Source organism: Bombina bombina, chromosome 3 (genome assembly GCF_027579735.1).
Source record: "Bombina bombina isolate aBomBom1 chromosome 3, aBomBom1.pri, whole genome shotgun sequence".
In the NCBI taxonomy this organism is placed as follows: Eukaryota; Metazoa; Chordata; class Amphibia; order Anura; family Bombinatoridae; genus Bombina; species Bombina bombina.
In genome coordinates, this window is record NC_069501.1 from 663,154,041 (window position 1) to 663,370,852 (window position 216,812).

At 39.8% G+C, this 216,812-nt stretch overlaps 1 protein-coding gene across 1 annotated transcript; it reads left to right on the plus strand.

The window, feature by feature from the left end:
- The first annotated feature begins 3,257 nt into the window (after positions 1-3,257).
- On the plus strand, positions 3,258-165,815 carry LOC128653860 (uroplakin-3b-like). The gene is made up of 6 exons (XM_053707398.1): positions 3,258-3,484; positions 88,288-88,431; positions 106,991-107,213; positions 126,419-126,495; positions 159,300-159,429; positions 162,123-165,815. Exons 1-6 carry the CDS (start codon positions 3,427-3,429, stop codon positions 162,241-162,243), a joined length of 753 nt encoding a protein of 250 aa, XP_053563373.1. The 5' UTR covers positions 3,258-3,426; the 3' UTR covers positions 162,244-165,815.
- The last annotated feature ends 50,997 nt before the right edge of the window (positions 165,816-216,812 follow it).

Genomic DNA, 216,812 nt, shown 5'->3' on the forward strand with positions numbered 1-216,812 from the left:
CTGAGTGAAGACGACTCAAGGTAGGGAGATCTTCAGGGGGTTAGTGTTAGGTTTTTTTAAGGGGGGTTTGAGTGGGTTTTAGAGTAGTGGTATGTGGGTGGTGGGGGGGTATTGTAATGTTGGGGGGGTATTGTATTTTTATTTACAGGTAAAAGAGCTGATTACTTTGGGGCAATGCCCCGCAAAAAGCCCTCTTAAGGGCTGGTAAAAGAGCCGATTACTTTGTAATTTAGGATAGGGTAGGGCATTTTATTATTTTGGGGGGCTTTTTTATTTTATTAGGGGGCTTAGATTAGGTGTAATTAGTTTAAACTTCTTGTAATTCTTTATATTTTCTGTAATTTAGTGTTTGTTTGTTTTTGTATTATAGTTTAGTTTATTTAATTGTGTTTTTAGATAATTGTAGGTAATTTATTTAATTAATTTATTGATAGTGTAGTGTTAGATGTATTTGTAACTTAGGTTAGGATTTATTTTACAGGTAATTTTGTAATTATTTTAACTAGGTAGCTATTAAATAGTTATTAACTATTTAATAGCTATTGTACTTAGTTAAAATAAATACAAAGTTTCCTGGAGAATAAATTTAAATCCTAAAATAGCTACAATGTAACTATTAGTTATATTGTAGCTATATTAGGTTTTATTTTATAGGTAAGTATTTAGTTTTAAATAGGAATAATTTATTTAATGATAGTAAATTTATTTCATTTAATTTAAATTATATTTAACTTAGGGGGGTGTTAGGGTTAGGGTTAGACTTAGGTTTAGGGGTTAATAACTTTATTATAGTAGCGGCGATGTTGGGGGCGGGAGATTATGGGTTAATAATTGTAGGTAGGTGGCAGCGATGTTAGGGACGGCAGATTAGGGGTTAATACAATTTATTATAGTGTTTGCGAGGCGGGATTGACCTCGCATTCTATTGGCTGTTCCGATCAGCCAATAAAATGTGAGGTCAATCCGATTGGCTGATTGAATCAGCCAATCGGATTGAACTTCAATCTGATTGGCTGATTGAATCAGCCAATCAGATTTTACCTACCTTAATTCCGATTGGCTGATAGAATCCTATCAGCCAATCGGAATTCAAGGGACGCCATCTTGGATGACGTCATTTAAAGGAACCATCATTCGTCTGGAAGACGTCGGCCAGGATGGATGTTCCGCGTCGGAGGTCTTCAGGATGCTGCCGCTCTGCTCCGGATGGATGAAGATAGAAGATTCTGCTTGGATGAAGACTTCAATCGGATGGAAGACCTCTTCTGCCCCGCTTATATGAAGACTTCAACCGGATGGAGGACCTCTTCTGCCCCCCTTGGATGAAGAATTCAGCTCGGCTGAGTGAAGACGACTCAAGGTAGGGAGATCTTCAGGGGGTTAGTGTTAGGTTTTTTTAAGGGGGGTTTGGGTGGGTTTTAGAGTAGGGGTATGTGGGTGGTGGGTTGTAATGTTGGGGGGGTATTGTATTTTTTTTTACAGGTAAAAGAGCTGATTACTTTGGGGCAATGCCCCACAAAAAGCCCTTTTAAGGGCTGGTAAAAGAGCTGATTACTTTGGAATTTAGGATAGGGTAGGGCATTTTATTATTTTTTTTGTTTGTTTTTTTATTAGGGGACTTAGATTAGGTGTAATTAGTTTAAACTTCTTGTAAAAAAAATTTATTTTCTGTAATTTAGTGTGTTTTTTTTTGTATTATAGTTTAGTTTATTTAATTGTATTTTAGTTTAGATAATTGTAGGTAATTTATTTAATTAATTTTTTGATAGTGTAGTGTTAGGTGTATTTGTAACTTAGGTTAGGATTTATTTTACAGGTAATTTTGTAATTATTTTAACTAGGTAGCTATTAAATAGTTATTAACTATTTAATAGCTATTGTACCTAGTTATAATAAATTCAAAGTTGCCTGAAAAGTATATATAAATCCTAAAATAGCTACAATGTAACTATTAGTTATATTGTAGTTATATTAGGGTTTATTTTATAGGTAAGTATTTAGTTTTAAATAGGAATAATTTATTTAATGATAGTAAATTTATTTCATTTTATTTAAATTATATTTAACTTAGGGGGGTGTTAGGGTTAGACTTAGGTTTAGGGGTTAATAACTTTATTTTAGTAGCGGCGACGTTGGGGGCGGGAGATTAGGGGTTAATAATTGTAGGTAGGTGGCGGCGATGTTAGGGACGGCAGATTAGGGGTTAATACAATTTATTATAGTGTTTGCGAGGCGGGAGTGCGGCAGTTTAGGGTTTAATATATTTATTATAGTGGCAGCGATATCCGGTCAGCAGATTAGGGGTTAATAAGTGTAGATAGGTGGCGGCGACGTTGGGGGGGGCAGATTAGGGGTTAATAAATATAATGTAGGTGTCGGCGATGTTAGGGACAGCAGATTAGGGGTTCATAACTATAATGTAGGTGGCGGCGGTGTCCGGAGCGGCAGATTAGGGGTTAATGATATAATGTAGGTGTCAGCGATAGTGGGGGCGGCAGATTAGGGGTTAATAAGTGTAAGGTTAGGGGTGTTTAGACTCAGGGTTCATGTTAGGGTGTTAGGTGTAGACTTAGAGAGTGTTTCCCCATAGGAAACAATGGGGCTGCGTTAGGAGCTGAACGCTGCTTTTTTGCAGGTGTTAGGTTTTTTTTCAGCCAGCTCAGCCCCATTGTTTCCTATGGGGAAATCGTGCACGAGCATGTTTTTCCAGCTTACCGCTACCGCAAGCAACGCTGGTATTAAGGGTTGAAGTGGAGCTAAATTATGCTCAACGCTCACTTTTCTGAGGCTAACGCAGCCATTCAGACAACTCGTAATACCAGCGTTGTCTTAAGGGTGCCCTGGAAAAAAAAGGCTCGTTAGCACCGCAGGTCTTTACCGACAAAACTCTAAATCTAGGCGTTTGAGACTGTAATATAAAATTATGAACTATGCATAGTAAAAACCTTTGTAACTTTCATTATTTATTTTGCCACCTGAATAAATTCTGAATTTTATTTATGCACTAGAATTTGCCTTTAAGATTTTTAAGACTCACACCCAATGCTCTCACACCCAATGGGTAATGTACTGAGGCCTTTCTGCCAGTATGTCCTAAAATGTGGTTCACTCAGATGTCTTTTGATTCCTATAATATTTTGGGGGTTTGGCCTACATTTAAAGCTGATTAGTCAGTTATTTATTTTTTTCAGACAGAAAACTAGTCTGACGTGTTCTTTACAAAATGTGAAGAATGCTGATTGCATGAAAGCAGTTCATTGATGCAAGAGGTGAGGCTCATGCTAATTAAACAGAGAGGCTTATTTTTTTTTTCTACATTTAATATTTGAAGGTTAAGTATATGGTGTTGTGAAGAGCATTGATGTAAAACGTGCAGTGTTATATCTATGAGAACCCAAATGTAACTCGGAGAACTCACCCTCAGTGATGGACCTTCTCATAAAGCTGTGTCTGCTCATAGCTACTTCTGCCCTTACTCTTGCAGGTACGTTTATTATAAAGCTACATAATTCATTAGAATTCTAGAAACAAATAGTTGTAAGTTATTTGAAAACCTATATGAAGGAATTCAAAGTGACTTAATAAGATGTTTCGCAGACAAAATTGATCATTAGTTTTTAAGATTGGAATCTACCCTAATTTGTTTATATATATATATATATATATATATATATATATATATATATATATAGCTATGTTTATCTTATTGTGCTGTGATCTCCCAATAAGTTAGTTTTAAACATTTTGATAAATAACCAATGTCTTTATTCAAAGTGCGTCTCTCACAAATGTCACTGAATGTTTTGCTTATATGTAAATTTAAATAGCAACCAGTTTATTGTGAACTAGTTTTATTTATTTATGTTTACTGAAGAAGAGCTTGACAAATTTTAATGAAACTTGTAGAAACACACATATTCTGGAGCCAGACACACATTTTTTGAATCAGTCCAATCTGTTTGTATGTAAATATATGTAGAATATCATATTGCCAAGAAGATAGGGTTCTTTTTCAAGTTCTTCGAGCAATGAACTTGCATCTCCATGTAACTATATTTCCTTCATTATTTTCTACATTTGGAATTCAATATTTTATTCAGATAAGAACTACATTAAAATTTGATGTACAGAATTAAAGCAAGTTAATAGATGAATTTTTCAAATGCAAAATAGTCAAAAAAAGATCAAAGAAATTCAAACACTGTATTACATAGTACAAAAATGTGAAGTACTAATCATTTTGATTAAAAAAATGATGTCAAAGTGTTTTAATTTCAGTAATATGAAATGATGCCGTTGTGTTGAAATTTGAATGTAAGATGCATTGCAGGTGGCAGCACAAACACTAGATTCAATATAATATTGTTCTGGGACATGATTCTACAAAGACTATTTCTTTATGTCTGATGCCATTGTGCCATAATTTGCACTAGATCCACATTATTAAATGCATAACTGATGTCACAAAACAGTAATTGTATATCCTTCCTGACATACATGACTGCTCAATTCTGTCTCTTCAGCTTCATTGACCTTAACAGCCTCTCCAGATTCACAATTTCCTATGTTATTCTATGCCGTTGGTTCACTACTGAATAGAGACATAACAGAACTTTAGCGATCAGCTGCCTACAAGAATATAAAAACCACTGGACAGGCTAAGCAAACCTTTTAAGGAATATAGTAGACTGTGAGAGGCAATCATTATCTATGAAACATAGACCTGTAAAGGAAATAAGGATAACAGTTATACTATCAGCTGGTTGTATAAGTCTTAAACATAATGCACCTCAATACTGCTCCCTGATGTCAATGTTGAGTTGACTAATGATGAATACTAAACCAAGAGAGGCAACCGGTATACAGATAATGGGGTCATCTATTTACAAAGTGCACAAAAATAGTCATCTCAAAAATGTAAAATCAGGAGAAAAATAGGAAATTCCTATAGAACAGATCAACTAATTAAAGTGAGATGTAACCCAAAAATTTTATTTTATGATTAAGGTAGAGCATACAATTTTAAACAACTTTCCACTTTACTTCTATTATTAAATTAGCTTCATTCTCTTGGTATCGTTTCTTGAAGGAGCAGCAGTGCACTACTGGTTTCTAACTGAACACATGGGCGAGCCAATGACAATTGGTATATATTTGCAGCCACCAATCAGCAGAAAGAACCTTTCTTTGCTAATCCTGAGTTTACCTAGTTAAACCTTTCAGCAAATGATAACAAGAGAAGGCAGCAAATTAAATAATTGAAGTAAATTGGAAAGTTGTTTAAAATGTTATGCTCTCTCTAAATCATGAATCTCTAATTATGACTTTACTGTCCCTTTAAGTTGAAGAACGTGTAAAAAGTTGCCAAGGGAGAAATTCCTTATACACATGATGTGGAAGCCAAAATGTGTACAGGTAGAAAATCCTCTATCCAAACTGCTTGCAACCTGAAAAGGTTTGGATTTCGGAATAGTTTGGATTTTGTAATATTTGCATCTGTAAAATGGGATAGTTTGGAGAGGGGAAGGAAACCAAGTATAAATAACATCTTATGTCATTTAGGCAATATGTATATGTGATAATACAGCTTGTACATGTAACATAAAGGTAGTTTTATATACTTTCTAGCACTTTTGTATACATAGTACCATCAGAAATATAATGCAGTACAGTAATCAGAAAGGTATTATTTATTGTTTTAGAACAGAACAAAACAAAGCAAAGACACAGGCAGAGAATATTGTGAATGACAGGCAGGAAAAAAAGAGTATTTTTTTATCATTTTATTTTAAATATATATATTAAATAAAAGTTTAGATTTCAGAATAAGTTTGGATTTTGGCATTCTGGATTTGGATTTGTAGCTGTATTCAATTATACATTTAGATCCCTACATTTCCATGTAACAAAGCAAATATTTTGGTGTTTGGAAAGGATGTTTTTTAACCAACTAAATGCCAGAGAATCTGGATTGTAATTATACAGGAAAAAAACAAATATATCATCTTAAATAAAACAAAAAGCATGAGAAAGAAACAAAACCAAATTACTATTATATCATTTAGGGAATTCTATTAGTGAGATTTAAAAAAAAAAGATATTTAAAGAATTCTATTCACACTAAAAAAATCATTTTCAGCCAGTGGCTGCACATATATGCCTCTTGTCATTTGCTTATGGATGTGTTCAGCTAGCTCCCAGTAGTGTATTGCTGTTCCTTTAACAATGTATCACAAGAGAATGTAGCAAAATTAATAACAGACGTAAATTGGAAAGTTGTTTAAAAGTCTATGCTCTATGTGAATCATAAAACAACATTTTTGGGTTTCATGACCCTGTTCTAAACACAGTTGTCAAATTAAAATGTGCCCTTCTAAGCGATAAGAACACTTACCTGAAGGTTTAGACTTTTTGGTTTTCTTATCTATAGAGAGTTACACCAGCTCTAATATAATAGCTTACAAATGTACCCAACATGAACAATGGTTGTGCATTATAATCGTTTAACAACAAACCACATGCTTTATCTATTAAATGACCTTAAACTGTAATCACTATTTTTTGTAGAAAAAGAACCTCTTTCTATATTATTACTGAAGTCTCTATTATTGCTATCTATCTGGTCTACCTGTACAGCTACTTTACATTCACTTCAATCTCACCCACATATTTTAAATATCTTTCCATGCTTCACATTTGCTCCTGGCACTGTGATGCTTACTAAGCTGTGCGGCATGGGCATCCGCAGAGATAACCTCCCCCGGAGTGTAACAATGTTTAGAGCATTATTTCTGGGAAAGAAAGTAAAAGAGCTCAAATTTCAGCTCAGTTGTAATTTAAAAGGGCATGGGACTCAGAGACATCAAATAGTTTCTTACCTCCAAATTAAAGATAATTCTTCAATATAATATTTTACAATTACACATACTTACCAATTTCCAGCGCTTGAGCGGTTCTCTCATCCTGAAGTTATAATGGTTTACACTACCTCTATATGGCTCATTATAAAAAAAACAATCATGGAGGCCATATCTATATAGGCAGTGGAAGCGAGCACAGAGTGCTGATTGATGTATGTAGTAACTATCACCTAGATTACGTGTTTTGCGTTAGAGGCTATGTGGTGCTAACGAGCAGTTTATGCTCACCGCTCACTTACAGACAGCGCTGGTATTATGGGTTTTTACAACCCAGACAAGAAGTGAGCATTGAGCAAAATTCTGCTCCTTACCGCACTCCAATACCAGCGCTGCTTACGTTAGCGATGAGCTGGTGTAACGTGCTCGTGCACGATTTTCCCATAGGAATCAATGAGGGAGAGCCGGCTGAAAAAAAGTCTAACACCTGCCAAAAAGCAGCGTAAAGCTCCTTAACGCAGCCCCATTGATTCCTATGGGGAAATACATTTTATGTCTACACCTAACACCCTAACATGAACCCCGAGTCTAAACACCCCTAATCATACACTTATTAACCCCTAATCTGCTGCCCCCGACAACCTACATTATATTATTAACCCTTAATCTGCCTCTCCGGACCCCGCCGCCACCTACATTATACTTATGAACCCCTAATCTGCTGCCCCCAATATCACCAACACCTACATAATATTTATTAACCCCTAATCTGCTGCCCCAACGTCGCCGCCACTATATTAAAGTTATTAACCCGTAAACCTTTGACTAACCCTAAACCTAACACCCCCTAACTTAAATATAATTTAAAAAAATAAAAATAAAAATACTATCATTAACTAAATTATTCCTTTTTAAAACGCAATACTTACCTGTAAAATAAACCCTAAGCTAGCTACAATATAACTAATAGTTATATTGTATCTAGCTTATTGTTTATTTTTATTTTACAGGCAAGTTTGTATTTATTTTAACTAGGTAGAATAGTTACTAAATAGTTAATAACTATTTACTAACTACCTAGCTAAAATAAATACAAATTTACCTGTAAAATATAACCTAACCTAAGTTACAATTACACCTAACACTACACTATAATTAAATTAATTCCCTAAATTAAATACAATTAAATAAAATTAGCTAAAGTACAAAAAACCCCACTAAATTACAGAAAATGATAAACAAATTACAAGATTTTTAAACTAATTACACCTAATCTAATCCCCCTAACAAAATAAAAAAGCCCCCCCAAAATAAAAAAGCCCTACCCTACACTAAATTACAAATAGCCCTTAAAAGGGCCTTTTGCGGGGCATTGCCCCAAAGTAATCAGCTCTCTTACCTGTAAAAAAATTAAATCCCCCCCCCAACATTAAAACCCACCACTCACACAACCAACCCTACTCTAAAACTCACCCAATACCCCCTTAAAAAAACCTAACACTAACCCCTTGAAGATCACCTTACCGGAAGAAGTCTTCACCCAACCGGGCTGAAGTCCTCAACGAAGCCGGGAAAAGTCTTCATCCAAGCCGGGCGAAGTGGTCCTCCAGACAGGCAGAAGTCTTTATCCAGACGGCATCTTCTATCTTCATCCATCCGTCACGGAGCGGGTCCATCTTCAAGACATCTGACGCGGAGCATCCTCTTCAATCGACGGCTAACACAGAATGAAAGTACCTTTAAGTGATGTCATCCAAGATGGCATCCCTTCAATTCCGATTGGCTGATAGAATTCTATCAGCCAATCGGAATTAAGGTAGAAAAAATCCTATTGGCTGATGCAATCATCCAATAGGATTGAAGTTCAATCCTATTGGCTGATCCAATCAGCCAATAGGATTGAGCTTGCATTCTATTGGCTGATTGGATCAGCCAATAGGATTGAACTAGACAGAATGCACTTCAGCCTCTGATAGGCAGGTGAAAAACATGTCAATTACAGTAAAAGCCGACCAAATAAATAATGACAGTGCATTGCAACATTTTTATTTTTAACTGTATAATTTAAAATTATAGGGTTCTGCATTCCTCGCCTCTGTGTGTTTTATGTCTCCCTAATGGAAAAAGGGGCAACCAGACTGCTTAATGTGCTGAAAGGAATATGGCTGCACCTCACTGACGAGGCCCACTGGAGGCCGAAACGATCATCTGGGGTTGTCGTATCCTTGTTCAAAGAGTAATTGCCTGGTATTTTGGGCACTGGACTGACCTTAATAGACGGGTTCAGACTGATATACTACAGGAAAAGCATTGAAAAGCATTACTGGGCTAAAAAGAAGCTGCATCCAGGTGGTAAAGCGCCATAAAACTAAGCTAACAAGTTATTGAGCTGGTTGTCTCATTCCTTTGAGTGCGCTTCTCTGTGTATGTTTTTATATATACAGGGAGTGCAGAATTATTAGGCAAGTTGTATTTTTGAGGATTAATTTTATTATTGAACAACAACCATGTTCTCAATGAACCCAAAAAACTCATTAATATCAAAGCTGAATAGTTTTGGAAGTAGTTTTTAGTTTGTTTTTAGTTATAGCAATTGTAGGGGGATATCTGTGTGTGCAGGTGACTATTACTGTGCATAATTATTAGGCAACTTAACAAAAAACAAATATATACCCATTTCAATTATTTATTTTTACCAGTGAAACCAATATAACATCTCAACATTCACAAATATACATTTCTGACATTCAAAAACAAAACAAAAACAAATCAGTGACCAATATAGCCACCTTTCTTTGCAAGGACACTCAAAAGCCTGCCATCCATGGATTCTGTCAGTGTTTTGATCTGTTCACCATCAACATTGCGTGCAGCAGCAACCACAGCCTCCCAGACACTGTTCAGAGAGGTGTACTGTTTTCCCTCCTTGTAAATCTCACATTTGATGATGGACCACAGGTTCTCAATGGGGTTCAGATCAGGTGAACAAGGAGGCCATGTCATTAGATTTTCTTCTTTTATACCCTTTCTTGCCAGCCACGCTGTGGAGTACTTGGACGCGTGTGATGGAGCATTGTCCTGCATGAAAATCATGTTTTTCTTGAAGGATGCAGACTTCTTCCTGTACCACTGCTTGAAGAAGGTGTCTTCCAGAAACTGGCAGTAGGACTGGGAGTTGAGCTTGACTCCATCCTCAACCCGAAAAGGCCCCACAAGCTCATCTTTGATGATACCAGCCCAAACCAGTACTCCACCTCCACCTTGATGGCGTCTGAGTCGGACTGGAGCTCTCTGCCCTTTACCAATCCAGCCACGGGCCCATCCATCTGGCCCATCAAGACTCACTCTCATTTCATCAGTCCATAAAATTTCTTGGCCCAGTCTTGACGTTTCAGCTTGTGTGTCTTGTTCAGTGGTGGTCGTCTTTCAGCCTTTCTTACCTTGGCCATGTCTCTGAGTATTGCACACCTTGTGCTTTTGGGCACTCCAGTGATGTTGCAGCTCTGAAATATGGCCAAACTGGTGGCAAGTGGCATCTTGGCAGCTGCACGCTTGACTTTTCTCAGTTCATGGGCAGTTATTTTGCGCCTTGGTTTTTCCACACGCTTCTTGCGACCCTGTTGACTATTTTGAATGAAACGCTTGATTGTTCGATGATCACGCTTCAGAAGCTTTGCAATTTTAAGAGTGCTGCATCCCTCTGCAAGATATCTCACTATTTTTGACTTTTATGAGCCTGCCAAGTCCTTCTTTTGACCCATTTTGCCAAAGGAAAGGAAGTTGCCTAATAATTATGCACACCTGATATAGGGTGTTGATGTCATTAGACCACACCCCTTCTCATTACAGAGATGCACATCACCTAATATGCTTAATTGGTAGTAGACTTTCGAGCCTATACAGCTTGGAGTAAGACAACATGCATAAAGAGGATGATGTGGTCAAAATACTAATTTGCCTAATAATTCTGCACTCCCTGTATATATATATAATTTATTTTTATTTATTAAACAACGTTCCATTGCTGAAAGAAAAGTGTCTCAAAGAAATGACTAAAACCTCTTGAGAATTATGTCTAAAATCCTCTTTTCTATCTATTTGATGATAAAGGCCAACGTAGCAAAGCCACGTAAATGATTCTAAAAAGTATTTAGAGATAACCTACAAACAAAAACATGATTGCAGTTAGCCCACAGGTATCAAGCTTTTTGCAACTTGCAACACAAATGCTATCACATAGCAGGATGCTTTAACACAGCTTCTAGGCCACATAGTTAAATTAGTTTCAAAGCAAACTGATTTATCTATATGAAGCATTGTTTTGAATATCCCTCCATAATGCTTATTTCACAACTTCGTTGCAGTATAAACCCGGTAAAGGTATTGAAACAGTTTGCAACATATTAAGTTGACTAGATTTCCAAGACCCCAATTCAGGACACCTCATAAACGTTGAGGAGAGGTTAAAAACTTTTTTTTTTTAAACTTATACAGGCATGTGAATGTAGTTTACCTTCAATAAAAGCCAATATTAAAACTATTGTTAAATAGAACTATTATCCTTACTAAAAAATAAAGAAGAAACGCTGCTGTATTTTTCAGACCTATTGATGGCTTTCTTCATCAGTAGCATCTTTAAAAATTCAACACAAGTTTACCTTAATCACTAACATTGTCTACAGAGTGACGGTACCAAGCTGAGTTTTGTCACTGGTCCATATGCTTTTCATGAGGGAACATACCCTTTCATTGGTTATCACTGGTTGTCATCTACCTCTGTATGCCCGCCCTGTAAGTTCTCCAGCCAATCATCTGCCTACATATTTAATTGAAGTTAAAGGATACTGAGATATTAACATATACTTAGTTTATCTGTCTTGCTCATGTTTATGGTTTTGCACACACACTGCCATACTTCCTGCTCTGCATGACTTGAAAACTATATACTACACGTAGGATGCAGTCAGAATGACAAGCAGCATACGATCAGAATATTGAGGAACTACATACACAACATTGTGAGCCAGATAACAACTTTACAATTACATACATAACAAACTATAATGTTAGCAGCTAGGAACTCAACATTATGAACTGTGGCTATAAATATAGAACTACCCCAGCTCTGCACACACTTTACTTGGCACAGATGATCTTTGTATAGCAGCAGAAGACAGGCATTAATCACGACTATGCCCTGCTATGGTATTTAAGTATATAACTACTCCACCTCTGCAAACATTAAACATGGCACAGATGGTCCCTGTATAGCAACAACAGACAGGCATTGATAACCACTATTAAGATCCCCAGAGCTATCCTGCCTCACTGTGCAGGCACAAGGAACTGCCCCAGCTCCATCAGTAAAAGCAAGCAGAGACTCCCAGTAAAACGTTGACCAAACTCATTCTACTATCCTTCACCATTACAGTAATACTCTACAAGGCAATCAGCAAGTGAACTACCCCTTCCTGCGGTCACTGGGGGAGTAAACTGTGATACTCAACAGTTATGTCTGCTGGATTGAAGAAGTAACTGCAGCTGATTTTGTGGAAAGTGAAGTTGGTTCTTGTAATTTACACACTGGGACAATGGTCAGGAAACACTTTTGGGTAAATTCAGAACAGTCCTGGACAGCATAGCTTAGCCCTTTTAAAAATTAGGGACAGACTGACCAAATTCAAGAGTGTTCCAAACAAAAAAAAATGAAAGACACAGTGCACAGATTTAAGACGGTGGATTTTCCCAGTGATACCTAGCAAGCATGTTTGCCTTGTGTCATGTTAGTTGTAGTCATGCAACAAGTCTGTTACCAGTGAAACATAAAAAACTAGATTTTGATGGCAGATAAGAACTATAAAATTCATATCTGCTCATATTTCTTTATAAAGTGTAAACTTTTGTAGTTCTTATGATATTTACCATTCAGCTTTTGTTCTTACCACCTCTAATATAGTACTTACGTGATGTATCTTGGTGTGAGATTCATTTAGATTTATAGTGGGAAAAATCCCTCCATTTCACACAATACAGAAATGAAATACAACACACATCTTTTTCTGAGAATGTTGTCAGGACATGCAAATTAGCTATATGATGTCTTCACAATTTCAATACAAAAGGATTTTGTGATGCTCCCTATCCATGTATAAATTGTCTTTGCGTGTGCCATCAATTTTCTTTTAAATGTTCTGGTAACTTTATCTTTTGAGCCTTTGGTTTAAAATGTGTACCTGTTCTAGACGTGCAGATGGACATTGTATCTCATTGCTACATACTCTTGACAGTAAAAGCAAATAATTTAAGAGAATAAAGTAAACTCTATTTTTAGCTCTGAGAGAAAATAAAAATAGAGGCTATCATGCTATCTGTGGCATCTCCTATAGGTCAGTACAAAGTTGGGTGTGTCAGGTAACATACGTACATGATATATTATCTTCTGGCACTCAAACAGTGAGATACTGAAATGGTATTTGCTTTTTGTTAGTGCAACAGGCTTTATAGACATTTATTTTCCATTACAAACATTATATTGCTGACGCCCAGCTAAAAATCATGTTTCCTGTGTTTGCTGTATTTGTTTTCATCATAATTATAAATTATAATTATGAATAGAATTACTCTGTAGTATTATTAAGAAATTATAAATGCTGTAAATAAAACACACGAAAGAGAATGGAATTGAAGCCTTTTTGACAAAGATACCTAGACAAGATTAAAATTAGATTTTACATTATCCCCATACTTTCCCCCTCTTCTTTTCTCTGTAGATGGACCACTGCAACCCTTTCTTTCCTCCTTCAAGTCTTAAATCCCACTGAGTACCCCACAGGTCACCATTTACTAACCTAACCTCTCTCTGCTTACTGCCTTTCATTTTTTATTACACACACTTTGTGCTAGATTACAAGTGGAGTGCTAATTTATCGTTTGCGGGCGCTCAATAAATAATTAGCCATTACAAGTGGATGGTTATTGCTACTGTGAGCGCTTGTAAAATTAACCATAGATCAGACCTCTGTTAAATTTTATAAATGTGCCCCAAATGCCCTTAAAATACAGTGGTGTGTGTTTTATTAACAAATAAAAATTTGTAGCATTTTTATTTAAAAAAAAAATAATTAACTGCACTAGGCAGTATTTTAGGGGGAAATTTGCACGAAGTGGGGTGTTAGAAAATAAACGGCACTGAAAAGTGCCTTTCTATAGCGGTCTATGGGAACTGCGCATTCCCAGTAAATATATATGTATATGCCTATATAAAGTACATATCTATGTATGTATTATATGTATATAAACATATTAACACATAAATATATATGTATATGATTATTATTATCGGTTATTTGTAGAGCGCCAACAGATTCCGCAGCGCTATAAACATAGGTGGAATACAAGGAAACTGTCATACTCTGCAAGGGAGCAGGTTCAGGAGTTGGGAGCTGTTGTGCAGAGGTGTCAGGTTCTGGGGTTAAAGTTGTGTTTTGTCTGCGTGTGTCTTTCCTTTTTGGCATAATTAAACAGGTACAAGGTTTTAGGAAATAAAAGGTGATGGTTTTATTTATAGGATAATTAGCAATGCAGAGATATGCAATTAGATAAGACAATGTCTATAGGCTGTAGTATTAGGCAGGAATACAGATCTTTGTAATAACAAGCAGGATACTTGCATATGCTGTAGATTGGAACTGTGTAATAACAGGCTGGAATGTAGAGTTTTATAATAACAGGCAGGATACTTGCATATGCTTTAGACTGGAGCTGTGTAATAACAGGCAGGAATGCAGCGCTTTGTATAACAGGCAGGATACTTGCATATGCTGTAGACTGGAACTGTTATAACAGGCAGGAATGCAGAGCTTTGTAATAACAGACAGGATACTTGCATATGCTGTAGACTGGAACTGTGTAATAACAGGCAGGAATGCAGGGCTTTGTATAACTAGCAGGATACTTGCATATGCTGTAGACTGGAACTGTGTAATAACAGGCAGGAATGCAGGGCTTTGAATATCAGGCAGGAAATTTGCATATGCTGTAGACTGGAATTTTGATATAACAGGCAGGAATGCAGAACTTTGTAATAACAGGCAGGAATGCAGAACTTTGTAATAACAGGCAGGAATGCAGAGCTTTGTAATAACAGGCAGGATACTTGCATATGCTGTAGACTGGAACTGTGTAATAATAGGCAGGAATGCAGCGCTTTGTATAACAGGCAGGATACTTGCATATGCTGTAGACTGGAACTGTGTAATAACAGGCAGGAATGCAGCGCTTTGTATATCAGGCAGGATATTTGCATATGCTGTAGACTGGAACTGTGTGAAAACAGGCAGGAATGCAGTGCTTTGTATATCAGGCAGGATATTTGCATATGCTGTAGACTGGAACTGTGTAAAAACAGGCAGGAATGCAGTGCTTTGTATATCAGGCAGGATATTTACATATGCTGTAGACTGGAACTGTGTAAAAACAAACAGGAAACTTGCATAGACTGCAAAATGGAACTCTATAGTATCAGGTAACAAGCAAGCAAATGTACCTGAGTCAGTCTTTAGGAAATAGAGAATTAGGCAAGATCAATTGCCAGGAAATCAGTCCAAAAATGAAGCACAGTGCCAAGGGAATATCCAGAAGAGTAATCAGGAAATGAGGCAGAAATCAGGAACCAGGAAATCCAACAAATCTGTATTTCACTCAGGAAACAGGACCAGAGGGTCTTTCAGAGTATAACACTCAATGTCAAGGCCTAGAACTGCCAGCAAACCTCCCAGATATAGCAGGCTGCTGATTATCTGATTTGTTTCAGCTGGTAAGCAGGTGTAGCCAGAGAGCCAAAGTTGCAGCAAACAGAAAAACCCAATATTCTTAGCCTGTGATCAAGCCATCTGGTGGCAGAGAGGCAAGACAACAGGCTGGGAAAAAACCGCAGCAGAAATCGAAACAGGTCCCAGGTTCAATTCCAGGCTGGGTCATGACAGTACCCCCTCCTCAAGGACGACCTCTGGGCGGACTTAGCATTCTCGTATAGCTCCAGATGTTTAATGCATACTAGCGTGCCATCAGAGGCATAAGTACAATCAGGGGGTATTATCTTTTTTAAAGGGATCTCCAGAAGAGGATTCTGCGGACTGGAATTAGTATAGAGGGCCCCAACAGGATTGATCTCTGGTTTCTGTGCAGTTCTAGGCTTGTAGGTTCTGAAGAGGTGGGTCTGAGGAAGAGGAGGTAAAGGACCTTTTGAACGAACAGCAGTTTGAAGCACTGTCCCTTCAGTGTCAGAATCAGTATCATCTCCAATGGTTGAATAGTTAGACATTTCTTCTGAAATGCACAAAGATGAGAATGTAGCTGCATTTGGTAGGCAAATCTTTGGATTCGTAGTACTAGGATTCTGTGGATGACATGTTAGTACTTCACAGGAATCAGAGTCTTTGGAAGGTGCAGTCCTAGGCTGATCAAAGTGGGGATGTAAAATAGAACCTATGCAGAGCTCATCGCCAGAGGAATCCAAAGTGGGATTAAAGTTTGACTTCCTCTCTGTAGCCTGTCCACTTGATGACTCAGGATTTAGAGGTGGAGACCCCGGAACAGACTTCTTAGGGGGTCTCACTGGACAAAAAGATATTACATGCCCAGTAGCTCCACAATAGAAACATAAGCCATTAGTTCTCCTTCTGACCATTTCATCAATGGTAAGAGGGGTTGATATCCTCCTTTGGATTGATAAGGATACAGCCTTTGGGGTAGTGGACACAGGAGTAGGAGTGCCAAACCCAGAAAAAAAATTTATTGCTAAAGTCTTTCAGGCTATCCTGTAATGTCTGGAATCCTGCAGTGAAATCTTGGATAAGTGACTTCAATGCATCCGGAAGGGATTTTAGAATTTGGTTAAGTTGTAGTAGATGAGAGTCCACAGACAAAATTCTCTCTGACACTTCAGTCAAAGAATGGATCACCTCTGCAAGCTCCGATGTATGGCCTTGACATTCTGTCATACTCTGCAAGGGAGCAGGTTCAGGAGTTGGGAGCTGTTGTGCAGAGGTGTCAGGTTCTGGGGTTAAAGTTGTGTTTTGTCTGCGTGTGTCTTTCCTTTTTGGTATAATTAAACAGGTACAAGGTTTTAGGAAATAAAAGGTGATGGTTTTATTTATAGGATAATTAGCAATGCAGAGATATGCAATTAGATAAGATAATGTCTATATGCTGTAGTATTAGGCAGGAATACAGATCTTTGTAATAACAGGCAGGATACTTGCATATGCTTTAGACTGGAACTGTGTAATAACAGGCAGGAATGCAGCGCTTTGTATATCAGTCAGGATATTTGCATATGCTGTAGACTGGAACTGTGTTATAACAGGCAGGAATGCAGTGCTTTGTATATCAGGCAGGATATTTGCATATGCTGTAGACTAGAACTGTGTAAAAACAGGCAGGAATGCAGTGCTTTGTGTATCAGGCAGGATATTTGCATATGCTGTAGACTGTAACTGTGTAAAAACAAACAGGAAACTTGCATAGACTGCAAACTGGAACTCTATTGTATCAGGTAACAAGCAAGCAAAAGTACCTGAGTCAGTCTTTAGGAAATAGAGAATTAGGCAAGATCAATTGCCAGGAAATCAGTCCAAAAAACGAAACACAGTGCCAAGGGAATATCCAGAAGAGTAGTCAGGAAATGAAGCAGAAATCAGGAACCAGGAAATCCAACAAATCTGTATTTCACTCAGGAAACAGGACCAGAGGGTCTTTCAGAGTATAACACTTGATGTCAAGGCCTAGAACTGCCAGCAAACCTCCCAGCTATAGCAGGCTGCTGATTATCTGATTTGTTTCAGCTGGTAAGCAGGTGTAGCCAGAGAGCCAAAGTTGCAGCAAACAGAAAAACCCAATATTCTTAGCCTGTGATCAAGCCATCTGGTGGCAGAGAGGCAAGACAACAGGCTGGGAAAGAACAGCAGCAGAAATAGAAACATGTCCCAGGTTCAATTCCAGGCTGGGTCATGACAGAAACATTTATAGGGATCAGGCGGTTAGAGGGCCCTGCCAAGAGTCACACTGTTGTTTTCAGCTCTAAAGAAGGTGATCTACAAACAGCATGGCTCTTAGGCTTACATGCTAATGGGGTTCAAGGGAATAGCAATGGAGGAGAGGAGTTGGTATAAAGAAAGTTAGTGTAGGTCGTATGCATCCCTGAACAGTAGAGTCTTTAGGGAGTGCTTGAAGCTTTCAAAACTAGGGGAGAGTCTTGTGGAGTGAGGCAGAGAGTTCCACAAGATGGGAGCCAGTCTGGAGAAGCCCTGTAAGCGGGAGTGTGAGGAGATAACAAGGGAAGAGGAGAGTAGGAGGTCATGAGCAAAGCGAAGGGGATGGGAGGGAGAGTATCTGGAGACAAGGTCTGAGATATGGGGGGGAGTAGTGCAGTTGAGGGCTTTGTATGTCAGAGTGAGAATTTTGTGCTTCATCCTGGAGGCAAGAGGAAGCCAGTGAAGGGATTGGCAGAGAGGTGCAGCAGATGAAGAGCGACGTGTAAGGAAGATAAGCCTGGCAGAGGCATTCATTATGGATTGTAAAGGAGCTAGGCGGCAGCTGGGGACACCAGAGAGGACAGAGTTGCAGTAATCGAGGTGGGAAAGGATGAGAGAGTGGATTAAAATCTTAGTTGTGTCTTGTGTAAGGAAATGTCTAATTTTAGAGATGTTTTTAAGGCTGAAGTGGCAGGAATTAGCCAAGGACTGAATGTGAGGAGTGATCTGAGTCAAGTGTGACCCGAAGACATTGGGCATGTGGGGTAGGGGTAATGATTGAGACCCCTACTCCATCATGGAGTTGTCGACAGTTATAGAGAGATTGGGGGTGGAGATTTTGGAAGAAAGGGGGGAAATAAGGAGCTCAGTTTTGTAGAGATTTAGCTTGAGGTAGTGAGAGGACATCCAGGAAGAGATGTGAGAAAGACAGTTAGTGACACGGGTTAGGAAGGAGGAAGGAGATATAGTCATATACATATATATTTACACGTAGCTGTGAGGATTTATTATATGATTAATGTGAACCCAGTTGTATCTACTCCACTCAGTCTCACACCAAACCTAGGTACCTTGATAAACTAGGAACCTTATTATGCTCATTGACTGAGGGTGACCTGTTTAGGTCAAAAGTAAATTACAACTAACTTTAGTTGCTGGAGATATGCACAACAATGTGAATGTGCTAATACTCTCCTAATTAATATAATAGCTATTGCTAAACAATAATTAATCTCTTTGGAGATTGAGGGGGCTACTTATCAAGCCGTCTACTTTTCTGGCTTCGCCGGCCCAATACGTCCGCCTAAGCTCGCCTACCTTCGCCGCCGCGGACCTTGAATACGTTCGCCTAAGTTATCAAATAAAGCTGTCAAAAAGCCGCGGGGCGATGAGCAGCGGACTGTGACAGTTATCACTCATCCGATCTCGCTGCCCTTCGGCTTTTTCCCAGCTTTATTGCTAGCCTGTCACTAAGCACTCACACTAAACTACACTGTTCTACCCCCTATACCGGCGCCCCCGGAGGCCCCCGCAACTAAATAAAGTTACTAACCCCTAAACCGCCGCTCCTAGACCCCGCCGCAAGTCTTATAAATGTATTAACCCCTAAACCGCCGCTCCTAGACCCCGCCGCAAGTCTTATAAATGTATTAACCCCTAAACCGCCGCTCCATGAACCCGCCGCAACCTATAATAAATTTATTAACCCCTATCCTGCCCCCCACTACGCCGCCGCCACTGTAATAAAATGATTAACCCCTAAACCTAAGTCTAACCCTAACCATAACGCCCCCCTAACTTAAATATTAATTAAATAAATCTAAATAAATTAACTCTTATTAACTAAATGAATCCTATTTAAAACTAAATACTTACCTTTAAAATAAACCCTAATATAGCTACAATATAAATAATAATTATATTCTAGCTATCTTAGGATTTATTTTTATTTTACAGGTACCTTTCAATTTATTTTAACCATGTACAATAGCTATTAAATAGTTATTAACTATTTAATAGCTTACCTAGCTAAAATAAAGAGAAATGTACCTGTGAAATAAATCCTAACCTAAGTTACAATTACACCTAACACTACACTATACTTTAATAAATTATTCCTATTTAAAAATAAATACTTACCTGTAAAATAAACCCTAAGATAGCTACAATGTAATTAATAATTATATTATAGCTATCTTAGGATTTATATTTATTTTACAGGTAACTTTGTATTTATTTTAGCTAGTTAGAATAGTTATTAAATAGTTATTAACTATTTAATAACTACCTAGCTAAAAGAAATACAAAATTACCTGTAAAATAAATCCTAACTTAAGTTACAATTAAACCTAATACTACACTATCATTAAATTAACTAAATAAACTACCTACAAAGAACTACAATGAAATACAATTACATAAACTAACTAAAGTACAAAAAATAAAAAAAGCTAAGTTACAAAAAATAAAAAATTAAGTTACAAACATGTTAAAAATATTACAACAATTTTAAGCTACTTACACCTAATCTAAGCCCCCTAATAAAATAACAAACCCCCCCAAAATAAAAAAAATCCCTACCCTATTCTAAATTACATAAATTTCAAAGCTCTTTTACCTTACCAGCCCTTAAAAGGGCCATTTGTGGGGGCATGCCCCAAAAAGTTCAGCTCTTTTGCCTGTAAAATAAAAATACAACCCCCCCCCCAACATTAAAACCCACCACCCACATACCCCTAATCTAACCCAAACCCCCCTTACAAAAACCTAACACTAATCCCCTGAAGATCATCCTACCTTGAGTCGTCTTCACTCAGCCGAGCCACCGATGGAACTGAAGAGGACATCCGGAGCGGAAGAAGTTAATCCTCCAAGCGGCGCTGAAGAAATCTTCGATCCGGCCGATGTCATCTTCAAAGAGGCGCTGAAGAGGTCTTCTATCCGGGCGAAGTCATCTTCCAAGCCGGGTCTTCAATCTTCCTTCCGCCGACGCGGAACCACCTTCTTCACCGACGGACTACGACGAATGACGGCTCCTTTAAGGGACGTCATCCAAGATGGCGTCCCCTCAATTCCGATTGGCTGATAGGATTCTATCAGCCAATCGGAATTAAGGTAGGAAAATCTGATTGGCTGATGGAATCAGCCAATCAGATTGAGCTCGCATTCTATTGGCTGTTCCGATCAGCCAATAGAATGCGAGCTCAATCTGATTGGCTGATTGGATCAGCCAATCGGATTGAACTTGAATCTGATTGGCTGATTCCATCAGCCAATCAGATTTTCCTACCTTAATTCCGATTGGCTGATAGAATCCTATCAGCCAATCGGAATTGAGGGGACGCCATCTTGGATGACGTCCCTTAAAGGAGCCGTCATTCGTCGTAGTCCGTCGGTGAAGAAGGTGGTTCCGCGTCGGCGGAAGGAAGATTGAAGACCCGGCTTGGAAGATGACTTCGCCCGGATAGAAGACCTCTTCAGCGCCTCTTTGAAGATGACATCGGCCGGATCGAAGACTTCTTCAGCGCCGCCTGGATGATGACTTCATCGGATGGAAGATTTCTTCAGCGCCGCTTGGAGGATTAACTTCTTCCGCTCCGGATGTCCTCTTCAGTTCCATCGGTGGCTCGGCTGAGTGAAGACGACTCAAGGTAGGATGATCTTCAGGGGATTAGTGTTAGGTTTTTGTAAGGGGGGTTTGGGTTAGATTAGGGGTATGTGGGTGGTGGGTTTTAATGTTGGGGGGGGGGTTGTATTTTTATTTTACAGGCAAAAGAGCTGAACTTTTTGGGGCATGCCCCCACAAATGGCCCTTTTAAGGGCTGGTAAGGTAAAAGAGCTTTGAAATTTATGTAATTTAGAATAGGGTAGGGATTTTTTTTATTTTGGGGGGGTTTGTTATTTTATTAGGGGGCTTAGATTAGGTGTAAGTAGCTTAAAATTGTTGTAATATTTTTAACATGTTTGTAACTTAATTTTTTATTTTTTGTAACTTAGCTTTTTTTATTTTTTGTACTTTAGTTAGTTTATGTAATTGTATTTCATTGTAGTTCTTTGTAGGTAGTTTATTTAGTTAATTTAATGATAGTGTAGTATTAGGTTTAATTGTAACTTAAGTTAGGATTTATTTTACAGGTAATTTTGTATTTCTTTTAGCTAGGTAGTTATTAAATAGTTAATAACTATTTAATAACTATTCTAACTAGCTAAAATAAATACAAAGTTACCTGTAAAATAAATATAAATCCTAAGATAGCTATAATATAATTATTAATTACATTGTAGCTATCTTAGGGTTTATTTTACAGGTAAGTATTTATTTTTAAATAGGAATAATTTATTAAAGTATAGTGTAGTGTTAGGTGTAATTGTAACTTAGGTTAGGATTTATTTCACAGGTACATTTCTCTTTATTTTAGCTAGGTAAGCTATTAAATAGTTAATAACTATTTAATAGCTATTGTACATGGTTAAAATAAATTGAAAGGTACCTGTAAAATAAAAATAAATCCTAAGATAGCTAGAATATAATTATTATTTATATTGTAGCTATATTAGGGTTTATTTTAAAGGTAAGTATTTAGTTTTAAATAGGATTCATTTAGTTAATAAGAGTTAATTTATTTAGATTTATTTAATTAATATTTAAGTTAGGGGGCGTTAGGGTTAGGGTTAGGTTTAGGGGTTAATCATTTTATTACAGTGGCGGCGGCGTAGTGGGGGGCAGGATAGGGGTTAATAAATTTATTATAGGTGGCGACGGTGTAGGGGGGGCAGATTAGGGGTTAATAAATGTATTATAGGTGGCGACGGTGTAGGGGGGGCAGGATAGGGGTTAATACATTTAATATAGGTTGCGGCGGGTTCAGGGAGCGGCGGGTTAGGGGTTAATACATTTATTATAGTTGCGGTGGGCTCCGGGAGCGGCGGTTTAGGGGTTAATATGTATAGAGTAGCTTGCGGTGGGCTCCGGGAGCGGCGGTTTAGGGGGTAATAACTTTATTTAGTTGCTGCGGTGTAGGGGGGGTCAGATTAGTGGTGTTTAGACTCGGGGTACATGTTAGGGTGTTAGGTGTAGACAGCTCCCATAGAAATCAATGGGATGTCTGTCAGCAGCGAACTTGTACTTTCGCTATGGTCAGACTCCCATTGATTCCTATGGGATCCGCCGCCTCCAGGCTGGCGCTTTGAAAACCAGGTACGCTGGGCCGTAAAAGTGCCGAGCGTACCTGCTAGTTTTTTGATAGCTAGCAAAAGTAGTGAGAATGTGCCGCACTTGTGTGCGGAACATCTGGAGTGACGTAAGAATCGATCTGTGTCGGACTGAGTCCGGCGGATCGAAGCTGACGTCACAAAATTCTACTTTTGCCGGTCTCGAGCCTTTGATAACTAAGGCGTATCAGCCTCGCCACAAATACGCTGCGGAATACGCAGCGTATTTGAGGTTGACGGCTTGATAACTACCCCCCTGAATATATTATAACTTTATGTAATTGAAGCTCTGTTAGTATCTCTTTAAATAGAATGTAGATTATCACTCAGATACAATGCTTGAATGTTCAGGTTAGTATAGTTCATATGCAAACTTATTTATGAATACAGCAGGATTGTTATGGCATTATATTGTATGCAGAAATAACCAGGTTATATGCAGAAGATGTTAAGCATGCAAACTTTCCATTAGTAACGTATATGTATCAGATTGAATTGTTAGTCTATACAGTCTTTGGAACATATGATATTAGCGTAACTTCGGCAATAACTTTATGTTAAGTACGATACCCATCACTTCATGACCAGCGTGTACTTGTGGAGTCTTTGCTAGCTAGCAATAAGTTGTCCTGAGAAGCAGTGTAGAATCCGGCAACAGAGAGGAGCTGCGACACTGACTCCCGGAGTGCTGATGACGTCAGACGCCGAACTACTGCAGACACGCTGTATGTCAGTTAGCGTTTCAGAATAAGGTATGCTGTCCTGTGATTGAAAAGAACTTTACAGATATAAGGTTAGCAAACAACTTGATGAAAATAGAGAGAGCTTCTTGAAAGTTATGATCACTCCTCATGCGAATCAAATTACCAAGCATAGTTGAAATTGAGAGGAGGGCTTATAAAGGCATAACGGTCATGTGCTATTATGTTTAAAGGGACAGTCAAACGTGGAAAACATGAAGTATAGAGATTTAGAATTACTGTGATATGACAGGACACCCCCCTTAACGATCTGCTCCGCAGATCAGGGTTTGGGACGGTCTGGATGTCTGCGATGAAACAGAGATACCAATCTAGGGGCTGATAAGTTAGTGGATGGTTCCCAAGAATCCTCTTCTGATGTATAATTTTTCCACCGGACTAAATACTGTAGAGAATTCTTATAGAATCTAGAATCCAGAATGGAATCAACTTCATATGATACTTCATCCTCAATGAGTGTCGGAACTTGAGTTGTCAAGGCTTGATCTCTGACTGGAACATAAGGTTTCAAAAGGGATACATGAAATGTTGGATGTATCTTAAAAGAATTTGGTAGTTGTAAAGTGACAGCATTAGCATTAACAATCCTAATAATTTTGTAAGGACCAATAAACAGAGAACCAAGCTTTTTACTGGGAATGTGAAGCTTCAAATGTTTAGAAGACAACCAAACTAGATCTCCCACCTTATAATCAGGAGGTTTCGTTCTCCTTAAGTCATAATAACGTTTTTGCTTTTCTTGAGATTGTAGTAAAATCTGTTTTAGTTGAATGAATCCTTCAGCAATCATATTCACAGTGTCATTTACCAAAGGACAAGAACTTTCTGATCTTTGAAGAAGATGATAAGAGGGATGAAACCCATAGTTAATGAAAAATGGAGTTGTATTGGTAGATGAATTAATGGTGTTATTATAGGAGAATTCAGCAGTAGGTAGAAGAGAAGACCAGTTGTCTTGCTGAAATGTACAGTAGCATCTTAGATATTGCTCTAAACTCTGATTAGTCCTTTCGGTCTGACCGTTTGTTTGAGGATGGTAAGCTGAACTCAAACGGCGATCAATATGCAAACTAGAACAGAGTTGTGTCCAAAAACGAGAGGTAAATTGTGTACCCCTGTCAGTCGTAATAGACTTAGGTAACCCATGCAATCTGACAATATGTTTGATGAACAATTCTGCTGTTTCTGAAGCTGTTGGCAAAGTGTGAATAGGTATAAAATGTGCCATTTTTGAAAAGAGATCCACAACAACCAGGATGACTGTGTTGTTAGAAGAGGGAGGTAGATCGACAATGAAGTCTAGGGCAATATCTTGCCAAGGTCTGTCAGCGATTGGAAGAGATAAAAGTAAACCATAAGGGTGAATTCTTTGAGATTTACATTTGGTACATACAGCACACCCTTGTATGTATTTTTTTACAGACTGAATCATATGTGGCCACCAGAAATCCCTTTGAATTAAATGAAGAGTTTTCTTGAAACCAGGATGTCCTGAAAGTGGAATATCATGTGCCATAGCTAAAATGTAATTCCTAAGAGATTCTGGAACATACAGTGCATGACCATGGTAGAAAAATCCATCATTACCTTTATGAATCCTAGAATCATTAATCAATGGATCATTCTGTTGTTGTTCTTTGAGAATAGATGTTTTCCCCACTAAGAGGCCAATTAATTTTTCTGGTGGTATTATTGAGTTTAGTTCAGAACTCTCAGTTAATGGAGTTGAATATCTAGATAGAGCATCTGCCTTTGTATTTCTTACTCCTGGACGATAAGTGATTAGAAAATCAAATCTAGTAAAGAATAAACTCCATCTGACTTGTCTGGAAGAAAGACTTTTATTAGTTTTTAGATATTGTAGATTACGATGATCTGTAAATATGATGATTGGAAATCTTGCCCCTTCAAGTAGATGTCTCCAAAATTTGAATGCAGCCTTGATGGCTAGAAGTTCTTTTTCCCCAATTGGGTAATTAATTTCGGCCGAATTCATAACCCGAGAATAATATGCGACAGGATGAAGCATGTTGGTAGAAGAATCTCTTTGAGACAGAATGGCTCCTATTGCAAATTCGGATGCATCTACTTCTAATGTATATTGTTTCGATGGATCTGGGAATTGTAGGATTGGAGCGGTAATGAAACTATGTTTGAGAGCATTAAAAGAATCATCTGCCTGTTGGTTCCAGTGGTATTTGTGGTTCTTTCGGTTGAGTAGTGTGAGAGGTTTTGCGATAGTAGAGAAACCTTTAATACATTTTCTATAAAAATTTGAGAATCCTAAGAACCTCTGGAGCTCTTTCTTATTTTTTGGAATAGGCCAGTTAGTGATAGCTTGTACTTTGTTGTCCTCCATGGATATTCCTTTTGGTGAAATATGATACCCCAGGAAAGAAATAGTATCAGAATTGAATATACATTTTTCTGCCTTAACATATAAGTTGTTCTGTCTTAATCTTGAAAGAACTGTTCTGACATGTTGTATGTGATCCTCTTTGGAATTTGAATAAATGAGAATATCGTCCAAATAAATGACAATGTATGTGTCAAGTAAATCTTTGAAAACGTCATTAATGAAAAACTGAAAAGTTGCAGGTGCATTGCACAAACCAAAAGGCATGACACAATACTCGTAGAGACCATACCTAGTACGAAAGGCAGTTAACCATTCATCACCTTTGCGAATTCTAATTAAATTATATGCACCTCTTAAATCCAGTTTGGTGAAAATGGTAGCACAATAACCTCTCTATGAGTTCTGGAATAAGAGGTAAAGGATATCTATTTTTTATTGTACAGTTGTTCAGTTGTCTATAGTCAATTATAGGCCTGAGACTGTCATCTTTATTCTTCACGAAAAAGATCCCTGCACCAGCTGAAGATGTAGAAGGCCGAATAAAACCTTTCTTTAGATTTTCCTCAAGATATCCTTTGAGATGAAGCAGTTCTGGTTCAGAGAGTGGATATATACGACCATAAGGAATTTTACTGTTTGGTTTTAAATCGATAGGACAGTCGTAAGGTCTGTGGGGAGGTAGAGATTGAGCCTCAACCTTATCAAAAACATCATAAAAATCTGAGTACTCTGTTGGTATATTTGTCATATCTACCTGTAATATAGTTTGTGATTGTGTACAGTGTGTTTTACAATATGGTGAGTCAAAGGAAATAGTACCACTATTCCATGAGATGGTTGGTTGATGTTTCTTTAGCCATGAGAGTCCTAGAATTATGGGGTACAAAGGAGAATGAATAACCTCGAAGGTACACAATTCAGAGTGACCTGATGGAAATGTTAATGATAATGGAACTGTATGATGGGTAACAGGACCTGAATTGATAAAAGAACCATCAACGACTCGAATAGGTAATGCAATTAATTTTTTAATTATAGGAATCTTGTGATTTTCAACAAAAGATGAATGAATGAAATTATTAGTTGCTCCTGAGTCGATTACCACCTGGGCTTTAAGTTGATGTTGATCCCACTGTAGACAAACAGAAAGAGTAAAGTGAGATGAGTTTTTTATAACAGTCTCATTTAAATGAGCTATCTCTTGCTTACCCTTTTTTGATTTTAACAGAATTGGACACTCCTTTACTCCGTGGTCCTTAGCAGCACAATACAAACAAAGATTATGTTGTCTTCGTCTAGCCTTTTCTTCCGGTTTAAGAGGACCTTTGACAAAACCTATCTCCATAGGCTCATATGTTAATCGGACAGTGGAAACTGAATGAGAGCTATAGGCTTTCTTGGTAGATAATTCTGATGACCCTCTTTCAATCTTCCTTTCCCTCAAATGACGATGAATAGATATAGACAAGGTCATAAGATTTTCTAAGTCCTTAGGAATAACCACACGTGCCAATTCATCTTTTAGAGCATCCGTTAATCCAATACGGAATTGGTTTGTCAAAGCTGGGTTATTCCACTGTGTGTCAGGTGCCCATCTTTTGAAATCAGTTATATATTCTTCTACAGGGCGTCTACCTTGTCGCAAATGTCTGATAGAATTTTCTGCTGAAGCTTGTTTGTCATGATCTTCATATAGTAAGGACATGGCATTAAAAAGTGATTCTAATGAGTTTAAGATAGGATCTTCTTTCTCATAGTATGCATTAGCCCATGCCTTGGCTTCACCAGTGAGATAAGAAATTACCGTTAGAACCTTAACCCTTTCGGTAGGATAGGTTCTTGGTTTCAATGAAAATAATAAAGTACATGAATTTTTGAAGTCTCTAAATTGAGTTCTGTCTCCAGAAAATCTCTCAGGTGGACATATTTGTGGCTCAGGGGAAACAAGAGGTGATGGTAAAGTTTGAGCAGGTACATGATCCCTAATATATTTTCGTAATTCCTGATTTTCAACTTGGAGGTCCCTAAGACCCTGGATCATTATATCCATATTTTGAGAAAGGGTTCCAACACGGTTGGATAATTCAGTAACATCCATTATAGATACAAGTGGGTTAAGGGAGGCTTGGTAATATGTGAGGATTTATTATATGATTAATGTGAACCCAGTTGTATCTACTCCACTCAGTCTCACACCAAACCTAGGTACCTTGATAAACTAGGAACCTTATTATGCTCATTGACTGAGGGTGACCTGTTTAGGTCAAAAGTAAATTACAACTAACTTTAGTTGCTGGAGATATGCACAACAATGTGAATGTGCTAATACTCTCCTAATTAATATAATAGCTATTGCTAAACAATAATTAATCTCTTTGGAGATTGAATATATTATAACTTTATGTAATTGAAGCTCTGTTAGTATCTCTTTAAATAGAATGTAGATTATCACTCAGATACAATGCTTGAATGTTCAGGTTAGTATAGTTCATATGCAAACTTATTTATGAATACAGCAGGATTGTTATGGCATTATATTGTATGCAGAAATAACCAGGTTATATGCAGAAGATGTTAAGCATGCAAACTTTCCATTAGTAACGTATATGTATCAGATTGAATTGTTAGTCTATACAGTCTTTGGAACATATGATATTAGCGTAACTTCGGCAATAACTTTATGTTAAGTACGATACCCATCACTTCATGACCAGCGTGTACTTGTGGAGTCTTTGCTAGCTAGCAATAAGTTGTCCTGAGAAGCAGTGTAGAATCCGGCAACAGAGAGGAGCTGCGACACTGACTCCCGGAGTGCTGATGACGTCAGACGCCGAACTACTGCAGACACGCTGTATGTCAGTTAGCGTTTCAGAATAAGGTATGCTGTCCTGTGATTGAAAAGAACTTTACAGATATAAGGTTAGCAAACAACTTGATGAAAATAGAGAGAGCTTCTTGAAAGTTATGATCACTCCTCATGCGAATCAAATTACCAAGCATAGTTGAAATTGAGAGGAGGGCTTATAAAGGCATAACGGTCATGTGATATTATGTTTAAAGGGACAGTCAAATGTGGAAAACATGAAGTATAGAGATTGAGAATTACTGTGATATGACAGTAGCCCAGGATATCAGATATCTGGCATAACAAGAAATGTAATTAATTAATGTCATTTTATATGTTTTAAGATCATTGTAAACAGATTTTTAACACTTCAATTAAATTCTGTGTTTTTTAGAGATACATTTCTGTCTTTATTAATTCTGTATGAATGAATTTCCACACATAATAAGTAACCATATAAAAATTGCAAATTTGCCCTGATACAAAGTATATCTTATGCTGTCATTGTCCACATATATTTTCTGTGAGATCTACTCTGCTTTTTAGCACCCTTCCTATTTTTTATTTACTATAACTTGTAATACCAGCACAGATTATTATTGCACAGTGGAGCACAAATATCGCTTTCACAAAGCGATGTCTAGCGATCCACTTGTCATCTGTCCCTTTGTGTTTAAAATAAGATTTACACCTCTCTGGTAAATAATTATTTGTAGTGATGCCCCCCTCCATTTTAAGGTTTGGAGTTTTTTTTCTTTTCATAGTAGATAGATGTTACAGCCAATCAAATGCCATTTCACTCTCCCCATAGACACTAATAAGAATGTGCTCCTAGTGCTCTGCATTAGATTCTGTGGATCTGCTAAGACAGACTGTGCATGTGCAGCTTGTTACTCAACCCATCAATTACACTTAAAGTAATCAGTTTTTAAAGCAAAGAGACAGGTGTGAATCTAAGGGGTTAGGAGGTGGTGCATCTATCTATCTAAAAAAAATATATATCAGAAGACAAAGCAACCAACACTGCAAATAAATATGTCTCTAAAGAGGTGCATAAAGGTGTATTAAACCTTTAAAAATAAACAAAAACATTTGCAGTAAATCACTGATAAATTATTTAGGCAATTATTTGGATGCAAATGAGCAATCACAAATACAATAATATGATATACCAGATGCTTCTGCCATTGACATCCCTGAAAGTGTTATATCCTGAATCCACATGAAATCCATGGGGCCAGTTTATCATTATCTGGCGGACATGATACGCTGTTTACAAGTTTACATCTTAAAGGGACATGAAAAACAAATGTTTTCTTTCATGATTTAGAAAGAGCATGTCATTTTAAACAACTTTCCAATTTACTTCTTTTATCTAAATTTTGTAGAGACAGAAAGAGAGGTCCCACATAGGACAATATCGTCTGCATAAAGTACACAGAGTACACAAACAGACCAAGCAGATGGCTACTCACATAAGAGAAGGCACAAGCGGGGCCAAACACAACAGGCCGGGACCTCTAAGTCGCCCAACAAACTAAATTCCAGCTAGCATGGGCTGATCACATGACAGTGTCTCACCGCTCAAAGGCCTCAGAGGCATCCTCGATGCCTGTGCCAATCAACTGGAATGGCTGGAGGGTGTCTGAAAAAGGAAGCTCATTCTCCATATCTCAGCAAAAGGATTACACACTACGATACCGACGAACACCAAAAGTAGAATACTCCGCAGAGCAAGGATAATTAAAAGTAACAATTTTATTAAAAACACATATATACAGCAACGCATTTCTCGGCCATATAGTGCTGTTTCATCAGGCTGTAACTAACTGAAATTCCTTGCTCTACATATATGACCCTCAAGCCAATCAGTGAATGGTTGGTGCTCACACCCCTATTGGGAAATTGGCAGTTAAAAACAATTGCTTGATAGACCTTGTATAAGGAGGAACTCCTGATAAGGAACACAACTGCTGTACCTTAAATAAATTTGTATCACTGAATAAATCTGAAACCCTTTTATTGAATAGAAAAGGGTCCAATGCTTATTAAGTGAGTTAGTCAGGAACTCTGTATATTACTTCATATACAGAAGGTAATTTATTCTCTATGTCAGAGATAAATTATAAATATCAGTAAATGCTGAATTAGTATTTTATGAGTTTGAGATTTAGTAACAGTTAGAAAGTCAGCGATTTTCAATAATCCTCTATCAATCCCTTTTGCAAACGGACAATAAGTTTCAGTCACTATTATAACTTTGTTTTGAGTAATTAGCCGTCTTTAGTGAAAAGGAATGTAACAGTTCAATTCAACATAATAACTTGTTACCTTGATAGTAGCAGGATTCAACCTCATGCGATGGAACAGGCAATCAGCAGAGTTATGCCTTCGGGGGTATACCACACTGAACTCCCTTCAATTCACTAGAAGTGATAGACGCAGTTCTGAAGGAGAAAGTTTGTTAGTGAAAATCCCTTACCGCGGTCCGGTGGCGTGTGACGTCACAGATGGGAGGCGGCAGTGTATCCGTTAACCTGAATACCGGTCCTGGTATGACTTTTGTTATGGAGATCCTTTGGAAGTTAAAGTTAGGAGAGAGGTGAGTTTGTAAAGGTTTAAGCAAGTAACAAAATGTCCGTTTAGAATTTAATGAGAGATTTGTGCAGCGATTCTCAGAGGAGCTGCAGGAATGTTTTCACGCAGGATCCTTTGAAAATATTACAGGTGAGATTTGAGCAGGCTTGTTATTTTGCTTAAGTATAGTTTTTTAGAAGATTCGAGGCTTTAGAATTCCGTTCAGTTTTACACCACTGGTATTAGAGGTAAATGAAAAATTACAAAGCAATGAGTGTAGTAGTAGGTGGAACTTTAAAGGCAGAGGCACCAATCAGATTATAGATAGATTTAAAGCAACAGCGTGATTCTCCTGACATGACCCCCACCTCAATGGAGCTGTTCCACAGCTCTGGGTCTAGGACGATCAGGATATCTGCGATGGAATGAGGAAAGCAATATTGGTGCATGCAGGTTGGAAACAGGTTCCCAGGTATCATCCTCAGGGGAATAATTCTTCCAACGGACTAAATATTGTAGTTGACCCCTAAAGAATCTGGAATCGAGGATGGATTGTACTTCGTACTCTTCTGGATCCAAGGTCTGTGGTATCGGAGGTAGAACTGAGCCATCAAGTCTAGTGTTGGTATAAGGTTTGAGGAGGGAGACATGGAATGTCGGGTGGACTTTGATGCTGTTAGGTAATTGGAGTGTTACAGCATTATCGTTCACAATCCGTGTAATAGGAAAAGGTCCTAGGAAAATGGTTGCCAGTTTTTTGCTAGGAATCTGTAATTTTAAATTTTTGGTGGATAACCATACCTTGTCCCCGACCTTGTAAGATGGTGGAACTCTTCTGCGGAGGTCGTAGTATGATTTTTGGTCTGTTTGTGCTTTCTGAATGTTGTTATGGACAAAACTGAAATTGTCCAAAAGATTATTTTGGAGTTCATCCACGAGAGGAGAATTGGTTATTTCCTTTGAGCTTATATTGAGTAACGGATGGTAGCCATAGTTAGTGTAGAAAGGAGTAAGTTTTGTGGAGGAATTCAGAGAATTATTGTAAGCGAACTCAGCCATTGCTATGAATTTCATCCAATCATTTTGGTGATATGAGCAGAAACATCTTAGATATTGCTCCAACCATTGGTTTAGACGTTCAGCTTGTCCGTTGGTTTGGGGATGGAATGCTGTTGTATACCTATGGTCCATACCTGTCATTGTACATAGGTTAGTCCAGAACCGTGAGGTGAATTGGGATCCCCTGTCAGTCGTTAGAATAGGTGGTATTCCATGTAGCTTAACTATATTATTGAGAAAGAGGTGAGCGGTTTCGGAGGAGGTTGGAAGTTTGTGATACGGTATGAAGTGTGCCATTTTTGAGAATATATCTATTACAACGAATATGGTATTTTGATTGTCGGACGTGGGTAAGTCCACTATAAAGTCCATTGATAAGTGGTACCAAGGTCTAGTAGGAGTGGGTAGAGGCATAAGTAGTCCATAGGGTGGTTTTCTTTCAGATTTCGAGGTGGTACATACTGGACATGAGCGGACGTATTCCTTTATGGTATCCCTCATGTAAGGCCACCAGAAGTCTCTTTGAATAAGATCGGTAGTACGTAATATTCCAGGATGACCAGCTAAAGGAGTGTCATGGAAAGTCTATAGAATCTTTATCCTCATTGCCTTGGGAACATAAAGTTTCTCTCTGTAATAGTAATTCTCATCCTTTTTCCTCAAAGATTGATGAGGGGGTACACCTTCTTGATCAGTATAGTCTCTTAGGTCTTCCAGGAAGTGTTCAGTGATACCTATGAAATTTTCAGTTGGAATGATGGGAAAATCGTTACTGATATCAGTAGGTTTATCAGGTAGACGAGATAGGGCATCAGCTTTCCCATTTTTATTTGCTGGTCTATATACAATATTGAAATTAAAACGGGAGAAATATAAACTCCAACGGACTTGTCGTGAGGAAAGAGTCTTATTACACTGTAAGTATTGGAGATTTTTGTGGTCTGTGTAGACTGTGATAGGATATTTAGTGCCTTCTAGGTGATGTCTCCAGTGTTCAAATGAATGTTTTATGGCTAACAGTTCTTTTTCACCAATGGGGTAATTTCTTTCGGCCGGTGTCAACATCTTTGAAAGGAAGGAAATAGGATGGAGAGGACTGTTTAAAGATTTTTGTTGGGAGAGGACGGCTCCTAAAGCAAAATCCGAAGAATCTACTTCTAAGATGTAGGGTAGACTTGGATCTGGATATTTCAATATGGGTGCAGAAGTGAATCTGGTCTTTAATGTTACAAAAGCGTTAGTAGCATCGTTATCCCAGTGGAAAGGAATGGAAGAACTGGTTAAGCGTGTAAGAGGCCTTGCAATCCTAGAATAATCTTTTATAAACTTTCTCTAGTAGTTGGAGAATCCAAGGAACTTCTGTAAGTCTTTTTTGTTTTTAGGAATAGGCCAGTCTTCTACAGCTTCCACTTTCTCTCTCTGCATCTCTATCCCATGGGGTGATATGCTATAACCCAAGAATGAAACCTTCGTACTATGAAATAGGCATTTCTCCAATTTTGCATATAACTTGTTGTCTCTTAACCTTTGGAGAACCAACTTGACATGTTCAATGTGTTCTGCCATGGTTTTAGAATAGATGAGGATGTCGTCTAAGTAAACTACAAGGCACACATCTAGTAGATCATGAAATACATCGTTGATGAAGTGCTGGAAAGTGGCGGGTGCGTTGCACAATCCAAAGGGCATAACCAAATATTCATAGAGCCCATATCTGGTTCTGAAAGCGGTTAGCCATTCGTGACCCTCTTTTATACGCACAAGATTGTATGCTCCCCTTAAATCGAGCTTGGAGTAGATGGTGGCTTGAGAGAGACGTTCAATTAATTCCGGTATCAATGGGAGAGGATATCTGTTTTTAATAGTTCTTTTATTGAGCTCCCGATAATCTATGATTGGTCTGATTGTTGAATCTTTGTTTCGAACGAAAAACATGCCTGCACCTGCAGGGGAGGTAGAATGTCTTATAAACCCCTTCCTTAGGTTGTCATCGAGATATTCTTTCAGATAATCCAACTCCGGTTGACTCATGGGATATAGATGTCCATAAGGAATGCTGGCTCCAGGTTGTAGCTCTATGGGGCAATTATATGGTCGTCTGGGGGGAAGATTTTCTGCCTCAGTTTTGCTAAACACATCTTTAAAATCAATGTATTCCTTAGGTAGGGTAACTTCCTGGGATTCTGATAGAAGGATTACAGTATCGGTTTTAGTATTGGTCTTACAATGTGACCTACAGTATGGAGAGGGGAAGGTTAGTGTAAAAGGAGACCAGTTGATGAGAGGGTTGTGTAATTTAAGCCAAGCAACACCTAGTATAACTGGGAAATGGGGTGACGGTATCACATCAAATGATAACAATTCTGTGTGACCTGGAAAAGAGACAAGAATTGGTTCAGTATGGTGTGTGATTGGACCACTAGGTACTGATGACCCATCAATAACACGGACAGAGACGGGAATCTTTTTGCAAATCATAGGTATTTTATTGGCTACAGCTACAGTATGGTCAATGAAGTTTCCATATGCGCCAGAATCTATAATGCCTTCAACCGTCAGATGGTTTTGGTGCCACTGTAGAGAGATAGATAATATGTTAAATGAGGATTGGTTGGTATTTTGAATAGAGGTATTAAGGTGAGTTGACTTACTTCGTTTTGATTTTTGAAGTGATGGACAATCCTGGACAGTATGCTGTGGGTTTGCACAGTACATGCATAAACCTTTCACTCTCCGGCGCAGTCTCTCTTCTGGAGTTAGTGGTCCACGAAGTACACCAATCTCCATAGGTTCTGTAGTTGTTTTAGAGGTGGTTGAGGCTTGAGGGCTGAGATAAGGACGGAAATCAGATGAATAACGTTCTGCTCTGCGTTCACGAAGTCTACGATCTAATTGGACTGAAGATTTCATCAGAGCATCCAAAGTTTTGGGTAATTCAAAACGTGCTAATTCATCCTTGATGTTGTCGGCTAGTCCCAGGCGGAACTGATTCCTCAGGGAGACCTGATTCCATTGGGAGTCAGCGGCGTACATTTTGAACTCAGTGATATAGTCTTCGACAGGTCTCTTTCCTTGTTTCAGACTCCTCATAGCAGCTTCTGCCGTTATTTGAACATCAGAATCTTGATAAAGTTCATCCAATGAGGCAAAGAAATCCTCTAAAGATCCTAACAGGGGATCGTCATTCTCACATAAATTGTCTGCCCAGGTCCTGGGTTCTCCTCTAAGGAAAGAGATAGTACTTAAAACCTTTACTCTCTCTGTAGGGTATGTTCTGGGTCTGAGATTGAATAGTAATTGGCAGGAATTTTTAAATTGCCTATAAAGCTTCCTATTCCCTGAGAATGTCTCTGGCAAAGATACTTGTGGTTCTGGGGAAGTATCATGATGTGATTTTGTGGAAATGGAATCTCTAATAATGGTTCTCAATGATTGATTTTCAATCTGAATGTCATGAACAGCTGCAGCAAGCTGATCAACTTTTTGTGACAGATTATAGACTATCTGTGGAAGGTCAGCTGGTTCCATAATATGGCTTTGTAATTATATAAGGAGGAACTCCTGATAAGGAACACAACTGCTGTACCTTAAATAAATTTGTATCACTGAATAAATCTGAAACCCTTTTATTGAATAGAAAAGGGTCCAATGCTTATTAAGTGAGTTAGTCAGGAACTCTGTATATTACTTCATATACAGAAGGTAATTTATTCTCTATGTCAGAGATAAATTATAAATATCAGTAAATGCTGAATTAGTATTTTATGAGTTTGAGATTTAGTAACAGTTACAAAGTCAGCGATTTTCAATAATCCTCTATCAATCCCTTTAGCAAACGGACAATAAGTTTCAGTCACTATTATAACTTTGTTTTGAGTAATTAGCCGTCTTTAGTGAAAAGGAATGTAACAGTTCAATTCAACATAATAACTTGTTACCTTGATAGTAGCAGGATTCAACCTCATGCGATGGAACAGGCAATCAGCAGAGTTATGCCTTCGGGGGTATACCACACTGAACTCCCTTCAATTCACTAGAAGTGATAGACGCAGTTCTGAAGGAGAAAGTTTGTTAGTGAAAATCCCTTACCGCGGTCCGGTGGCGTGTGACGTCACAGATGGGAGGCGGCAGTGTATCCGTTAACCTGAATACCGTTCCTGGTATGACTTTTGTTATGGAGATCCTTTGGAAGTTAAAGTTAGGAGAGAGGTGAGTTTGTAAAGGTTTAAGCAAGTAACAAAATGTCCGTTTAGAATTTAATGAGAGATTTGTGCAGCGATTCTCAGAGGAGCTGCAGGAATGTTTTCACGCAGGATCCTTTGAAAATATTACAGGTGAGATTTGAGCAGGCTTGTTATTTTGCTTAAGTATAGTTTTTTAGAAGATTCGAGGCTTTAGAATTCCGTTCAGTTTTACACCACTGGTATTAGAGGTAAATGAAAAATTACAAAGCAATGGGTGTAGTAGTAGGTGGAACTTTAAAGGCAGAGGCACCAATCAGATTATAGATAGATTTAAAGCAACAGCGTGATTCTCCTGACACCTTGCTACATTAAAAGCTAAATATTACAATGTATTCTATAGTAAACCCCCTTGTAGGCTAATAAATAAATGACAGAGGAACACTGAAAATAATACATGAATAAATTATAACATGATTTACAAAATCCCCATAATTCACAATAATAATATAGACATTAGAATAAGATAGTATAAAAAGACCAATAATATATATATATATATATATATATATACACATATATCACCATAACTAATATAATAACCCTAAAGAGAAAAGAACATTCTAAACATATATCATATATAATACATGTGTAAACGTTAGTGCACTTTTTTTAAAAATGTTCGCTAAATATAAACATAAAAATATTGTTAATCATAATGAAAATCACCCCCTAAATCATTTTAAATTGTTTTAAATTACAAGAGTTTTAAATAACGAAAAATTAAATAAAATCTCGATCCCCATACCAACGGGTCCATAAAATAGAAGAAATAATAATTAAATTACACAAAGTCACATGATATCCCAGATACTATGATAAAAATATAGGTGATAAAAAGAGCTACCTATTATAGGAGGGGATGCCAACTAGAATATAAAGAATTAAATGTCCTCTGTAACTAGAAACCACAAGAATAAGTGGATGGAGGTGTAACTAATAAGTGACCCATTTAATAGAGTTGCTAAGGGGACATTGGTAGATGACAAACTCTAAATACCAGTAATATTAGATAAAGGACAAAAAATCAGATCCACAAAAAATTCAACAGAAATCAGTGGAAAGCCGCCAGATCCACATTTATATTGAGACCAGATGGATGCAAGCTTCTCAATCTGTGGATCCAGTAAGTCTCTCTCTGCCTAAGTCTGAAGAATCTATTATAGAGATGAGATTTAGGAATGAATTCTGTAGGGGAAATGCAAAAGCATTTAATATCACCATTATGTTTAGCATTACAATGTCTCGAAACACTATGTAATTTATAGTTGTTCTTCATATTGCGTTGATGCTCAGACAACCTGATACTGAGCCGCCTACAGGTGCGACCTACATATTGGATCCCACAGATGCAGGAGAGGAAATAGATCACATAGTTAGATGCACATGGGATGTTACCAACTATGGAATAGATCCGTTTGGTCACATTAGATTGAAATGTTTGTTTCTTGTGTCCAATATGGACACACACATCTTATATCTTTTCACCCCGCATCTGTGAGATCCCTGAGGTGTCACCCTTTTACCGGTTGTTAAAATTCTGGACACAGTGTTTTTCTTATGTTTCACTATTTTGCTTGGTGCTAGAATAGTCTTTAAATTAGGAGCCTTTTTTAAAACTATCGTAGGTTTTGATTCTATTAAGTTCACTAGAATCGAATCCTTAGTTAGGATATTCAAATGTTTATTTATTGCAATTATATTGTGTAATAAACATTGTACGATTTTTCCTTTCTGCACTACATTTTTTTATTTGAAAAATATTCGTCCCTATCATCCAATTTGGCTCTTCTATATCACTTATCTATGATATGGGACGGATATTTTTTCTCTATAAATCTTTCTTTGAGAATCATACTTTGCACCTCATAATCTGATAGTGTACTAGAATTACGATAAACTTGTTTAAACTGTCCATATGGGACATTCCTTTTCCACGGATAATAATGATTGCTAGTGAAATCCAAATAACTGTTACAGTCTACTGTCTTAACATAAATTGTACTAGTGGCCTTCCCATTAACAAACCGAAAATTAAGATCCAAAAAAACAATTGTTTCATTATTAATAGAGCTAGTAAATGAAAGGCCCCTATCGTTATTGTTAAGATGTTCCACAAATGAATTTGCTGATGATATATCACCTCTCCAAATAAAGATCAGGTCATCAGTATATCATCCATAGAATACCAGGCTCGCCCGTGTCTAGAGTCATAAACATATTGTTGTTCGAATGACTCCATAAATAAATTGGCATAACTCGGGATGAACCTGGTACCCATAGGGGTCCCCCTAGTCTGAAGATAGAATTCATCCTGAAACACAAAATAATTGTGTATTAGGATAATTGATATCAACTTCAAAATAAATTATTTTTGAGTCTCAGGTAAATAGAAGTTTTGTTCGAGATATCCAGACACCGCTGAAATCCCCAAATTGTGGGGAATATTCGAGTACAACGCCTGGACATCACAAGTGATCCATATCATGTCTTGAGTGATCACCAAAGATTCCAATTTCCTTATCAGATCTGATGAATCACGAATATAAGATTCAAGTCCCAATACATACTTCTGTAAAAAATAGTCACCATAGGAAGACACGTTGTCTGTTAAGCTCCCTATGCCTGCTATTATAGGACCTCCTGGTGGGCAGGTGGGGTTTGTTTGCATTTTAGGGAGGTGGTAATAAAAGGCATGATTAGGCTTATTGGGGAAGCAGAAATTCCCTCTCCTTTTTAGATAACATCCCTTCAGTATATGCAAAGTCTACAAGATCCTTAAGGATCGCCAAATATTGCGAGGTGGGATCATGAGTAAGTTGAGTGTAATATGATACATCATAGAGGATCTTTCTGGCCTCCAAGAGGTAATCATCAAGATTCTGCAAGACTATCCCCCCACCCTTGTCGGCCTGTCTAATGACCAAAGACACATCACATAGATTGCATTTGCCTATTTTATTTTTATGGATCTGATCTAGATCATCGCTCACTAATTGTTTAAAAATTTCTATATGTCATTATTAGTGAGTTTAGGGACAAAATTTGATTTATTTTTAAAATGAGTATGGATACAACCATCACACAATTGATCAGCTAGGGAATCTGGTTCAAATATAGGGACTTGTTGTTGATTGAGCCTTATATCCATTTTATCTGTCAATGATATAGGTAATTTAGTATCATCTTTAAATGGCCATTATACACTCATTTTTTCTTTGCATAAATGTTTTGTAGATGATCTATTTATATAGCCCATAAAGTTTTTTGTTTTTTTTAAATGTATAGTTTTGCTTATTTTTAAATAACATTGCTCTGATTTTCAGACTCCTAACCAAACCCCAATGTTTTTGGAGAATACCGTAAGCTACCTTCTCCAGCTTGCTCATGTTTGTGTAAAGGGTCTTTTCATATGCAAAAGAAGGGGGAGGGGGGGATTGTCTTATTTCCCACTTGCAGTGGGCTTTCCAGCTACCTTTTAAACAGAGCTAAACTGAGAGCTTCTAAGTAAGCTTTTAAACAGTTTTATACTGGATTTTTATATCAGTATTTGTGAATCTTATTCTTTATAGTAGTGTCTATTACATGCAGTTATATGAAAATGAGTGTATACTGTCCCTTTAAGCAGTTTTTCTGCAAAATATTTCTGCATGGGCAGCTTTTGAGTAAATCGATTCAAATTGACAAAAAGTGAAAACATATGTTTATTGGTGGGGCTAAAAGAAAGTCCTTTACCTAATACCCTAATCTCATCATCTGTTAACCCCTTAACGACGCGACGTACCCTGTACGACATTAGGGTTTAAAGTGGCTGGAAGCGATCCTGATCGCTTCCAGCCGCTTTCCGGTTATTGCAGTGATGCCTCAACATCGAGGCATCCTGCAAGAACTCTCCTTGGCCATCCGATGCAGAGAGAGCCACTCTGTGGCCCTCTCTGCACCGGACATTGATGGCCGGTATCGTTGGTGGGTGGGAGCCAGTCTGGGAGGCGGGTGGGCGGCCATTGATGGGCCGTGTGATGTGGAGGGGGGCGGGATCGCCGGGGCGCGCGCATGGGAGCCGTGAACGGGTAGGGAGCAGGTGGGAACCGCTACACTGCGGAAAAAATGTGAACAGAAAGTGAGAAAAAAAAAATAATAAAAATTATCTAAGGGATCTCGGAGGGAGGTGGGGGGCAAGCTACACTACAGAAAAATTATAAAAAAAAATAATAAAAAATATATATTTTATTGTAAACTGGGTACTGGCAGACAGCTGACAGTACCCAAGATGGCTACTAATACGTTAGAGGGGGAGGGTTAGAGAGCTGTTTGAGGGGGTATCAGGGGGGATCCTAAACATTAGTATATGTAAATATGCAAAAAAATATATATATTTTTTTAAATACCTTTTATTTTAGTACTGGCAGACTTTCTGCCAGTACTTAATATGGCGGGGACAATTGTGGGGTGGGGGAGGGACGAGAGCTATTTGGGAGGGATCAGGGGGTGTGATATGTCAGGTGGGAGGCTGATCTTTACATTAAAGCTAAAATTAACCCTGCAAGCTCCCTACAAGCTCCCTAATTAACCCCTTCACTGCTGGGCATAATACACGTGTGGTGCGCAGCTGCATTTAGTGGCCTTCTAATTACCAAGAAGCAATGCCAAAGCCATATATGTCTGCTATTTCTGAACAAAGGGGCTCACAGAGAAGCTTTTACAACCATTTGTGCCATAATTGCACAAGCTGTTTGTAAATAATTTCAGTGAGAAACCTAAAATTGTGAAAAATGTAACTTTTTTTTTTCATTTGATCTCATTTGGCGGTGAAATGGTGGCATGAAATATACCAAGATGGGCCTAGATCAATACTTGGGGTTGTCTACTACACTACACTAAAGCTAAAATTAACCCTAGAAGCTCCCTACATGCTCCCTAATTAACCCCTTCACTGCTGGGCATAATACATGTGTGGTGCGCAGCAGTATTTAGCGGCCTTCTAATTACCAAAAAGCAATGCCAAAGCCATATATGTCTGCTATTTCTGAACAAAGAGGATCCCAGAGAAGTGTTTACAACCATTTATGCCATAATTGCACAAGTTGTTTGTAAATAATTTCAGTGAGAAACCTAAAGTTTGTGAAAAAATTTGTGAAAAAGTGAACAATTTTTTTTATTTGATCTCATTTGGCGGTGAAAGGGTGGCATGAAATATACCAAAATGGGCCAAGATCAATACTTTGGGATGTCTGCTAAAAAAAAATATATACATGTCAAGGCATATTCAGGGATTCCTGAAAGATATCAGTGTCCCAATGTAACTAGCGCTAATTTTGAAAAAAAGTGGTTTGGAAATAGCAAAGTGCTACTTGTATTTATTGCCCTATAACTTGCAAAAAAAGCAAAGAACATGTGAACATTGGGTATTTCTAAACTCAGGACAAAATTTAGAAACTATTTAGCATGGGTGTTTTTTGGTGGTTGTAGATTTGTAACAGATTTTGGGCGTCAAAGTTAGAAAAGGTGTGTTTTTTCCCATTTTTTCCTCATATTTTATAATTTTTTAAAGTAAATTATAAGATATGATGAAAATAATGGTATCTCTAGAAAGTCCATTGAATGGCGAGAAAATGGTATATAATATGTATGGGTACAGTAAATGAGTAAGAGGAAAATCACAGCTAAACACAAACACTGCAGAAATGTAAAAATAGCCCTGGTCCTTAAGGGAAAGAAATTGAAAAATGGCCTTGTCCTTAAGGGGTTAAGGTATGGGATGAAAGGTTGTAAATGCCTTTACTTAGTGCCTGTAGTCTTGTCATTTTGAGGGCTGTACTATGTCCTCTGCACCCTTGTTTCCGTGGGGCCTTTTCCCTTTGTGGGACGGTGTTAGGGAGACTACTGGTTTCAAGTAACTGGCTATTGTTTTTTGTTTCCACGACTGTTGTCTTGGGCCTGACTCTAAAACATAATTAGTGTTAGTATTATTAAGACTTGTGTTAGGATTAAAGAGCACATTATTAGCATAGTACTGTTGTCCATTATCATTTGATGCTCCAAGTCTACTGTGTTTACTATAATTTCCAGAAGAAAGAGAATCATAGGGTCGTTCATATTGATCATAGGTATTATTACTAGAGTGGAAAGGGCCATCATGTGTTTTATAAGGAGTCCTAGACCAATGGTTATTCCCATTAGATTGCATATATTGTTTAGGAGTAGGAGTTCTCTGATGGTAATGTCCTACATCATTAAGTCTCTTTAATGGATGCCCATTAGAATTGTACTGTTGCCTAAATGGATGCCCATTGGTGGTGTGTTGTGACCCCCCACTGCCCCCCCCCCCCAATTCCTGAAATGGCTTTGATTATAACTTTTATCATTTTGGCAATTACTTCTATTTTTAGTCTTGTTTTTATTTTTGTGGTGGCTTACAAGAGTCCACTCATTCTTGGGATCATTACGAGGACCTTCTTTATGTGTCATTAAATTCCTGCTATTTTGGTCATCATTTGTCCTAAGGGGAGATTTGGATATATTTTTCTTCTATTGTAAGTATGTATTTCTCCCTTGATCTTCCTCGTCCCTAGCTTATTTCCGATTTTTATTTTCCATTAGTTCCTTTTGAAAAGCATCCTTTTTTTTGTAGAACCATACTATTAAGATCTTCATATAATTTTAAAGTTTTGAATTTGTCCAGACTACTTTGTATAATGTCTATTTCTTTAGAGGTTTTTTATTCTAGTGATTTTCTATGAGCAATTAGAATGTTCATGAGTTTATGAGAACAGTCATCTAGAGTTTCATCCCATTTAGAATTTAGGGCTTGCTCTTCCTTAAAGGAGCGACTCTTGAAAATTCTAAGGCCTTGTGGTACCGGTTTCTTGTCAACATATTTTTGCAACATTTCTGCATCTAACCAATGTCTACATTCAACATTAATTAACTCTTCAAGTCTAGCAAATAATGCATTAATAGAAAAATTCTCTATAGAATTATCTTAATTTTGTGTTGTTAGTGGATCCAATATGGGAGACCAATAAGAGTCTCTTATTAGTTCTTTCATTAATTGAAAGCATATTGATAGTGAGAAAAGTGTTTATTCAACAAAAGAAATTTAAATGTGTCAAAATATATAAATATAAAATTAATATAATATAGTCTATACTAAAGTGATAGTGATAGACATGGGGAGAGATACAATATATCTCTAAGACAGACCCAAACAGTCTCTACACTAATTATAATCTACCTTTCAATCTAATGTGACCAAACGGATCTATTCCATAGTTGGTCACATCTCATGTGCATCTAACTATGTGATCTATCTCCTCTCCTGCATCTGTGGGATCCAATATGTAGGTTGCACCTGTAGGCGGCTCAGTATCAGGTGGTCTGAGCATCAACGCAATATGAAGAACAACTATAAATTACATAGTGTTTCGAGACATTATAATGCTAAACATAACAGTGATATTAAATGCTTTTCCATTTCCCTTATAGAATTAATTCCTAAATCTCATCTCTATAATAGATTCTTCAGACTCAGGCAGAGAGAGACTTACTGGATCCACAGATTGAGAAGCTTGCTTGCAAGCTCTCTTTATCACCTATACTTTTATCATAGTATCTGGGATATCATGTGATTTTGTGTAATTGAATTATTTCTTCTATTTTATGGACCCGTTGTGTGGTCCTTATTAAAGGGACATAATACTCATATGCTAAATCACTTGAAACTGATGCAGTATAACTGTAAAAAGCTGACAGGAAAATATCACCTGAGCATCTCTATGTAAAAAAGGAAGATATTTTACCTCACAATCTCTTCAGCTCAGCAGAGTTAAGTTCTGTGTAAAAAGTTATACTCAGCTGCTCCCAGCTGCAGGTAAAAAAATTAAAAAAAATGAAGAAATGAACAGCAGCCAATCAGATCAGCATCAGCAGTGCTGAGGTCATGAACTCTTACTGTGATCTCATGAGATTTGACTTAACTCTCATGAGATTTCATAGTAAGCTTCCTTTACCTGATTGGTGAAATAATATGAGAGTGCACGATGCTAGTCCCTTCAGATGTCCCAGGACAAACACACTAAAATGCTGCTTAGAAATCCTTTACAATGGGAGGTGGCTACTGAGGAACTTTTGAGGTAAAATATCTTTCTTTTTTACATAGAGATGTTTAGTTGATATTTTCTAATCAGCTTTTTACAGCTATGCTGCATCACTTTCAAGTGTTTAAACATTTGGGTATTATGGCCCTTTAATTATATTTTATTTGATACTATCATCTATAATAAGTAACTTTTCTTATCGCCTACATTGCTATTATGGTGATCAAGATTTTATTTTATTTTTTTGTTATTTAAAACTCATGTTATTTAAAACAATTTAAAATGATTTAGGGGGTGATTTTCCTTATGAATAACAATATTTTTATGTTTATATTTAGCGATCATTTTTAAAAAAGTTCACTAACGTTTAAACATGTATTATATATGATATATGTTTAGAATGTTCTTTTCTCTTTAGGGTTATTATATTAGTTACGGTGATATATGTATGTATATATATATATATATATATATATATATATATATTTATTATTGGTCTTTTTATACTATCTTATTCTAATATCTATATTATTATTGTGAATTATGGGGATTTTGTAAATCATGTTATAATTTATTCATGTATTATTCTCAGTGTTCCTCTGTCATTTATGTATTAGCCTAAAAGGGGGTTTGCTATAGAATACATAGTATTTTTTAGCTTTTAATGTAGCAAGGTCTATCAAGCAATTGTTTTTAACTACCGATTTCCCAATAGGGGTGTGAGCACCAACCATTCACTGATTGGCTTGAGGGTCATATATGTAGAGAAAGGAATTTCAGTTAGTTACAGCCTGATGAAACAGCACTATATGGCCGAGAAACGCGTTGCTGTATATATGTGTTTTTAATAAAATTGTTACTTTTAAATTATCTTTGCTCTGCGGAGTATTCTACTTTTGGTGTTCATGGGTATTGTAGTGTGTAATCCTTTTGCTGAGACACGGAGGACGAGCCCCCTTTTTCACACACCCTCCAGCTGTTCTAGTTGATTGGCACAGGCATCGAGAACGCCTCTTAGGTCTTCGAGTGGTAAGACACCATCACGTGATTAGCCCCTGCTAGCTGGAAGTTAGTCTGTCGAGTGACTTAGAGGTCCTGGCCTGTTGTGTTTGGCACCGCTTGTGCCTTCTCTTATGTGAGTAGCCATCTGCTTGGTCTGTTTGTGTACTCTGTGTACTTTGTGCAGACAATATTGTCCTATGTGGCGCCTCTCTTTCTGTCTTTACAGGATTTTGTCATGACCATCTCATTTGGGAGTGCTGCCATTCACCTGATATTCCTCTTTTTTCAGCTTAACTTTGAACATTTCTGGACACTTCATTTACAAGCTCATCTCTGTAGGGCTCCTCAGCTCTACCATTTTTTTACTGTTTTTTGTTTAGTTTTTTATCTAAATGGGCTTCATTTCTTTGATATCCTTTTGTTGAAAAGCATATATCTAGATATACTTAGCAGCTGCTGATTGGTGGCTGCACATAGGTGCCTCGTGTGATTGGCTCATCCATATGCATTGCTATTTCTTCAACAAAGGATATCTAAAGAATGAAGCCAATTAGATAATAGAAGTAAAGTGGAATGTTGTTTACAATTGTATACTCTATCTGAATCATGAAAGAAAGCTCTGCAGGGAGTGTCCGTCAAGTACCAATCTCCATCTACTGTGGCCAAGCTCTGCAGAGGGTGTCTGTCAAGTTTCTGTATCCAGTTCTTGTACCCTAATTCTGCCAAGTGCCAGTCTCCAGTTCCTGCTTTCAAGTTCTGCAGAGGGTATCTGCCACATACCAGTATCCAGCTATTGTACTCAAACTCTGTAGTAGGCATTCTAGTCTTCGGCTTCAAGTGGGCATTCCAGTGTTTGGCCTCAAGTGGGCTTTCCAGTCTTCAGCCTCAAGTGGGCTTTCCAGTCTTTGGCCTCAAGTGGGCATTCCTGTCTTCAGCCTCAAGTGGGCATCTCCTGTCTCAGCCCTAGAGTGGGCATCTCCTGTCTTGGCCTTAGAGTGGGCATCTCCTGTCTTGGCCCACTCTAATGAGGCACATACCTTTGGCTCCTTTTAGTACTCTAGACAGTCCTAAGCCCGCACCACTTGCATAAGCTCCATACCCTTGAACCTGCTAAGCCAAGCGTGCCTATATATACATTGGAGCCCTTTCAAGTCAAACACCTTGTTATATACCATATCCCTTTTAAAATGTTTTTATTAATATTTTTTTTCATCAAAAAGTATATATATATTTATATATATGTATATATATATATATATATATATATATATATATATATACAGTATATATACTGTATATGTATATATATATATACTTTTTGATGAAAAAAAATATTAATAAAAACATTTTAAAAGGGATATGGTATATATATATATATATATATATATATATATATATATATATATATATACAGTCGTATGCAAAAGTTTAGGCACCCCTGACAATTTCCATGATTTTCATTTAAAAATAATTAGGTGTTTGGATCAGCAATTACATTTTGAGCTATCAAATAACTGAAGGACACAGTAATATTTCAGTAGTGAAATGAGGTTTATTGGATTTACAGAAAATGTGCAATATGCATCCAAACGAAATTGGACAAGTGCATAAATTTGGGCACCCCAACAGAAATATTGCATCAATATTTAGTAGAGCCTCCTTTAGCAGAAATAACAGCCTCTAGACACTTCCTTTAGCTTGTAATGAGTGTCTGGATGAAGGTATTTTGGACCATTCCTCCTTGTAAAACATCTCCAGTTCTGTTAGGTTTGATGGTTGCTGAGCATGGACAGCCCACTTCAAATCACCCCACAGATTTTCAATGATATTCAAGTCTGGGGACTGTTATGGCCATTCCAGAACATTGTACTTGTTCCTCTGCATAAATGCCAGAGTAGATTTTGAGCAGTGTTTTGGGTCGTTGTCTTGTAAAAAATATCCAGCCACGGCAAAACTTCAACTTTGTGACTGATTCCTCAACATTATTCTCCATGCAACCCTCAACTTTAACAAGATTCCCAGTACCAGCACTGGCCACACAGCCCCACACAGCATGATGGAACATCCACCAAATTTTACTGTGGGTAGCGTTTGTCTTGGAATGCTGTGTTCTTTTGCCGCCATGCATAACGCCCCTTGTTATGACCAAATAACTTTTTTTTTTCTTGTATTTAATATATTCATAATTTTTTTATTATTATTATTATTATATTTTCTTTTCTTTTTTTTTTTTATTTATTTTTATTGAGGAATAGATATTGCTATACAAACTTCATGTAGTTACAATTGAACAGTACTCAGAAACATAATAGTTGATAACAAACTTATGGTGCAGAGACAAACAATTGTCATGTTAATAAGTATAACAAGAAACAAATGCGTTACTCAAAAACCTCGGTTTTAGTATGGTAGAATAGATTATATCACTGTATATAGCAAATCTGAGGGATAAGTGATTTCCCCTGTTTGAAGGAAAGCAGCCACTCTTGGACCACTGCCAATCAGATAAGAATCAGAAGGGGAATATGAGGGTAAGAGGGGGGAAGGGCCACTTTTGGACACAATTTCTAAGATTAAAAAAGTGTAATGATAAGGGAACCATCCTCGCTAAAGATTTCTAAAGATAAACAACTGGTACAGGAATAACATGCAAATATCACTAGGGAAAGGAGATAATTCCATCTGAATATGGTAGATCTTCTTAACGACAATGAATAGACAGTCATTGACATAGCTAAACTAGAGTGTGTATAGCTTCCCTGCATCTATATGTACAAAGAACATTTTAATAAGATTAGGGAGTGCAGTCAGAACTGCACCCCAGATTATTGGACTTTAAAATGTGGTTGTGATAAGCTGTCCCGATCGCAGGCAGCAAACCTTTGAAGTATAATGGGTTGGAGCTATCCCTCACAGAGCACCCACAGTAGTACAAGGCCGGCAGGGGTCTAAAATAAAGTGAAACATTGTGCAACATGTATATACAATCGGGGGTGAAGCCTGACTGTTCTGAACTTCTTTACATTTAGAGTGGTCTATTGATGAGGTGTTAAAAGGTGCTGTAATTAAAGGGACAGTATACACGCATTTTCATATAACTGCATGTAATAGACACTACTATAAAGAATAAGATGCACAGATAATGATATAAAAATTCAGTATAAAACTGTTTAAAAACTTACTTAGAAGCTGTCAGTTTGGCTCTGTTGAAAACGTAGTTGGAAAGCCCACTGCAAGTGGCAAATAAGGCACTCCCCCCCTCCCCCTTCTTTTGCATATGAAAAGACCCTTTACACAAACAAAAGCAAGCTGGAGAAAGTAGCTGACAGTATTCACATAAAACTTTGGGGCTTGGTTAGGAGTCTGAAAATCAGAGCAATGTTATTTAAAAATAAGCAAAACTATACATTTATTTTTAAAAAAAACTTTATGGGCTATATAAATAGATCATCTACAAAACATTTATGCAAAGAAAAAATGAGTGTATAATGTCCCTTTAACTGAACGCATATATGTGAGGTCAAAATGATGGGATATTGTCTACTATTGTCCTAGGGCGTGGTCCAAATAAAATTAGAGTATTACACATACATCTATAGTATTCTAACATTTTAACATCTAACCACATATTATCCTACTCACATGTAAATGCCTTACACATCTTACACAGAGATGTAGTAGACAGCTGGCAATTGGTTTTTAAGTTATTATGTCTAGGCAAAACCTGTATAAGTAAATAGCTACCCTATCTTGATGGCCAAAACTACAGCAAGCTACAAGCGTATCTTGATAAATTATAACACAATTTAACTGCGAATCAGAGCAGGTTTGAATAGTCAACATGAATATTATAACTGTCTAAATAACATAATGTGAGGGTTCTATAGCTATTATTCATGTCTCAAGCAGATAGTCATTAGGTGTATAATAGCTTTTTAGCGTGCACCCATACTGACTCAGGTGAGGATGTCTCTAGATAATTATAAGAGTTTACTATAGCGTCCTTTGAGCTGCGTGATCCCGGTCCTGAGTTGAGGGTATTAGGCCTCGTTACCTGCTCAACCCACTCCGTGACGGTCTTCTTGAGAAACATTCTCTTGAGTGTGGAAGCCTGAACAATGGGGTCGCCAGGTAGCAGAGTTGAATTTGTGTGATTGACTCAACTTCACAGGGCCACTGCTGTCACGATCGGCAAGTAGCTCACTTTTCAATGCTCCTCCAGCACCGGTAACAGGTAGGTGTGTGCTAAAAAGAGAGGACCTCCGGAACAGATTAGAGCTCTCCGGTATTGTATGTCTGAGCAGGAATCCTCTCCACTCTCTGGTACTGGCCTCCCCCACCTTTCGCAGAACAGTTTGAAAAGCAATTTCCCCTGGTGGATCGAGACAAGCCTTTTCTGACCTCTTGGGTTTGGTTCCAATTGTCTCCTCAGGTGCAGCCGTCTGCGCGTCACAAGCTCTTATGACCTCCTGGTCTCCGATCTGGGAATCCCGGGTGGGTGAAGGTTTCCTCTTGTTGGGGTTTGCATCGCTCCCCTGGCTACAAGGTAAGGGAGTCTTATTGTTAAGCTGACCGGTCATGGTAGGATTGGCCCTGCGGTCTAGAGCTCGGGATGTATTCATCGGTACAAGCCCCACTTTAGACCGTGCTTTTAGCAGGAGTTTGAGTGGTTCTTCCTCCAGGCTTCGATAGTGGTCCTGTATAAGCTGGACCATGTTATGTTCCCATCTGTCTATAGCCTCCATTTTTAATATGTGGGGGTTTCTTGATAATCTTTGACACTGTATGTAGTTGTCGTACTTAATAAGTGGTTCCCTGTGGCATTGAAAGTTCTTGCAGTGTTTTGCGGTAGTTCACTGCTCCGTAACGACAGAAGCCTGGTTGTGCCCTGCCGGGGGGTGAAATAGTAGGCCGCAACCTATACAAAGCTCTGGAAGGCTGAAACTGACATCAAGTCCAAAGATAGCGATATCATTTAAAAGGGCTTTCTCTGCTGTGCAAAGTTAGACATCAAGGCTTACTCGATGGGCAATTTCAAGATGGATTTTAAGCAGGTTTATATTAGGACTTGAAGCAGAAGGCAGTCTTGCGACCGATCATGGCCGCTGCCCGGAAGTTCCCCCTATATTTTCTTTTTATTGAGGTATCATACACATACAACGTATGTCAAAAACAAAAGTGTAGTACATAAACTTTGGTGCATATCAGTTTGACATTTAGCGAAAAAAGAACAATATGTCACTTGTAACAGCCCTTTCTTGGGTAACAACCATATAGTGTATTAATACACATAACTATACCTTTTATATAACTCAAACAAACATCCTTTGTACTCATGGCTGACATCGCATACCTAGCAGTAGCAGCAAGAGTGTTATAAGGAATCTGCTGCCTCGCCCGCCGGCAGCTTCATAGTTAACAGTATAAAATCATCCTTGCTGTAATGTTGTTGTGTATACAGGTTAAGTCTTGGGTTTTTATCTAATAACATGAAGGAAAAATAGCATATGCAAATATTCTATACCCTAAATACAATATATAATATAATATGAAACCTTATATTATTTCCAGATCTACCATAATACATTTCTAGCATTGAGTATTACAAGAAAGTTATAGGACAAGGGTATAATGGAGGATTCTTGCTGAATCATCCTTGCTGTAATGTTGTTGCGTACATAGGTTAAGTCTTGGGTTTTTATCTAATAGCATGAAGGAAAAATAACGTATGTAAATATTCTATACCCTAAATACAATATATAATATAATACGAAACCTTAAGTTATTTCCAGGACTACAATAATACATTTCTAGCATTGAGTATTACAAGAAAGTTATAAGACTAGAGTATAATGGAGGATTCTTGTTGACAGCTCAAATAATGGATTCTTAATATGACGAATTTATAAACAAAGCCTACAAACACTATAGTTAATCAATCTATATGTTTAACTGTAAATATATATACTCAAAAAAAAAAGACAGCATTTACTTTCCTAGGGGGAAAAAAAACCCATTAGACTATAGTTAATGATACACTTTAAACTAGGCCATAAGCCATATAAATATAGCACACGGGTTGAGCTACACAATATAACCTCAGAACAGGAAGCCACAAAATAAAATGACAATGTCCGGCATATTCCGCAGTATCTTTGGACTCAAATCTTGCTAGAACTAACTTTATCCTGCTTCAAAGTAATTAAAGCTCAAGGGATTAGGCTATAGGCAAGGGCTGTGTAATCTTCACTCCCAAATATATTTTCTGCTCCTCTGAGATATGTCTGCTCGTGCCGTTACACTTAAAACGTTAAATAGTACTTCCAAATGCAAATCATATTGCTTATTCGTGTTGTTCAGTTCAGACAACTGTTTTAGAACTACAAACTCTGAAGGCCGTAATGTCCAAGTATGGGGCCTAAACTCTCCCCTTCAAGCCGTTCAATTCAGTCTCACTGATGTGATAACCTCCTGGGGTGAGTCCGCTCAAAAAGAGTAAGTAGCCACGGTTACTGTTCAGATTTGAGAGCTCCTGCAGGTATTCAGAGTCAAGGTTATCCGGAATAGGATTATTAAGGGCCAGAGACACGCAGATCTGTTGCCCCCAAATAACATTCGTCGTTAGTCGTCGGGAAGAAGAGGATGCTCTGCGTTGGATGTCTTGAAGATGGACCCGCTCCACGCCGGATGGATGAAGATAGAAGATGCCGCTTGGATGAAGACTTCTGCTGGATGGAGGACCTCTTCTGCCCCGATTGGATGAAGACTTCTGCCGCTCCGGATGTCCTCTTCTGGCCCATCGGTGCCCGGCTGGGTGAACACGGCTCAAGGTAGGGTGATCTTCAATGGGGTAGTGTTAGGTTTTTTTAAGGGGGGATCAGGTGGGTTTTAGAGTAGGGGTGTGTGGGTGGTGGGTTGTAATGTTGGGGGAGGGTCTTGTATTTTCTTTTACAGGTAAAAGAGCTGATTACTTTGGGGCAATGCCCCGCAAAAAGCACTTTTAAGGGCTGGTAAAAGAGCTGATTACTTTTGTAATTTAGTATAGGGTAGGGAATTTTATTATTTTGGGGGAGCTTTTTTATTTTATTAGGGGGCTTAGATTAGGTGTAATTAGATTAAAATTCTTGTAACATGTTTTAATATTTTGTAATTTAGTGTTTGTTTGTTTTTGTAATATAGTTTAGTTTATTTAATTGTATTTTAGTTTAGATCATTGTAGTTAATTTATTTAATTAATTTATTGATAGTGTAGTGTTAGGTGTATTTGTAACTTAGGTTAGGATTTATTTTACAGGTAATTTTGTAATTATTTAACTAGGTAGCTATTAAATAGTTATTAACTATTTAATAGCTATTGTACCTAGTTAAAATAAATACAAAGTTGCCTGGAGAATGAATATAAATCCTAAAATAGCTACAATGTAACTATTAGTTATATTGTAGCTATTTTAGGGTTTATTTTATAGGTAAGTATTTAGTTTTATATAGGATTAATTTATTTAATTATAGTAATTTAAGTTTGTTTTATTTAAATTATATTTAACTTAGGGGGGTGTTAGGGTTAGACTTAGGTTTAGGGGTTAATAACTTTATTATAGTAGCAGCGACGTTGGGGGTGGGGGATTAGGGGTTAACAATTGTAGGTAGGTGGTGGCGACGTTGGGGGGGGCAGATTAGGGGTTAATAAAATTTATTATAGTGTTTGCGAGGCAGGATTGCGGCGGTTTAGGGGTTAATACATTTATTATAGTGGCGGCGATGTCCGGTCGGCAGATTAGGGGTTAATAATTGTAGGTAGGTGGCGGCAACGTTGGGGGGGGCAGATTAGGGGTTAATAAATATAATGTAGGTGTCGGCGATGTTAGGGGCAGCAGATTAGGGGTTCATAGCTATAATGTAGGTGGCGGCGGTGTCCGGTCGGCAAATTAGGGGTTAAATAATTTTATTATAGGGTTTGCGATGTGGGGGGGCCTCGGTTTTCGGGGTTCATAGGTAGTTTATGGGTGTTAGTGTACTTTGTAGCACTGTAGTTAAGAGCTTTATGTTCCGGCGTTAGCCCATAAAACTCTTAACTACTGACTTTTTTATGCAGTAGGAGTCTTGGAGGTAGAAGCTGTACCGCTCACTTCTTCCAAGACTCGTAATACCAGCGTTAGGCAAATCCCATTAAAAAGATAGGATACACAATTGACGTAAGGGGATTTGCGGTAGCCAAAAGTCGTGGAAGAAAAGTTATCGTACACCTGTACCTGCCATACTCGTAATACCAGCGGGCGTTAAAAAGCAGAGTTAGGACCCCTTAACGCTGCTTTTTAAGGCTAATGCAGAACTCGTAATCTAGGCATTTGTTTTCAGGTAATTTGAGAGTTGTTTTGAGACCCCCATGTTGCCACTCTTCAGAGGAGAGTCAAAGAGAACAACTGCAATTTGCCACCTTAAATACCTTTTCTCATGATTGGATGCACCTGTCTATAAAGTTCAAGGCTTAATGGGCTCACCAAACCAATTGTGTGTTCCAATTAATCAGGTAGTTACAGGTATTCAAATCAACAAAATGACAAGGGTGCCCAAATTTATACAACTGTCTAATTTTGTTTGGATGCATATTGCACATTTTCTGTTAATCCAATAAACCTAATTTCACTACTGAAATATCACTGTGTCCTTTAGTTATTTGATAGATCAAAATGAAATTGCTGATCCAAACCCAATTATTTATAAATGAAAATCATGGAAATTATCAGGGGTTCCTAAACGTTTGCATACAACAATGAGGCCAATTTATTAAAGATCTTGCGGACCTGATCCGACAGTGCTGATCAGGTCCGCAAGACCTTGCTGAATGCAATATTCTCCGTATTCAGCATTGCACCAGCAGCTCTTGTGAGCTGCTGGTGCAACGCCGCCCCCTGCAGACGCAGGGGGTGTCAATCAACCCGATCGTATTCGATCGGGTTGAATTCCGGCGTTTCCTCATCAGAGCAGGCGGACAGGGCTTCATAACTGCTGTTTCTGGCCGCTTGATAGATAGGCCTATATATATATATATATATATATATATATATATATATATATATATACAGGGAGTGCAGAATTATTAGGCAAATTAGTATTTTGACCACATCATCCTCTTTATGCATGTTGTCTTACTCCAAGCTGTATAGGCTCGAAAGCCTACTACCAATTAAGCATATTAGGTGATGTGCATCTCTGTAATGAGAAGGGGTGTGGTCTAATGACATCAACACCCTATATCAGGTGTGCATAATTATTAGGCAACTTCCTTTCCTTTGGCAAAATGGGTCAAAAGAAGGACTTGACAGGCTCAGAAAAGTCAAAAATAGTGAGATATCTTGCAGAGGGATGCAGCACTCTTAAAATTGCAAAGCTTATGAAGCGTGATCATCGAACAATCAAGCGTTTCATTCAAAATAGTCAACAGGGTCGCAAGAAGCGTGTGGAAAAACCAAGGCGCAAAATAACTGCCCATGAACTGAGAAAAGTCAAGCGTGCAGCTGCCAAGATGCCACTTGCCACCAGTTTGGCCATATTTCAGAGCTGCAACATCACTGGAGTGCCCAAAAGCACAAGGTATGCAATACTCAGAGACATGGCCAAGGTAAGAAAGGCTGAAAGACGACCACCACTGAACAAGACACACAAGCTGAAACGTCAAGACTGGGCCAAGAAATATCTCAAGACTGATTTTTCTAAGGTTTTATGGACTGATGAAATGAGAGTGAGTCTTGATGGGCCAGATGGATGGGCCCGTGGCTGGAATGGTAAAGGGCAGAGAGCTCCAGTCCGACTCAGACGCCAGCAAGGTGGAGGTGGAGTACTGGTTTGGGCTGGTATCATCAAAGATGAGCTTGTGGGGCCTTTTCGGGTTGAGGATGGAGTCAAGCTCAACTCCCAGTCCTACTGCCAGTTTCTGGAAGACACCTTCTTCAAGCAGTGGTACAGGAAGAAGTCTGCATCCTTCAAGAAAAACATGAAGTACTCCACAGCGTGGCTGGCAAGAAAGGGTATAAAAGAAGAAAATCTAATGACATGGCCTCCTTGTTCACCTGATCTGAACCCCATTGACAACCTGTGGTCCATCATCAAATGTGAGATTTACAAGGAGGGAAAACAGTACACCTCTCTGAACAGTGTCTGGGAGGCTGTGGTTGCTGCTGCACGCAATGTTGATGGTGAACAGATCAAAACACTGACAGAATCCATGGATGGCAGGCTTTTGAGTGTCCTTGCAAAGAAAGGTGGCTATATTGGTCACTGATTTGTTTTTGTTTTGTTTTTGAATGTCAGAAATGTATATTTGTGAATGTTGAGATGTTATATTGGTTTCACTGGTAAAAATAAATAATTGAAATGGGTATATATTTGTTTTTTGTTAAGTTGCCTAATAATTATGCACAGTAATAGTCACCTGCACACACAGATATCCCCCTAAAATAGCTATAACTAAAAACAAACTAAAAACTACTTCCAAAACTATTCAGCTTTGATATTAATGAGTTTTTTGGGTTCATTGAGAAGATAGTTGTTGTTCAATAATAAAATGAATCCTCAAAAATACAACTTGCCTAATAATTCTGCACTCCCTGTATATATATATATATATATATATATATATATATATATATATATATATATATATATGAGTGAAATTGTTTATTTTGTGAACATTTTACACACTTGGTGCTCTGGTAGGCCAATCTGGCCTTGGAGCAGTTTCGGCTTTCGCTCAAGCGCAAACTATAACTCTCAACTTGTAATATGCGCGCTGTTTAGCACAGTCGTAATATCCATTGATAGTAAAGTTTGCACTAGAGCAATGCCAGCCATGCTAAACCATTTTTTAATAAATGTGATTTACCATGGACTTGTAATATCAAGTTGCATGCTAATGTTAGTACGGTCCAGCGGTATGGCTTATTGAATCCCGCGCTGTTATTAGCTCATCACTTGTAATCTGGCCCATAGTGTTTTTTTAATTAATATTTATCTTACTTTACCTATTTTGAAGCAATTCTGTTATGTGCTGAATTTATGATATATGATTGGCTGTGTGGAGTATCACACAGGTAGTGATGTCAGTTTATAATATCTAAGGCTACGCCCTAGTTTAGCCCCAAAAAGTGTGAGCTATATAAAAACACCAATGTGTGTTTTTTGTATTTTTAAAATGCATTATAAATTTGTATATTTTAAAAGTCCACACTTTTTTGTAACAATCATTTGGATGCACTGGGAATAATTGTTGTGTTTTTTGTTAAATGCATATAAATCTGGTGTATGAAAAAAACATAATTATACCATTTAAAAGTTAATTCCACTACATTCATATAACATGCAATGAAAAGTAGAGGCTTGGTGCCGGAAAAGCTACCACCCAGACTCTCTTAGACGCCTTCCCATTCATACAGTAAAGAATGTGGTTGTACGGGGCAGTATATTGCCTTTAGGGGTGTATTTGGAAATATAACATTTTACAAACTATAACATTTTGATCATGTCAGTAGCTTTAGTAACCCATAAGTGATATGCAAATCATCCTTATATACAAATGTCAAGGTAAACTCCTTTCCAATGTTCACAATATGTCTACAGCCCAGTTTATGTCAAATTCACTTCTTTTTAAGAGAGCTTAATTTTGCACTATTGCTTGCGTATAACTATGTGTTTATCCTCGGCAAAGGGGTTAAACACATAATTAAAGTGAATGTAAATTTTGATGCTAAAGTGCCTGGTTTTTAAAACTTTGATTAAAAACAGGGGCACTTTAATTCATCAAAATTTACATTTCACTCCTGTTGTGACAAAAAACTTACCTTTTAATCTTCACAGCAGCTCCAGCTTCCTCCGGTCTCACAAGCCATTTCTGATGTCAGAAATGATTGATAGGTCATCCTCCAATCACAGCTTCCCCCCAGTGAATTCAGTGTCTGATTCACTGCTGTGATTGGAGGAAGCCGGATGCCTCATTTTAGACCCAGGAAAAGGCTTTGAAACGGGTGGATGAAGCTGGAGCTGGTGTGAAGATTAAAAGGTAAGTTTTTTTTCACAACAGGAGTGAAATGAAAATTTTGATGAATTAAAGTGCCCCTGTTTTTAATCGAAGTTTTAAAAACTGGGCACTTTAGCATCAAAATTTACATTCACTTTAATTAAAATCAGCTCTAGAGCTGCAATGCACTACTGACAGCTAGTGATGTCGCGAACAGTTCGCCGGAGAACAGTTCCCGGCGATCATAGCTTGTTCGCGTTCGCCGCGGCGGGCGAACATATGCGATGTTCGATCTGCCCCCCATTTGTCATCATTGAGTAAACTTTGACCCTGTATCTCACAGTCTGCAGACACATTTCAGCCAATCAGCAGCAGACACTCCCTCCCAGACCTTCCCAGCTCCTGGGCAGCAGCCATTTTAGATTCAGTATGATCCTGCATTCTTAGTGAGAGGAGGGATAGTGCTGCTGCTGGTTATTTTATAGGGAAATTGATAGCTAGGCTAGTGTATTCAGTGTCCACTACAGTCCTGAAGGACTCATCTGATCTCTGCTGTAAGGACAGCACCCCAAAAAAGCCCTTTTTAGGGCTAGAACTTCAGCCCAAAAAGCCCTTTTTAGGGCTAGAACTTCAGTTGTTTTTTTTTTTGTTCTTTTTGTAATCTAATTGCATTTGCCTGCCTGTCAGCCTGTGTGTGAGGCTCACAGCATATACTGTGCCTATTTGCTCACTGCCACCACTCATATCTGGTGTAACATTAGTGTAAATTAAAAAAAAAAAAAACTTTTACATCAGTTTGCTAGTGTAATCTAATTTCATTTTCCATCAGGCCTGTGTGTGAGGCTCACAGCATATACTGTGATTAATTGCTCTGTGCCACCACTCATATCTGGTGTAACATTAGTGTAAATTTAAAAAAAAAAAAAACTTTTACATCAGTTTGCTAGTGCAATCTAATTTCATTTTCCATCAGGCCTGTGTGTCAGGCCCACAGCATATACTGTGATTAATTGCTCTGTGCCACCACTCATATCTGGTGTAACATTAGTGTAAATTTAAAAAAAAAACAACTTTTACATCAGTTTGCTAGTGTAATCTAATTTAATTTTCCAGCAGGCCTGTGTGTCAGGCCCACAGCATATACTGTGATTAATTGCTCTGTGCCACCACTCATATCTGGTGTAACATTAGTGTAAATTTAAAAAAAAAAACTTTTACATCAGTTTGCTAGTGTAATCTAATTTAATTTTCCATCAGGCCTGTGGGTCAGGCCCAAAGCATATACTGTGATTAATTGCTCTGTGCCACCACTCATATCTGGTGTAACATTAGTGTAAATTTAAAAAAAAAATTTTTACATCAGTTTGCTAGTGTAATCTAATTTCATTTTCCATCAGGCCTGTGTGTCAGGCCCACAGCATATACTGTGCCTAATTGCTCTGTTTTCCACCACTCATATCTGGTGTAACATTAGTGTAAATTTTTTTTAAAAAAACTTTTACATCAGTCTGCTAGTGTTATTTAATTTTAGTTGCCAGGCCAGCCTGCCACTAGTGCCAGCCTGTGTGTCAGGCTCCCAGCATATACTGTGCCTACTTCCATCCTCAGTGCCACCACTCATATCTGTTTTAACATTAGTGTAACGTTTTAAAAAAAAAACATTTACATCAGTCTGCTAGTGTTATTTAATTTTAGTTGCCAGGCCAGCCTGCCACTAGTGCCAGCCTGTGTGTCAGGCTCCCAGCATATACTGTGCCTACTTCCATCCTCAGTGCCACCACTCATATCTGTTGTAACATAAGTGTAAATTTTTTTAAAAAAAACTTTTACATCAGTCTGCTAGTGTTATTTAATTTTAGTTGCCAGGCCAGCCTGCCACTAGTGCCAGCCTGTGTGTCAGGCTCCCAGCATATACTGTGCCTACTTCCAGCCTCAGTGCCACCACTCATATCTGGTGTAACATTAGTGTAATTTTTTTTAAAAAAAAACTTTTATATCAGTCTGCTAGTGTTATTTAATTTTAGTTGCCAGGCCAGCCTGCCACTAGTGCCAGCCTGTGTGTCAGGCTCCCAGCATATACTGTGCCTACTTCTATCCTCAGTGCCACCACTCATATCTGTTTTAACATTAGTGTAACTTTTTTCAAAAAAACTTTTACATCAGTCTGCTAGTGTTATTTAATTTTAGTTGCCAGGCCAGCCTGCCACTAGTGCCAGCCTGTGTGTCAGGCTCCCAGCATATACTGTGCCTACTTCCATCCTCAGTGCCACCACTCATATCTGTTGTAAGTAACATTAGTGTAAGTTTTTTTTAAAAAAAAACTTTTAAATCAGTCTGCTAGTGTTATTTAATTTTAGTTGCCAGGCAAGCCTGCCACTAGTGCCAGCCTGTGTGTCAGGCTCCCAGCATATACTGTGCCTACTTCCATCCTCAGTGCCACCACTCATATCTGGTGTAACATTAGTGTAATTTTTTTTTAAAAAAAACTTTTACATCAGTCTGCTAGTGTTATTTAATTTTAGTTGCCAGGCCAGCCTGCCACTAGTGCCAGCCTGTGTGTCAGGCTCCCAGCATAAACTGTGCCTACTTCCATCCTCAGTGCCACCACTAATATCTGTTGTAACATTAGTGTAAAATTTTTTTAAAAAAACTTTTACATCAGTCTGCTAGTGTTATTTAATTTTAGTTGCCAGGCCAGCCTGCCACTAGTGCCAGCCGGTGTGTCAGACTCCCAGCATATACTGTGCCTACTTCCATCCTCAGTGCCACCACTCATATCTGTTGTAACATTAGTGTAACTTTTTTTAAAAAAAACTTTTACATCAGTCTGCTAGTGTTATTTAATTTTAGTTGCCAGGTCAGCCTGCCACTAGTGCCAGCCTGTGTGTCAGGCTCCCAGCATATATCGTGCCTACTTCCATCCTCAGTGCCACCACTCATATCTGTTGTAACATTAGTGTACATTTTTTAAAAAAAAACTTTTACATCAGTCTGCTAGTGTTATTTAATGGCAGTTGCCAGGTCAGCCTGCCACTAGTGCCAGCCTGTGTGTCAGGCTCCCAGCATATACTGTGCCTACTTCCATCCTCAGTGCCACCACTCATATCTGTTGTAACATTAGTGTACATTTTTTAAAAAAAAAAACTTTTACATCAGTCTGCTAGTGTTATTTAATGGCAGTTGCCTGCCTGCCTGCCAGCGTGTGTGCCAGGCCCACTTTCCAACTAGTGCCACCAATCATATTTGTTATAACAGTAGTGTAAATATTTAAAAAAAAAACTTTTTTGACTGTGAAACATCAGTCTGTTAGTGTAATCTAATTGAAGTTGCCTGCCTGCCAGCGTGTGTGCCAGGCCCACTTGCCAAGTTAGTGGCACCACTCATATTTGTTGTAACAGTAGTGTAAATATTTAAAAAAAAAAACTTTTTTGACTGTGAAACATCAGTCTGCTAGTGCAATCGAATTGCAGTTGCCTGCCTGCCAGCATGTGTGCCAGGCCCACTTGCCAACTAGTGCCACCAATCATATTTGTTATAACAGTAGTGTAAATATTTAAAAAAAAAACGTTTTTGACTGTGAAACATCAGTCTGCTAGTGTAATCTAATTGAAGTTGCCTGCCAGCGTGTGTGCCAGGCCCACTTGCCAAGTTTGTGGTACCACTCATATTTGTTGTAACAGTAGTGTAAATATTTAAAAAAAAAAAAAATTTGACTGTGAAACATCAGTCAGCTAGTGCAATCTAATTGCAGTTGCCTGCCTGCCAGCGTGTTTGCCAGGCCCACTTGCCAACTAGTACCACCACTCATATTTGTTATAACAGTAGTGTAAATATTTAAAAAAAAAAACTTTTTTGACTGTGAAACATCAGTCTGCTATTGTAATCTAATTGAAATTGCCTGCCTGCCAGCGTGTGTGCCAGGCCCACTTGCCAAGTTAGTGGCAACACTCATATTTGTTGTACAGTAGTGTAAATATTTAAAAAAAAACTTTTTTGACTGTGAAACATCAGTCTGCTAGTGTAATCTAATTGAAGTTGCCTGCCTGCCAGCGTGTGTGCCAGGCCCACTTGCCAAGTTAGTGGCACCACTCATATTTGTTGTAACAGTAGTGTAAATATTTAAAAAAAAACTTTTTTGACTGTGAAACATCAGTCTGCTAGTGCAATCGAATTGCAGTTGCCTGCCTGCCAGCGTGTGTGCCAGGCCCACTTGCCAACTAGTGCCATCAATCATATTTGTTATAACAGTATTGTAAATATTTAAAAAAAAACTTTTTTGACTGTGAAACATCATTCAGTTAGTGTAATCTAATTGCAGTTGCCTGCCTGCCAGCGTGTGTGCCAGGCCCACTTGCCAACTAGTGCCACCAATCATATTTGTTATAACAGTAGTGTAAATATTTTTTAAAAAACTTTTTTGACTGTGAAACATCAGTCTGCTAGTGTAATCTAATTGAAGTTGCCTGCCTGCCAGCGTGTGTGCCAGGCTCACTTGCCAAGTTAGTGGCACCACTCATATTTGTTGTAACAGTAGTGTAAATATTTTTAAAAAAACCTTTTTTGACTGTGAAACATCATTCAGCTAGTGCAATCTAATTGCAGTTGTCTGCCTGCCAGCATGTGTGCCAGGCCCACTTGCCAACTAGTGCCACCAATCATATTTGTTATAACAGTATTGTAAATATTTTTTAAAAAAACTTTTTTGACTGTGAAACATCAGTCAGCTAGTGTAATCTAATTGCAGTTGCCTGCCTGCCAGCGTGTGTGCCAGACCCACTTGCCAACTAGTGCCACCAATCATATTTGTTATAACAGTAGTGTAAATATTTTTAAAAAAAACTTTTTGACTGTGAAACATCAGTCTGCTGGTGTAATCTAATTGAAGTTGCCTGCCTGCCAGCGTGTGTGCCAGGCTCACTTGCCAAGTTAGTGGCACCACTCATATTTGTTGTAACAGTAGTGTAAATATTTAAAAAAAAAAAAAAAATTTGACTGTGAAACATCAGTCAGCTAGTGCAATCTAATTGCAGTTGCCTGCCTGCCAGCGTGTTTGCCAGGCCCACTTGCCAACTAGTACCACCACTCATATTTGTTATAACAGTAGTGTAAATATTTAAAAAAAAAACTTTTTTGACTGTGAAACATCAGTCTGCTATTGTAATCTAATTGAAATTGCCTGCCTGCCAGCGTGTGTGCCAGGCCCACTTGCCAAGTTAGTGGCAACACTCATATTTGTTGTACAGTAGTGTAAATATTTTAAAAAAAACTTTTTTGACTGTGAAACATCAGTCTGCTAGTGTAATCTAATTGAAGTTGCCTGCCTGCCAGCGTGTGTGCCAGGCCCACTTGCCAAGTTAGTGGCACCACTCATATTTGTTGTAACAGTAGTGTAAATATTTAAAAAAAAACTTTTTTGACTGTGAAACATCAGTCTGCTAGTGCAATCGAATTGCAGTTGCCTGCCTGCCAGCGTGTGTGCCAGGCCCACTTGCCAACTAGTGCCATCAATCATATTTGTTATAACAGTATTGTAAATATTTTTAAAAAAACTTTTTTGACTGTGAAACATCATTCAGTTAGTGTAATCTAATTGCAGTTGCCTGCCTGCCAGCGTGTGTGCCAGGCCCACTTGCCAACTAGTGCCACCAATCATATTTGTTATAACAGTAGTGTAAATATTTTTTAAAAAACTTTTTTGACTGTGAAACATCAGTCTGCTAGTGTAATCTAATTGAAGTTGCCTGCCTGCCAGCGTGTGTGCCAGGCTCACTTGCCAAGTTAGTGGCACCACTCATATTTGTTGTAACAGTAGTGTAAATATTTTTAAAAAAACCTTTTTTGACTGTGAAACATCATTCAGCTAGTGCAATCTAATTGCAGTTGTCTGCCTGCCAGCATGTGTGCCAGGCCCACTTGCCAACTAGTGCCACCAATCATATTTGTTGTAACAGTATTGTAAATATTTTTTAAAAAAACTTTTTTGACTGTGAAACATCAGTCAGCTAGTGTAATCTAATTGCAGTTGCCTGCCTGCCAGCGTGTGTGCCAGACCCACTTGCCAACTAGTGCCACCAATCATATTTGTTATAACAGTAGTGTAAATATTTAAAAAAAAAACGTTTTGACTGTGAAACATCAGTCTGCTGGTGTAATCTAATTGAAGTTGCCTGCCTGCCAGCGTGTGTGCCAGGCTCACTTGCCAAGTTAGTGGCACCACTCATATTTGTTGTAACAGTAGTGTAAATATTTAAAAAAAAAACTTTTTTGACTGTGAAACATCAGTCTGCTAGTGCAATCGAATTGCAGTTGCCTGCCTGCCAGCGTGTGTGCCAGGCCCACTTGCCAACTAGTGCCACCAATCATATTTGTTATAACAGTATTGTAAATATTTTTAAAAAACCTTTTTTGACTGTGAAACATCATTCAGCTAGTGTAATCTAATTGCAGTTGCCTGCCTGCCAGCGTGTGTGCCAGGCCCACTTGCCAACTAGTGCCACCAATCATATTTATTGTAACAGTAGTGTAAATATTTTTTTTAAAAACTTTTTGGACTGTGAAACATCAGTCTGATATTGTAATCTTATTGCATTTGCCTGCCTGCCAGCGTGTGTGCCAGGCCCACTTGCCAAGTTTGTGGCACCACTCATATTTGTTGTAACAGTAGTTTAAATATTTAAAAAATAAACATTTTTGACTGTGAAACATCAGTCTGCTTTTTGTGTCAGGCTCACAGCGTATACTGTGCCTACTTGCCCAGTGCCACCACTCATATCTTATTTAATAGTAGTGTAAGTGTACATTTAAAAAAAAATAAACTTTTTGGATTGTGAAACATCAGTCTGCTTTTTTGTGTCAGGCTCACAGCGTATACTGTGCCCACTTGCCCAGTTTCACCACTCATATTTTGATAAATAGTAGTGTAAGTCTACATATAAAAAAAAAAAATGACAGGCAGAGGCAGGCCACCCTGCAGGTGCCGTCGTGGTCGTGGTGCTGTGATTCCCTTTGACCCTACAATAATGCACAGTGTTCAAAGGCCACGTGCCATGAACGCAAAAAGTTCTGAGGAGGACCTAGTTGAATGGCTAACACAGGACACCCAATCTTCTACAGCCTCCGCTCCTAACCTTGACGCACCATCCACCTCCAGCTTAGCTTCGGGCACCTCTCAAATGACCAGTGCCACTCGCCCGCCTGCCGCCACCACCAACACTAGCACCACAGCGGCTTCACTTGATCTGTCAGAGGAGTTATTGACACATCAGTTGGAAGAAATAAGTGATGCGCAACCATCATTGACAGAGGATATAGATAACAGTGATATGTCTCAGTCAGGCAGCATTACAGACATGGACGTACGGTGTGATGATGATGGTGATGTTGTACCCGCTGCTGCTTCCTTTGTTGATTTGTCAGATACAAGTGAAGCGGTTGATGATGATGCGTCCATGGATGTCACGTGGGTGCCCGCTAGAAGAGAAGAAGAAGAGGGGGAAAGTTCAGATGGGGAGACAGAGAGGAGGAGACGAGTTGGAAGCAGGTGGAGGTTGTCGCAAGGAAATAGTGGCACAGTCAGACAGCATGCATCGGTCTGCCTCTGACAACAGCGATGCCATTTGCAACCTGTGCCAAAAGAAACTGAGTCGTGGGAAGTCCAACACCCACCTAGGTACAACTGCTTTGCGAAGGCACATGGTCTCACATCACAAACGCCGATGGGATGAAAACTTGAGTAGAAGCAGCATACAAACTCAAAGCTGCCATCCTCCTCCTGGTCCAGTCTTCAGCCACGTCAACCACTGCTGTACTCCTTGCCCCCTCTCAACCATCCGCCACTCAGTCTCTCTTACATAGCAGTTCCTGTTCATCTGTCCACAGTCAGGTGTCTGTCAAGGACATGTTTGAGTGTAAGAAGCCAATTTCCCAAAGTCACCCCTTGCCCGGCGTCTGACAGCTGGCTTGTCTGAACTCTTAGCCGCTAGCTTTTACAATACAAGCTGGTGGAGTCTGAGGCGTTCAAAAAATTTGTATCTATTGGGACACCGCAGTGGAAGGTACCCGGTCGAAATTTATTTTCACAAAAGGCAATCCCCAACCTGTACTCGATTGTGCGAAAGGAAGTAATGGCATGTCTGGCACACATCGTTGGGGCAAGGGTCCATCTGACCACTGATAGCTGGTCTGCAAAGCATGATCAGGGCAGGTATATCACCTACACTGCACATTGGGTAAACCTGCTGACGGCTGACAAGCATGGAATGCATGGCTCTGCAGAGGAGTTGGTGACACCGCCACGACTTGCAGGCAGGCCTGCTGCTACCTCCTCTACTCCTCCTACTCCATCCTCTTCCATAACCTCTTCCTTGGCTGAGTCCTCTTCTGCTGCTGCGTCTTGCTCCACATCAACGGCACCCCCCCCCCCAGCTCCCCAGGTACTATTCAACATCCCGGATACAGCAGTGTCACGCCGTCTTGGGGTTGATTTGCTTGAAAGCAGAGAGTCACACCGCACCATCACTCCTGTCCGCCCTGAACGCACAGGTGGATCAGTGGCTGACTCCGCACCAACTGGAGATTGGCAAAGTTGTTTCTGACAATGGAAGTAATTTGGTGGCGGCATTGAAATTGGGCAAGTTGACACATGTGCTGTGCATGGCACATGTGTGTAATCTGATTGTACAATGCTTGGTGCATAAGTACCCAGGCTTACAGGACGTCCTGAAGCAGGCCAGGAAGGTGTGTGGCCATTTCAGGCATTCCTACACGGCCATGGCGCACTTGTCAGATATCCAGCAGTGAAACAACCTGCCAGTGAGCTGCTTGATTTGCGACAGCCCGACACGTTGGAATTCAACACTCCTAATGTTCAACCGCCTGCTACAACAAGAAAAAGCTGTTAACGAGTATTTGTATGACCGGGGTGCTAGGACAGCCTCTGGGGAGCTGGGGATTTTTTTGCCACGTTACTGGACGCTCATGCGCAATGCCTGTAGGCTCATGCGTCCTTTTGAGGAGGTGACAAACCTAGTCAGTCGCACCGAAGGCACCATCAGCGACATCATCCATTTGTTTTCTTCCTGGAGCGTGCCCTGCGAAGAGTGCTGGATCAGGCCGTAGATGAGCGTGAAGAGGAAGAGGAAGAGTTGTGGTCTCCATCACCACCAGAAACAGCCTTATCAGCATCGCTTGCTGGACCAGCGCAGGAAGAGGATTGTGAGGAAGAGGAGTCAGAGGAGGAATGTGGCTTTGAGGAGGAGGAGGAAGACCAAGCACAACAGGCATCCCAGGGTGCTCATTGTTGTCACCTATCTGGTACCCGTGGTGTTGTACGTGGCTGGGGGGAAGAAGATACCTTCAGTGAGATCAGTGAGGACGAGGAACGGGACATGATTAGCTCGGCATCCAACTTTGTGCAAATGGGGTCTTTCATGCTGTCGTGTCTGTTGAGGGACACTCGTATAAAAAAGCTGGAGAACGACCTGTACTGGGTGTCCACGCTACTAGACCCCCGGTATAAGCATAAAGTGACTGAAATGTTACCGAATTCCCGCAAGTCGGAAAGGATGGAGCAGTTCAAAAATAAATTAAAAAGTATGCTTTACACAGCGTATAAGGGTGATGTCACAGCACAACGGGAATCTAACAGGGGAAGAGATGAAAGTAATCCTCCTCCTCCCACGACCACACCGGCAAGGACAGGACGCTTTCCAGATATGTTGTTGATGGAGGACATGCGGACCTTTTTAACTCCTATGCATCGCCACAGCCCTTCGGGATCCAGCCTCAGAGAAAGACTCAACCGACAGGTAGCAGACTACCTTGCATTAACTGCGGATCTTGACACTCTGAGGAGAGATGGACCCCTTGACTACTGGGTGTGCAGGCTTGACCTGTGGCCTGAGCTATCCCAATTTGCAATCGAACTTCTGGCCTGCCCCGCTTCAAGTGTCCTGTCAGAAAGGACCTTCAGTGCAGCAGGAGGTATTGTCACTGAGAAGAGAAGTTGCCTAGGTCAAAAAAGTCTTGATTATCTCACCTTTATTAAAATGAATAAGGGATGGATCCCAAGGGACTGACATTGTGCGATACATTAGAGTAAAAAAGGCCTGATGAGATGAGCTGCCTTGGGCTACAAATGGTACACACGCTGCTGTATTTTATCTTCGAATGCCTGATGACTTGCGTGACTTATCCGCCAACAACTAGGGTTCAAGCCGCAATGTTTTAGGGCACTTTCTAACTGTCAAACAAACATCAATTTTTCTGGCCGCTGCTACAGCAGCGTCTGCAACAATAGCTATTTTTTCAGGCATTTGTACATGCCTAATATTTCTGGCCTCTGGTGCTGCACTGGGGCTACAAAACCCAAACCAAAAAAAAGGCACATAACAGGGATTAAACTGTTAAGAATAGTACTACTTAACACACCACTCATATCTGGTGGCACAGTAGATTGCATGCGCAGTGCCCCAAATTTGAAGTAGGAGGACCGACCAAGTATCTTTTTCCATCTCCCGGTTCCTAAAAATTATCTCCGGGTTCCTAAAAACGATGCCATACCTGTACTCGATTGTGCAAAAGGAAGTCATGGCATGTGGGGTCTTTCATGCTGTCGTGCCTGTTGAGGGTCGGGGATCCTCGTATAAAAAGGCTGAAGGAGAACGACCTGTACTGGGTGTCCAAGCATCTTTTTCCATCTCCAGGTTCCTAAAAATTATCTCCGGGTTCCTAAAATCGATGCCATACCTGTACTTGATTGTGCAAAAGGAAGTCATGGCATATGGGGTCTTTCATGCTGTCGTGCCTGTTGAGGGTTGGGGACCCTCGTATAAAAAGGCTGAAGGAGAACGACCTGTACTGGGTGTCCAAGCATCTTTTCCCATCTCCCGGATGTAGCGGTCTCCCTTCCTCTGTCCAAACCCAGGGGTGGCCACCGGATAGTGGGACCAGAGATATAGTTGCTGAGACTGGGGTCAAGCCAGCGGCTGTATCTCCCCCAGCTGGGCTGGTCTCAGTGGACTCCCAGTCAGTTAGCGTCTTCTTGGCAGGTATCGTCCCCTCTGCCTGTCTGCTTCTAGGCAGGAATAAATCCCCCTGCCAGGCTGCTTCTTGGCAGGAATAGATCCCTCTGCCTCCAAATAGTAGGACCAGGGCTATCGTGGCTGAGACCAGGGTCAAGCCAACGGCTGTATCTCCCCCAGCTGGGCTGGTCTCAGTGGGCTCCCAGGCAGGTAGCGTCCCCTACGGCCTGTCTGTTTCTAGGCAGGAATAGATCCCTCTGCCTCACTGCACACTTCCAGCAGGTAGCGTGCCCTCTGGTTTCTTCTAGGCAGGAATAGATCCCTCTGCCTTGCTGCTCCTTTCAGGCAGGCCAGCTCTTTGCATACAAGCCCACAGACTCTGTAACAGATCTCTCTTGCAGGGAGAGGTGCAGCCAGAATGCAGGGTCAGAACCTCTGCAACTGGTATACCTGAAAGAATCAGACAGGACTACCTGTTCCAGAAGGAACTACTACTATTGCTTTATTTCACTCAGGACTAGCTTTTACAAACACACCAGTAAGCTTATGGTGACACACACTCTTTAAAATCATATCTATCAAATGTATATTGCATCTATTGATCTATGTAATTCGTATCTAAAAAAATGTATATTGCATCTATTGATCTATGTAATTCATATCTATCAAATGTATATTGCATCTATTGATCTATGTAATTCGTATCTATCAAATGTATATTGCATCTTTTGATCTATGTAATTCGTATCTATCAAATGTATATTGCATCTTTTGATCTATGTAATTCTTATCTATCAAATGTATATTGCATCTTTTGATCTCTGTAATTCGTACCGGCCACAATTTCTTTGCACAAAAGGCAATCCCGGACCCCAACCTGTACTCGATTGTGCAAAAGGAAGTAACCTTACCATGGGTCTCAGCCCGCACGTCTTTGTAATTCTCTGTCTGGGAAATTATATATCTATCAAATCTATCTAACTATCAATCGTATCTATCAAATGTATATTGCATCTATTGATCTATGCAATTCGTATCTATCAAATGTATATTGCATCTATTGATCTATGTAATTCGTATCTATCAAATGTATATTGCATCTTTTGATCCATGTAATTCGTATCTATCAAATGTATATTGCATCTTTTGATCTATGTAATTCGTATCTATCAAATGTATATTGCATCTTTTGATCTATGTAATTCGTATCTATCAAATATATATTGCATCTTTTGATCTATGTAATTTGTATCTATCAAATGTATATTGCATCTATTGATCTATGTAATCTATGTATCTATCTATCAAATCTATCTATCTCGTGGCCGGACTGTTTTGTGACAGCCACTTGTGTTTCGGCCAAATTTGAAGTAGGAGGACCGACCAAGCATCTTTTTCCATCTCCCGGTTCCTAAAATCCATGCCATATACACCTCCCCCGATAGGGGGAGTAACAGGTATTAAACTTCTAAGAATAGTACTACTTAACACACCACTCATATCTGGTGGCACAATAGATTGCACGCGCAGTGCCCCAAATTTGAAGCGGGAGGACCGACCAAGCATCTTTTTCCATCTTCCGGTTCTGAAAATCCATGCCATATACACGTCCCCTGGTGCCGCAATTGCCTCTGGCAACCTTACCATGGGTCCCAGCCCGCACATCTTTTAATTCTCTGTCAGGGAAACTATATATCTATCAAATCTATCTATTTATCTAACGAATCTATCTAACTATCAATCGTATCTATCAAATATATATTGCATCTATTGATCTATGTAATTTGTATCTATCAAATGTATATTGCATCTTTTGATCTATGTAATTCGTATCTATCAAATGTATATTGCATCTATTGATATATGTAATTCGTATCTATCAAATGTATATTGCATCTATTAATCTATGTAATCCGTATCTATCAAATGTATATTGCATCTATTGATCTATGTAATTCGTATCTATCAAATGCATATTGCATCTATTGATCTATGTAATCTGTGTATCTATCTATCAAATCTATCAATCTTGTGGCCGGACTGTTTTGTGACAGCCACTTGTGTTTCGGCCAAATTTGAAGTAGGAGGACCGACCAAGCATCTTTTTCCATCTCCCGGTTCCTAAAATCCATGCCGTATACACCTCCCCCGATAGGGGGAGTAACAGGTATTAAACTGCTAAGAATAGTACTACTTAACACACCACTCATATCTGGTGGCACAATAGTTTGCACGCGCAGTGCCCCAAGTTTGAAGCGGGAGGACCGACCAAGCATCTTTTTCCATCTCCCGGTTCCGAAAATCCATGCCATATGCACGTCCCCTGGTGCCGCAACTGCCTCTGGGAACCTTACCATGGGTCCCAGCCCGCACGTCTTGTAATTCTCTGTCAGGGAAACTATATATCTATCAAATATATCTATTTATCTAACGAATCTATCTAACTATCAATCGTATCTATCAAATATATATTGCATCTATTGATCTATGTAATTTGTATCTATCAAATGTATATTGCATCTTTTGATCTATGTAATTCGTATCTATCAAATGTATATTGCATCTATTGATCTATGTAATTCGTATCTATCAAATGTATATTGCATCTATTGATCTATGTAATCCGTATCTATCAAATGTATATTGCATCTATTGATCTATGTAATTCGTATCTATCAAATGTATATTGCATCTATTGATCTATGTAATCTGTATATCTATCTATCTATCAAATCTATCAATCTTGTGGCCGGACTGTTTTGTGACAGCCACTTGTGTTTCGGCCAAATTTGAAGTAGGAGGACCGACCAAGCAACTTTTTCCATCTCCCGGTTCCTAAAATCCATGCCATATACACCTCCCCCAATAGGGGGAGTAACAGGTATTAAACTGCTAAGAATAGTATTACTTAACACACCACTCATATCTGGGGTCACAATAGATTGCACGTGCAGTGCCCCAAATTTGAAGCAGGAGGACCGACCAAGCATCTTTTTCCATCTCCCGGGTTCCGAAAATCCATGCCATATACACGTCCCCTGGCGCCGCAACTGCCTCTGGGAACCTTACCATGGGTCCAATACCGCACGTCTTGTAATTCTCTGTCTGGGAAATTATCTATCTATCAAATATATCTATTTATCTATCAAATCTATCTAACTATCAATCGTATCTATCAAATATATATTGCATCTATTGATCTATGTAATTTGTATATATCAAATGTATATTGCATCTATTGATCTATGTAAATCGTATTTATCAAATGTATATTGCATCTATTGATCTATGTAATTCGTATCTATCAAATGTATATAGCATCTATTGATCTATGTAATTCGTATCTATCAAATGTATATTGCATCTATTGATCTATGTAATTCGTATCTATCACATGTATATTGCATCTTTTGGTCTATGTAATTCGTATCTATCAAATGTATATTGCATCTATTGATCTATGTAATTTGTATCTATCAAATGTATATTGCATCTATTGATCTATGTAATTCGTATCTATCAAATGTATATTGCATCTATTGATCTATGTAATCCTTATCTATCAAATGTATATTGCATCTATTGATCTATGTAATTCGTATCTATCAAATGCATATTGCATCTATTGATCTATGTAATCTGTGTATCTATCTATAAAATCTATCAATCTTGTGGCCGGACTGTTTTGTGACAGCCACTTGTGTTTTTCGGCCAAATTTGAAGTAGGAGGACCGACCAAGCATCTTTTTCCATCTCCCGGTTCCTAAAATCCATGCCGTATACACCTCCCCCGATAGGGGGAGTAACAGGTATTAAACTGCTAAGAATAGTACTACTTAACACACCACTCATATCTGGTGGCACAATAGATTGCACGCGCAGTACCCCAAATTTGAAGCGGGAGGACCGACCAAGCATCTTTTTCCATCTCCCGGTTCCGAAAATCCATGCCATATACACGTCCCCTGGTGCCGCAACTGCCTCTGGGAACCTTACCATGGGTCCCAGCCCGCACGTCTTGTAATTCTCTGTCAGGGAAACTATATATCTATCAAATCTATCTATTTATCTAACGAATCTATCTAACTATCAATCGTATCTATCAAATATATATTGCATCTATTGATCTATGTAATTTGTATCTATCAAATGTATATTGCATCTTTTGATCTATGTAATTCGTATCTATCAAATGTATATTGCATCTATTGATATATGTAATTCGTATCTATCAAATGTATATTGCATCTATTGATCTATGTAATCCGTATCTATCAAATGTATATTGCATCTATTGATCTATGTAATTCGTATCTATCAAATGTATATTGCATCTATTGATCTATGTAATCTGTGTATCTATCTATCTATCAAATCTATTAATCTTGTGGCCGGACTGTTTTGTGACAGCCACTTGTGTTTCGGCCAAATTTGAAGTAGGAGGACCGATCAAGCAACTTTTTCCATCTCCCGGTTCCTAAAATCCATGCCATATACACCTCCCCCAATAGGGGGAGTAACAGGTATTAAACTGCTAAGAATAGTATTACTTAACACACCACTCATATCTGGTGTCACAATAGATTGCACGTGCAGTGCCCCAAATTTGAAGCAGGAGGACCGACCAAGCATCTTTTTCCATCTCCCGGTTTCCGAAAATCCATGCCATATACACGTCCCCTGGCACCGCAACTGCCTCTGGGAACCTTACCATGGGTCCAATACCGCACGTCTTGTAATTCTCTGTCTGGGAAATTATCTATCTATCAAATATATCTATTTATCTATCAAATCTATCTAACTATCAATCGTATCTATCAAATATATATTGCATATATTGATCTATATAATTTGTATATATCAAATGTATATTGCATCTATTGATCTATGTAAATCGTATTTATCAAATGTATATTGCATCTATTGATCTATGTAATTCGTATCTATCAAATGTATATAGCATCTATTGATCTATGTAATTCGTATCTATCAAATGTATATTGCATTTATTGATCTATGTAATTCGTATCTATCAAATGTATATTGCATCTTTTGATCTATGTAATTCGTATCTATCAAATGTATATTGCATCTATTGATCTATGTAATTTGTATCTATCAAATGTATATTGCATCTATTGATCTATGTAATTCGTATCTATCAAATGTATATTGCATCTATTGATCTATGTAATCTATGTATCTATCTATCAAATCTATCGATCTCGTGGGCGGACTGTTTTGTGACAGCCACTTGTGTTTCGGCCAAATTTGAAGTAGGAGGACCGACTGTCAGGATATTGATATGCAGCATGCTCCTTTAAGGATTTTTGACCAATCAAACGCATACGCCCCTTACAAAACACCTGCACACCTCTCATTCAGTGCTTAGTATTTTGTTTGACTCCTTTGAAGTTACTCCTATCTAAGCTCCTAAATTCCGTGACGTTCTTTAACTCCTGTGATTGAGTACAACTTTCTACCAGCTTCTACACTGAATGTTTATGCACATCTCCGGATTTAAGTACCTGCCGCCTTCCTATCGCTTCTTACCTGTTCACCACAGTTTCCCCACTCTGTGTCTGTGTCCGATCCTGTTCAACAATCTCCTTCAGGAACTATCTAAACCCTATACTGGATATACCTCCCATATTTTTGTGAGTAGTGACTTTTACCGAATCCTAAAGTAAATACCTTTCATCATCTCTCCTCCGCATAGCTTGTTCGCTCCACGGCATTCCGCCGTCTCTCACTGTCTGACGTCAGACGCCACAGAAGCAAGGCGCAAGTCTGACTACAACGGATCTGCGGTTGCAGCTCGCTACACACACAGGAGGACTCGTTACTTACCGGACACTAGGTAAATCTTTTCCATTTTGAACTTCTTATGGTATACCTGATCCAAGAATTCATACACAGTTTGAATTACCATAATACTGAATTTGACTTTAACTTGTGAACCTTCCTTAAATATAACGCTCAAGATATTTTCTGTGCTGCCAGTCTCCGGAAGTATTATTGCTCTTTCACTACAGCATTTCTCTCCATAAGAGATTTGCTTATCTGCCTTGCTAGATACTTTAACTATAAATACACCTCTCTATATTAGTTATTACTTCCATGTAGTTTTAACAAAGGAAAGGTGTAACAAAACATATTACAGCATACTTCTGTTTTATCCTAAAGTATTTCAAGTGCAATATTTAATATATAAACTGAGTTGATATATTGCATTACACCGACCAAGCATCTTTTTCCATCTCCCGGTTCCTAAACTCCATGCCATATACACCTCCCCCAATAGGGGGAGTAACAGGTATTAAACTGCTAAGAATAGTACTACTTAACACACCACTCATATCTGGTGGCACAATAGATTGCACGCGCAGTGCCCCAAATTTGAAGCAGGAGGACCAACCAAGGATCTTTTTCCATCTCAGGGTTCCGAAAATCCATGCCATATATACGTCCCCTGGCACCGCAACTGCCTCTGGGAACCTTTCCATGGGTCCAAGACCGCACGTCTTGTAATTCTCTGTCTGGGAAATTATCTATCTATCAAAAATATCTATTTATCAATCAAATCTATCTAACTATCAATCGTATCTATCAAATATATATTGCATCTATTGATCTATGTAATTCATATATATCAAATGTATATTGCATCTATTGATCTAAGTAATTTGTATCTATCAAATGTATATTGCATCTATTGATCTATGTAATTCGTATCTATCAAATGTATATTGCATCTATTGATCTATGTAATTTGTATCTATCAAATGTATATTGCATCTTTTGATCTATGTAATTCGTATCTATCAAATGTATATTGCATCTTTTAATCTATGTAATTCGTATCTATCAAATGTATATTGCATCTATTGATCTATGTAATTCGTATCTATCAAGTCTATATTGCATCTATTGATCTATGTAATTCGTATCTATCAAATGTATATTGCATCTATTGATCGATGTAATTCGTATCTATCAAATGTATATTGCATCTATTGATCTATGTAATTCGTATCTATCAAATGTATATTGCATCTATTGATCTATGTAATTCGTATCTATCATATGTATATTGCATCTATTGATCTATGTAATCTATGTATCTATCTATCTATCAAATCTATCTATCTCGTGGTTGTGCAAATGGACTGTTTGCGGTTGTTTGCGGTGCGTTACATGGGGAGTTTGGTCTGTCACTGTCAAGCGGGCGTAACCCTTACACTACCTGATCGATACAACATCATACCTGATGTTTTAAAGCACGTTATTCCAAACAATTTAGGAATGTTAGGTGATTTAGGCCCTTTATGGCTTAAAACTAGACTCTGCATCAACTATGTAATTTTCCGTGGGAGTTTTGCCATGGATCCCCCTCCGGCATGCCACAGTCCAGGTGTTAGTCCCCTTGAAACAACTTTTCCATCACTATTGTGGCCAGAAAGAGTCCCTGTGGGTTTTAAAGTTCACCTGCCTATTGAAGTCAATGGCGGTTCGCCCTGTTCGCCGGTTCGCAAACAGTTGCGGAAGTTCGAGTCCGCCGTTCGCGAACCGAAATTTTTAGGTTTGCGACATCACTACTGACAGCTAGCTGACGACATCTGGTGAGCCAATAACAGGAGACATATGCGCATAGCCAGCAATAACTAGCTAGCTCCCAGTAGCGTATTGCTGTTCATGAGCCTACCTAGTTATACTTTTCAACAAAGGATACCAAGAGAACATCACTTAATAATAAAAATAAATTAAAAAAAATATTTTTAAAGGGCTTTCATGCCTTTTTTATGTATAATATTGTTCAGCAGCCCTGATAGTTTGATTATGTATTACTTTCCAAAACTAATTCAATGAATGCTGTAAACATCATTGTTCATCTCAGAAAATATGGGGCCCGCTGAAAAACTCACCCAAATGCACACTAAGCCGAAAGGTGCACTAACCTGAAGGTGAAGTTTTGAACTATGCTGTTTATATATATATACTAGTCCTAAAGCCCATGTACACGGGCCATTTTTTGCAGTACAGCGGTCCCACCCCTTGCTCTCTCTCTATCCCCCCTCTCTTTTTCTCTCTCTATCCCCTCTCTCTTTTTCTCTCTTTCTCCCTTCTTTTTTGCTCTCTCTTTCTCCCCTCTCTTTTGCTCTCTCTTTCTCCCCTCTCTTTTGCACTCTCTCTCTCCCCTCTCTGTCCCCTCTCTTTTGCTCTCTCTCTCCCCCCTCTCTTTTGCTCTCTCCCCCTCTCTTTTGCTCTCTCCTCCTCTCTTTTGCTCTCTCTCTCTCCCTCTTTTGCTCTCTCTCTTCCCCCTCTTGTTTGCTCTCTCTCTCTCCTCTTGTTTGCTCTCTCTCTCCTCTCGTTTGCTCTCTCTCTCCCTCTCTTTTGCGCACTCTCCCCCTCTCTTTTGTGCTCTCGCCCCCCTCTCTTTTGTGCTCTCTCCCCCCTCTCTTTTGTGCTCTCTCCCCCCTCTCTTTTGTGCTCTCTCCCCCTCTCTTTTGCTCTCTCTCCCTCTTTTGCTCTCTCTCTTCCCCCTCTTGTTTGCTCTCTCTCTCCTCTCGTTTGCTCTCTCTCTCCTCTCGTTTGCTCTCTCTCTCCTTTCGTTTGCTCTCTCTCTCCCTCTCTTTTGTGCACTCTCCCCCTCTCTTTTGTGCTCTCTCCCCCTCTCTTTTGTGCTCTCTCCCCCCTCTCTTTTGCTCTCTCTCCCTCTTTTTCTCTCTCTCTTCCCCCTCTTGTTTGCTCTCTCTCTCTCTCCTCTCGTTCGCTCTCTCTCTCCTCTCGTTTGCTCTCTCTCTCTCCTCTCGTTTGCTCTCTCTCTCCTCTCGTTTGCTCTCTCCCCCCTCTCTTTTGCGCTCTCTCCCCCTCTCTTTTGCGCTCTCTCCCCCTCTCTTTTGCGCTCTCTCCCCCCTCTCTTTTGTGCTCTCTCCCCCCTCTCTTTTGTGCTCTCTCCCCCCTCTCTTTTGTGCTCTCTCCCCCCTCTCTTTTGTGCTCTCTCCACCCTCTCTTTTGTGCTCTCTCCCCCTCTCTTTTGTGCTCTCTCCCCCTCTCTTTTGTGCTCTCTCCCCCTCTCTTTTGTGCTCTCTCCCTCTCTTTTGTGCTCTCTCCCCGCTCTCTTTTGTGCTCTCTCCCCCCTCTCTTTTGTGCTCTCTCCCCTCTCTTTTGTGCTCTCTCCCCCCTCTCTTTTGTGCTCTCCCCCTCTCTTTTGTGCTCTCCCCCCTCTCTTTTGTGCTCTCTCCCCCTCTCTTTTGTGCTCTCTCCCTCTCTTTTGCTCTCTCTTTCTCCCCTCTCTTTTGCACTCTCTCTCTCCCCTCTCTGTCCCCTCTCTTTTGCTCTCTCTCTCCCCCCTCTCTTTTGCTCTCTCCCCCTCTCTTTTGCTCTCTCCCCCTCTCTTTTGCTCTCTCTCTCTCCCTCTTTTGCTCTCTCTCTTCCCCCTCTTGTTTGCTCTCTCTCTCTCCTCTTGTTTGCTCTCTCTCTCCTCTCGTTTGCTCTCTCTCTCCCTCTCTTTTGCGCACTCTCCCCCTCTCTTTTGTGCTCTCGCCCCCCTCTCTTTTGTGCTCTCTCCCCCCTCTCTTTTGTGCTCTCTCCCCCCTCTCTTTTGTGCTCTCTCCCCCTCTCTTTTGCTCTCTCTCCCTCTTTTGCTCTCTCTCTTCCCCCTCTTGTTTGCTCTCTCTCTCCTCTCGTTTGCTCTCTCTCTCCTCTCGTTTGCTCTCTCTCTCCTTTCGTTTGCTCTCTCTCTCCCTCTCTTTTGTGCACTCTCCCCCTCTCTTTTGTGCTCTCTCCCCCTCTCTTTTGTGCTCTCTCCCCCCTCTCTTTTGCTCTCTCTCCCTCTTTTTCTCTCTCTCTTCCCCCTCTTGTTTGCTCTCTCTCTCTCTCCTCTCGTTCGCTCTCTCTCTCCTCTCGTTTGCTCTCTCTCTCTCCTCTCGTTTGCTCTCTCTCTCCTCTTGTTTGCTCTCTCCCCCCTCTCTTTTGCGCTCTCTCCCCCTCTCTTTTGCGCTCTCTCCCCCTCTCTTTTGTGCTCTCTCCCCCCTCTCTTTTGTGCTCTCTCCCCCTCTCTTTTGTGCTCTCTCCCCCCTCTCTTTTGTGCTCTCTCCCCCCTCTCTTTTGTGCTCTCTCCCCCCTCTCTTTTGTGCTCTCTCCCCCCTCTCTTTTGTGCTCTCTCCACCCTCTCTTTTGTGCTCTCTCCCCCCTCTCTTTTGTGCTCTCTCCCCCCTCTCTTTTGTGCTCTCTCCCCCTCTCTTTTGTGCTCTCTCCCCCTCTCTTTTTTGCTCTCTCCCTCTCTTTTGTGCTCTCTCCCCGCTCTCTTTTGTGCTCTCTCCCCCCCTCTCTTTTGTGCTCTCTCCCCTCTCTTTTGTGCTCTCTCCCCCCTCTCTTTTGTGCTCTCCCCCTCTCTTTTGTGCTCTCCCCCCTCTCTTTTGTGCTCTCTCCCCCTCTCTTTTGTGCTCTCTCCCCCTCTCTTTTGTGCTCTCTCCCCATCTCTTTTGTGCTCTCTCCCTCTCTTTTGTGCTCTCTCCCCCCTCTCTTTTGTGCCCTCTCCCCCTCTCTTTTGTGCCCTCTCCCCCTCTCTTTTGTGCTCTCTCTCCCCCCTCTCTTTTGTGCTCTCTCCCCCCTCTCTTTTGTGCTCTCTCCCCCCTCTCTTTTGTGCTCTACCCCTCTCTTTTGTGCTCTCCCCCTCTCTTTTGTGCCCTCTCCCCCCTCTCTTTTGTGCTCTCTCCCCCCTCTCTTTTGTGCTCTCTCCCCCCTCTCTTTTGTGCTCTCTCCTCCTCTCTTTTGTGCTCTCTCCCCTCTCTTTTGTGCTCTCTCCCCCTCTCTTTTGTGCTCTCTCCCTCTCTTTTGTGCTCTCTCCCCCTCTCTTTTGTGCCCTCTCCCCCTCTCTTTTGTGCTCTCTCCCCTCCTCTCTTTTGTGCTCTCTCCCCCTCTCTTTTGTGCTCTCTCCCCCCCTCTCTTTTGTGCTCTCCCCCTCTTTTTTGTGCCCTCTCCCCCCTCTCTTTTGTGCTCTCTCCCCTCTCTTTTGTGCTCTCTCCCCCTCTCTTTTGTGCTCTCTCCCCCCTCTCTTTTGTGCTCTCTCCCCCCTCTCTTTTGTGCTCTCTCCCGCTCTCTTTTGTGCTCTCTCCCCCCTCTCTTTTGTGCTCTCTCCCCCCTCTCTTTTGTGCTCTCTCCCCCCTCTCTTTTGTGCTCTCTCCCCCTCTCTTTTGTGCTCTCTCCCTCTCTTTTGTGCTCTCTCCCCCTCTCTTTTGTGCCCTCTCCCCCTCTCTTTTGTTCTCTCTCCCCTCTTCTCTTTTGTGCTCTCTCCCCTCTCTTTTGTGCTCTCTCCCCCTCTCTTTTGTGCTCTCTCCCTCTCTTTTGTGCTCTCTCCCCCTCTCTTTTGTGCCCTCTCCCCCTCTCTTTTGTGCTCTCTCCCCTCCTCTCTTTTGTGCTCTCTCCCCCTCTCTTTTGTGTTCTCTCCCCCCTCTCTTTTGTGCTCTCTCCCCCCTCTCTTTTGTGCTCTCCCCCTCTTTTTTGTGCCCTCTCCCCCCCTCTCTTTTGTGCTCTCTCCCCTCTCTTTTGTGCTCTCTCCCCCTCTCTTTTGTGCTCTCTCCCCCCTCTCTTTTGTGCTCTCTCCCCCCTCTCTTTTGTGCTCTCTCCCCCCTCTCTTTTGTGCTCTCTCCCGCTCTCTTTTGTGCTCTCTCCCCCCTCTCTTTTGTGCTCTCTCCCCCCTCTCTTTTGTGCTCTCTCCCCCCTCTATTTTGTGCTCTCTCCCCCTTCTTTTTTGTGCTCTCTAACCCCTCTCTTTTGTGCTCTCTCCCCCTCTCTTTTGTGCTCTCTCCCCCTCTCTTTTGTGCTCTCTCCCCCCTCTCTTTGTGCTCTCTCCCCCTCTCTTTTGTGCTCTCTCCCCCCTCTCTTTTGTGCTATCGCCCCCTCTCTTTTGTGCTCTCTCCCCCCTCTCTTTTGTGCTCTCTCCCCCCTCTCTTTTGTGCTCTCTCCCTCTCTCTTTTGTGCCCTCTCCCCCTCTATTTATCCCCCCTCTTCTGCTGCTCTCTCTATCCCCCCTTTTTAGAGCTCTCAGTCTCACTGACTGCAGTCGGCATCTGGCCCCGCCCCTGCCATGTCTGGCCCCACTTACGTCACGCCCGGCCCCACCCACACCACGCCCGCCCACACCCACGCCACACCTGGTCGGCCACGCCCACTCCCCCACACATGACGCCAGATGCCAGGAGGAGGTCAGTTGGAAAGCCAGGTGTGTTTGTCCTCGCGCGCAGTCTCTACTGCGCATGACAGCTTCGCACAAACACACTTGGCCTTTTATTATATAGGATATATGGTATGGCAGGGTGTACTGGGAAGGGCTATATATGTATTTGTGTACATTTATATGTGTATGTATGTATGTGTGCACACACATACATACATATATGTTCACAGATACAAATCCACACACATACATAAACACCGTTGAGCCCTTCCCACTTCAACACCTTGTTATATACCATATCCCTTTAAATCACATTTTAAACATGTATTGTAAAAATCTTTATATAAGTGTGTATGTGTATACAATAATATATTATACATGTACTTTTATTCTAGCCCTAACACATTACTTTAGGTCTCTAGAAGCACTACATTTTTCAGCACTATTATGTGTTGAGCTCAAACACATCACATAAGTCACGATTTGTAACATGAGCGATGATAGCACACTCTGCTCTATCAATTGAAACTATAGGGCGCAATACAAAAATGAGACGGACAAGCTTATATTCTCTAGTAAAACATCATGATAGAGTGGCCTCAGAGCAAAAACAAAAAAGTGTCACAAAACACGTCAAAAATACATTACAAAGAACAGTTACACTCATAATAACACCATCTAATAAACATTTAAATAAAATTGCACAAAAAAGTTATAAGGGCTCAAAGATATAAGGTCTCAGGGGGGCGATCCGATATACGGCGTAGTTTTTGGTGCAAGCGAGGGAACCCGCGCCACCCGTAATTTTACCTCGCACATCGGGGTATTAAATATACTGCGCCGTTAGATGCTAAACTGGCGTAAGTAGGAGAAACTGGCGTTCTTCCGAAAAGTGCGCAAATACACATTTTACTCGTCGCAAGTAACTTACGCCTGTATTTTATCCACGTAAAGTCTCAATGAAGAGTAGTTTTATGCAAATTAGGCTAACAGTCGTAAAAATCACCCGCAACTCCATCTAAAAATGCGACACGTAATTACGCTATTCAAAAGTCATATATAAACCCATGCGCAGCCGCCATTTTCTTCAGTGTGTTTGGATGGTTCGTTGAGCTACAGCACACTACAGTGGAGTGGAGGATTAGTCAGAGTAGAGAGAGAGGCGCAAACAGAGGAGTTAGGTTGCATTGTTGGTTGGTAAAGCTTGTACACTTACACATATTTTTACATATTGCACACATATTGCATACATATATATACAAAATACACAACACTTTTTTTTTCTAACACCTCACACATTTTATTTCAATTTTACAGTGTGATAGGCTGAGTGTTTGGTTGTGATTGTGTGTGATTGAACTGGGAGTGAGTATGAGTGTGTGTAGTGTGAGGATGGCAGGAAGAGGTAGGGCGGAGGGGAGGAGGGGAGAGGAGTGGCAGGGAGAGGAGCATTGTAGAGGACAGGAGGAGCAGTAGGGTCCCCGTCAGGGAGTAAGTGGAGTCGGGAGAGGGAGAGCTAGAAGGGATGATGGGAGATGCCCGAGAGCCCCAGAGACCAGGCACATCAAGGAGAGGGACAGAGGGTGCACATGGGGACAGAAGGGGGGAGGAGAGAGAGGATAGGGAGGAACCCACACCAGGGACATCACAGGGAGCAAGCCATGTGTCCACAGAGGATGAGATGTCCGAACTTCTCATTCGATGAGAATGTTGCCCTAGTCCAGGCCATCATAGACAATCACAGTGCCCTCTTTGGCCAGGAGAAGGGCAAAAGCGTTGCCAGAAGGCGTAAAACAGCATGGTTGGCAGTAGAGGATGCCGTCAACAGTGTGGCCCCGCAGAGGAGGACTGTTAAGGGCCTTAAATAAAGGTGGGTGAAAGAGAAGATGGGGCAGGAAACCATGCACCAGAGGGGAACAGGTGGTGGTCCACCCCTGGAAAAAGAATACAACACCTGGCAGGAGATGATACGCAGGTCCCTGAGTATCACAGCAGTCCATGGACTTCCAGGGGCTCGTGACTCATGGGCTGCAACCACAGCACATCATGCTGGTGAGTAACATCCCACACACCAGTATGATATGTATTTGAGATATAACATCCTTTAATGTCACACATTCATGTACACAATGAAGAGCATGGTATTTGGCCTACTAACAAAAACATCTACAATTATATTTGACATTAATGCTACTTAACACAATGCAATTCATGATATGAGGTGGGATAGTGCAATACTAACATGTCTCAGAGTAACACAGGCCACAAGCCACATATAGAGTTTTCAGTAAATGGACACTATAGCCATCACAATACTTTTAGCTCTGAAAGCAGGTTCTGTGCCTACATCAGGCTAAAGTAAATTGTGTGACCATAGTGTCACTTAAAGAACACATTTTTTCCATCATTGACATGTACCCATAACTATTGTATGAAATACATACCTGTATACTGTGCAGATTAAAATCCCTCATATCACAAATCACATTGTGCACATGCATGTTATAGAGTTTGACATGAGAATGAGTATAGGCCCTAGCAGGTATCAATGTATATTGTATGCCCACATGGACATATATATGACTGTACTAATCCCTCTCATCATTTGACTCCTCCACAGAACCTCCTGTCACCAGGATGCAAACAGGCATGCCGCCACCTCCACCACCACCACCAGTCACAGGCATGCAGCCACCTCCACCACCAGTCACAGGCATGCAGCCACCACCACCAGCCTTCAGGCAACCACATGAACATTATGCTCCCAGGCATGAGCAGGGTTGGATGGCTTCAGTTGAGGACCCGGAAGTCATGCCACCACCATTGACATATGACCCCTGGCAAAATTCCTGGCCAGATGAATATTCTTCTTTTGGCTTTGAGGGGGAGCCAAGTCAGCCACAAAGGGTCCATGTCTTTACCCCCCCCCCCCAACACAATATCAGGGCAGTCATGGCTTTTACACACAAGGTATGTTACAAGATGTGCAAACTGGACAGGCTGAGTGGTTACACACTAGTCATCAATGGGACTACCAATCCACCCTGAGAGCTCCACCATCCTCTTCCCTTGGGAGAGCTCCACCATCCTCTTCCCTTGGGAGAGCTCCACCATCTGCAGATGAGCATATATCTGAAAGTACTCAAGCACCAGCAGATGCAGCCGAAGATGTCCCACAAGCACCAGCAGATGCAGCTGAAGATGTCCCTCAAGCACCAGCAGATGTAGCTGAAGATGTCCCACAAGCACCAGCAGATGCAGCTGAACCTGCACCTCAAGCACCAGCAGATGCAGCTGAACCTGCACCTGAAGCACCTAGAAGCCCTGCTGCTCAAAAGCCGGTGGATGCACTGTATTCTTCCCTGGGTGAGGAATACATTTCACTCTAGAGGAGGCTCATAACAAGCTGCGAAAGCAGACAAAGAGGCCAACAGAGGTTTCACAGGAGCCAAGAGAGTTTACTCAAGTGTAGCATAGAGCTGCAGAGGGACATGGCAGCATCATTAAATGGAATTGTTCAAAACCAGTCGCAGATTATGAGAATTCTGTCTGATATGCAGATGCAGATGGACAATAGATGGCGGGAACAAAATCAACTCTTGGGTGTGTTGGTTGAGCACTTTACACACCAGCAAGACACTGCCTCCAGCCTATCATCTGTGGCCAGCACTCCAGCAGAATCATCTGAATCTTCACAAACCAGGAGAACAAGAAAATCCACTACAGTCACCTCAGCCCCCTCATCCAAGAAGCCTAAAAAGAAATAAATATTCTTATAGTTCACCATAAATCTTGTCCTCTGTTATTTACCATATAATTGTCATCCACATCCATGCGAGGGGCGTTTTAGTACACTAATATTGTTAAAACATATAATAAGGCCTGTGTGGAAATGGTCCAAAAAAGGTAATATCATGTTTATGACATATTCATGTTCTATAAACCCCATCACATAGTTGTGTATGAAGGGTACATATTGTAATATTCACTTATAAGATGTAAATCAAGGTTTCTCACATCCAATAGAAATTGACACGTGGGCAGGGATAGGCATGAGCCAAGGCTGTGGCGGACATTTTCTAAAGTAAAGACCTTTAGTGAAGGACACCTTGCCTATCCCTGCACATGGGTATATATATCTAAATAATAATGTATTTACAGAAGGTGTGAACATAAGGTATAAACATCCATTTTCATTCTTCTTAATGATAGTTAATAAATCATAGTGACCTAAACATGAATTAAACTAATGAGATATTTTCAGTAATTAGGGTGGTTAAGGGAAGGGGGGTGGGATGTAGTAGTTTCACTTACATGCAGTGGAAATCCGCAGTATGTAATTCGATGACCATCTTCAGCAGGGGCAGCAGCAGGGGCAGCACCATGACCAGGGACCCCAGCAGCAACTATGGAATCAGCATGTATAGCACCCCTTGTGCCCCATGATGCACCCCTTGTGCCCCATGATGCACCCCTTGTGCCCCATGATGCTGCCTCTCTATGGAAAGCAGGGGAAACATGATGGCTAATGAGGATGTGCATTGGCGGGTTTTTTAGGCTTCCTGTTTAGAGGTTGTGCTGTTTGTGATTGGTTTGATACACTTGACACACTTGCAGGGGCAGGAATAATAAATGCTTGGAAGAGGTTTAACTGTTTGAGATCAAGCTGCTGATGTGTATGTTGTTGAGCATGCATTTGTGAGGCCTTCAGAGAGTTACGTTGGTTTATAAGTTAGTGCAAGGGTTGCTGCACCTGCAATTTGTGGCGAGATGAGAATGGAGTAGATTATCTGAATTCTGTGCGCGTAAGTCCTTACGCTGTATATTGGATACCAAATTGCGCGTGTTTTCTATGTCAGTCAGGCTGAAATATACGCGCGTAACTTGTATGCTACGCCGTATATGTGATACCAAACCCGTGCAAAAACCGGCGTCACCGGCTTTTGCGGGCGACGCTGCATATCGGATGGGGCCCCAGGTGTTAGAAAAAAAGACTGCAAAGGGCTTAAACATAGAGATACATACATATACATGTCTAAATATGTATATATACTGTATATCTATATATACAGGGAGTGCAGAATTATTAGGCAAGTTGTATTTTTGAGGATTAATTTTATTATTGAACAACAACCATGTTCTCAATGAATCCAAAAAACTCATTAATATCAAAGCTGAATATTTTTGGAAGTAGTTTTTAGTTTGTTTTTAGTTATAGCTATTTTAGGGGGATATCTGTGTGTGCAGGTGACTATTACTGTGCATAATTATTAGGCAACTTAACAAAAAACAAATATATACCCATTTCAATTATTTATTTTTACCAGTGAAACCAATATAACATCTCAACATTCACAAATATACATTTCTGACATTCAAAAACAAAACAAAAACAAATCAGTGACCAATATAGCCACCTTTCTTTGCAAGGACACTCAAAAGCCTGCCATCCATGGATTCTGTCAGTGTTTTGATCTGTTCACCATCAACATTGCGTGCAGCAGCAACCACAGCCTCCCAGACACTGTTCAGAGAGGTGTACTGTTTTCCCTCCTTGTAAATCTCACATTTGATGATGGACCACAGGTTCTCAATGGGGTTCAGATCAGGTGAACAAGGAGGCCATGTCATTAGATTTTCTTCTTTTATACCCTTTCTTGCCAGCCACGCTGTGGAGTACTTGGACGTTTGTGATGGAGCATTGTCCTGCATGAAAATCATGTTTTTCTTGAAGGATGCAGACTTCTTCCTGTACCACTGCTTGAAGAAGGTGTCTTCCAGAAACTGGCAGTAGGACTGGGAGTTGAGCTTGACTCCATCCTCAACCCGAAAAGGCCCCACAAGCTCATCTTTGATGATACCAGCCCAAACCAGTACTCCACCTCCACCTTGCTGGCGTCTGAGTCGGACTGGAGCTCTCTGCCCTTTACCAATCCAGCCACGGGCCCATCCATCTGGCCCATCAAGACTCACTCTCATTTCATCAGTCCATAAAACCTTAGAAAAATCAGTCTTGAGATATTTCTTGGCCCAGTCTTGACGTTTCAGCTTGTGTGTCTTGTTCAGTGGTGGTCGTCTTTCAGCCTTTCTTACCTTGGCCATGTCTCTGAGTATTGCACACCTTGTGCTTTTGGGCACTCCAGTGATGTTGCAGCTCTGAAATATGGCCAAACTGGTGGCAAGTGGCATCTTGGCAGCTGCACGCTTGACTTTTCTCAGTTTATGGGCAGTTATTTTGCGCCTTGGTTTTTCCACACGCTTCTTGCGACCCTGTTGACTATTTTGAATGAAACGCTTGATTCTTCGATGATCACGCTTCAGAAGCTTTGCAATTTTAAGAGTGCTGCATCCCTCTGCAAAATATCTCACTATTTTTGACTTTTCTGAGCCTGTCAAGTCCTTCTTTTGACCCATTTTGCCAAAGGAAAGGAAGTTGCTTAATATTATGCACACCTGATATAGGGTGTTGATGTCAGTAGACCACACCCCTTCTCATTACAGAGATGCACATCACCTAATATGCTTAATTGGTAGTAGGTGTTACTGGATAGAGGGTGCATTACAATGTTCTGCACATAGCAGAATATGTTCTAAGCATTTATAAATAGATATTCCTATATACATATCTATACCTATATATAATCATCTGTATATATAGGTATAGATATATATTGTACCAAAATACCCTCAGATATATGTAGAAATGTTTATTTATGAATACATAGAAAATATTCTGCTGAAATATTCTGTTAAGAACATTTAAAAAGGTGAAATATTAATATTTTCGTGTCGATTTAGCACACTTGAGAATATGTAATTGGGTTTGCACACGATATCCTAACTAAGGCTTTTTACTTTCAACTTGTAATACCAGCACTACCCGACGCATGCAAAAAGCTTACTTCTAGATGAGTTAGCACGGGAGCGTTAAATACCGCTCCACTTGTAATCTGGCCCATTATTATCTACGTTTCAGATTTCTTGGTTTCAAATGATACTTTCTGTTTAATTTGCCTATTTGTTTTGTCTTTCAGATGTTCAGTTTTACGTTCCACAGTTAACACTTACAAAAATGCTGGGAAAAGTAACACTCACAAGTTTTGTGTTGGATCAACCACAGTGTATTTTTAACCAGTATCCAACAAATGACGTTTGGTTGGTCATTGCTCTGGACAAAGGTATGTTAGATAATCATTATTGTGCCAGATTTTAAAATAAATAAGATTATTTTATTTCTTTTAAAAAGTGTCCATTTTGACAATGCTTTATTTACGTGTAAAAAGCAGAATTGTAGATAAAAAATATTATAATCAGCATATTGCCATCAAAATAGTGACTCAAGTGGGTTCTTATGCTTGGATTTAAGGAGTAATATTAGAGAGAGAGAGAGAGAGAGAGAGAGAGAGAGAGAGAGAGAGAGAGAGAGAGATTGATTATTAATTAATATTAAGAGGAAGCATATAACAGCAAGAACATAGCATATAACATATACTGACTGCAAAGGCAAAAAGGGATTCTCATTAAAATCTGCTGATTTATATTTGTAGTAATTGCCAGACTAAACTAATTAAAGTGGGTTTCTTATAGAGAGCATTTTAAACTGTGTTACAGTTTTGTTAATTTAAAAAGGATATTTCTATACTTAAAAGAGATACATTGACTTGTATGGATATAGGGTGTGTTACTTCCTACAGATATAGCTGTGGGTGCTCTCCTTACAGCAATTGGTCCTTAGGAAGAGCTTTAATTTTAACCTTTTCCATGCCAAAATATTCCTTATGCATGATAGACATTTTAACTGTTTAATGTCCCTTTAAATATTTATTTTAACTTGGTGGTGTTAGTATCATTATTTATAGTTGCAAGAAATAGTTTATGAATCCTTTGGAATTATCTGAATTTTTGCAGTTATTACCACAAAAAGTGGTCTGATTTTCATCTAAGTCACAATTATAGACAAAACATAATCTAATTTAACTAATAACAATCCTTCACAGTGCAGGCTGGAAATAGTAGGTGAACCTCTGTGTGAACAACTTCTCAGAAGCTATTTGGAGTCAGGTGTTTCAGTGAAGGAGATGATAATGGAAGTGTAGGTTGCACAGGTGCCCTGCACATTACATAAAGGCACAAAGTCTGGTTACTGAAAAATATACAAATGGAAAAAATGCAGCACTGTTGCTACTCTCCCTAGGAGTGGGTATCCTGCAAATATCCCTCCAAGAGCACAACAGGCAATTCTAAAAGCGGTGAGAAAGAACCCAAGGGAACATCATGGTTTTGAGCTGCCTTTTTGCCTTAGGGTCTAGATGCCTTTAAATCATTATTTGGACAATGAATTCAGACGTGTTGTCATGAACCAAGCCTCCAGACTAAAAAGAAAAAGAAAAGGTCTGGCAAGCATTCTGCTAGGAAGAGCTGTGTGGGGATTTGAACCTGTGGCTCTGTGCTTGCCAGTTGTTTTGCTTGCGTGTTGAGCCACAGCCAGTTCTAGATTTAGCATGGAACTTAAAAGATCCGATAAATTTCTATTTGCCTTACTTGTAATTACACCTGTTCAACACACAGGTGTTCTCAATTCTGGAATTACTCATAACCTATCCTGTGCAAAACCTCCCTATTTAAGGATGGCTCTTAGGCCCCAATTTATCAAAGGTCTTGCGGACCTGATCCGACACTGCAGATCAGGTCCGCAAGACCTCGCTAAATGCGGAGAGCAATACATTTAACATTGCACCAGCAGCTCACAAGAGCTGCTGGTGCAACGCTGCCCCCTGCTGACTCGCCAGCAGGGAGGTGTCAATCAACCCGATCGTATTCTTTAGACCGCTGCTTCATAAGTTGTGTTTCTGGCGAGTCTGAAGACTCCCCAGAAACACGGCCCTTCAAGCTCTGTACGGAGCTTGATAAATGGGCCTGTTAGACTGCATGTTGTCTTCACATTGGATCTGTTTTGTCAAGTCAGAACCTGTTTCCTGTACTTCTGTACTTATTTGGAGAAAGACTTCACCTTTGCACCTGTTTACAAGGTATTACCAGGAGAAAGACTTTACCTTTAAACCTGTTACCTGTTTACAAGTTTGTTCCCGCCTTGTGCAAATCCTGCACTTCAGCTATTACCAGGAGAAAGACTTTACCTTTAAACCTGTTACCTGTTTACAAGTTTGTTTCCTGCCTTGTGCAATTCCTGCACTTCAGCTATTACCAGGAGAAAGACTTTACCTTTAAACCTATTACCTGTTTACAAGTTTGTTTCCTGCCTTGTGCAATTCCTGCACTTCAGCTATTACCAGGAGAAAGACTTTACCTTTAAACCTGTTACTTGTTTACAAGTTTGTTCCCTGCCTTGTGCAAATCCTGCACTTTAGTTATTACCAGCAGGAAGACTTTACCTTTTAAACCTGCTACCTGTTTACAAGTTGTTTCCTGCCTTGTGCAAATCCTTTATTTCAGTTATTACCAGGAGAAAGACTTTCCTTTTTGAATCTGCATCTCTGCTTACTTTGTTTGTTTATTTCCACTCCTGCCATATGTGGACTTAACATACCTGAGTAGCACATTTAGACATACCCTGCAAGTATTTGCTTAATCAAAGTATTTTGTTATATTAATAAATCTGATTAATGTTCAATCTATATGGCTTCTACTAATCTTCCTTTAAAGCAACTGTTCCAGACAATGAGGCTCGCACAAGATATCTTGAGACAGAACAGGACAGAATGTGAAGACCATAAAAGAAAGCCCTCTGGGATTATTGCTGTATTGGATTCAGTGTTAAAGTTTATTAAGGAGATACTGATTAACTTCATGGAGCTGGTGGAAATGTTATCTCTCCCAACTGAAAACTTGTCTGAAGTTACCTCCCGGTCAAGAAAAGGTTGTAAAGCACTCTTAACAGAAGAGGAAAAGACTCGGCGAAGACTACTTAACCTCTGTTTCTATTGTGGGGGAACTGGTCACCGCATCACAGGGTGTCCAGTAAGACTCCCTAGAGGATCAAGTCGAGATACAGCCAAGTCTAAAATGGACTCTGATGCTAAGGGAATAAATGATACTTCCATTAGCAAACTTAAAGATACCCCTGGAGAGGACCCAGCTACAGAGAATACATCTATTCTACAAGCAACCATTTCTAACACACTTCAAGAAATGGTACCTGATTTGAACCAGATGGTCGTTGGCAGTAAAACTTCAACTACATCCACTACCTATGCCACTGCCTCTGTTTCTGCATCTACCACATTGGGGAACTCTGCAAAAATACCTCCTGGAAATCCTGCACATTACCTTGTCTCTGCCCTGGCTGGAGATCCATCTAACAAAAGTCACTCATCAGACATAAAAGTGACAGACCTTCCAGCTAAATCAGACTCTGCCAATTCCAAAGATCCACACCTCCTTGCACCACCCTCACCCAGCTACTCATTGACTGAGGAAGAATTGGATGATATGGTTGATTTGAAAATATATGACACAGATAATTAATTCCTTGACTCTGAAGGAGAGGTCATATCCTACCCGGAGGTACTCTACCCTTCAGCCAGTCCTTTGCAAGCTGCTGAGCATACACAGGAACCTCCAAATCAAACTGATCTTTGTTTTTCAACTCTTGTTATGCCTACAGTGGAATCTTCTATGGGTCCCCAATCTCAGGCAGCTGTTCCAAGGGAAGAATCAATTCCATCTGATTGTATTAGGGCTTCAAAAGGAACACTTGTTGGTAAATCCCACCTTCAGATGTTTGAACAGGCTTTGAGCGCCCGGAGTGCGCTCTTTGGAGGGGGCATCTGTCATGAACCAAGCCTCCAGACTAAAAAGAAAAAGAAAAGGTCTGGGAGGCATTTTGCTAGGAAGGGCTGTGTGGGGATTTGAACCTGTGGCTCTGTGCTTGCCAGTTGGTTTGCTTGCATGTTGAGCCACAGCCAGTTCTAGAATTAGCATGGAACTTAAAAGATCCGATAAATTTCTATTTGCCTTACTTGTAATAACACTTGTGCACCACACAGGTGTTCTCAATTCTGGAATTACTCATAACCAATCCTGTGCAAAACCTCCCTATTTAAGGATGGCTCTTAGACTGCATGTTGTCTTCACATTGGATCTGTTTTGTCAAGTCAGAACCTGTTTCCTGTACTTCTGTACTTATTTGGAGGAAGACTTCACCTTTGCACCTGTTTACAAGGTATTACCAGGAGAAAGACTTTACCTTTAAACCTGCTACAAGTTTGTTCCTTGCCTTGTGCAAATCCTTCACTTCAGTTATTACCAGCAGGAAGACTTTACCTTTAAACCTGCTACCTGTTTACAAGTTGTTTCCTGCCTTGTGCAAATCCTTTATTTCATTTATTACCAGGAGAAAGACTTTCCTTTTTGAATCTGCATCTCTGCTTACTTTCGCCTAGATTTAGAGTTCTGCGTTAGCCGTCAAAACCAGCATTAGGGGCTCCTAACGCTGGTTTTGGCCGCCCGCTGGTATTTAGAATCAGTCAGGAAAGGGTCTAACTCTCACTTTGCAACCGCGACTTTTCCATACCCCAGATCCCCCTACGCCATTTGCGTATCCTATCTTTTCAATGGGATCTTTCTAACGCCGGTATTTAGAGTCTTGGCTGAAGTGAGCATTAGAAATCTAACGACAAAACTCCAGCCGCAGAGAAAAGCCAGGAGTTAAGAGCTTTCTGGGCTAACGCCGGTTCATAAAGCTCTTAACTACTGTGCTCTAAAGTACACTAACACCCATAAACTACCTATGTACCCCTAAACCGAGGTCCCCCCACATCGCCGCCACTCTTTTTTTTTTTTTTTTTTTTTTTAATAATTTTTTATTGAGGTTTAAAAATCAAAGAAACAAAAAACATCAGGCATGATGAAATACAACCAACATATACAAATGAATAGAAAACCTAGCAAACAAGTTGCTGAAATATAGCAAGTCTGTTACATCATGAATATGCCAGTAAAGAAAATACCATAAATAAGCCTCACATTTCCTATTTTAGTTACATAAAAAGAGTAAATTTTAAACCTTGTATTCCGAAAAAAATAAAAATAAGAGCTAATCATAACGCAAAAATTAATCACAGATATTAACTTATTACTGAAAGATCTTAGGTTAGGTGAGATCCTTCTCTCACCAACCGTACTTCGGCCCTATATAATAACATAACAGGGAAGGAGGGAAAGGGAAAAAAAAAAAAAAAAATTCCCTTCTTTTCTCTTCTCTAATCCTCACCCTTCTGCTTTCACAAATGGATAAACACACAAAAGTCAAATCTCTCTCTCTCGATCCCGCCCCCGCCCGCCACCCCACCCCGTCCCCCCCGAGAGCTATCAACTAGTGTGCCCTCGCAGTGCCCTCAATCCACGTATGTGGAAAAACATTAAGTAACGTTAATTCCGCAAAACTCACAGAGGAAAGAAAGGGGGAGAGTATCCTTTTTTGCAAGGGATATGGATAGGACAAAATAACTGGTGTCCATTTCAATAGAAACTTCTTGATCCTGCTCTCTGATACGTCATAAAGATGAAATTACTCAAAGACAATTTGATCTTGCAAAAATCTAAAAACCAAAGCTAATCCCTGCATCCGCCTGGCCTTCCAGTTTTTAAGAATGCAGTATCTAACAGTAAGAATAATAGTATTTAAACTATTTATGGTGCTCACATTAAAGGACTCTTGTGGAGGACATAAGAAGAAGACATCTTCCGCTGATAAAGCAATTGATACTTTATATAGTTTATTAAACCAAAATATAATCTTTAACCATAATTGTCTTACCCTAGGGCATGTCCAAAACATATGAAGCAGGTCAGCCCTCTCATGTGAACAGCGGGGACATACACTAATAGAAGTTGGGTAAAATCTGAAAATTTTCCACGGAGAAAGGTAAAAAATTATTGATCAATTTCATGTGAGATTCATTCCAAGCTACCGGAGCTTTACACTTACGTAAAGAGACAAAACTCTGAATAATCTTATCTTGATTTACTGATGGGATTAGCGGCAGCCAGAACGTGTAGATATTTTCCCTAATTACGAGACTCTGTTTGGTCAACATGATGTCATACATCAATGATATTGAAGAATCTCCAGCCACAGCTTTTCGTATAAACAGCTTGATAACCGACCAGTCCGAGAACGAGGGAGAGGGCCAACTTTGTGAAAGGACAAAGTGGCGAATTTGAAAATAAGCAAATAAATTGGATCTAGCCAGGTCAAATTTATTAAAGATCGTATCCGCCGTTAATAATTGGTCATTCTCATCTAGTAACTGTTTGACGTAATGTAGTCCTTTATCAGACCAATCTTTGAAAACTTTTTGATGGAGGCCAGGCAAGAAATTAGGATTATTTACAATAGACAACCATTCAGAAAATGAATAATCTATATTTAACATCACGCAGAACTTTTGCCAGGCAAAAACTATATTCCTAACAGTAATAAGACACCTAACATTCTGAGGCAACTTCTGGACATCAATGTGTAATATTGCTTTTAACACAAATGGGGCAATCAAATGATTTTCTAAATCTTCTGATGAAACTAAATTAGTACCAGCAATCCAATCTATTGCTGTTTTGACCATGGCGGCTAAGTTATACAATTTGATATTGGGAAGCGCCAATCCCGCCGAACCGGAGTTTTGCATTAATCTAGCCAGCGCGATTCAGAGTTTTTTATTGTTCCAGATAAATTTAGAAACTTGAGAATTAAAAAGCTTCAAGTCCTTATTCATTAGAAATAAGGGCAAATTCTGGAGTGGGTATAGCAAGCGCTGAAAAATGATTGATTTTATCAGATTGACTCTGGCTGTGATAGATAATGGAAAGGTAGCCCAGAGGTGTAAATCAGATCCAATTTTTTGGAAAAGAGGCTCAAAATTGGCTTTATACCAGAATTTAGGGTTTTTATGCAAAACCAAACCTAGATATTTAATAGCATCAACCAATTTAAATGGGATAACAAGGCCCTCCAACTGAGAAGTATTTATGCACATTAATTCGCTCTTTTCCAAGTTTATCTTATAGCCTGAAAAGGAGCTGAAGACTTCTAACACCTGTAGAATCATAGGAATAGATTGCTGGACATTGGTAAGAAAGATCAACACATCGTCTGCATAAAGCAACATTTTTAGATGATATGTACCAAATGGGACTCCAATCAAAATATCTCTGCATCGGCTCGCAAAAGGTTCCAAAGCTATATTAAAAAGTAAAGGAGAAAGAGGACACCCTTGCCGAGTGCCTCTTTGTAGTATTATTTTAGAAGATAAAGACCCATTAATAAGTAAAAAAGAAATTGGTTTGTGATATAATCTAATGATAAATTGTAGAAATTCCCCTTTTAAGCCAAACTTCTCCATCGCCCTAAAGAGATATTCCCAGACAATTGAATCAAAGGCTTTGATCGCATCTAGAGAAAGTATGGCAGTTCCTTGCCATAATGGCTCCTTCCTCTCCTTATCCACATTCCAGGCGTAATCTAAAAAATTAATCAATTTGCGAGTATTCTTAGATGGATTTCTAGCAACCATAAATCCAGTCTGATCTGGATGAATGATTTTATGTATATGGGAAGAAAGCCTTGAAGCAATAATAGCCATTAATATCTTATAGTCTATGTTCAGAACCGAAATCGGCCTATAAGAGGCCGGATCTTCGGGATTTTTGCCTTTCTTTAAGATAAGCGAGATATTGGCCACAGAGAAGTAGCTAGAAATCACATTATTAGACATATAATAGTAATTAAAGAGTTTTTCTAAAGTAGGGAAAAGGACCTCACCAAGACATTTATAAAGCTCCGCAGGAAACCCATCTGGTCCCGGCGCCTTATTCATCTTCAAATGATCTATGGCTTTTCTGATTTCATCAATAGATATTGGGGCGTTGATCGATATTAAGTCCTCACTATTTAATTGAGGCAACTTTAACATGGACCAAAAAGTATCTTGGTTACAAGTATCTGTCTCTACTCCCGAGTATAATTGTTGATAATAGGCATGAAATGCCTCCATAATACCCTTCGTCTCCGTATATCTTCCCTTTTCAGTTTGAATGGCAGGTATAATATTTCTCTTTTTTCTGACCTTAATGAGTTTCGCTAGATATTTAGCGGAAGAGCCATGCAATCCCCTAAATTGAAGATTTATTCTTCCTTCCTCCTCCAAAAGTTTTTGTTTTAAGAACAAATCTCTTTCCTTCCTATTGTCTTGATATTTCTTCCAGTTTCCTGAAGTGCGCCTCAAGCAATATTTTCTATATGAGTTCCTAATTTTATTCATGATTTGGATTTCCCATGCTTTACTCTTTTTCTTCGCTATACTAATATATGATTGTATTTCTCCCCGCATTACAGCTTTAAAAGCTTCCCAAAAAATTTCCTGTTTATTAGCATAGCTTATATTATAAGAATAATATCGTTGCCAGAGGGATCTCAAGAAATTAACAAATCTAGGATTAGTATGCAAATATCGAGGGAAATAAAAACTAGGCGTTTGTGTCCTGTTCTTTAGCCCAGAAAGAAGTGACAAAGAAATAATGGCGTGGTCTGAAATAATGATATCTCCAATTCCTGCCTCTAATTCCTGATTGGCCAAGCACTCCGTAATTAACAAAAAGTCAATTCTCGAAAAAGTACAGTGTGCTTTAGATTCGCAAGAAAATACCTGTTTATCTGGGTTTTTTAAACGCCATATATCCAATAATTTTAGCTTTGCACAAAATAGTGATAGATATTTTGCATTCTTTGCGTTAACTAATCTGTTTTTGTTAGAAAATCTATCAAGTGTTGGGGATAAAGTGGCATTAAAATCCCCCCCTAAAATTAAGTTTTCGGCACTAAAAGGAAATAATTTGATTTGTATTTTCTCCCAAAATTCTCTGGAGAACTTATTTGGGGCATATATATTGCAAATTATCAATTTAAAATTCTTTATAAACACATGAATTAAGATGTATCTTGCCGCCGGATCTATTTCTACCTTATCTATTTTATATTCTAACTCTTTGTGAAACAAAATAGCGACCCCGCATTTTCTAGCACGACCGGTTGTGGAGACTACTTCCCCAACCCATTTTATCTTCAATTTAGCCGCTTCTTGCTCATTAAGATGTGTCTCCTGAAGGAGAACAATGTCTGGTTTATAGCTAGCCAGAGTTTTAATAATCAATTTACGTTTAATGGGGGAAGATATCCCTCCTATATTCCAAGATAAAATCTTAATACCTTCCGCCATCTAAAATCCAACTAATTTAGCCATTATACAAGAAATAAACCGCTCGGGGTGGGTTGAAGGCCTGGGGCGAGGGAGGTAGGGGAGGGGCGGCGGCGGAGAGGGGCGAGAGAGAGAGAGAGAGAGAGGGAGAGAAAAAAAAAAAATGACAAAATGGGGGGGAGGGAGGGGGAAAGGGAAAAGACATAGTACCTATGCCTCACAACTTCTATTGACATATGTTCCTTATTATCTGGGAGAGAGAAACACATTTCCACATAAGACAGCCAACTTTACCCTGTCTCTATAAATTTTTTAACATCTGCTACCTCTTCAAAAGAAAGTTTAGTACCTTTGTCCTCAATAATTATACGTGCAGGATATACCAGTCGAGCTTTAATCCCTTTATTTATCAACTGCGAACAATATGGGGCCATCAACTTCCTTTTAGCAGAAGTCTCATATGAAAGTCTTGAAACAACAGAATCCGATTCTTTCCAAATATAGGAGGATCATTATTTTTAAAACGTTTCAAGATTTCAACTTTATCTTGAAATTTTAGTAATTTAAAAATACAGATTCTGTTCCTCAAGACTCCATCTGAAGAGGGTTTCTTTTGGCCCAACCTATGTGCCCGTTCTATCGCCAGGGGTAACAACTCAGGGGAAAACCCTAACGTTTGTGGTAATGTAATTGAGGTGAATTTTAATAAATCCTCAAATTCAGATGTTTCTGGGAGACCCACTATCCTAATATTGTTCCGCCTGGAACGATCCTCCAGATCCTCCAGGCGTGACTGCATACTTTTAATTTTAGCATCCTGTTTCTGGATTAAGTCCCCATGAATATGAGTTATATCTTCAACCTCAGAGATTCTTGTCTCCGCCCCAGTTAGTCTGTTTGAAAACTGTCTGATTTCAGAGGACAATGAAACTAATTCAGCAGAGATAGTCCCTAGTTCTTTCTTAATTACATCGAACTGAGGAGAAAATATCTCTGTTAACTGTGCAATCAGTGTATGTGAATTTTACTAATTTCTGAAGAGCTATCCAAACTGGAATCTGCTATTTTACTTTTTTTATCTTTTACTTTTACAGGCATTTTGGGTGAATTTGACTTCACCTGAGTGATAAATCTATCCATAAAGGATAGATCGAAAAAATAAAAATAAATCAAGTGCACTTAAAGTGAAGACCCATACAACAAAAAAAAGAAAAAAAATCACAAAACCCCCCTCCCACCCGTTCCCCCTATATAAATTCTCAAACTATTATATAGCAAATATACTAGTGTTACTACAAAGTGCTTAAAGGGACAGTTTACTCAAATATTTTCTCCCCTTTAATTTGTTCCCAATGATCCACTTTACCTGTTGGAGTGTATTAAATTGTTTACAAGTAGCTCCTTTACCCTTATATTGGCATTTGAAATTGTTAATTTAGCATGTGGTATCCCCACCTATTCTGAAAGTTTGTGGCCGCGCGTACCAGCTATAGATAAGCTTTGTAAACACAGCCAGCAGAAGAAATTACACTCCCAGTGTGATAAAGCAGAGATAAGGTAATAAAATGTTGATTTTTCCATTGTTCTCTCAAAGTACTGGTGATTGTTTTAAGGACAGATATAAGATAAAGAAGCAGGTATATGTGCACAATGTGATACAGTAATGAGATATGATTATACCTACAAGCTCAACCTATTTTATTAGGCTGTGGCTTCAAAACACAAAATCAGAGCTTTAATATACAGAAATAAACCTTAAAAAGCCAATTTTAATACATTTTTTACTCTGCAGTTGGTAAAAAAAGCAATTGTAAACACATTAAGGGAAAAACTATTTTACAGTATACTGTCCCTTTAATAGAGCAAAGTAGTGCGTATGGCCTGAAAGTCTCTACTACTTTATCCAGATGGTATTAGCTTTTTTTTCCTTTTATTCCCTTCTTTTATTTTCCCTCTTTTTTTTTTTTCCCCTTCCTTTTGTAGCTTTCCTTCCCCCTTTTTTCCTCTTTCTAACCTTTTCTTTTTTGTGTTTCTATGAGCTTGCCTCCTTCCAGGTAGAACTGCACAGGGTTTTTAACAGATCCCTTATAGCTCAATTTTATCTCAGATTTGTAGGGGCTTATATAACACTTCAGTCCAGGTTTACACACCCAGTTTAATTACCTGCAGCTAGAATAAACACAGGACATTTTTTTTTTATTATTTTTAAACTAAACTGAGGCGTTTCGGGGTAGTTAACCCCTTCCTTCAACAGAAATATATATATATATATATATATATATATATATATACACGCAGATAAAATGCAATATATAGACTGTTTCCCTAAACCCTCTCCTTAACCCCTTCCAATATGTGACCAAAATAATGTATATCAAAAATAGATCCCCAACAGGTGGGAGGTCTCTAACGAGTCACCACACAATGAATGGGCTGAGTAAAAAACAATTGGGGTGGAGGACTAAGTATAGTCAAATTAAGGCAATCAGAAAAAGGGGCTTATTACATAGTTGTTACACCACTGTTTGTTCACATAAAGCTTTCCTAAGCCTAGGTCTAATTTGTTAACTCCTCTAAGAGCCAACGAGTATACAGAAAATGTATAGGGGATTAGAAAAGTACACAGCACCTATAGCAAACCTTATTACACATTACTATGTAGATATAGGCAGACAACCCCAATTAAACACATTCAGGATCTCCCTGTGAATGATAAGGTTTGAACAAACTTGTCATAACAGGTTAATACATACATAAACATATTAGTTATCCCCTCAATTCTCAAATTACAATATGCAACCCTGGAAATACATTTCTAACATTTCTTTGTTGACACGTAGAATTAGCCACTTTCATATAATACCAATATTGTCCTCCACATCTAAGTGGCAATCTGAAACTAGCAGTTCGAGAGTCTCACATATAGGGAAAGCGTTATTTAGGGCAAAGACTCAGTATCAACCCTGGTGAGGCAAACCCAGTTCACTGTACAGATATCCCCTTTTCTTTTCTTGTGGTCTAACAATAGGAAAAGGAGCAAACACTATGTCTTTTAGCTAGAGAGTCAGCCTCTCTCCTACAGCCAATATCTAATGGCTCCCATTAGCAAGCGGGCTTCACAGTTCTGTGGTAGCAAGGCAGGCGACAGGAGATTTTAACTTACGTGCCCCACTCTGGACTTCTCCTCTGTATCCAATTATGGCCGTAAGTACCTAGGAGCCCGTTCCTCTGCCTGTGTAACCCGGGCACTGCTCCGATACTCAAAGCAGAAACTAACTGGATACAAGGCGTGACTTGATTGAGAGGTTTTCACACACCTTCACTTCTCATTGGAAGAATTAAAGGGCTCAACCGCAGGGTGGCTTCCAGATTGGTCGGCTCTCTTCTTCTGCTGCGTCGCTGTTTTCACAGCTGTCCGATATGACATACCCCTAGAGCAGGGGGAATCCTTCACCTTGAGCGAATCCTAGGAGGTGTAATCACCCCACAACGGGTACCGCTCTCCTTCCCTGGTCTCAGTTCGGTCCTCTGCAGACGCTCTGCTCCAGTGCCACTGTGCCGCTGTATCCGTGCCGGACCAAGTGTACCCCAGCCCCGCCAGCTGAATCTTTACGTTTTTGCGGGATAGATATGTCCACAGGCTTCAGTTAACCAGTATAAACGGTATTATTTAATTGTTTCTCTCAAGTCCCATTTTATTTTACAGGGTGAGGTTGCGGCTCGGACTAGAAGCCGTAGAAAACAGTCCTTGGAGGTTTTTCCCGCCTGGGCCAGGATTTATTCGGCCGTCTCCCTAGGATGCAGCAGAGCACCAGCAACGGGAGAAATGGCCACAGGAGTTCGTTGTACACAGCTGCTCAATCTCCATGCACCACGCCAGACTCAGCGTGTGCTGCTGAACAGCTCCTCCCACCGGAAATGCCTCCCACATCGCCGCCACTCTAATAAAAAATTTTAATCCCTAATCTGCCGACCGCACACCGCCGCAACCTACATTATCCCTATGTACCCCTAATCTGCTGCCCCTAACACCGCCGACCCCAATATTATATTAATTAACCCCTAATCTGCGGCCCCCAAGGTCGCCGCCACCTACCTACAATTATTAACCCCTAATCTGCCGACCGGACCTCACCGCTACTATAATAAAGTTATTAACCCCTAATCCGCCTCACTCCCTCCTCAATAACCCTATAATAAATAGTATTAACCCCTAATCTGCCCTCCCTAACATCACCGACACCTAACTTCAAGTATTAACCCCTAATCTGCCGACCGGACCTCACCGCTACTCTAATAAATTTATTAACCCCTAAAGCTAAGTCTAACCCTAACACTAACACCCCCCTAAGTTAAATATAATTTTTATATAACAAAATAAATTATTTCTTATTAAATAAATTATTCCTATTTAAAGCTAAATACTTACCTGTAAAATAAACCCTAATATAGCTACAATATAAATTATAATTATATTGTAGATATTTTAGGATTAATATTTATTTTACAGGTAACTTTGTATTTATTTTAACCAGGTACAATAGCTATTAAATAGTTAATAACTATTTAATAGCTACCTAGTTAAAATAATTACCTTACCAGCCCTTTAAAGGGCCTTTTGCGGGGCATGCCCCAAAGAATTCTGCTCTTTTGCCTGTGAAAAAAACATACAATACCCCCCCCCAACATTACAACCCACCACCCACATACACCTAATCTAACCCAAAACCCCTTAAATAAACCTAACACTAAGCCCCTGAAGATCTCCCTACCTTATCTTCACCACGCCGGGTATCACCGATCCGTCCAGAAGAGGCTCCGAAATCTTCATTCAAGCCCAAGCGGGGCTGAAGAGGTCCATCATCGGGCTGAAGAGGTCCATCATCCGGCTGAAGTCTTGATCCAAGCGGGGGCTGAAGAGATCCATCATCCGGCTGAAGTCTTGATCCAAGCTGCCGGCTGAAGAGATCCATCATCCGGCTGAAGTCTTCTATCAAGCGGCATCTTCAATCTTCTTTCTTCCGGATCCATCTTCATCCCGCCGATGCGGAATATCCATCCTGGCCGACGACTTCCCGACGAATGACGGTTCCTTTAAGAGACGTCATCCAAGATGGCGTCCCTCGAATTCCGATTGGCTGATAGGATTCTATCAGCCAATCGGAATTAAGGTAGGAAAATTCTGATTGGCTGATGGAATCAGCCAATCAGATTCAAGTTCAATCTGATTGGCTGATTGGATCAGCCAATCGGATTGAACTTTAATCTGATTGGCTGATTCCATCAGCCAATCAGAATTTTCCTACCTTAATTCCGATTGGCTGATAGAATCCTATCAGCCAATCGGAATTCGAGGGACGCCATCTTGGATGACGTCCCTTAAAGTACCCGTCATTTGTCGGGAAGTCATCGGCAAGGATGGATGTTCCGCGTCGGCGGGATGTAGATGGATCCGGAAGAAAGAAGATTGAAGATGCCGCTTAATAGAAGACTTCAGCCGGATGATGGATCTCTTCAGCCGGCCGCTTGGATCAAGACTTCAGCCGGATGATGGATCTCTTCAGCCCCCGCTTGGATCAAGACTTCAGCCAGATGATGGACCTCTTCAGCCCGATGATGTACCTCTTCAGCCCCCGCTTGGGCTTGGATGAAGATTTCAGAGCCTCTTCTGGACGGATCGGTGATACCCGGCGTGGTGAAGATAATGTAGGGAGATCTTCAGGGGCTTAGTGTTAGGTTTATTTAAGGGGGGTTTGGGTTAGATTAGGGGTATGTGGGTGGTGGGTTGTAATGTTGGGGGGGTATTGTATGTGTTTTTTTACAGGCAAAAGAGCAGAATTCTTTGGGGCATGCCTCGCAAAAGGCCCTTTTAAGGGCTGGTAAGGTAAAAGAGCTTTTCTATTTTTATTTTAGAATAGGGTAGGGCATTTTTTTATTTTGGGGGGCTTTGTTATTTTATTTGGGGGCTTAGAGTAGGTGTAATTAGCTTAAAATTGTTGTAATATTTTTATAATGTTTGTAAATTATTTTTTTATTTTTTGTAACTTAGTTCTTTTTTTATTTTTTGTACTTTAGTTAGTTTATTCAATTGTATTTATTTGTAGGTATTTGTATGTAATTAATTTATTGATAGTGTAGTGTTAAGTTTAATTGTAACTTAGGTTAGGATTTATTTTACAGGTAATTTTGTAATTATGTTAACTAGGTAGCTATTAAATAGTTATTAACTATTTAATAGCTATTGTACCTGGTTAAAATAAATACAAAGTTACCTGTAAAATAAATATTAATCCTAAAATAGCTACAATATAATTATAATTTATATTGTAGCTATATTAGGGTTTATTTTACAGGTAAGTATTTAGCTTTAAATAGGAATAATTTATTTAATAAGAAATAATTTATTTTGTTAGATAAAAATTATATTTAACTTAGGGGGGTGTTAGTGTTAGGGTTAGACTTAGCTTTAGGGGTTAATAAATTTATTAGAGTAGCGGTGAGGTCCGGTCGGCAGATTAGGGGTTAATACTTGAAGTTAGGTGTCGGTGATGTTAGGGAGGGCAGATTAGGGGTTAATACTATTTATTATAGGGTTATTGAGGCGGGAGTGAGGCGGATTAGGGGTTAATAACTTTATTATAGTAGCGGTAAGGTCCGGTCGGCAGATTAGGGGTTAATAATTGTAGGTAGGTGGCGGCGACGTTGGGGGCGGCAGATTACGGGTTAATAAATATAATATAGGGGTCGGCGGTGTTAGGGGCAGCAGATTAGGCGTACATAGGGATAACGTAGGTTGCGGCGGTGTACGGAGCGGCAGATTAGGGGTTAATAGTATAATGCAGGGGTCAGCGATAGCGGGGGTGGCAGATTAGGGGTTAATAAGTGTAAGGCTAGGGGTGTTTAGACTCGGGGTACATGTTAGGGTGTTAGGTGCAGACTTAGGAAGTGTTTCCCCATAGGAAACAATGGGGCTGCATTAGGAGCTGAACGTTGCTTTTTTGCAGGTGTTAGATTTTTTTCAAGCTCAAACGGCCCCATTGTTTCCTATGGGGGAATCGTGCACGAGCACGTTTTTGAAGCTGGCCGCGTCCGTAAACACCGCTGGTATTTAGAGTTGCAGTTGCTGTAAATTATGCTCTATGCTCCCTTTTTGGAGCCTAACGCAGCCCTTCTGTGAACTCTAAATACCAGCGGTATTTAAAAGGTGCGGGGGGGAAAATACACGCGTAGCTAACGCACCCCTTTGGCCGCAGAACTCTAAATCTAGCGGTTTGTTTGTTTATTTCCACTCCGGCCATATGTGGACTTAACATACCTGAGTAGCACATTTAAATATACCCTGCAAGTATTTGCTTAATCAAAGTATTTTGTTATATTAATAAATCTGATAAATTTTCAATCTATATGGCTTCTTCTAATCTTCCTTTAAAGCAACTGTTCCAGAAAATGAGGCTCTCACAAGATATCCTGAGACAGAACATGACACGTGTATTGAGACATTTTGCATGAGAATGTCAGGGCAGATTTCCATGACCTCAAACTAAAGAGAAGTTGGATGATGCAACAAGACAAAAAGCACACATTAAATCAATCTTTTACTGTCGTTCTATTCCGTCCTAACCTCGCCGGGCATTAGCACCGTTAGGACGGAATAGAACGTCCTAGCCATTTGGCTGTCCTGAAGCCAAAAGGCACTTCCAGGATGCGATCGCGGTCAAGAGGGTGTGCCTAGCATCATAGGGATGCCCCCCTGACCCAGTCATTGAAATCTTGTGATTGAGTGCACGATTGCAGGATTTCAATTTGTTTACATTGGAACGTTGTTCTGATGTAGACAAATTAACTCTGTCATCAAAGGGTTATTGAATGACTACAAAAAAAGATTTGTGTTTAGGAATGGGCAAGAGAATTGAGATGCTGTGTCATGACCTAAAGACGGCTGTGCAATAAAGACGACCCAGAAATATAGATGAACTGAAAAATATTTGTAGGGAGGAATGGCCCAAAATTGATCCTCAGTGTTCTGAAGCTACAGGAAATATTTGGTGTAGGATCACCAAGTTATTCAATTCAAGCATTCACTTTTTTCAGAATTCACAAAGAATAATTTCTCTATGTCATCAATAAAAATGTGAAAAATACCACCTGCTTGTGTGTTATCAGTTTAGTCAGATTGTGTGTGTCTATACTTTTGACTTAGATGACAATCAGACCACATTTTGGGCTAAGTTACAAGTGGAGTGTTAATTACCACTCAAGCATTAACATCCCTGAAGTTACCTTTTTGCTTTCTTTGGGTAGCGCTGGTATTACAAGTTGAAAGTAAAAATGTTGCGCTTGTGTGTAAAATGTTAATCAGAGGATATTGCGTTCATGATATCATATATCACCTCATTGAATTCAATGGAGCAGAGATGTTAAAACAAACCTAACATCTATACTTGCACGTTATCCCCATCGCAATAAGCCCCCTACTCTAATAATCCCATAATTGCCACATCCCCCTACTCTTTTAATCCCACTACACTTTTAAACCCATAAACCTCCACATCCCCAATGCAAACTACCCCGCTACACTACCAAGTTAAAAATGCCCTGATAAAAGCAGAAGGGATTTAGATATTTTGCATTTAAAAAAACTCCTCTACTGAAACTAACCCCCCGGAAAGAAACCAAAAAAACACTGCTATTGATAAACTCCAAAAGTTTGTACTCACCAATTTGAATCCGGCTCCTTAGGGGGCAGCAGCGGGTCAATGGCAGTGCTCCTCTCTATCTTCATCCAAGGTGTCGGTCCTCTGGGGCTGTCCTCTTCTTTTCTTCCATCCGATCCTCTTCATGCTGTCAGCGCAGCACACTGAAGAATGACTGCAAGGTTCCCTCTTATAAAGGGGTGCCCTTGCATTTCTATTGACAATTTTTTTAATTCTAATTCAAATCAGCCAATAGAATCAAAGCTTTTTCCATTGACTGGTTTAGGGGTTAATAGAGTAAGGGGTCATTGCGGTGGGGGTATTGGTGGCTTAAGAATTAAGTAGATTAGGAAGTTTATTGTGATGGAGGTAGTGGCAGTTTAGGGGTTAAGTAAAGTAGGGAGTTTATTGTGATGGGTGGTGCAGGGTTTTAGGGGTAAAAGGGACAGTCTAGTTAAAATTAAACTTTTATGATTCAGATAAGGCATGCAATCTTAAAAACTTTCCAATTTACTTTTATCATCAAATTTGCTTTGTTCTCTTGGTATTCTTTGTTGAAAGCTAAAAATAGGTAGGCTCATATGCTAATTTCTAAGTTTAAAAAAAATGTATAATTTCTTGATTATGGAAATAATTATCCTTAACTTTAAAATTTATTTTGTGAACAGAACTCAGGGAGATAAGTATATTTTGTAGATGGAAATTAATAAATAATGTGACTTTTAGCTTGAACTCCTAATTGATATATAAATATACATTCACACTGTTTTAATAGGTATTTTCTATCTAATTAGCTAAAATTGTATGTTTTTTGTTTCTTTTTTTTACAGTTGTACCGGACATAACTGACACAATGCTCAGTACTCCCTCCCGCTATGCTTTATTTGCACAAAATCGAACTGAATACTATCATATTCTTCGTGTGCGTGGAGCGGATTACCCTTGCACTGATACACAGACTAATATATATACTTTTTTAAAAGTTGGAGCTCAAGTTAACTGCACTGAACCTACATTCTGTAATGGACCTTTAACTCTTTTTGGACCATACAGGTAAGGCAATTGGCGCTCAAACCGGAATTTAACTTTAAACAAGGAATACATATACAAACATTAAAAAACAGAACAAACGTTTATATAATACTGTAAAGAACAAATTTTCACTAAAAAAAAACAGAGCTATATAACTTTATAAAGCGGGCTCTGTTGGAAATGAATCTGTGTATCTTTAAATATACAGCTTTATATCTAATGGCAGGTGGTTGTCTTGCTAAAGCTACTAAAAAGGAGCCAGTGCTAATATAAATCTGTGCATAATAATGAAGTCAGACACAGAAGTAATATCAATTAAAGTATTTACTCAAAATTAGAGCCAAAAGTAAAACAATTTTTTTGTATCAATCCATATACTGTCTATTATAATAATTTATCCTTTAAAAAACAACTCATAAATAAATTAAAAGAGAGAAGCGCTCAACCTGGGAATGAACAATAGCATAATAGCTTGTTCTATGGCTAGTTACCACCCTAGAAGCAGCCTCTTTTTGCTCAACATGTGCCTTTCACAGAGAAGAACTTTCCTGTAGCATATCAGTCTGATCCTGACTTAACAGTGCAGTCCAGCCCCGAAATACCAGGCAATCCCTCTCTGAACAAGGGAAACAGCAAAACCCCAGATGTACATTTCGGCCTAGTGTGGACCTCGTCAGTGAGGTGCAGACATAACCCTCTAAGCACACTGAACAATGGGTCCACGTCTGGATTCCCGCATCACACTTAGGGAGACTTCCCCAAGTGTCATAATTTGCATAAATTAAAAGAGAGAAGCGCTCAACCTGGGAACGAACAATAGCATAATAGCTTGTTCTATGGCTAGTTACCACCCTAGAAGCAGCCTCTTTTTGCTCAACATGTGCCTTTCACAGAGAAAAACTTTTCTGTAGCAGGGATATGGCTGCACCTCACTGACGAGGCCCACAAAAGGCCGAAACGTACGTCTGGGGTTTTGCGGTTTCTCTCGTTCAGAAAAGGATTGCCTGGTATTTCGGGGCTGGACAGTACTGTGAAGTCAGGATCAGACTGATATGCTTCAGGAAAGTTCTTTTCTGTGAAAGTCACATGTTGAGCAAAAAGAGGCTGCTTCTTGGGTGGTAACTAGCCATAGAACAAGCTATTATGCTATTGTTCGTTTCCAGGTTGAGCGCTTCTCTCTTTTTATTTATGCAAATTATGACATTTTGGGAAGTCTCCCTAAGTGTGATGCGGGAATCCAGACGTGGACCCATTGTTCAGTGTGCCTAGAGTGATATGGCTGCACCTCACTGACGAGGCCCACAATAGGCCGAAACGTACGTCTGGGGTTTTGCTGTTTCTCTCGTTCAGAGAAGGATTGCTTGGTATTTGGGGGCTGGACTGTACTGTGAAGTCAGGATCAGACTGATATGCTTCAGGAAAGTTATTTTCTGTGAAAGGCACATGTTGAGCAAAAAGAGACTGCTTCTTGGGTGGTAACTAGCCATAGAACAAGCTATTATGCTATTGTTCGTTTCCAGGTTGAGCGCTTCTCTCTTTTTATTTATGCAAATGATAACTCATAAATAGTCTAATACAAAAATATCATATAGTTAAAGCAAATACTTGCACTTAACATTGGAAGCAGGATGTAGAGCTATAAACAAAGCAAACCAAACTACATCTGCACATAGGTTGCCATCTGAATGTTTCACTTCCACTGAGGAATCTTCAGCCGGCCGGTTGTGTACATGGTTGTTTGTGCATCATTATTGTACAACTATACTTTTATATCTGATAGAACAGCTTAACATTTTCATAATTAAATATCTTATGTGTATCTATAGATACATAGGGGCCTATCTATCAAGCTCCGAAAGGAGCTTGACGGCCCGAGTCTTCAGACTCGCCAGAAACAGCAGTTATGAAGCAGCGGTCACAAAGACCGCTGCTCCATAACCTGTCCGCCTGCTCTGAGCAGGCGGACAGACATCGCCGGAAATCAATCCGATCAAGTACGATCGGGTTGATTGACACCCCCCTGCTGGCGGCTGATTGGCCGCGAGTCTGCAGGGGGCGGCGTTGCACCAGCAGCTCTTGTGAGCTGCTGGTGCAATGCTGAATACGGAGAGCGTATTGCTCTCCATATTCAGCGAGGTCTGGCGGACCTGATCCTGATCCTGATCGGATCAGGTCCGCCAGACCTTGATAAATAGAGGCCATATTACTGCCAAACTTAATATAAGAATTAGTTTAAAAAAATGAATGAAAAAGGTGTTAGAAATAAAAGTGCTGCAAAGGGCTTTAACATATATATATATACTGTATATACATACATACACATGTCTAAATATGTGTATGTATATATAACCCCAATTTCGAAAAAGTTAGGACAGTATGGGAAAAAAAAGCAAACAAAAAAATCATTTGAAAACTCAATTCACCCTGGAGAGGGGGAGAGAGACAGCAAAAGAGAGAGGGGGAGAGAGACAACAAAAGAGAGGGAGAGAGACAGCAAAAGAGAGAGGGGGAGAGAGACAGCAAAAGAGAGAGGGGGAGAGAGACAGCAAAAAAGAGGGGAGAGAGAGACAGCAAAAAAGAGGGGAGAGAGAGACAGCAAAAGAGAGGGGGAGAGAGACAGCAAAAGAGAGGGGGAGAGAGACAGCAAAAGAGAGGGGCAGAGAGACAGCAAAAGAGGAGGGAGAGAGACAGCAAAAGAGAGGGGAGAGACAGCAAAAGAGAAGGGGGAGAGAGACAGCAAAAGGGAAGGGGGAGAGAGACAGCAAGAGAGAAGGGGGGAGAGAGACAGCAAAAGAGAGGGGGGAGAGAGACAGCAAAAGAGGGGGGAGAGAGTGCAAAAGAGAGGGGGGAGAGTGCAAAAGATAGGGGGGAGAGAGCACAAAAGAGAGGGGGAGAGAGCGCAAAAGAGAGGGGGGAGAGTGTGCAAAAGAGAGGGGGAGAGTGCACAAAAGAGAGGGGGAGAGTGCACAAAAGAGAGGGGGAGAGAGCGCAAAAGAGAGGGGGAAGAGAGTGCAAAAGAGGGGGGAGAGAGCGCAAAAGAGAGGGGGAGAGAGCACAAAAGAGGGAGGGGGAGAGAGCACAAAAGAGAGGGGGGAGAGAGCACAAAAGAGAGGGGGAGAGAGCACAAAAGAGAGAGGGGAGAAAGTGCAAAAGAGAGGGAGAGAGACAGCAAAAGAGAGGAGAGAGAGAGCAAACAAGAGGAGAGAGAGAGCAAATGAGAGGAGAGAGAGCAAACGAGAGGGGGAAGAGAGAGAGCAAAAGAGAGGGAGAGAGACAGCAAAAGAGGGAAAGAGAGAGATAGCAAGAGAGAGGGAGAGAGACAGCAAAAGAGGGGGAGAGAGAGCAAAAGAGAGAGGGGAGAGAGAGAGCAAAAGAGAGGGGGGAGAGAGCAAACGAGAGAGGGGAGAGAGAGAGCAAAAGAGAGGGGGAGAGAGCAAAAGAGAGGGGGAGAGGGCAAAAGAGAGGGGGAGAGGGCAAAAGAGAGGGGGGAGAGAGAGAGCAAAAGAGAGGGGGAGAGAGAGAGCAAAAGAGAGGGGGGAGAGAGAGAGCAAAAGAGAGGGGGGAGAGAGAGAGCAAAAGAGAGGGAGGAGAGAGAAAGAGTAAAAAAGAGGGGGAGAGAGAGAGCAAAAGAGAGGGGAGAAAGAGAGAGTAAAAGAGAGGGGGATAGAGAGAGCAAGGTGTGGGACCGCTGTACTGCAAAAAATGTATCTTTGTTTAAACATCTAGTTAATAATGATTGTGACAGACCCTTCTGTCAGGACTGAAGGAGTTAATTGTGTTTAGCTAAGAAACTAATTTCTAAAGACAGAGTTGCTGGCCTCAGCTATTGTGTGCTATAATTACATTTAAGTAATAAACAGGCCATTGTTTAATCACCCTCAGAGAGCAGACGCTAGGTGATAAGACAAGCCAAATGTGTTTAAGTTGTTATCTGCCTAAGTAAAGTATTTAAGTAATGTAATTCTACTGTTTCATAAAAGGGCGTCTTCCCCTTTTTTTTTTAATTTTCAAAGTTTTTTATTGGGTTCACATATTTGCATACATTAAGAATTGCACAAATCAGATTCATCAGTGATTAAGGTCAACAAGTATGAATGCGAAATAACATAGACAATAATGTCTTACCCAAGTTTTTTTTTTTTTTTAAACACATTTCTTAAAATAGTAGCATATATAAGAGAGTATTTAGGTCATACATTTTGTATCAAGAGAAAGGAAGAAAGAATAGTGGAGGTGTGGAGAGAAGAAGGAGGGGGAAGGGTGGAGTGGGGAAGGGGGGTATATGGGTGTCTGCCTCTCACTGGGTTGCTAAGTTTGCTTAGTAATAAGTGTCATGTGGCTAAATTTGATGATAGAAGATATATAATTTAAGATAGTTGTGGTCCTTGAGAAGAAAGCGTTTGTAAAGAGATACCCCGGGTAATTATGAGTCGGGAGGGACAGGGGCGGTATTTGTAAGTGCAGAAGTTCCCTGTTCCCAAATAAAAAACATGTCTGTGAAAAAGTCCTGCTTGCCCAAGAAGCAATAACATTGTCTTTCCATATTCAAAATGTGTTTGACTTCTGATATCCAATTTGTGTGTGACGGAATTATTTGGGATTTCCACAGACGAGGTATTAATCTTTTAGCACCAGTCAGCATGATCTGGAGTAGTTTTGTGCGGTATAAGCAGTAAAGTGTCGGAAGATGATTGAGAAGGATAAGTTTAGGGCCTAGTGTTAAATTTGTGCCTAAAATTCTGTTTATGGTGGATTCAACTCTGTTCCAGAAGTCCAAGATGGAGGGGCATTCCCACCATATGTGGGTCATAGTACCTGTGCCTCCACAACGTCTCCAGCAAGCGGGAGATGCCGTAGGGAAAATATATCTAAGTCGTGATGGTGTCAAATACCAGCGAGATATTATTTTATAGTTTGTTTCTGCCATGAGTAATGAAGAAGACGCAGAGTGGGTGGCTTTAAAGCATGATCCCCACTCTTCGTCTGTAATATCACAATGTATTTCTGTGTTCCATTTCCTTAGAAAGGAGGGTCTCTGTAGGGGAAAGGACCCTCTGAGCAATTTATAGCTTGTTGAGAGAAGCTTTTTCTGGATTTCAGAATTAGCGCAGAGCTGTTCAAATATTGTTAGTGATCTGAGTATGTTTTGTTTATGCATGCTGTTATTGAGTGCATGTCGGATCTGGAAATATGAATACCAATTGTGAAAGGGAGAACCAAATTCATTGATTAGTGTTGCCCTGTCCTTGAGTGTTCCTGAATCTAGTAGAGTATAAATAGGCAGATTCTGCATGTGTGTCTCGGTGTGTGACTGGGCAAAGGATGTATGTTGGAAAAATATCTGATTACCTAGCAAAGGAGTTAGCGGGGAGATAGGGGTGGATATACCTTTATTATGTTTAATTAAGTGATCCCATATGTTTAAAGTGGTCTTAATATAGTAGTTTTTGTGCGCTTGTGGTGGTCTATGGGGCTTGGGGAGCCAGGGGAGATCTCTCATGGTTGTAGTTTTCAGCAAGGCACATTCAATTTGCACCCATGGAGGTGGGGGATTGAAGCGGGTCCAGGAGATCACTCTAGTGAGATGAACGGCCTTATAGTAGTTCAGGAGATGAGGGACATTAAGTCCACCATCCTCTTTGGTGAGAAATAAAGTGTCTTGGGGGATTCTAGGTTTTTTATAGGACCAAATAAATGAATTAATCATTCTTTGTTGGGATTGAAGGTAGGAAGTGGGGAGTGCCATTGGTAATGTTTGGAAAAGGTACAGGTATTTCGGGATGATCATCATCTTAACGGTATTGACTCTTCCCATCCAGGACAAGTGGTTTTGTTTGTGCCAACTCTCCAGAAGGGCCTGCACTGATTGCTGAAGTTTAGCATAGTTACATTGGAAGAGTTCCTGATGAGTGCTAGGGAGTAAGAGGCCTAAGTATTTAAGTTTGTTATTCAGACTGAATCTCGTGTGGGTTTTTATAAATTCTACATCCTGAGTGGGCACGTTTAGCGTCAAAATTCCAGACTTCTCCATATTTATGGAGAAATCAGATACTCGTCCGTATTCGTCCAGTGTATGGATCAAGGCCGGGAGGGAGGTGGATGGGGATTGAAGTGTGAAGATTACGTCATCTGCGAATAGCAAACATTTTTGATTTATATGTTTATATTGTACTCCGAGTATGTCAGGGTTTTCCCTAATTTTTATAGCTAGAGTCTCAATAGTGATGGCGAACAATAATGGTGATAACGGGCAACCCTGTCTGGTTCCGTTTGTTATGGGGAAGGATTGGGAAGCTGTACCATTGATCTGGACTCTTGCGTGTGGGTTGGAGTATAGGGCCTGGATTCGGGATTTAAAAGTCGTGGAGAAGCCAAACTTCGACAGGGCCCCCCACATGAAGTGCCAGTTGACCCTGTCGAACGCCTTCTCGGCATCTGTTGATAAGAGGGTGAGCGGTACTTTGTCTTCATATGCGGTTTGTAAGGAGTGTAGTACCCTAATTGTGTTGTCTTTGGCTTCCCTACCTCTGACAAATCCAACCTGGTCTTGGTGTATCAAATTCGGTAGGATATTGTTCAGGCGATTAGCGAGTATTTTCGCATAAATTTTTATGTCTACATTCAAGAGGGAGATTGGGCGATAACTACTTGGTTGGTCGGGAGGTTTGTCTGATTTTGGTATGACCGTTATGAGGGCTTCTAGTAGGGATTGGGAAAACGATTCTCCTTTGTCTATTGAGGTGTACAGGGTATGTAGTGGTGGGCCTAATTGGTTCTGGAGCAGTTGGAAGAATTTGGCCGTTAGGCCGTCTGGGCCTGGGGATTTACCATTTGGGAGGGCTTTAGTGGTGAGTGCTATTTCCTGAAGCGTTATAGGGGAGTCGAGGGATTGTCTGTCCTCGTCCGTGAGATTTGGTGTCTCTAGTGTTTTTAGATAGTTATCAATGTTGCAAAGCTTTTCTTGGGATATATGGGGGTCAAGGTTATATAGTTTGGTATAATAAGAGACAAAGGAGTTAGCGATATCCTCATTTTTGTTCATCAGGTTCCCTGAGGGGTGCCTGATAGACCTAATAAAGGAGTTGAGTCTCTTTTTTTTAAGCGATCTGGCTAGTAGACGACCAGCTTTGTTACTTTCAGAGTAGAATTTAGCTTTGGAGGTGAGTGCTCTTAGGTGTGCGTTTAAGGTTAAGTATTTGTTAAGATTATCTCTTGCTAGTGTTAGATCAGAGAGTTTTTGAGCCGAAGTAGGGTCAGTTTTATGAGCCATATCAGCTTGGTGAAGGTTGGAGGTAAGAAGGGAAAATTGGGCAGATTTTAATTTCCGTAGTTTAGTGGCATGTTTGATTAGGTGTCCTCTAATGTAGCATTTGTATGCTTCCCAATTATTCACGGCAGATGTATCGTCGGGCCTATTTATTAGAAAATATTCGTCTGTCACCTTAGTCAGGTCCTCTAGAATTTCTGGGTTTGTTAGAAGGGAGTCGTTTAGTCTCCAACTCGAGAGTTTCTTGGGTCTAGTAGACCAGTGGAAGGTGGACAATACCATACTGTGATCTGACCAGGGTGTGTGGAGAATGCGAGATTGTGTCAAGTCGGTAAGAAAAGATTGGTCACACATTAGGTAATCTAGGCGTGAATATGTGTGCTTAGGGTGTGAAAAAAAGGTGAAGTCCTTTTGTGTGGGGTGAACTATCCTCCAAGTGTCAAATAGTGAGATAGAGTGAAGTGTTGCACAGTTTGTTTTTCGTATGTTGCTACTGAGATATGATGTGCCTTGTGAGTTGTCTAAGGCGGGGGTCATTGTAAAATTAAAGTCGCCGCCTAGTATAATCGGGCCTTTGGAGATGTCCATTATTTTGTTAGTTACAGATCTGAAAAAGGAGGGTGTAGGTCTGTTAGGGGCGTATATATTAGCTACGGTGATCGGTCGGCCGTAACACAGCCCAACAAGAATCAGAAGTCTGCCTTCCGTGTCTGAGTATTTTTGCAAAAGTTCAAAAGGAACATTCTTCTTAATAGAGATGCATACCCCATTTTTTCTATTTGGGCCTGAGCTAAAAAAATGTTTATCATAATATCGGGTGGCTAATGTAGGTTTGTTGCGTTTTTTGAAATGGGTTTCCTGAATCATAATGAAATCTATGTTTTTTTTATGGAAATCATAAAAAGCTATGGAGCGTTTTTCTGCCGAGAGAAACCCCTTCACATTCTGACTAGCTATTGTCAGTGTGTTCATGGTAGGTGCAAAGAGCTGGATATTGGTGATAATAAAGAGGATGTTTCCTGCAGAGGAGGTGTACAGGCAGATGTGTTTGACTCGTGTCCTGTCGGGGTGCTGATTGGGGGGGATTGAGGGTGTGGCTAGGGATAGAAGGGGTAAGGTACTAGGGAGAGGGGGAGAAAAGGAGAGGAGTGTAAAGAGTTAGGAGATATGTGTCAGATCTCAATACTCTGGTGACAAAAAAGGATTAAGGGAGAGTGGTCATAGGTTGAATAAGTAAAGGAGAAGCAAGGAAAAAAGAAGCTACGAAAGAAAAAAAAGAAAAAAAAACACACAAAATGTATGATAAAGAAGAAGAAAAAAAGAAAAAGAAGAATACAATAAACAGTAACAGTTATAAGAGCAAATTCAATCAAGGCAAATGGACAAGCCGGGTGCTTGTCTTAGATCAATTATCGCTATATACCCATTTATAAAGTACCTATATGTCAGGCATTGCATATGTTCCCAAATATTTCCTGTTGTAATAAATGTCACTTAAAGCTGGTTGCAGTTAAAAGCAAAATCCGTGAGCATATTACTTCAGTAATTTTTAACTGTCTAAAACAAAGAATACATAGTCAACTTAACTCAACAATATGTATAAACTTAAAATACAAAAAACATAAACAATGGGCCGCAGCTTATGCATAGAGCCTTAGCTGTATATTAGTGTTTTTTTGTAAATTCTAAACAAGATGTGATCTAGGCTGATAGTTGTAGGCTAGGCTAGTCAAACCTTATAATTAGGAGAGTTAGTAGGTAAGTCCATAACAATGTTATAACAGTGCCTTTTATACTTGCCACAGTCCTTTAGAACTTTGAAGTTTCAGGTGCGGGCAGGATGTTTGAAGCTCATGACCATGTGAACTTCTCCAGGAGAAGTTGGGTTTAGAGATGCCGTTAGCACATTTGAAGCCAGAAAGAAAAGACATGTCTGTTTTACCCGGGTTGTTGTGTGTCTTCCTCTATTGAATTAGTCGGGTTCGTTAGTCGTCTTTTAGCTTGGCTGGCTTGGTTGTCTGACTGAGGTCTCCTTTGTGGCTTTGGGGCCAACTGATCCGAAGTAGTGTGACGTATGTGTTGACTATCTTCTGTGGTCATGGTTGGGATGCCCAGTGTTGTGCAGAAATTTTCGGCCTCCGTAATTGATCTGCATTCGTGGCGGATGCCATTTTTTGTAGCAATGATTGAGGTAGGAAAGCCCCATCTATAGGGAACTTTTAACTGTCTCAAATGAGAGGTCAGGGCCGAGAAGTCTCTTCTCTTTTGTAGAGTCCTTGCGGACAAATCTTGGAATATTTGTATACGAGTATTTTGGTAAACCATGGCTTGCTGTTGTCTGGCCTGATTATAAATCGCCTCCCGCTGTTGATAATTTTGGAAGCGGACAATGATGTCCCTTGGTGGGGCATCAGCCGCTGGTTTTGGGCGGAGAGCTCTATGTGCTCTATCTAGGATAAAATTAGATTGCTCCCCCTCAGCTGGGCCTGTCATCTCAGCAAAAAGACCTAGTAGAAACTCTTGTATTTCGCCGCCTTGAACAGACTCGGGGATGCCTCGAAACCGCAAGTTGTTGCGTCTAGTGCGGTTTTCAAGGTCATCCAGTTTATCCTCCAGTTCCATTGAATATTGCTGTTGGTATTTGACTTTGGAGGATAATTCCGCCATCTTTTGGGCAATGACATATTCGTGTTCCTCCAAGGAATCGACTCTTCGGCCTAAATCGCCCATCTCTTTTTTAAGGTCTGCGCATTCAGTTCTTATGCAAGATTTGACCTGGTTTATCAGGTCTTCCATAGCTTTATAAGTAATGGGCGAGTCGGCCTCTACCAGAGGTATGATGGGAGATGGGCTTCTCGGTATATCTGAGTCTTCCAAGTCATCTGTGTTACTAGAAGGTGCAAGAGGGGGCCCAGGTTTTTGCTTAAATTTCTCTGATTGCCTGAAAAAAGCATTCAAGTCTTCCTGGGATTTCTGAGATGTTTTGTGTTGTTTGTCATTCTTTGTCCCTCTTCTTTGCGACATTTTAGTGAAATAACAGAGGTATAGGCCAAGCTGCCAGGGACCCTATTTGCAGAAGATACCGTAGTGTAGTAGAGTTATATTATAGTAAAGATATAGTATATTTGCCCCACTCTCCAGAGGGAGATGCCCTCACTGGGCGATGCCGGCAAAGGGGATGAGGATATGACCCGCTGCTATGGTGAACAGCGGGAAATGGATGGAGAGAGGGGCTTTCTGTGTTTTTGTCAAGGATTTAGCAAGATCCCATTAAAGTCGGTAAGCAAAGGCAGCGAGTATTGGATCCCTGCTATTCAGTTGCAATATAATTTGGGCGCAATTATAGATGGCCTCCGGTTAATAAGGGAGGGGCAGAAGAGACAACACCAGGGTTAGACTTAAAGTTAATCCAGCGAATGTGCCATGTCTGTAATTGTTGATATATGTATTAGTGCATAAAGTCAGCAAGTCAGTCTCACAAAAATCCTATTCCGAGTCGTTCCGCCAGTTTCAGGGTCTTGTTATTGAGGTTGGATCTGTGGGTATAAGATGTGAGCTTTATAGTGGCGTATGAGGATAAACTTTAATGTTTGAGATGGATGCAGCTTCCTTGTAAGTGACTCTTCCGACAGTGCTGGTGTTTAATAGTATATGCACCGGAGCGGAACTACGGCCCTCCGGTGTCTGATATAGGTGTGATGAAGTGTCAGCAGCTGTCTATTTCAAGTCCTATAAATGATCATACCCTTACAGAGTCCACCTTGGGGTATGTGAGTACAACCTCTCTCCCCAAAAACTTCTGTTATGTATTGTAAAGTTAGTGTGAACCGGAGCGGGAGTTGGCTCTCCGGTGGGCTGCAAGGATGTTAGGCAGGTATAGGGGTGTAGTGGCGTGGTAATTGCTTACCCCTTATGTCCTTTAATTATCCGAGAAGACAGCTTGTCCCAACTCATGCGATCCTTTGCCGATGAGACACTGAAGATGTTGGATATGAAGCTGCGTCACAGCTTGTAGCTCAGAGTCCTGTCACGCTGTGTTATGCTGCTTCTTCACTCGTTTATGCGAGCAATTGCCAACGGAACGAGAGAAAGTATTTTCTTGATCTACACACTTTCATATGCATGCCTGTGTAGTCAAAACTTATGAATTAGCTGATTAGGGCATTTATATTCTTTTTAGCACCCGGCTTGTGGTAAGAGCATTAGTAAGTTGCGGCCATCTTGGTTAGCCGTTCGCTCCGCCTCTCCCGTCTTCCCCTTTTTATCTAAATGTACAAGAGTCTTTCAACCCCCCCATCTGGGGTCAAACCTGTATAAATACTAGGCATCTAGCCTTTAATAAAGGTCATTCTGTTTTAAACCTGAAACTGGCTGGGTTGTGAATTGCTGATTCCCTATGCAGGACATTGTTCATCTGGTATTAACCCTTGGTACACTGTTGGTACCGTAACAATGATCTATGTGATAGTCCCCTACCTAAACTGTGAGACTGGAATCTTATATTTACAAAGAGGCATTCAGTTGTAATGGTAGCAATAAAGAGACATGACTAAGAGACAATTTCTCTCTTATAGCCTTCTTGTCCCTTTCACAGTAAAGCTCTTTCCCTGGCCTATAACATTTTCAACTGTAAAATGAACTGTAAAACTAACCACATATTTATGTTTCACCCTTTATGGTCTTTTTTAATGTGTGCACTGTGCAAATTGTCCACAATTGCTTTCCTTGACTACCTATAATACCTGGTGTTAGCAGTACACATGTCTTGAGTACACATGACCAAACCCGATTTAGTATATGAAGTTTCTCCTCTTCACCGTCTTGGTTTTAACAAGTCTACAGAACAAGTTACTTAGATATGGTAATGTATAGTTGATTGTTTCCTTTACTGTAAATTGTGCAGTAAGAAAGAAAGATCCTTATGCGTCCCTTCAACATGCACTTGTAGATGGAACCATTGGAAATTAGTGCCTTTAGCATCTGAAGATAAATGGTACTATCAAGACTAGGCTCTAGCGACACACTTGCAACATTATCTGATTGGTTCTGTTTCCAGTCCCTCACGTACACAGGGACCAATCAGATAATGCAAAAATGGCAGATGGCAGATACGCTCCAGAGCGCTCTGTTCTAATCAGAGGCTCGGGCGCTGCAACCACCTCTGGGAACCTAACCAAGGGTCCCATCCCCCCACGACGTGCTTTTACCTGCATTCTGTCCGAGAACCTGCAAAAGCACAGTAGTGGGGGATGGGACCCATGGTTACGTTCCAAGAGGCGGTTGCGGTGCCCAAGGCTCTGATTAGAAAAGAGCGCTCTGGAGCGTATCTGCCGTTGGCCATTATTGCATTATCTGACTGGTCCTTGTGTCCGTGAGGGACAGGAAGCAGGACCAATCAGATAATGTTGCAAGTGTGTCGCTAGCGCCTTGTCTATTAAGAAGATCAAGCAGCTGCATATAGGGCTTCAGTGTGTGGCTCTGAACTTAGTTTAGTGATGCATATTTAGACAAACTGTGTAAATCTTGATAATGTATATCAGATGGACATAATGCAAAGCAGAAAGTATATTTCTCTGAATACATGATCTAAATAGCATTTTCATACACATCACACAAGTTTGTCAGAGTTCCCCAGAAATGTTCCTAGGAAATCCATTTATCAGAGCTAATATTATAACAGTCAGAAGAGGAACATTCGCCTAGATTTAGAGTTTTGTCAGTATTTAGAGTTGTCTGAATGGCTGCGTTAGCCTCAGAAAAGGGAGCGTTGAGCATAATTTACCTCCACTTCTACTCTCAATACCAGCGTTGCCTACGGTAGCGGTAAACTGGAAAAACGTGCTTGTGCACGATATCCCCATAGGAAACAATGGGGCTGAGCTGGCTGAAAAAAAAATAACACCTGCAAAAAAGCAGCGTTCAGCTCCTAACGCAGCCCCATTGATTCCTATGGGGAAACACTCTCTAAGTCTACACCTAACACCCTAACATGAACCCCGAGTCTAAACACCCCTAATCTTACACTTATTAACCCCTAATCTGCCGCCCCCGCTATCGCTGACACCTGCATTTTATTATTAACCCCTAATCTGCCGCTCCGGACACCGCCGCAACCTACATTATCCCTATGAACCCCTAATCTGCTGTCCCTAACATCGCCGACACCTATATTATATTTATTACCCCATATTCTGCCCCCCAACGTCGCCGCCACCTACCTACACTTATTAACCCCTAATCTGCCGACCGGACATCACCGCCACTATAATAAATGTATTAACCCCTAAACCGCCACACACCCGCCTCGCAAACACTATAATACATTTTATTAACCCCTAATCTGCCCTCCATAACATCGCCGCCACCTACCTACAATTATTAACCCCTATTCTCCCGCCCCTAACGTCGCCGCTACTATAATAAAGTTATTAACCCCTAAACCTAAGTCTAACCCTAACCCAAACACCCCCCTAAATTAAATATAATTTAAATAAAACGAAATAAATGTACTATCATTAAATAAATTATTCCTATTTAAAACTAAATACTTACCTATAAAATAAACCCTAATATAGCTACAATATAACTAATAGTTACATTGTAGCTATTTTAGGATTTATATTTATTTTACAGGCAACTTTGTATTTATTTTAACTAGGTACAATAGCTATTAAATAGTTAGTAACTATTTAATAGCTACCTAGTTAAAATAATTACAAAATTACCTGTGAAATAAATCCTAACCTAAGTTACAAATACACCTAACACTACACTATCAATAAATTAATTAAATAAATTAACTACAATTAGCTAAACTAAAAAACAATTAAATAAACTAATATATAATACAAAAACAAACAAACACTAAATTACAGAAAATAAAAAAATATTACAAGAAGTTTAAACTAATTACACCTAATCTAAGCCCCCTAATAAAATAATAAAGCCCCCCCCCAACATAAAAAAATGTCCTACCCTATTCTAAATTGCAAAGTAATCAGCTCTTTTACCAGCCCTTAAAAGGGCTTTTTGTGGGGCATTGGCCCAAAGTAATCAGCTCTTTTACCTGTAAAAAAAAATACAGCCCCCCAACATTAAAATCCACCACCCACATACCCCTACTCTAACCCACCCAAACCCCCCTTAAAAAAACCTAACACTAACCCCCTGAAGATCTCCCTACCTTGAGTCGTCTTCACCCAACCAGGCCGAAATCTTCATCCAAGGTGCGCAGAAGAGGTCCTTCATCCGGTAGAAGTCTTCAATCAGCCAATCAGATTGAGCTTGCATCAGATTTTTCCTACCTTAATTACGATTGGCTGATAGAATCCTATAAGCCAATCGGAATTGAAGGGACGCCATCTTGGATGACGTCACTTAAAGGTACCGTCATTGTGTAAGAAGACTCCGGATCAAGAGGATGGCTCCGCGTCGGCTCCTTGGAAGATGGCTCCACTCCGCTCCGGATGGATGAAGATTGAAGACGCCGCCTGGATGAAGACTTCTACCGGATGAAGGACCTCTTCTGCGCACCTTGGATGAAGATTTCGGCCCGGTTGGGTGAAGACGACTCAAGGTAGGGAGGTCTTCAGGGTGTTAGTGTTAGGTTTTTTTGAAGGGGGGTTTGGGTGGGTTAGAGTAGGGGTATGTGGGTGGTGGGATTTAATGTTGGGGGGTTGTATTTTTTTTTACAAGTAAAAGAGCTGATTACTTTGAGCCAATGCCCCGCAAAAAGCCCTTTTAAGGCCTTGTAAAAGAGCTGATTACTTTGTAATTTAGAATAGGGTAGGGCATTTTTTTATTTTGGGGGGCTTTATTATTTTATTAGGGGGCTTAGATTAGTTGTAATTAGTTTAAACTTCTTGTAATATTTTTTTATTTTCTGTAATTTAGTGTTTGTTTCTTTTTTTGTACTATAATTTAGTTTATTTAATTAAAGGGACATTAAACCCACATTTTTTCTTTCATGATTTAGAAAGAGCATACAATTTTAAACAACTTTCTAATTTACTCCTATTATCTAATTTGCTTCATTCTCTTGATATACTTTGCTGAAAAGCATATCTAGATAGGCTCAGTAGCTGCTGATTGGTTGCTGCAGATAGATGCCTCCTGTGATTGGCTCACCCATGTGCATTGCTATTTCTTTAACAAAGGATATCTAAAGAATGAAGCAAATTAGACAATAGAAGTACATTGGAATGTTGTTTAAAATTGTATTCTCTATCTGAACAATGAAAGAAAGTTTTTGGGTTTAGTGTCCCTTTAAATTTAATTGTAGGTAATTGTAGTTAATTTATTTAATTAATTTAATGATAGTAGTGTTAGGTTTAATTGTAACTTAGGTTAGGGATTTATTTCACAGGTAATTTTGTAATTATTTTAACTAGGTAGCTAATAAATAGTTATTAACTATTTAATAGCTATTGTACCTAGTTAAAATAAATGCAAAGTTGCATGTAAAATAAATATAAATCCTAAAATAGATACAATGTAATTACAGGTGACCCTCGTTTTACAACGGTTCAATTTACACAGTTTCAGAACAACCTTTTTTTCCAGTCATGTGACTGCTATTGAAAAGCATTGATAAGCAGTGCATTTATTAAAATAGCCAGTAGTTGGAGCTGTCCGCTTATGTTGCAGCAAAGCCAAGCAAGCTGAAATTAATCAGTTTGACCAGACCTGAGCTATCGAGCAGATTTCAAAGGAACAAGATCTTCCTGTCTATAAATCAGTCCAGATTGGAATGCATAGAAAGAACTGTTTGCAGAAAAATGCAAGTGAGTCTGTGTTGTGTGATTAGGTTTATAATGCTGTTGAGCAAATATTTTTGTTCATTTCACTTAGTTTAATTATATGTTCTGTCTTGTGTGATTATTTTATTAGGTTTATAATGCTGTTTAGCATTTAAAGTCTTTATTTCAAAGCTTTAAAGATAATGTATTAGGTGTTACTTATGACAATTTTGAGAAGGGCCTGGAACCTATCTCCCTCACTTCCCATTGACTTACATTATGAACTGGGTTTCAATTTACACCGGTTTCGATTTACAACCATTCCTTCAGGAACCTAACCCCGGCGTAAACTAAGGGCTACCTGTATTATTTATATTGTAGCTATATTAGGGTTTATTTTCTAGGTAAGTATTTAGTTTTAAATAGGATTAATTTATTTAATTATAGGAATATTATTTCGTTTTATTTAAATTATATTTATGTTAGGGGGGTGTTAGGGTTAGGGTTAGACTTAGGTTTAGGGGTTAATAACTATATTATAGTAGCGGCGACGTTGGAGGCGGCAGATTAGGGGTTAATAATTGTAGGTAGGTGGCGGCGATGTTAGGGACGGCAGATTAGGGTTTAATACAATTTATTATAGTGTTTGCGAGGCGGGAGTGCGGCGGTTTAGGGGTTAATACATTTATTATAGTGGCGGCGATGTCCGGTCGGCAGATTAGGGGTTAATAATTGTAGTTAGGTAGCGGCGACGTTGGGGGGGGCAGATTAGGGGTTAATAAATATAATATAGGTTTTGTCGATGTTAGGGGCAGCAGATTAGGGGTTCATAGGTATAATGTAGGTGGCGGCGGTGTCCAGCCGGCAGATTAGGGGTTAAAAAAAATTATTAGAGGGTTTGTGGTAGGGCCTCGGTTTAGGGGTACATAGGTAGTTTATGGGTGTTAGTGTACTTTATAGCACAGTAGTTAAGAGCTTTATGTTCCGTCGTTAGCCCATAAAGCTCTTAACTACTGACTTTTTTTGGCGGTAGGAGTCTTGTCGGTAGAGGCTCTACCGCTCACTTCTTCCAAGACTCCAAATACCAGCATTAGGCAAATCCCATTGAAAAGATAGGATACGCAATTGACGTAAGGGGATCTGTGGTAGCCTGGAGTCGCGGAAAGAAAGTGAGCGGTAGACCCTTTCCTGTCTGACTCTAAATACCAGAGGGCGGTAAAAAGCAGCATTAGGACCCCTTAACGCTGCTTTTGACGGCTAACGCCAAACTCTAAATCTAGGCCAGTGTAAATAGAACAGTATTTTTTACATTGCCTAAGCCTTTTCTTCAACCGCTCTCGTAGTTGTTTCTGCTCTAGTAAATGTAGCGTATCCCCAAAAATGTTAATGGTGAAAGTTGTAAGCTATCTTCTTTGTAGCCTTTGAAGGAGAGTTGGCCTATTCACAGACTTAAAGCGATACTAAACCCAATTTTTTCATTTATGTTTCGATAGAGCATGCAATTTTAAGTAACTTTCTAATTTGCTCCTATTATCAAATTTTGTTCGTTCTCTTGGTATCTTTATTTGAAAAAAGCAGGAATTAAAGTTTAGGAGACGGACCATTTTTGGTTCAGCACAACATAAACAGTGATGCTGATTAGCATTAACAGTAAGAAGCATCACTGTTTATGTTGCGCAAATAGGGTAGAGGGTCGCACATGCGCATTTTAAATTATAAGCAGAGTTCCAAGCACGGGAGTGTGCAGTAATTGATTTACATGGGTCCAATGGAAGGCTATGATTGGCTACAACAGCTGCCAGTCAAGTAAGCCTAAATGAAAATCGTAGTGAGAGGCTGCATTAGATGAGGAAATGTAGCGTGAATAAAACACTGGTTATTTAAAGTGCTGTTGACTTTAGTGCTAAATAAGCATATCAATATGCTAGTTAGGAGAAGACCTTTCATAATATGTGAAACTGTTGGGGTGAATTTAGCATCACTTTAAGCGTTTATTCATTGAACAACTTGACCCCAAATTAGATGTTGAACGCAGACTAAGACATATTTTTTAAGTAGCGGGGGTCTTCCCACACCTCTGCAACAACGTGTTTTACAGCCCATTTTACATACTGCGATTGGAGTATCCCTGAAATCAAACACACAGATAACTTGTTACATAACTTGGAGGAAATATTGGTTGAAGGCTAATATCATTACTGGGTGGGCGGGGAGAGAAATCCCCCCCCCTTTTTTTTTCCTTCTCTCTTCCCCTATATCCTCTACTTCTGTTTACCACATAGAGAGATGGTTTCTGCCAAATCAAACATTTCTCAATCCCCTTTCCTACCTCATATCTCTCTCTATGCGATACACATATACCCCCTTGTAGATTAGACCTTACTCAAATGTGTACTATGCCTTTTACTGGTCAGCTGAATATGTTATTAAAAACTGTTTATTTGTTATTTTTTTAATGTTATTAAGTTGTTTTGTTAATGTAAAAAAAAAGAAAATTGGAAGACACTTGGAATAACTCTACATCTTCTGATATAATTTTTGAAGACTTCAAATAGATAAGCATTACCTGGACTGTTAAGTCTTTAACGCTTCTAACCTGAACTATCTAATTTACAGAAAAATGTTTATTACTCGAATGAACCGTTGGCTTTGTCCTTTTTTCCATGTGATTCCTAACAAAGAAAATTTGAAGAAGAAAAAACAAGCAGCGGTCGTAGCTCTTTAACTCGATACAATTGGGATGATTGACACCCCCTGCTAGCGGCCAATTGGCGGTGAATGTACAGGGGGCGGCATTGGACAAGCATTTCTTGTGAAATGCGTGGGCAATGATAAATGCTGACAGCGTATGCTACAGCGAATCATGTCTGCCCGACATTTGATAAATCGGCCCCCTTATCTGCTCTAGAGGGCCTCATTGATTGGTGGAAGGGAATGTAGAAATGTAAATTTAGTCACTGAACATCTTGTTTACAATCTGGGAAAAGTGACAGGCAAGTAATGTATAAAATGAGACCCACACATAGGTTTTATTAGGGACCAAGAAAGAGATTTTGAGGAAGAGTAATTTAATTTAACCATTGGCTCAAGCTTTGGTTTATTGCAACCTAAAAACACACCGAATGGAAAGTTAAACATACAGTAAAGCGTATAAATATGGATACATAGATGTAATATAATTTAGTAATTCATACAGTAATAATGCTATTTTATATTTCCAGGGTGAAATTTGTTATACTAAACAGCACTGGTTTAGTCAATGCAACACGCTGGTCTGAAAAAATTCCCCTGCGAACAGGTAAAAGATTTTTTTATATACTTTAATGTTGTATATGTTTTGGATTATGGGAAACATATTCATACAAACATATAGGGGATTCTTAGAAACATAACGTAAAAATATTGTATATTTTTATATTAAATATTGAAAAATCATTTAACATCCTTTTGCGCTGTAAATATATCTTATTTTCATACTTACTAATGTGTACATATGTTTGGGAGGATTCATTTAAATCGCATGACTGGTTGCAAAGTGCAAAACTTGCAAGTTTAAAAAACAAAACTTAATTCTACAATACTGACAAAAATGCAATGTGATCTTGCCTAGTTGTAACAGAGTTATGGGGCAATTGTGTCATATGCCATATTTTATTTATTTGTTTTATTTTCCCTGTGCCCCAACACTTTACCTAACGTATAGAAAATGGCTTCAATTACTAAAGGCCAGATTACAAGTGGAGCGCAAAATATCACTTTCGCAAAAGCAATATTTGACACTTCCATAGGCTCCAATGGGAGCCTTGTTCTCATGCCATGAGACACGACATGAGAACCTAAGCGCAGCAAAGGGGGTAAGTCGCTCAGTGATGGGCAGCAAATTGAAATATATATGTATAGGAATATACAGCACACAGAGAAATCCAGCACTCACTTACAAGCTTTCAGCTAAGATTAAAAGCAAAAATGGAAGAGTTGGATCATGGTATGTGTACCCGGTCCGGTCTGAGAGTGCAGTCCCCTTCCGTGTTTTGTGTATGTCTAGGGTGATTACATAAGCCTGTGCACCCTTCCCTTGTTCCCAGTTTGTTGGATTGAGAGCTTGCATTGTGTGGCTGTTTAGGGACTCAGGTTTTGGAAGAGACCTTGACGTGGTACCTGGGCTTGTCCCATTTGGCCAGATGTGGTAACTAACTATTCCATTTTTGCTTTTAATCTTAGCTGAGAGCTTGTAAGTGAGTGCTGGACTTTCTCTGTGTGCTGTATTAATTTGTTTTGTAATTTTCCCTATGGGCCTTGCACCGAGTCCTGTCTGGGGTTAACTGCCTGTGTCTCTGGACAGTGCAGCTTCCTGAGAGTGCTATTGTGCACCCAGGGCTGTGCATGTTGCAGGGTCAGTAAATTTGATTTTCTTTCCTAAGATATGGAGAGTCCACGGCGTCATTCAATTGTGGGAATATCAATCCTGGCCAACAGGAGGAGGCAAAGAGCGCCACAGCAAAGCTGTTAAGTGTCACTCCCCTTCCCATAATCCCCAGTCATTTTCTTTGCCTCTGTCAATGGAGGAGGTGAAGTTTGGTGTCTGAAGAAATGAATTCTTTTTTCGGGTACTTTTCCCTGCAAGCAAGAATTTGGGTTTAGCTGAGTCCACGTCAATCTCCTCAGTAGAGTAGTGGTGGCTTTTAAGCAGTTAGGAAGTTATGAGGTAGTCCTTGCTTTGTTTGCTAACACATTGCTGCCCATGGTACAGAAAGCCAGAGTTGGATACTCTGTTCTTTCTTTTTCTACAGGTCTCTTTAATGAGTATGTGTCCTTTCACGCCTTGTGAGCTGTCTTCCTGCCGGACAGCTAGACTACAGGTAAGTGCTTTTGTCTTCTAGGTCTTGTAGACTTGCACTTCAGAAGATTATGTCATATGCAGTAGATGGGGACATTTTTAAAATCCTTTATTCAGGATTTTCTTTGGCAGTGGGCAGGCACATTATGTATGTTGAGACTAGGGGGTCTAATTATCAAGCTCCGAATAAAGACCCCTGCTCCATAACTTGCCTGTCTGCTCTGAGGCGGCAGACAGAAATCAACTTGATTGAATACAATCGGGTTGATTGACACCCCCTGCTAGCGTCCGATTGGCCGCAAATCTGCAGGGGGCGGTATTGCACAAGCAGCTCTGGTGAACTGCTTGTGCAATGATAAATGCTGACAGCATATGCTGTTGGCATTTATCGATGTGCAGCAGACATGATATGCTATTGGCATTTATCGATGTGCAGCAGACATTATGTCCACTCGCACTTTGATAAATATGCCCCTAGGGGTTGATCTTCCCTTTATTGGGACGTTTTTAGTATGTGTGTGGCTTATGTTTTATACAGGGATTTATGTATAAACTTAAAATTTGGCAGTTGGTTTTCTTTGCTTGCTTAGCTTGCACAGGCTAACTGACAAACTGCTTGAGCGTTTGGGTAAATTAAGCTCTGGTGTTGTAGGCAGAGGGAAACGTGCGCCTTTTACTTGCTGCGTAGTTTCCTCTCTCTGCTGGTCATGTGACTTCTCTCTGCTGTCGAATATTCACGGAGCAGAGCGGGGTCATTGAATTTCAGTCTCTTCAGTGTCAATCTACTATACGATCGTTTTAGAGACTTCTGGCAGCCAAATTATGTATAAGTGTGTAGGGGACCTTATTGGTTTATTATCTTAAAGAATTTTTGCATAACGTTAAGCGGCTGTGGTATTAAAAATTCTTAAAGTGACAGTGTATTTAAAACATTTCTACAATTTGGGGAATTTTTTATTTAGTATTATGGACATGGACCAAGACTCTAACGGCTAGATTTAGAGTTTTGTCGGTAACGACCCGCGTAGCTAACACTGGCTTTTTTCTGGCTGCACCTTTAAAATAACTCTGGTATTGAGAGTCCACAGAATGGCTGCGTTAGGCTCCAAAAAAGGAGCGTAGAGCATATTTAACTCAACTTCAACTCTCGATACCAGAGTTGCTTACGGACGTGGCCAGCTTTAAAAACGTGCTCGTGCACGATTTCCCCCATAGAAAACAATGGGGCTGTTTGAGCTGAAAAAAAACCTAACACCTGCAAAAAAGCAGCGTTCAGCTCCTAAAGCAGCCCCATTGTTTTCTATGGGGAAACCCTTCCTACGTCTGCACCTAACACTCTAACATGTACCCCGAGTCTAAACACCAATAACCTTACACTTATTAACCCCTAATCTGCCGCCCCCACTATTGCTGACCCCTGCATATTATTATTAACCCCTAATCTGCCGCTCCGTAAACCGCCGCTACTTACATTATCCCTATGTACCCCTAATCTGCTGCCCCTAACACCGCCGACCCCTATATTATATTTATTAACCCCTAATCTGCCCCCCACAACGTCGCCTCCACCTGCCTACACTTATTAACCCCTAATCTGCCGAGCGGACCGCACCACTATTATAATAAAGTTAGTAACCCCTAATCCGCCTCACTGACCCTATAATAAATAGTATTAACCCCTAATCTGCCCTCCCTAACATCGCCGACACCTAACTTCAAACATTAACCCCTAATCTGCCGACTGGAGCTCACCGCTATTCTAATAAATGTATTAACCCCTAAAGCTAAGTCTAACCCTAACACTAACACCCCCCTAAGTTAAATATAATTTAAATCTAACAAAATTAATTAACTCTTATTAAATAAATTATTCCTATTTAAAGCTAAATACTTACCTGTAAAATAAATCCTAATATAGCTACAATATAAATTATAATTATATTATAGCTATTTTAGGATTAATATTTATTTTACAGGTAACTTTGTATTTATTTTAACCAGGTACAATAGCTATTAAATAGTTAAGAACTATTTAATAGCTAAAATAGTTAAAATAATTACAAAATTACCTGTAAAATAAATCCTAACCTAAGTTACAATTAAACCTAACACTACACTATCAATAAATAAATTAAATAAAATACCTAAAATTACCTACAATTAAACCTAACACTACACTATCAATAAATGAATTAAATACAATATCTACAAATAAATACAATTAAATAAACTAACTAAAGTACAAAAAATAAAAAAGAACTAAGTTACAAAAAATAAAAAAATATTTACAAACATAAGAAAAATATTACAACAATTTTAAACTAATTACACCTACTCTAAGCCCCCTAATAAAATAACAAAGCCCCCCAAAATAAAAAAATGCCCTACCCTATTCTAAATTACTAAAGTTCAAAGCTCTTTTACCTTACCAGCCCTGAACAGGGCCCTTTGCGGGGCATGCCCCAAGAAGTTCAGCTCTTTTGCCTGTAAAAAAAAACATACAATACCCAAGCCCCCCAACATTACAACCCACCACCCACATACCCCTAATCTAACCCAAACCCCCCTTAAATAAACCTAACACTAAGCCCCTGAAGATCTTCCTACCTTGTCTTCACCTCACCGGGTATCACACCGATCCGTCCTGGCTCCGATATCTTCATCCAACCCAAGCGGGGGCTAGACATCCATCATCCGACGGCTGAAGAAGTCCAGAAGAGGGTCCAAAGTCTTCATCCTATCCGGGAAGAAGAGTAGATCCGGACCGGCAACCATCTTCTTCCAAGCGGCATCTTCTATCTTCATCCAATGAGGACCGGCTCCATCGTGAAGACCTCCAGCGTGGACCCATCTTCTTCCGATGACGTCCAACTGAAGAATGAAGGTTCCTTTAAGGGACGTCATCCAAGATGGCGTCCCTCAAATTCCGATTGGCTGATAGGATTCTATCAGCCAATCGGAATTAAGGTAGGAAAATTCTGATTGGCTGATGGAATCAGCCAATCAGAATCAAGTTCAATCCGATTGGCTGATCCGATCAGCCAATCAGATTGAGCTCGCATTCTATTGGCTGTTCCGATCAGCCAATAGAATGCAAGCTCAATCTGATTGGCTGATCGGATCAGCCAATCGGATTGAACTTGATTCTGATTGGCTGATTCCATCAGCAAATTAGAATTTTCCTACCTTAATTCCGATTGGCTGATAGAATCCTATCAGCCAATCGGAATTCGAGGGACGCCATCTTGGATGACGTCCCTGAAAGGAACCGTCATTCTTCAGTTGGACGTCATCGGAAGAAGATGGGTCCGCGCTGGATGTCTTCACGATGGAGCCGGTCCTCATCGGATGAAGATAGAAGATGCCGCTTGGAAGAAGATGGTTGCCGGTCCGGATCTACTCTTCTTCCCGGATAGGATGAAGACTTTGGACCCTCTTCTGGACTTCTTCAGCCATCGGATGATGGATGTCTAGCCCCCGCTTGGGCTTGGATGAAGATTTTGGAGCCAGGACGAATCGGTGATACCTGGTGAGGTGAAGATAAGGTAGGAAGATCTTCAGTGGCTTAGTGTTAGGTTTATTTAAGGGGGGTTTGGGTTAGATTAGGGGTATGTGGGTGGTGGGTTGTAATGTTGGGGGGGGGTATTGTATGTGTTTTTTTACAGGCAAAAGAGCTGAATTTCTTGGGGCATGCCCCGCAAAGGGCCCTGTTCAGGGCTGGTAAGGTAAAAGAGCTTTGAACTTTTGTAATTTAGAATAGGGTAGGGCATTTTTTTATTTTGGGGGGCTTTGTTATTTTATTAGGGGGCTTAGAGTAGGTGTAATTAGTTTAAAATTGTTGTAATATTTTTGTAATGTTTGTAAATATTTTTTTATTTTTTGGTAACTTAGTTCTTTTTTTATTTTTTGTACTTTAGTTAGTTTATTTAATTGTATTTATTTGTAGATATTGTATTTAATTCATTTATTGATAGTGTAGTGTTAGGTTTAATTGTAGATAATTGTGGGTATTGTATTTAATTCATTTATTGATAGTGTAGTGTTAGGTTTAATTGTAACTTAGGTTAGGATTTATTTTACAGGTAATTTTGTAATTATTTTAACTATTTTAGCTATTAAATAGTTCTTAACTATTTAATAGCTATTGTACCTGGTTAAAATAAATACAAAGTTACCTGTAAAATAAATATTAATCCTAAAATAGCTATAATATAATTATAATTTATATTGTAGCAATATTAGGATTTATTTTACAGGTAAGTATTTAGCTTTAAATAGGAATAATTTATTTAATAAGAGTTAATTTCGTTAGATTTAAATTATATTTAACTTAGGGGGGTGTTAGTGTTAGGGTTAGACTTAGCTTTAGGGGTTAATACATTTATTAGAATAGCGGTGAGCTCCAGTCGGCAGATTAGGGGTTAATGTTTGAAGTTAGGTGTCAGCGATGTTAGGGAGGGCAGATTAGGGGTTAATACTATTTATTATAGGGTTAGTGAGGCGGATTAGGGGTTAATAACTTTATTATAATAGTGGTGTGGTCCGCTCGGCAGATTAGGGGTTAATAAGTGTAGGCAGGTGGAAGCGACGTTGAGGGGAGCAGATTAGGGGTTAATAAATATAATATAGGGGTCGGCGGTGTTAGGGGCAGCAGATTAGGGGTACATAAGTATAACGTAGGTGGCGGTCGGCAGATTAGGGGTTAATTATTGTAGGTAGCTGGCGGCGACGTTGTGGGGGGCAGGTTAGGGGTTAATAAATATAATATAGGGGTCGGCGGTGTTAGGGGCAGCAGATTAGGGGTACATAAGTATAACGTAGGTGGCGGTCGGCAGATTAGGGGTTAAAAAATGTAATCGAGTGGCGGCGATGTGGGGGGACCTCGGTTTAGGGGTACATAGGTAGTTTATGGGTGTTAGTGTACTTTAGAGCACAGTAGTTAAGAGCTTTATGAACCGGCGTTAGCCCAGAAAGCTCTTAACTACTGACTTTTTTCTGCGGTTGGAGTTTTGTCGTTAGAATTCTAACGCTCACTTCAGACACGACTCTAAATACCGGAGTTAGAAAGATCCCATTGAAAAGATAGGATACGCAATTGACATAAGGGGATCTGCGGTATGGAAAAGTCGCGGCTGAAAAGTGAGCGTTAGACCCTTTCCTGACTGACTCCAAATACCGGCGGTAGCCTAAAACCAGCGTTAGGAGCCTCTAACGCTGGTTTTCACGGCTACCGCCAAACTCTAAATCTAGGCCTAAGTCTTTTGACAAATGCTTGTTATGCCTAGAGGCAGAAATTGTTTTGCCTATGCAATTCTGTGCTACGTGCTTAGCTAGAACACTTCAATTTATTGTATTTATTTGTATTCACTGTCCTACCCCGCAGGGAATTGTGGCTAAAATCTTGGTCAGCTGATGTTACCTCTAAGTCCAAGCTTCTGGCACTTCCTTACAAGAGTAAGACCTTGTTCAGACCTGGTCTGGCAGGAAAAGAAAAGAAGAACAGACTCAAAGGATGTCAAAGTAATTTTCGTTCCTTTCGTAACTTCAAAAGGTCAAAAGTCTTCCTCTCCCTCTTCCAAGCAGGAGCAGTTCAAGTCTTCTTGGAAGCCAATCAGTCTTGAAATAAGGGGAAGCAATCAAAGAAACCCTCAGCTGAGTCAGCATGAATGGTAGGCCACCGGTACAGGATCGGATCAAGTGGGGGCAGACTTTCCCTGTTTTGTCAAGGGTGGAGACGAGATGTCCCAGATCCTTGGGCTGTGGACATAGTATCTCAGGGTTACAAAATAGAATTCAAAACTTTCCCTCCCACAGGCAGATTCCACCTCTCAAGATTATCTGCAGACCAGGTAAAAAGAGAGGTATTCTTGAACTGCATTCAGGACCTTTTCCTCCCTGGGAGTGATTGTTGCAGTTCCAGTAAGGGAGAACAAGGTCTAGGATTCTATTCAAATCTGTTTGTGGTTCCCAAAAAAGAGGGAACTTTTCGACCCATTTTAGACCTAAAGTGCCTCAACAAGTTTCTCAGGGTACCGTCCTTCAAAATGGAAACCATTCGTTCCATTCTTCCTTTGGTCCAAGAGGGTCAGTTCTTGTTGACCATCAACCTGAAGGACGCATATCTTCATGTTCCCATTCACAGGGATCATCACAAATTCCTGAGATTTGCCTTTCTAGACAAACACTTTCAGTTTGCGGCTCTTCCGTTTGGCTTGCCACAGTTCCCAGAATTTTCTCAAAGGTTCTGGGGGCTCTCTTGGCAGTGATGAGGTCTTGGGGAATTGCAGTGGCACCATACCTGGACGACATATTGGTTCAGGCGTCATCTTTCAACAAGCAAACTCTCATACAGAGATCTTGGTGTCTTTTCTACATTCCCACGGTTGGAAAGTGAATCTGGAAAAGAGTTCCCTTGTTCCAGCTACAAGGGTGGTTTTGTTAATGACCATAATAGATGCACTATCTATGAAAATATTTCTGATGGAGGTCAGAAAATCCAAAATTCTCTCCTCTTGCCTCTCTCTTCCGTCTACTGTAAGGCCATCAGTGACTCAATGTATGGAGGTAATTGGTCTGATGGTCACTTCCATGAACATCATTCCCTTTGCTCGATTCCATTTGAGAGATCTGCGATTATGCATGCTCAGACAATGCAACAGAGAATATTCAGATCTGTCTCAGAGGATAGATCTAGACCAGTCGACAAGAGACTTTCTCCCATGATGACTTTCTCAGGACCATATGTGTCAGGGCTCATGTTTCCAGAGACCTTCCTTGGTGTTTGTGACCACGGACGCCAGCCTGCTAGGCTGGGGAGCTGTCTGGGACTTGTTAAAACCACAGGGACTATGGTCTCGGGAGGAGTCTGCTCTCCCCATAAACATCTTGAAGTTGAGAGTGATTTACAATGTTCTGATGGCTTGGCCTCAATTGTCCTTAGCCCGGTTTATCAGGTTTCAGTCGGACAACATCACCTCAGTGGCTTACATCAACCACCAGGGAGGAACTCGGAGTTCCTTAGCCATGAAGGAGGTGGCATGGATTATTCAGTGGGCAGAAGCTCACAATTGCTGTCTATCTGCCATCCACATTCCTGGAGTGGACAACTGGGAAGCGGATTTCCTGAGCAGACAGACATTTCATCCCGGGGAGTGGGCTATCCATCCAGAGAGGTTCTCCAGGTTTACCCTCAAATGGGGGTGTCGGAGTTGGATCTGATGGCGTCTCGGCAGAACGCCAAGCTTCCAAGGTACAGTTCAAGGTCAAGAGATCCTCAGGCCGCTCTGATAGATGCTCTGGCGGTTCCTTGGGATTTCGGTTTAGCATATCTGTTTCCTCCGTTTGTGCTCCTTCCACAAGTTATTGCTTGTATCAAACAGGAGAGGGCATCAGTAATTCTAATAGCTCCTGCATGGCCTCATAAGATCTGGTATGCAGACCTAGTGAAGTTGTCATCTCGGCCACCTTGGAGGTTTCCTCTGAGGAAGGACCTTCTAACTCAGGGTCCATTCCTCCATCCAAATCTCATTTCTCTGAAGCTAACTGCTTGAAGATTAAACGCTTGGTTCTGTCTAAGCATGGATTTTCTGAGTCGGTCATTGAGACCATGATCCAGGCTCACAAACCTGTTACTTGGAAAATTGACCATAAGGAATGGTGTAAATACCTTTATTGGTGTGAATCTAAGGGCTACTCTTGGAGTAGGGTCAGGATTCCTAGGATTTTATCTTTTCTCTAGGAAGGTCTGGAAAAAGGGTTGTCAGTCAGTTCTCTGAAAGGTCAGATTTCTGCATTATCTATTTTGTTACAGAAGCGTTTGGCGGATGTGCCAGATGTTCAATCTTTTTGTCAGGCCCTGGTCAGAATCAGGCCTGTGTTTAAACCTGTTGCTCCTCCTTGGAGCCATGGGGGCATATTTATCAAGCTCCGTATGGAGCTTGAAGCCCTGTGTTTCTGGCGAGCCTTCACCAGTTAAAAACCGCTGCTCCATAACCTGTCCGCCTGCTCTGAGACATCGCCGCAATTCAACCCAATCGAGTACGATCGGGATGATTGACATCCCCCCTGCTGGCGGCCGATTGGCCACGAATCTGCAGGGGGCGGCGTTGCACCAGCAGCTCACAAGAGCTGCTGGTGCAATGCTGAATACGGAGAGCGTATGAAGAGCGTACAGTGTGGATCAGGTCCGACAGACCTTTGTTAAATAGACCCCTTAATCTTGTTCCTAAAGTTTTGCAGCAGGCTCTGTTTGAGCCAATGCATTCCAGAGATTAAGTTGCTATCTTGGAATGTTTTGTTTCTTATTGCTATCTCTTCTGCTCAGAGAGTTTCGGAACTCTCGGCTTTGCAGTGTGATTTGCCTTACCTTATCTTTTATGCGGATAAGGTGGTTCTTCGTACTAAATTGGTGTTTCTTCCAAAAGTGGTTCCGGATAGAAATATTAATCAGGAAATTGTTGTTCCTTCTCTCTGTCCCAATCCTTCTTCTCATAAAGAACATCTGTAGCATAACTTGAATGTTGTGCATGCTCTAAAATTTTACCTACAGGCGACTAAGGATTTTCACCAGTCTTCTGCCCTGTTTGTTTGTTTCTCAGGAAAGCATAAGGGTCAAAAAGCTACTGCTACTTCTCTTTTCCTCTGGTTGAGAAGTATAATTCATTTTGCTTATGAGACTGCTGGACAGCAGCCTCCTAAGAGAATTACAGCTCGTTCCACTAGGGCTGTCTCCTCTTCCTGGGCTTTCAAAAATGAAGCTTCTGTGGAACAGATTTGCAAGGCTGCAACTTGGTCCACTCTGCATTACTTTTTCCAAATTTTCCAAATTTGATACTTTTGCCTAGGCTGAGGCCTCTTTTGGGAGAAAGGTCTTCAAGCGGTGGTGCCTTCTGTTTAGGTCTGCCTGTCTTGTTCTCCCTCCCTGTTCATTCTGTATCCTCTTGGGTATTGGTTCCCACTAGTAATTGAATGATGTTGTGGAGTCTCCATATGTTAAGAAAGAAAACAAAATTTATGCTTACTTGATAAATTTCTTTCTTTCCGGATATGGAAAGTCCACGACCCCACCCTTTATTAAGACAGTTATTTTTAACTAAACCTCAGGCACCTCTACACCTTTGTGTTATTCCTTTTCCATTTTCCTTCAGTCAAATGACTGGGGATTATGGGTATGGTAGTGACACTTAACAGCTTTGCTGTGGTGCTCTTTGCCTCCTCCTGCTGGCCAGGAGTTATATTTCCACTAGTAATTGAATCATGTACGTCATAGACTCTCCATATCCGGAAAGAAAGAAATTTATCAGGTAAGCATAAATTTTGTTATTTTCAAGAGGCGTGATTCTTTTCAATACCCACTGAATATTTACAGGGAACACACATTTCCCATAGACCACAATGTAAAGGCAGTTTTCAGTGCCTTTTTTTCTAACACCCCACACCCGCCAACTTTAACCCCTAAAAACTGCTTCATGTAGGTTTTTTTTTTTTTAATTAAAGATGATAATATTTTTATTTTAGAAAATGAGCTACATACTTTATTTTGGGGGCAGTTTGAGCACATTTAGAAAATGAACTAGAGATCTGATCTCTGGTTAATTTTTGGAGTGCTAATTGCTACCGCGAGCTTGCGACAGCAATGACCAGCCACTTGTAATGACTGGTTATTTATCGCACGCCCATAAACTGATGAAGCTAGAAAGGCTGGTGAGGTTAGGAAACCCACAGAGACAGAAGAAATTTTAATTTTGTGAATTTTACCCTTTTCTGTTAAAAGGTAAAGTAAATAATATATGGATTGAATGGTGTGTCCCACACCCACAGGAAATCTGCAGTATAGTGGAGGAAAAAATAATTGTAGGAGTTCTCATGAACTGGAATAAAGACATTTGTTAGTAAGAACATAAAATATTGGAGGTAGAGAATTTGAACCATTAACTACACATTGAGTTGCTATATGTTTCAGCCCCCTTTGAAAGGCAGGAATTTAAACAAACTTACACCTAGATTACGAGTTTTGCATTAGCCTTTAAAAGCAGTGTTGAGAGGTCCCAGCGTTGCTTTTTTCACTGGTATTACGAGTCTTGCAGGTACAGGTGTAACGCTCACTTTTTTCCACAACTCGAAAATACCGCAAATCCACTTACGTCAATTGAGTATCCCATATTTTCAATGGGACTTGCAAAACGCCCGTATTACGAGTCTTCCTAAAAGTGATCGGTACAGCCTCTCCTGTCAAGACTGATACCGCATTTAAAAGTCAGTAGTTAAGAGTTTTATGGGCTAACGCCGTAACATAAAACTCTTAACTAAAGTGCTAAAAAGTACACTAACACCCATAAACTACCTACTAACCCATAAACAGAGGCCTCCGACATCACAAACACTAAATAAAAATGTTTAACCCCTAATCTGATGAACTGGACATCGCCGCCACTATAATAAATATATTAACCCTTAAACCGCCGCACTCCTGCATCGCAAACACTAGTTAAATATTATTAACCCCTAATCTGCCGTCCCTAAGATCGCCGCCACCTACCTACATTTATTAACCCCTAATCTGCTGCCCCAACATTGCCGCCACTATATTAAATGTATTAACCCCTAAATCTAAGTCTAACCCTAACCCTAACCCCCCCTAACAAATATAATTTAAATACATCTAAATAAAATTACTACAATTAACTAAATAATTCCTATTTAAAACTAAATACTTACCTATAAAATAAACCATAAGCTAGCAGTTACAATTACACCTAACACTACACTATAATTAAATTAATTCCCTACATTAAATTAAATTAATTACAATTAAATAAAATAAAGTACCAAAAAACCCCACTAAATTACAGAAAATAATTGCAAGTTTTTTAAACTAATTACACCTAATCTAATCCTCCTAATAAAATAAAAAAGCCCCCAAAATAATAAAAAGCCCTACCCTATACTAAATTACAAATAGCCCTTAAAAGGGCTTTTTGCGGGGGAATTCCCCCAAAGTAATCAGCTCTTTTACCTGTAAAAGAAAATACAATACCCCCCCAACATTAAAACCCACCACCCACACACCCAACCTTACTCTAAAACCCACCCAATCCCCCCTTAATAAAACCTAACACTAACCCCTTGTTAATCAGCCAATAGAATGCGAGCTCAATCCTATTGGCTGATTGCATCAGCCAATAGGATTTTTTCTACCTTAATTCCGATTGGCTGATAGAATTCTATCAGCCAATCGGAATTGAAGGGACGCCATCTTGGATGACGTCACTTAAAGGTACCGTCATTTAGTCGTCGGATGAAGACAGAAGAGGATGCTCTGCGTCGGATGTCTTGAAGATGGACCCGCTCCGCTCCGGATGGATGAAGATAGAAGATGCCGTCTGGATGAAGACTTCTGCCCATCTGGAGGACCTCTTCTTCCCGGCTTGGATGAAGACTTCTGCCCGTCTGGAGGACCACTTCTGCCCGGTTGGGTGAAGACGTCTCAAGGTAGGGTGATCTTCAAGGGGTTAGTGTTAGGTTTTATTAAGGGGGATTGGGTGGGTTTTAGAGTAGGGTTGGGTGTGTGGGTGGTGGGTTTTAATGTTGGGGGTATTGTATTTTTTTTTACAGGTAAAAGAGCTGATTACTTTGGGGCAATGCCCCGCAAAAAGCCCTTTTAAGGGCTATTTGTAATTTAGTATAGGGTAGGGCTTTTTATTATTTTGGGGGCTTTTTTATTTTATTAGGGGGATTAGATTAGGTGTAATTAGTTTAAAAAACTTGTAATTATTTTATTATTTTCTGTAATTGAGTTTTTGTTTTTTTGGTACTTTAGTTTATTTTATTTAATTGTAATTAATTTAATGTAGGGAATTAATTTAATTATAGTGTAGTGTTAGGTGTAATTGTAACTTAGGTTAGGATTTATTTTACAGGTATATTTGTCTTTATTTTAACTAGGAAGTAATTAAATAGTTAATAACTATTTAATAACTATTGTACCTAGTTAAAATAAATACAAAGTTGCCTGTAAAATAAAAATAAACCCTAAGCTAGCTACAATGTAACTATTAGTTATATTGTAGCTATCTTATGGTTTATTTTATAGGTAAGTATTTCGTTTTAAACAGGAATTATTTAGTTAATTGTAGTAATTTTATTTAGATTTATTTAAATTATATTTAAGTTAGGGGGTGTTAGGGTTAGAGTTAGATTTAGGGGTTAATACATTTAATATAGTGGCGGCAACGTTAGGGACGGCAGATTAGGGGTTAATAACTTTATTATAGTGGCGGCGACATTGTGGGCGGCAGAATAGGGGTTAATAAATATAATGTAGGTTGCGGTTATGTTGGTGGCAGCAGATTAGGGGTTAATAAATATAATGTAGCACGAGCACGTTTAGCCAGCTCACCGCTACTGTAAGCAGCGCTGGTATTGAGGTGAGATGTGGAGCAAAATTTCGCTCTCCACTCACTTTTTTGCGGCTAACGCCGGGTTTAAAAAAAAACGTAATACCAGCGTTACTGTAGGTGAGCGGTGAGCATAAACTGCTCATTAGCCATGCACAGCTTTATCGACAAAACTCGTAATCTAGGTGTTAGTATTCAGGATTGGAAAGATTAATCAGGTGAAGACATGCTATTTATGGAGTGGAGCATAAGACAAAAAGTGACCCTTCTCTAACTATATTTTTTTTAGATAAACTGATTAAATAGTATAAATGTTAAAACCAGGGAGTAGAAGATAATCATTTCTTTCATGTATTATAAATGCCAAAAACCTGTAAAAACATATGCTTACAGAAGTAAAAGTGAATTATATTTTGTAGACTTACATGAAGAAAGCTAGATTACTGATCTAGTTCAGCACGTCTTCAGAAGTATGCATATTTGTTTGGTGACAGATTCTAGTTTACAAGATTTTTTAGAGTAATTAATTATATTGCTTATAAAGGTGCCCTGTCTAAAAGATGTGAAATCTGAGCAGATTTCTGTGCTCCACTTAAATTGACAAAAAAAAATCTAGGTCAGAGACAGAGAAAGATACTAATCAAGACCTTGGAGGCTCACAGCTAGTTTTGCATCTCAGCAAGTCTCTAAAATTTCTTTGCTATAAAATATGTAGTGTCACTAGATTTTCATAGGTTTTTTATAGTGACTCCTGTTGTGGTTTGCATAGAATCAACATATTGACTTAACTAAATCTGACAAGAAACACAACAATTTAAAGTGTAGGAGGACAAATAAAACAGCTGGCAGATAAGAAAAACCTTACATGTCATATTAGCTAAAGGTAAACATTGCTTGTTAATTTACTAAGATAAAAAGGTATCACATGCAACATAGACCTATCAGGGACTCCTTCTTTAAAACAACATTATAATTTATATGTATACAAAATTGAGTCTGAAATGAATGGAACACTAATCTATTTTTGTATATTGTATTTCTGAGAATTTGGAAGTTTATTATATACTCCAAGGGGTGGTTCTATTAGACAATAAAGTGTGGAGTGCAGGGTGGTCGACCATATCTTCTACTTCCTATTTCTGACTTCATTATTTTAAATTATCCCTCCATAAAAGTACATAAAAGTCAGTGGCATACTATACAGCCTCAGTATACTACAGTAACACACTTCACAATAAAAAGTATGTTAAAATGGCTTTATTTTTTAACATGGTTAGTAGCACCTTTTACTTACCTCCAGTTGCTCATACCGTAATTAGAGAGTGAATAGTAAGTATGCTCTGGTCCAAAAGCTTGATAAATAGGCAAGCAAGTGCATTGTACAGTAAGCACTATACTAGTGATATTGGCAAATGCGCAAGGAGCTTGAAGTTAGTAAAGGCTAACCCCTCTTTCTTTGTCCTAGGTAGAGCACTAGACATGTAAAAAAGAGACTGCCTTACATATTTAATGCAGCTGGTACCTTTGAGATTCGAAAGTGCCACAATAATGAGTCCATAGCATCTCCTTGCAACCCCTAAAACTGCCACTATACACACTAAAAACAAGGATGTCATTTAAACACAAAAAAATGTCACATACAAATACACATTTATAGAAATTGTCAGATTAAGTGGCATTGGCAAATCTTGTGTAGGTCAAGGAATGTAATAAAACCTGTACCGATGAGAAGGTAGGATTTATTTTGGTCTGTAAATATCTCAAAATAGGACAGCCCTACCTTTTGGAAAAAGTCCAAATATGAGACAGAAAGGAGAATGTAGTATCATGAATAACTAAAAATATCTTCCATTTCCTGGCAAATATATTCTTATTATTTTTCTCAAATGTTCTTGTTTACAGATAGTGCATCATTTTAAAAACAATTTTCTTTTATTAAATGTATCTTTTCCTTTCAGTATTGTTTGTTGAAACTTAGCTCCTTTACACAAGAGAATATAGTTAGCCTCAGGAGCATGTATGTGTCGGACACCATACACTGTCAGAAAAAGGGTATGGTTGGGGTTCGTTTGTGAACACTTATGGTACAACTGCTGTGGTTGTACCCTCAATGGATCATAATTACACCTTAAGGAGCTGATATGTACAATTTAGCATTAAATAAGGCACAAATATGTTTCCAACTGTCATAGGGTCCATGTCTGTACCATTTAATCCCCCCAAAAAAGTACAATCACTTGTGTGGCTAAAAGGTTGAGGGGGATGGGTGGTTCAAGGCTGCCAAACCCTGCAAGTCCATATAATTTGTGCACCTCAATTATTAATTGAACACATTACTGGCAGTCACCAAAAATGAATTCAACATACATGTTGTACAGCAAAATAATTAAGATTTAATTGTAATATGCAAGAGGTGGGCAAAGCAAAAAAAAAACCTTTAAAACCAATATCTTGATACTGTGTTGCTGGTTCTAAATAGCAAACAAGCAATTAACATTTTAATGTTTATATTTAGAGCATCAAGATGATAACTCTTAAAGATAAAGCAAATGTATTAACTGAAATTACAAAGAAAATTTTTCATTTTAAACTCTATAAAATAAACAAGAGCTGTTTAAGAACCTGTTTTAAAAAAATAAAATAAAATTATAACATACATGGACATTGTGTAACACGCCATAGCGCCATCTATTGGTTGAAAGTTCTTTGACATGTGTAACACAGCTCCATCTATTGGTAGAAAGTTCATCATCGAAATGTGTACTGGGGAAATAGACTCATTTGCATATATTTTGCACAGATTGACAATTCAATGTATGGTTGTGAGTTTTATTGTTTATCCCTCCCCTGAATTCCCCTTCCTTTCGTTAGAGTTATATTTTATTTATTATTATGTTGTTTTCTGTATGTTTTATATATATTTATGTTTTATGTGGCATTTCACCCTAAGTTAAATGGGGTGTTGTTAGAGTCTAGTACAGAGTGAAATTAAACATATTGAGTAGCTCTTTTTGGAACTGGTTGTTTAGCCTGGTTCTTTTTGGATTTCCTGTAGCAGACTTAGGACCTGCTGTTTGGTTACACTAACCAAACTTATAAAACTGCAGTGTAGCTATTACAATACTGTCTGAAAAAGTACACAGTAAATAAATGCATATTTGAATGTAATATAATACATTTGATGGAACAGCATTTAATATGCTGTGTTGAGTACAAATTTGCCATCATGAGGTACAAAGGGCTTGTCACTGGGGCAGTACCCTTAAAAGGCAAAATTAACACCATATTTTAAATGTATATTATGGTACCCTAGCACTGAGGTCCAATCTAGTCACTAAAGGTACATATTTGCTTTTGAAAGGTACAATCTGCAAGGGGCACCAATTTGTACCCATGTTAAAGGGTACAGCAGGTGTTCCTTTGAGGGTACTGCCCCAGTGACAAGCTGTTGTACCTCTAAAGGTACGTTTGCACATTTTTTCTGACAGTGTATGGTAGCTGTTTTTGCTACAATATATGTAACAAATTAATTTTCTTTTCTTATGATAACCTCTATTTCAATCAGAGTTTACCTTGTGAAAGTTATGTATACAACTTTGGTGATTTTTGCTTCCTTTTTATGCTTTTAGAAAATATAGCTCAGTCTTAGATAAAATCTTCATTGGCAAACAATGATACAAATAATGTTGATTTGGACAATTCACCATGCTAAATCCATACTAGTTGCAGATAAAAAGAAGACCAGAAGTCATGTGGTTAGTGATAGGAGCATATGGAAGTTCCTGACTTGCTCACCAGCCACATTATAATGTATGGGAGCTCCCTGAGTGTAAGGTCTTAACTACGTATTTAACTCTTTATAAGGAGTAAAGTGCATATTAAAACATGATAATGTGGGGGGCGGAGTCAACCGCTGAACAGAGCAGCAGCACGAGTTGAGAGCTCTGCCAATTTATTCAGAATAAAATATATTTTAACTAGGTATTACCTATTCAAACAGTGCCTAACTTCTAATTAAGGTAGCCAAGCAAGCCTTAAACCAGCCTGTGAACTTTCGGCTGCAAGAATTTACCGCGACCTGGCTCCTGACCCGGCACTGGGAAGCCGGCTGCTGAATCGCCGGGTGCCTGTCACAGCACATCCTATATAGTCTCCGCTGCTTCGGAGGGTCGGGGCTCCGTTCCGAAGTATCTGTGGAGTCACCGGTAGCTAGAAGGAGAAGGTGTGTTAGAACTTCATATGTGACACCCCATTGATAACATCCACCTCACCATCAGCGACAACTACAAATTAACCAACTGCAGTGGATACAAGCCTATCGCTCTACGCTTAAGGTCAGTGTCTCACATTATTTTATTAATCCCGCTTGAGGCAGGCACCTAATTCACCGCACCAGGGACTTTTGCAGTGATGCCACAGTCTTGAGTGGCGCGAACGGCCGCCATTTTAGTTCTCCCTGAGCACAGCAACGAACTGCCTCCACACGCTCCCTTTAGTCCCCAAGCATCAACCACAGTCTCCCGATCACCTTAACCTAAGCCCTCCGACAAATAAAGCTCAATAGGGGGACTCCCTTGTGCGTCCTAACAGACTGTTTCAAACCACGTTAGGTGTCCTGATTCTGGGGAGATTCCTGTAGAGGACTTTGGGCTGCTGCTCCCGACCCAGCTTGAGCCGCTTTTTCCCCTCTCTCATTTGATTGAGACCTAACTAGGCACAGCCTTGATAAAGGAGAAGGTCCAACCTCACTCAATACCTTTGGGATAGCGGCCCAATTCACCTTTCACTGGCCGCTAAGCACTTTGCTTTACCCACGAGGGTCAAGACACGGCAAATACATACCTGTATGACCCTTCTGCTAACATCAGACCTGGCTCACTCCCCTCTGACAACTGGAGCAGACCCTTTACTAATTATCTGCCAATCCTTTCCTTCTGCGGCCTGCACAAAATTTTACTGCATTCTTATCCTAGGATGTACTAATCTGCCCACAATAATACTGTATTGAAAGTAATCACCACAATCCACCTCTGGGCCTTTAGATCTGCAACAGGTCAGGAGCTTCTTCTTGTCCCCCCCTCAGTGACCTTTGGGTACACATCCCAGCCAAGCCCTACGTTGGAGTTTCTGAACTTATACAGACATAATACAGGCCTCCCACTTACCTAATTGACCCCCTGACTGGCCTCACACTTAATGGACAGAAAAACCAGAGATCTCCAATCTCACAAGCCAGTAACAATACCCAGTTAGGGAGTCAACACTTATTAATAGGAGAAAACTTGTCTTTTCCAAAGCCTAAGCAACTGAACAAGAGACCCTTCTAAAGCCGAACTGCTGTGAGTCTTACATAACACCATAATTATGTACTGAGACGCATATTGGATTGCCCAGTTCCTTACCACATTGCCCCTACTAATCATAACCCCGCTACCTCCTAAACCTAAAGTGGCAGAACCAGAGACTGCGCTTTGGGAATCACATTGGGAGTGCTCACGGGGGCGAAAAAGAAGTCATTAGACTGAGGAACTTATATTATACTCCCTAGCTACCCCCCAATTTAAACAAGCTACCTATAGCACCTATGATGCTTACTCAGTGAGCGAAATGAAGTGAGGGTGAAGCAGACCAGCCTTCTATCTCCTAAATCAGATGCACAATTTAAGATCTCACCTTAAGCTAATGACACAGTAAAAGAAACCTTCTCCATTCAACTTAACCCTGAGTTGATTGTTAAACCAAAGTTTCTCATCATATTAATGCTCTTTCCCTTTGGGGGTCCTCCTTCATAACACATGATGAAGAATAAAACACAGACGGTCAAGGAGTGCCTGTCTAAATCCCAACTAAAGCACAAACAACAGAACAAAAGCTCCACTCCACAAGGAGACACGCTAGACACCAGTATGACAGAATTATCAGCGTCTCCCCATACTGATACCCAAAATAAAGAACTGCTTATTCAAATTAAATCTCTCTTCCAAGAAGAACTGAAATCTGCATTGTCGGACCTTCGTCAGGACATAAAAGAAATAGGTACCCGCACGGCAGAACTAGAGGAAAAAACTGATGTGATAGCAGAAGAAATACCCCATATACAAAAAGCTATTTCAGACCATGAAGAATATATACATAAATTAGAGGAACAAATTGAGGACCTCGAGAATAGATCCCGTAGGTCTAATCGTCGAATCAGAAAATTACCAGAAACATATAAAAACCTAGATGAAACCATGACTTCACTCTTCCATCAACTGGTCCCGGACTTAGAACCAGACAAACTCTTAATGGACAGGGTACATAGAGCCCTCACCAAACCTCAACAGTCCTCTACCAGAGACATTGTTCTTAAGCTCCACTATTTTCATGTTAAGGAGCTAATCCTTAAGGCGGCAAGACAATTACCAACGATTAACTTCGAGGGCCATTCCATCCAAGTCTTTGCTGATGTGGCTCCAATCACATTGAGGAAGAGGAGAGACCTCAAACCTGTCACGCTAGCACTCACGAAAGCCCAAATTAAATATCGATGGCACTTCCCCTTCAAACTGGCCTTCATCCAGGCTAATGTCTCATACTCTTGCTCCGACCTCAATGAAGGATTATCCATCCTACGCAGATTGAAGTTTCCTTTTGAATCCCCCCAAACTCCCCCCAACAAGAACCCCCAAAGGAAGCCCATACAAAAAGAATAGACCCCGGTGGGGCAAGCAAAGAAACAAAGAAAAACTAAAAACACTTCACACAACCATTCAGAGACCGAGACGCCTTCTGAAGAAGAACTTTCCTAGACCTGATAAATTAAATGGCTCAAACGAGTTTTGAGCCTCATTAACTTTGGTTTACCAAGAATAGACTTTTAGTACCCAAGTCCTAAAAGAACTAACATGGCTAACTGCCTCTTTAAAAACGACTTTAACATTTAAAAGTTGCAAATTATTTAAATTTTATCATTTATTGCCATTGCAGGTTAGGTTATCTCTGAGCCTCACTCAGGGGCTGTTGTTATTATTATCAATGTTACTACTGTTGTTATTGTTATTAATATTGTTAGCAATTACTGCGAATGTTATGTTTATCATTATAATCACATAAGAGATCTTTAGCATTGCAATTTTCTTCCTCCCTTCCCCTCCCTATTTCCCCCCTCATCAAGCTAAGCCATAATCATCCTCATCTACGTCATCCCTCACCCCTTTTCCCTTCTTTAACCGTTTTCAACTAATTTTTTCCCCTTCCCCCATCCATATCTCCCCCTAGCCTTACCTTTATACCCCCCTAAACCCTCCTTAACCAATCTCACCGAGAGGTGCAACATAAAATTACAACTTTCGGCTATACTGAAATCACTACAGAATTCCAGACCTCATCTTAACATGTCACTAATCCCATCCCCCCATCCCTTTAATAATCCTTGTTTGGGAGAGATTGTTCTAGAAGTCTCTAGGAAGACCCTTCACCCTCTATATCAACATATATTTCCCTGGCTAGGGATATTAATCTAAAGTTTAAGATTATTTCGCTCATTATTAATTGTTTTTTTTCTGTTCAGATATGTCATCAGTTAAGTGTGGTTAATTCATCTGAATTATTTCAGCTAAAACTAAGTGTCCCTTGGTGTGCGATGAATACAGGTTTGTCCTCATGGTTTGGTTCCAAGGTAAGTCCCGGCTCTCTCACTTTCAGAATTACACCTACTGCATGGTCCAAGTCAAAATCCACAACAGTTTGCAGTCTATCTGCCCTCTCAAGGCTATCAAACTTATATGTCACACATAGCGGTATATATAATAAGGAAACTTTTTTAACCCCAACATGTCTATAAAAATCCTTTCACATAATGTCAGAGGGCTCAACTCGGACCTAAAAAGAAAGAAAGCTATTTCCACATATAAATCACTACATGCCCACATAGTTCTGCTACAAGAGACTCATTTTACTAAAAAAATTTACCCCCAAGTACTGGGATAAAGTATACCCAATACAATATCACGCGATTAGCGGGAAAAAGAAATGTGGGGTAACCGTGCTCCTACATTCCTCCCTAAACTTCAAAGAGGAAGAAATTATCAGAGACAGAGAGGGAAGGTTTTTACTTGTTAAGGGACTGATTCAAAACACCCCAATACTCATTGTAAATGTTTATGGCCCTAACGAACACCAGGGTCCCTTCATGACTAAACTAAGTAAACTACTAACTCAATGGAAAAGATATAAGATCATTATGGGGGGCGACTTCAACTTACCTTTAGACCATACCCTAGATAGAACCACAATCAAAACCTCTGGGGTCAGACCCTCCAGCCCAACAACACACATTTTGAAAGATTTCACGTTAGACCACAACCTGATTGACAGTTGGAGATCCCTACATGAAAAGGATAGGGACTACACTTATTATTCCCCTATGCATCATACCCAATCTAGATTAGACTATATATTTCTTAGTCAGATCCTGGTGCCTCTCTTAATTAACGCTAAAATCATAAACTGTCCCTGGTCAGACCATTCTATGGTGGAAGCGACAATAGCAGGAATCTTGAATCCAGCCAGAGTCAAATCCTGGACCCTTAATGCCAATCTGGTACAGGACGCTCTAATCTCACAAAAGATTAAAGAACACATAGCAGAATTCATAAGTCAAAATGCAGGTAGTACTCCTAACCCCATCTTTATATGGGGCGCACTCAAGGCCTACTTAAGAGGCACCTTGATTATCGAATCTAACAACAGAAACAGACAACAGAAAGCTAAACTCTCACAACTACAAGCTAAGGCAAATACACTAAGATCCCAATTCATGACCAACACTAGCAGAAAAAAGAAATCTGAACTGAAATCCATAAACGATGAAATAAACAAAATACTAGATAAAGAAGCAGCCAGATCCATTAAACAGATAAATACACACTACTACATATACGGGAACAAACCCGACAAAATGTTAGCTAACAAGCTCAAGGAAATAACAAGAAGCACCACAGTCCCACAACTCCAGCTACCAGACCAAAAAAACACTAATGACCCCCTCCAAATTGCTAACACTTTTGCTGACTTTTACCATAATCTTTACAACCTTCCTACACACCATGGTACGACAGATAGGTCTGAGAAATTAAATGATTTTCTGGAAGCAAACTCACTCCCAATGATTACAGAAGATGAAAAATCCAGCCTAAACGCTCCTATTTCCGAGATTGAGATAAAACACAGCATTAAAAGCCTAAAGAATTCTAAGACGCCTGGCCCGGATGGCTATTCAGGAATTTTTTACAAATTGTTCCTGGATGAGTTAGTTCCCCTACTCTCCCAGGTTTTTAATTCTATAATGCAAAAAAAGGAAATCCCCAGTGAAATGTTAATGGCCAGAATAGCAGTCATCCCAAAACCAGGGAAGAATAGGCTCCACTGCCAAAATTACCGACCCATATCATTAATAAACCAGGATGTAAAAATCCTCACAAAAATTCTGGCCAATAGGCTTAATCCCATCCTCGAAAGGCTGATTCATCCAGACCAGGTTGGCTTTATTAGAAATAGGGAAGCCCCAGACAACACCCGCAAAATTATTGATCTGATCAATTTGGCCACTACTGAAAAAACGCCTTCTCTGTTCCTCTCTTTGGATGCAGAGAAGGCGTTTGACAGAATCAATTGGGAGTACATGTTCGCAGGCAAACAGATATCACGGGAGCCTTTCTTGATGCCCTCACAACACTATATTCCCAACCCTCAGCATTTGTGAAACTCTCAGGGTACCAATCCAAACCTATACAAATTAGAAACGGGACGAGACAGGGGTGCCCTTTATCCCCACTTTTATTTGCCCTTTGTATTGAGCCATTAGCTATTCAAATTAGAAACGACCCCAATATCTCTGGACTCCGCATTGGAGGTAATGAATATAAAATTTCACTATTCGCGGATGATATCATATTATCACTGACCAAACCCCTCCTTTCTCTCCCCCCTTTATATGCAATGCTCCAACATTACGGCATATTATCTGGATACAAAATAAATGGGGATAAATGTGAAGCCCTCGGGATCAATTTACCCCAACACACAAAAAAGCTTTTAGAAATTAATTTTTCTTTCACTTGGTCCCACAGAAAATTGAAGTATTTGGGAATCAATCTCACAAGAGACATTTATACTTTATATCAAGCAAATTACTTACCAATGTTCACCCATATTAGGAACTTAATAACGAAATGGCTAAAGCTTAAGATCTCCTTTTACGGCAGAATAGTCTCAACAAAATGACCTTGCTCCCGAAACTATTGTACCTGTTTCGGTCCCTTCCGATCTCTGTCCCTATATCCGAACTTAATGCACTCCAAAGAGACATACTGCGTTTTGTATGGCAAGGAAAGCGTGCCAGAATAAACAAAAAAATCATGAGTACACATCGGAGAGACGGAGGGTTAGGACTCCCAGATTTGGCATCCTATTATTATTCAGCCCGTATGGCCCAAACGATACACTGGTTTAATAATACCAGACAACCCTTATGGACACAGATTGAATCACAGATCGCTAAAACCGACCAGATCTCTAGTCTTTTGTGGACTCCCAAAAAGAATAATCACCCCTCACTGTGTAAATATGTAGCACTGTCTCACACAATCTTTTTATGGAATAAACTGACCGCTAGATTCCCCCTAATCCAGGAAAAATCTAAACTTATACCTTTAGTTTTACCGCAAACTACGATAGACCCACACATACAAAGAAAATGGGCCAACAAAGGTCTGTACAGAATTGCAGACGTATATACTGACGAAGGTTTCCTCTCATTCGAACAATACAGAGACATTGACCCCAATGACAAAAACATATGGTATCATTACCTGCAGTTAAAATCTAGAACTAAAGCAGTAACAGACCTTTCCAAACTACCAATGAACAGTATTTTCGAATCATTATGCTTAGCTAAGGAACCGATGCATAGAACAATTTCAACACTATATCAGCAAACTTAGAGAGACTAAACCTCCACATATACTGAAGTGGGAACAAGACCTAAACAAGACTTGGTCCCTAGTGACTTGGACTACTAACCTGGCCAAAGGCCTCTCCTTCTCACATAACGCTTTGTTGAAAGAGAACTTCCTTAAAGTTGCATTTAAATGGTATATTTACCCGTCTAGATTTGGAGGTTCAGAGAAACCCTCTTTGAATCTTTGCTATAGAGGCTGCAACGATAGGGGAACGTATCTCCATATGTGGTGGGAGTGTGATAGAGTAAAAGAAATTTGGGAGAAGGCCTCACAGTTACTCAGTGATCTCTTCCATAGACATATCATTTTATCTCCTGAACAAGCCTTGCTACACTTCCCGATCCCCAATATTCTAAAGCAGCATCAAAAATTAGTAAAAACTATCTGCACAGTCGTTAGGATGGGTATCGCACAATACTGGAAATTCACACCCCCAGGTTTCAATTTTATTGAAAAAAAAATAACTTATCACTATGAAATGGCCAGCTTGGCAGCTGAGAATCTGAATACCAGAGACGAGTTCATTATTCAGTGGGAACCATACATAATGTACCATGAAGCTAAAAGACAGAGAGGCAGGGAACCCCGTTAGAATAAACCGACAGACTAACACACACTTAGGAGAGAGCCGGGACCGATTGTTTGATAACTACCTACCATAACCACAATGAAGATAGGAATTGATCTTATTCTTGTCTAACAACTGTTAATAATGTTTATATTCTTTCTTGAAGATGAATGAACACCACACATATAGGTCTTAGTTTACCAAATGTAAATGAAGAACACCACTGCAACCTTATAAACTGTATTTGATTGACTTGATTGTACATACCTGAACTTGTTACAAAAAAAAAAAAAAAGAAAATTAATAAAAATTCTTTCAAAATAAAACATGATAATGTATTTAAAGGAACTGATACAAGACATGGATATTTCACTATGATTTTATTTACTTTGGTTTACACTAGAAGCATTAAAGGGACATGAAACCCAAATTTTTTCTTTCATGATTCTGATAGAGAATACAAATGTTAAAAAAAGTTTAAAATGTACTTATATGATCAAATTTGCATAATATTCTTGTGTTATTCTTTGTTGAAGCGATATCTAGATAGGTAGCGTGCACATGCCTGGATAACTACATGACAGTAAATAGTGCTGCCATTAAGTGCCCTTGCTTATGTATAACTGTATGGGGGTTGATTAGGTGATTATTGATGGTTACCATTTATTAGGCCTTACTCTCCTAACCACCCCCCATACCTATATGGGGGTTGATTAGGTGATTAGGTTAGGGCAGCTTAGGGGTTAATGGTGCATTTAGCTACAATTTAAAAGAATATGCATCAAACATAAGAATGCATAATATTTTTAAACTATTGTATATTAATTAATATGCATTTTTTGTGTGTTTTTTTTTAAACATAAACAAATATTGTAAAATGTATATTCATGTTACAAAAGGCATAAGTATTACAATTATGCAGTTATGTAATACTACAATTATAATGCAGCTGTCTTTTATAACAAAAATATCTATTTTAAAAATATATTTATATTTATTTATAATAAATGCATCAAGCAAGAATATCTTCATTTTAATTTATATATACAATATTTACACTAATATGCATTCTTCATGACCATGCATTTTATTTCAAACATTGTAGATGACATTTAGTCAGGCCTTGCATTGATATTAAATATTTAAACTGTTATGCATGTATATTGCATAATGCTTTAAGTATTGCATATACATTAAAATGTATTTATGTTAGCTTGTTGTGTTTATTAGTGATAACAGATATATATATGTTAATATATACTTACAGTATGTTATAGTAGTCAGTAGCATTACATTTTACATAACAGGCATACAGTTATGTAGAACTATAATTATAATTATATACGGCTAGATTACGAGTTTTTGTCGGAAAGGGTGTGCGGTGCTAACGCACAGTTTTTCCTTACCGCTCACCTACAGTAACGCTGGTATTACAGGACTTTAGAAACCCAGCGTTAGCCGCAAAAAAGTGAGCGTAGAGCAGAATTTAGCTCCACATCTCACCTCAATACCAGTGCTGCTTACGGTAGCGGTAAGCTGGCAAAACGTGCTCGTGCACGATTTCCCCATAGGAATCAATGGGGCAGAGCCGGCTGAAAAAAAACCTATCACCTGCAAAAAAGCAGCGTTCAGCTTCTAACTCAGCCCCATTGATTCCTATGGGGAAACACATTTATGTCTACACCTAACACCCTAACATGAACCCTGAGTCTAAACACCCCTAATCTTACACTTATTAACCCCTAATCCGCCGCACCCGACATCGTCGACACCTGCTTTATATTATTAACCCCTAATCTGCCGCTCCAGACACTGCCGCCACCTACATTATACTTATGAACCCCTAATCTGCTGCCCCCAACATTGCCGAACCCTACATTATATTTATTAACCCCTAATCTGCCGCCCCTAATGTCGCCAACACCTACCTACAATTATTAACCCCTAATCTGCCGCCCCCAACGTCGCCGCCACTATAATAAAGTTATTAACCCATAAATCTAAGTCTAACCCTAACCCTAACACCCCCCTAACTTAAATATAATTTAAATACATCTAAATAAATATTCCTATAATTAAATAAATGATTCCTTTTTTAAAATAAATACTTACCTATAAAATAAACCCTAAGCTAGCTACAATATAACTAATAGTTACATTGTAGCTAGCTTAGGATTTATTTTTATTTTACAACTTTGTATTTATTTTAACTAGGTACAATAGTTATTAAATAGTTATTAACTGTTTAATAACTTCCTAGTTAGAATAAATACAAATATACCTGTAAAATAAAACCTAACCTAAGCTATAATTACACCTAACACTACACTATAATTAAATAAATTACCTAAATTAACTACAATTAATTACAATTAAATTAAATAAACTAAAGTACGAAAAAAAACACTAAATTACAGAAAATACGTACGACGTACGACGGCGACTGGAACAATGAAGGGTCCTTTAAATGACGTCATCCAAGATGCCATCCCTTCAATTCCGATTGGCTGATAGAATTCTATCAGCCAATCAGAATTAAGGTAGAAAAAATCCTAATGGCTGATCCAATCAGCCAATAGGATTGAAGTTCAATCCTATTGGCTGATTAGAACAGCCAATAGGATTGACCTTGCATACTATTGGCTGATTGGAACAGCCAATAGAATGCAAGCTCAATCCTATTGGCTGATTGGATCAGCCAATAGGATTTTTTCTACCTTAATTCCGATTTTTTCTACCTTAATTCTATCAGCCAATCGGAATTGAAGGGACGCCATCTTGGATGACGTCATTTAAAGGACCCGTCATTGTTCCAGTCGCCGTCGAACTAAGAGGATGCTCCTTGTCGGATGTCTTGAAGATGGACCCGCTCCGCTCTGGATGGATGAAGATAGAAGATGCCGCCTGGAGGAAGACTTCTGGCCGTCTGGAGGACCTCTTCTGCCCGGATAGGATGAAGACTTCGGACTGTCTGGAGGACCACTTCTGCCCGGTTGGGTGAAGAGTTCGGACCGTCTGGATGACCACTTCTGCCCGGTTGGGTGAAGACATCTCAAGGTAGGGTGATCTTCAAGGGGGTAGTGTTAGGTTTTATTAAGGGGGGATTGGGTGTGTTTTAGAGTAGGGTTGGGTGTGTGAGTAGTGGGTTGTAATGTTGGGGGGTATTGTATTTTTTTTTTTACAGGTAAAAGAGCTGATTACTTTGGGGCAATGCCCCGCAAAAAGCCCTTTTAAGGGCTATTTATAATTTAGTGTAGAGTAGGGATTTTTTTAATTTAGGGGGGCTTTTTTATTTTATTAGGGGGATTAGATTAGGTGTAATTAGTTTAAACAAATTGTAATTATTTTATTATTTTCTGTAATTTAGTGTTTGTTTGTTTTTAGTAATTTAGTTTATTTAATTTAATTGTATTTAATTGTAGTTAATTTAGGTAATTAATTTAATTATAGTGTAGTGTTAGGTGTAATTGTAGCTTAGGTTAGGTTTTATTTTACAGGTAAATTTGTATTTATTTTAACTAGGAATGTTATTAAATAGTTAATAACTATTTAATAACTATTGTACCTAGTTAAAATAAATACAAACTTGCCTGTAAAATAAAAATAAACCCTAAGCTAGATACAATGTAACTATTAGTTATATTGTAGCTACATTAGGGTTTATTTTATAGGTAAGTATTTAGTTTAAAAAAGGAATAATTTATTTAATGATAGGAATATTTATTTAGATGTATTTAAATTATATTTAAGTTAGGGGGTGTTAGGGATAGACTTAGATTTAGGGGTTAATAACTTTATTATACAGGGAGTGCAGAATTATTAGGCAAATGAGTATTTTGACCACATCATCCTCTTTATGCATGTTGTTTTACTCGAAGCTGTATAGGCTCGAAAGCCTACTACCAATTAAGCATATTAGGTGATGTGCATCTCTGTAATGAGAAGGGGTGTGGTCCTTTGGCAAAATGGGTCAAAAGAAGGACTTGACAGGCTCAGAAAAGTTAAAAATAGTGAGATATCTTGCAGAGGGATGCAGCACTCTTAAAATTGCAAAGCTTCTGAAGCGTGATCATCGAACAATCAAGCGTTTCATTCAAAATAGTCAACAGGGTCGCAAGAAGCGTGTGGAAAAACCAAGGCGCAAAATAACTGCCCATGAACTGAGAAAAGTCAAGCGTGCAGCTGCCAAGATGCCACTTGCCACCAGTTTGGCCATATTTCAGAGCTGCAACATCACTGGAGTGCCCAAAAGCACAAGGTGTGCAATACTCAGAGACATGGCCAAGGTAAGAAAGGCTGAAAGACGACCACCACTGAACAAGACACACAAGCTGAAACGTCAAGACTGGGCCAAGAAATATCTCAAGACTGATTTTTCTAAGGTTTTAAGGACTGATGAAATGAGAGTGAGTCTTGATGGGCCAGATGGATGGGCCCGTGGCTGGATTGGTAAAGGGCAGAGAGCTCCAGTCCGACTCAGACGCCAGCAAGGTGGAGGTGGAGTACTGGTTTGGGCTGGTATCATCAAAGATGAGCTTGTGGGGCCTTTTCGGGTTGAGGATGGAGTCAAGCTCAACTCCCAGTCCTACTGCCAGTTTCTGGAAGACACCTTCTTCAAGCAGTGGTACAGGAAGAAGTCTGCATCCTTCAAGAAAAACATGATTTTCATGCAGGACAATGCTCCATCACACGCGTCCAAGTACTCCACAGCGTGGCTGGCAAGAAAGGGTATAAAAGAAGAAAATCTAATGACATGGCCTCCTTGTTCACCTGATCTGAACCCCATTGAGAACCTGTGGTCCATCATCAAATGTGAGATTTACAAGGAGGGAAAACAGTACACCTCTCTGAACAGTGTCTGGGAGGCTGTGGTTGCTGCTGCACGCAATGTTGATGGTGAACAGATCAAAACACTGACAGAATCCATGGATGGCAGGCTTTTGAGTGTCCTTGCAAAGAAAGGTGGCTATATTGGTCACTGATTTGTTTTTGTTTTGTTTTTGAATGTCAGAAATGTATATTTGTGAATGTTGAGATGTTATATTGGTTTCACTGGTAAAAATAAATAATTGAAATGGGTATATATTTGTTTTTTGTTAAGTTGCCTAATAATTATGCACAGTAATAGTCACCTGCACACACAGATATCCCCCTAAAATAGCTATAACTAAAAACAAACTAAAAACTACTTCCAAAACTATTCAGCTTTGATATTAATGAGTTTTTTGGGTTCATTGAGAACATGGTTATTGTTCATTAATAAAATTAATCCTCAAAAATACAACTTGCCTAATAATTCTGCACTCCCTGTAGTGGTGGCAATGTTGGGGCCGCAGATTAGGGGTTAATTATTGTAGGTAGGTGTCGGCGATGTTAGGGACGGCAGATTAGGGGTTAATAAAATGTAACTAGTGTTTGCGAGGCAGGAGTGCGGCGGTTTAGGGGTTAATATATTTATTAAAGTGGCGGCGATGTCCGGTCGGCAGATAAGTGTTTGCGATGTGGGGGGTGCTCGGTTTAGGGGTTAATAGGTAGATTATGGGTGTTAGTGTACTTTTTAGCACTTTAGTTAAGAGTTTTATGTTACGGCGTTTTAAATGCGGTAGGAGTCTTGACAGGAGAGGCTGTACCGCTCACTTTTTCCAAGACTCGTAATACCGGCATTAGGAAAATCCCATTGAAAAGATAGGATACGCAATTTACGTAAGTGGATTTGTGGTATGCTCGAGTCACGGAAAAAAAGTGAGCGGTACACCTGTACCTGCAAGACTCGTAATACCAGCGTTAGGAAAAAAGCAGTGTTGGGATCTCTCAACGCTGCTTTTTAAGGCTTACGCAAGACTCATAATCTAGGCGATTGTCTTTAATAACAAATAATAAACACAACAAACAACATTAATTACATTTTAAATGATATGCAAATATTTAAACAATATGCATTCTACATAACAATACCTCAATTTAAATATTGAATATTTATGTCTAGGGCCTTAGCTACTACAGTTAGTTTTAGGTTATGACAGTTTAAGGGTCAAAGGTTTAAATTATATGCATTGTTATGTACAATGCATATTGTTTAAAGTATTGTATATATAGTATATATAGACTAAAATGTATTTAATGATGCGTTCTATTATTTTAAACATAAACATATATTTTTAAATATATATTTAAGTTTGAAATAATAGTAAGAAACCATTAAATCCATTCTGACAATGCATATTTTGTCAAGTAGATGTGGTAAACGCCTAAGGACCAGGCAAAACCACGCCGGCCTAGTTGGGCTCCTTGAACTCAAAGCAAGACCGGAATTGAGCCTTCTTAAAAGGGGTGCAGATCAAGCAGGGTGCAGGGGATCATTGCCCTTATAGTATGTTGTCGGCATTTTGATGAAGCACCTAGCGATTCCACTTGTTTGAGGGAGGAATGGGGGACCAGAATTGAAGTAATCTCTCTGACATTATTTAAACATGATTATAATTTTAAGGACATAACTTCATAGTTATAATGGGTAGCTTTATTATTTAGTATAGTTTATTATAGTGAGGTATTTTTTATACAGTAGGCAGTATATGGGAGTTAGCTGGGGCATTCCAGGGGAGTGTAAGTTAGACATTATGTAAGTGTAAGCGGTATTAGGAACTTAGCTGGGCATCCGGGGGGTGTAGATTAGGCATGACATAGGTGTAGGTGGTCAGGTGGAGTTATCTTGGCGGTGCAAGGGGAGTTTAGGTTAACTCTGATGTAGGTGTAGGCGGTCAGTGGGAGGTAGCGAGGTGGAGCAGGGGGAGTGTAGCTTAGGCATGACATAGTTATTGGCGTTCATGGGGAGTTAGTGGGGCGTGCTAGTGGGAGTAGCCTGCACTTTGATTCAACACATCAACACAAGATCGATATGTTCGAATCAGAGAAGTGCTGGTTGCGAGGAGGGTAGCGGCCATATTTTTCTCGCCAGCTAACCGCTGTGGAGACTACATCACCTGAGGTAGTTAGTGTAGGTGTAATTAAACTTAGGTCCCCATGGCATGAACAAAGGAACTAATTTTTTGCTGCACTATAATCTGTTTCTTCATTTATCTGTTAAAGGTGACACTCATTTTTTTGTTTTGAAACAAATGCAAACAATACAGCAAAATTAGTGATACTTTGGATAAAAATGAATAAAATTTCCCTAAATGCTGTGCATGATAAGGCCACTTATAAACTCTATGGTGCCATGTGTGAATCACTGTCCTAAGCAAAACAACAGCATGTACATGATTTCATTCTGTTTCATCTATGTATTTATTTTCTCTGCAGCAAAACCTTACTCTGACATTGACACCTTTCCAGCAAAGCGCAGTGCTGGTATGATTGTCATCACAGTCATCCTCTCAGTTCTTCTGGCCATTTTGCTGATTTGCCTCATTGCTGCTCTCATTGTTGGAAGGTAAATAAGACAATTTTAGTTCCTGTCACTGATGTGTCTAGCAATAGTAAAAGCAAATTAAATATTGGAATAAAAAAGCAAAATAGTGTAATCGGAGTAAAAGAAGTGTAAAAAATGTTGATGCCAAAATAGCACACGGAGTGTATAGTTACAGGAATGAATAGAAAACCTTCTCTGGTATATAGGGAAATAACATTTATTAAAGGACCAGTAAATACAGTAGATTTGCATAATCAACAAATGTATGATAAAAGACAATGCAATAGCACTTAGTCTGAACTTTAAATAAGTAGTATATATTTTTCTGTCAAATTTCAAAGTTATGTCTATTGCCACTCCCCCTGTATCATGTGACAGCCATCAGCCAATCACAAATGGATATATGTATATTCTGTGAATTCTTGCACATGCTCAGTAAAAGCTGGTGACTCAAAGTGTAAAAAGTGTAAATTAAATTGGAAAGTTAAATCATTAAAGTTGAATTTTGACTTGACAAAGCCAAGAGCAAATGAGTAATTTCTGAGATAATCTATATTTAACAGACTTGCCTGGCTGACAAAAAATATGCAGCTTGCTTCACAGTTTTATGTCTGGCTCCAATGTTTGATATAAATGTGTCCAGCCCTGCCCTTTCAATATTGTTATTTTTATAAATTCCACTGAGTTTCTATATAGTAATGGGCATAGCCATGTTTGAACTTTTTTACCCTTATCTATCGCTCCTGCTGAGGACACTAAGGGGTAGATACAAAAGAATTTAAAAAAAAAAAACATTGTTAAAGTTATCTCACAGCTCCCACACAGCCTTGTGTGCACAGTGCTTGTATTGCCTAATTTATATCTGTTACTAATTGACCTCAGCAGGAACTTAGTTTTAAACATGGCGGTATGCACTAATTTATAGAAACTAAAATACTTTATAAAAATGAAAACTTTACACTTTAAACAACTAATACAATTGTAAAAAATACATCTACATATTATTCTGAAACTAATATTTTCTTTTAATACAACATTATGCATAGCATGTATTTACTGTATGCATGAAGACTATGTACTGTTTTCATCAGTTTCACACTATTTTAACTACACTATTCATTAAAAACAGTCATTTTTCTTTACTTTAAGATATCATTTTACTGCACAAGGTGACATTTATTTTTATTAGGAAAAAAAAGTTTTCACAATCTTGTAATTAAACTTTCATTTGACTTTGTATTATAATAATGAGATAGAAAATTGTTAATAGATGTATAATATTGTGCATTATTTATTACTCATTTATACCTTGAACAAGAGCACAAGGTTGCAGTCTGTCTTCCAAACTGTTGTTTCTTAACTTCTGTTTCAGGCAGTCCTGAAATGATGGGGCTCCGAAGCAGCATCCGCTGCTTAATAAATGGAGCCCTATAAGTCTATTACTATTAGAGAGAGGAAGACTACTGTACGGGGATGTGATAGGCTTCCGAGGGTTTCAAATTTACCTTGAAAATGCGCAATGCAGCAGTGCAGCCAGTAAGGCCAGTCAAATGCTTGGTTGCATTGGGAGAGGTCTTAGTAGCAGGAATAGCAAGGTTCTTATGCCACTTTACAGATCATTAGTTAGGCCTCATATGGAATACTGTGTACAGTTCTGGAGAACATATCTTCAAAAATATCAAACAAAACTAGAAAATGTCCAAAGGAGAGCTATTAAATGGTGTATGGTCTTAAATATAAAACATACAAAAGAAAGACTTTATGATCTAAATATGTATAGCTTAGAGGAGAGAAGGGAAAGATGTGGCATGATAGAAACCTTCAAATTTATGAAGGGACTTATAATAAAGTGAAGCTGAAAGCATTTTCCACAAAAAAATGCTAAAACAAAGGGCCTGCGACCCACTCCGCTTCAGTTCCAGCTGGAGCGGAAGTTAAAAACCAGCGGTCCTAAGACCGCTGCTCCTTAACTCTGAGGTGGCGGACAGCAATCCGTTCGATCGAATACGATCGAGCTGATTGACACCCCCTGCTAGCGGCCGATTGGCTGCGAATCTGCAGGAGGAGGTATTGCACCAGCAGTTCACAAGAACTGCTGGTGCAATGATAAATGCCGACAGCATATGCTGTCGGCATTTATCGATGTGCGGTGGACATGATCCGCTATATCAGATCATGTCCATCCGCACATTAATAAATGGACCCCAAAGGGTAGCAGATTCAGGTGGTGGATTCATGGAATAAACTTCCATTTGAGGTGGTAAACACAGGGTCTGTAAAGGGATTCAAAAATGCATGGGACATGTATAAGGCTATCCTAAGAAAAAGTAACATGTAATATGAGTAGACTTGATGCGCCTTTTGGTTATTATCTACCCTCAAATTCTCTGTTTCTATTATGCAGACTGGTTTTTATATACCTTACACTGCGTATTTGTATGCATCCTGAACATAGTACTTATATTTATGACATGGCTGAACTTCCTACAAGTGCTGAGATTACTTATGATGTCTCCCATGTAAACAGTGCACAACGTCTAATCTGCAGTTTATATTTTACGGATAGGTAACCAACAGTAAGATATACACAATGGAAGAATAACTTCTAAATAGGAACAACTTTATTTGTTATTATAATGTTATACTAGTAAGTTCATTCTTGTTCTGTGCTGTTTCTTTTTTTACTAACTATTTTCTTTTTTTTTTCTCTTTAGCAAAGACATCTGCTGGTGCAGAGAGATTGACAATCGAGAGAGCATATTTCCAGATAAAGAACCTAATGTGTTTTATATAATGAACTACAAAACCCATCATATTAAATATAGGAACATGTAACACTATTATAAATGGTTGACTGCTTGTCAGTTATGTAGGTTAATAGTAAAGGGACTTAAAAGGGCACTATTAAAATGCTTTACTGTGCTAATGCATTTAATTATTGCTTTATTGCTTCCATAAAATTATGTGTTTAACCCTGCAAAAGGGTCAGCTCTGGAGTAGCAGTGTGCTGAGCTGATCATTGCTGGTGATTGGCAGCTACGCATATGTGGCCCCTCCTTTGCTTAGTAGCTATGTTCAGCCAGTATTGCTTTGCTGGTCTGGAGAAAATTTTAACTATGTGTTTAACCCCCTTAAAGTGCAATAAAAAAATGCTCTTGCACGTTTTTGAATTTTATTATCGCACTTTAAAGTCCCTTTAAATGTATACAAGAATTTTCACAGAAGAGAATAAAAAGCAGCAAAAGAATAGTAAGGACTAATACTCCAGCCATATCCTTATTATTCAACAAAATGAATATACTGTAGCAAGAGACCTTGTTCTTTCACATAGTGACTCAAAGCAACATTCCCCAAGCTGTTTCATGCAAAACTTGCATTTCTTAAAATGGATTGAGAGAAACCTAGCACTTCACAACACTACCGAAGGAACCCGAAAAACATTACCACGCTGTAATACACTGTGCTAATGATGTAATACATCTAACTGGGCCAGCCAATACAGTTGTGCAAAATCAGCAGGGGGCAGTGTGTATTATCCTGGGCAGGGCTCCCCCTCAAGTATATGGTGAACCACTAGTGTAGCTATGCAGCGTGATGGTATTTTGACACATGGGTATTACGTACTGCAGGAGCCAGTGGTGACTCTAGGAATAATATATAGGGGGGGGGGCACATAAGATACCACAGTCAAAACTTATAGATATAAATAATACATATATATATATTACATTGCACCATTGTAAATTTAAAAAGTTAAGAACAACGAGAATTGGGTAAGACAAAATATGAAAATCATAATTGTGAAAAATGAATTGGTGTACATGCAACCCTATCCCTTATGTATGAACATAACCCTTAACTATTTACTGTATATACAGTACCTTACAATGCCATCTGCCTTCTATTTAATGCCTGCTGTGCTTATGATGATCTGTAGTAAGTAAAAATTAAAATCTGTTTTTGTGCAGTAAATCAGCCATGTATACACAGTAATGAATGTGCTATTTATCTGTGTACTGCCACTGCCAGTAATATACATGCTATCTGTGTACTGCCAGTGATGTACATGAGTATTTATAGCTCACATATCTCTACACTGTATTATGATGACATTGTGTGTGTTAACTTACAGCCACAGGTGGTATTTAGGGATTTAGTGCGGCGGGGCTTGGCCAGGACCGGCTCTTGGAGCAGAGGGCTATCCATTGTGAGCATGGCTGGGGACAGCACTCTATGACCGTGTTAGTTTCCTTTTCCAGACTTGTAACATAGAAATTAAACTCAGAGCTGCAGATCTGCTTAAAAATCAATACAATAGTTACCGACCTGGAATGTGCAGCTTACCTAGCATGGACGCTGTTAAATACCGCTGCCTGGCTGTACTTATTTAGCAAGCATCTGCTGCAACTCATGCTCCCTCTGCCCTGTAACAACAGCAGCTTCCTGTTTGTAGCACCTGAGGGAGGAAGTGCAGCAGATAAATGGCTGTTAGGGCAGGCGGCAGGCAGGGGCGTGTTAACAGCGGCTGTACAGTTTGGAAGGCAAAAAAAAAACTTAAGCCCTGCTGCAGTCAGCAGGGGGCAAACGGGGGAGCAAAGAATAAACAGGGGGGGCAGTTGCCCCCCCCCCTCGCCTCCCTCAACAGACGCCTATGGCAGGAGCCCTGCTCAGGATTATACACACTGCCCCCTGCTCATATTGCACCACTTAATTGACTGGCCAAGTTAGGAAAGCAGCATTGTGGAATGTGCACAATTTATGACTTGTATCCACTTAGGAGCCGGACCATTTTTGTTTCAGCACCCTGGGTAGCGCTTGCTGATGGGTGGTAACATTTAGTCACCAATCAGCAAGAGCTACCCAGGTGCTGAACCAAAAATAGGCCAGCTCCTAAGCTTACATTCCTGCTTTTCAAATAAAGATACCAAAAGAACGAAGAAAATTTTATAATAGGAGTAAATTAGAAAATTGCTTAAAATTGCATGCTCTATCTGAATCATAAAATAAATAAATTGAGTTTCATATCATATAAAATTGTTCAGCATATACTGTGGTGGTTATTGGTACCAGAATATTTTTTTTAAAAAAGTGGCGGACGGCCTTTTAAAATAATTTTATTAGAAGACAAATATAGGCATGAAAATGAACAATTGCCTACAAGCTACAAAAGTATTAAAAAAACCTTCAAGAAAATACCAGAAGCTACAACATCCAGTCCAAATTATACAGGGCAACTCTTGCCTAAATAAACCCAGGTTAAACAATACTACTAACTAAACATAGTAAACCAGATAATCTATCCCAAGAAGAAAACACACTAAAGATAATATACTTAGCTAGTTCAGTCCTCCAGTGTGCCCTCTCTCTAAGATCAATTGCTTACAGGAGGTGAGGAAGGAAAAATACTGTGTATAGTAACTGTTGACCCCCATTGTATACTTAATTTACTTAGGTGTGTTCTACCATACACCAATAACATGGGAGTGTCCTTCTTAGTCAAAGACTAGGCCAAAGCCTATTGTATAGTTACTTTTTTGCACAGTATAGTTTAAGAATTAATTATGTGAATATTCCAGGGATAAATTCTCTGGTTTTATGACACCACATATACAAGTTACATATCCATACTAAACATATCCAAACTAAATTATTTCCTACTAAGGGGCCCATTTATCAAGCTCTGGATGGAGCTTGAGGGCCCGTGTTTCAGGCGAGCCTGCAGGCTCGCCAGAAACAGCAGTTATGAAGCAGCGATCTAAAGACCGCTGCTCCATAACCTGTTCGCCTGCTCTGAGCAGGCGGACAGACATCACTGCAATTCAACCCGATCGAGTACGATCGGGTTGATTGACACACCCCTGCTGGCGGCCAATTGCCCGCGAATCTGCAGGGGGCGACGTTGCACCAGCTGCTGGTGCAATGCTGAATACGGAGAGAGATCAGGTCCACCATACCTTTGATAAATATCCCCCTAAGACTCACAGACAATAAAATGAATCAATATCGAAAATCCTAACTTCTCCTTCATTTCCTCACCCACTTTCTAGATTTATTATTTTGTATTTTCATATATCGTGTATGACGTTGTACTCCTTCATCTAGCCTAATCTTTGTAAATAGATCTTTATCAATTGTATTGGAAATGTTTAAATCTGAATTTTATGACTTTTTCAGATATTTTGCAATGCATACTTACTGTGTTTTCTTACAATTTAAAATATAATTTAAAAAAATAAATAAAAATTCAGAGCAAACAGTTAAGATACGTTGAGGTAAAATGCGTGTTCATGTGAAAGTGTTTTTTTGCTGGATTGGAATAATCTGTCAAATTCTGTTAGTGCAAAGTATTGCTGGAGTTCACATAATCTAAGGTTACACAATATCTAATAAATTACTTTACTTTCTAATGGACTAAAATTATCTCAAATTTGAAAATCCCCCAAATCTTGTACACAGCACTTGACACATTTTTCAATGGATCAATGGATTGAAATAGATCCCAGTGTTTCTTGCACAAAAGTTGTTTAGATGTCTAGCTCTTCCAGGACTCACAACTGCAATGCCCAATTCAGTCAGTTTGAACAATTGAAAGTTTTGAACAATTAAAAAACAAACATATTTCTCTTGTAAGGTGTATCCAGTCCACGGATTCATCCATTACTTGTGGGATATTCTCCTTCCCAACAGGAAGCTGCAAGAGGATCACCCACAGCAGAGCTGTCTATATAGCTCCTCCCCTAACTGCCACCTCCAGTCATTCTCTTGCAGCTCTCGACAAGGGAAGTAGCAAGAGAGATGTTGTGAATTAGTGTAGTTTATCTTCAATCAAAAGTTTGTTATTTTTAAACGGTGCCGTCATTGTACTGTTTTTTACCTCAGGCAGAAATTAGAAGAAGAATTTGCCTGAGGTTTTTGATGATCTTAGCAGGTTGTAACTAAGGTCCATTGCTGTTCTCACACATAACTGAAGAGTATGGGGAAACTTCAGCTGGAGAACGGCCTGCAGAGTTAACTGCCCTGAGGTATGTTTAGTATATTATTTCTAGAGGATTATAAGAACTAGAAAATGCTGACAGTGCCTGATATAGTTAAGGTAAGCCTGATTGCAGTGATTTAATAAACGACTGGCATCATGCTTGCAGTAAAGGGTAATTTTCATATTACTTTCTATTATGGCTTTGTATCTAAAACGTTTGCATATATATAAAGAACGTTTTTTACTGAGGTGATAAATCTTTATTTGGGGCCTAGTTTTCCACATGGCTGTTATTTTACTCCTAGGAATAGTTTTTTAAGGCCCTCTGACTTTGAGTGCATGGTGGGAGGGGCCTATTTCCGCGCTCTAATTGCGCAGTTGTTTCTCTTGTTAAGTGTATCCAGTCCACGGATCATCCATTACTTATGGGATATATTCTCCTTCCCAACAGGAAGTTGCAAGAGTCCACCCACAGCAAAGCTGCTATATAGCTCCTCCCCTAACTGCCATTACCAGTCATTCTCTTGCAAGTCTCAACATAGATAGGAGGTCGTGAGAGTCTGTGGTATTTTATACTTAGTTTATTTCTTCAATCAAAAGTTTGTTATTTTTAAATGGCACCGGAGTGTGCTGTTTATCTCAGGCAGTATTTGGAAGAAGAATCTGCCTGCGTTTTTTCTATGATCTTAGCAGATGTAACTAAGATCCAATTGCTGTTCTCACACATTCTGAGGAGTAAGGTACTTCAGAGGGGGAATGGCGTGCAGGTTTTCCTGCAAATAAGGTATGTGCAGTAAAATATTTTTCTAAGGAATGGAATTGACTAAGAAAATACTGCTGATACCAAAGTAATGTAAGTACAGCCTTTAAATGCAGTGAAAGCGACTGGTACCAGGCTGATTGATAGAGATATATGCTAAGGTATGTGCAGTAATATATTTTTCTAAGGAATGGAATTGACTAAGAAAATACTGCTGATACCGAAGTAATGTAAGTAAAGCCTTAAATGCAGTGATAGCGACTGGATCAGGCTTATTAATAGACATACATACTCTTATAAGAATGTGTTTTAAAACGTTTGCTGGCATGTTTAATCGTTTTTTAACATATGTTTGGTGATAAAACTTATTGGGGCCTAATTTTTCCACATGGCTGGCTTAAATTTTGCATAGAAACAGTTATAGGGAAGGTAATCCACAGCTCAGCTGTGGCAGTTTTGTTGTGTCTGTTTAAAAAAATGTCGTTTTTTTTTTTTTTTTTTAATCTGTTTTTTGCATTAAGGGGTTAATCATCCATTTGCAAGTGGGTGCAATGCTCTGTTAACTTATTACATGTACTGTAAAAATTTCGTTTGATTTACTGCCTTTTTTCACTGTTTTTCAAATTTTGACAAAATTTGTTTCTCTTAAAGGCACAGAAACGTTTGTTATATTTGCTTGTTAACTTGATTTAAAGTGTTTTCCAAGCTTACTAGTCTCTTTATTAGTTCTAACATGTCTAACATAGAGGAGGCTCTGTGTTTATTATGTTTAAAGCCATGGTGGAACCCCATTTTAGAATGTGTACCAGATGTACTGATTTCATGTTAAACAATAAAGATCATTTTTTGTATTTAAAAACATTATCACCAGAGGATTCTGTCGAGGGGGAAGTTATGCCGACTAACTCTCCCCACGTGTCAGACCCTTTGACTCCCGCTTTAGGGACTCACGCTCAAATGGCGCCAAGTACATCAAGGGCACCCATAGCGTTTATTTTACCAGAGGATTCTGTCGAGGGGGAAGTTATGCCGACTAACTCTCCCCACGTGTCAGACCCTTTGACTCCCGCTCCAGTGACTCACGCTCAAATGGCGCCAAGTATATCAATGGCGCCCATAGCGTTTATTTTACAAGACATGGCAAAGGTTGTGTATAATACACTGGCAGCAGTATTAGTCAGACTACCTGAAATTAAAGGAAAGCAAAACAGCTCTGGGGGTAGATACAGAGCATACAGACGCTTTAAGAACCATGTCTGATACTACCTCACAATATGCTTAGTCTGTGGGTGATATTTGTGACTCAGGGAAGATGATTTAACCTGATTCTGATATTTCTACATTTAAAATTTATGCTTGAGAACCTCCACTTGTTGCTCAGGGAGGCTTTAGCTGCTCTGAATGAATGTGTACAATCGCAGGGCCAGAGAAATTGTGTAGACTGGATAAATAATATGCAGTGCCGGTGTGTACTGATGTTTTTCAAATACCTAAAGAGGTTTATTAAAATTTTTCATAAGGAATGGGATAGACCAGGTGTGCCGTTCTCTTCCCCTCCTATTTTTTAGAAGAATGTTTTCTAATAGTTGCCACCACACGGGACTTATGGCAGACAGTTCCTAAGGTGGAGAGAAGAGTTTCTACTCTAGCTAAGCGTACCACTACCTCTGGCGAGGACTGTTGTGCTTTTTTAGATCCAATGGATAAAAAATGTTTATTCAACAAGATTTTATCCTGCAGCCCCTTGCACGCATTGCTCCTGTCACTGCTGCTGCGGCGTTCTGGTTTGAGTCTCTTGATGAGGCTTTACAGGCTCCATTGGATGAATATATTTGACAAGCTTAGAGCACTTAAGCTAGCCAATTCCTTTGTTTTCTGATGCCTTTGTTCCTTTGACTAGACTAACGGCTAAGAATTCTGTTTTTTACTATACTGGCGCGCAGAGCGCTATGGCTTATATCATGGTCAGCTGTCGTGACTTTAATAAATAAGCTACTTAACTTCCCTTCAAGGGGCAGACCCTATTCAGGCCTAGTTTGAAGGAGATTATTACTTATATCACTGGAGGAAAAGATCATGCCCTTCCTCAGGACAGGTCCAAATCAAGGGACAAAAAAGGCCTAATTTTCGTGCCTTTCGAAAATTCAAGGCAGGTGTGGCATCAACTTCCTCTAAGGCAAAATAAGAGGGAACTTTTGCTCAGTCCAAGGCGGTCTGGAGACAACCGGACCTGGAACAAAGATAAGCAGGTCAAGGAGCCTGCTGCTGCCTCTAAAACAGCATGAGGAACGGACCCCTATCTGGTAACGGATCCTATAGGGGGCAGACTTCATTCTTCGCCCAGGCGTGGGCAAGAGATGCCCAGGATCCCTGGGCATTGGAAATTATACCCCAGAGATATCTTCTGGATTTCAAAGCTTTCCCCCCCAAAAAAGGGGAGTTTTTGCCTTTCACATTTATCTGCAAACCAGATAAAGAAAGAGACATTCTTGCATTGTGTACGTGACCCATTCAGTTCCAATAGAGGAACAGGGACACAGTTTTCCTCAAATCGGTTTGTGGTTCCCAAGGAAAGGAAACCTTCAGACCTATTTTGGATCTAAAAGATCTTAAACAAATTCTTTAGAATTCTATCATTTAAGATGGAAACTATTCGTACCATCTTAACTATGATCCAGGAGAGTCAATAGAGGACTACAATGGATTTGAAGGATGCTTATCCTCACATTACGATGCATAAAGATCACCATCGGTTTTTCAGGTTTGCCTTTCTAGACAGGCATTACCAGTTTGTAGCTCTTTCCTTTGGGTTAACTACAGCCCCTAGAATCTTTATGGAGGTTCTGGGGTCACTTTGGCGGTCCTTAGGCCGCGGGGCATAGAAGTGGCCCCTTATTTAGACGACATCCTGATACAGGCGTCAAACATCCAAGTTGCCAAGTCTCATACGGACGTAGTACTGGCATTTCTGAGATCGCATGGGTGGAAAGTGAACAAGGAAAGAGTTCTCTATCCCCAATATCAAGGGTTTCCCTCCTAGGGATTCTGATAGATTTTGTAGAAATTAAAATTTACCTGACGGAGTCCAGGTTGTCAAAGTTTCTAAATTTCTGCCGTGTTCTTCATTCCATCCGCGCCCTTTGGTGGCTCAGTACATGAATGTAATCGGCTTAATGGTAGCGGCAAGGGACATAGTACCGTTTGCACGCCTACATTTCAGACCACTGCAACTATGCATGCTCAGCCAGAGGAACGGGGATTACACAGATTTGTTCTCCTGTTAAATCCGGACCAAGAAACCAGAGATTCTCTTCTCTGGTGACTATCTCGGGTCCATCTGTCCAAGGGTATGACCTTCCGCAGGTCAGATGGGACAATTGTTACAACAGATGCCAGCCTTTTAGGTTGGGATACAGTCTGGAACTCCCTGAAGGCTCAGGGATAGTGGACTCAGGAGGAGACCCTCCTTCTAATGAATATTCTGGAACTGGGAGCAATATTCCATGCTCTTCAGACTTGGCCTCAGTTAGCAACTCTGAGGTACATCATATTTCAGTCGGACAATATCACGACTGTGGCTTACATCAACCATCAAGGGGGAACAGAAGTTCCCTAGCAATGTTAGAAGTCTTAAAATAATTCACTGGACAGAGACTCACTCTTGTCTAAAAGCAATCCCTATCCCAGGTGTTGAGAACTGGGAGGCAGATTTTCTAAGTCGTCAGACTTTTCATCCGGGGGAGTGGGAATTCCCTCCGGAGGGGTTTGCACAAGATCAAGCAGGAGAGTGCTTTGGTGCTTTTGACAGCGCCTGCGTGGCCACGCAGGACCTGGTATGCAGATCTGGTGGACATGTCATCCTTTCCACCACGGTCTCTGCTTCTGAGACAGGACCCTCTACCTCAGGGTCTTTTCAACCATCTAAATATAACTAATCTGAGATGGACTGCCTGGAGACAGAACGCTTGATGTTATCAAAGCATGGCTTCTCCGAGTCAGTAATTGATACCTTAATACAGGCATAAAAGCCTGTCTCTAGGAAAATTTAACATAAGATATGGTGTAAATATCTTATTGTTATGAATCCAAGGGTTACTCATGGAGTAAAGTCTGGATTCCCAGGATATTATCTTTTCTCCAAGATGATTTTGAGAAAAGGGTTGTCAGCTAGTTCTTTAAAAGGACAGATTTCTACTCTGTCTATTCTTTTGCACAAGCGTCTGGCAGGTATTCTAGACGTTCAGGCATTTGGTCAGGCTTTGGTTAGAACCAAGCCTGTGGTTAAAAATGTTGCTCCGCCATGGAGCTTAAAGCTGGTTCTTAAGGTTCTTCAAGGAGTTCCATTTGAACCTTTTCATTCCATAGATATCAAACTTCTATCTTGGAAAGTTCCTTTTTGGTAGCTATTTCCTCGGCTCATAGAGTCTCCGAGTTATCTGCGTTGCAATGTGATTCTCCTTATCTGGTTCTCCGTACGGATAAGGTAGTCCTGTGTACCAACCTGGGTTTTTACCTAAGGTGGTATCTAACAAGAATATCACTCAAGAGATTGTTGTTCCATTCTTGTATCCTAATCCTTCTTCAAAGAAGGAACGTCTATTACACAATTTGGACGTGGTTCGTGTTTTAAAGTTTTACTTACAAGCTACTACAGATTTTCATCAAACATTCACCTTGTTTGTTGTCTATTCTGGACAGAGGAGAGGTCAAAGGACTTCAGCAACCTCTCTGTCTTTTTGGTTAAAAAGCATAATTCATTTAGCTTATGAGACTGCTGGACAGCAGCCTCCTGAAGGGATTACAGCTCATTCTACTAGAGCTGTGGTTTTCACTTGGGCCTTTTTTAAATGTGGCTTCTGTTGAACAGATTACAAGACGGAGTCTTGGTCTGCGTTTCATACTTTTTCAAATTTAACAAATTTGATACCTTGCTTCTTCGGAGGCTATTTTTGGGAGAAAGGGTTTTTTACAGGCAGTGGTAACTTCCGTTTAAGTACCTGCCTTGTCCCTCCCATCATCCGTGTACTTTAGCTTTGGTATTGGTATCCCATAAGTAATGGATGATCCGTGGACTGGATACACTTAACAAGAGAAAACATAATTTATGCTCACCTGATAAATTTATTTCTCTTGTAGTGTATCCAGTCCACGGCCCGCCCTGTCACTTTAAGGCAGGTAATTTTTCCATTAAACTACAGTCACCACTGCACCCTATGGTTTTCCTTTCTCTGCATGTTTTCGGTCGAATGACTGGTAATGGCAGTTAGGGGAGGAGCTATATAGCAGCTTTGCTGTGGGTGGACTCTTGCAACTTCCTGTTGGGAAGGAGAATATATCCCATAAGTAATGGATGATCCGTGGACTGGATACACTACAAGAGAAATAAATTTATCAGGTAAGCATAAATTATGTTTTTTACATTCTGAGACATCCAGCTTCCCTGAAGGAGTCCCCTGACATATTGGATCTCTGTAAAGGGTTTTTGTGCCTACAAAAGTCGTTTTATGGGAAGGTAGGAGCCACAGTAGAGCTGTGGCAGTTTGCTTGTGACTGTTATAACGGTTTTTACCGTTTTTTTGCTTCGTTTTTGAACCTGAGGGGTTAATCATCCATTTGCAAGTGGGTGCAATGCTATTTTAGTCTATTATACACACTGTAAAAATTTCATAGAGTTAACTGCTTTTTTCACTGTTTTGCAGTTTTTGTGTTTGTTTTTTTCCCTTAAAGGCACAGTACCGTTTTTTTATATTCTGCTTTTTCACATTAATTAAAGTGTTTTCAAAGCTTGCTGGTCTCATAACTAGTCTGTTAAACATGTCTGACATAGAGGAAACTCCTTGTTCATTATGTTTAGAAGCCATTGTGGAACCCCCTCTTAGAATGTGTACCAAATGCACTGATCTTACTATAAGTTATAAAGATCATATTCTAGCTTTAAAAGATTTATCACCAGAGGAAATTGACAAGGGGGAAGTTATGCCGACTAACTCTCCCCACGTGTCAGAGCCTTTAACTCCCGCTCAAGGGGCGCCAAGTACATCTAGCGCACCCATTGCGTATACTTTACAAGACATGGCGGCAGTTATGAATCATACTCTTACAGAAGTATTGTCCAAACTGCCAGGGTTACAAGGAAAGCGAGACAGCTCTGGGGCTAGAACAAATACAGAGCTCTCTGACGCTTTAGTAGCTATGTCTGATATACCCTGACAATGTGCAGAAGCCGAAGAAGGAGAGCTTCTATCTGTGGGTGATTTTTCTGACTCAAGGAAGACACTTCAACCTGATTCTGATATATCTACATTTAAATTTAAGCTTGAACACCTCCGCATGTTGCTCAGGGAGATTTTAGCAACTCTGGATGACTGTGACGCCATTGTAGTCCCAGAGAAATTGTGTAAATTGGATAAATACTATGCAGTGCCTGTTTATACTGATGTTTTTCCAATACCTAAGAGGTTTTCAGAAATTATTACTAAGGAATGGGATAGACCAGGTGTACCGTTCTCTCCCCCTCCTGTTTTTAAAAAGATGTTTCCCATAGATTCCGCTACACGGGACTTGTGGCAAACGGTCCCTAAGGTGGAGGGAGCAGTCTCTACTTTAGCAAAGCGTACAACTATCCCTGTCGAGGACAGTTGTGCTTTTCTAGATCCAATGGACAAAAAATTAGAGGGTTACCTTAAGAAAATTTTTATTCAACAAGGTTTTATTCTCCAGCCCCTTGCATACATTGCCCCTGTCACTGCTGCTGCAGCCTTCTGGTTTGAGTCTCTAGAAGAGGCTCTACAGGTAGAAACCCCATTGGATGATATCCTTGACAAGCTTAAAGCTCTTAAGCTAGCCAATTCATTTGTTTCTGACGCCGTTGTTCATTTAACCAAACTAACGGCTAAGAACTCAGGTTTTGCTATTCAGGCGCGTAGGGCGCTATGGCTTAAATTCTGGTCAGCTGACGTTACTTCAAAGTCTAAGCTTCTCAACATTCCCTTAAAGGGGCAGACCCTATTCGGGCCTGGACTGAAGGAGATCATTTCTGATATTACTGGAGGAAAAGGTCACACCCTTCCTCAGGATAGGTCCAACAAATTAAGGACCAAACAGTCTAATTTTCGTGCCTTTCGAAATTTCAAGAGTGGCGCAGCTTCAACTTCCTCTAATACAAAACAAGAGGGAAATTCGGCCCAGTTCAAGCCGGTCTGGAGACCTAACCAGGTTTGGAACAAAGGAAAGCAGGCAAAAAACCTGCTGCTGCCTCTAAGACAGCATGAAAGATCAGCCCCCGATCCGGTAACGGATCTAGTGGGGGGCAGACTTTCTTTGCCCAGGCTTGGGCAAGAGATGTCCAGGATCCCTGGGCGTTGGAAATCGTGTCCCAGGGATATCTTCTGGACTTCAAAGCTTCTTCCCCAAAAGGAAGATTTCATCTCTCACAATTATCTGCAAACCAGATAAAGAGAGAGGCATTCTTACATTGTGTTCAAGACCTCCTAGTTATGGGAGTGATCCACCCAGTTCCAAAGGAGGAACAGGGGCAAGGCTTCTATTCAAATCTGTTTTTGGTTCCCAAGAAAGAGGGAACCTTCAGACCAATCTTAGATCTCAAGATCCTAAACAAATTTCTCAAGATGGAGACTATCAAACCATCCTACCTATGATCCAGGAGGGTCAATATATGATTACCGTGGACTTAAAGGATGCTTATCTGCACATTCAGATACACAGAGATCATCATCGGTTTCTCAGGTTCGCCTTCCTAGACAGGCATTACCAGTTAGTGGCTCTTCCCTTTGGGTTAGCTACGGCACCAAGAATCTTTACGAAGGTTCTGGGGTCACTCCTAGCGGTCCTAAGGCCACGGGGTATAGCAGTAGCCCCTTACCTAGACGACATTCTAATACAGGCATAGAATTTTCAAATTGCCAGGTCCCATACAGACATTGTTCTGGCATTCCTGAGGTCGCATGGGTGGAAAGTGAACGAAGAAAAGAGTCCTATATCCCCTCTCACAAGAGTTTCCTTCCTAGGAACTCTGATAGATTCTGTAGAAATGAAGATTTACCTGACAGAGGCCAGGTTGTCAAAACTTCTAAATTCCTGCAGTGTTCTTTATTCTACTTCTCGCCCTTCCATGGCTCAGTGTATGGAAGTTATCGGCTTAATGGTAGCGGCAATGGACATAGTGCCGTTTGCCCGCCTACATCTCAGACCACTGCATGCTCAGTCAGTGGAATGGGGATTACACAGATTTGTCCCCTCTACTAAATCTGGATCAAGAGACCAGGGATTCTTTTCTCTGGTGGCTATCTCGGGTCCATCTGTCCAAGGGTATGACCTTCCGCAGGCCAGATTGGACAATAGTAATGACAGATGCCAGCCTTCTGGGCTGGGGTGCAGTCTGGAACTCCCTGAAAGCTCAGGGCTTGTGGACTCAGGAGGAGACACTCCTTCCGATAAACATTCTGGAACTAAGAGCGATATTCAATGCTCTTCAGGCTTGGCCTCAGCTAGCTCCGGTCAGGGTATCAGATTTCAGTCGGACAATATCATGACTGTAGCCTACATCAACCATCAAGGGGGAACAAGGAGTTCCCTAGCAATGTTGGAGGTTTCAAAAATAATTCTATGGGCAGAGGTTCACTCTTGCCATCTATCAGCTATCCATATCCCAGGAGTAGAGAACTGGGAGGCGGATTTTCTAAGTCGACAGACTTTTCATCCGGGGGAGTGGGAACTCCATCCGGAGGTGTTTGCACAGTTGATTCAACTTTGGGCCAAACCAGAACTGGATCTCATGGCGTCTCGTCAGAACGCCAAGCTTCCTTGTTATGGATCCAGGTCCAGGGATCCCAAGGCAGCGCTGATAGATGCTCTAGCAGCGCCTTGGTCTTTCAACCTGGCTTATGTGTTTCCACCGTTTCCTCTGCTCCCTCGTCTGATTGCCAAGATCAAGCAGGAGAGAGCTTCAGTGATTTTGATAGCTCCTGCGTGGCCACGCAGGACTTGGTATGCAGATCTGGTAGACATTAGTGATGTCGCGAACCTAAAATTTTCGGTTCGCGAATGGCGGACTCGAATTTCCGGTATTGTTCGTGAACCGCGCGAACCGCCATTGAATTCAATAGGCAGGCGAACTTTAAAACCTACAAGGACTCTTTATGGCCACAATAGTGATGGAAAAGTTGTTTCAAGGGTACTAACACCTGGACTGTGCCATGCTGGAGGGGGATCCCTGGCAAAACTCACATGGAAAATTACATAGTTTATGCAGAGTCTGCTTTTAACCCATAATGGGCCTAAATCAACTAACATTCATAAATTGTTTGCAATAACGTGCTTTAAAACATCAGTTATGATGTTGTATCTATCAGGCAGTGTAAGGCTTACGGCCGCATCACAGTGACAGAGCAAACTCCAAGTGTTACGCACCGCAATCAACCGCAAACAGTCCACTTGCACAACCATGAGATAGATTTGATAGATAGATACATAGATAACATAGCTCAATCGATGCAATATACATATGATCGATACACTGTACATAGCTCAATAGATGCAATATACATTCGATCGATACGAATTACATTGAACAATAGATGCAATATACATTTGATAGATACGAATGACATCATCCAAAATATGTAATATACATTTTATAGATACGAAATACATTGATCAATAGTTGCAATCTACATTTGATCGATACGTTTGATAGTTCGATCGATTTGATATATAAATAAATGGATTTGAAATATATATAATTTCCCTGACAGAGTATAACAATAAGACATGTGGTCTGTGACCCGTGGTGTGTTAAGTAGTAATATTCTTAACATTTTACTACAACCTGTTACTCCCCCTATCAGATGAGGTCTATATGTCTTCATTTGTGGAACCGGGAGATGGAAGAAGATGATTGTTCTGTCCTCCTACTTCAAATTTGTCAGAAACACAAGTGACTGTCTCAAAACATCCCGGACAGAAGATAGATTGATAGATAGGATAGATAGATATACATAGATTGATAGTTAGATAGAATCGATAGAAGAGAAATAGATAGATTTGTTAGATAAATAATTACCCTGATAAAGTCTAATAATTAAACATGCGTTCTTGGACCCAACTAGGCTGTGTTAAATAGTACTATTCTTCGCACTCTCAGCCCTGTAACTCCCCCTATTGGTGGAGGTCTATATGGCAGTTATGATTACCCTGACAAAGTATAACAACAAGACACGCGGTCTGGGACCCATGGTAATTTTGTTGTGTTAAGTAAAACTTTTCTTATCACTTGAATCACTCTTACCCCCCCTTTTGTTGGAGCTCTATATGGCCTGCATGATTAGCCAGACAAAGTATAATAATAAAACATCTGGCCTTGGACCCATGGTAATTAGGTTGTGTTTAAGTAGTACTATTCTTATAACTGTAATCCCTGTTACTCCCCCTATCAAGGGACGTCTATATGGCCTGCATGATTACCCTGACAAAGTATAACATCAAGACACACAGTGTTGGACCCATGATAACTAGCTTGTGTTAATTAGTACTTTTCTTAGCACTTTAATCCCTGTTACCCCCCCCCCCCCTATCGGGGGTGGTCTATATGGCCTGCCTGATTACCCTGAAAAAATATAATAATAAGACATGCGGTCTGGTACCCATTTTAACTAGGTTGTGTTTTAAGTACTACCATTCTTAGCACTTTAATCTCTGTAAATCCCCCTATTTGGTGAGGTCTATACGGCCTGGATGATTACCCATACAAAATATAATAAGACATCTGCTCTTGGTCTGCGACCCATGGTAACTATGTTGTGTTAATTAGTAATGTCCTTAGCATTTTTATAGCTGTTACTCATACTCACCCTATCGGTGGAGGTCTATATGGCCTGCATGATTATCCTTACAAAATATAATAACCAAACATATGCTCTGGGACCCATGGTAAGTAGGTTGTGTTAAGTAGTACTGTTCTTTGCAGTTTAATACCTGTTACAACACCAAATGTTGGCAGGTCTATCTGGCCTTCATGATTAGCTGCACCCAAACCCAAAAAAAAGCCGAGTGGTCTTAGACTAACACCCATGGCTAATTCGGATGTTTCAATTAGTACTATTCTTAGCACTTTCATCCCTGTTACGGGTGGTCTACATGGCCATCATGATTAGCCGAACAAAATACTACAATCCAATCTTTGCTCAGTCTTCATAGGCCCTTCATTGGCTGTATTTTGATAGTACAGTTCTTATTATTTTTATAGCTGATACAACACCGAATGGTGGCAGCTCTATATGGCCTGCATGATAAGCCGCACCAAAAACAAAAATAAAGCCAAGCAGTCTTGGATTAACACCCATGGCTAACTCGGTTGTTTCAAGTAGCACTATTCTTAGCACTTTCATCTCATCATCCCTGTTACTTCCAGGACTCTCGGTGGTGGTCTACATGGCCATCATGATTAGCCTAACCAAATACTACAATCCAACCTTGGCTCAGTCTTCATAAGGCCCTTCATTGGCTGTATTCTGGTAGTACTGTTCTTATTAGTTTAATACCTGATACAACACCGAATGGTGGCAGCTCTATATGGCCTGCATGATTAGCCGCACCCAAAGCCAAAAAAAAGCCAAGGGGTCTTGCACTAACACCCATGGCTAACTCTGTTGTTTCAAGTTGTATTATTCTTAGCACTTTCATCTCATCCCTGTTACTTCCAGGACTCTCGGTGGTGGTCTACATGGCCATCATGATTACCCTCACCAAAATATAACAACAATACGTGCGTGCAGGGAACCATGGTAAGGTTACTTCCTTTCGCAAAATAGAGTATAACAGTTGCAGGCAGAGGTTCTGACCCTGCATTATGGCTGCACCTCTCCCTAAAAGAGGCATGCGTTACAGAGTCTGTGGGCATGTATGCAAAGAGTTGGCCTGCCTAAAAAGAGGAGCAAGGCTGTACAGGTTGTTCTCCTTAAGCCGTTTTATACGCTGTTCCACGGCCACGACCCTCAACAACCACAACAGAATGAAACACCACATATGCCATCCTTTTGAACAACAGAGTACAGGTATGGCATTGATTTTAGTTACACGGCAATATTTATTATAAACGTGAAATTGAAAACAAAAACATGATTGGACACCCAGTACAGTACAGGTCGTTCTCCTTCGGCCTTTTTAGAATAGTGTTCCGGACCCCCAACAAAAACAACAGCAGGAAAGAGGACATATGGCATCCTTTTGAACAATAGATGACAGGTAAGGCATAGATTTTAGAAAGCCATAGATATTTTTTTTGCAACTAGGAAATAAAAAAAAACATTGATTGGACACCCAGCACACTTCTTTATCCTTAGGCCTTTTTATAAGAGGCTCCCGGAGCCTCAACAGAAACAACAGCATGAAAGAGGACATATGGCATCCTTGTGAACAATTGATTACAGTTAAGGCATTGATTTTAGAATCCCAGAGATCATTTATATGAACCGGGAAATAGAAAAAAACATTGATTGGACACCCAGTACACTTCTTTATCCTTAGGCCTTTTTATAAGAGGGTCCCGGAGCCTCAACCGAAACAACAGCATGAAAGAGGACATATGTCATCCTTTTGAATAATAGATTACAGGAAAGGCATTGATTTTAGAATCCCAGAGATCATTTATATGACCCGGGAAATAGAAAAAAACATTGATTGGACACCCAGTACACTTCTTTATCCTTAGGCCTTTTTATAAGAGGGTCCCGGAGCCTCAACCGAAACAACAGCATGAAAGAGGACATATGTCATCCTTTTGAATAATAGATTACAGGAAAGGCATTGATTTTAGAATCCCAGAGATCATTTATATGACCCGGGAAATAGAAAAAAACATTGATTGGACACCCAGTACACTTCTTTATCCTTAGGCCTTTTTATAAGAGGGTCCCGGAGCCTCAACAGAAAAAACATTATGAAAGAGGACATATGGCATCCTTTTGAATAATAGATTACAGGAAAGGCATTGATTTTAGAAACCCAGAGATAATTAGTTGCAACTGTGAAATAGAAAAAAACATTGATTAGACACCCAGTACACTTATTTATCCTTAGGCCTTTTTATAAGAGGGTCCCGGAGCCTCAACCGACACAACAGCATGAAAGAGGACATATGGCATCCTTTTGAATAATAGATTACAGGAAAGGCATTGATTTTAGAATCCCAGAGATCATTTATATGACCCGGGAAATAGAAAACAACATTGATTGGACACCCAGTACACTTATTTATCCTTAGGCCTTTTTATAAGAGGGTCCCGGAGCCTCAACCGAAGCAACAGCATGAAAGAGGACATATGGCATCCTTTTGAATAATAGATTACAGGAAAGGCATTGATTTTAGAAACACAGAGATAATTAGTTGCAACCGGGAAATCTAAAAAAACATTGAATAGACACCCAGTACACTTCTTTATCCATAGGCCTTTTTAGCAGAGGCTCCAGGACCCTCAACAAAAACAAGAGCAGGGAGCTGGGCATAGGAGTACAATGGAGTGTGACAATAATAATGTGAAGGGGAAGATTGCGGAGTTGTGGCATTTTAATTTTGTTATCGTGGGAAGTACTTGCAATGACCTTGCTCTCGTGAATCCATATTGCAAATGTGTTTTTTAAGGCACTGTTTGTCTATTTTTTGAATATCAGCATTTGGTAAATGAAGATCAACTTAAGGCTGGTGAGAACTGACCTTTCTTCTGGCTGTTTGCAAATGTTGTGGCTCTGGACAAACATGTGAATAAGGGGCCTACAGCCATATTCTGCACGCAACCCCTTTGATGATTGACGATAAACATGTGTCACCTGCAAGCAGAGCTCGTTACTTCTGTCTAAATCATCTTCCTGGTATGGACAGGCCACTGTTTCCCACAGCAAGTCCGAAGCTTGAACTACAAGATTGTCTTGAGTATGGTAGGAAACCAAAGTTTATTTAATTCTGTACTATCACCACAAAAGCTGAACTTCTTGAAGCAAGGAAAATACCAGCAATTTCATGTGCTTATGGATGACAAGGACGTCCAGTCCTGTGGTGCACAGAGATGGAGAGGATTTTGGGCCTCCCTGTACACTACCCAGATGTCTCCAACATCACCAGAAACACAAGACAGCGACTCTTGGGAAGTTCCTGGAGTGTTCCGGTAGCCATCTCTTTGCGCCCCGAAAGGAATATTTTATCAGTGTTTTTGTATACATCCGACAACAGCTTCGGAGACTGTGGTGACGCACATGTTATTTACTGTTGTTCCAGCTGTGGCAATATCAATTGGCATTAAAAAGGTAAGATTTGGAGACTAGTGACGCACATTTTATGCACGCTGTGGCAATTGCAATTTGCATTAAAAGAATCTGCTAACAACCACTACCTAGGACCACACCTGACTCCTGAAGTCATGCTTCAGTTAGTAACTCAAGTTAAATTAAATTTTTTATTTTTTTTATTATGCTCAGCAGATTCAAAACATACCATTATTCTAGTCATATCACACGACATGTCAAAATGCTGCATGGAAAATGGCAGTGTGCATAATCTTAATGAACCTATAAGTGCATTAAATTTTCTAAAATAAACAAAAATACAGAGAAAAAAAAAAAAAGGAAAGAGGACATATGGCATCCTTTTGAACAATAGATTACATTTAAGGCATTGATTTGAGAAACCCAGAGATAATTTGTTGCAACCGGGAAATCTAAAAAAACCTTGATTAGACACCCGGACACTTATTTATCCTTAGGCCTTATTAGCAGAGGCTCCAGGACCCTCAACAAAACCAGCAGCAGGAAAGAGGACATATGGCATCCTTTTGAAAAATAGATTTCTGGAAAGGCATTGATTTTAGAAACCCGGGGATAATTTGTTTCAACCGGGAAATCTAAAAAAAACATTGATTAGACACCCAGTACACATATTTATCCTTAGGCCTTTTTAGCAGAGGCTCCAGGACCCTCAACAGAAACAACAGCATGAAAGAGGACATATGGTATCCTTGTGAACAATTGATTACAGTTAAGGCATTGATTTTAGAATCCCAGAGATCATTTATATGAACCGGGAAATAGAAAAAAACATTGATTGGACACCCAGTACACTTCTTTATCCTTAGGCCTTTTTATAAGAGGCTCCCGGAGCCTCAACAGAAACAACAGCATGAAAGAGGACATATGGCATCCTTGTGAATAATAGATTACAGGAAAGGCATTGATTTTAGAAACACAGAGATAATTAGTTACAACCGGGAAATCTAAAAGAACATTGATTAAACACCCAGTACACATATTTATCCTTAGGCCTTTTTAGCAGAGGCTCCAGGACCCTCAACAGAAACAACAGCATGAAAGAGGACATATGGTATCCTTGTGAACAATTGATTACAGTTAAGGCATTGATTTTAGAATCCCAGAGATCATTTATATGAACCGGGAAATAGAAAAAAACATTGATTGGACACCCAGTACACTTCTTTATCCTTAGGCCTTTTTATAAGAGGCTCCCGGAGCCTCAACAGAAACAACAGCATGAAAGAGGACATATGGCATCCTTGTGAATAATAGATTACAGGAAAGGCATTGATTTTAGAAACACAGAGATAATTAGTTGCAACCGGGAAATCTAAAAGAACATTGATTAGACACCCAGTACACTTATTTATCCTTAGGCCTTTTTAGCAGAGGCTCCAGGACCCTCAACAAAACCAGCAGCAGGAAAGAGGACATATGGTATCCTTTTGAAAATTAGATTACAGGAAAGGCATTGATTTTAGAAACCCGGAGATAATTTGTTGCAACCGGGAATTTGAATCAAGCAAATGATTCGATGGAGACCCAGTACACTTCTTTCTCCTTAGGCCTTTTTATAAGAGGGTCCAGGGCTCTCAAACAAAATACTAGCAGGAATGAGAACATATGGCATCCTTTTGAACAATAGAGTACTGGTACGGCATTGATTTTAGAAACCCACAGATAAGCCCCAAAAACCATGCTTGGACTCCCACTCCAGGTCGTTCTCCTTCAGCCTTTTTATAAGAGGGTCCAGCACCCTCAACAGAAACAACTGCAGGAAACACCACCACATATGGCATCCTTTTGCACAAGCGAGTACAGGTATGGCATCCATTTTAGAAACCCAGAGATAATTGAGAGGAACCAGGAACATTTTTCTAAAAATTTGATGGGGCACCCATTACAGGTCGTTCTCCTTCAGCCTTTTTATACCATGGGCCACGACCCGCAACAGGCACAACAGCATGAAACACCACATATGCCACCCTTTTGCACAATAGATTACAGGTATGGCATAGATGGAACACAGAGATAATTTAGAGCAACCAAGAGATGAATAAAGATGCTTGGTCGGTCCTCCTCCTTCAAATTTGTGGCATTTTGCGTTCAATTTAATGGTCCACTAGATATGAGTGGTGTGCTAAGTTGTACTATTCGTAACAGTTTAATCACTAGTGTTATGTGCCTTATTTTTTTTATTTGAGTTTTGTACCCACAGAGCTGTAGCAGAGGCCAGAAAAATTAGGAATGTACAAATGACTGAAAAATTTGGGTATTGTTGTAGCAACTGCTGTAGCAGCGGCCAGAAAAATTGATGTTTGTAAAACATTTATAAAGTGCCCTAAAAGCTTGTGGCTTGAACACTAGTTGTTGGCGGATAAGTCAAGCAAGTCCTCCGGCTTTATAACAAAAAAAAAGGCCAGCCTGTGTACCAGTTGTAGCCAAAGCCAGCTCATCTCATCATCAGGCCTTTTTTATTCAAATGTATTGCCCAATGTCAGTCCCTTCGGGATCCAGCCCTCATTCATTTTTATAAAAGTGAAATAGTCAAGGCTTTTTTGACCTAGGCGACTTCTCTTCTCAGTGACAAAACCTCCTGCTGCACTGAAAGTCCTTTCGGACAGGACACTTGAAGCGGGGCAGGCCAGAAGTTCCATTGCAAATTGGGATAGCTCAGGCCACAAGTCCAGCCTGCACACCCAGTAGTCAAGGGGTCCATCGCTCCTGAGAGTGTCGAGATCTGCAGTTAAAGCTAGGTAGTCTGCTACCTGTCAGTTGAGTCTTTCTCTAAGGCTAGATCCCGAAAGGCTCTGATGGTGCATGGGAGTTAAAAAGATACGCATGTCCTCCATCAACAAGACATCAGGAAAGCGTCCTGTCCTTGCCGCCGTGGTCGTGGGAGGAGGATTAATTTCATCTCTTCCCCTGTTACATTCCTGTGGTGCTGTGACATCACCCTTATACGCTGTGTAAAGCATAGTTTTTAATTTATTCTTAAAATGCTCCATCCTTTCCAACTTGCAGGAATTTGGTAACATTTCAGGCACTTTATGCTTATACCGGGGGTCGAGGAGCGTGGACACCCAGTACAGGTCGTTCTCCTTCAGCTTTTTTATACGAGGGTCCCTCAACAGGCACGACAGCATGAAAGAACCCATTTGAACAAGGTTGGATGCCGAGCTAATCATGTCCCGTTCCTCCTCCTCACTGATCTCACTGATGGTATCTTCTTCCCCCCAGCCACGTACAACACCACGGGTACCAGAGAGGTGACAACAATGAGCCCCCTGGGATGCCTGTTGTGCTCGGTCTTCCTCCTCCTTAAAGCCACATTCCTCCTCTGACTCCTCTTCCTCACAATCCTCTTCCTGCGTTGCCGTATGTTCAGCAAGTGATGCTGATTCGGCTGTTTGTGGGGGTGATGGACACCACAACTCTTCCTCTTCACGCTCATCTACTGCCTGATCCAGCACTCTTCGCAGGGCACGTTCCAGGAAGAAAACAAATGGTATGATGTCGCCTTCGGTGTGACTGACAAGGTTTGTCACCTCCTCAAAAGGACGCATGAGCCTACAGGCATTGCGCATGAGCGTCCAGTAATTTGGAAAAAATATCCCCAGCTCCCTAGAGGCTGGCCTAGCACCCCGGTCATACAAATACTCATTAACAGCTTTTTCTTGTTGTAGCAGGCGGTCAAACATTAGGAGTGTTGAATTCCACCGTGTCGGGCTGTCGCAAATCAAGCGCCTCACTGGCAGGTTGTTTCGACGCTGGATATCGGACAAGTGCGCCATGGCCGTGTAGGAACGCCTGAAATGGCCACACACCTTCCTGGCCTGCTTCAGGACCTCCTGTAAGCCTGGGTACTTATGGACAAATCATTGTACAATTAGTTTACACACATGTGCCATGCACGGCACATGTGTCAACTTGCCCAATTTCAATGCCGCCACCAAATTACTTCCATTGTCAGAAACAACCTTGCCAATCTCCAGTTGGTGCGGAGTCAGCCATTGATCCACCTGTGCGTTAAGGGCGGTCAGGAGTGCTGGTGCGGTGTGACTCTCCGCTTTCAGGCAAGTCAACCCCAAGACGGCGTGACACTGCCGTACCCGGGATGTAGCATAGTACCTGGGGAGCTGGGGGGGTGCCATAGATGTGGAGCAAGACGCAGAAGTTGAAGAGGACTCAGCCGAGGAAGAGGTTATGGAAGAGGATGGAGTAGGAGGAGTAGAGGAGGTAGCAGCAGGCCTGCCTGCAAGTCGTGGCGGTGTCACCAACTCTTCTGCAGAGCCATGCATTCCATGCTTGTCAGAAGTCAGCAGGTTTACCCAATGCGCAGTGTAGGTGATATACCTGCCCTGACCATGCTTTGCAGACCAGCTATCCGTGGTCATATGGACCCTTGCCCCAACGCTGTGTGCCAGACATGCCATAACTTCCTTTCTCACAACAGAGTACATCATCATCATCACACCGTACCTCCATGTCGGTAATGCTGCCTGACTGAGACTGATCACTATTATCTACATCCTCTGTCAATGATGGTTGGGCATCACTCATTTCTTCCAAATGATGTGTCAATAACTCCTGTGACAGATCAAGTGAAGCGGCTGTGGTGCTAGTGTTGGTGGTGGCGACAGGTGGGGGAGTGGCACTGGTCACTTGAGACCTGCCCAAAGCACAGCTGGACGTAGATGGTGCGTCAAGGTTAGGAGGACTAGCAGCGGAAGCTGAAGAAGATTGGGTGTCCTGTGTTAGCCATTCAACTAGGTCCTCCTCAGAAGTTTTCGCGTCCCCCCTGGCACCCGGCGTCTGAACAATGTGCATATTTGTAGGGTCTAAAGGAATCACAGCACCACAACCATGACCACGGAACCTGCGGGGTGGCCTGCCTCTGCCTGTCATTTTTTTTAAATGGACACTAACAATACTATTACACCAATTGAGTGGTGGCACTGTGAAAGTGGGCACAGTATACGCTGTGAGACTGACAACAACAAAAAAGACAGATGTTTTAAAAATCACAAATTGTTAATTTTTTAAAATATTACAAGTACTGTGACAACAAATATGATTGTTTGTCACTAGTTGGCAAATGGGCCTGTCTGGCACACACGCTGGGAGAAAGGAAACTGCAATTCAATGGCACTAGGAGACTGAAGAATCACAGTCAAAACAGTTATGATTAACAAAAATTCCAATCCTGTTACAATAAATATGATTGGTGGCACTAATTGGCTAGTTGGGACTGGCACACAGGCAGGCAGGAGGAAAATGCAATTCAAGGGCACTAGTAGACTGCAGATTTACAGTCAAAACAGTGATGATTGACAAATTTTGCAATACTGTTAAAAGAAATATGATTCCTGGCACTAATTGGATAGTTGGGCCTGGCACACAGGCTTGGAAGGCAGTAGAAAAGTGCAATTCTAGGGCACGAGCAAATTGAGGATTAAGATCAACAATTTTTTAATTTTAATTAGTAACTATACTGTGACAACAATTATGATTGGTGTAAATAGTTGGCAAGACGGCCTGGCACAAAAGGCTGGCAGGCAAGAGGTAGATGCATTCTGTGAGCACAGAGATACAGTACCAATCCACATTTTTTTGATTCAACTAGCGTTAATCTTAATGATAGCACGCAGCACTGTCTATATGCATTGGGGTTAATGATTGAATCTATTTCAGAACTACATATACTAATTTAACCCAATGTGCAAACAGTTGCAGTGTGTAAACAGAAAACAGATTAGTTTGATTACACAACGGAGCTAATATAGCTTAAAGCATCTAATAATAACTAATCACCGGATTACACACCGGGGCAGATAAGCATTCCTTATTACCGGAATAGATACCGGGACAGATATAGAACTTTATTTAAAAGCTACAAGGACATTGAATGATGTGTGTATGATTTGGGTGCGCAACATATGTAGCAATCCATGTTACAAGCGTATAGGAGATGAACAACTGATGGCAGTACCTGATAGAGATAAACACAGTGTATACTAATAGAACAAACGATTCCACATAAATTACAAAATCCCATAAGTTATAGCAACCATTGGACTAAGGTTCTATAATCACTGAATATCTGCACTGGGCAAACTCAATGCTCAGATAATGTATAATGTTGTGCTGAAACATTGAGGCTAGTCACAAATTCTATTTGGAACAATTTCCTGTATATATATTTTTTAGCCCCAATTGAATATCCAATCAACACAGTGTGCACTAACAGAACATACCATTTTATACAAGTTGCAAATCTGAAAAGTTATAGTAACCATTGGAATAAGGTTCTATAACTAGATATCTATATTGGGATTAAATATAAAAAGTAAAGCAAATAATACAGCTATAACGAATGTTAAAACAAGGTTCTATAACAAGACACCTATATTGTAATTAAAGATAACAATAATACAGCTACAACAAGGCAGTAGAAAAGTGCAATTCTATGGCACAAGCAAACTGAGGATTAAGATCAACAATCACATTTTTTTTAATTTTAATTAGTATCTATACTGTCTGTGACAACAATTATGATTGGTGTAAATAGTTGGCTAGACGGCCTGGCACAAAAGGCTGGCAGGCAGGAGATAAATGCAATTCAATGGCACTAGGAGACTGAATATTTGCAGTCCAAAAAATTATGATTTTTATTTTTATATATACTGTTACAAGAATTATGATTGGTGCCACTAATTGGCTAGTTGGGCCTGGCACACAGGCTGGCAGATATGAGTCGTGGATGGTAGGTAGGGCAGCAATTTAACACAGTATGCTGTAAGTGACAAAAACACAGGCCTGATAGAAAATTAAGTTAGATTACACTAGCAAAATATTTTAAAATTTTAGATTTGAATATTAAAATTATGTTAAGAAGTGCAATGCACATATGAGTGGTCGCACTGGCTGGCTGCTACGTAGGGCAGCAATTAACAACAGTATGCTGTGTAAGTCAGATAGACAGTTAGACACAGGCCTGATAGAAAATAAAATTAGATTACACTAGCATAATGATTTAAAGACTTTTTTTGGGAATTTAAAGAAAAAGGTTAAGCACATACATATGAGTCGTGGCTGATAGCCTTGGAAGGGCAGCTATTAAAAACAGTAGGCTCTGTAAGTCACATACACACACGCCTGATAGAAAATACTATTAGATTACACTAGAAAAATTATTTAAATTATTTTTTGGGGGGGGGGAATTAAAAAAAGGTTAAACACATATGAGTTGTGGCTCATAGACTAGGGAGGGCAGCAAGTAAACACAGTAGGCTCTGTATTATGTCAGCAAAACACACAGGCCTGATAGAAAATTATATTAGATTACACTATCAAACAAATTTAAACTTTTTTTTTATATATTTAAATTAAGGTGAAGAAGATATGAGTGCTGGGTGGCTGCCTGGCACAGACCAATTAACCAAAAGACTAAAAAAATGAGGTAAATTAATGCTGAGTGAGCCTGACAGACACTGGCCTGATAGTAAATGTAATTAGATTACACTAGCAAAATATTTTTTTTTTTTTTAAATTTAAAATAATGTTATAAACGGATATTAACACTGGTGGCTGGCACAGAGCAATGAACCATAGTATATGCTGTGTGACACAGGCCTGATAGAAAATGAAAAAAAATTACACTAGCAAAATAATTAAATTTTTTGGTTAGTTAAATTTAAACTAATGTTGTTATGGAGATATCAGTGGTGGCAGTAATCACAGCATATGCTGTGAGCCTTAAACACACAGCCTGTAAGCCAGGCAAATGCTAATAAAAAAAAACGGCACGAAATATAGCAGTTCGGGACATCACTAGTGGACATGTCATCCCTTCCACCATGGACTCTACCGCTGAGGCAGGACCTTCTACTTCAGGGTCCTTTCAACCATCCAAATCTAATTTCTCTGCGTCTGACTGCTTGGAGATTGAACGCTTGATTTTATCAAAACGTGGTTTCTCCGAGTCGGTCATTGATACCTTAATTCAGGCTCGAAAGCCTGTCACCAGGAAAATCTATCATAAGATATGGTGTAAATATCTTCAATGGTGTGAATCCAAGGGTTACTCATGGAGTAAAGTCAGGATTCCCAGGATATTATCTTTTCTCCAAGAAGGATTGGAGAAGGGATTGTCAGCTAGTTCCTTAAAGGGACAGATTTCTGCTCTGTCTATTCTTTTGCACAAGCGTCTGGCGGATGTTCCAGACGTTCAGGCGTTTTGTCAGGCTTTAGTTAGAATCAAGCCTGTGTTTAAACCTGTTGCTCCGCCTTGGAGTTTAAATTTAGTTCTTAAAGTTCTTCAAGGGGTTCCGTTTGAACCTCTGCATTCCATAGATATCAAGCTTTTATATTGGAAAGTTCTGTTTCTGGTAGCTATCTCTTCGGCTCGAAGAGTTTCAGAGTTATCTGCCTTGCAGTGTGATTCCCCTTATCTGATCTTCCATGCAGATAAGGTAGTTTTGCGTACCAAACCTGGGTTTCTTCCTAAGGTGGTATCTAATAAGAATATCAATCAGGAGATTGTTGTTCCGTCACTGTGTCCTAATCCTTCTTCAAAGAAAGAACGTCTTTTAAAAAATCTTGACGTGGTTCGTGCTTTAAAGTTTTATTTACAAGCTACTAAAGATTTTCGTCAAATATCTGCATTGTTTGTTGTCTACTCTGGACAGAGGAAAGGCCAAAGGCTTCAGCAACTTCTCTTTCTTTTTGGTTAAGAAGTATAATCCGCTTAGCTTATGAGACTGCTGGCCAGCAGCCTCCTGAAAGAATTACAGCTCATTCCACTAGAGTGGTGGCTTCCACATGGGCTTTTAAAAATGAGGCTTCTGTTGAACAGATTTGTAAGGCGGCGACTTGGTCTTCGCTTCATACTTTTTCTAAATTCTACAAATTTGATACTTTTGCTTCTTCTGAGGCTATTTTTGTGAGAAAGGTCTTACAGGCAGTGGTGCCTTCTGTTTAAGCGCCTGCCTTGTCCCTCCCTTCATCCGTGTCCTATAGCTTTGGTATTGGTATCCCACAAGTAATGGATGAATCCGTTGACTGAATACACCTTACAAGAGAAAACAAAATTTATGCTTACATGATAAATTTATTTCTCTTCTGGTGTATCCAGTCCACGGCCCGCCCTGTCATTTTAAGGCAGGTGTTTTTTATTTTTAAACTACAGTCACCACTGCATCCTATAGTTTCTCCTTTCTCTTGCTTGTCTTCGGTCGAATGACTGGAGGTGGCAGTTAGGGGAGGAGCTATATAGACAGCTCTGTTGTGGGTGATCCTCTTGCAGCTTCCTGTTGGGAAGGAGAATATCCCACAAGTAATGGATGAATCCGTGGACTGGATACACCACAAGAGAAATAAATTTATCAGGTAAGCATAAATTTTGTTTTTACTACTATTTTATTTAAAACTATCTTATCATTGTTTGTCTGATTTGTATGTGTTAAAAATGCAATTGAATACAAAAAAGAATTGCATAATCAACAATTCCTTAATAAAAAAACATAATTTATGTAAGAACTTACCTGATAAATTCATTTCCTTCATATTAGCAAGAGTCCATGAGCTAGTGACGTTTGGGATATACATTCCTACCAGGAGGGGCAAAGTTTCCCAAACCTCAAAATGCCTATAAATACATCCCTCACCACACCCACAAATCAGTTTAATGCATAGCCAAGAAGTGGGGTGATAAGACAAAAGTGCGAAAGCATAAAAAATAAGGAATTGGAATAATTGTGCTTTATACAAAAAAATTATAACCACCACAAAAAGGGTGGGCCTCATGGACTCTTGCTAATATGAAAGAAATGAATTTATCAGGTAAGTTCTTACATAAATTATGTTTTCTTTCATGTAATTAGCAAGAGTCCATGAGCTAGTGACGTATGGGATAATGAATACCCAAGATGTGGATCTTCCACGCAAGAGTCACTAGAGAGGGAGGGATAAAATAAAGACAGCCAATTCCGCTGAAAATAATCCACACCCAAAATAAAGTTTAAATCTTATAATGAAAAAAACTGAAATTATAAGCAGAAGAATCAAACTGAAACAGCTGCCTGAAGAACTTTTCTACCAAAAACTGCTTCAGAAGAAGAAAGCACATCAAAATGGTAGAATTTAGTAAAAGTATGCAAAGAAGACCAAGTTGCTGCTTTGCAAATCTGATCAACTGAAGCTTCATTCCTAAACGCCCAGGAAGTAGAAACTGACCTAGTAGAATGAGCTGTAATCCTTTGAGGCGGAGTTTTACCCGACTCGACATAAGCATGATGAATTAAAGATTTCAACCAAGACGCCAAGGAAATGGCAGAGGCCTTCTGACCTTTCCTAGAACCGGAAAAGATAACAAAAAGACTAGAAGTCTTTCGGAAATTCTTAGTAGCTTCAACATAATATTTCAAAGCTCTAACTACATCCAAAGAATGCAATGATCTCTCCTTAGAATTCTTAGGATTAGGACATAATGAAGGAACCACAATTTCTCTACTAATGTTGTTAGAATTCAGAACCTTAGGTAAAAATTTAAAAGAAGTTCGCAACACCGCCTTATCCTGATGAAAAATCAGAAAAGGAGACTCACAAGAAAGAGCAGATAATTCAGAAACTCTTCTAGCAGAAGAGATGGTCAAAAGAAACAAAACTTTCCAAGAAAGTAATTTAATGTCCAGTGAATGCATAGGTTCAAATGGAGGAGCTTGAAGAGCCCCCAGAACCAAATTCAAACTCCAAGGAGGAGAAATTGACTTAATAACAGGTTTTATACAAACCAAAGCTTGTACAAAACAATGAATATCAGGAAGATTAGCAATCTTTCTGTGAAAAAGAACAGAAAGAGCAGAGATTTGTTCTTTCAAGGAACTTGTAGACAAACCTTTATCCAAACCACCCTGAAGAAACTGTAAAATTCTTGGAATTCTAAAAGAATGCCAGGAAAAATGATGAGAAAGACACCAAGAAATGTAAATCTTCCAGACTCTATAATATATCTTCCTAGATACAGATTTACGAGCCTGTAACATAGTATTAATCACAGAGTCAGAGAAACCTCTTTGACCGAGAATCAAGCGTTCAATCTCCATACCTTCAAATTTAAGGATTTGAGATCCTGATGGAAAAAAGGACCTTGTGACAGAAGGTCTGGTCTTAATGGAAGAGTCCACGGTTGGCAAGTGGCCATCCGGACAAGATCCGCATACCAAAACCTGTGAGGCCATGCTGGAGCCACCAGCAGAACAAACGAGCATTCCTTCAGAATCTTGGAAATTACTCTTGGAAGAAGAACTAGAGGCGGAAAGATATAGGCAGGATGATACTTCCAAGGAAGTGACAATACATCCACTGCCTCCGCCTAAGGATCCCTGGATCTGGACAGATACCTGGGAAGCTTCTTGTTTAGATGAGAAGCCATCAAATCTATTTCTGGAAGTCCCCACATTTGAACAATCTGAAGAAATACCTCTGGGTGAAGAGACCATTCGCCCGGATGTAACGTTTGGCGACTGAGATAATCCACTTCCCAATTGTCTATACCTGGGAAATGAACCGCAGAAATTAGACAGGAGCTGGATTCCGCCCATACAAGTATTCAAGATACTTCTTTCATAGCCAGAGGACTGTGAGTCCCTCCTTGATGATTGACATATGCACAGTTGTGACATTGTCCGTCTGAAAACAAATGAACGACTCTCTCTTTAGAAGAGGCCATGACTGAAAAGCTCTGAAAATTGCACGGAGTTCCAAAATATTGATTGGTAATCTCACCTCCTGAGATTCCCAAACCCCTTGTGCTGTCAGAGACCCCCAAACAGCTCCCCAACCTGTCAGACTTGCATCTGTTGAAAACTCAGTCCAGGTTGGAAGAACAAAAGAAGCCCCCTGAATCAAACGATGGTGGCCTGTCCACCACGTCAGAAAGTGTCGAACAATCGGTTTTAAAGATATTAATTGAGATATCTTTGTATAATCCCTGCACCACTGGTTCAGCATACAGAGCTGAAGAGGTCGCATGTGAAAACGAGCAAAGGGAACCGCGTCCAATGCAGCAGTCATAAGACCTAGAATTTCCATGCATAAGGCTACCGAAGGGAAAGATTGAGACTGAAGGTTTCGACAAGCTGAAACCAATTTCAGATGTCTCTTGTCCATCAGAGACAGAGTCAAGGACACTGAATCTATCAGGAAACCTAAAAAAGGTTACCCTTGTCTGAGGAATCAACGAACTGATTGGTAAATTGATCCTCCAACCATATTCTAGAAGAAACACTCATAAAAGACTGGAAAGGTTCTTTCTAGTGAAAATGAGCAAAGGGAATTGAATCCAATGCCGTGGCCATAAGACCTAAAACTTCTATGCATATATAGCAACTGAAGGAAATAATAGAGACTAAAGGTACCGCAGACGGAACCCAATAGAATTATCCCTTGACTGATAGAGACAAAGACAGTGACACAAACTTTCTGGAAACCTAAAAAAGGTGACCCTTGTGTGAGGAATCAAGAGCTTTTCAAAAAAAGATCCTCTAACTATGTCCTGAAGAGCAAGTGAATCATATGAGATTCCGTATCCTCAGAAAATAATCTGAATGAAAACAGAAAAATGAAAATATGCATTTATTGTATCTAATGAAAACAAATAATGCTATTAATGACCATAAAAAGGCAAAATAGTTTGAATAAAACTCCAAACCCGGTTCCTAAAAAAGGAACTGGAAGAAATACCCCAGAAGATTCCAGGTCTGAGCAGCGCTTGAACCCCATGGGTGCCTAGCCATGCTTCAACAGTACCCAAAATATATAGGACAGAAACACACTTAAAGAAAGTGTTAGCCTTACTGGAATAAAATCAAAGAAATTTGGACAAAATAGAACCAAATAAATTTCAAAGAAGTCTTAACCTGTCCCTTACCAGCCAAGCTGGAATACGGCACGTACATCGCAATATTAGGGAGCTGATTTCGAACCCCAATTACAAACATGTTACTTGGGAAAGAACTCAGGAATTCGTTCCTTAATAAGAACAACTAAACTAGTATAAGCTTAAAGTTTTAGTCTTAGAACTCAATCTTGAAGCCCAGAGTAACAGTTAAGAATTGAATCCAATTATAAAACAAATAATTGATTATCTTAGAAAAAAATTCTTCTAGCTAAAATAGCTAAAGCCATAGATTAACCCTCATTTGCGAAAATATTCAATAAAATGAAGACACAAATGAAATTATTAGCATGATAGTCCAGTTTAAAGGACCAGCAAATACAGTGGACTTGCATAACCAATAAATGCAAAACAACAAGACAAATGCAACAGCACCTAGTCTAGTAAATGTTGTCCTTTAACAATGCTAAAATAAATCATAATCTGATACTTGATCTTAAAGTAAACAGAAAAAATGAAGCAATTGCAATATCCAAATAAATCACAGGACCAAGAAAAGTACCTGAAACTAAATAATTTTCCATAAACAAGATACAACTATCTAAAGGAAAATAAATACTATTTTGCTATAGAAACAATAGCATAATTAATAGAAGCAGAGATAGCCCCAATAAATTGGAGAACCCTCCAAATTGAATTTAACTGCTGGCAAAGAATATAGATTAAAACCTTTGAAAAAAGGAATAAAAGAAAATTCTCAGCCTATTCCATTCCCTAGAATTGGGAATTGGAAAGAAAACCTCTGAAAACACAGAAGAAAAAAATAGGCAGAAATAGTGTCAGCTAGTCTTAAAGAACTAGTTACCTTAATATCCAAAATAATCAACACCTTTTCAACAAAGAACAAATGTACTTTAACAATAGAAAAATAATAAAAGTAGATTTGTTAGTGTCAATATCTGATGAAGAAAATTTCTGAAAGAGAAAAAAACATCATCAGAGAAGGATAAATCAGTATATTGTTGGTCATTTGAAACTTCAATAATTAAAAAAGAAGTGAAAAAGACCTAAACATTTTATTAGAAGGCACGAAGTCAGACAAAGCTTTTAAAATAGAATCAGAAAATATTTCTTATAAATATTCTAAATATTTCTTGTACATAAGATGTAAGAATGGCAATAAAGCATAAACACTAATGGATTCTGCATGTAAAAGTATATCATACGTATAGCTAAAGATAAACATTTATAACATTTAAAATAAATGAACTTAGCTTTGGTAGAACTGAAACTCAGTTAAGCGTTTTTCCAGAAGTGGCTTCTGATTCAGGGACAATCTGAGACATCTTGCAATATGTAATAGAAAAAACAACATATAAAGCAAAAATGATCAAATTCCTTAAATGACAGTTTCAGGAATGGGAAAAAATGACAATGAACAAGCTTCTAGCAACCAGAAGCAATAAATAATGAGACTTAAATATTGTGGAGACAACAATGACGCGCCACATCCGGTAACGCCGAATTTTTTTGGCGCAAAAACGTAAAAAAAATGACGCAACTTCCGGCGACACGTATGACGCCGGAAATGACAAAAAAAAATTTGCGCCAAGAAAGTCCGCGCCAAGAATGACGCAATAAAATGAAGCATTTTCAGCCCCCACGAGCCTAACAGCCCACAGGAAAAAAGTCAAATTTTAAGGTAAGAAAAAATGATTTATTCATATGCATTATCCCAAATATGAAACTGACTGTCTGAAATAAGGAACGTTGAACATCCTGAATCAAGGCAAATAAATGTTTAAACACATATATTTAGAACTTTATATAAAAGTGCCCAACCATAGCTTAGAGTGTCACAGAAAATAAGACTTACTTACCCCAGGACACTCATCTACATGTAGTAGAAAGCCAAACCAGTACTGAAACGAGAATCAGTAGAGGTAATGGTATATATAAGAGTATATCGTCGATCTGAAAAGGGAGGTAAGAGATGAATCTCTACGACCGATAACAGAGAACCTATGAAATAGACCCCGTAGAAGGAGATAATTGAATTCAAATAGGCAATACTCTCTTCACATCCCTCTGACATTCACTGCACGCCGAGAGGAAAACCGGGCTCCAACCTGCTGCGGAGCGCATATCAACGAAGAATCTAGCACAAATTTACTTCACCACCTCCACAGGAGGCAAAGTTTGTAAAACTGATTTGTGGGTGTGGTGAGGGGTGTATTTATAGGCATTTTGAGGTTTGGGAAACTTTGCCCCTCCTGGTAGGAATGTATATCCCAAAAGTCACTAGCTCATGGACTCTTGCTAATTACATGAAAGAAATAACACTTTGAATTTCAAAGGAGTAGAAGATTTTTTTTTGTGGCAAATTTAAAGTAATATTAAATCCTAGAGTTTGTGAAATGCTAGGATTTAACAGTGGAACAAATAAAGGGGACTTTCAGTCATGAAATATAAAATACTTCATGCTGAAAGTTCCTTTATTTGTCTGAAGCATTCGCCGCGCTAAGCTCCTCAGGCAGCCCATGGCAGAACGCTATTTTTCAGTGAGGTGACGTTTCCACCTTTTAGCCTATAGCCTTGTAGGCCAGCTGGCATTATGCCGGATAGCTAGCACACTATTGGTTAAAATCACCTCAGTGATAAAATAGCGTTCTGCCGTGGGCTGCCTGAGGCGAATGCTGCAGACAAATAAAGGAACTTTCATCATAAAGTATTTTATATTTCATGACTGAAAGTCCCCTTTACTTGTTGCACTGGTAAATTATAGCATTTAAAAAATGCTAGGATTTACTATCACTTTAATTCCATCCCCCCCGTATCACATGACAGCCTTCAGCCAATGACTATATATATATATATATATATATAAATGTGTATAAAGAAGGGCACTCTCAGGATTTTTAGACTATGTATGTAGTAGTTTCCACCCTACACAGTTAAAGAAGAGAATTATTAAGTCTCAATTCCTGAGAGTCATCCAGAACAATTCCGATCCTGAACTTAAACGTGTAAAATTGAATGGAATGAAGAATAAGTTCATGGAAAGAGGCTATGGCCTTAATATGGTTACAGATATTATAAATGAGGTGAGCCATTTGGATCAAATTGCTCTAATACAAAGGAAACAGAAGGCAGGAAATGAGAAGAGTGATACAACCATCAATTTCATCACTAGTTATACCCCTGCCACCAAGCAAGTGGGTAATGTCCTCAAGAAGAATTGGCATCTGAGAGGATCATTCTCTCCCATTTAGTGAGATGCCACCCCCTAGAGTGGTTTACAGGAGTGGGCGCAGTCTAAGAACACTACTAATGAAAACTGATCCTTGGCATAGTTAGAAGATGTGGCTAGCCAAAACTAAAACTGTCTGCTTCAAATCTGGCAGCTGCATGACCTGTAGCTCTTTACTGACTGGCCCAAAGTTTCACCACCCTAACTCCACCAAAACATATCTGATTAGACATCGGCTTACATGCACGTCCCAGTTTGTGGTGTATTTTCTCTCCTGCCCATGTGGTCGATATTATGTAGGTAAGACCAGCACGACCTTCAGAGAACGACTGGCGAACTATAAGAGTGCAATAAGGGCTACCTTCAAAGATGGACAATCTGGGCAGCTGGTTGCCCGACACTTTTTGGAACTCAAACGCCCTATTGCCTAATTAAGGGTGATGCTCATAGACATGGTGGCCCCCCTGAGACGGAGTGGTTATAGAAACAGAGAACTGCTTATTTGTGAGACCAAATGGATCTTTAGGTTAAATACTCTTAGCCCCATGGTCTAAATGTACATCTTGATTATTCTCTGTTCTATTAATTGCTATTATTAATGTATTGACATTATTGCACTGCTCAACACATACATGTCTACCCTGTTATGTACCACCCGCACCATACTACTATGTCAGTCTGGGTAATAGCACCCATTTGTTAGTGATTGGTTAGCTCTATATAACTGTCTGTAGTTGGACTTCTGATAGTTGTCCTACAGTCTTAGATGCCTAGACTTTTTCGGCGAGATTACGAGTTTGGCGTTAGCCTTAAAAAGCAGCGTTGAGATGTCCCAACGCTGCTTTTTACCTAACGCTGGTATTACGAGTCTGACAGGTAGAGGCTCACCGCTCACTTTTCTTCCGCGACTCGAGGCTACCGCAAATCCCCTTACGTCAATTGCGTAGCCTATATTTTTAATGGGATTTGCCTAATGCTGGTATTATGAGTCTTGGAAGAAGTGAGCGGTAGACCCTCTCCTGTCAAGACTCCTACCGCATTTAAAAGTCAGTAGTTAAGAGTTTTATGGGCTAACGCCGGAAAATAAAACTCTTAAGGGGACACTGAACCCAATTTTTTTCTTTCGTGATTCTGATAGAGCATGCAATTTTTAGCAACTTTCTAATTTACTCCTATTATCAATTTTTCTTCATTCTCTTGCTATCTTTATTTGAAAAAAGAAGCCATCTAAGCTTTTGTTTTGGTTTAGGACTCTGGACAGTACTTTTTTATTGGTGGATGAATTTATCCACCAATCAGCAAGAACAACCCAGGTTGTTCACCAAAAATGGGCCAGCATCTAAACTTACATTCTTGCATTTCAAATAAAGATACCAAGAGAATGAAGAAAATGTGATAGTAGGAGTAAATTAGAAAGTTGCTTAAAATGTCATGCTCTATCTGAATCATAAAAGAAAAAATTTGGGTTCAGTGTCCCTTTAACTAAAGTGCTACAAAGTACACTAACACCCATAAACTAACTATTAACCCCTAAACCGAGGCACCCCACATCGCAAACACTATAATAAAAATGTTTAACCCCTAATCTGCCGACCGGACATCACCGCCACCTACATTATACCTATGAACCCCTAATCTGCTGCCCCTAACATTGCCGCCCCCTACATTATATTTATTAACCCCTAATCTGCCGCCCCCAACATCGCCGCCACCTACCTACAATTATTAACCCCTAATCTGCCGACCGGACATTGCCGCCAATTTAATAAATGTATTAACCCCTAAACCGCCGCACTCCTGCCTCGCAAACACTAGTTCAATTTTATTAACCCCTAATCTGCCGTCCCTAACATCGCCGACACCTACTTACATTTATTAACCCCTAATCTGCCACCCCCAATGTCGCCGCTACTATAATAAATTTATTAAGCCCTAAACCTAAGTCTAACCCTAAATCTAACCCCCCCTAGCTTAAATTTAAATTAAATGAAATTAATTTAACATAATTAAATAAATTAATTCTATTTAAAACTAAATACTTACCGATAAAATAAACCCTAAGCTAGCTGCAATATAACTAATAGTTACATTGTAGCTAGCTCAGGATTTATATTTATTTTACAGGCAACTTTTTATTTATTTTAACTAGGTACAATAGTTATTAAATAGTTATTAACTATTTAATAACTACCTAGCTAAAATAAGTACAAAATTACCTGGAAAATAAACCCTAACCTAAGTTACAATTACACCTAACACTACACTACCATTAAATAAATTACCTAAACTACCTACAATTAATTAAAATTAAATTCAATAAACTAAATTACGAAAAAAAACAAACGCTAAATTACAGGAAAAAAAATTACAAGATCTTTAAACTAATTACACCTAATCTAATCCCCCTAATAAAATAAAAAAAGCCCCCCAAAATTATAAAATTTCCCTACCCTATACTAAATTACAAATAGCCCTTAAAAGGGCCTTTTGCGGGGCATTGCCCCAAAGTAATCAGCTCTTTTACCTGAAAAAGAAAAATACAATACCCCCCCAACATTAAAACCCACACACCCCTACTCTAAAACCCACCCAATCCCCCCTTAAAAAAACCTAACTCTAACCCCCTGAAGATCTCCCTACCTTGAGCCGTCTTCACCCAGCCGGGTACAAGTGGTCCTCCATACGGCAGAAGTCTTCATCCGATCGGGGCAGAAGAGGTCCTCCAGACGGCAGAAGGCTTTATCCAGGCTGCATCTTCTATCTTCATCCTTCCGGAGCGGAGCCATCTTCTATCCAGCCGACGCAGAGCCATCCTCTTCAAACGACGTCCTAACAAAGTAAGAAGGTTCCTTTAAATGACGTCATCCAAGATGGCGTCCCTTGAATTCCGATTGGCTGATAGGATTCTATCAGCCCAATCGGAATTAAGGTAGGAAAATCCTATTGGCTGATTGGAACAGCCAATAGAATGTAAGCTCAATCCTATTGGCTGAAAGCATCAGCCAATAGGATTTTTCCTACCTTAATTCCGATTGGCTGATAGAATCCTATCAGCCAATCGGAATTCAAGGGACGCCATCTTGGATGACATCCCTTAAAGGAACCTTCATTCTTCGTTAGGACGTCGTTTGAAGAGGATGGCTCCGCGTTGGCTGGATAGAAGATGGCTCCGCTCCGGAAGGATGAAGATAGAAGAAGCAGCCTGGATGAAGCCTTCTGCTGTCTAGAGGACCTCTTCTGCCCCGATCGGATGAAGACTTCTGCCGTATGGAGGACTACTTGTGCCCGGCTGGGTGAAGACGGCTCAAGGTAGGGAGATCTTCAGGGGGTTAGAGTTAGGTTTTTTAAGGGGGGATTGGGTGGGTTTTAGAGTAGGGGTGTGTGGGTGGTGGGTTATTGTATTTTTTTTTTCAGGTAAAAGAGCTGATTACTTTGGGGCAATGCCCTGCAAAAGGCCCTTTTAAGGGCTATTTGTAATTTAGTATAGGGTAGGGAAATTTTATAATTTTGGGGGGCTTTTTTATTTTATTAGGGGGATTAGATTAGGTGTAATTAGTTTGAAATTCTTGTAATTTTTTTTCTGTAATTTAGTGTTTGTTTTTTTCGTAATTTAGTTTATTGAATTTAATTGTAATTAATTGTAGGTAGTTTAGGTAATTTATTTAATGATAGTGTAGTGTTAGGTGTAATTGTAACTTAGGTTAGGATTTATTTTCCAGGTAATTTTGTACTTATTTTAGCTAGGTAGTTATTAAATAGTTAATAACTATTTAATAACTATTGTACCTAGTTAAAATAAATACAAAGTTGCCTGCAAAATAAATATAAATCCTGAGCTAGCTACAATGTAACTATTAGTTATATTGTAGCTAGCTTAGGGTTTATTTTATCGGTAAGTATTTAGTTTTAAATAGAATTAATTTATTTAATTATGTTAAATTAATTTAGTTTAATTAAATTATATTTAAGTTAGGGGGGGTTAGACTTAGGGTTAGACTTAGGTTTAGGGCTTAATAAATGTGATATAGTAGCGGGGACATTGGGGGCGGCAGATTAGGGGTTAATAAATGTAGGTAGGTGTCGGCGATGTTAGGGACGGAAGTTTAGGGGTTAATAAAATGTAACTAGTGTTTGCGAGGCGGGAGTGCGGCGGTTTAGGGGTTAATATATTTATTACAGTGGCGGCGATGTCCGGTCGGCAGATTAGGGGTTAAATAATTTATTTTAAGTGTTTCCGATGTGGGGGGGGGCTCGGTTTAGGGGTTAATAGGTAGTTTATGGGTGTTAGTTTACTTTTTAGCACTTTAGTTAAGAGTTTTATGTTACGGCGTTAGCCCATAAAACTCTTAACTACTGACTTTTAAATGCGGTAGGAGTCTGGGCAGGAGAGGGTGTACCGCTCACTTTTTCAAGCAATCGTAAAACTGGCGTTAGGCAAATCCCATTAAAAAGATAGGATACGCAATTGACATAAGGGGATTTGCAGTATGCGAAAATCGCAGAAAAAAAGTGAGCAGTACACCTGTACCTGTCAGACTCGTAATACCAGCGGGCGTTAAAAAGCAGCGTTGGGATCCCAACGCTGCTTTTTAAGGCTAACGCAAGACTCGTAATCTAGGTGTATATGATTATTATAAATAATATCATTCTATAATTATTACATTATAATTCGAATCACAGTTGTTAAAAATAGTATTAATAGTACTAATAGTATAAATATCTAAATAGTATATATATATAAATCAATAAATATAAATATATTAATAATATAAATACAATAAATAGTGTAAACATATAAACAGTATAATTAATATATAGATGTTAATATGCGCTCAAAATATATATATATATATATATATATATATATATATATAATAATAATTCATTAATATAATAATAATAACTAATATTTATATAGCGCCTTTCTCCCAGTGGGACTCAAAGCACTTTTTCAGAGCTCGCTCTCGGAATTAACCAAATCGGCAGCTGAATAGTATTAGTTGTTATTATTACCCAATTTAATGGTACTCATTAGAAGGATATATATAAAAAACTAGTCCTAAAGCCCGTTTACACGGGCCATTTTTTTGCAGTACAGCGGTCCCACCCCTTGCGCTCTCTCCCTCCCCCTCTCTTTTGCTCTCTCTCCCCCCTCTTTTGCTCTCTCTCTCCCCCTCTCTTTTGAGCTCTCTCTCTCTCCCCCTCTCTTTTGAGCTCTCTCTCTCCCCCCTCTCTTTTGAGCTCTCTCTCTCTCCCCCCTCTCTTTTGAGCTCTCTCTCTCCCCCCTCTCTTTTGAGCTCTCTCTCTCCCCCCTCTCTTTTGCGCTCTCTCTCTCCCCCTCTCTTTTGCGCTCTCTCTCTCCCCCTCTCTTTTGTGCTCTCTCTCTCCCCCATCTCTTTTGCGCTCTCTCCCCCATCTCTTTTGTGCTCTCTCCCCCTCTCTCTCCCCCCTCTCTTTTGTGCTCTCTCTCTCCCCCTCTTTTGCGCTCTCTCTCTCCCCCTCTTTTGCGCTCTCTCTCTCCCCCCTCTTTTGCGCTCTCTCTCCCCCTCTCTTTTGCGCTCTCTCTCCCCCTCTCTTTTGTGCTCTCTCTCCCCCCTCTTTTGCTCTCTCTCTCTCTCCCCCCTCTCTTTTGCTCTCTGTCTCTCTCTCCCCCCCTCTCCTCTCTCTCTCCCCTCCTCTCTCTCTCCCCCATTCTTTTGTGCTCTCTCCCCCTCTTTTGCTCTGTCTCTCTCTCTCCCCCCCTCTTTTGTGCTCTCTCTCTCCCCCTCTCTTTTGCACTCTCTGCCCCCTTTCTTTTGTGCTCTCTCCGCCCTCTCTTTTGCTCTCTCTCTCTTTCCCCTCTCTTTTGTGCTCTCCCTCCCCCCTCTCTTTTGCGCTCTCTCTCCCCCTCTCCTTTGCGCTCTCTCTCCCCCTCTCCTTTGCGCTCTCTCTCCCCCTCTCCTTTGCGCTCTCTCTCCCCCTCTCCTTTGCACTCTCTCTCCCCCTCTCCTTTGCACTCTCTCTCTCCCTCTCTTCCCACTCTCTCCCCCCTTTCTTTTGCTCTCTCTCTCTCCCCCATCTCTTTTCTCTCTCCCCATCTCTTTTGCGCTCTCTCTCCCCCTCTCTTTTGAGCTTTCTCTCTCCCCCATCTCTTTTGCGCTCTCTCTCCCCCTCTCTTTTAAGTTCTCTATCCCCCCTCTCTCTCCCCTCCTCTCTCTCTCTCTCTCTCTCCCCTCCTCTCTCTCTCTCCCCCTCTCTCTCCCCCTCTCTCTCTCCCCTCTCCCCTCTCTCCCTCCCTTCTCCTCTCTCTATCCCCCTCTCTTCTCTCTCTCCCCTCCTCTCTCTCCCCCTCTCCTCTCTCTCCCCCCTCCCTCTCCCCTCCCTCTCCCCTCCTCTCTCTCCCCCCCTACTCTCTCTCCCCCCTCTATCTCGCGGCCATGCCCCCTTCATGCCGGCTACGCCCCCTTCACGACCATCCCTGCCTGGCCACGCCCCCTTCACGCCGGCCATGCCCCCGCTCACGCCCTGTCACGCCCACTTCTGCCACGGGTCAGCTAGGGAGTAGGACTCAAAGGCCAGGTGTGTTTGTCCTCTTGCTGTCTCTACTGCGCATGACAGCTTCGGACAAACACACTTGTCCTTTTATATAATAGGATAAGGATACATATATTATAATCAAATATTTTAAAAATATTTTTTTATCAAAAATGGATTTATACATTTTTATATATATATTGTGACCTGGGATCTTGGAAACACACAGTCCTCAAAGCTGGAAACACCACACAAGGTTGTAGCTTTATAAAATACAGTCTGTTTATTATCAGGTCTGGCAAAAACAGGCAAAATAAACATAAACAAAACAAAAGAGGCTTGCTCCACTGAGCACTTACTAACAAGTACAACTGTCTGCACTAAGTAGCTTTTCACAAAAGTAATATTGCACAGACCTTTCAAACTTTGTCCTTTAGATATAATTCCTCTCAGGAGAGTGTTTGCAGTTTTCCTACTGCTGGCAAAAATCTACCTCTCAAACCCTGACTGGGGATTTTATTAGCACCTGCTGTCAATTACCATATGCAGGTGAGGAGCTAGCTGAGTCAGACAGAATTCCTGGACTGGACTTTTTGACATAATGTGCTACCTGCAAACTGCGGGGTGGAGCACTGGCCCACCCTACTCTCTAAATACTCCACCCCAGGGACCCAGAAATAAATCACATATTTTCTCTATGTGGCAAACAAACATAACAATTCTCCCTGGGGTTGTCAGACCATACCCCGCACTGCAGCACTTTTGAGGGAATATAGACACCTTCCATTAATATGCCTTGGGTTCTGTCACAATATATATATATATATATATATATTATATATATATAAAAACTTAATATTCTGTGCAGTTTGTTGATTTGTGAGTCAGAGTTCAGCCAGTGGAAGGAGAATGTTTGCAAGTAATATTTTCATTTTTTGATACCTATTGGTACATTACCTGTATATTTAAAAAAAATAATTATCACCCAGTTCTACTAATTCCATAATGAATGCCTCACTTTGCCCACTTTAAATGACAAGAAATAATAATCGGCTAGATTACGAGTTTTGCGGTAAGAGCTGCTCAGTAATAACTTGCAATTTATTGCACCTCTAACTTCCCTACAGCTGGTATTATTATTGGAACAGCCAATAGAATGCGAGCTCAATCCTATTGGCTGATTGCATCAGCCAATAGAATTCTATCAGCCAATCGGAATTAAAGGTGAAAAAAATCCTATCAGCCAATCGGAATTCAAGGGACACCATCGTGAATGACGTCACTAAAAGGAACCTTAATTCTGGAAGAGTCGTCGTAAGAAGAGGATGCTCCGCGCCGTATGTCTTGAAGATGGAGCTGCTCCGCGCCGGATGGATGAAGATAGAAGATGCAGTCTGGAAGAAGACTTCTGCCCGTCTCTGGGAGGACCACTTCTGCCGGCTTGGATGAAGACTTCTCCCGGCTTCGTTGAGGATGGATGTCCGGTCTTCAAAACTGTAAGTGGATCTTCGGGGTTAGTGTTAGGTTTTTTTAAGGGTTTATTGGGTGGGTTTTATTTTTATATCAGGGTTTGAGCACTTGAAAAAGAGCTAAATGCCCTTTTAAGGGCAATGCCCATACAAATGCCCTTTTCGGGGCAATGGGGAGCTTAGGCTTTTTAGGTGGGTTTTTATTTTGGGGGGTTAGTTGTGTGGGTGGTGGGTTTTACTGTTGGGGGGTTGTTTGTATTTTTATTGTACAGGTAAAAGAGCTGATTTCTTTGGGGCAATGCCCCGCAAAAGGCCCTTTTAAGGGCTATTGGCAGTTTAGTTTAGGCTAGGTTTTTTTTTTTGGGGGGGGCTTTTTATTTTGATAGGGCTATTAGATTAGCTGTAATTAGTTTAAATATCTGATAACTTATTTTTTATTTTGTGTAATTTAGTGTTTGTTTTTTTTGTAATTTAGTTAATTGTATTTAATTAATGTAATTTATTTAACTGTTGTGTAAGGTTAGGTTTTAGTGTAAGACAGGTATGTTTTATTTTACAGGTAACTTTGTATTTATTTTAGCTAGGTAGTTAGCAAATAGTTAATAACTATTTACTAACTATTCTACCTAGTTAAAATAAATACAAACTTGCCTGTAAAATAAAAATAAAACCTAAGCTAGATACAATGTAACTATTAGTTATATTGAAGCTAGCTTAGGGTTTATTTTACAGGTAAATATTTAGTTTTAAATAGGAATTATTTAGTTAATTATAGGAATTTTTAATTAGATTTATTTTAATTATATTAAAGTTAGAGGGTATTAGGGTTAGATTTAGGATTAAGTTTAGGGGTTAATAACTTTAATATAGTGGCAGAGACAGGGGCGGCAGATTAGGGGTTTAATAACTGTAATGTAGGTTGCGGCGATGTTAGGGACAGCAGATTATAGGTTAATAATATTTAACTAGTGTTTACGATGCAGGAGTACGGCGGTTTAGGGGTTAAAATGTTTATTCTAGTGGTGGCAATGTCCGGAGTGGCAGATTAAGGGTTAATAATTTTATTTTAGTGTTTGCGATGCGGGAGGGCCTCGGTTTAGGGGTTAATAGGTAGTTTATGGGTGTTAGTGTACTTTGTAGCACTTTAGTTATGAGTTTTATGTTACAGCTTTGTAGCGTAAACCCATAACTACTGACTTTCAGTTTCCGGTATGGATCTTGGCGGTATAGGCTGTAACGTTCACTTTTTGGCCTCCCAGGCAGACTCGTAATACCGGCGCTGTGGAAGTCCCATTGAAAAACGAATTTTTGAAAGCTGCGGTAATTACGTTGCGTTACGGCCAAAAAAGTGTGCGGTGCAGCTAAACCTGCAAGACTCGTAATACCAGCGATAGTGAAAAAGAGCCTTAACGCTGCTTTTTCACCCATACCGCAAAACTCGTAGTCTAGCCGAATGGTAGGTCTTACAGTGCAGACAATTCAAAAGGGTATAAATGAAATTTCAATAACTGACATTAATTGTATTATTTATATTATGCATATTAAAAATGACCAAATAAATTAATCAATAAAATGTAAATAATATCCGGCTAGATTACGAGTTTTGCGTTATGAGTGAAAAAGCAGCATTATGGGTTATAACGCTGCTTTTTCACTACCGCTGCTATTACGAGTCTTGTCAAAAAAGCTGTATCGCACACTTTTCGCCGTAACGCAAATTAACTTACGCAATTTGCGTAAAGTCTTTTTTCAATGGGACTTCCATAGCGCCGATATTACAAGCTTTTTCTGGGAGGCCAAAAAGTGAGCGGTACAGCCTATACCGCAAGATTCGTAACGCAATCTAAAGTCAGTAGTTATCGTAAAAGAAAGTAATTTATCAGGTAAGCATAAATTTAGTTTTTACAGGCAAGTTTGTATTTATTTTAACTAGGTAGACTAGTTAGTAAATAGTTATTAACTATTTACTAACTACCTTGCTAAAATAAATACAAATTTACCTGTAAAATAAAACCTAACCTGAGTTACACTAACATCTAACCTTACACTACAATTAAATAAATTACATAAAATAAATACAATTACCTAAATTACAAAAAAAACCCCCACTAAATTACCAAAATAAAAAAAGAAATTATCAGATATTTAAACTAATTACACCTAATCTAATAGCCCTATCAAAATAAAAAGTCCCCCCAAAATAAAAAAAACCCTAGCCTAAACTAAGCTACCAATAGCCTTAAAAGGGCATTTTGCGGGGCATTGCCCCAAAGAAATCAGCTCTTTTACCTGTAAAAAAAAATACAAACAACCCCCAACAGTAAAACCCACCACCCACACAACCAACCCCCCAAATAAAATCCTAACTAAAAAAACCTAAGCTCCCCATTGCCCTGAAAAGGGCATTTGGATAGGCATTGCCCTTAAAAGGGCATTTAGCTCTTTTTCAAGTGCCCAAACCGTAATCTAAAAATAAAACCCACCCAATAAACCTTTAAAAAACACTAATCCCCAACGATCCACTTACAGTTTTGAAGACCGGACATCCATCGTCAACGAAGCCAGGAGATGTCTTCATCCAAGTGGGAAGAAGTCCTCAACGAAGCCGGGAGAAGTCTTCATCCAGACGGCATCTTGTGATGTTCCAATCAGTCAATAGAATGCAAGCTCAATCCTATTGGCTGATTGGATCAGCCAATAGGATTGAAGCTCAATCCTATTGGCTGATTGCATCAGCCAGTAGGATTTTTTCACCTTTAATTCTGATTGGCTGATAGAATTCTACCAGCCAATCGGAATTCAAGGGACGCCATCTTGGATGACATCACTTAAAAGGAACCTTCATTCTGGAAGAAGACTTCGATTGAAGAGGATGCTGTGCACCGGATGTCTTGAAGATGGAGCCGCTCCACACTGGATGGATGAAGATAGAAGATGCTGTCTGGATGAAGACTTCTGCCCGTCTGGAGGACCACTTCTGGCGGCTTGAATGGAGACTTCTCCCGGCTTTGTTGAGGACTTCTTGCCGCTTGGATGAAGACTTCTCCTGGCTTCATTGAGGATGGATGTCCGGTCTTCAAAAACTGTGGATCTTCGGGGGTTAGAGTTAGGTTTTTTTAAGGGTTTATTGGGTGGGTTTTATTTTTAGATTAAGAGCTAAATGCCCTTTTAAGGGCAATGCCCATCCAAATGCCCTTTTCAGTGTCCACTGTTGGGGGGGTTGTTTGTATTTTTTTTATAGGTAAAAGAGCTGATTTCATTGGAGCAATGCCCCGCAAAAGGCCCTTTTATAGGTTATTGGTAGTTCGGTTTAGGCTAGGTTTTTTTATTTTGGGGGGGGGGGGGGCTTTTTTTATTTTGATAGGGCTATTAGATTAGGTGTAATTAAATATCTGATCATTTCTTTTTTTATTTTATGCAATTTAGTGTTTGTTTTTTGTAATTTAGGTAATTGTATTTATTTTATGTAATTTATTTAATTGTAGTGTAAGGTTAGATGTTAGTGTAACTCAGGTTAGGTTTTATTTTACAGGTAAATTTGTATTTATTTTAGCTAGGTAGTTAGTAAATAGTTAATAACTATTTACTAACTAGTCTACCTAGTTAAAATAAATACAAACTTGCCTGTAAAAACTAAATTTATGCTTACCTGAAAAATTACTTTTTTTTACGATATGACGAGTCCACGGATTTCATCCTTACTTGTGGGATATTATCCTCCTGCTAAGAGGAAGTGGCAAAGAGCACCACAGAAGAGCTGTATATATAGCCCCTCCACTTCCCCTCCACCCTCAGTCATTCGGCCGAAGGTATAGGAAGAGAAAAAGGAAAGGCTAAAAGGTGCAGAGGTGACTGAAGTTTACAAAAAATATAAAGAAAAACTGTCTTAAAAAGAACAGGGTGGGCCGTGGACTCGTCATATCGTAAAAGAAAGTAATTTATCAGGTAAGCATAAATTTAGTTTTCTTTTACAAAGATATAACGAGTCCACGGATTTCATCCTTACTTGTGGGAAACCAATACCAAAGCAATAGGACACGGATGAAAGGGAGGGACAAGACAGGAACCTAAACGGAAGGCACCACTGCTTGAAGAACCTTTCTCCCAAAAATAGCAAAAGTATCAAATTTGGAAAATTTGGAAAAAGTGTGAAGGGACGACCAAGTCGCAGCCTTACAAATCTGTTCAACAGATGCATCGCTTTTAAAGCCCATGTGGAAGCCACAGCCCTAGTAGAATGAGCCGTAATTCTTTCAGGAGGCTGCTGTCCAGCAGTCTCATATGCCAGGCGGATGATACTTCTCAGCCAAAAAGAAAGAGAGGTAGCGGTAGCTTTCTGACCCCTACGCTTTCCAGAATAAACAATGAATAAAGAAGAAGATTGACGGAAATCCTTAGTTGCCTGTAAGTAAAACTTTAAGGCACGGACCACATCCAAATTATGCAACATACGCTCCTTCTTAGAAGAAGGGTTAGGAAATAAGGAAGGAACAACAATTTCCTGAATAATATTCTTATTGGAAACAACCTAAAAACAGAACTTTCCAGGATAACAATTTGATATCCATGGAATGCATGGGTTCAAACGGAACCCCTTGTGAACTCGAAGAACTAAATTCAAAATTCTAGGGAGGAGTAATGGGTCTAAATACAGGCTTAATTCTAGATAAAGCCTGACAAAAAGACTGAACATCTGGTACATTTGCCAAATGTTTGTGAAACAAAAGTGACAAAGCTGAAATTTGTCCCCTTAAGGAACTTGCTGATAACCCTTTCTCCAATCCTTCTTGGAGAAAAGACAGAATCCTAGGAATCCCAACTTTACTCCATGAGTAACTCTTGGATTCACACCAATAAAGATATTTACACCATATCTTATGATAGATTTTTCTAGTGAAAGGCTTTCTAGCCTATATCAAAGTATTGATGACCGAATCAGAGAATCGCTCAATCTCCACGCAGTCAGCTGCAGAGAAATTAGATTTGGATGTTGGAAAGGACCTTGAATGAGAAGATCCTGTCTCAATGGAAGTTTCCACAGTGGCGGAGAGGACATGTCCACTAGATCTGCATACCAAATCCTGCGTGGCCACGCAGGCGCTATCAGGATCACTGAAGCTCTCTCCTGTTAGATTTGAGCAATCACGCGTGGAAGGAGAGGAAACGGCGGAAACACATAAGCTAGGCTGAACAACCAAGGCACTGCCAAGGCATCTATCAGTTCGGCCTGAGGATTCCTTGACCGGGATCCGTATCTTGGAAGCTTGGCATTCTGTTGAGATGCCATCAAATCCAATTCCGCTCTGCCCCATCTGAGAATCAATGAGGCAAATACCTCCGGGTGAAGTTCCCACTCCCCCGGATGAAAAGGCTGCCGACTTAGAAAATCTGCTTCCCAGTTCTCTACTCCTGGGATGTAGATTGCTGACAGATGACAAGAGTGGGCCTCCGCCCAACTGATTATCTTGGATACCTCTATCATCGCTAAGGAACTCCTTGTTCCCCCCTGATGATTGATAAATGCCACAGTCGTGATGTTGTCCGACTGGAATCTGATGAATTTGGCCGAAGCCAACTGAAGCCACACCTGAAGCGTATTGAATATTGCTCTCAGTTCCAGAATATTGATTGGAAGTAGAGACTCCACTTGAGTCCAAACACTCTGAGCCTTCAGGGAGTTCCAAACTGCACCCCAGCCCAGAAGGCTGGCATCTGTTGTCACTATCACCCACGAGGGTCTGCGGAAACAAGTCCCTTGGGACAGATGATCCGGCGACAACCATCAAAGAAGAGAGTTTCTGGTCTCTTAATCCAGATTTATCTGAGGAGATAAATCCGCATAATCCCCATTCCACTGTCCGAGCATGCACAGTTGCAGTGATCTGAGATGAAAGCGAGCAAAAAGGAACAATGTCCATTGCTGCTACCATAAATCAAATTACCTCCCTACACTGAGCAACTGATGGCCGAGGAATGGACTGAAGTGCTCGGCAAGTATTTAGAATCTTTGATTTTCTGACCTCCGTCAGAAAATTTTTCGTGGCTACCGAGTCTATCAGAGTTCCCAAGAAAGGAACCCTTGTCTGTGGGACAAGTGAACTCTTCTCTATGTTCACCTTCCAGCCATGGGTTCTCAGAAAAGACAACACTGTGTCCGCATGAGAGTTTGTCAGTTGATATGTTGACGCCTGAATCAGAATATCGTCCAGATAAGGCACCACCGATATTCCTCGCGGTCTGAGAACCGCCAAAAGAGACCCTAGAACCTTTGTGAAGATTCTGGGTGCTGTGGCCAACCCGAAAGGAAGAGCCACGAACTGATAATGTTTGTCCAAGAAGGGAAACCTTAGAAACCGATGATGATCCTTGTGGATTGGAATATGAAGGTAAGCATCCTTTAAATCCACGGTAGTCATATATTGACCCTCCTGGATCATTGGTAAGATTGTTTGTATAGTCTCCATCTTGAACGATGGGACTCTGAGAAACTTGTTTAGACACTTGAGATCTAAAATGGATCTGAAAGTTCCCTCTTTTTTGGGAACCACAAATAGGTGTGAGTAAAACCCCTGTCCCTGTTCCAATTTTGGAACTGGACAAATTACTCCCATAGTAGAAAGGTCTTTTACACAGCGTAAAGAACGCCTCTCTTTTTATCTGGTTTGCAGATAAGTTTGAAAGATGAAATCTCCCTCTTGGGAGAAAGTCCTTGAATTCCAATTGATAAGCATGGGTCACTATTTCTAGTGCCCAGGGATCCTGAACATCTCTTGCCCAAGCCTGAGCAAAGAAAGAGAGTCTGCCCCCTACTAGATCCAATCCCGGATCGGGGGCCACCCCTTCATGCTATCTTAGGAGCAGCTGGCTTTTTGGATTGTTTACCCTTATTCCAGTTCTGATTAGGTCTCCAGACTGACTTAGATTGGGTAAAATTCCCTTCCTGCTTTGAGGAAGAAGAAGAAGCGGGGGGGTCCTCCTTTAAAGTTCCGAAAGGAACGAAAATTATTCTGTTTACCCCTCATTTTAACTGATTTATCCTGAGGTAGGGCATGGCCTTTACCTCCTGTAATATCAGAAATGATTTCATTCAATTCTGGCACGAAAAGGGTCTTACCTTTAAAGGGAATAGCTAAAAGCTTATGTTTTGATGACACATCAGCAGACCAAGATTTGAACCACAATGCCCTACATGCTAAAATAGCAAATCCTGAATTTTTTGCCGCTAATTTAGCAATTTGAAAAGCGGCATCAGTAATAAAAGAATTAGCATGCTTGAGAGCCTTAATTCTATCTAAGATGTCATCTAATGGAATCTCAACCTTAAGAGACTCTTCTAGAGCCTCAAACCAAAAGGCTGCTGCAGTAGTTACTGGAACAATGCAAGCCGTAGGTTGTAAAAGAAACCCCTGATTAGCAAATAATGTCTTTAGAAGACACTCTAATTTCTTATCCATAGGGTCTTTGAAAGCACAACTATCCTCATTGGGTATAGTAGTACGCTTAGCTAGGGTAGATATAGCTCCCTCTACCTTAGGGACCGTTTGCCATGAGTCCCGAATGGTATCTGATGTGGGAAACATTTTTTTTAAATTAGGAGGGGGAGAAAACGGTATACCTGGTCTATCCAATTCCAATCTAACAATTTCCAAAATTCTCTTAGGAACCGGAAAAACATCAGTGTAAGTAGGTACATCCAAATATTTATCCATTTTACACAATTTCTCCGGAGGAATCACAATAGGGTCACAATCATCCAGAATCGCTAAAACCTCCTCTCTAAGTAACAGGCGGAGGTGTTCAAGCTTAAATTTAAATGACATAGCATCCGAATCTGTCTGAGGCAAAACATTCACTAAATCAGAAATTTCACCCTCAGACAGTAATTGCCTGATCCCCAACTCAGAGCACTGTGAGGGAATATCGGAAATAGCTAATAAAGCATCAGAGGATTCAGTATTTACATTAATACTTGACCTACTGTGTTTACCCTGCAACACTGGTAATTTAGACAATACCTCTGTAAGGGTAGTTGACATAACTGCAGCCATCTCCTGCAGAGTAAAGGAATAAGACGCACTAGAAGTACTAGGCGTCGCTTGTGTGGGCGTTAAAGGTTGTGACACTTGGGGAGAATTGGATGGCATATCCTGATTCTCTTCAGACTGAGAATCATCCTTAGGCACACTTACTTTATTTAAAATATGCTTTTTACATTGTAAAGCCCTTTCAGTACAAAAGTTACACAATGTTAGAGGGGGTTGCACAATAGCTTCTAAACACATAGAACAAACTATCTTTGTTTAATATGGGAATTTGCAACTATCACATCCATGCACCTGATACAGTTTCAACTGAGGAATTGACCACAGGTCGCCACAGAAAAGGTTTTCCAAACTCCTTCTGCTCTGCTCCCATTCTTCATCATCCATACCAAAACCAGCAGTATATCTCTTAGAAGTGGATGCTGATGCTATCCTCTCCAAATACTCTTCAACAGGCAGAATTACAAGATGTTTTCTGAGTCAGAGCTACCGTATGAGGTTGGTAATAAGGCGCTATTATCCATTAAGATGGCAATGCCTGAAAAACAACACCTTTTAGAGCAGGGGTATCAAACTCAATGTATCTGGGGGTCACTGGCCAGGTGTCCTGCGCTCATGGGGGCAGCTTGAACTGAGTAAGTGCTAGATAAACTAGGAACTGGAAGTGACATTTACCCAAGTAGCAGTGCATGGTGGGAGTTAAAGTACAAACAATCCCCCCTTCGACAGCTCAAGACAATTATGGTGTAAACCCAGCAGTATCAATCCTCAGAGAAAGGTAAGACGGTATCATCACAACTCACCAGCGCTTAATATTCTTTGCATCTTCTGAGCAGCCCATTCAGCCTCCGGATCGTTCACCACTTTGTGGGTCCCCGGGCCGGTACGAAGCACCTTTGACTGCTGCTGCAAATCCAAGCGGTTAGGTCAGTCTGAGCTGCCGTCAGAGCTTCCGTCTCTGTGAAATCCTGTTTACGCGCTCAGGCGTTCAGCGATGACATCATCTGCCGGTCAGTAAGCCGGGTACTGTGCGCCTCTGGTCCTGGATACGCCGAGGTTTAAGCTGGTTGTTAGACAACAATGAATAGCAAAAGAAATCCAGCAAACCTCCCAGGCGTGAGTTCAAATTTTAAATTTATTGGAAAAACCGTGCAAAGTAAAAAAAGTAAAAATACAGAAAAAGTCCCAGCAACCTGGAACAAAAAAAGAAATCGTCCTACGCGTTTCAGCAAATAGTATTAGCCTTATTCATGGACATATTTTGCTCCTCACAAGCAAGCCTATTTAAACCCACCCTTGTCATCAGGTGTGTAGGCTCCAGGTACTAATTTTAAAGGGACAGACTTATAACATCTATTGAATTTAAAGACAGACACACCATTGTTAGCCTTTCATTTAGAAAAATGGTATCAAATTACTCAGCATGCCCAATTAAAATATATCGATTATAAACAGACAGAAATATATATATATATGTACATTTTCACACAAACTCAATTAAGCATAACTATTCAATCATAAAATGTCAAATCCTCAATATTTCTTAACATGTTGGACTAAATATGTAAAAAAAATTTCAGTTGACTTGTCTTCAGCTTGTATTTTCCAAAAGAATACTTATAGTAAAAAATTATTATCGAAGAGTTGTCTTAATTGTTATAAAGTCCCTACTTAGAGTTAAGAGGAGATAATAGTTATGATGTGTGTGTATGTATTGATATTAACTACATGAAAATAAAACTGCATAATACTGTTTATCCTCTTTTAAGGAGTATTATTTAAACTCCCTCAAAAATCTTGCATCTGTTATGCATATATGAGCTTATCAATAGAGTAACATAAAAAGTTGGTTCATAGGATAATGTGTATGTATATATTCCATTAATCCAAGCCCTATTTTTACTATTCTTGTACTAGCCTATATATTAGATGAATTAAAGTGAATCAAAGTAACTCAAAGCCAAATAACTTATAATAGAAAAATAATACCGAAAGCTTGGACTAGGTACTACTCCTATGTAGCCATCTCAGTATATAGCATATTACCACTTGTATAAAGGTGTCCACATGGTTCCAACGTAGTAGAAAATGTTAAGTAATATGTGTAATATTTATTTATTTATTAATTTCTCCAGAAATTAATGACATCTCCCACTATGTTAAAGCCATCAGGAGTCCTGGTTTTCATTTTGAAAATCCAGAAAGCCTCTTTGTGTGAAAGTTTGGATACCCTATCTCCACCACGTACATGTGGTTTGATATGATCTATAATTTGCCATTTTAGACTGTTCACCATTTTATTATGGACATGTATAAAATGTCTAGCAAGATCAGAGCATTCAATACCATGCTCTATATTTTTAAGGTGCTCCCTGATCCTGTTCCTACACTCCCTAGAGGTACACCCGATATACTGTTTCTTACACTCCACTCAATCTATCAGATAGATTACGAAAACAGAGCGACAGTTGGTGTATGTGTCCAAATCATAGATCTTCTGTGTGGTGTATGATTGAAAGTTCTTAGTGACTTTGGTAAAACCACAGGCAATACAATTGCTGTAGTGACACCTATAATGCCCTTTTACATTTAACCAGCTATTACCCCTTGATTGTGTATTTCTTAGTAGACTTGGGGAAACCGCATTACCTATTGTGTAACCTCTACGGGAAACAAAATTACATCCCTTTTGCACAAGGTCTTTAAGGCTATCTTCAGCAGTCAGAATAGGAAGATGCTTTTTTACAATATCACATATTGCATTAAATTGTGCACAATATGTGGTTACAAATGTAGGTCTGGAGCTATCAAAACTCTGCTTATTAGATTAGATTTTATGGTCAAGGAGGAGGGTTTCTCTATCTAATCTATTAACTTCTAGGAGAGCTTGATCAACTGTTTTTGCATGATAACCTCTCTCTAGTAAATCTTTTCTCATTTTTATACTCTCTGTGGTAAAGACTTTGTTATCGGTACAATTCCGTTTCAATCTTATGAATTGTCCTTTGGCAATGCCAAAACCCATATGTTTTGGGTGATTGCTGCGGCCGTGTAATATAGCATTTGCCGCAATTGGTTTTCGGTATATAGTAGTCTTTATCTGTTGGGTGTCAGTTTGTCCTATTAATAAGAGGTCTAAGTAAGGAATAGACTCCTTGCTATTCTCGTATGTAAACTGTA

Coding starts and splice junctions, on each gene's coding strand:
- LOC128653860 (XM_053707398.1), top strand. CDS start 3,427: ATGGACCTTCTCATAAAGCTGTGTCTGCTCATAGCTACTTCTGCCCTT. Junction 126,496..159,299: donor AAAAATTCCCCTGCGAACAG/GTAAAAGATTTT, acceptor TTTTCTCTGCAG/CAAAACCTTACTCTGACATT. Junction 159,430..162,122: donor GCTGCTCTCATTGTTGGAAG/GTAAATAAGACA, acceptor TTTTCTCTTTAG/CAAAGACATCTGCTGGTGCA.